Source organism: Lepidochelys kempii, chromosome 2 (genome assembly GCF_965140285.1).
Source record: "Lepidochelys kempii isolate rLepKem1 chromosome 2, rLepKem1.hap1, whole genome shotgun sequence".
Taxonomy (NCBI): Eukaryota; Metazoa; Chordata; order Testudines; family Cheloniidae; genus Lepidochelys; species Lepidochelys kempii.
Genome location: NC_136381.1, coordinates 126,937,911 through 127,226,268, shown reverse-complemented (window position 1 = coordinate 127,226,268; position 288,358 = coordinate 126,937,911). Strand labels below are relative to the sequence as shown.

The window sequence follows — 288,358 nt, the reverse complement described above, 5'->3', positions numbered from 1 at the left end:
CACAGGATGACTATGAGCCGCCAATGTGATATGGCTGTGAAAAAAGTTAATGCAGTCTTGGGATGCATCACGAGAGGTATTTCCAGTAGGGATAAGGAGGTTTTAGTACCATTATACAAGGCACTGGTGAGACTTCACCTGGAATATTGTGTGCAGTTCTGGTCTCCCATGTTTAAGAAGGATGAATTCAAACTGGAACAGGTACAGAGAGGGGCTACTAGGATGATCCGAGGAATGGAAAACTTGTCTTATGAAAGGAGACTCAAGGAGCATGGCTTGTTTAGCCTAACTAAAAGAAGGTTGAGGGGAGATATGATTGCTCTCTATAAATATATCAGAGGGATAAATACTGGAGGGGAGAGAAATTATTTAAGCTCAGTACCAATGTGGACACAAGAACAAATGGATATAAACTGGCCAAAAGGAAGTTTAGACTTGAAATTAGACAAAGGTTTCTAATGATCAGAGGAGTGAAGTTTTGGAATAGCCTTCCAAGGGAAGCAGTGGAGGCAAAAGATCTATCTGGCTTCAAGATTAAACTTGATAAGTTTATGGAGGAGATGGTATGATGGGATAACATGATTTTGGTAATTAATTGATCTTTAAATATTTATGGTAAATAGGCCTAATGGCCTGTGATGGGATGTTAGATGGGGTGGGATCTGAGTTACCCAGGCAAGAATTTTCTGTAGTATCTGGCTGGTGAATCTTGCCCATATGCTCAGGGTTTAGCTGATTGCCATATTTGGGGTTGGGAAGGAATTTTCCTTAAGGGCAGATTGGAAGAGGCCCTGGAGGTTTTTCGCCTTCCTCTGTAGCACTGGGCACGGGTCACTTGCTGGATGATTCTCTGCTCCTTGAAGTCTTTAAACCACGATTTGAGGACTTCAATAGCTCAGACATAGGTGAGGTTTTTCGCAGGAGTGGGTGGGTGAGATTCTGTGGCCTGCGTTGTGCAGGAGGTCAGACTAGATGATCATAATGGTCCCTTCTGACCTTAGTATCTATGAATCCTCTCAAAACATGAGCCACACTAGTGTTAACTTACTTCCATGAAAAAAAAATATAAAGGTAGGGATGCAAATAAAAATGGTGTAGAATAGGCAAAGAAAAGGGATTTTTTTACCCATTTCATGAAGAAGAATGGTATAAAATATTCAAATAGCACAGAAAAGAAAACAATTTTGATGGGAATGGAAGAATCTTGTGAAGGTGGTGGTTTTTACAAAAATCTTAGAGTTTATTAAATGTTTTTACAAAAATCTTGGGATTTATTAAATGTGTTGTTTCAGAGTAACAGCCGTGTTAGTCTGTATTTGCAAAAAGAAAAGGAGGACTTGTGGCACCTTAGAGACTAACCAATTTATTTGAGCATAAGCTTTCGAGATTGGTTAGTCTCTAAGGTGCCACAAGTCCTCCTTTTCTTTTTATGAAATGTGTTCACATTTGCCAACCTTTTTTACTTGTACTTTGAACTGTGTGGGTTTAAGTGGTGATTCAATTTAAAAGAAACAAACTTTTATTAATAGCTTAAAAGTACTCTCCCATCTACTGTATGTATTAGTAATATGTTCATATGATGTTCCAGTGTCCTAGGAATTTCATTCATGATACCTGAATAGTGCTGTTTGAAAACTTTCCATTAAAATTGTCTTCCAACAAAATTACATTTAATTAACCCCCCAGTTTTCCACTGAAAGTGTCTGCTTTTGATGGAAAATTTTAAACTTTTCATAAAGAACTAAAACATCTGAAAATTAAAAAAAAATCTTTTGGCTGAAAACCAAAAACTTTTGGCTGAACTCTTAAAAAAACCCAAACAGAACAGTTTGGAAATGTCATGGGGTGACTCATGGATAAAGTGTTAATGGTACATCGTGCCCCATTCTCCCCTATTTGCTGGGCTTCCTGGCTGGACTATATATGTCATGATGCACCATGGCTATAGGACTCCCATGATGCTCTATGGTAGCTCTGCAAGTGGGAAGGCCACACTGTACCATGTAGTTTGGTAAAGGAGCATTGAAGATAATAGGGAAATAAGATACTCAAACTACAACTACCAAAAGGCACTGCGATGGCATTTCTAAATTGATAGTTTGCAGTTTTCAGCCACAAAAAATCAGTTTTAATTTTTTTGCAAATAGTATTTTTTTCTGTGGGAATTCCTTCCCCAATTTTATGTCGAGCTCTACATCCAAAATGTTGTGGTTTCTTTTTTTCATTTTCAGGAGTCAAAATGTGTAGGGTATAATAAAATGCTTGTGCAAGATGCATTGCCATTCTGAGTAGAATTCAGTCTGTTTATCAGGACCAAAGAAGTCAGTGGAATGAGTGTTAAATGTGATGAATAGTGTTTGGAGTGAAGAGAAAAGTCAAAAAGCTGTTCTTTTGCTTATTCAGATGCCTGTTACTGAGGGGGGAAAAAATCCTCCACTCCCAGAAATGTACGTGTGTTGCTGCTGTGTCCGAAGCTGGCAGGAGTAACACCAGCAACCATTTTTTCAATGTACCATTTTCTTTTGTATGGGTATTTTGTGATGCCCTAAAAGTATAGTAGTTTTTTTAAATTTTAAAATATGGTCACTGTATATATTAGAGATAGAGGAACCTCTGTCTGTAAGCACCCTACAAGTGGGTGTGTATGTATTGTTCATTAGAACTATTCTCTCTCTTCCTCTCCTTGTGTTCTCAAACTCTATGCATGTGCTTTTCACCTTATTTTACTTTTTTCTTTTCATCCTCTCCAAAGCAGAATGCAAATACAGCAAGATTCAAGTCAAACTTCCAGACCCAGGATCTTTGAATGGGTTTGAAATGAGGCAAAATGAGGGTTCCCATCTCTAACTTCCAGTTTATAAGAAAAAGCATGCCGAACAGCTGGAAAAAATCCAACAGCCAAATGATTTTCAGAGTGATATTTTTTGTCTAAAAGGATGGTACAGAATTGACAATTAGCAACTCTTGTTTATTTGGCAAGTTTAATTCTATTTGGGTGCATATAGAAGAAAAAGCCTATAACAGGAACTATGTACTTAACAACAGTTTGGAAGACAAGTAAGTTATTTTTATAGATCTCAAAAAGCAGGTTTTATGGTTCAAATGTCTGGATTAAATAGCTTAACATTTTAATAGTAATTTGAGAAAAAAACCCAGGAATTTGCAAAACTGTAAAAGAAGCTAATGAGAAGACAGATTTACAAAATATAATTCACACCATCTGGGACGCCTATGCAGCATTGTCTGCTAGATTCAGAGTGATTATGTTTGTGAAAGGTGCTGAATTGGCAGCACTGGGTATTATATAGTCACCATCCATCCTGAGGTCCTCTGTGTGTCCAAAGGAGAGTGATAGTGTGGTCTGGAGTGATACAGCCTCTGTGTTGAGCCAACGGTATGACTCAATCCTATCCTACAGTGACCAGCTGTAAGGTGAGAGGGATAGTCCAGTCTTCCGTCTCTCTGCCTCCATCATTGTGGTGGTGCTTTTCATGGTGTAGACCCTCGTTATTTTCTTAGACATACTGTCTTCACCAGAGCAGTACTCATTTCATTTTACCTGTGTTTGATTACCATTGAATATTCTAAAAAAAAAAAAAGTAACTTTTTGTGGCATTAGAAAATTAGATTGTGTTTTATATGGCATATATGAATGCAAAATAAAATGTTTTAAACAGTTGTAACTCACCCTTTGTCAGTGCTCTTGAGTTACAAGTCTTTCTTTTAGATCATATCCCATCACACACAAAGTCAATGAAATACTTCTGGAAAATCATTTCACTATGAGTGGCTGTTGTTCCAGAACTGGTCTAAATCCACAGAGTACTGAAACACATACGTTGTTGCACCCACCCACTCCCCCACAACCAAAGAAATTCAAACTTAGATCAGCTGCACAAAATCAAAATGTGCAAAGTGATATGGCATCTAGTGCTAAGAGAATGTCAAAAGGTTCAGAGAGCAGGTAAAATTTGGATATTATTTTTGGCTGGAAATAATCCAAGAACAGATTTTTTTTGATCATATTTCAGCACTTCATATGCCATGTGAAAATGAATAAGTGTACCAGAATGAAAAAAAAAAAAGGTACCAATTCAAATATTACAGACTCTCAAAATTTAGTTTAGGTTTTCATGTAAAAATGGGAAAAGGTGCATGGCTGAATGGGTTATAGTTCACATGTAGGTAGATGTTATAACGATAGGTGCTACCAAAAGAGAAAATAAATATATGTCCCTAGTGCATTAAGGCCTTTAACCTGAAAATCCTTGTATGACACATTTAGTGTAGTTACAATTATTTTATTTATTACTGTAGTACCTAGGAGCTCCGGTCATGGACCAGGACCCCATTGTGTTAAGCACTGCACAAACTGAACAAAAAGACAATCCCTGCCCTAGTTTGTGCCATAGTGTAAGGGCAAGAGGCTACATATTAATAAAAGCAACACATATAGTCCTCTACATTGAACAGAAGTAAATGTCAACCACCTTCTCCATCTTCTGCCTTCCTCACAAAGCAAAAGAAGAGGCATGGGTTGAGAAAGTGAGTTGAGAAAGTGAGTTGAGAAAGGCCCATACATTATGCTCAAAGTGTGATTCCCTTCAGAATGTTTTCTCTTTATCATGGCCCCATCACTGGACTATCTCAGCTCCTCCAGGTCTTTTAAAAATAATGACAAGAAATGAGGTGCTGAGATATGTGCGCCTGTCTTTTGGGTTTCATTTTTGCTATGGGGCACAGGACCACTGAAAGCTGTGCAGTAGAGTTTTCTTAATGCAGCATCAGGTTTCCCTTGGACTCCCTTGCTCTGCACCCACAGGATAAGATCAAGCTCTCCATTATCTATCATTTACCTATAATTTCCTTCTTCTTTGTCAAAACCTCAGCAGTTGAAGTTCTTTGTTTAAAAATGAACACATAAATTGTTGATGCTGTCTTAATTGTAATAAGATCCAGTCTTTGCTCGATCCTAAATTAAGTTGATGAGAACTAGAGACAGCTGCTTGTCCACAGATTGAAACTTCTGTATGATTTTAAAATGATAGGTTTTTTTTAAATGACGTGTGTAAATCTAATTGTAGTTATGCATAATTTTCAAATAATATATTTATTTGGAGTGTGGCTATGCAGCCACGCTGCCATCAGAGACCCTTATTCTGCAGAATGTACATCATTCTAATGCAAGAGCTATAATAGGAGGGTGCATGCTAACATCAAAACTTCACATCAGAGTGTGCATAGACAAAAGTTATGAGTTGATTTCCAGTTTGAAGATTTAGAGATTTGGCCAGTACCAGTGACAATGGTTTGCTCACCACTTGTTTCCAATTTTCCAGTCCCCGTAATGAAAAGGAGATAGGAGATAGGAGGAGACACTAACAGTGGTATTGAAAGATAAATGATTGAGGGAAGTGATGAAGGTCCTCAAAAGTCATACTGAGTTAACAGCTCACTCTTAACTCAACCTGCAGCTTCTTTGCCTCCTTTTATTCCCCCTTCAATCCAGACATGAATTTAGCTGTCATAATCCCCTGAAGGTTCCATAAACTGTGGATAAGCACTCATGTCAAAGTCATTTCTTTTAAACTTTCCAGTTCCTGGGATAAACCCAGACAGCTTTGATGCCTGTCTTCAAAACCTATTCTATGTAAGGATCCCTACTATAAAAACAATGCGGAGGAAAATTGGAAATTTGTTGGTGACTCTTTCATACTGGGGTCAGTCAGCAGCAGCAATTCCATGAAATCTGCTAATGGCTCACTATGGGGGAAAGAGAAAATGTTATTGCCTGCAAACTGTGTTACCATAAACCAATACAGAAACCCTTTTTAAACAGAAAGATTTTGATGGAAACCTACTGAATTTCACTGTTCCTTGGTAGTAAGTTTTAAGCTTTCAAAAACAGCTTCTCTGATATCTACTGTCTGTGTTTTCATGTGTATAAGCTTGAGCTACTAATTAATATGTGACTGATGCCACATTCTGAAAAAGGAAAAAACACCCCACATACTATACCCACCATTCCTTGGTTCTCTAACAATCACTTTCGTTCCCCTTTCTCTTCTCCCCCTGAAATCACATTTTTCACCTGCAACTCATTTTTCCCCCTCAGCCATTGTCCACTGCTCAGTTACTTTGGATCCCCTTTCTGTGGTTTTCTTCTCTTTATTCCTCCACCCTTCCTACCCATTTGTCTTTCCAATTCATTGTACTCCTTTTCTGCCACTCGTAAACCACTTCCCTGCACCATGTTCCACTGGCTTCAACTTCCTACCATGTTAGCTCTTTAGGCTGCTTAGAATAGGTTCCTTTTCAACAGTTACCCCAGTTCAGTATGGGTTCCCAGCCATAGACTTTCCAGCTGGCAGACTCTCTACCTGTCTAACACTCCAAGTCAGCTCTCATCCTAACTGTCACCCAGCTCAAGAGAAGTGGACACCTCCTGCATAACTCTTATGTTAAAGAGGGCTCCTCAGAACTGTTATAGTCAGTATGTCACATTGGCAGAAACTGGCAGAAGCACATAGGCCCAAATCCTCAAATGTGTTTAAGCACATAACTCCCATTGATTTCAATGGGAGGTAAGCACTTAAATACATTAGAGGATCTGGGTTACACTGACTACAGTGTCCCAAAATAAGGACTGGGATGGATCTTTGGTCTTTATACCATTTTGTCCGATAGCATTTGTATGTTTTTCCTAGTGTTCTTCTGACAGCCTTTGTGTATCTAGCATTTTTTCAGTGAAATTCAGAGCCTGAATGTAAAGGACCAGCAGTGGGTGTCCAACACACTAGCTATACAGTGAAGCTCTTTGAAAAGATGTCCATTGAAAAGATCAGAAATAGATGTTAAATTTTGCTTTTTCATGGTCTTAATTTAGAACTTCAGTGCTGATGAGACTGAGAGAGCTTATTTTCTTAATCTCCTGAGCTTATTTTACAAAGGGCTGGAGAATTTGCAAGACATATGTCTGTTCAATTTCTGTCTGTGCCTGAGTCAGCACCTTGGTTTTAGGTTCCTTGGAATGAGAACCAATCGGAGCCTACTTGTTCCCTATAAGCTATCATTATTTATTTTAATTATGTCAGTAGCTCCATAACTTTGCATTTTGCTTTACAGAGATTTTTAAAAGACATGCTTCCTTGCACCAAGCAGAATACACCAGAGACAGATAGATGAGGAAGATAAAAAAGGAAAGTGAAGGAATGGGGGTTAAAACAAATAAAAGTATGAGTCACATTATATTCAGAGTGAATTTTATGTCTGATTTTAAAACAGCAGATAACACAGAAATGGAAGTTGGCAATGATAAGATGTGAATTTTGAGAAGGGGTCTGAAGGATGAGAGATGTCATTCCAGGTGTGGAAAAGGGCATGAAGACGACAATTGATGGAGAAGACAAAGGGAGGGACTAAGTGAGAAGAGTGGAGACAGTTCAAGGGATGAAAAAGGAGTGATGGAATGCAATAGAGGAAGGGTCACAGCCTTAAAAGAGAGGACAAGGAATTTAAACTTTATGCAGAAAGTGCCAGGGAGTTAGACAAATGACAAGGATGGTATGGTCAAAATGGCAGTGCAGGGAGATTATGTCATTTATGACTAGATAGAAGGAAGAGGTGAGTGTCCAGGAGGCTGGAAAGGAGTGGGTCACAGCATCCCAGTAGAGGGAGCCATTATATGAACCATGCTTTGGGGACAGAGATGGAAAGGAAGGGGAGGAAATATATCAAATTATGAAGCAGGTCCTCAAGGGATCCATTCTGAAGCACTTGGAGTAGAGGAAGGTGATCCTGAATAATCAACATGGATTCTCCCAGGGCAAGTCATGTCTGATCAACCTGATTGCCTTCTATGATGAAATAACTGGGTCTGTTATGTGGATATGGGGAAAGTGGTGGACGTGATACACCTTGACATTAGTGAAGCTTTTGCTATGGTCTCTCACAGTATTCTTGCCAGCAATTAAAAAAAAAGTATGGATTGGATGAATGGATAGAAAACAGGCTAGATCGTTGGGCTCAATGGGTAGTGATCAACAGCTCGATGTCTAGTTGGCAGCTAGTATCAAGCAGAGTGGCCTAGGGGTCAGTCCTGGTGCCAGTTTTGTTCAACATCTTCATTAATGATCTGATGGATGGGATGGATTGCACACTCAAAAAGTTTTCGGATGATACTAAGCTGGGGGGAGAGGTAGATATGCTTGAGGGTAGGGATAGGGTCCAGAGTGACTTAGGCAAATTGGAGGATTGGGCCAAAAGAAATCTGATGAGGTGCAACAGGGACAAATGCAGAATCCTGCATGTAAGACGGAAGAATCCCATGCACTGGTACAGGCTGGGAACTGACTGGCTAAGTGGCAGTTCTGCAGAAAAGGACCTAGAAATTACAGTGGATGAGAAGTTGGATATGAGTCAACAGTGTGCCCTTGTTGCCAAGAAGCCTAACTGCATATTGGGCTGCATTAGTAGAAGCATTGCCAGCAGATCAAGGGAAGAGATAATTCCCCTTTATTTGGCACTGGTGAGGCCACATCTGGAGTATTGCATACAGTTTTGGGCCCCCACTACAGAAAGGATGTGGACAAATTGGAGAAAGTCCAGCAGAAGGCAACAAAAATTATTAAAGGGCTGGGGTACATGACCTATGAGGAGAGGCTGAGGGAACTAGGCTTATTTAGTCTGCAGAAGAGAAGAGTCTGCAGGCTTACTTAGTCTGCAGAAGAGATGATGGAGCTAGGCTGTTCTCAGTAGTGGCAGATGACAGAATAAGGAGCAATGGTCTCAAGTTACGGGGGGGGGGAGGTCTAGGTTGGATATTAGGAAAAAACTATTTCACTATGGGGGTGGTGAAACACTGGAATGGATTACCTAGGGACGTGGTGGAATCTTGATAAAGTCCTGGCCTGGATGATTTAACTGGGGTTGGTCCTGCTTTGAGCAGGGGATTGGACTAGATGATCTCGTGAGGTCTCTTCCAACTCTAACCTTTATGATTCTATGAAAGGCAGCAGAGAGACTGAGGAGAATGAATATGTAGAAGAGTCCCATAGACTTGACAAAGAAGCGGGCACTAGTTACACAGTCAAGTTCCATCTTGCCACTATATCTTCAGGTGCTTGACTTATGATGAGACCCATTTGTAATATTCAAACTTATATCCAATTTTGTTGCTGTTTTTCTAAGGTCCTTTAAATTTTGTTTTTTTACCTGCATGTAAATCACTTCTTTAATCTCATGAACAGTTTCTCTTGGACAGTTTCCCACACTGGAGCCATTCATATACAAAATTTTCTCTTTGGCAGCAGAAATACTAAGAAAAGTACACAGATTTGATTGATCTGGACATAAAGAAGTACCAAAAGAAGTGGAAATGGATGATAATACAATAGCCCCAAGAAGTAGATTTAGAGTAGAGTATAGTTATGAGATAAGATCCCATATATACCATATCTGAGGAATATTTCAATCTTGACATTGTAATGAGGATGATTTCCATTTGTGCCATTTCCATTTCAGTTACAATAATTGTCTCACTGGGAAGTTAAAGATGTCAACTTCTGTAATTGATACTTGTCTTTGACACCTGAGCATGACACTAGAATTGGCATTTTCCAAATATTCCATAAAAGACTATTATTATTCACAGGCTAAATACTGCTCTAACTGAATTTCTGGGACCACATTACCTGCTGGAGTAAATAGGTGAAACTCAGTGGAGTTGTGCTTATTTACACTACCATATGATTTGGTCCAGGTGGCATTTTGCCATCCAGTTCTTCAGGAAATTGCAGCACCCAGTGTTTAAAATATTCAGGCCTGATTAGCCTATCATTCACACCAGTGGAGCTCCATTGAGTTTGAAGAGGTTAGAACCCATTTGTAAGTGAGGGGATAATCCGGCCCACTTTTTAAAAAAATTACATTAATTCTCATTAGAGAGGATCCAGCCAGATTTGGAGAACTGAATGTTTGGAGTCTCATAGGTAGCAAGGAATAAACAGTTAAATTTGCATTTTGGGGGTGGATACATATATTCTACTTGGACCTGTGACATTAGGAGGAGCCTTTCATTGCTGAACTCATAATAGATTTTACAACTTGATCTCCACTGCTTTGGATCATATATGGACATCTGCAAAGGTGTATAAAACACTACCATTCTGATCTGGTAGCATTTTATACTCCTTTAGCATTAGTATAAAGAACTGCACACTGTGTAAAGTAGTGAAAAAATGCTTTCAGTCTTACCACTAGTGAATTGTACACACTCTACACCTTGAGATGATTCTCCTTTTCTGCAGAGTCTGTATCGCTAAAGTTAAACTGGCTTGCTCTGGGAGGTGTAAACACAAAACTGGGAGGAGGATGGTTAAGAAAAAATACACACAGAACATATTTTCAGTCTTGGTGCCTTGGTAAAGTTATTGTAAGTGGCTGATGTAAAGTACAACTGCATTGAAGCGGCTGTAGCTACAAAGGCAAAGTTGTTGTATGAGAACCTCTCTTGGTAACAACATATATCAAGGCCACATTCTGCCTCTGCTCCTCCGATGGTAATTCACAGCAAGTCATTGCTTTTCATGCTCTCTTCCTTGCATTGCCTATGTTTGTGTTAGTTCATTGTCTGGGTTATAGACGATGGAAAATGTATTCTCTTTGCCTTTATGGAATGTGGAAGGTCACCTTCCCAGAACACATTTGTACAGAGACAGTGTGTATTATTGTAGCTGCATTGGTCTGAGGATATTAGAGAGACAGGGTTAATGAGGTAATATGTTTTATTGGACCAACTTCTGCGGGTGAGAAAGATATGATATCAATTTTCTTCAGATCTTTGTGTAAGCTCAAAAGCTTGTCTCTTTCACCAACAGAAGTTGTTCCAAAATAAAACATATTACCTCACCCACCTTGTGCTCAGGCTTTGGGCAGACAGGAACTGGGAGACAGAAGAGAAGGTGGCAAAGCAGCTGAGGTGATTGCTAGCAAAATAAGTGGGCAAGTGTCACTTTGCAGGCTAATAGGACAGTATTGTACTAGCACAGACTTTAGGTAACTTTTATTACAGTGGCTGTAGCATGGGAATGAGGACTTTTCCATTCAGTATTTGCTGTATTTGGCATTTGCCTGTACCTGTTTTCACATAGTCAACTGAGATTCTTTTTTACTCATGTACTCTACAGGTTCTCCCAGTAGCAGTGATGGGTCCATTTGTTCAGGGATTAGAAATACACCTGTGAGATACAGAGACAAGGGAACAAATAGAAGGAAATGGGGTTATCTAATCGTAGTATAAAACAGACACCGAAGCAGATGTTTTTCTCCAAGAATAACTTATTTAGTTGATTACCACGTCCCTGCTAACTCTCCCAAATGCAGGGTTGCCCTATTATAGGAACTTTTTCCTCAGCATGCCTTTTTGGAGACTGCCCTTTAAATTTGCCAGAGCCAAGCAGCTGCAGCCCTAAGTAGCCATTTTGCAACTGTTCTGGCTTGCTGTAAGTCTCTCTCCTTCAGCTGGGCAAGTATCTTTAAGATTGTTATCTTTTTCCTTTATTATTCCTTTGGAGATAATACATTCTTGCAGGGTATAGTTGCTGATTGCTCAAAGGAGCTCATGTCAGCATTTGTACATTTTTTGTTGTAAAAACTATTGGAGAATCAGGTTGGTATAATTTTAGTCAGTTGCACCAGAATTACCGGTGGCAGTTTTCACATATGTCCCCCAGACTCAATCTCCAAGGGCTTATTTTTAACCTGGAGGTATATTTGATTGATAAAAAGTTATGTTATTCTGAAAGTTTCATCTAGACATGGGGCTGGGTTTTTATTGCAAGGTTATATCAACTGTCTTAGCCTCATGGGAAATTGATTTAATTAGAATAAAGTCTTCCAAGTTGAAGAAATAATAAAGATTCCTGTCCTTAACACTTTGCTGCTCTGTGGATATAGAATCTATAGGCACCCTTCAAAGTATTTTGAAGGATTCTACCATTCCTAGTAGAATACCCTGTTATTCTTTCAAAATTGTAGAAATATTTGTGTGCCTGCTCTACATTTATGAGGCCCGTTAGTGTGTATGGTTTATCCTTTTGGTAAGTTTTATGTTTCTGATCATGAACAGAGTGATGACACTGAAGAGGTTACCTTAAAGGAAATAAATAAAGGAACATAGGAATTGCCATACCAGTTTAGCCAAGTGGTCTATCTAGTTCATTATCCTGTCTCTGGCAGTTGCTGATGCTTCAAAAACCCTACACTGGACACTTATGGAATAACCAGCCCCTGGGGGAAGCTTCTTCCTAACCTCAAGCATTCAGTGACCAGTTAAAATGCATTTGTTGGTTTTGTTTGGAAATATAAGCTTGTACAGCAGGTGGGGGGAGACAGCAGTGGAATCCCTATGTGTAATTTTCACTATTTCAGAAATTGTAGTAGAGGCAGCATCTCAACTTTCTCTCTCTTCTGGCTACTAACCTGAGTCAGCAAGAAGGCAGCAGCTAATTCTCCCGGCTTCTTCTTATGCACCAAGTTGTTTTCCCGCTTTCATGTGCAGCTGATAAGCTGCTCCTTTCAAAAACTAGTCTCTAGAGTATGCGGCCACGTTGTAAACAGCACACACATCATTCACAAAGTTCAGTGATCCTTATAGATTCTGCTTACTTAAGAGATGCATCAGCAGTTTGCTCTAGTAGCGGTCTTAGGTCATCAAATGAATAAAGGATGTACCCCAGCGGTCCTATGCACAGATTGTGTAGACCTGGATTTTAGAAACAAAGGCCATGTCTAGACTAGGAATAAAAAGGGATGTTTTGAAATGTGTTGGGGGAAAACGTTTTAACTAAAATTTTTAAAGGATTCTGGCCAGAGCAAGTTTTTTTTTAATTACATCTGTTAGCTGGTCATGATTAGCCCGAACAGGCAGAGCTAAAATGTAGTCACAGGAAATAGAAGCGATAGCTTCACTTAAGTTACAATGGACTTAGTGTGCTTTCTTCTGGACGTGGAACTTCATAAAAAAGCCATCTGCAATAATGGAAGAATATCTATTAGATGCTGACTGTTTGTGATGTGATAAGTGTGTAATGAGGGGAGGGAAATTCATCTGAAGTGGTTGAGAAGCTAACATGTTCTACATCTTTAAAACTCTACCTAAAAATGTTCTCAGAAATTAGAAATGTCAGAAGCATCACAGCTGCTCATCTCAAGCTGCCTAAAACAGTAGCCACTTTGCCATTGGTGGTGGCTGTTGTTGCTAGAGGCACCTGCTATTTTGATTCTTTTTTAGGTATAGATCATTTTAACATGCAAGCGGTGTAAATGCCAAGAGGCTGTAGTGCTGATAGTCCTCATTCCGTGACCTGAAGTGCTGTGTTTTTGCTTTCTACTCAGAGATCTCTCTCATCTGTGTAAAAAAATCGGGGACCTGAACTGCGAATGTTTGCTCATCTGATTAGGCCTTGCAAGTAATGTCACTGTCTTCACATGAAAAAGAGTTTATAGGCATGAGCCTGAGATCTAGGAGGTGGCTCTCTGATTCACCTCTTCAGATGCTTCTGTTCAGTCTCATAAGTCACTTGCTCTCTGAGTTTTATTTTGGTTTTATTGGGGTGGGGTGGGGGAAATGAAGGTGGAGGGTCACTGCTGCTCTTATCACCCATCTATTTTCCTTGTGAAATTATCAGCGCACACAAGTAAACCCCTAACTTCCAGTAAGCTCCTCTCACTCTGCCATAGCAACACCTTGCTTTCTTTCTGACTTCATTTTTTTTATTCACCATTTAAATGTACAGTGCTACATTGGATGCAATTTGAGGAGAATGCATGATTTTTAAGGGAAATGCACATAATATAATACAGAATGTAAGTGAAATAACTGAAAAAAATAATGGGAAATTGGCTGAATGGAAGGAGAATCTCACCCTAAAACTTTCTGATACATTTGCAAAATGGGTTTTAGTTTTACTATTGATTTTCTGATATTTGGCCAGCTCTAGTATCTGCCAAAAATAGCTCTTCACTTTATTGCTAGCCCAAGTTCAGTCCAGATTTCATTTATTTATAACACAAAAATAAAACACTACATAGTGTCTGTGGAATTGGTTATGTTTATTCTACATCTCAGTAAAATCTCTGCTCCACAAACCCAAGGCAATACGATTCTAGTTTGGAACCAAGTTCAGCCTATGGGCCCATTTCTTTCTCTCAGATGCATGTGCATGACTCCTATTGATTTCATTGGGATCAGCCTGTGCTCATTCAAGCACAAAGTTTGGCCCTGAATGCAAAATCTAATGGCACAGTCTTAAAGGGGATATTTGATGGCTGCAACAATGATAACTGTGATCCCACTGCCAAAGGCTGTGTAAGTTAGTCTGGTTCATCAACCAGCCCTGAGTTACAGTGACATGTTCAGACTTGTGGTTTTTTAATATTGTTCCTTTGTCCTTTGGTATCATTGGGAAAGTAGCTGGGGAAAGAACACTAAAATTACGCGGCTGGTGTGTATAGCTACATGGGATCAAAATGGCTCAACTTCTCTCTCAAAAAGTGGATCCAGGGCAAAATGAGACATCCTACTGAAATAGTGGAGCTTCACTCAGAGCACAACACATTGTTGCCAAAGAACTGCACTGGCTGCCTAGTTCTTGGTAGAAGTGTAAGGATTGTATTTGTAAGCGGTGTCAGGATGAGCTCCACCCTGACAACTGGTGGTGAGGTGTGGCAGGTTGTGGAAAAGAACTTCAGGGGCTGATCTCATTTGCATAGGCACACTCACCCCGCCTAGAATGAGGCCATAGCTGCCCAAATGGTCACTTTGGCTGCTGTGGGATCCCCAGTGTCTCTGTTATTGGGGCAGGAAGAATAAATTATTACCCTGATTATGGACACTGTGCTTGGAACTGTACTTGGCCTTTTGTTGTGATGGAGGGACTCACCATCAACTAAGTAGCATTCACTAGGCAAGGGACATGGGTTCCAAAACTCTGTGAATGGAGAGAGGCTGGGGACAAGTATTAATACTTGGTGGCATGGGCCCCTTGGTGAGGGCCTTACATGCTAATTGCACTTTCTCCTCTCTCCACTGTGGAATATCAGAGCTAATTTTGATTCTATTAGGAGTCTAGTTACAGGCTGCTGAGCTCACTTTGGGCTAATGGTGCACCAGCACTGAGGCTCCCCTACTACAAACTGAATTCACCAATGAGCTGAACTGCCTAAGAGCTGAAATCACTGAGCGTTGTGTTAAGTAGTGGGGGAGCCTGAAGATATATTGTGAAGCAGTTTGCAGGATGGCTGGAGTGCCTTGTGGACAGGCTGGTGGAGCAGTTCATAGGACAGCGGGGGCTGCTTGTGGGCCGCTGAGCGAAGCAGTTCGTGGGGCGGCTGGTGGAGTGGAGCGGAGGCCTATGGAGCTGTGGGGCAGTCAGCTTCAGATCATATAAGGTGCCCCTTACCTCTCTCTCTCCACCCCCATCTCCACCCAGGTTGGGAGGTAAAGCTCTGCAGATAAATTTTCAAACTCTGGGGCTGCCCTGACAGGGACAGAGACTTTTGGGTCATTGAACTTTTGGGACTTTGGGTGATTTGGGGTTGCTGGACTCAAGAACCAAAGGGAAAGGGCATGCCCCAATTTGCTTGGGGTGGGTTTTTGCTCATGGGTTGTGTTATGAATCCTGTTGGTGGTGTTTCCCCAACAAAATGCCACATTGTTTCTCTCTGTTATTAAAAGGCTTTTTGCTACACTCAGACTATGTGCTCGCCAGAGGGGAAGTATTGCCTCTTGGAGGCACCCAGTGGGGGTGGTATATATTTGTCCCAGGTCACTGGGTGGGGGCTCGAGCCGGTTTGCATTGTGTTATTGGAATGGATCCCCTAGATATTGAACCTGGCCCTTGTTGCTGCCAACTCTGATGGGCAGAAGGGTTACATATTTAAACCTTTAAAGCTTAAATGCTTTCACACCAAACACCTGAGACAGTTTCTTTCTCTATTATATCATTCTTCTGCAATTGTAAGCTGGTGCTTGAGCTGGAATCTCATCCTATATGGGAGGAAATTGCTGTCCAGGTGTTATCTGCCATGACTTCTCAACTCGGTAGTTCTCTTCCCCCTTTATCATCATGATTTGTTCTTCTTGACATTCTGCAAAGCTTTTTGTTTTTCTTCAGGGATTTAGGGAAGAGAGACTGACATTGGGTGGTTGGAAGGTGGGTACTGTGTTTGTCTGATGGTAGATGGTTATTAGACTGTGTACTGGCAGCACTATTGATTTTGAATTCTACTTTAATATAATTAATTTTAAAAGGGTATTAAAGGCACGGGTGTAGATGGGTATTGATGCTTTCCTAAATTAACTTATTAGAGCCAAACTTTGTCTCATAGGTCCTATACTTCTAATAACTTATGTGGATTTCCCATCATTTGTGATTTTGGTCAGAAAGACCTGATGTTTACACCTTTTGTTGCTAGAAGGCTCTGAGTGGCCATAATTTTCAATATAGTGACAGCTGCGATATCCTGGATGGTTGCAGATTTTTTATAATATCTACAAAAGAGCTAATGTCACGCCAACTTTTAAAAAGGGCTAGAGAGAAGACCCTGGCAATTACGGGCCGGTAAGCCTGACTTCAGTACTGGGCAAACAGGTTGAAACTGTACTAAATAAAAAAATAGTCAGACACATAGATGAACATAATTTGTTGGGGAATAGTCAACCTGGTTTTTGTAAAGGGAAATCATGCCTCACCAATCTACTAGAATTCTTTGAGGGGGTCAACAAGCATGTGGACAAGAGGGATCTAGTGGATATAGTGTATTTAGATTTTCAGAAAGCCTTTGACAAGGTCCCTCACCAAAGGCTCTTAAGCAAATTAAGCAGTCATGGGACAAGAGGGAAGGTTCTCTCATGGATTGGTAACTGGTTAAAAGATAGGAAATAAGGGTAGGAATAAATGGTCAGTTTTCAGAATGGAGAGAAGTAAATAGTGGTGTCCCCTAGGGGTCTGTACTTGGCCCAGTCCTATTTAATATATTCATAAATGATCTGGAAAAAGGGGTAAACAGTGAAGTGGCAAAATTTGCAGATGATACAGAACTAATCAAGATAATTAAGTCCCAGGCAGACTGTAAAGAGCTAAAAAAGGATCTCTCAAAACTGGATGACTGGGCAACAAAATGGCAGATGAAATTCAATGTTGATAAAAGCAAAGTAATGCACATTAGAAAACATAATCCCAACTATACATATAAAATGATGAGGTCTAAATTAGCTGTTACCACTCAAGAAAGATCTTGGAGCCATAGTGGATGTTTTCAGAGAACTATCCACACAATGTGCAGTGGCAGTCAAAAAAGCGAACAGAATGTTGGGAATCATTATGAAAGGGATAGACAATAAGACAGAAAATATCATATTGCCTCTATATAAATCCATGGTATGCCCACAATACTGCGTGAAGATGTTGTCGCCCCATCTCAAAAAAAAAGATATATTGGAATTGGAAAAAGTTCAGAAAAGGGCAACAAAAATGATTGGGGTATGGAATGGCTGTCATATGCGGAGAGATTAAAAAGACTGGGACTTTTCAGCTTGGAAAAAAAACAACTAAGGGGGGAGATGATAGCGGTCTATAAAATCATGACTGGTGTGGAGAAAGTAAATAAGGAAGTGTTATTTACTCCTTCTCATAACAGAAGAACTAGCGGCCATCAAATGAAATTAATAGGCATTAGGTTTAAAACAAACAAAAGGAAGTATTTTTTCACACAACGTACAGTCAACCCGTGGAAATCCTTGCAAGAGAATGTTGTGAAGGCCAAGACTGTAACAGGGTTAAAAAAAAAAAAAACTAAATAAATTTATGGAGGATAGGTCCATCAATGGTCCATCAGGATGAGCAGCAATGGTGTCGCTAGACTCTGTTTGCCAGAAGCTGGGAATGGGCTACAGGGGATGGAACATTTGATGATTACCTGGCATTGGCCACTGTCGGAAGGCAGGATACTGGGCTAGATGGACCTTTGGTCTAACCCAGTATGGCCATTCTTATGTAGTGTCCTACCCTGAGTAATACTTGAGCTACTGAAATGCTGTTGGCAATGTTCCCTATTCCTCCTCCTGCAAATAAGTGCTTAGAAATAATTGCTTAAAAATTGTTGTTGAGTTTATAAAGAACAAACCACTCAAAACCCATCAGTACAACAAACTGCTTATGTTTTATCAGGAGGCTGTACTTCTTAAATGTTGTCTCACCTTGCTGGTTGAGATTCTCCTCAGAAGTAGGGAGAGATATTTTGTTTTGGACTTTACTTGTACGCTCTTCACCATGAGCTCTCCTGTTCTGCTCCTTTTTTATAAGTAACAGGCTCTGCATGTATCTTTTATTCTTCTCTAAAGTTATAGGTCACTTGTTGGTCGAATATATAATGGGTTGAAAGGTACAGGAATATGTAGTTTGTTAATTATTTTGTTGTTTTGCTCAATTTGGAGCCTGGCATGGAAAATAATACCTATAAGGATAACTTTAGACCAGAGTTCTCAAACTTTTACCTGGTCTGGTCCACAGCTCAGAGCACTCACAGCACTTCTCTCAGAACGTATATTAGCCTACTACACCAGTTTATCCCATGGACAAGTAATGTTAGGAAAATATACATTTTTAGCTGTCAATGCTAGAGTTGCCAACCCTCCAGGATTGTCCAGGAGTTTCTGGGAATGAAAGATTAATCTTTAAGTGATGAAACCACCAAGAATACATCCAATCAAAATTGGCAACACTAATTAATGTGACTTATGTGCTGCAAACAAGGAGCAGAGGTTGGCACCATGTGACAAGTCACTCTCTATGGAACACCAGTAATCCTCAGTCCAAGTCAGAGAGCCATTGGCCCCGTCAATATGGTGTGCTGATTACTGGGAAGTGTTTGAAATTCTGGAAGTACAAATTGGTTTCTGTATTGTGAGCATATCCTCAGTGCAGAGGAAAGGCCTAACAATTAACTTTACTTGTAACCATGCATATCTTCCCACTTGCAGACTTTTTCACGTTTTGGTGTGCTCCATGCAAGGATTTGGTGTGCTCCATGCAAGGAAGCTATTATAAATAAAGAGGAAGAGAAACTCGATCTAATGTGCACATGCTATGAAGACATGTCTAAGATCTATCAGAAACTAGCAGCTAGATCAGGAAAGGCAACTGGGCTCATCAATGTTATTATACAACTTTTCAGTCTCGCCAGTAGCTTGGCAGGTAGCATATGACTTAAATGAAATGAAATTTGGAGCTAACCAAAACAACAGTGGTGCAAATGAGCATGCTTATGTGGAATCTGAAAGGAGAGCTAAATGTAATGGAATTGCTTGATATTAATGTTGTTTACGTAGAGGCTTCCATCAGATGTGGGCCCCATTTTACTGGGCACTGTATGAATGGAGAGTCAAATTTTCAAAGGGGCTTGACACGGACAATTGGGGACAGGTTTTCAAGACAGTTTACTCCTATTTAGGCATCAAAACAAGTGGCCAAACTTTCCAAAGAACTCAACACATTGGGTGCTGAATGATTTGGAAAATTTGGCTCAATTTATGGGTACATGCCCCCTCCCACCCTTGATAATGTGGTCCTGAGCTTTTTTAAATATCTGGGCCATAATAAATGACGCTCCCTGCCCCAATGAGCTTACAAACCATATAAGATATCACTGAGTGGAGGTATTACAAGAGCAATGCTGCTACAGCAGTATGTAATTGCAGGCTGCATTAAGCCTAAGAGAATGTGAGCAATCTATGCAATAGTAAATGAGAAATGACAACATTGAGGTTCTGCTTTAAAACCTAAGCTAATGTTCTTTAAGTTAAGAACACTAATGAAAAAAGGAGGAAATAAAGCTACAATGCAGAACTACATATATTGCATGTTCTTTGTACATGCCAAAAAAAATCTGTCTTTGCTGTATACAGATACAGATGGCAAAGCTTAAATACTCAGTCTTTTCCTTAACTCACCTAAATATGTAACCCAACAGGTTCTATTTAACTAAAGAATTAATTGAGAATTGTATTTCTCTTACAGAGAGGAAATGACTCTGGATTGCTAGAGAGACATCAAAACCTTTGGTGAATTAACAAACAGTGTTTATAATGAGCACTGTTGCTAGCTGGTGGAAATATGATGTGTAGTTTACAAATGATCAGATAAAATGGGTGCTTCCATGTTCTGTAAATGATAACATTAATTGAAGAATTTTCATTTATCTCCAAACTAGTAACAGCCAGCAGCTATTCAGCTGTCCTTGAATAGAGGAAATGCAACGCATTCAACCGGTTTGTATGATATATTGGAGCACCTTTCAGTCTCCTCACCTGGAAGTGAGATCATGTTAAATCTCATAAGTTAAAAGGAGGGTTAGACTGAAGGTAAACCCAGGGTGTTTGCAGGAAGATTATGTAGGTGGCATTCTTGCACTCAGCAGGTCATTTTTCTCAGCTATAGTATTTTGACACTGCATATGCCAGGCTCCCTCAACCCATCTGTGGTCACTCTGGAGTGCCTCAAAGATCCATTTCTTCTACTTCTTCCAGGTATGGTACAGTGACTTTTAAGTTCCACATATGAGGAGCTTCTGGAAAGCAAAGGGTTGAGGTTATTTGTCCATTCCTTCTCTTGCATACAGAACTATAGAGTAGAGGATGCCAGAAGAAAAAAAAAAAACTCTTGGTTTCATTCCCTTTGTCCTAGCCCATTTAAAGCATACTCCATTGCCTTCTAGAGTACACTAGTCTCAGGTCAAAATATTTTTGTAAAGCCTAAATTTAGGCTATTACATCTGGATTTAGGAATTTGCTTCACTGATTTTTCAAAGCAACTCCAACTGAATTCATATCAGAATTCCAATGGGAGGATTCAGAAACATCATGCCTTATATTCTGTTTTCCCGAAGCCTATATAGTCATATATGTCAATGTAAAAGTGGATGTAAAATGCTACCAAATGAGATTTTTATACCCGCTTTGCTGTGGTGCCTTTGTCTAAACAAGGTGCACATAGAGTTAATTAGGCCCATTTTTTCTATTTGACGTCCACATGATATTTGTGATGCCAAATAGCCATACTTTTCACTCTCAGCCACCAAAGCACATGTATTTGACTAATATAAATCTGAAAAATGAGACGCAATGTAACAACTTACAGACTTGTTTGAAAATTCTATGGCTCTTATGTCTGTGAAAGGCTCATATAGGTGGAGTCACTTGTGGTGTGGAATAAGCAGTGTGTGTCCTCAGCCATGCATAGATTGGGGATACACAGGAAATGACACTGGACATCCTGAAGGTTTGTATCCAAATATAAATGTTTGTATGCTGCCTCATAGCACCCCCACAACCTCTTGCAGCCACTGACTTCCCTCAGTGAAACCTGCATCTGAGACTTTAATGAGGAGGTCAGAAAGCAAGCCGTGTAATTAAGGCAACTTAGGTCATCAATGACTCACAAGGTTGTTTTGGTGTCCATTGTGTATCACAAGAGTAGTTGTTCCCAAGCTCTGTCAGTTTCTTCCGGTCATACTTTTTTCATCCTGACATAAGTGCTCTGCTGAATGGAGAGGTTAATAGCAGCTATGCAATGGTAGGGGATCTTTACTGAATACTAAAATTGTGCTTGGCTTCTACAAACACATTGGCTCAGGGAACCTGCTTTCCTTTGTTATTTTTTCCCTTGATTACACAGCGCAGTTCTGCATGAATTTTACCTATGTGCTCTCCTCTGCACAGAGCAACAGAGTGGAGCAAATAGACTGTAGACATTTAGTTTAAAAAAATGCTTGCTGAGATGAAGATTTCAGTTCTCAGTTTTTCATGTCCTCTAACAAGCCTGTGCTAAGAGATGACTGTTGAAGCATGACCTGCATATTCCTTTTAAAGTCATCATAGCCGAATGATCTCCACACAGACTATTCAACTTTCAGATTATGCATTGGTCAAATGAATACTGCCTTTGAAACCATGTCAGTTAAAAAGGTTAAAATTTTCTCTCTTCGATTAAGACTCATATGTCCCTAGATTTAGATTTCCACCAGTACCATCAAGTATTCTGTACTCATCATATGTAACTGAAGATTTTTTTAATAAAGTTTGGAAGCAGTCTTTCTTAGTATAAGCTTATCCCTCAGCCTAATATAACTTTTTTCCCTTTTTGGTGGTGGTTTTTTGTTGTTGTTGTTTTGACTACTGCTTCTAAGCTTGTTTGTATGAAAGTTTTGTATAAGCACAACATTGCTAATACAGTAATTCAGTTTCAACTATTTTGAAAAATTTATTTTCGCTTTCAACCATCTAAAAGATGCATGTGCATCCTTGTTACTTTTCATATGCCCACAAAATCCCTATCCTTATGAAAATGTGCACTTAGATGTGATAACATCAGCTATTTTCCTATGCAATAGTTAATAGAACCACATCATAAAACTGAAAGTTTTTATTTATTCATTTTAACATTTATGTGTTCACATAAAGCTCCCTTAGACTACTCTGGACCATTGTAGTGGTAAATGACAAATGAAATTATGACACCCTTTTTTTATTGGTGCATGTTAACCAAACTAGTACTAAAGCTGTAAATGTATCTGTTACGTTCACTGACAACCATCTCAGTAAACAGTTCTTTAAAAAAAAAAAAAAAAAGCAAGAGAGACAAGATAAATTATTAATATTTTATTTTATGGCAGTAATAAAAATCATTAAAATAACAAACTGTGATACTTATTTATATTTATTGCTCCGTTGCCAACCTATAAAAAAAGTTCCTTGGTTTATTTGTCAAATTAAAAAAGTGTTTTTAAGGCTGCTCTATAGAGTAGGTTTGCAGTCTCAGCATAATGTAATGTTTAGATATGTCAGTACATTTACAACTGCCTTTAAGTTGGGCATTAGCAGAGCTCCATTTCATGTACATCAGGATAAATAAGCATGAGAATAGGTTACAAAAATAGTAGAAGTACGGTCGGATGTCTATTTGGCAAGAAATGGAAAATACTTAAATATAATAGAATCCACTTAATGGTTTTTATATGTCCATCAAATGGTTCTGCGTCACTTGCCAGTTGAGACAATGCCAGGTTTAGAAAATCTTGCTGGCATTTGTCCTTTGAGCTCAGGAAGAATGACTACACTGAAAACTGCCTATAGCTGTCTTTTCAATATTGTGCATGCATGCACGTGCACATGTGTATATATAATACTACATTTAGTACATAAACATTTTGGCGTGGTTGATTTCTCCAGAACTGAAATCATTCTTTGTGAGTCCTGAGCAGAAAAAAGACATTTAGTGTAAATACTTTTGTCTTTTTGTTATTGCTATAGATTTTTCCATAGTCTTGCAGATTTGGATAGCTAAAAGACAGACAGGAGGAAGCAAGCTTGCCAGACAGATTGCTCCCCTGCACTGGAGATTATAAACTAAATAGGATGTGGTGTTTTAATGGGATATAGCACATTTTATCTACAGGTCATTAGTTTGAATTTAGGCCAGGATGCTAGTGACCCAAGGTAATTTTCATCAGACAATTGCTCGGTGACCTTTAAATTGGTGTTTTCAGCCCATTTTCTTACAAACGGGGTTGTAATTCAAGATGGTAGGTAAGTGCCATACTTAATGGCAGTCTGAAAAAGTCTAAGGTTTAAGTGGGCATGGAGTGAAAGCTACCCTTTCAACCCTAAAGTTTGTTCCTCAAGGTTACATTTGAAGTGCATTGGCTGAGAAGTGATTGTGTACCTTGCACTGCCAATGCTGTAATCTTTTTGTGTGTGGCTGAAAGATTTCAGTCTCTAGTCTTGTCATTTTAACACTATTCCTCCCCCTTCCCTAAAAAAATAAATGCAGATAAAACTTTAAAAAGTCAACTCAGCCCAGTCTATATTAAATAAATGTATTAGTCTCAGTCCAGTTCATAATGGATAGTTGTCCATGTCAGAAAGTCACCATCCCAATTGGCATTAATTATGACCCTTTTCAAATGACTTGGCAGTTCATCAAATGGCTTTGAAAATTGACTTGCACTCTCTGCCCTATATCCGAGCTGAGACACATTAATGGGGTACTGGGGGGAAGCTTGCCTAGTTGTTACCAGTGCTGAGTAAGGGCTAGATTCCATTACTCTTAGAAGGAAATTGATGGGAATGCATGTGGCTTAAAGTGCCACTCATTGTGAGGAAGAATGGCCAAATCTGACTTTGAGTAAATTGCACCTGATGTCCATCTTCTCTTACAAGTATTTAATTCATGTACAAACAGTGTTTCAATAACAAATTTTAATATAATCTAAAGAAAAAATCCATACAAGATTGACAAGTATCAGTCTACTAAATTGAACAAATGAGATGTTTATAAGCACAAGGGGCCAGTTTCTGTTGCCCTCATTTTGAGAAATGCCATATTTCCCTGGTGGTCCTTTTGAATTCAGTTGTACTACCCATACACTAAGTGAGTAAGGGTGTCAGAATGTCTGTCTATATACACAACAATTTCATTTGTAATGTATTTAGAAATGACAGTGACTTTGGATTCCATTATTTGGAGAGAAAGAGAGAATCTCCCAGGAAAGTTTAGGAAATTTCAGTTTAGCCTTTTGCTTAGGTACCCTTGGTCCATTTTAAGGAAGTGTAACCCATGGTGCTGTCTAGGAAACACCTCCCTGCCATAATAGTGGAACATGATTTGATTAGACACCCCTCTCATTAGAACAGTGTGTATAGAATGTTTAGACATTCAAGTAGGATGCTATTAAATTTTAAAACTGTGTCTGATTCACAAAGATGTGGATTCAAGCAACCCCATACTGTTCTAAAACAAAAGAGTATAATTTTGAGATGGAACTCATAAAAATGCATGTCTTAATTATTCAGAAAAACAGAAAAATAAATACCAATAAGAAGCTTGCAAGAGAACCCCCATTGGCTGTGTACCAATTTATTTGTGCTCCTTGGTAAAGTATAACTTGAACACTGATGAATCTGTTGAGCCCACACTGGTGATTAATACACTTTTGTGAAGACCAGTGGCCCAAAATGACTTTCCACAGTAGAACAAGATTAATTCTCTATTCAGGGTGGAAGATCGCATACAGTAAACATGTGGTGGTGATGAGGCATGAGTAAGGGAAGAACTGAGGGATTATCTTTATCATCACTGTTGACAGCTCATCCATGTACTGCTTAAAAATAGATTTAAAGCCATAGCCAGCATTTAGGTGAACAAAGCTGCTGCACAATAACTTTTTCTTATATTTAAATAGTTCCCATGCTCATCTTAATGGTGACTATTTTGTGTTTGGTCTGCATCTGTTTTACTCTCTAATTTTCTGCAACCCGAATCTTTTGAAAATATGCGTTAGAGCTGGGTTTGGCCTTTTATATTGTTCAAGCTTAGTCAGCACTTTAGGAAATTATGTCCACAGAATCACTGCAATCAGAGATGAAAACTGTACTTGATCATTTGTGTTAACTCATTTTATGGAGAGGGCTGAATTCCATTTTGAATTATTCTCCGCAGGCTGCATTGCAAATAGAGGATCAATCAACATGTGTTAAATAACTATTAAATGCAAAATTCATTCCAAAGACCACTATCCATTTTAGTTCAATGTTACTTTTATAAATGAAGGGCTCAATCTAGAGGCCACTGAAATCAAAGAATGTCTTTCCATTGATTTCAGTGGGCTTTGGATCAGGCCCTTAATGAACAAACGGGGAGTTAAGGCTCTCATAGTAACCTTAGTTCACCACATTGCATCATAAATGTATATCCAAAGCTATCTAGTAGATAAGTTCATTGTGTTTATGGCTCAAGTGCAACTCCACATTTTATTAACAATGTATTTATGGGTACACTCATTAATAACATATCGTTATCACTCTCTTGTTTGGGACAGGAAACCATTTGGAACTTGATAACATTTGATGTGCAAGACTTTTTTTTATAGCTTTACATCTGCATCATTTGATTTCTTTATATTGGATATAAGGTATGTAAACTAATATTAATGAATGGTAAATGTACTATATGTTGGGTTATTGATTTCATTTTCCACTTTAGTACCTTTTCTAGTAGAGAATGTTTATACAGATACTTGTCGCATAAAATTATAATGAAAGTTATTGCTTTTCTTCCTAGATATGAAGCCAAATTCTGGCATTAAGATAAAACAAATAAATGCTAATGTGTGCAACGGAATATGTATCTTATATAGAGCTTGATCTTGTGAGGTAGTGCCCAGTTCCCTCAATTCTGTGACACAGCAGAAGATGCTCAGTACTTTGCATGTCCATGCCCATGCCCACAGTGCATATCATAGCACATTTTCAAAGTATGGGTGAACTTGTTCAGGTTAAAATAAAATCCAAGTCAAATCATGTCAGGAATCAGGGCCTTCCAAAGAGCCAATCTCCAGACAACCTAACATGTGCATCTGGCATGTAGTATCTACCTGATTGCCTATTCTGCCTGACTGGTTGGAAGTGTCAGAAGACCAGCTCTTAAACTCAACAACAGCAGCTCAGTGGCTGATCAAAGCATTCAGCCACAGCTGTGATAACTCTGACTCCTGCCTTGTTCCTGTCTTGGACCCAACCCTGCCTTGCATCATTCCAGGTAACAGACCCTCAGCTCTGATGTATGACTTCTGATTTTGGCTCTGACCCTTGGCTCTGGCATTTGGCCTCTGAATCTGGCTATGACCCATGGCTCTGATTCCCGACTATTGACTCCTGCTCTAACCACTTGGCCTGACTCCTTCTCTAACCACTGGAGAAAACTGCCCATGTACTGGTCACTGACAAATGGAACCTTTCATGAAGGTTCAAAATATTCAAAGTATTATTTCCTCATTATTGTTCATTTTCATGAATATCCAGATTTCTTCTAGCCAGGTTTGGAAGTGAAAGTCTAAAATACAAGAAGAGGGATTTCCAATCAGACTGAGAACAGGGAACATCTTGGCAATCTCAGAGAAGAACCTGTTTGGTCCCATGAAATTTATAGCCCAGTCTTGTAGGGAGACATTGATAGGTTGGATAAGGTTCACATCAGCATCCTAACATGAAAGCGCTTTTCAACCCCCTCACTCTCTATGGTTGGCTTTTTGTTTTTGTATTTTCATGTTGAAAAAGGATTCACAAATGTATGTTTTTGGAAATGTTTGGTGAAGATATTAATTATTTCTTTAGCTATTTCACAGAAATGCAGCATAATCTGCTTACAGTTTTAAACCACAGTGATTTAATGCCTGGAATTAACAGTAAGAAGACAGTATAGCTATCAATAACATTAAGATGAACATGGATGGGTCATTGATGAGGGCTATAATTCACAGACTAACATCCTGTCAATGGTGAAGAAAGAAAAGTGGGAAACTATTTTACTTCAGATAGTTAATCTATCAACACCCTAAATTATATAGAGAAAAATAATACAACTGAACAAAAGGGAGAGAGATATTCAAAGTATGAGGGGAAATTATTGTTAGAAGAATTTTAGTGGTATATTCAATGAGTTATGCAGATGCAATATTAGACTAGGACAGATATATGGGATGGGGAAATACTTCACAATCTTCCTAATCATTTTTATTAGTTTGTATATGTTTTGGAATGAGCTTTTAAAAATGAAAGCCTGTTTGCCCTATATGAATGCTAAAGACCTCATGTTTGATATGAATAGGGTTTTTATTTTATTTTATTTTAATTTAATTTTATGTGTCTCCTTAGCTAAATGTTCCCTTCCTCTACTGCTGAGCAGTGTGTTGTCTCCTGGTTGGTTTCCATCATCCACCTTCGTGGTGTTGATACAGTAGTTGGGATATAAAAGAGATCAGAATACTTTGGGATTAAATGAATTCTACAAATTGAATATATTTTATTTTAGTGTTGTTTTAAAACTCTGTCGTCTTAACTTGAAATTACTTCAGACCCAGAAAAAAATGTAACATTTGTATTACTTTGATTTATGTTTGTAGCATAATATAAAATTCAAAATTTTGCTGGTCACAAATTTGGCTGGCAAATGAATGGTTTTTTGTCTGTACCTGTGCTCTGTCATAGGTCTCTCTCTCCCTGTGTGTGTGTGCGTGTGTGTCTTCCACTCCACCTTGGGACCTCCTCTGTGTTGCCAGCAGTCTTCTCCCTCTCTATTTCTGTTTCATCTGGACACATTGTTTCCCCTTGACAGTGAATTGTAATGACTGAGAGAACTGTCAGAGTTGTATTAGACACTGAAGTTCTCTCTGGTGCTTCTGAGAACAATCTAAAACAATATAAGAATTCCTACTGAGCTCAATGGTGTGAAGAGTACAATAATACTCCATCTTAACTATGATTCATATCCCGTCCTTCGCTCATTTGTTGCACTTTATGGCAATACTGATATGCATATGTAAGCAGATAAACATAGACAAATGGTACTCTGATATGAAATTGTAAAATTGGACTGGAAATAGATTGTTCAGGAGAGCACATCTGTCATCATAAAAAAGATCTCTTGAAATGTAGTATAACAAAGCCATAAAACACTGAAGTTCCACAGGGAGCCGAGAGGCACTCACATGCCATGATGATTGGCTCCAGCATAAGAACCTTGGTAGGTATGTAAAAAGGAAAAGATTTATTGTTCACCCTGTATACAAGAGCTTTTTAGCATTGTATGTTCTAGGGTTACCTCTAAGAATAATTACATCCAAATGGTATCTGCCTACACACGTTTGAATGGAATACATAAAAGCCCTTTGCCATTTACTAGTATGTAAAGCATACAGTACAACAAACACAAGGCAAACCGGATCTGGCTTTTAAAAACCTGGAGGGTGACTGCTGCATCTTGTACAAGGATCTGTATGCTTGCAAATACTTTACATCAGATCCTGGTTGGAAGCTGGCATTTTCAAAGGTCATGAAGCTCCTCAGCACTAGTCAATTACTGAACAAAGGGTACCACTGACAGTTTTAACACTGTGGCTGAATTAGCTGAGCACTTGCTGAGACAATCAAACCTTTTCACCAAAAGCAGCCTGACAAACTCTACAAGATTTCTGCCAAAAGTTTCAAAAATCAGACCACCATCACCCATAAACTTTCTTTTGCTGCATTTTCAAGGTTTTTTTTTTTTAAAAGGAAAAAATCACAATAAACAATGAGAAAACAGCAGTGTTCTCTATTGGCTTGCACCTTGTAAAGTTACGTACAGCTGTGTTATCATTCTGACCTGGTGGTATTTTATCAGTTCCTTGCACAAGTGAACTATGGAGCCTAAGCACTGATGAAAACATCCAACATTTCTAGTACTGTACATTGCTGTAAGTCGCTGGCTCAGAGGGCTATGGTATGCTACTTACAATCTTTCAATGGAGAGTGCATCATAATTACAAGGGGCAAAAACAAGACAAAATGTTCTTTTAGGGGGACAGGGGGCAGGAAAGGGGGAAAAAGTGAAGGAGATAAAAGGCCCAGTATTGGGGTTTAGTTTGTAGCACTGGATGTGTTTGCAAGGAAACATTATCAACTAATAGAATACGTGTATACAGATCATTGTGTGGTATTTATTTATTTGCACTAGAGATAGTGAAAAGGGGAAGCAGGAAAAGTCTATTAAACTTACAGTAGCACTTTTTATTTTTACTTATCTATGTTTCACCACCAAGCAGTCAGCTGTATGAGGAAATTGTTTTTATTGTCTTTTCCATCTGAGTTATATAGCTGACGCAGACTGACACAGAGGCTGATTCTGTGTTCTAAAAGCTAACTCTTGGCTATCAGTTTGTCATGGGTATGGGACACCAGATCCTTTGTATCCATGAGTAACCCATAATATTCAACACAATTTACATTTTGCTTGAAACATTAATGATGATTTGCACATGCATGTTTTCACTAGTTTATTAAACATACCTATTGCATGCATGTAAATTATTATTATTTGCATTCTAGTAGCACCTAGAGTCTCAACTGGCTCTAGGAATCCATTGTGCTAGGTACTGTGCATATACAAAGTAAGACTTTCCTTGCCTGTAAGAGTTGACATAATCTAACTCTTTCTGTTATATACAGACACATCCATGTACACACTCAGACAAATGTTGTTTTAGGTATAATAATTATCTAGAAGATGGTACCATTTGTTGGCTTCCTCAGACAGTGGGTGATGTAAAAAGTTCATTCAATCGCTAGACAGATTTACCAGTTATAGACATATTCCCCATTTTAAGCACAGAGAATATCTCTAAAAACAGAATGGATTTTTTAAGTCTACCCGCAATGTCTATTCATTTGTCTATAACTATTCATATAAGTAAAAATCAAAATTATATAAGAAAGACATTTTTGAAAGCACTCAAGCTAGTGAATCTGTCTACGAAGTAAGCTTCTTGTGTGCATGAAGTATTTTAAATGTGTGAACACAAAGAGGCAGGGAGGGGATAGGGTAGACCAAAAGGTAAAACCAGAACTGTTGCAAATTTTTTCATACATGCCAGAATTCACCTGAAATCAAAGTGAGTCTGAATTCTATTTTTTTCCCACAAACCTCTGCCCATTTTCACCTTGAACCTGGGGTGATGGTGTTCAGACATCCCTTTACCTCCTATATGACTCACCCCTCCCAAGTATCCCCATCCCTGAAAGGTCCTTTCTATTATTTGTCTTTGGAAGAGGGATCTAGATGTCAAGCTGTCTGGAGTGGCTCATGACCATGTGTGCCAACCTCAGGGCAGACTGTTACACATGAACCCCAAACTGGCTGAGTGTTCTATAATTATATATCACCAACCAAGTATCAAGTGTGAACTCCTTAAGCACTATAACAGCCTTGACGTGGAATCACAGACAGTTCCCTTGGGCACTCCAGTCTATCCTGCCACATAGGCTAGCTATGCTTTGTGATAGATGATCCCTTATCATCCCTTATCCCAAAAATCACATTGATATTCAGGTTACTCCCAGTCCCAAAGGACTAGTCACTTACCCCAGGTCAATAACACCCTAGATGCCTCAGCAATGACAACACTTGTAGCCAATCCTATAGTAAACTCACTAAAGATTTATTAACTAGAAAAATGAGTTATTTACAAGTTTAATGCAAGTAAACTTACACACACAGACACACAAATGAGTTGGACTTGGTTCCAAAAAGTAATGGAAACTGCTGTAATGTGCAAGTTTTGTATGTTCTTGTGACAGGACACTATCAGTAACATCCAGATCACTGATATTGCTACAGCCTAAAGACAGCTGCAGGCCCAGCTGGAGGCAGTTAACCTTTCTTTTGGGGGATTATGACCACCAGCATGGTAATCAGTGGACAAACAATGTTAATGGGAGGATATAAGTAGACGGAAGAGGAAGCAAGGGGAGAGTTCAGAAAGAAAACTCAGAGGATGAGCTTGGGCTGAAAAGCGAAGTCTTCAGGGGAAGCCCCCCTTGCTCTAAGCCTGTATTATACTGTGATAATTTGTAAGGAAAAAATAAATACATAAGTTGGTGAAAGGATAACAACCTGGTGTGTGTTTGTGATTGTGAGACCGTGCAAACAGGCCAGGCAGTGGAGTACACCGAGTAGTGAAGAGGCACCTTGTGACAGTCCTTTAGGGCTACCCCAAACTAAGTAGCTTGGGGTTCCTTTGCTTAAGCTTAGAAATACTGCCCTTTGCAAATTTCAGGCAGCATAATAATACAGTTCCTTCTTTTCATGGATATTTATTCCCTTCTCCCAGAGTTCAAACTGTGATGAGATGAGAGTTTGTGCATGTCCCCTCTTTGTGGGTGTGGGAGGACCAATCAACCAAGTCTTTTGTCCACTGATGTTTCACAATGGTTTCTCCAGTGTCTATAGGCCTTCTTTGGTAGGTCAGGAAATGACACCTTTTGTAGTAAACTAGCATTTCACATTTGGTAATGCTTCTCTCCTGACTGTCAGGGTTTCCAGTTACATAGCAAACACTTTTAATGTTACCTTATAATACGGGCTCAGATACTATAAGCGAGATCAATTCTTGCAGATACCCATGAACATTTCATAAAGTCCAAACACTAAACGTATTCATACAAACTGAACATTCATTTTAACAATGGTAGCACACAGGTGTGCCAGACTTGCTTCCAACTATACACTTGTCAGTGTTCAGTGAGGCCTAGGGACCTGGGCATGAGCTGTTGTCTAGTCTGCTAACATCACACCAAGCTCTACCCCTCTCCCATGAAGTCTTCCTGAGCCGCTGGCTCACTACTTGCTCTTTGGGGACAATGGGACACTTCCCTCTCAGGGTCTTTGGGTAATAACTGGTTTTCAGGTACTGCTCACAGTTCTTGCAATATCTTTGGAAGAGGGTCATAATGTGAACCCCTCTACCTCTGACCCTCTTACAGGGCAGGAGAAGAACAGGGACATATTTCGAATCACACTGTTAGCTGTTGAGGAATGATCCCTGACTATGGCAGAGATGACCCATAATCCTCAGTGCACAGTTGCTAGGGAACACATCCCCTCTAACATATCAAATGTTAAGGATGGTGGAATTCAAGATGAGGCAGAAGGCAGGGGCTACAGAGGACGAAGGCATTTTGCTAGAGGTTTGAGTTCATGCAGTGGCTGAGTTAACACATTTCTTTGTTCCATTGTCATTGTCTTTTAAATTGAGTTTTAGTTCAGTTATTAAAATCAATAGGGATTGGAATAAACCAATAGAAATTATATCTGAGGATTTAAGAACTTGGAGCAAAAACAAAATCTCTATTTTGGGGGAGTTAGGTGCGAATTGTTTCTGAACATAGTAGTGCTCAGTTGTCCCTCCCCTTTATCTTACCTTGGCCTCTCAGTTTCTTAGGTGTCTTCTGAAAGTAATCAGCCCTGTCTGTGCCTCTGGTGCAGCTACCATGCCAACTGCAAAGCAGGGGATGGATCCTGTTCCCACTGAGAAAATGGCAAAACTCACATTGGCATATACTCTATACATCACACTCGGAATAAAAGGCTTATGCACTCAAGTCATTTTGATTTGTTGGCTGTTCTCTCTTGGGTCTGAGTCTGCTGATTCATAAGACATGAACTGAATCTCTTCACTGACATTGTATGGAAACACAGACATCATGATGACCTCTATAGATATCTATCTCATATATATCCCACCCATGCAACAAAGATATTGGACCTGGCCTACAGTTCAGTTCACTATTAGTACAGGGCACTGTCCTTAGGGTTACTGAGTACCCTTGAATGTTTAAATCTGTGACAACTCTCACTTCACTGCAGGGTAGACATATGTAGCCATTTTCAGCTGACATAATTATTCAGGATCACATCAGATCAACCAACCACGCTTCAAAAAATCTGTCTCTCCTTACACAGCAAGCCTATATATTCATCTTCAAATTTGAGAAGAGCAATCTATCTCACACTCAGCTGATTGCTCATTTGGCAGTTGTCACAGACACAGTAAAAAGTACAGCATCTGTGATGGAGAAATGATTCTGGAAGCTCCATTCAGTGATCATCCAGGTGGTGTCCAGCAGGAAACATACATTTCTACTTTGCCTTCTTAAGTGTGATGGCATCCGGTAATGAGGCATTCTCATGAGTAAAGTGAAAAATGGAGTACTTGAAAAGAGTCATACTGAATAAATGGCTGAGACAACAGCTCTTTATGCACCATTAAGTCAGGGCTCTAGACCATGTGAAAGATACTTTGAAGTGGTGGATGATAAATCAAAGAACAGCAGCCATGCCTGGTACTAGACTCACAGACTGGAAAAGGATGTGAGGGACATCTCAGTTTAAGGCATTTGTTCCAAAGAAGGGGTAGTGGAGGGGGGAAAACCAGCATAGTTTTCCTGGTACTCAGCAGTCTGACATGTCCTTCTGAAAATGCAGTCTGTTTTGAAAGAGCAACACATCCTAATGACAGATAGCATTAAACCAATGGCATCCCAACAGGAAATATGGGAACTGGAAGGATATGCAAACTCCCGAAAGCAATGATGCTGTTGCAGTGGGCAAAAGCCTGCTCTATACATTTGACAGAGTACAGTTTGTCCAGTGCCTCTTTTCTGTTGACAATGATAAAATGAGAAGTTGTCCCATTCTGTCTATAACCACCATAGGTTTTCTGAGCCAGTGAAAACATATTTCCATCCATCCCTTCAGGTCAGAGATAGAGCTGATATTTCCTTGAAGGTATTTGAGTACTTCTATTGGGACCACACTGCTTGATTTTTAAAATGTAATTAATTAATTAATTAATTATTTTAAATAAAAAGTCTGCCTATTGAGTAGGAAACTACGAGGAAAGAAGGACTTGGGACAGTTTTACACACTTTGTGGGTTTCAAAAGCCTCTATCCAAAATCTGCAGTTTTGGAACAAAGTCACCTCCTATGTAAAGAGAAATCATGCCTCAGCAATCTATTAGAATGCTTTTAGGGAATCAACAAACATGTGTACAAGGGTAATCCAGTGGATAGCGTGTACCTGGATTTTCAGAAAGCCTTCAGTAAGGTCCCTGTTCCAAGGCTCTTTAAGAAAAGGAAGCTCTAACCACACACCTACACAAGGGCTGTGAGCAAGGTCAGTGTAGAGGACTTACTCCAGCTTCACTTTAATTGGAGAGGCGTCCACTGGGGGTATCTGGATGGTGTTGTTCCTATCCCCTAAAGACTCCAGAGCAACTGACAAACAATCCCTAAGAGTTTACTTTAGACCTAATAGCAGCACATTTCTCCTACCCTTCAAATAGGAAGAACAGAATTATAAAATTGCGACATTCAGAAAACATTTTTCAGCACCTTGATAATACATACAGTCAATCAGAAAAAACTGTCCAACACTGAGTGACATCAAACATAACTCACTATTCAGTTAAGCATTTGGTTTATCAATCACTCATGAACCATGTGCATTGTGTTAACTCAGATCATACTTGCCTTCTTGCCAAATGCTATGCCAGATTTTTGACTACATAAATGGATATGTGTGATGTGCTTTCATTCCCGCTCTGCCAATTTAACTACCTTCTCTTTTGAAGAAAAGAATGATGGGGAGGGTTTGAACACATTTTTGTGAATTTATATGAAAGTCATTAAAAGTAGCTATGTTTGCTAGGAGAGTGCATAGGTTTAACAGGGTAGAAGTCAAAGCTTATCATATTAATCGGAAAACTAACTATTGGAATGGTGTGGTCAACAAAGGTCAGGCGCATTGGACAAGAAGACAAACAAGCAACTCCAATGGTGACACTACTAGCAGCCCATAATATTAGAGGCACGAGCCATTGCTTTCCACCCTCAGAGAAATAGGAAATCAGACTCCACAGAGGGAAAACTATGCAAACAAAACAAACTTTTCTGCACTCAAACTCATCACTTATTTCCAAAAGTTAAATAATTAGCATTACATCTCAACTGGATATTCAGATTGTCACATTATTTGACTGTTTAATACATAGTTTGCTAAATAATCCTGGTAAAACTGATTATTTAATGAGCAGGACATATGGCAACGATAGTCTGACGATTGGAAACAGCATATTATTATAACACTTTATTCTGTACATTAAAAACTGACAAAATATTGATTGCATATTGAAATGTATGGGAGACATGCCACTACCCACCAATCCTCTTGGGAAAAATCTGAACCAAAAGAAAAAAGACTGAATACAACATATTAGGCAAAATCCTGACCATGCATTGAACTGGCAAGGAACAAAGCCAAACCAGATAGGAGTCATATTTTCAGGGAGTGGAGACATTAGCAGCAGCTGTAAAACTGTTTTACTTTCACCAATCCCAACCCCTATTCCTAGTTTTGGAATCCCTAGCTCCATGCTGCTTTATGGTTCCAGGCAACTTGGACCAGTCTGATAACTCTGAAATAGAGTTACCAGCTTGTGAGAGGGACCCACTGGGGATGGAAGTAGAGAAGGACAGCATAGTCTCCTGCAATCTTAGTGGTATGCCCACCCACAAGTACTATTTTATTTTTTCAGGATTCTGAGTGAACACTGCTCCCTGAAACCCTCTAATTTTCCTTTTTTCCCTCTAAAGTTTCCTCTTTGAGTGTATACTGAAGCCTCGGGAATGCAGTAAACTTCTGTGGCATCTGGGCAGTTGAGAGGAGGGTCAGAGTTAGTGCCAGTTGAAAATTTTCCATCTAAACAATTTTTTTAATTGAAAGTTGGGGGTGGGGTGGGGGACAGTGACTAAATTGCTTTGTCAAGTGTCAGCTTTTTGAGGAAAACCTCCATTTTCCATTTGAAAAAGGACACCCCAAACCCCAAATATTTAGTTTAAAAACCAAAATATTTTAATTCAGACATGCTACCACGCTGCCTCATGGTAGTTGTATCTTGGTTTCCTCATATTCCTATTCTTCTCTATGGTCCTAGCTTCCCAGTTGGACTACATCTCCCATGATGACACCTGGCAAAAGAGTACTATGATGCACAACCTCCCTTCACCAAGAGGAAAGATCATAGTGCATTATAAGATGTATCTATATCTATCTACCTACCTATCTATCTATCTAGTCCAAGTAGACTAGAGGAGGAGAGGGGGAGGAAACATGATGTAACCATGATGTAGTCCAACGAGGCACCATAGCATATTTTTGAATTGTACAATTCCTGAATTGTTGTATTTTGGGTGGGGATTTTTTGTGTCTCCCTCGTGCATCCCTCCCCTCCCCCCAGTCACAATTTTCCTCAAGGAAAAGAAACATTTTCCCATCTAACTAGTCAATTTACAAACAGGACTGGTTGAGAAGGCAGGGAACTCTCTCTTTTTGGGCGCCATAGTTCCAGGTACAGAGTAGCTGAGGAACTTCTATGCACTCCCTGTTCTGTTGGTCTGATTCTCATCAAAACAAGGCAGTCTGGCACAAAGTTCCTCTTCATGATAGAGAAGGGCCTGAGCACTTTGTAAGATATGACCTATTAATATTTATTCAGTAGAAGAACTGGTAAATGTGTTTTTAAAAAGGACTTGGTGCTGGAGGAAGGGACCGAGGAAATGAAGTGAAAAAAATTAATCAACAAATAATGAGCCAGCATAAGAATGAAGGATAACCAGACATGAGCCACGGTATAAAAACACATCCCTGCCATGAATGAAAGCACAAACGTAACGGGAAAAATACATATGCAATTATGAACAAATAGTTTGAAGAACCACATTTCAAAATGTAGAAATGTACAGTGTGCTTGAAATGGAAAAAAAAATATCCAGCATCATGAAGCAGACATACATTTACAAGAAAAATCCAGAAATCAAAACAGAAACTAAGAGGCAGATTAAAAACAGCCAAAGGCTTTTATATCTTCTTACCATTGGCATTGAATGGAGGATAAGACTTCATGTTTTAAAACTCTGTTTGTTAAGTCTATATCACCATGACTCGGGATAGGCTTGTACAATGTCTTCTGTTCCAGGGATTGTTTTCAGCATAAAGTAATTTTTAGGCTAATTTCCTTTTACTTAAGTTACTTTGTACTTTTTTTCTATGTTCTCTTTATTTTAAAATAAATTGCACTATCCCCTGTTATGTTGCTTGAAAGAAAAATGCCAAAGGTCGAGGTGTTTTAAGCAAGTGGATATCAGTGATCCCATTCAGATCTCAATCTGAGCAAAGTGGCAAAGTTTGGGACTGTTCTGGCCAGAACTATATCTACTTTTAGCATGTTATTTATGTAACAGACAATTAAAGAATCAAGTTGATAACTGGATGCATATCCAGTTAACTATATGAGAATGAGATTGAGTAATACAATTATAAATCAACACTTCACCTAAATGAAAGAGCTATAAAATAGCCCTGAGATTCAACTGCAAAGCAATTAACCTATTAGATTTATCCTAGAATCAAAGGACTGGAAGGGACCTTGAGAGGTCATCTAGTACAGTCCCCTGTACTCATGGCAGGACTGAGTATTATCTAGACCGGGGTGGGAAAACTTTTTGGCCCAAGGGTCACATCTGGGTATGGAAATTGTATGGCGGGACATGAATGCTCATGAAATTGGGGGTTGGGGTGGGGCCAGACATGATGAATTCAGAGTGTGAGAGGGAGTGTTGGGGCACGGGGGATGAGGGCTCCGTCTGGAGGTTTGGACTCTGGGATGGGGCTGGGGATTAGGAGCTTGGAGTGCAGGAGGGTGCTCTGAGCTGGGGTGGAGGGGTTCAGAGGGCGGGAGGGGGATTGGGGTGTGTGTTGGGGGGGAAGCTCAGGTGTGAAGGCTCTGGGCAGAGCTTAACTCAGGCACTTTCCGGAAGTGTTGGAATCCCTACTCCAGCTCCTACATGGAGGTACAGCCAGGTGGCTCTGTGTGCTGCCCTGTCCGCAGGTGCCACCCCTGCAGTTCCCATTGACTGCGGTTCCTGGGCAATGGGAGCTGTGGGGGCAACACTTGGGGCAAGGGCAGCATGTGGAGCCCCCTGTCTGCCCCTATGCACAGGAGCTGGACTGGGACTTGACACTGCTTCTAGGAGCCATGCGAAGCCACAGCATGCGTGACAAGCCCCTGACCCTGCTCCCCGGCTGGAGTGCCAGAGCCGGACAAGCCCCAGACCGTGCTCCCCGGCGTTAGCTCAAGGGCCAGATTAAAATGTCTGAAGGGCCTGATGTGGCCCCCGGGCCAGTTTGCCCATCCCTGATCTAGACCATCCCTGACAGGTGTTTGTCTAACCTCCTTTTAAAGATCTCCCATGATGGAGATTCCACAACTTCCCTAGTTAATTTATTCTAGAGCTCAACCACCCTGATAGTTAGGAAGTTTTTCCTAACCTAAACCTCCCTTGCTGCAATTTAAGCCCATTGCTTCTTGTCTTATCCTCATCTGTTAAAAAGAACATTTTTTCTCCATCCTCCTTGTAACAACCTTTTACATACTTGAAAACTGTTATCATGTTGTTGTACCAATAAAATAAAAACCAGCAGGATCTTATTAAAGGGAAAAAGGCAAAATACCACATTTATTGTGAATACAGAAAGAATCATAGTAAGCAGTTAGTTATAGCTATAACATTCCATTCAATCTCATATTTATTCACACATTCATTCATACAAACACACACACACACACACACACACACAGGTTCTGCAAGGTTGTTATCATAGTTACCAGCCTTAGAGTTGCTCATGCCAAGCCACTGGCCAGATGGCCTGGACATGAGGAGGGATCAGGGCCTTGTCAGATGCTCATCTGATGCTCCTGGAAGTTGGTTTGCAGAATCAGACCCCAAAGTTCTCACTTTTTAGAGTCTATTTTTATAGGAATTTCTTCCTATGCCAGTCTATGGGAATTGCTTCATCATGCTGTTGCTGAATCAATCAGCAGATAGCACATTCCTGACGGCTCCAAGATGTTATCTTGTTCTTTGGTTCTCCCATTCTTGAGGCTGTTGGGTGGATTCCAGTCTGCCCTCCGGGTGGGGTCCTCTGGTTATTTCCACTTGACGCCTTCTTCAGCCGATGGACACTGGATTCTTAGGCTGGCACCTCCCTGATCATTCAGTTATTATCCACACCAAGCATCCATCCACATACATCCTCTATCTCTATTTTAATCACAATTGTTAATACAACAAAAGGGTGGGGAGTCTCTGGGTGCTGTTTCTGTTGTTAGACTATTGTTTTGAGTCTCTCTCTCTGTGAATTGCTTTGAGAACTGACTCTGTCTTAGAATGTACTAACACAATTAGCAGCTTGCAAGTTTCATACATAGAGGGAGAGAAACAGTACCAAAAACCAAGAGACCTCTTAATTAGTAATACCCTGGAATTTAAACTCTGGGGAATCAAACTCATTTGTGATTTTAATACAGAACTTCTTTAATATGATCCAATAATGTCCCCCTCAGTCTTCTCTTTTCAGGACTAAACAAACCCATTTTTTTCAATCTTTCCTCCTAGTTCATGTTTCCTAGACCTTTAATAATTTTTGTTGCTCTTCTCTGGACTTTATCCAGTTTGTCCACATCTTTCCTGAAATGTGGTGCCCAGAACTGGACACAATACTCCAGTTGAAGCCAAATCAGTGCGGAGTAGAGCGGAAGAATTACTTCTCATGTCTTGCTTACAACACTCCTGCTAATACATCCGAGAATGATGTTTGCTTTTTTTGCAACAGTGTTACGCTGTTGGCTCATATTTAGCTTATGGTCCTCTTTGACCTCCTGTCATAAATATAAAGGGAAGGGTAAACACCTTTAAAATCCCTCCTGGCCAGAGGAAAAACCCTTTCACCTATAAAGGGTTAAGAATCTAGGATAACCTCGCTGGCAGCTGGCCAAAATGACCAATGAGGAGACAAGATACTTTGAAAGCTGGGGCTGGGGCTGGGGCTGGGGCTGGGGGGCGGGGGGGGAGAAACAAAGATTCTCTCTGTCTGTGTGATGCTTTTGCCGGGAACAGAACAGGAATGGAGTCTTAGAACTTAGTAAGTAAACTAGCTAGATATGCGTTAGATTCTGTTTTGTTTAAATGGCTGAGAAAATAAGCTGTGCTGAATGGAATGGATATTCTTGTTTTTGTGTCTTTCTGTAACTGAAGGTTTTGCCCAGAGGGATTCTCTATGTTTTTAATCTAATTACCCTGTAAGGTATTTACCATCCTGATTTTACAGAGGTGATTCTTTTTTACTTTTTCTTCTATTAAAATTCTTCTTTTAAGAAACTGAATGTTTTTTTCATTGTTCTTAAGATCCAAGGGTTTGGGTCTGTGGTCACCTATGCAGATTGGTGAGGATTTTTATCAAGCCTTCCCCAGGAAATGGGGTGTAGGGTTTGGGGAGGATTTTGGGGGGAAAGACGTTTCCAAGCGGGCTCTCTCCCATTTATATATCTATTAGACGCTTGGTGGTGGCAGCAATAAAGTCCAAGGGAAAAAGGAAAACAGTTTGTTCCTTGGGGAAGTTTTAACCTAAGCTGGTAAAAATGAGATTTTTTTGAACCAGAAGCACAGATTTTTTAAAAAGGACATTTTTTTTCCTTTGGGCTGCTGGAAAGCAAATTTTTAGCTGAAAGCAGTTAAAGGTTTTTTTTTTTTTTTTTTTTTTTTTTGCTCTCTGCTTGGGGACCAGAGAATTGTCCAAAGGGAATTGTCTTTTGTGAGCTCGAGTTTTCTCTACCTAAAGGCAGGGTAGTTAACCTCCTGCAGGGAAATTCATAAGTCTTCACAGACCTCCTGAAGAAGTTTTTTGTTTTTTTGTTTTTTTTTTTAACCTAAAAGCAACTAGTGGGGTTTTCTGCCTATTTGCCTGGAGACAAAGGTGTTAGGGTTTTTTTTTTAAGGATTTTTCTGTAGGCTGACAATCGCTATCAGAGAACATAGGTATCCAGACAGCACAGCAAAATTTTACAAGCCAAGTTTTTTTTGTTTTGTTTTATTTCTAACTCTCGGGTGTAAAGTTAGTTAAAAACAGAGAGCCCAAAACAGAAACAGCCCAAAGAGGCTGCCCACAGGAGAACTATGGAAACAAAGGAAACAGAATGGAAGCATGCTGAGGAGGAAAAGGAGGCTGCCCACAGGAGAGAAATGGAGGCAAGGGACAAAGAACTGGAGGAGAAGGAAAAAGAGAGGAAGCATGCACTGGAGATGGAGAAGGCAAAGGCTCAGCAGAATATTCCAACAAACCCTAGCAATCCTTCTCCAGGTACCACTTCCCATCCCAGAAAGTTCCCCACCTACAAGGCAGGCGATGATACCGAGGCCTTCTTAGAAAACTTCGAAAGGGTCTGCCTTGGGTACAGCATCTCTACAGACCAATACATGGTAGAGCTGAGGCCGCAGCTCAGTGGACCCTTAGCTGAGGTGGTGGCTGACATGCCTAAGGAACACATGAACCAGTATGAACTGTTTAAAACCAAGGCGAGAGTCGGAATGGGGCTAACCCGCGAGCATTCCCGTCAGCGGTTGAGAGCCCTAAGGTGGAAATCAGACGTGTCATTTACCCGACATGTCTACCATATTGTGAAACATTGGGAAGCCTGGATATCAGGAGCAAGTGTTAAATCTCCACAAGATTTGCCCTTCCTCATGCAAATGGAGCAGTTCTTAGAGGGTGTTCATGAGGAAATAGAAAGATACATCCTAGATGGGAAGCCCAAAACTGTAATCGAGGTGGGGGAGATTGGAGCCAATGGGTGGAGGTGGCAGAAAAGAAAAAAACTGGTCGCAGTTGGAGCGGATACCAGAAGAGACAACCTCAGACCACACCCTACTACCGGAGGCAGCCCAAGGTCCCAACTACCCCCCAAGGAACCCTCCAGACACCTTATCGTCCCGCCACACTGATCTCCAGCAACCCCCCTCGTCCCAGTGACCCGTCAGCTGGATGATGTTTTAAATGTAACAAGTTGGGCATGTAAAGTCCAACTGCCCCAAGAACCCCAACAGTTTACAGTTCATTGCACTGGAATCCCACAAGAGGTCCTCAGGCCCAGATACTTCCCAGATACCCTCGGAGCGGAGGGAAACTGTGAGTGTGGGCGGGAAGAAGGTCACCGTGTGTAGGTGAGCACAAGTGTCGGCTATCCATGCTTCCTTAGTGGACCCCAATTTAATCAACCCAGAGATCCAAGTGATGATTCAACCCTTCAAGTCAAACTCTTTTGGCTTGCCTACAGCCAAGTTGCCTGTCCAGTACCAGGGCTGGTCAGGAACGTGGACTTTTGCAGTCTATGATGATTATCCCATCCCATGCTGTTGGGGGAAGACTTGGCCAATCATGTGAAATATAAGGCTTGAGCATCAGTGGTGGGTACTTAGTCTCGCAGGTTGTCAAGGCTCCTTCCCCACTCTGAACTCTAGGGTACAGATGTGGGGAGCTGCATGAAAGACCCCTAAACTTATTCTTACCAGCTTAGATTAAAAAACTTCCCCAAGGTACATACTTTGCCTTGTCCTTGAACAGTATGCTGCCACCACCAAGCATTTTAAACAAAGAACAGGGAAAGAGACCACTTGGAAACGTCTTCCCCCAAAATACCCCCCAAGCACTACACCCCCCTTTCCTGGGGAAAGCTTGATAATAATCTTCACCAATTTGTACAGGTGAACACAGACCCAAACCCTTGGATCTTAAGAACAATGACACATAAAACAGGTTCTTAAAGGAAGAATTTTAATGAAAGAAAAGGTAAAAGAATCACCTCTGTAAAATCAGGATGGTAAATACCTTAAAGGGTAATCAGATTCAAAACATAGAGAATCCCTCTAGGCAAAACCTTAAGTTACAAAAAGACACAAAAACAGAAGTATACATTCCATCCAGCACAGCTTATTTTACCAGCCATTAAACAAAAGAAAAATGCATTTCTAGCTACATTACTTACTAATTTAACAGGAGTTGTAAGGCTGCATTCTTGATCTGTTCCCAGCAAAAGAATCACACAGACAAATCAAACCCTTTGTGTGTCCTCCCTTCCAGATTTGAAAGTATCTTGTCCCCTCATTGGTCATTTTGGGTCAGGTGCCAGTGAGGTTACCTTAGCTTCTTAACCCTTAATAGGTGAAAGCGTTTTGCCTCTGGCCAGGAGGGACTTTATAGCACTGTATACAGAAAGGTGGTTACCCTTCCCTTTATATTTATGACAGCAGTACTCCTTCCTAGGGAGTCATTTCCCCTTTTGTATGAGAACAACTGATTGTTCCTTCCTTAGTGGAATACTTTGCATTTGTCCTTATTAATTTCACCCTATTTTCTTCAGACCATTTCTCCAGTTTGTCCAGATCATTTTTGAATTTTAATCTTATCCTTCAAAGCACTTGCAACCTCTCTAACGTTGGTATCACCCGCAAACTTTATAACTTTATAACTTTCTGTCATTATCTAAATCATTGATGAAGATATTGAACAGAACTGGACCCAGAACTGATCCCTCATTATGCCCTTCCACCATGACTGTGTACCAATGATAACTGGGAATGGTTTTCCAACCACTTATTCGTCCACCTTATAGTAGCTTCCTCTAGGTTGCATTTCCCTAATTTGTTTATGCAAACTTAACTGCACAACAAAATAGTGTAAAATCTACTTTAGTATCTGCGTAATAAGTGTCCGACTTAAATCAAGAAAAAATATTTAGTGTTGAAATTGAAACTCTAAATTTCTTTATTTTCTGAAAAAAGGAAAGGAGTACTTGTGGCACCTTAGAGACTCACAAATTTATTTGAGCATAAGCTTTTGTGAGCTACAGCTCACTTCATCAGATGCATGCAGTGGAAAATACAGTGGGGCGATTTTATACACACAGAGAACATGAAACAATGGGTGTTACCATTCACACTGTAACAAGAGTGATCAGGTAAGGTGAGCTATTACCAGCAGGAGAGAAAAAAAACCTTTTGTAGTGATAATCAAGGTGGGCCATTTCCAGCAGTTGACAAGAACATGTGAGGAAACAGATTAACAGTGCTGTTACTCTGAAACCTGTCTTTATTTTCTGAAGCTCGCTAGCCTGACTTGATGGTGAACTGTCAGATCAGATTTTCAATCTTTTGTGCATTTTTCTCTATAAAGAAGCCTTTAAAATTTTGAAATTCCTAGTAATTGATAAAATAACAGCCATTTAAATGCAAATGAATACTACATGTAAAAACTCAGGTAGAATTATGAAGGCTGAATATTTTTTCTCTTTGTATTTCATATCAGTAAACACCAATGGAAAATTCTTAACTGCAGAACCAAATAGTGTAACATTTAGGATTAAGGTTCAGCTATATCTAGAGAAAAAATGTGACTTTGAACATCTTCCTTCTTTTGATACAGTGTGGTTTGTGACGGCTGACAATTCACGCAACCATACCCCACTGTAGAAACCAAACTGAGGAAGTCTTTTACTCTAATGATCAAGGGGAGTGGGAAGGTGAACTGCAACCATACATTCTGGGGGCATGAAAATGTATTTGTTTTTGATATTACTGTTTCATTCAATCATAGTACCCGTCTGTTTTTGCAATTTTGTTTTTTCGCCATTCCTGTCATGTAGTTGTTGACCCACATGTTATCCTGTAAAATGTGCGCTCAATAAGGTCCCTTAACTTCTTCCTTTAATCTCATGGGCTTACTCCTTTAAGAATTTGATGTGTAGTAGTATTCCTGGACCTTTCTCTAAATAGTCTTTACATATTTCCTGTCATTCATCCTCCCTCAAGTTTCTTATCTAGACTATTTTAAAACATTTAGTTTTCTCCGTCTGAGTCCACTTAGAACACTTACAACAGACTAGTAAAAATAATTAGTAAAGTAGTAAATAGCCTAGAAGTAGCATTTGTGGAATTTTTTAGGAGTTCATATATGTACATGGTTTTCTTTTTGTAAGAGACAGTCTTAACTCTTCAAAAAACAAGAGTAGAGATACATTTGAACTCCTAAGATTTCCTCTGAGATAGTGCCAGCACCGATGATTAATGGGTTCAGGGCGGAAAAATGCTGCTTGCTGTATTTATTATTAATTTTTAAAATGAATTTAAACTTGGTGAAAAGCTCTTGATTGAGCTCTCCAGAAACTGAAGATCTCTATTTTAATAGTTCTCTTTGTATTACAGTAGCACCTAAAGGTGTACCAACCTATACAAGGGCCAAAGGCCTGGCTTCCTCCAGGCCTTGGGGATGCTCAACCCCATGCTCTGCCTCTACCTACCATCTTCACCCAAGCCTGCACCTCTACCTGGACTCTTCCCGCCCCTCTCCACTCCAGGCTCTGCCACCACACCTTCCCTCAAGCTCCTGCCCCACCTCTTCCTGCTTAATTCCATCCCCTCCCCGAGCATGCCCCTGCCACCCTGACTCCCCACCCCAGCGCCTTCTGCAAGCTGCAAAACAGTTGATTGCAGCAGGCGGGAGGTGCTGGGAGGGAGGGGGAGGAGTTGATTGGCGGGGCTGTCGGCAGACAGGAGGTGCTCGCAGGGTGGGGGGAGGTGAGGCAGGAGCTGGCTGCTGGTGGGTGCTCAACATCCACTAATTTTTTTTTCATATGTACTCCAGCCCTGAAGCACCCATGGAGTTTGTGCCTATGACAAGGGACCAATTGTGCAAGACATTTTATATATTTATATAAGAAACAGAACTTGCCTGGACAAGATTAATATCTGAACAGAAAAGTCAGGCAAGTGGTGGGAAAAGTGAAATGTTATCATCCTCATTGTATTAATGGAAATCTGAAGCATGGTGAGACTGAAGTGGCTTGCCCAGTTTCACACAGGAAGTGTGTGGCAGAACCAGAAACTGAACCCAAAACTTTTGAAGCTTTAAGCACAAATCATCCTTCCTCACTTATCAAAATAGACATAGCAGAAGTGCAGATCTTCTCACAGTGCCCTGCCAGCCTGCTTCAGAACTGTGGCCTGGGATAATATAAGAGGGCAATTGCAGTACTGGTGATAAGTAACTTGATATAAGCATCTTGCCTAATTTCTTCATGCACATGATTGGGAAGGTAAATGGATTAGTAGGCTAGAGACAGGGTGTCTGTACAACTTGAGATAAAGGGGAACATCCTGGTGCTATTTACAATGGACAAGATAAGTCTAGAAAGTAAGATGAGGCAAAGAGTAGGTTGTGCCTGCAGAATGTGTGGACAAGGCATGCTGTATAGGAATTGATTCCTGCAGAGTGACCAAGCCAATGCAAAAGTGTGTAATGCAATGTATAATTAAGAATGTGTGTGTTATTGGTGTTGGTAAAAATGCACATAAGGAAAAATTTTGCTGTGTAATTTTGGATGTGTGGTATGCCCTATACCCATCCCCTATGCTTGAGTCTAATCAACTCTGTATAGCTTTACTGTATGCCAAACAAATGAAACTGAGTGACGAGACTGGAGTCAAATTGAGTTCTTGGGGAACCAAGTGGAAAAGGTCTCAGTAAAAACCCCAACAGTAATATGTACTAATGACAACTTTAATTAAGCATACTTACTTAAGGTGTGCATACTTACTGTAAGAATGTAATGGCATTATTGTGTTCTTGCAAATGTTATCCTTTCTTATCTGATCTCCCCTTCCACTCCCCCATTTCTTTGCCATTATTTGTTGCTCTCATTCACAGGATCATGTCCAAAATTAGATTACAAGTTTTTGGGGGCATGGGATATGTGTTTGTATTAGTTCTGTAAAGAACCTAGCACTTTTTGGGGCATGATATAAGCAATTATAAAAATAATCATGATTATTATCAAAGTCAATGTGGGTTACTCAAGCAAGTGCTTACCAACATGAAAGCAAAGATTGCACAATCAGGGCTTTCAAGATTCTATGGAAGAACTTTCATATAGAAGACAAGATACAGATCACCAAATTGTACACCGTTCAATTCCACAGTAGCATGGTAATGAAGCATAGCCAAATCATAATAAGGAAAGTGGATGGGATTTTTGAGGACGGCAAAGGGCGTAGGATGCAATTGACTTGAAATGGGAGTAAATCTTGCAGACCCTTTGAAAATTTCATCTAGTGACTTTTATAGAGCTGGTTGGGAATTTTCTTTGTCAGAAAATGTTGATTTCTTGCAACTGAAACGTTTCACAGGAATGTACCAGTTCTGATTAAACTTTCATTGAGGAAGGTTCTCAGGTCCAAGATGGAATTACAGGTCAAAACCAAAGAGAGCTCCACCCTAGAATAGACATTAGACTGCTGGTTAAGACAGTGGTCATGGATTTGGGAGATCCAGGTTCAAGATTTTGCCTGATTAAGACAAAAGAATTGAAACTGGTCTCCCACACTCCAAGTGAGTGCACTAACCATTGGTTATTTTGTAGTGGGTGTGTTTGTTTTGTTTTGTGCAAAATACTTTGAAAGATCTGTTTAATCCTGATGAAAAATGGAATCATTTTTTGAAATCTCAAAGTTTCCCTGGATGGGAAAACTGTTTATCACCCAGCTCTACTTTTATATTGTATTTTCTATTTTCCTATAGTAATGTGGAACCATTCTCCTTTTTATAGTCATTTCTAGTTCTAATTGTAGGGGCTTTCGTAAATGGCAAGATGAGGAATATGATATAGAAAATATCCATGTTTACAATGCTAAAAAGTGAGCCAAGAAACAAAACCAAAATCCCAAATCCACTAGCTGGTTATTCTCTCCTTTGATCTCTTTAGTCCATTTGATCTTCATTTTGTCTTTTGCATTCTAAGCTTTCGGGACACAGACTGTCTTAATTTTGTGTCTTGTACTGTGCTAAATATGTTATCACAGTTTAACAAATAAAAAAATAATATGCGTGCAAAATATTATGACATAATTAATCAAATTATTTGATGAATGTTATTTAACCCAGCCTTATGACAGGCAACACTCATTAGTTAAGTCCTAATTATATCAAAGGTAGAAGAAGCTACCAGTTATAAAACTGACAACAGTTATAAAAGTTTCTCATGAACAGGCATCTGTTATTGGTTTTGAGATTCAAGGACAAAGACAGAAACTTTTAATGATAGTAAGAAAGGTTGCTGCTTTCTACTAATTTGGCACAGATAGAGAGATTAGACAGTTGATTCAAATAACAGATTGTACAAATACAGTAAGGATACAAGAACAGGTCCTCATGGTGATGATGTATGTGTTGCAAAGAGCGATACAGTCTCTATCTTTGTATTAAGCAAAAGTAATTGCTTTAATCAAAATAAGCTTAAACAGAGAAAACACATAGCCGGCACACACAGATCTCCAAGCCCAGTATTCCACCGATCTTGGTTTAAAGTGATAGATATTTTACAGCAGAAAAGCAACAAGTGCTTAATGTGTTGTTCAGATCTATTGCTTTCTGAAGCAATGAAACTATGAAGGAGGTGTTTATACTCCCTCCAAAAGTAGTACCATGTCACAACTGGGGCCTTGTGTGGGTATCCAAGCAGGGAGAGTGTCCTGCACAAGGGCCAGTCACAGTGGTAGTCCCTGTGCTTGTGTGTGTGTGTGTAAGGTGCTCCTCCCTCTGTGTACCCACTGGGGTGCATACTGCCCCAAAAGGGGCAGGCAGGGCAGGCCATAGCTGCCTATATACTGCTCAAAGAAGAGGCTGAGCTCATTGGAATGAACTAATTGCACAGCCTCTGTATTCACCAGAGAGCTCAAGGAGGGATTGTGCTTCAGAGACACAAGCCCTCTCAGCGCACCCTTTGGAGTCATGAAGCTGTATATTTGCCCATAGCCCAGGCTATGCCTTTCTGGCACAATCTAGTCCTATGACTGCTCTTACTATAGGCTATATACCTTGTAAACTATCTCCTTAAAGCTTTCCAAAGCACCTAACCTAAGAGCTAGTGCCGCGGGCAGAAAGATATATCAGGGTCTGATCAGTTTGCCACACAGCCATGACTAATTTTGGTTTCCAAAGCTAAAGAAGTTCTTGTCCTTAGGGCCCATCAGTTAGGATTGGTAGACATTTTTCTGTTTTATTTCAAAAGAAAATTGGCTAAATGAAAACTTTTGCGTGAAGTGTCTGGCTCGGTTGAAACATTTCAGTGTTTGGCAGTTTTTGGCCAAAAGTCCATTTTTTTCTTGGTGGGTTTAAAAAAAAAAAATTTCCTGCCAGCTCCAACATTCATTCTCACAAGCAGATGTTTTGAAGCCAGCCTCAGAACCTAAACTAAGAAAACTCAGTCTTCCTACATCCATGAAATCCACTCTATTAGTAGATAGCACTGTGGTTTCTGTGAAAGATGAAGTGGTTATAGTAGTCCCTGATGGCAGAGAAAAAGGCTGTGTCTAAAGTGCCAGAAAATTAATTTTATCCAGTAGTCAGTGAATAACCAATGCAGTGTGCAGAGTACCAGGATGATGTTCATCACATCATCTAGTGTTGCTTAGCGGAACAGATGGGCTGCTACTTTTGAACCAGTTGGAACTTTTTCACAGCTGGTGTTGTCACTCATAGAAACAGTGCACTGGAGTACCCAAGCCCAGCTGTCACAAACCTGATCACAGTGGCCACATCATCATCCAATAAGATGGAGTGTTGTCTCCTGGCCAGTTACAGACAGAAGAAAGCCAACCCAGCAGCTGTTGCTGTTTGTGAATCTGATTTCAGTGCAGAGTCTAGAAGGAGTTTCTGGGCTGTGCCCTATGTTGATGGGCAGAGGATAAGTTCCCTCAGCTGAAGGTGATGATATGGTTTTTGCTTGATCTTCAAATAGTTTGCTGCTTCCTACCAATGCAGTTTACATTGTTTCTAGTTTCAGTTTCAGATAGCAGGCTTCCATCTGAAGACATATCCCAATTAGCAAGGTAGCTTTTTGGTATGGGGATAGTAGTAGTATTTTATGCGAAGGATAAATACAAAGTTGGGTCTTATCAGTATGTTATGCATGTTTAAAAAGTGCAGCATCTCTCAATCTCCCCTAAGTGTTTTACATATCCATTGAATAGGGGAGAGAAAAGATTACATAAGATCATAGAATATCAGGATTGGAAGGGACCTCAGGAAGTCATCTAGTTCAAGCCCCTGCTCAAAGCATGACCAATCCCCAATTTTTGCCCCAGATCCCTAAATGGGCTCCTCAGGATTGAACTCACAACCCTGTGTTTTAGCAGGCCAATGCTCAAACCACTGAGCTATCCCTCCCCCCCATTAGTCTGTAAGGCCCCCACAAGAAGGCCCATACCACCAAGTATTAATACCTGTCCCCAGCTGCTCTCCAAGATAAGTGGCCCTCCACAAGTGTGGGCTGTGGGTGTCCATTTTGACCCTCTGGGCATGTCCTGAGGCCAAGGGTTCCTATCTGCTTTTCCCTGCCAGATATTTGAGGAGCGGGGCAGGGTCTCTCCCTCTCTGATCAGTTTGGAAAAGCAATTACCATTGACAGTATTACCTTTACATAGTCCTTGGGCTCAGAAGAAAGCCATATTATGTCCAGATCCTACATATACACACACAGAGCTGGGGGGACATCCCTCATAACTTTTAGTCCAGTGGTCAGAGTATTTACCTGGGAGAGGTGGACACCCAGTTCAAGTCTCCCCTCCACCTGAGTGAGAAAAGGGATTTGAACAAGTGTCTGCCACCCCTCAAGAGAGTGATCTAGCCACTGGGCTGTGATATTCTGATGAGGTTTTCTCTCAATCTCTCCTTTTGAAGCTGTTCCACTGTGGATTATTTTAAAAAGTCATTGGCACAGAAGGATTGGGTCCTTGAGCTCCCACCTCTCAGGAGAGTACACTTACCACCAACTACAGAGTCATTCTCATGCTTGTTCTGTCTCTGGCCCAATGCTTCTTTCATTATTTATCCTCTTCTGCCCCCAAACTTGGCTTCTTGCTAAAATAGTATAGGCACCTAACTCCATCAGAAGGTTTGCAGCTGAGAATCCCAACCAAAGGCAGGTGCCTCCTTTTAGCCCAGATTTAGGCACCTATCTCTCCTCATTCATTGTGCAGGAAGCCTAGGTGTCGAACTCAGGAGTTGTAAATCCAAGTGATTTTCTTAGATGTGGCAATGCTCAGTGTAACCATGCATAAGTTCTGTCGTGAATCTAGCCATTAGTCTTTCTGTGCCTCAGTTGGGGATAATGTCACTTTCTTACCTCTTGAAGGTGTTGTGAGAGTAAATACACTGAAGAATGTGAGGCACTTCAACACTCTGGTAATGGATGCCAAATAAGAATCTAAGATAGACAGGAATCATAGTGTCCTTTCAGTGAGACTTGACTTATTTTTTCTTGCTGCTTTTCTTAATCTAAAATAAATTATTTTTACCCTTTTGCATATGGAAAAAATTAGCAGTATTCATAGATTGGTGTTTGGTTTGAGAGAAAGAGAGGCCGAATAAACTGGAGGATCATGAAAGATTATCCCCCTGCTGTATGTGCCCAAAATAAAGCAATAGCACATGAACATTGGGACTTAAGACTGAGATATTGGAATGACATCACATTAGTTCCCAGTAAAAGCATTAACCAATGTCACTTCTGCAAATCCTTTTAAATTAAGAAAAGCAACTTTAAACTCTGAGTGACTCCTCAAGGAACTGACGACACAAAGCACAGACCAAACCCACTTTATTAAAGACTGTCCTATCCAGCACAGTTGGTTTTACATCAAAAGTGTTCTCAGTTGAAAAGATCACGAACACGCCACAGTGTATAATAGCACCAAAATACAGCAAGATGTGTCCTGCACAGCTTGCTTTACAATATATTCATCTTTAAAAAGTGCTTAGTCTGTCTTACTTCTTCCTTACAGCTTACTTTATCATTACTTCTTCATTACAATAAGATGTTTTTAGTGATACTGCCCTAGATGAAGCTGATGCCCAATGCATAACTGGCACAGTAACAGGCTATTTTGATTTTAAAATCATTAGATTAAAAAAAAATCTGCAGCGACCTGTGCTACGTAATACCTTTCACTAACGTAGCCAGCATTATGGTGAGATAGAAAAGGGATTTTAACACTACAAGGTTCCTTCCCCACTCTGAACTCTAGGGTACAGATGTGGGGACCTGCATGAAAAAACCCCTAAGCTTATTTTTACCAGCTTAGGTTAAAACTTCCCCAAGGTACAAACTATTTTACCTTTTGTATTTTGTCCTTGGACTTTTTTGCTGCCACCACCAAGCGTTTAACAAATATAACAGGGAAAGAGCCCACTTGGAAACGTCTTTCCCCACAAAATCCCCCCCGAGGACTACACCCCCTTTCCTGGGGAAAGCATGATAAAAATCCTCACCAATTTGCATCGGTGAACACAGACCCAAACCCTTGGATCTTAAGAACAATGAAAAACAATAAGGTTCTTAAAAGAAGAATTTTAATGAAAGAAAAAGTAAAAGAACCACCTCTGTAAAATCAGGATGGTAAATACCTTACAGGGTAATCAGATTCAAAACATAGAGAATCCCTCTAGGCAAAACCTTAAGTTACAAAAAGACACAAAAACAGGAATATACATTCCATCCAGCACAACTCATTTTATCAGCCATTTAAACAAAACAGAATTGAATGCTTATCTAACTAGATTGCTTACTGACTTTTTACAGGAGTTCTGACCTGCATTCCTGCTCTGATCCTGGCAAAAACAACACAGATGGAGAGAACCCTTTGTTTCCCCCTCCTCCAGCTTTGAAAGTGTCTTGTCTCCTCATTGGTTATTTTGGTCAGGTGCCAGGAAGGTTGTCTTAGCTTCTTAACCCTTTACAGGTGAAAGGGTTTTTCCTCTGGCCAGGAGGGATTTAAAGGTGTTTACCCTTCCCTTTATATGTATGACAAAGGCAGACTTAAAATATCAGGAGTCTGGTTCTCCTTCATAGCCCCACAAGTCAATTATCACATCTGAGGCACAGTTTACATTTGACAAAAATTTTGCAAGTTGTATCTCATCACCTCATATTACACCCCCAAAAGGTGTCCCTTTATAGTCTGGGGGGGATGCCGTGCACAAGGCCTACTTACCTTTTGGGGTGCAGTTTGGCCAAGATCCCTCCAAAAAGATGTGGACAGAGCCAAATCCCATACATTATCCACCTCAAAGACCAGCATAGTGAAAAGGTTATGTTACAGCTGGTCAAGCAGACTTATCTTGAACCTTAGTTATCCTGTACATGGGACCACAAAAGATAAATATCGATCTTCTTGACCATTGACAAATTCTGGGCATCTGTGGCAGATGTACAGGTGATTAATATGTCATATGTTTTAACACTGACATATATATATAGTGGAACCCACATGTGGGTCAAGTTGTGTTCAGGAGTATGCAGCTGAGACTGAGTGTACAAGATTTATCTCTAACTAAGTCAGACATTTTAGGGATATTATTCCTGTTAATTATTCCGTGATTCTGAAGACTTCTTGAGTGAATTTAACCATAAACTGGGTTTTAAAGGCATCAGTGAGGAGCAAAATACTATTCTTGAGCTGATAGATGTGCACAACTACAGCTGAAATAATACTCCATTGTTAGACATTGTGCACAGTAGCATAGTTGTATGTTCACATCAGTGTCAGCTGAGCTTTTTCTCTTGCTCTTTTCTAATTTACTGCATTTATCAGGGGATTTTATTTCTCCTGGGATCTATAGATTTCACATTATCCAGACGTCTTCTATGATTGTGCTGTCTGTCTACCTGTTTCGCCCATTGCCATCAGCTGCTACTATTTCTGTCACATTCAGTTGCTTACGATGTGATGGACATACTAGTGTACATGCTGGGTCTCCCAGAGCTGTAAATGAAGGATCCTTTGCAACATTTTATAAATATTGCTTTTTCCTGTTGGGGAACATCCACCCTCACTGAAATCAACTGTTGGGTATTGGTCACTTAGCATATTTCTATGGACTTGATGAGGTGACAGATTACAGTTTACAGTTTCCTATTTTGGAGTAATTTTTTAAATGTTCTTTCACCCCCCCTCCCTTTTCCCCTTCTTGCTTGGTTTTTCAATCCCAAAAGGGATGACTAGGCCCCAGAAAATTTAAACCAGATTCATGATAGGGCCTTACTGTTTGAGTTTCAGTCAGTGTCACTTTCAGAGATTTTGACTATGTTGTTTGCTTCATATCACAAACAGTGCTGTCGATTTTTGTTCATGCTGACTGGTGCAAACCAATGTAGAATTTTTGGAACTATTATAGCAGGAAGTTGCACTGTTAGACATTGTCTTACCAATTTTTTAGCATGTGAACAAGTTTTAGTGTTTGAAGAAATGTTGTACTGTAGTTAGTTTTGTTATGCGGTAATCCTTTGAGGAAAACAGTGGAACATAACAGAGTTTGTGCTCTACTTTAGATTTTATATTTGCGGGCAATTCTTGGGACAGAGTAGCTTTTGGGGCACTGGACATTGGTGTGTGGGGCTGAGACTTCTAGAAGAGGGGGTTGCTTGTGTGCTATTTATGACAGCCTTTGTCCCAAGAGTGGGATAAATAAAACAAGCTGCACTCAGAGTATACCCTGGCTCCATGTGACAGATTTCTCCTCCACCAGGAATCCAACCTGCAAGGCCCCAGAATTCTGCATCCATTCAGTAATTTTTGTTATAGCTTACATTTTTATTGGCTTTCGAGGAGTCAGGGACATGTGCCATTTATGGTGTTTATATCAAAAGTAATGATTAAATAAATCAGTTCACTTCATCAGAAATTTTCTCTACTTATCTTGGTTGAAGATGTAGTGTAAATATTTTAAATAAGATCTTTCTTACTCACACTTAGCTTCTGCATGATCCTTCAGTATTGTCACAAATCTACTTCTGTTCATTACTTCACAGTATGTATGAATAGAGATGATTGTAATGTCTCAAGGTCTCTGTTACAATCTCATTTCAGACTGAAGCAGGATGGGAAATTGGTTGTGAAAAAGAATTTCACCTAGTTTAGGTACGAAGCTCCTCCTCACTGATGTACAATCAATACAACCTCAATTAAGTGAATTGGGATTTCATTAGTTGTAACTCCTATTAAAATCAGTGGGACATGCACTCCTGCCAGCAAGAGTATTACTGATTACTAAGGTTCTAACTGAAGGCAGATTTTGGCCAAGTAGAGAGTTTTTAAATGGTGCAGTTCAAACACAATTCCAAGCCTTTGTATGCTTAATATTTTGTTTGTGTGTCTCTTCGAAAGTATGCTCTGTATTGTTTACTTCACATTAATTCAAGTATAGATTTTGTGTATGTGGGTGTATGTATGTATTAAAATGTGGATGAAATTTCAGAGAAATCTAAATACTGAAATAATGCTACTAACTGCTATTTTGTTCATATGGTATTACTGTTATCTTCATACGTTCATTATTTGTACTCTGACCCCCACTTCTTGCTTCCAAGAGTTTGGTGGATAGTCTGGAACAAAAATTTGATCAAATAATATTTTTAGCTCCTGATTCAGAGCAAACATATATGCATAAAATCAGTGGGACTTAAGAATATGCATAAGCACTTTGCTGAATTGGAACCTCTATGTTCTTTTGTTTCTGTCTCTGTTCTTGTACCTTGCTTCTCTCTTGATAGTGGTCTATGCTATTGGCGCACACATCTATCACTCGCCATTCTGACATACTAAGTTGCATTTAATCAGCATTTAAAAGAATAAAAGATCATCTCAATCTTGGGTATATTATGTGCATTACTGTAACCTAGCATATTTGAATGATACAATTTATTTGTGTAGTCATGTAAGAAATATTTTTTTCCATATTAGGTGCTAGTAAATTCAGATGTCGGGCACTGTCTATTCAGCACTAACTGATCCAGGCTCCAATTATGTCAGAAAATGCCTTACCTCTCTACCATCTCAAAATACCTCGATTCTGCAGAAACCCTTGAGCTTGTCTGCTCCAAATGTGAAGCTAATTGATGCAAGGGGAAGTTTGTATTGTGTCACAGGCCTTCACCTCTGGAACTGGCTTTCAAACCTGGCCATTTTTAGTTTATAAGATCCATCTCTTCAGGCTTCCTACTAATTACAGAACTTTGGTAAGACGAGCCACTAAGGAACTCCTGTCTGTGCTCCTTTTTAGGGTAGTTGATTTTGCTGCTGTTACAGCAGTGGTGTAAACTTATCCAGTCATGCCTCCTTTACCATTCATGGAATTTGTTACACACACACACACACATTGCAGGTTATCTGAAGTAATTCCTTATTTCTAGTGCTTCCTTTAGAGCTGGGAGGCTGCAGCTGCTGGCTGGGGCATTGCCACCCTCACTTCTGCGCTGCTGCTAGTGACGGTACTGGCTTCAAAACTGGGTGGCTGAAGAGTGGCGGCTGCAGGCTGGGGAGTTCACAGGAGCTTGTGGCACAGGAGTACTGTTTTTTTTTATCTCGCTCCCACCCTGCCCTGCAATATCAACTCTATTTTTATCCCGCTCCCGCTATTGTGATGGTGTGTTCTGTGGAACCCAGGAGATCCCAGTTTCTTTGAGCCCCCAAGCACAATAGTACTAGAGATGGGTGAGGCAAATAATGCATTTGCTGAAGAGCATGCATGTGATAAGCTGTATCTAATGAGCCAAATGTTTCCAAATAGCAAATGAAAGACATTTGGGGGTGCACTGAGAGGTCAAGAGTTAATGGCAGAGGCTAGATGGAAATTTACAGGTGTCCTGAGAGAATTGTAGACAATCAACTCTGTCAGTTCTGATCTACCTGCCTCTCTGATTTTCCAGTCGTTCCTCACTTGGTTCAGGATTTTTTTATAAGCAGGTTGCTGCTCTCAGAGGGGAAAAAAATCTCCTTATTCTCACTGTTGTCAAACATTTTACACCTACAAAAATACATTTTAAAAGTCCCTTTGCAAAGAATGTGTTTATTTTTTTGACACAGGAGGATGTGGGAGGGCAATCAAAGGAGAACGCCTCTGTCAGATAAATGCTTATTTCATCTCCTCTTGTTTTGACATCTATCTCTGTGTAGGCCATTGCATTGTGTCTGCCTTTTTTTAGTGGGTATAATGCTTGAAATCTCCAGTCTGATATCCATACTTTAAAAAATGAAAACAAATCTCAGTTCTCTTATCCTCTTAGCTTGCTCTTGTGAAGCTGATACTGACCCACTGCTCTGCCCTTTGTAGAGAATGTTTAAGCCCTATTACTTTCTCACTAATTTCTTATGACCAGCTTAGTTCTATTTTCTTTATTTTTTTTTTCAAATCTGAAACCTTTCTCATTGTTTTACAAGTAGGATGCCTGATTATGAATATTATTGGAATCTTAATATTTTGGTATTCAACCATCTTTAGTAGAGTCTTCACACTACATTCATATATTCAATATGTGATGGCAATTTTCCATTTGCATTCCTGAAGTGAAAGAATAATGTATAGATATTTCGGACGGTCTATACGTAAATTTTTTTGCCAGCATAGCTATTTTTGTTAAAAGTGTGGGGGGGGGGAGGGGGAGAAATCACATCACTAGCTGATATAACTATGCTAGCAAAAACTCATGTCCTTTTTCCAGGATAGCTTATTTCATTTGGGAAATTGGTATAAGCTATAGTGGAAAAATAACTGCTTTGCCAGTATAAGCTGTGTGTTCACAAGGGACATTGGTACAGCTGTACTGGCAAACCCTTTATAGTGTAGATAAGGCCTGGATCTGCATAAAACCAGCAGCTAACAAATTTACGTCATCTGTAAAATATCTATATTGATAGAACCTCTGACAAATACTTTTTCACAGCATTTTTCACAGTATAAGTGAGTGGACTTAAGCCAAGAATTACAATTTCCTGTAAAGTATAAATAGTTACATTTTAAATGCTTTAATTTTAATTGATTCATGATAGCTGAATGCTAGTTAGATGACTATGTAAGTTTTTTAGGGTCAAATTCTCGGAAAAAAATAATTACTGGCCTTTGTGCTTACAGTTGATGCCAGTATTGTTCAATTCATTATGCAGCTTCCATAACAAAACCCACTGGCAGTGATACTGCCCAGAGAGCTGTCATTCAATATGGCATCAGGCACTTGATCTCCATTAGGATGAGGAGTCAAGAAAGTTGACCTAGCAATGAATCTTTGAAAACCTTTGTGTTCAGAGGTCCCAGAACTTCTCAGAACTGATTAAGTCCCTCTTAGAAACTGCTGCAGAGTTGCAATCTATTCTGCAACATGTTGAATAGGTTAATTCCCATTGATTTTTATGAGATCCATACCCATGATAGTAAATGCTACAGCCAGTAGTGAGGAGTCGCTAATCCAAGCTCTTATAGTGCAGATTATATCCTGTAAGGTGAAATCACCCTAACTTCTATTAAAATTAATGCCTTTGAGCTGGCTGAATGCCTAGCACTTTCTTCTCCATTTCTGATAGTGTGGCTGCTTGGGGTCATGGCCAGTGGCTGCCCAAAGGCACCACCCCTCATTAAAAGTGATCTTCATCATAAGGAAGATGGGGGGTCTGTGAAGAGAAAATGCAGTCTGGGGCTTTATCAGCTCCCCACCCAGAATGGGAGATGATGCCTGCGTCTTTCTAGTCCCACTTCTTGCTAGCTCCCTCCCTCCCTTGTGGTAACAAGATGTTGTTACACTCCCCCCCCCCCATGAAAATCCTGAGAATCCCTTACACATGGGTACCTTGGAGAAAAGTTGGACAATTCCCCATAAAAATGTCCTATTCCTCTTGTAAATCACAACATCCAGACACATCAGTAACTGTTTACATGTTATTTATCACTAATCCATCAAATCAGGGAGAATAATATTGAAGCAATGTCAGTAATTTAAACTTTAATTGTTCAAAAATCCTGAATTGCTTAAAATCATGAGAATTTTAAAAAAATTATGTATCTATTCTTCTGCTTTTTATTTCTGAGCTTTTAGGGTACACTCTGGCCATGTTTTTAGGCTTTTTTTCTGCAACCATCAGGGATAAAAACTTTATTTTCCTTTAAATGAAAGCTGAAATACTCACATAATCACTTGACTGCAGGAGCTGGGCTTTAAGAAGGACACAAAATATTATTTAGTCTCTAAGGTGCCACAAGTACTCCTTTTCTTTTTGTGGATATGGACTAACATGGCTGCTACTCTGAAACAAAATATTATGAGATTCACAATAATATTGTGAGAATTGGTAATACGTCAATAAGGTCTAAAGTGTGTCTCTCATCCACAGTTAATTTGATCTTACAATAGTATTGACATACGCACGAGGGGTTCTATTAGTCTAAATCAGTCACAGAAATTCCACAGTGTAGCAGCCTCAACATTAAAGAATCAAAGAGAGCTGCTGTGTTCTAAAAATGTATCCTATCTCAAAAGCCATTCTCAACTTCACTGCAGTACTTCCTCCCTCCTTTTCTCTGGACTGGCTTCCCGTTACAGATTTAAAGAACCAGTAACAAGGGAACTTATCCTCACAGCATACTGCTGGTCCCTCTTGTTGTTACCATAGGTTAACATGCAGCATATGACCTCAGCATAAAAATAATGGAGATGTTTTGAGCCAAAATATAAAATATTGTAAGAAATGCAAGCAAGAAAGACGTCATTGGCCTGAGATAGCGCACTATGTCAGTAAAAAGGAATAATAGCCATGAGGCTGTTCTGTCCCACAAAGCTTCAGTTTATAATGTGTCATCTTGGAGACACATCAAAGAATCACAGAATATCAGGGTTGGAAGGGACCTCAGGAGGTCATCTAGTCCAACCCCCTGCTCAAAGCAGGACCAATCCCCAACTAAATCATCCCAGCCAGGGCTTTGTCAAGCCTGACCTTAAAAACCTCAAAGGAAGCAGATTCCACTACCTCTCTAGGTAACCCATTCCAGTGCTTCACCACCCTCCTAGTGAAAAAGTTTTTCCTAATATCCAACCTAAACCTTCCCACTGAAACTTGAGACCATTACTCCTCGTTCTGCCATCTGCTACCACTGAGAACAGTCTAGAACCATCCTCTTTGGAACCCCCTTTCAGGTAGTTGAAAGCAGCTATCAGATCCCCCCTCATTCTTCTCTTTTGCAGACTAAATAATCTCAGTTCCCTTGGCCTCTCCTTATAAGTCATGTGCTCCAGCCCCCTAATCATTTTTGTTGTCCTCCACTGGACAATTTTTCCACATCCTTCTTGCAGTGTGGGGCCCAAAACTGGACACAGTACTCCAGATGAGGCCTCACCAATGCTGAATAGAGGGGAATGATCACGTCCCTCGATCTGCTGGCAATGCTCCTACTTATGCAGCCCAAAATGCTGTTAGCCTTCTTGGCAACAAGGACATACTGTTGACTCATATCCAGCTTCTTGTCCACTGTAACCCCTAGGTCCTTTTCTACGGAACTGCTGCCTAGCCACTCGGTCCCTAGTCTGTAGCAGTGCATGGGATTCTTCTGTCCTCAGTGCAGGGCTCTGTTGAACCTCATCAGATTTCTTTTGGCCCAATTCTCTAATTTGTCTAGGTCCCTCTGTATCCTATCCCTACCCTCCAGCGTATCTACCACTCCTCCCAGTTTAGTGCCATCTGAAAACTTGCTGAGGGTGCAATCCACACCATCCTCCAGATCATTAATATGTGAAACTATTTCCCCCTCATCTTTGTATGATTAGTTTCTCTGTGAAATATTATCATAAATAGAAATGTGACAACCTACCTGCAGTAAAATCAGCTTGACATTTGTTGTAAATGTAGTACTAGCTAACACTTGTAATATGGCCAGTAGCATTGTCTGCTGGCATTATTAACTTTATTCCTGCAATATATCTCTGTAGTTTAGATATTGTCACAGGACTGCCCAACAGTTCTCTTGAGTAGAGCTGGTGGGAAATTTTTTTCAACACTTTTTTTTCCCCCACAGCAAAATGATGATACAGCAAAACTGAAACTTTTCTCAAAAATATATCTATTTAAACTAAACTTTTGTCAGGAAGAGTTCTCATGTCTTGAATGTGTGGGGGTAGGGGAAGAGGTGTAGGACTCACCCCCTACAATAACCCAGTGGTTAGAGCAACTACCAGGGATGTGGGAGACCCCTCGTTCAAGTCTCTGCTCCAAATATGGCACTTTGATATATCTGTTTTGTTCCAATTTGAAACAAAAATAATTTTAAAATCCTCAAATTTTTCACAAAATGGAATTCTTATTTTCTAGCCCATCTTAGTCTTGAATTCATTGTGCATTTGACTGAAATAACTAGTATCAGGAAAAAAAATGTCCTATTGTTAAAGCTATTAAAAACAACACACATAAAGCCATGACTTCATGCAAACACAAATGGCCAAATATACAAACAGTGGGTAGCGGACAACCCTCAAAGTTGTTTAACCATGTTGTTAACATGTCATATGTCAATCTGCATTCCTTGCCAAAAATAAATAAATAAATATTTAGGCTACATATTCAAGGACACAAAAAATCTGGAAATGCTGAGTTTAGGTTGACTGGTTAAACCTATCTCTGTTCCTTCAGTGAGAGTTAGGATATGGTCTTCAAAGCTTTTCATCTGGTCCATCCAGTTGCAGCTTCTTTCTTCAACCAACTGACACATCTGTTGCTGTATTCTGTCAGGTCACATCTTCATTTCTATTCCCTCTGTATGGATCCTTCTGCTTCCCTGTATGGGGCCTGATCCAACATGCACACAAGTGAGGGGACAGACTACCATTTACTTTAATAGTCATTGTAATGAGGCCATTGTGCCTCCCCACTTCTTCCTTTTGCCCTAACCTCAGTCCCCGCCTGTACTTGATCTAGTTCTTCCTACTGGATCACAATGCCACATGTATACGTCACTAACTTCTCCTTCCACTTTTGTCCTCCTCTGTTCCTGAATTTTTAAAAAAAATCAGGAATGAAGGAGCAATCCATGATACCTGTTTGGATGATGAGATAAAATTTTTAGGGTGTGTTACAATTTTCATGTTAGTTTTCTTGCCACTACATAAACAGGTTCATACTTTATCCAACAAAATTACTTTCTTCTAACACTGAACGTGGAACATATTTAAAATAAGGAAAACAGTATAATCCCTAACACAATTCTTTGCCTCTGTCCCTCTGCTTCATTAACAGTTTATTTTTGTTTGATTTTTTTAATATTGGAGAGAGCATATGCTCCCCCCCCATTTAGCTAATTTCAGTTTCCTCTTGGTAAATTTTGCATTAACCATGCGCAGCCTAAATAAGTAGCCTCTGTTTAGGTGACATACACAGAGGTTGGCGGGGAGGATGTGTGTAGATGGAATTGTCCCCATAACCTGGAGTGAAAGCATGGAACATCTCTGCAGCCGTTCTGTGGTTGTTACTGGAGTCTGTGCATTGCTGCCACTTGCCCTGTAAACTGGATTTGTGGCTACTGGATCGACATCATTCATGGACTCACTGGCTAGACCCTGCCAGTCTCCATCTCTCCCATGAACCCCCTTGCATGCTCCTATGGTGTTAGCAACTACAGAATAGCACTTCATGGCTCTCAGGAGATATGGAGCCACACCTTGCATCCCATGTGTCTTGCCTTTCCCCCTGTGCAGTGGAACCACAGCACCTCAGCCCTTGTGTGACCATTTGAAGGGAAGCAGTTTAGCCCATGACAGCAATTACAAGATTTGTATTCAGTTCAAACACTACTGTTACGCAGGACTAGATTTTATTCTTGATGGTATTGAACCTGTTTTCTTTGCATTTGAGTTCCAGCTATGTCATGTGAAGAATTACTATTTGTGTGCTATCGATTTAAAACTTAATAATATGTTTGAAGCTTCACTTCTAAAACTGCAGTGAAAACTGATGTTTCCTCCAAAACTGATGGTAACAGATATTGTGTGAGTCCAAGGGCTGAAGGTGAAGGGCTCAATCCTGCTTCCACTAAAATCTATATCACAACTTTGATCTGTGTCTGTGGGAGCAGCCTCACAACACAAAATTCTACCCTGCCCTCAGAAACATTTGTGCAATTTCCACTGCTGTGTATGAGAGTCACATGAATGTATCCGGAACAAAACATGGCCTAAGAAAACTGAATATAATAGTGCATCACCAGCACAGCAAAGGGCTCTAAGTACATTTTACTTCATAGTGCTTATGTAGATGAACTACAAAATTTTATTGCAGTCTAGTAAATTTACCCAATATGCCCCATGACCCAAATCTTGGGATTTAGCACACATTCTACTGCTGAAGCCTCTGGAAACTGCTTTGTTGCCTGATTGCTCAACCCACCTGCAACCCCACCCAGTGATGAGCTGCCAAAATCTTAACAAACGGGTTCTATTCTCACCCCACGAGGGGATTGTTCCCCCCCACACACCTCCCGGGACTCCTGTCCATTCCAACACCCCGGGTTCCTTGATGCCCCACCCCCAGGACCCCTGCCCAATCCACCCCCCTACCCTGTCCCCTGACTGCCCCCAGAACCGGGAAGGAGGGTCTCGTGGGCCACAGTAGTGGGTGCCCATCCCACCCCTAAGAGCCAGAGGCACCTGCTGGGGGGCGAGGTGGAGAGTTCCGGAGGTGGTTACCTGGGGCAGTTCCCAAGAAGCATCCGGCAGGTCCCTCTGGCTCCTAGGGTCAGGGGAGTGTAGCTAGGGTGGGAGCAGGGGGAGCGGCCTCTCCCCCACTGATCACATCAAAAGTGGCACCTTAGGCGCCGACTCCCTGGGTGCTCTGGGGCTGGAGCACCCACGGGGAAAATTTGGTGGGTACAGAGCACCCATCGGCAGCTCCCGGCCCCAGCTCACCTCATCTCCGCTCCGCCTCCTCCCCTGAACCCACCGCCCTGCTCTGCTTCTCCGCCCCCTCACCCTGCTTCCCGCGAATCAGCTGTTCAGCGGGAAGCCTGGGAGGGCTGAGAAGCAGGCAGTGGCTTCCTGCTCAGGCCGAGGGTGGCGGAGGTGAGCTGGGGCAGGGAGTGGTTCCCCAGCACCGCCCCCCCCCCAGGTTACCTGCTGCGGAGGGGGCGGCCCTCCTCACATCCCCCCGCCCCAGTTCACCTCCACCTCCCTGGGCCTGAGCGGGAAGCCGCCACCTGCTTCTCAGCCTGCCCCAGCTTCCCGTGCAAACAGCTGATTTGCGGGAAGCCTGGGGGGGCAGATAAGCAGATCGGGCCAGCGCGTTCATGGTAGAAGGTGGAGTTGAGGTGAGCTGGGGCCGGGTGAGGGGCGGGGAGCTGCCAGTCAGTGCTCTGCACCCACCAAATTTTCCCCATGGGTGCTCCAGGGCTGGAGCACCCATAGAGTCTGTGCCTAAGGTGCCACTTTTGGCCGGTTACATTTAGAAGCCCTTTTAGAATTGGTTGTCCCTCGCAGAACAACTGGTTCTAAAAGGGCTTCTAAATTTAAGAACCGGTTCTAGCAAACCGGTGCGAACCAGCTCCAGCTCAACAGTGACCCCACCATTTAGTTTTTATGAGGTTGTTTCACAGATAACTAGTCATAGAAGCTGACTGAAAATATTTCAGTGGAACAGTGTTCTGTTGGAAAATGCATTTTCACTGAAATCGAAACTTTTGCATTAACACGATGATTTCAATGAAATTTTTGATGGGGAGAAAGTCAAACTGATTTCTTCTACCTTTCACTTAAATTTGATAATATTGAAATGATTTCTCTCTTGTTGTATTACACACAACATTTTAAATTATATATTTAATATGACAACATTTTGATATCAGAATGAAGCTTTTTTACCATATTGAAATGAATTGTTTCTGGGCTGATTTTTTCCCCATTCCACGAGAAATTTCAGGCAGAAGAGAAATTCTCTTTGCTGACAAGTCCTAATACGCATCAGTCCCGTGTAGTCCAGATTGTGTCAGATAGGTACACCCTCAGCAAGAGGCAGCTGCACTTCCTCGAGGGGAATGCAAGCAAAGCTAGTGCCTCATGCTGCACAGTCTGTCTGAGTGCTCTGCTGTGAAGGGGGTGGTGCATGAGCAGCTCAGTCGTTCTGGTGTGACAAGCCCCCTCTATGCAGGGCCCTAGAAATGCACCAAAGGTGAATTTGCTCAACTTCAAATTTTGATCTTGCTTCTGATTTTGTGTAGCGCTTAAGCATGTGACATTTCAGCTCCTTGAAAAAATGTTAGCTAAAGATATGGGAAGTGAAAATGGGATTTCTAAAGGAATTTGTGACAAAACCTTAAACCAAGTTTTCTCAGAAGTATACTTGGTTTATATTCCATTACCTTGAAACAACTGTTTTTCCCGGTGCCTTCAAATGTAGAGTGAATATAGCTTAAAGGTCTCCAAAACACAGATGGAACTAATTATTTCTACACTTGTTATAATATCTTATTTGTTTGTACTATAAAAACATCCAAAATATTTAAATATATCACATTCTATTATTGTTTAACAGTGCGATTAATCGTGATTAATTTTTTAATCGCTTTACAGCCCTAGTATATATTTATTTATATATATAAAGCCAGTGCATTTCATATGTGTGTGTGTGTGTGTATAATTAAAAAAATCACCTCCAGCCTCCCCAGTGGCTTAACCACTCACGCTTTCCCACAGCTCCAGCCTTTTGTACAATCTAGGTTTATAGTTGTCTGTTTAGGGACACATGATACTGAAAGCAAACAGAGACATAGGTTTTCCAAGGTTTCTAAACACAATTACTCTCTATTATATAGCAGAAAAGATACACAGATACAGACAAAAATTTATAAAACCTTATGTGCAGTTTTCACACCAGCCTGGAGCATTCTCTGGGCATAGGCCAGAGTCGCCTGGGGTATTCAGGATCCTTTTCTGTGCCTAATGGCTTCTTTTCCAAATTACTGAGTCGTGGGGTGGGAGGAGGTATTGTTTTATGATCTCTGTGTGTATATAAAGTCTCCTGCAGTTTCCACGGTATGCATCCGATGAAGTGAGCTGTAGCTCACGAAAGCTCATGCTCAAATAAATTGGTTAGTCTCTAAGGTGCCACAAGTACTCCTTTTCTCTCCTCCAAGTCAGCTTCCTTTAACCCTGATTGGTTCCACAATCAAAAACCATCCACTATTTCACAAAAGTATGCCCTTTTTGTTCCTCTCCCTTCCCTAAGTTTCCTCATCCTTTGCATCCTTCCTCTGTTCCACCTGCATTTATAAGTCCTAGCATTAACTCCTGGTTTCTTTGTTCTGACTCTTGGGGATTTTATACTCTTCAAATCCCAGTCCCCTGCAGAGAAGTTGGAGAAAAGTGGCTTGTTTGTCTCATTGTTCTGTCCAAGCCAGGTGCATTTCCTAGTCGATGTCAAAAAGAGGGGCTGCTCCCTTGCTCCTAAACACAGGGCTTGTCTTCACTACAGCTATAAGTCCACCTAAGTTACACTACTCCGGCTACATGAATAAAGTTGGAGTCAACGTAGCTTAGGTCGACTGTGCTGCATCGACGGAAGATGCTCTCTGGTCGACTTACCTTACTCTTTTTGGGGAACTGGAGTACTGGAGCTGACCGGAGAGAGCTCTGCCATTGATTTAGCAGGTATTCACTAGACCCGCTAAATCGATACCAGCTGTATCAATTGCAGCAGCGTCGATCTCCCCAGTAGTGAAGATGAGCCCACAGTAAAACAGACATAAGAATACAGACAGTTCATAAAAATCAAATTCTAATTTATAAGGGCTTGTCTACCTTGAAATGCTACAGTGGCACAGTGCAGTGCTAGAGACTACCTATGCTGACGGGAAGGGTTTTCTCATCAGCATGGGTAATCCACCTCCTTGAGAAGTAAGTAGCTAGGCCCATAGACTAATTCTTCTATCGACCTAGCACTGGCTACACTGGGGGTTAGGCCGCCATAGCTACATCTCTCAGGGATATGGATTTTTATACCCCTGAGAGATATAGCTATACTGATGCAAGTTTTTAGTGTAAACCAGCCCTAAGCTGTACATAGTTTGGTTCCCCAAATCCTGCCAGTTTCTATCAACTGTTTGGTAATCACCCACTGCAATTCTGAAATAAACTTTTTCTTGTATCCCTACTCATCCATTCTGATAAATAGACTGAAGATAGTATAACTGTATGGTATCCCCAACCCATTCCCAAAGTCTGTTTGTGCTTTTTTAAGGAACAAACACTAAACAGCACATGAACTTTATCATGATACCTTCTTCTTCTTTTTTTTACGGAAAATTTTGAACTGAAGAAGTTTGAGCAACTGCCAGACATTTTAAAGTAAAAGTGGAGTCATCTGAAACCTTGCTAACAATTTCTGCCGGGATTGCATTTTGTTTTGAAAATACACCATATGAAATTTCTGCAAGATTCTCCAGCTGTGCAATTCCTCCCTTTCAGGAATTTGCACACAAATAAAACATTTAGTTGCCATAATTAAAGGTTTATTGCACTGCATCCTCTACTGCGAATCCCAGACTGGAATCACTTTTATTTCCTACCACAATAGACTCTAGTAATAATCATTATTTTCTCTCTTCCCACTTTGCTATTCTTTCCCCTTTGCGTATTACTATTCTCTTGTTCCCTTTGAGCACTGCTGTTATCATATTCTATCTCTGTTTAGGTATAGAGAAGGTATAATGCCGTAAAAAAATGCCTGGTACGTTCAACTCTAATGGCAGATTGCCCAGAAAGATATTTAAAGAAAAAAAATAAATTAAGTAAAGGAAACACTTTAGAGAGTATTGTTGACAGAAAGTAGGGGGTGGGAAGCCACCCACTTAAAGACTTTCTAAATTAATAAATGTTATTTGAACTTCAATCTTTTTTCATTGTATTTCATCCTTTATTTTGAAAGGGGGAGTTGGATTCTTAAAAGGGGAAATAGATGGATTATACAATTGTAAACATTAGAGAAGGGAAGGTCCTACTAGGCCATCTACTCTGTCTCACTTCCAAAGCTAAATTAGTCCCTATGGTCTATGTATTTTCATATACTTTGTCCAGCTCACTTTTAAATGAATTCTGAATAGGGCTTCTTTTGGGAGAGAGTTCTTCATCAAACACAGATCACTAAAGACAAAATGCTCTTGACATTCAAACTAAATTTACCATTGCTAAATTTCATACTGCATAATTCTCATTTTTTGTTTTACTAAATTAAAGGCATTTCTAATGATCCCATCCCTTTTAATACATTTATAAAATAAATTGTACTGAATGTCTATAGTGATCATTTCTAGTTTTCATTCACAGAGAAAACAGGTACTCAAAACACAGTAATGCAGCTGGATGCTCTGAAGTACTATTTTCTGTATTTTTTTAAAGCATGTTAGCTGCATTTTGTTAAACACAAAGAGAATATCTGTAATTCCAGCATCTGATCAGGGTTGGACCAGACACTGTATTAAGAGCAGATTTTTTTTTTAAATTAACACAAAGGATTTCTTCTTCTACGAGCAAAGTAAGAAATGGTGCTAGTCTTACAATGAATCCTTTAGACCCTGCATAAGTCTAATTGATTTTCAGTGGGAGTTACTTCACCTATTGAGGAGAGAATACTCACCTTTGTATGTTCAGCAACAAAGAAGCAGCCTCCATTTCTGTGTTACTAGCGGCAAACAATAGTTGGTTTCTTAGTACAAAAGAAGAGAACTCTTTTAATAGAGGCTGTTTATACTCAGAATCTTGATGCTGTCAAATTTGATGAGCTAAAATCTACCACCTTCACTTTCTCTATTGCTGGTGTCATTGCAGGCTTGTAGAAAATGAAGCAATGGATAAAGTGTGAATCTCAGTATACAAAGAAGAGAATCAAGGCTTAGTCCTCGAAGATGGACAGCAGTTCAGGAGAACACTGCAAATGTTACCATTACAGTCCCTAAACTATTTAAGACAAATCCTACAGAAATGAGAAATGACCAAGAGGAGATCCTGTATAGTATCAGCATCAATATGCCATAATATTACAAGCCAGTATGTACAGAAATTTCTCAAACAAATGTAAAGGATGCAAGTTTCTTCACATTGTCCGTAATACGTTTTCTTAAGAAATAAAAGGTAAAGAAAAGCAATGCAGATAGTTTCTTATTGTATTAAGAGAACAGTGATTTATTTGGTCTGGCATGTTGACTCCCACAGTAGCTCAATGCATCAACCCGCATGTGTGACAACTGGAACAGGTAAACACTTCCATTACAATTGTTGGCTATCTATTGAGAACAATGTGCACACACTCACATGGCAGCAGAAGTATGGAAATACTCAATCTCCTATAACACAGCTCTGCTGTGAGGATGTGACCCTAACAAACCCTGAGTGCCAACTGGCAAAGGATTCACTATTCTGTAACAGCAACTTTTATCAGGCCTGACAAACTCACTACAGCTACCAAACTGCTATAATATTTTTTCCCCCTGAAGGGTCATGTGAGGTATCTAATGGAAATTTATGTCATACTGACCCTCAGTTGATGTATGTATGGATGACATTTAAGAAGTTGTATGTGCATATTGAAAATATATTTTAGGATCTGTCCCTCAGGCAGGGTTGACAGTTTTTCCTAGACAAAGAAATGTTGATTTATCTGTCTGCCTAGATGAATTAAGCATTGTAAGCCAACACAACGGAAACACCATTTACAGATGTTGACCGACAATGGGACGTGAACTCAACAGGGGAGAGCACACCAAAGTCTGAACTCTAAGTAGTCATGCTGTCAGTGGTAACAAAGACAATTAACTGTGGGAAACATAAGGAGAAGCAAAAGTCCATCTTGGTATCTATTTCACTGAGGAACATGCTTGAAAGATGAGGGGTGACTGGTGAATGTTTTGGATCCTGGTTTGACTGAAAACTAGCAAGATCTGCAGAAAAAGCTTAGATGTGAGGCTTTTGATGAAAGGATTATAGCCTGTCAAAGTTGCATTTTAGTCTAGTAAAAGCATGGTATGCTTTTGCTTTATTTGTAACCTGTTGTTCTCATTACCCTTGTTCACTTTCTCTTAAAATCTTTACCTTCATTAACACAATTTACATTTGTTTTCAGCATACTTAGATTACAGTGCTGTGTTGTTATATTAGAGCTGATACTCCGTTGAATCAATCAAGCTGATGTGTGTTACTATTCCTTTGTGAGTAGCAAACCTGGTAATTATTGTACTGACAGGGGCTGGACACAACAGGAGGATGCTTCTGAGATGTTCAGGGACTGAGGACATACCAAGTGTTTACCTGCAAGGCAAAGTGGGGACTGGCAGATCCCAAAGGAGAGTGCTTGGGTGGCTGAAGGGCTGGCAGTGTCAGGGAGCTGACATCAAACTACCATAAGAAACACTCACTTTCACTAGAGGCAGGAGGGTAGAACAGCAACCCACAGTCCTGGACGCCCCAAGAAAGTGTCACAGAGCATGAGGGCAAACGTGACCTATAATCCTCTATAGGTTCGTTACCAATCAGATGCTAGGAATTACAGGTTATCCAATCTTAGTGACTCTGGTCCATTTCTGAGCTCTTCTGCTTAAAGGATAGTTGGCAGATGGTGTGGGATTGGAAATGTTCCCCCTACTCCTGCTGTTCCATGTTGGGGCAGTGCATCCTATTTCTGTTCTTGGGAGATTTAGGGTACACCGCAGAAGCTGATGGTGAATGGCCAATTGGCACTTCTAGAAAACTAGGGGGGAAACAGCTGAGTCAAGGTTAGCGGCAGTCCCAGGGTTCAGATGTAGGAAGGTGATTTGAAGGTGGACGGGAACACCTATTGAGAGGGCAGAGATGTGATGGATGTTTGGAAAATGAACCTTAGTCCATTTTTGCAAATCATTCATCATTGAAAGGCCAGAAAGGACCATTACAATCATGGAATCTAACTGCCTGTATAACACAGGCAATGGACTTATTCTTACCTACCATATATGAGAATACTCTTAAACTCAATAGCTTGTAGTTGACCTAGAACATATATTTGATAAAGACATTCAGTAATCACAGTAAGGCTCCAAGGGATGGAGAATTTACTCCAGTCCTTGGTGATGTGTTCTAACGATTAATTACTCTTCTAATGATTAATTTCTGTTTAATGATTAATTACATCGCTGTTGATAATTTATCTTTTTTCCACTAGGACTGAATTTTCCAGGCATTTGATCTAGTTATGCCTTCGTGTGCCTTATTAAAAAGCCCTCTAATACCTGATGTTTTCTTCCTGTGTAAATACTGATAAACCATGATCAAGTCACCTCTTACTCTTTTCTTTGATAAGCTAAATTGCCTTAGGTGAGAGTGTATTCATGAATCTGGGCTGGTGTTTGTTTATACACAAATTCTTTAATCCACCAGGATTTCAGATAGATTTTTGGTTCTTTGTGAAAATTTAATGTAACCCTGATGCATAACTTTAGTGCCCCTAACAGGGTATTCTTGAGAAACCTCCATACTGCTATAATGGCTTTTGATTTTCTCCTTCAGGCAGTTTCCATCTAATTTGTTCATGTTCCTTTTTCATGTTTTATACCACGGTATCATCTCTTGACCACCGAGAGGGTGATGGTGAAACATGAAGACATATCATGCTCTAAACCTTTCTCATTAGTTCAAATTCATCTCAGTGTAAACTCCATTGAAGCTGATAAAGTTACATCATGGTTGCATTGGATTAGACACAAGGTCAAATACAATGGAGAGACAGTTTTCAAACAGTTTATTCTCAGGAAAGTGTTACCTGTAATATTTCCATGGCCAGCACTCATTTATACTCTCCCACTTCTCCAGAAAGGAGGAAGAGGTCTGTTATGAAACTGTCCATGATAGAATGCTCCCTTTAGGCTATGGGGATGAATGTGAGTCCAATAGCCCCCACACTCAAGTGGGTACTGAGCGGCGTCTTTCTATTGGGCTGGTGCTCGACCCTATGCCCAAGGCCTCTCGACCATCTTATCTCCTCTCAGGGTCCCAGGTGAGACCACAAAACAGGCTGCAGTCAGCAAATGAGATTAAAAAAAAGAAAGGTAAAGAAAAACCTGTAAGCAGCCCTCTTCAGGAAATGGGTCTCTCTTACTTCAGAGGAGCCCAGGGAGTATTACTGCTGCTTCAGAATCACTGGGGTTCCAGTGGAAGTTTTTTTTTCCTCTTCAATTCAGGGATTCTGCACCCTCCTTCTCTCCTGAGTGGAGTTCCTTCCTTTTAAATCCCCCTGCAGTCCTAGCATATGTGGGTGTGGTGGGGCACAGTCACACCAGCCCAAAGTAGCTCATTAACCCCTTCAGTACTAACATGAGATTCAGTGGCAAATATATTGTCTTCAGGATTGAGTGCTACTGTTTCTCATGAAAAGAAAGTCATTCTTCCCAGCCCAGTGAAGCATCTGGAAACTATAATGACAGGTCCCAGTATTTTATCTGCTGGTTAGTGTCTTTCATAGTGTGAAAAGAAAAGTACTTGTGGCACCTTAGAGACTAACCAATTTATTTGAGCATAAGCTTTCGTGAGCTACAGCTCATTTAATCGGATGCATACTGTGGAAAGTATAGAAGATCTTTTTATACACACAAAGCATGAAAAAATGGGTGTTTACCACTACAAAAGGTTTTCTCTCCCCCACCCCACTCTCCTGCTGGTAATAGCTTATCTAAAGTGATCAGTCTCCTTACAATGTGTATGAAAATCAAGGTGGGCCATTTCCAGCACAAATCCAGGGTTTAACAAGAACATCTTGGGGGGGGGGGGGAGGAAAAAACAAGGGGAAATAGGTTACCTTGCATAATGACTTAGGCTTGAATAGAGACTGGGGGTGGCTAAGTTAATTGTATCCAATTGCAAATGAATTCCAATTCAACAGTCTCTCGCTGGAGTCTGGTTTTGAAGTTTTTTTTTTTTTGTAATATTGCAACTTTCATGTCTGTAATCACATGACCAGAGAGATTGAAGTGTTCTCCGACTGGTTTATGAATGTTATAATTCTTGACATCTGATTTGTGTCCATTTATTCTTTTATGTAGAGACTGTCCAGTTTGACCAATGTACATGGCAGAGGGGCATTGCTGGCACATGATGGCATATATCACATTGGTGGATGTGCAGGTGAACGAGCCTCTGATAGTGTGGCTGATGTTATTAGGCCCTGTGATGGTGTCCCCTGAATAGATATGTGGGCACAGTTGGCAACGGGCTTTGTTGCAAGGATAGGTTCCTGGGTTAGTGCTTCTGTTGTGTGGTATGTGGTTGCTGGTGAGTATTTGCTACAGGTTGGGGGGCTGTCTGTAGGCAAGGACTGGCCTGTTTCCCAAGATTTGTGAGAGTGTTGGGTCATCCTTCAGGATAGGTTGTAGATCCTTAATAATGCGTTGGAGGGGTTTTAGTTGGGGGCTGAAGGTGACGGCTAGTGGCGTTCTGTTATTTTCTTTGTTAGGCCTGTCCTGTAGTAGGTGACTTCTGGGAACTCTTCTGACTCTATCAATCTGTTTCTTCACTTCCGCAGGTGGGTATTGTAGTTGTAAGAATGCTTGATAGAGATCTTGTAGGTGTTTGTATCTGTCTAAGGGGTTGGAGCAAATGCGGTTGTATCGCAGAGCTTGGCTGTAGACAATGGATCGTGTGGTGTGGTCAGGGTGAAAGCTGGAGGCATGTAGGTAGGAATAGCGGTCAGTAGGTTTTTGGTATAGGGTGGTGTTTATGTGACCATCGTTTATGAGCACTTTAGTGTCCAGGAAGTGGATCTCTTGTGTGGACTGGACCAGGCTGAGGTTGATGGTGGGATGGAAATTGTTGAAATCATGGTGGAATTCCTCAAGGGCTTCTTTTCCATGATGAAGATGATGAAGATGTCATCAATATCGCGCAAGTAGAGTAGGGGCATTAGGGGACAAGAGCTGAGGAAGCGTTGTTCTAAGTCAGCCAGAAAAATGTTGGCATATTGTGGGGCCATGCGGGTACCCATAGCAGTGCCGCGGATTTGAAGGTATACATTGTCCCCAAATGTAAAATAGTTATGGGTAAGGACAAAGTCACAAAGTTCAGCCACCAGGTTAGCCGTAACATTATCGGGGATAGTGTTCTTGACGGCTTATAGTCCACCTTTGTGTAGAATGTTGGTGTAGAGGGCATCTACATCCATAGTGGCCAGGATGGTGTTTTCAGGAAGATCACTGATGGATTGTAGTTTCCTCAGGAAGTCAGTGGTGTCTCCAAGGTAGCTGGGAGTGCTGGTAGTATAGGGCCTGATGAGGGAGTCTACATAGCCAGACAATCCTGCTGTCAGGGTGCCAATGCCTGAGATGATGGGGAGCCCAGGATTTCCAGGTTTATGGATCTTGGGTAGTAGATAGAATATCCCCGGTCGGGGTTCCAGGGGTGTGTCTGTGCGGATTTGATCTTGTGCTTTTTCAGGGAGTTTCTTGAGCAAATGCTGTAGTTTCTTTTGGTAACTCTCAGTGGGATCAGAGGGTAATGGCTTGTAGAAAGTGGTGTTGGAGAGCTGCCTAGCAGCCTCTTGTTCATATTCCGACCTATTCATGATGACAACAGCACCTCCTTTGTCAGCCTTTTTGATTATGATGTCAGAGTTGTTTCTGAGGTTTCATAGTGTGCAGGCACCTGAGCGGAGTGTGATCTGTGACTAAAGGAAAGTGGTTGCCTCATAAATAATACTGTAGGGAGTGCATTGCCCATTTTACCACCAGCACTTTGTTCTCTATGAAAGAGCATATCTTTTATCAAGAAAACAGCTTCCAGACTATATAAAGTACCATGTGTTCTTCTCCCTCCATCTCCTGTGAATTGACTGCCTTTGGTCCTCTATCTGATACATCAGTTTTCAGGATAAATTATTTTGAAAGGTCCAGATTAAAAAAGGCAGGCTCGAGACATAAACACTCCATACAAAGTCTTGAAGGCCTTATCACAGGCCTCTGACCAGTGGACCTTCCTAGGACATCTATTCTTCAAAAGAGGCCAATGAATGGGTCTGAAGTGGAGGCAAATCTTGGTATGAATCGCGAACAGAATCCCAACAGACCGAAGGAGCACATGTTTCTTCATCATGGACACTGGCTAGTCTCTCAACACTTGGACCTTGTTGACTAGTGTTTGTAAATGCCCCCCTCCTATGATTGCTGATGTTGCACCATTTGCTGCTGCTGTTGGGCAGCCTGTTGCTGCTAGTTCTCCGTAACCCCCTTTAATAATCAATCCAGATCCATTCTTAAGCAATGTCCCTTCCCTTATACCAGGGATGATCAATATGCCTGCATTCTCCACCAATTGTCAACCAATCTATCTGCGGTAGGGCACATGGGGAGTGCATACACGTGAGTCCAATTACTCCATCCTGCCCCCACTCCAGAGAGTGCAGCGGGGTATCTTTCTATTGGGCCAGCACTTAACCCTCTGGCAGGGGCCTCTCAACTGTCTCATCCCCTCTCGCGGTCCCAAGTGAAGCCACAAAACCACTCACAGCCAGCAAACAGGGTTGAGCAAAAGACAGGAAAAGAAAAGCCTGTAAGGAGCTTCTTCCAGGATATCAGCCTCTCTTACTTCAGAGGGGCCCTGGGATATCACTGCCACTTCAGAGTTCAATGGGTTTCCAGTGTGAGCCTCAGTCCTTTTTGCTTTTCATCTCAAGGGACCTGCACCCTTATTCTGGATGGCAGGGGCTCTGTCCAGGGCTGGAGAAGCTCAACATGGTTTCCCCATCTGAGTGGCATTCCCTCTTTTTAACTCTGTATGGAGTCCTGGCATGATTCACAGGTGCGTGAGGGTGGGCTGTCGAGAATGCCAGCTCAAAGAAACTTTTTAATCTTTCCATACTAGTGTGGAGTTTATATACCCCATTACATGGTCATTGTGACTCCTTTGTGTCCATTCATGATCCTTTGTGGAGGATGCATCCTACAGGATGAGAACAGTCCACGTTATATAAGACACATACCTATTAGCCTGGCATTTGTCCTTTTTTAAAAGCATTGTGGTAAGTTTTGAATTTAGGAATATGCATAACTGTTAAAACAATCTTTTATTTTTTCCACATTTTGCATTTTATGAGTGATATAATCTGAATGCCTCTGTCTTACATATTGCACAGGAAAGTTACTTTAAGCATTTGACACTTAAAAATTGACCCTACCAATGGGACGGGAATCTTTTTGAATATAGTCCCTAATGTTTTTTTGTAACTAAAGGCACTTAAATGTATAATTCAAATGCAAGTAGGTGGCTATATTAAGAGAGCAATTCCATCATAATCATTCTATGTTAGCATGTTAATGCTACTATCTTTTAGCATTTCCCAGAATTTTCTCAATTGCTTCATCCATTAACATCTTTCTAAAAGCCATAAATATTCTTTAAGAAAGCAAAATGCCATCTAGAAGCCTGTAATTGCTATCATAAAAATAAAAACAATCCATACAGCATTATAAACTAATGTTCTTAAAATCAAAATGTTTGACAACCAAAGTGTACTTCCGAGTGGCAAAACATTCAAGGCGTTCTTTATTAAACAAAGTCTTATTTCTGCTGATGCAGGAAGTGTGCAATTTCAGGAGGGTGATGCTAAGCAAAGGGACATTTGGCATAGTTTTCATAACATTCTTGAACAGAGATGTGAGAGGGTGAGCCCTGTGAATATAAAATTTTAAAAGCCTTTTATATTTTAGAAAGCCTTTAAAACATTTAAAGTTTTAAAGGTTTTATAAAATTATATAGAGAGATTTTAAAGAGGCTTGAAGACCCTGTTTGGAAACATCAAAGCAGATGTCCTGACATTTTCATATGGTTGGAAAGGAACAAAGGCAGGGAAGCACGTGTGGTTTGGCCTAACAAGTAAATAGCAGCAAGGAAAGAAGGAGCAAAGGTGTGTTTTCAGTTGTCCATCTGGTTCACATTGTTACCCATCTTCACATTTATTTTATTGCTAGTTAGAAAGTAATCAGTGGGGGGGTGGGATATTAATTAAACTATGATATCCTCTGAAAGACAAATGTACCAGCTTTAGTGCTCAGATGCCTCTAATTATCATATTGTAAGTGAAAGTGCTGAAAGCTTAACATTTTAGTGAAGTATGGCAGGGTTATACAATATAAGCTGTTGATAGGTACCTGTAACTTGGACTTGATAGACTGTGACTTTAAAAGCAACAGCAGCACACCTCTTGCCTTCAGGCAAGAATTGTATGTGAATTTCAGACATGTTCCAAAGGGTTTCATAAATGTTGCATACAATATGTCACAAGAGGCTCATTCAGTGGCACTTGACAATTCAAAGTGTTCCTCCCGTTTTATAAATACGAGTGTACTTCTGAATTTAAGATCCAAATACTTTCCCACTTCTAAACCATTCAGAATTACTAACAAAATTAGAGAGCTATTATCTGAGCTTGTTCCTTTCTCTCTCCTTTTGCTTTTAGGAGTGCTGTCATTAAATTTGCTCTACATTTTAATTTTGACCTTTGTTTTCCATAAAGGACAAATAGCCACGTTCCTGTACTTTAAAATAAATCCAAACTCCTCCTGCATGAAGCTGAAGGAAAACTGGCTATAGAGAAGATCAGTTTTCATCGTCTGTGCAGAGAGAATCTATATAATCTCTCTCTCTACCCAAATCACAATCAATTCCCTCTCACTGTAACTTATTTCTGCTTGTTGCCTCACTATCAGTTTGCCCCCAATCAGTTTTTGAGAACTAATGTGTCTCACCTGGTCTCAGGGTGGCACTGGCCATTTATGAAGGAAAAGACCAGTGCACCTGTGAGTCAGCAACAGACAGGGGCTGAAAAAAGGCACCTGGGCCATACGAATGGGGAGAAACTGAGACAGTGGAGGGTTCGGTCAGGGAAAGTTCAGATGAGAGCTGACTGGGAGTGAGAGGTGGCAGGTGAGAGCTGTCAGAGCCAGGACAGAGGAGATAGTTCCTGTGGGAAGACTGAAGGCAGGAAAGCAGCGAGAGGCATTTCCTGGCTGGCATCACCAAGCCAGGGCTGAAATCCAAAGAGCACCAGAGGGAGCTGACTTTTAGGTGGTAAAGCTGGAGTCAAGGGCCAGAGAGGGCTGATGGCAGGAGACTAGTGGAGGAGTTTACCCTCTTATGTCTCCTGGGTGGAGAAGACTAAGGGCCAGGGTGCGTGGGGGATGTTCCCTGGGTGAGGATGAACTCCCAGAACAGTAAGCAGGAGGTGTAGGTGGTTCCTGCTAGGAAGAATGAGATTGCACTCCAGCTGGAACGGCTGGGGTAGCTGTTCTGGTAAAAAGACAGGAGAGGATTGATACAGAGTGTGTAGTGTGGGCTATTCTGATGGACTAGATGATGTGGGGTTTTAAGGAGCATATGCAGTGTGATAACTGGGCTATGTTTTGGGAACTTTATTATGGACTATTTGGGCTATATTTTAGAAATAAACTGGCCCCAAGGAGGCTACTGTTGAGTCAAAAGAGAACATCATAGAGTCTTTGGGATCCCTACCAGGGGCAAATGAGGTAGGTATGCTGCTTCTGCCCTAGCCTGCTACTGGAGGGTACTCCAGGAGGGGCCACCCTATAACACACACAGACAAATCATAATAAATTATCCCCCAGCTCACATTCCTCTCACTGTCAAAATGAATTCTTCCTCACCAAAACAGTCACGTCCACCCTCCACTGAAACTCCATTGTGTTATAGCCTTTGATATAACCATGGCTGTCTCCAGCTTCCAGGTATTTTCAGGTTGTCATGCCAGTATTCTCTTCCCTTTCACTCCGACACTTCTATATACAAGGGTCTTTCCTGAGTACTCCTCCTTCTACCCGCACCCTATCTGGAGTCCTCCTGGTCTTCTCCAACCGCCCATTCAAATGTCCTCTCCAGCATTCCCCTTCTTCTGTCTCCCTCATGGCCCAATGGCACCGAGTTCTACAACTACTGTGGTGGCTGCAGGGTGCCAGCTGATGGTGATGATTCATCCATGTCCTAGCCTGGTCTACTCCTAAAACTTACGTTAACCTACATTGCTCAGGACAGTGCAACATAATTAGGTTGACCTAACCCTCACTGTAGACACTACTAGTCAATGGAGGAATTATTCTGTTGACCTAGATACTGTCTTTTGAGGGGGTGGATTTACTACAGTGATAGAGAAACCCTTTCCATGGCTGTAGCAAGTAGCAATACTATAGTGCTGCAGCACTTGCATTGTAGATATATCCCTAGTCAGATGATGGTGGCTAGTCTGAATCTGTCTCCTTCTGGTGCCCTGGTGCAAGGGGGTGGACACTAGGACAATCCTCAGCAGTCCACCCTGTTGACAGCTGCAGATGTATGCATTTACAAAGAGATAAAAGCAACATGATTCCAGATCTATGTTTAACTAATTATGAAGTGAGATACACTTGAGGCATAAGAATAAATTGTCTCCATAGTCAGAGTTCTGAAGTACTGTTAATTAAAAGCAACTTGATACTTTTTAGTGTGAAATTTGTTTTGGGGTTTAGGCTCACTAGGGTATGAAGATGAGAGACCCTTAGAATTTTTAGTTAATTAAGGGCTGAATTCTGCATTATGGGGAATGCTGTCTGGGTGGTGTAGAGTGCCCTCAGAAGAGGGGCTCAGCCACTTTCAAGATTGCACCATTTATGAGTGGTCATTAGCTTTCCTTTCCCTTCTCTTTAATATTTTTACATTTAAATATAGTGATTTTTATCCTGAAGGATCCCAAAGCACTTATGAACTATATAGCAATTACCAGGTACTTTAAAAAAGTTAATTCAATCTCAATATAATCCTCTTTAAAAGTCTTTTTACATTCTAGCTGCCTTTTGGGGCTTGTACAATTGCTACATATTGTATTTAAAAGCCTTATCCTACATTCCTTTCACAGCTATAACTCCCACTGAAGTAATCAGGAGATGTGGCATTCACAAGGAACACAGAATCATAGTTGAGTGTATATTTCCTGCAAGCAGACCTAGCCTGGTAATACCTAGTTTTGCCTTGAAAAGTTATTGTAAAGTTCTAAATCTCTCAACAGTAAGATTACACTAAAGAAGTAAATGTGTAAGACAAACAGTAAAGTACCAGTTCTCTAAATAAACAATCTCACCTATTGCCCAGGTTATTCCCCAGAAAGACACCTCACAAGGTAGAGATAATTTATGGTATGACTTTATTAAATAAACTAACAAGGTATAAAGGAGATGAATTAATATAGGCTTTTCAGCAAATTATGGCTGTAGCCAGAGAGCCTGACCACATCCCTTCTCCCAAGGGTTGATAGACCAGAGATACCCTCTGGCTCATGCAGGCTTCTGCGTGCAGCTTATACCAATCCATGCCGTTTCACATAGTGAATGTTCAAGTTGCCAGTGAGAGAAACTAGGGGTGATTTCTGTCGATGAGTCTCTCTGTAAGCTGCACACTGAATCTCACATTTCTGGGGAGATGTTTTTTTCCACCTATCTTCCCATCCAAAGAGCCAAATAAATATATCCCCTGTGAAGACAAAGTCCACCTTTAAAGTTGTGGCATAATATAGTTGAACATGTGTCTGAAATGAATTCTGGCATGACATGAACAGAGAAGAAAGCATGGTGATAAGTTACTGTAGCAACAACAACAGCATCATACACTAAATGCCAATATGATCTCCCAAGGATAAGGACTAAGTGATTGTCCTATGCCCTGCTCCTACGGATGTGGGTGGGTAGAATGCAAAATCTCTTTGCAGAAAGAGGTCAGCCTACATGGCTCTTTGCTCCTCTTTCAACTTAGCCTAAGGCAGGGGACAGCTACTTCCCAGCCAGTAAGAGTCAGAGTCTTAGTCTGACTTAGTCATGCCTGAGATGAACGTGGTCTACTATTGGTTAGGAGGGCAAGGAGGTTACCATCCAGGTTACCCACCCCACCCTCCCAAACAATCCTAACTCATCCAGCCACCACCCTGTGAATGTGTGTAGAGAACAAAGGATGGGAGGGGAGGGACAGGACAGCAAAGCTCAATTTGCAGAATAAATTGAGGGTGGAGATATATAATGATGGCCAGTCTTAGGGTACGGTTATAGTGCAATTGGAGGTGTGACTGCGGCATATGCAGACATACTCCAAGTAGCTGGAATTTAGCTAGCTCAAATAGCAATATCAATGAAGCTGCAGCAGCTCAGGCTGTACAAGCTTGCCTGGAACTTGCCTGGGTATGACTTGAGTGGCTAGCCCAGACCCCAAATAGAAAATCGCAAGGGAATGTTTGACACCACAGAACTCTTTTTTTCATTAATTGCTGCAAAAAGCAAGATAAAGCCCTCACTCCCCACCATGTTCAATATGTGGATTTGGTTGAATAATGTGGCAAGACACATTACAAAATAAATATTTATTCTGAAATGCCTAAGTGAGAAAGAAAATGCATGACAAATCCACTGTTTCTTTATATAATTTCTCTACAATTTGCTGGCTATTATAATGTTTTGAAATATTTAGCATTTTCTCAGCATGAGGACAGTGTCAAGGAAAAAAAATACTTCGTCATTGTGAAATCCCAGACAATTTTCTTATGAGCTGTGACTTCATGTTAATGTAAGAAAATCTCTGCAGTTGCTCGAGACAGAGCTTGTAATAACCATTTCAATCACACTAGAAAATAGATCCTGTTAATCACACTAGAAAATAGATCCTGTTAAACCAACTTGATTTTTTTTTTAAGTTTGGTGATAAAGGTAGTAGTGATAATGTAATATACTTAGACTACTTTACAGTGTTTGTTTTAACATTGTCTGTATTTATATAGCTAAATTTAAATGTATATATCTAGGAACAAAGAATGTAGATCGTACTTACACAATGGGGAATTCTATTCTGGGACACCGTGACTCTGAAAAAGAATTGCAGGTCATGGAATATAATCAATGACCTCGCAGTGTGACACTGTGGCCAAAAGGACTAATGATGTCCTAGGATGAATCTTGGTAGAAGTTAGAGAGATTATTTTGCCCCTTTATTTGGTACTTATGCAACTGATGGTGGAATTCTGTGTCCAGTCCTCATGTCCACAATTCAATAAGGATGTTGAGAAATTGGAAACGGTTCAGAGAAAAGACACGAGAATGATTAAAGAATTAGAAAACACGCTTTAATAGTGATAGACTCGATGAGGTCAATTTATTTAGCTTAACACAGAGAAAGTTAATTTGTGACTCAGTTACAGTCTATAAGTACCTCAATGGGGAATAAATATTTAATGATGAGCCCTTCAATCTAGCAGATAAACGTATAACATGATCCAGTGGCTGGAAGTTAAAAATAGATAAATTCATACTGGAAATAACGTGTACATTTTTAAGAAGTGAGGGTAATGACAGAGTAAGATAGTATATTTTGAATAATGATATTCTCTAATAAATGGCTCATATAAAGAACAAGGAACTTGTTACTGCAAGCAGCTGGGGAGTTATCCTGCAGCTCAAGTGTTTGAAACATGTATTGGAGCTGAAGGACAAGCCTTCTGGTCTTCGTTTCCTCTGAATGACTGAAAAAATATACAATAATGATCCACCTGCAGCACACAGACTCCCTCAATAGTCTGTTTTAGCTCCAATGTACATGTGAAGCCTCATGGCAAGGTCATTTCTCAACATAAGGTAGAGAGCAACTAGTATTCTGTTGATGCAAAATGTTATTTTTTTCCTTGGACCCTGAAGGTTTGGTCTCTCTGCTCTGGAGAAATGTTTGAATAACAGTATCAGCTGGATGTGCCAGATCTATCTCATATAGTGATGAGAGCTATGGAGAGGAACTTAATAACTCTATATTCAGAGGAGTGTCTGAAGGATATTCAGTAAATAATACAATGGGTCACACATTGTATGATGAGGCTAAAACAAAATATTGAACAGCTATCCATTCAGTGAGCACCATCCATCCTACGGCACTGAGTGAAGCTAGGGTCCTATGGCAAAAATAGCATGCGGTCATGTAGTTAAAGATTGTATCTTAATGCATACACACAACAGCGCCAAATTAGGATTGCACAAGCAACCTTAATTATGGCACTTCCTAATTTTAAAATGCTCGACTTTGCAATGTTATCATTCCATTAATGTTGGGTTTTCCACTGTAATTTAGATCTGCAGTTACACAGCACTGTTATAAATAGGGTGACCAGATGTCCCTATTTTATAGGGACGGTCCCGATATTTGGGGCTTTTTCTTATATAGGCTCCTATTACCTCCCACCCCGTCCCAATTTTTCACACTTTCTGTCTGGTCACCCTAGTTTTAAAGAAAGCGAACTAATCCTACATAAAGTGCTGCCAACATAGCACTGACCAACCTTGAAACAGGAAGAAATATACATTCCTCTAATATCAATATAACCTGTCTGTTTGAGCTTGTCAGATACTAGAAAAATGGTGTCTGAACATTCAGCTGAATTCTGAATGGCTGCTCAGTTCAGCCATGTTCATGCCTCCTTTCCCCCTCCCCAATGAACATTTGAACAAAGAGGATTTTATTCAAACATTTGGGGAATGGTTATTGCTCATTCAAAGATGTATTCAGATAAAAACCAAAGGCATATGTAAATGAATCAGAGCATTTCTGTTATTCATTTGTGGCTAATCTTCATTTCTCTGGGTTAAAAAAAGTTTGTCATCCAATCAGGAACCAGAAACAAAGCCAGGAGTCTTAGGTGATTGTTTATATATTATGAAAAATGAAAAGCAAATTTTAAAACAAATCATGTGACATAAATAAACAATAGTCAAAGTAACTGGATTGTGATTATCTACAGGCTGAAAGTTGTTCATCCAAACTATTGGTTGTGAACTTCACCATCATATACACAAGCCTAGTAGGTAGAGTAGTGGAATGGCACTCAAGAGTTCTGGGTTCCACTCCTGGCTCTGCTTCTAGCCAGCATGGTGACCACTTCACCTCCCTGTACCTCAGTTTCCCTGTTTATATAGTAGGATAGTGATACTTTGTAACCCATTTTGAGATTTATTGTTGAAAAGCACTATATAAGAGTGCTGGGGTCATGGTATTATTGCTTAGGCCTTGTGTCAGCCTTTTGCATGATGCTAAATTTAATCCTCAATAAATACTTAGAAATGACAAATACATTTGCAGTAGTCAGGATTCAGTCAAGAATGACAAACAAGGCTACATTGATTGATTGACTAAATTATTTGCAACAAATCATTTGACCATCTCTCCTGTCTCAGTTGTATAATACTATAAGGATTGGTGACATTTTATTTTTTAATAAAATGTCTATTCTATTTTTTAATTTTACCTTTAAATATCACAAGCATTGGAACTAGCAGGCTGAAAACCTCCATATTTTTGAATAAAATATGTCAGTGGTTACAAGAAAATAAATCTTTATTGGTTATAGGGTAAGCACACAAATTTAAATAATTAAATAAATTGGTGTGAAAACAGTTGCCTTCAGATCCTAGAAGAAGGATGGCCCAGTGGATAGGACCCTGGCCTAGGAGCTGGGGATCCTGTGTTCAAGTCTCTTACTCACCACAGATTTCCTGTATTGTCTAGGGCAAGTCATTTCACCTCTCTGTTCCTGAGTTTCCCATCTGAGTAATAGGGATAATAATTCTTTCCTACCATGCACTGAAGATCAAGAGGTGCTCAAATGCTACATTAATGGGTTCCACATAAGCAACTCATAGAGAGTTTGCTGAATGTGAGAGGATGTGCTGTAAGTGCCCATAGTGAAAGCAAGGTCGACCTAAAGGACCGACTGCCATGACCTAGTTATTGCTATAATTTATTATTACTGTATAAATCAGATCTGGAATACTATTGGCCACATGGTCAGCATTCATTTGATCATTGGGTATGCTTATAGATTTGCCAATCGTCATTTCTATATTGAAAAATCTGAAATAACAAAGTATATCCATATGGGTTTTATTTCTCATGTTAGTGGATTCTTCCTCATTGAAACAAATCCTTAAGAAAAGAAGTGGAGAGGACAAAAAATATCTATGTACCAATGGTAATCTCTAGCATCATTCTAGTACTGCCCGTCTCCAGTGTGCAAAATAGATTTGTTATAACATTGTTTTTTATTAGGCAATGTATAAAGCAAACACAGAAGCTCACATTTTCATCATTTTATGGATTGGAGAGTGATTTTCCTTATATCTTGTACAATTTTTGTGTTTTTTAAAAAAACCCACCAACACACATATACTACATACATTTTCTAGATTATGTATATGAAATGTTGCACTCAGCATTGTTTTCTCAATAACATATTTTTGATGACTGCTTTTTAGCAAAATAAATGATTAGTTCAGTTGAATGACAGTGTGACAACAATAAACTTCTGCCAATTTACTGGCTTGAGATATAACTGATGAATACTTAAGAATCACAGTAACCACCAAAATTGTTTACAGAATATAATAGAAATGTGTGTTAAGAATTCACTCCTGTGTGTTGTCAGCCGTCTAAAAATCTTTTTATTTAAATTTTATGTTATATATATGCTGGTTTAGTTACCTGTTGTGGTGTTATAGTGTAAAATGGGTATAAAAGTGGCATGTTAGGACCATACCAATGTGTAGTTCTCTTTATCTATAAAGTAAAACAGCATAATTCATTAAAACAATAACAGCTAACAGCATAACACCATACATGTGCTTACCAAGTTAAACTGCTCTCTCTAATGTTAATCATGATTTAACATAAACACATCTGTAAAATTGCTGCTATTGGGCTGGTTTACAGCTGGTCCAGAAACTGTGGCCCTGTTTTGTAGTATTTATACAGGTTAGTTCTTTTTTGTTATATTGCTTATTAAATTGTTGCTGCCTGCTGTCTTTTATCCATGGCTTCAGTAGTTCAGCAGGTTTTTTCATCCATTTTATTGTAATTTCTTCGTCTAACCAGTACTAATGCTAATTACACAGAAGGCTTTATATCATGAATGACATTAGTAAATAAATACAGAATGTATACTTCAAAGAGGATGGAGCTAGGCTGTTCTTAGTGGTGGTAGATGACCGAACAAGGAGCAATGGTCTCAATTTGCAGTGGGGGAGGCCTAGATTGGATATTAGGAAAAACTATTTCACTGGAAGGGTGGTGAAGCACTGGAATGGGTTACTTAGGGAGGTGGTGGAATCTCCTTCCTTAGCGGTTTTTCAGGCCTGGCTTGACAAAGCCCTGGCTGGAATGATTTAATTGGGGTTGGTCCTGCTTTGAGCAGGAGATTGGACTCAATGGCCTTCTGAAGTCTCTTCCAACGCTCATCTTCTATGATTATATGAAGTGAGGAGAAGTAATTATGTTCTTACAATATTTGAAAGCATTCCCATGATATTTTACCAATAATCCTGCATTTCCTATATGCTACTGCTTTTTATTAAGGGCATAATGAACCTACTTGAATGTGACACCTACGGCATGTTTTTGACATCTTGGCTTTGAATTTTTGAAGCCCTTTTGAAAGTAAATATTAAATTTGCTGTACATTAATATTTTAGAACAGTGTGGTAATTATAGGCTGAAATTCAAATTAGCTATTTTTAGCTATCCATATTGACTCATCAATTGACAATATCCATTAATGCCCACATTTCCAGTGACCTGGAGTAATTTGACGTCATAAAAGTACTGCCGTCACATGTCCGCTATGGCAAATGTTATCAGAATAATCACTGGGATTCCTTCTGGGCTGCAAAACCTAGTTTATACTTTTTCTTCTTTTCCAAATACTGGTCATCCTCACTTCCTCTTCCATGCAATTCCATGTACAATTCCCATCACCATTGACTTAGCATATCGTGTCCTTACAGTCCAGGACAAGGTGTTTGCTTCAATTTAGGATTACTTTAATTTAGAATGACTTTTTTTTCACAATGTGCATCCACTGATCCTTTCTTCTTCACTTTCCTTGCCCTGCTGTGAAATTCCTAAAATCCCCCAAAATAAGATAATTACCTCTTCTCTTGATATCCTTCACTCTCATTGTTTGGTCCTGGCTGCCCACTTTTACTTCCTAAACACAGAGTCACCATTCTCTACAAAGCTGATTCTCTGGCACTCCCCCAGTTCTGTAAAATCAGCCATTGTTTATCATGTACTTAAAAGCTCTTTCTTGACATTAAAACATTGTTCAGCTACATTGAAAGGACAGGAGACACGCGATATGGATTTAATCAGGCTGCAACTTTATCATTAGATGTCTTGGACTACCTGTCTGATAAAAACGTACAGCGCAGGCACTTCATTCAAATATGTTCATTCAAATAACTACCCGGGGCTTCCACTAGCCCTACTTCATTTTCCACCTAGGGTCCCCCAGCCAATCCATGATTTGGACCTTACCATCTCCCCCCCCCCTTCCTCCCTGTCCCGCATACAAGGGTTAAGGTAGGCTATAAGAAAGGGGAGAAATCGCTGCCATACCAATCATAGGAGCCCTGACCCTCCACCCCCATTCCATTCCTTTAACCAGCATTTCCTTTTATGTCCTTCACCAGGCAATTTATTTGATCACTGGATGCCTTCCCTATGGAGTTCTTTCACTGGACACCCACCCCACACTTACAAAATAGTTGTGACATACAGCATAATCCCCTTTCCTCCTTTCTATAATAGGTCCCCTGTGGCACCTGCTGTGAGGAAGGTGAAAAAGCCCATTCCACCTAAGCCAAAACAGAAAATTCCTTCCCAACCCTCTTAAAAAGAAGAGGCTAGTGCAATGCCCACAACAAGTCCTAACACAACCTGATATTTGCACCTCTAGGGGAGCAAGGATGGATGCTGCCTTGCTTGCTTCCTGGAGAAATGGCTTCTAATTCCAGGGTGTGCACCTTTTAAAACCTTCTGCCCTTACATTCCCAGGAGATGAGTCAGTCACCAGCTGACCCCTATGCACTTTTTTGCAGCAGTTTCTGACCTCTCCCCCTCCCCCGATAAAGCACTGTTACCTTCCTCTGGTAAGCCTCCCTCCCTCCCACTTCAGGTGTGGTGCAGTCATTATATCTTTTCCTTTCTCATTGAAGAGGAACTACCTCTAATGTGTCCAATTTCTTCTCAAAAGGGTGTTCATGACCCAGTTCTGTTTAGAATTTGCTGTGGCTACCATGGAAACTTCCCCAATGTGGTTAATGACGCCTCACTTTCTGCTAATGACGACTCTTTGACCTCTTTCCACTGTTTGACAATGTTGATGACTCCATCCTCCTGCATAGCCTGCATAGCAATCCATCGCATGATTATGTTTCCTAGTAATCTAACCTTTTATTCGCCATTTCCAGTTTTGGATCCTCCTTTTGTGCTAACATTGCTCCTCTCTGGCATCAAGCAAAGCTTAATTCACGATCTTCCATGTTTCCATGTCTGTCTTCCTTCTTATCATCTTTATTCTGGTTTAAAAATAACTGTCACATTTATATTGACTGTCACATTATATATATGCATCTGATGAAGTGAGCTGTAGCTCATGAAAGTGTATGCTGAAATAAATGTGTTAGTCTCTAAGGTGCCACAAGTACTCCTTTTCTTTTTGTGAATACACACTAACACGGCTGCTACTCTGAAACCATTTATATTGACGTTACTCAATTTTATAAAACTTTCAACACCTTGAATGACACCTTTTCCCACTCTGGGTGGGGCCCAAATATTATGTTATAATAATAAATCGGATAGTTTCATTCATACATTTTAATGAAGAAAAAGGATGTGACCTCTGGTATTAAAAATGCTGTTAAAGTAAGCATACTGAAGGGGGTTAAGATCCTCTCAAGTGAGCATACAGTAGTTGTTTATATTAATAAACAGTAGTTGCTTATATTAATAACCAATTTCTTAAAGGACTGTAACTGCAAAAGGTAGCTTTACTCTTAGCTATATTTAACTAACAGTTGTAAATATCCTCCTATATGTATTTCCCTCTACATACGTTATCCATGGGTACTCTGATGTGCTGTGACACACAATATATTTACTGGAAATACTGCCTCTAGAATGAGCTATAGCTGAGAGTGACATTCACTGGTCCAGAATCATTATTTTCAATGGTTTAATGAACAGCTTTTGGCACTGATGCAAAACCACCAGAAAGGATGAAAGAATTATGATTGTGCCTAAAAAGCTAACAACCTTACTGTTCCATCCTGCAGCCTACAAGACTTTTCTAACATCCAAAGGTACCAGAATCCTTTTCATAGTGTGCTTGAATACAGATTTGTCTACCATTAACTGATATTAATATAAACACTGACCTTTATTACATAGTATTTTGACATTATAGAACATGTGTATGAAAGAAAATAGTTTTTAGTAACACCTTTATATACATCTCAAATGACAGTATGAAGATGTCACAGAACATATCTTTAATAAATCTTCCTTCACTAATGCAAAAGTGAAAACTTTACACTAATTCATTATATTTCTCACATATGAATTAACAACAGGCTATGTAGCACAATTATTTCTAGGTGAATGATGGCAGAATTGTATAGTAAGTTTAGTAGGGATTCAGATAACCCCTACAGATGATATATATTTACATTTAAATATCTTTTAACATTATTTCTAAATAATTAGTTATTCAGTGAGCACAACTGATAATTATTACACTGAAGCTTTAATGACAAAGGTTGTGCATATTTTAATGTAATTTGAAATAGAGAAATGAGAGTAGATTAATAAAGAAAAATTGTAGAATACCATCTTACTTGTGAAGAAATTTTAGAGACTGAGAAATAAAAACAGCTCTTCAGAAGTCCAATAGTGAGATCAACCCAAGTTTTTCAAACTACAGTCATTGTCATCTAACCACTGTGAAAATACAATACCCACATCGATATTAAATGATGTTAGCATGAATAATCTTATTCTAAGAAGTAAACAGTGAATTAATGTTACCACATTATATTATCTTATTACTAGAGATGTATAGACAGTTAAGATTTAGAAATATATACGCTTTGTCTCCTGGTCTAAAGTAACTGACTTAAAAATGGAAGGTTCAATGTGTTCTATTTTAGAAAAGATGCTAGTACCTGCAACACTATCCGCAGGGGCACACAACCATGGTTCATATTTACTGGAAAGCAAAGTAAGCTGACCAAAATCTTAGGAAGATCCAACTTATTGAATTCCTATGTACCTGTTCAAAATCTTACCCCAATTAATCTATTAGAGTCAAAATTTTCATCAACTGTTCATTGGCAAATATAAATCATGTTCAGAGTCAGACCACAGACAATCTGCCCATCTCATTTTCACTAAACCTTCCTTAATTATACAGCTATGGAAATGGCTCAAGTGGCATGACACCCCCTCAGAGGACTATTTCCCTACTTTGCCTATCTACCATATGCTAACCAAAGCAAGTTAACTGCATTATATTGGCACTCAAATGTTGGATCTAATGCTCCTAAGATTTCCACCAATGTAGTTCCATTGGATCTAATATAGCTACTTCTAATTTACACCAGTATGAGAGGATAATGGGGTCTATTCTGTGCTATTCAATTCTAAAGAGAGTTGAGAACTGATCATTCAGTTTGTTGCCTTAAGATGTGGCAGTGTGGAAGTTGTCACTCCTTATTCCCTATAGGGCCATGTGGAGGGACGACTGTTATATCTTCCAAAATCCTCTAAGCCGAATATGCCTTTTTAACGAAGTACAGTGATTTTATTTGGATTAGAACAACAAGAAAAATAAAGTAACTGCAAAAATGCATCATGGTAACACCATGAGAAAGTCTTTTTTATTACAAGCTGCATCCAGTCTTCCTGTCCCATTCCTATGTTCACTCTCCAACTTCCAAATCTAGCTGCATCAGCTGCTAAGTCCTTTTAATTCGGTCACACAGAAGGTTCTAAACCTTAAGGGTGCAGTCACCACACACAATCAACATTTTTTTAAAGCTCCATACATCACAATCTCCCCTGTTACTTTTAAGTGATACATCTCAATTTTTGAATGCTTGCGATTTTAGTTTGTTCAAAAGCAGCTGTCAGGAACAGCAGCTGTCTCTTCCTCCACTACTTCATTTACCTTTATAGATTTTTTTATTGTCCCCCATCATTATTAAATTAAGTTTCTGCATTAACACAGCCATTGGTACTACCCTCTCTAGTTCAGTAAAGAAGGATAACAATTTTCTTTCTTAGAATGATGTCAACTAATTTTCAATTCCTCTTCTATTTCTGAATCTTTTCCTAGTAACAACTGGTCAATATGTTCACTATGTCTCCATTTCCCTCTGCTAGTGATGTCAGAGTTGATTGTTAAGAAACAATGCCCCTTGTTTCAGAGTAGCAGCCATGTTAGTCTGTATCTGCAAAAAGAACAGGAGTACTTATGGCACCTTAGAGACTAGCAAATTTATTTGAGCATAAGCTTTTGTGGGCTAAAGACCGATGAAGTGGACTGTAGCCCACAAAAGCTTATGCTCAAATATATTTGTTAGTCTCAAAGGTGCCACAAATGCACCTTGTGTTATCTTTGTGGAAGCCTATTTTGTTGATTTAATTGATAAAAGCAAGTTTGCAAGAATATATTCTTCCTAATTTTTCTCTGTCTTTCTTACGTGTGTGCAAAACAGCACTCTCGTTTTTCATTGATGTTAGGTGACAAGTAGTAGTTCTAGTGTTCTCTTAGCAATGATCCAAAGTAGCTTTGAAGTTCCTTTTTTGGAGTGATATGGGTTAGGAGGGGCAAATTCCTATTTACTACTTTGACTGTTTGGCTACAGAGTTTACTGGCACACCAAGTTAACAGGGCAGTAGCACTTTTCAAAATGTTGATATGTTTCTTCCTTAGGGTGGATTATTTTTAATAACAGGTTACAATTTGCAGAATATAGTAAAACTTGTGGAAAAAATGATGAAATCATAAAATGAACAATATTTTCCCACCCACATTTTTGTCTTGTTCCTGATATTAGGACAATATTTCTTTCTTAAATATGCCTTGTATTTCAATGAGACCATTATAATCTCCATTCAAATTTTCCAGCAGTATCCCATGCCACTCAGATAAGCAGATGGATTGTACACTGGGATGTCAAAAAGGGGGCCCGGAATGTGTGACTTCCAGTGACCTCCATGCCTTCAACCTGCAGTGGTCAGGAGCTGCAGGATCCCCAGCTGTCTGTGGGAGCAGGGAGATGTGGGGTACCTCCTCCTCCTCCTCTAGCAGCCCTTAGCCACCACAGACACCCCACAGCTCCCAGCCTCCATGTGTAGCAGGGGGACCCCTGGAGCTGCAGGTAGCAAAGATACCTCGCCAGCTCCCAGTTGCTGCAGGCGGCTCCTAGCCCCTGTGCAGCTGTCCTGCTTCAGGTGGTGTGGGGACCTGAAGATCCCCATTTTGCCATGAATATTTTTAGTGAAAGTCACGGACGGGTCACAGATTCCAAGATTTTTTTCTTTTTTGCCCATGACCTGTCCATGACTTTTACTAAAAATAGCCAGGAGAAAATTTTAGCCTTACTGATAACTAGAGCTGGTTGGGAACCGGAATTTCAATTCCATGGAAAATTCTGACATTTTAAAAATAAATTAGTTCCAAATCAGAACAAAATTCCAATATGGAAATTTCCAATGAAACAAAATGTTTTTTTTTTAAATAAAAATCATTTGGGGTCCATTAAAATGTTTTGTTTAAAATAAAAATGTTTAATTTTAATTTTGACTTAAAAATGTAAATATGTTTATCATATAAAATAAATTTTGCAGTGAGAAGTCATTTCTGAATGAAAAATCCAAACACTCCACTCCAAAGATGCTGTTTTGACATTACAAATATTATCAAAAATGCTTTAGTTTGATTTGTTTCTAAATGAAATTTTAGACATTGTTGACATTGAAAATTGACATGTTCCTTCAAAAATTGAGATTTTGACAAAATTCAATTTTCTGAAGGAAAAATGTTCTATTAGAAAATGTTCAATTAGCTCAACTTATAACTTTATTATTATTTATGCTTACTGAATACTGCCCATCTCAGCTTTCAAAATCTTGATTCTGGCCCCCCAAAACAATGTGTTTAGGATAGAAATTATGAGAATTTAAAAACAATAAAAGTTGAGTTCTTTTTATTTGTCTTCTGCTTTTTGAGCCTTTATGGATTCATATTTTCAAGCTATTTTGTGCACCATGAAACCTAGAAATTTACTCTTCCCTTAAATTCTATTGACAATCCTGTGAAGCATAAGATATTTGGAAATATATACAAACTGTAAGTCATTTATCTTTCTGTACTTTTCATTGTCAATTCTTTATGAATGTCAATACAAATATAATCTCTCTCACACTCACAAAGCTAAGACATAATCACATCTCTACAAGAGATGAGGATCTAAAAAAAAATCAAGTATCATGAGAATTCTGATAAAATCATGAGAAAGGACAACACTGACTAACACTGAATGGTATTTATCTCTCAAAAGTCAGATCAGACCCTCCTCTTTACTGAGCAAGAGGGTTAGTATCCAGGTGATCTATGCCTTAGGTTGGTTAGAAGAGGAAACTGCTGGAAATTGCTGCTTCCTCTGGGCCTGTTATTGAGGTGGGGCACATACTCGTCCTGCTCAGTTGGTCGACCATAGGTTTTTTTTCTCTGCTGACTAGCTGGTCATATTTTTCTCCTCCTGATCCACTCATGGGGTGCTGAAAATATTTTATGCTCTGACCAGCAAACAACATAGGGCCATACCTGTTTCTCCTCATTTCCTACACTGTGGAAGGTGGTGACATTATGAATTTGGGGATTCATAGATAAGGAAGGAGCAGCTAAAGGATTTAACCATGGTGAAGGACACAGCGGGAGGATTTTATCCCACGTCCTCACAGAGTTTTTAAAAATGATCCTGTTGATGTTATCCTATTCCTTCCCCTGCCAATTTTCAGTATGGGACCATTACTGGATGGCAGAGGAGACAAGACCTATGCCTATATAACCTACTGGTGAGCGTGTGTTACAGTTCCCGCACTATGCCCAGTTGACAGAGGATATGAATCTGCTGCAGCCCTAGTTAGGGAGCCATGACTCTTTACCTCAAGCTGTAGCAGTTCACACACTTTTAGCTCTAGAGGTCCCCTGTTCAGTGTGTTGGGCAAGATGGCAGAGGTCATACTCAGAGAACCAGAGCAGGCCAATGTGCTGGAAGCCAGTCATAGGGGCCAATACCTTAATAGGTCTTTGCCTACATAGAAAAAAGTACTGTTTTTTTCATATTATTTTTGTTATTATCTAAGTTTCCTGGTACAATAATAGCAATATATTAAAATACATCAAAATTTCATATTACAAAGAAATTCAGAATGAATAAAGTGAAGGTCCATCATGGAATACTAATATTCATATAAGTGTGCATAAGACAGATTGTACACGGTGTTGATATTTAAATTTCCATATCTGACATATCAGTGAATTGTTTTTCTTTTATTACATCCAGAGAAACACCACATTAAATGTACACTGTTAACAGCTGATTCATTGAATGCCATGTCTAATAATGGTCAAAGATAACCAAATTGTTTAATATTTTCTTGTAATTTCTGCTGCATAATGCTGAAATTAGGGCCTATGAAATACCGTATTTCTATGTTTCTTGGAAGTGGAGGAAAATATACAAATACCACATGCTGGGCTGATTCAAGCATTTCACTATATTAGCATAAACATTTCTTTTTGAAAACAAATGCATAAAAAGCACAGCAGGATTGTAAATCTGGCATTTACACACACAGCTTTTGCTTATGTAGTATTAATAGTAAACTTGGGCTCTTCAAAGAGAAACTCACTGTGGCTTCATACAGGTGTAGGTGTCTGTCTGCACAGAATCTATGCAGGATCAGGGTCATGTCCCTCAGTAGCATTTCTTAAAAATAATCTGCTTTTAGAACCATTTGGTATCATTAATATTAGTTGTTGAAAAGTCCTTCTGGGAGCTCTGTATTCCCCTCCTGCCTTATCAGGACTGTTCTGTACTACGTGGTTGCTAGAGCTCTGTCCAATTAGTTTTAATTTTATTAGGGATTTCCTCGTTTAATCGTAATGGGATTTTCACCCTTGTTCCTTAGAGACTATTCTACTATCTAACAGATCTCAATGAAAGGATGTTGCTTTTTCCCTCATACTCCATTGAAGTTTTCCCTGTCTTCATTTCATTGCATTCAAGGATAATCCTACATTTTTGACAAATTTTGATGACCTACTCTTTTATTTTGAGTCTCTTTTTCTGGTCTTTTGTAATTTTCTTAGAATTATATTTTAAAGTTCACTAATGTAAAAAGTGACTATTTAAAAATGACACTTGTTTTTACTGCTCTTAGCATTTTAGAGCCCATACAGGGAGCAAAAACTAGATTATTTTTCAGCTCACAATGAACTGAAGTTCTATGAGTTTTATTTTAAAACTTTTTAATACATTGAAATAAAGAATAAATAAATGAAACTAAATTCTAATTTCAGAAATACTGCTGGCAATGCATGAGCAAAAAAACAAACAATTACCACCCCCTCCCCCCCAAAAAACCCCCCAACAACAACAAACCAACAACACAGTTTGACTTTCTGATTCCATGCTGAGTTTGAGCATTGATAAGAATCAAAATAATCCTTTTACTAATATAATGAATTGATATGAACTTGAAGTTATTGACAGATTAGAAATATAGAACCACCATTTGTTACAGTTACGTATCAGTCTTAGAATGAATTTCCAACAGTGACAACAATATAATAAGATCAACATTTGGGGAGAAGGAATTATACCAAAAAGTAGCTTCGTATGATTCTAAAGAGGGATTTTTTTATTTGTATAAGCTAGTAAAAAAGAGTGTTCAGGTTCTTCCATCTTGGGAGACAGTATAATCTTATTTTGACTACAGGTGATACAGATTGTACAAGATTAGCTGGTTTTATAAGACTTCTACAATCTTGTGAGCCATGAAACCAGATCCTGAAATGAATCCCTTCCAGTTTTGGATCCTACCTGGAACCAGATCATTGGGAGGGATTCAGTTACAAGGATCTGCTTTTGATTACTGGGTAGACAATTGTCTATCTTTATCCTTTTCCTCAGTTTGATCATCCTCTCTCCTGAAGGCCAGAAGATTCATTTACAGTTTGAGAAATGTTTCATTTCTTCTCTTTTTTTGTTGCCAACTTCTGCCATTATCTTTTCTTCCTTATCAATATCATTATCCTCTTAATCCTTATCAATATAATTTGATCCTTCCATTTTTGTCTCGATGTAGCCTCCTTTTGTGATTTATTCCAATGGTTTCTAATGTGTGGTCCTGTAACAGGGCACAGGTGGGCCCCTCGAACTTCTGCAGCTTCTGCACCCACAAACCAGCCAGAAACCTCTGCTTTGGTGCAATCACCAGTGCTTTTTATTTACACTAGAAGTTCCCACCACCTTGTAGCTCCAGACAGCATCAGGCTTACAGCCTCAGAGACTGCTAGCTTCTGCAGCCAGCAGGGGAGAGTGGCCTCTAACTCCCTGTTAGTGGATTCTGATTTATATAACTTCTGCATAGATCAGCTGTATCTACTGGGTTACTTTACATAATAAGTTTAGCAAGGTCAATGAGAGTTCTGAGGTTAAATTGCATCCCCTAATTAATTTAATAAAAGCGTCCCTCTGGTTGAAACATTCACCTCTCTGACTATAGAGACATGGGACAATTAAAAATACAAAAGAATAAAGCATCCATACTTGGGGGGTGGGGGAAATCTGGCTTTTTCTAGATTTTTGGTGCCAGAAGGGATAATTTGCTCATCTAGTCTGACCTGTGTTTCGATAAAGCATATCTTCCAGAAAGACATAGATTTTTTTAAATGAAGACTTCAAGAGATGGAGAATCCACCACTTCGCTTGATAACCTTCCAAAGTAATGAGGGAAGTAAGTATAAGATACCATGTATGAAACACATTGGGAACGCCTTTGACTGAGCAAACCTTTCTGCTGTTACTGTAATGGTATATATTGTGCATGTTACCCAGATACCAATAATGTGCAATAGCTACACCTAGTTAATCCTTTATTTTTTACTAGTTTTTTTTTTTATTTAAAACATATGTCCACTTGTTTTACTCCATCATCATCATCATCATTATCATCATCTTTTTAATCTGTCATAAAATTGTATGTACAGACAAAACTTCAAATAAGGATGGGTGGGGGAAGGCTACCTAATCTGTTTTCATAGATCCAATCGATAACTAGATTTCCCCAGCCAGCCCCTCAACCCAGCTCCCGCTATGCCTTTCCTGCCTACTGCCTTCTTTCCCACAGACTCCAATCCCCAGGCTCCTTAGACATGTGAAATTCACTAGACAGAGTCCTGATCTGTTTACTTGGTAAGTTATGTGCAGCTAGGTAACTGTCTGGCAGGCCATGTTAATTCCACAGCTGGAGAAAGAGCCTCTCTAGAGTAGCTACATGTTCTGTTTCTTGGAGAATATTTGCTGTAAGACGCATTGCTTTTTCCACTTCCAGCTGTTCCTGATCTCAGAGAGGGAAAGCAATCCAGCATATTCTAAAATCAAACCAGTAATGTGTTTGAGTTAGAAAAGAGTAGTAGTACACATCTATGTATTAAACAGTATTGGGCTTCGCTCTCCTCTCACATATATTAACGTGACACCCTAGACCTCAGTGGAGTTACTTCTTATAGGTTTTAAGTTTACGTACAGTTTACTTCTTCTGGTTGCTATGATCAAACCTACTGACTTCACAAGAGCTACATGTGGTGCTTTAAAGTATTGAGTGTGACTTTAGAGTCACAGGCTAAGTATCACTCAATTAGATAGTAAAATGTATTTGGAATAGATATAAATTATAGGTGTAATAAATATATATTAGACTCTTTTTGGTGTAAAATACCTTATCTCTTCATTTAGCAGCCACTGCTTTGATTAGATTTAATTATTTCAATTTTTCCATCTACATTTATGGTTTTTACCAGCATAGTTTGTGAGCACCTTTTTGCCCCGATGGTTTAAAGTGAGATCAGTTTCAAATCAAGAGTGCTTTCTCCTAAATGTAACTGTTGTCCTCTGCGGCTTTCATTGTAAAGGTGAATGAGAAAGATGCAGGTTCTAAATGAAGATACAGACCATTGCAAATGTGTTTTTATTTATTTAATATTTTAGATTATATTATTTTATATTAAATATCAAAATATTTTTAATTATACTGACACTTGGACCTAAAAGTACATTATGTCCTGTATGGAAAAGACCAAGAATACTTTGTAGAAATGTATAAACTTTCCATAGGTGCTTTGAATTAGCTTATATAATTTAATATAGAAGCACAGTATTCTGGTACAATCGTTTAAAAACTATAAAAAGGATCTCTTGCTTAAATTCTGTAACAAAATGTATATAGAATACAGAATATTATTAAGTATCTGTAGAACCCACTCAATTTTATAGAAATCTTCCATATGTGATTGGTGAAATCATCTTCTAATTTGTATATGTCCATCCAGTTTAAATACCACAAAACTTTTTTTTAAAAAAAATATGATAAAATACATACCTAAGGTGAATTAAGAAACCTTGTGCCAAATTTCCAGACATGAGTTAATATTTACAACCAAACTTAAGACCTTTCTGAAAGAGGGTTTATACAAACTGGGGCTTTGGGAGGGAGAGAATAACTGTGTTAGGAGGAGGTTATTGTTTCCTGTAACAAATCGCATTGCAAGACTTTATGACAAAATCACATATAACGTTCTGTGTTGGTATGATGGGCTACATCAGCAAGTCAGTGAACTTGGAAGTGAATTACTGTTGGTAAAATCTCCCCCTTACTGGCAGCGCTCCATAAAGGTTGTCTGTGAAACAGTGCAGTGCTGGCCACACATCAGTGTCAAGTACTCCGGCACCACAGGACAGAATGGCTGAGGGCAGTCAGTGCACCATGCAGAGAAAAGCACTCTGTTATTCCTTCGGAAGAGATCAAAGTTCCTTCTGAGTATGTTGTAGAGGACAGTATATGCACTACTAGGTGAAGGAGCTTGTTCTTGCCCTTTAGCTGGCAGGCCAGCCCCTTAGGACGATGGTACACTGACATACACATTCTATACTCCTTGAGTACTGAGTTGAAACAGGGCCTTTCAGTTGTATGGGAGAAATGGGGGAAAGCCTTTTCATGTGCTTTTTTCTCTCTGTACATCCACACAACAAAGGGCAGGGTTTAGTCCTGTAGGTTTGTTATAAAATTACTAGCTGGGCACCCTTGGGAACTTGGTATTTGTTCTACAATGAGAAGATAATTTCTCATCTGGAAGTTAAATTAAAAGAGAGGGAAGAAATCATAACAAAAATGACTGTTTTTACAAGGATTGAGGACCAGCTGATGCGGAGTTCCGCAACCTGATATTGTTCCACTATGATCCCCTTCTGCCCCAATGTCATCTTCTCTGTCTGAAAGATTAACTCGGGACTAAAAACCATGTGATTGCTGCTGAGTTGCTATATTCTGTGAGCTATCTGAAATACTGTCCATCTCCCTCTCTCTCTGGAATTAAACACACCTGGATGGGCCTTAGAACACACATCAGTTCAGTTGCAAGGCACCAAAAGAAGGCTAAACACAGAAGCATCATGGTGCTGATGATAGGTGTGGATATAGATGTGGGCTGTCTGGAAGCTGTGGGGCAGCTATAGATTGGCTGCAAGTAAAGTTAGTAGTTAGGGGAGGAAAGGATGGGCATCCCCAAACTACCCCAGATACCAAACTATCATGCTTGGTCCTAGCAACAAGCACTCTGTGCCCCCCTCCCAGCAGCTGAAATAATGTTCCATGTCCCCTTCAGTGACAAAAATGCCTAACATGCCCCCTCTTTCACTTGCCATATTCTCCACTGCATTCTTTTCCAGGGATAAGAGCCTCTAAATCATACTTCTAGCTACCAAAACCATTGACTGCATTCTCCATGAAAATCTTCCTACTTCCTATTCCTCCTCTAGGCTTATTTTTGGTTGTGGTCCTTGACAATATATATATATTTGGATCCTGTACTGGTCAATAGCAATTCTTGTTCTGTTGTAAGGGGTAATAAACTGATTCTAATGCAATCTAAGTGGCGGCGAATAAATCTAACAGAAAATTGAAGGATAAAACCCTAATGAACAGCACTGTTAACCTTTTACACCCACCAAAAAATCTGCAAATCGGGGTTTGTGCAGGCTCAGCTTGTCATTCTGCCATAAGAGGAAAAGGAAGAAATGCTTGGCACATCAGCTGTAAAAGCAATTGCATTTGAAACTATGTATATTCAAAGCATAAATAGGGTACATTAATATGTTATGACTAGAGCTGTGCAGAATTTCAAGGCAAAATGAACAATAACAGGGACTGTACCTATTTTTGAGTTCATGGGGTTATCATGAAAATGTATTTGCTGCTGAAGAGTGTCACATCTGCAGAAACATAATTGAAGCTGAACAATAAGCTTTTTGTACTCTTTGGATTTCTGTGAAATTATAGTGAAGATGCAAATCCCAACTTGCCCATAGCTGGAGGTATTTAGGGGTCTGGTTTCAGACTCATCTCTAGTTTAAGAGACCATTATTCCGAGGAAACTTGTACAGTTTAATATATTCCATATCCTGACAGGCCATTATTCAATAACCAAACATGAAACCACGTCCCTTCCTTTCATCTCTAGTATGTACTTAGCTGAACATACGTTGTGTTTTGCTGTTCCTTTGGGCCTAGAAATTGTCTTTACATGGGTAGAAGTGGCCCCAATATTTCCTTTTGGTTAACTGTTGTATATAAAATAAACACACACACACACTACTAACTTGCTTTATTCTCTGAAAAATTGCTGGTGCCACCTTCCTATCCAGAATACACCACTGTCTTATTATTATTATTATTATTTTATTTTATTATTTATTATTCCAAGAGTTGGCTGAATTATTTTGTACTTTGAAATTTCAAGAAAAGGGGGAAAAATGAATTGTTTTTGATTTCCACACACATGCACACACACCCTTTGGTGCATTCTCTCACTTCCTTCCCTCCCCACAAAGGAGAAGAAAACTGCTAAGAGACGCTTCTGTATGTAGTTCTTGTAGGTCTTACTTTTGCCCTGTTCAGGTCAATGTTAAAAATCCCCATTGATTTCAGTGGCACAGGATTGGGCCCATACAGCCAAGTCCTGAGTTAGTTAGGCTGCATCCTGAATTTAGGGGTTAAATAAGGGGAAAGCATGGGTCAGCACAGCTTCACTCCTCTGCTGAAAATAGGCTGCAGAGCTCCCTCTCCTTGGCTGATATGGTGAAGACAAAAGAGGCAAGGGAATCTGAAGACACAGCTACGGGAAAAGCTGGTGCCTGATTTAGAAGTTTCTGGGGTACCGAGTCTTCCCAAGGGATTGTAGGTGGGGCAGCAGCACCTATCATGGAAGAAGAGGTCTCTTACCATAGTTCTCTAATAAACTTTTCTCCTCTAACAGACAATTAATCTGTCTTTTCCACCAATTCCCTTTCTCTCCATTTAAATAAGTGACATTAAGATCAACAGCAACATCTACGTACGAACATGGGGACTAAAACCTGTGTCTTCGGAGCCTGGACCACCTGATATTTCCCACAGGAGGAAGCACTTCCTCAGGAACTCAGAGTGACAGTATTCTGAGGCCAACCGTCCCATTTAACCCCAGAGGATGCCGCAGGAAGTTGTCTGGGCAACAACACAGACTTTGAGTCTGCTGTGACTCCAGACCTCACCTTGTGTCCTGATCTCTGATCCCAGCCTGACTCTTGTCTGATCCAGTCTCTACCTCTGACCAAAACACAGCCTGGCCTTTGCAGCAACAATAGCTTGACTTCTAGTGGGTCATGAGATCTGTCTTCATGGCCTTCCAGACCATATCACCCCTCAGACCAAGGCCTGCAGTTCTGGCATGAACTACTCTGCTAATTGTGCTTTTATATCCTCCACATACCATCACCAGGTAGATGGGCAGATGGAGGGGGTGAACCAAGTATTAGAGTAATACCTATGATGCTTTTGTCAACTATCACCAAGATAACTGGTTCCCCCTCCTTTCTTATGCCAATTCTCATACAATAATGCCGACCACACCTCCATGGGGCAGAGTCCTTTCCTCGCAAATTATGGAGTCTACTCTCACTTTCACCCAGCCTTGCTCGCAGACTCCCTGAACCCAGCAGCTGCTGACTGGGTCCAATGAATTCTCCATATACAGGAGGAGCTTAAGACATGAAATGGGACTATAAGCGATATGCAGACTGTCAATGCCAGGAAGTCCCAGCTCTCATGGTAGGTCAAAAGGTCTAGATTACAGCAAAACACCTCCATACAAACAGGCTGTCACTTGAGCTAAACTACCAGTTCTTTGCACCATTCCAGATTTATCAGCAAATCAACCCTTTCATCTTTCAGTTGCAGCTCCCTCGATCCCTGAAGGTACATCCTCTTTTCCATGTATCCCTCCTGAAGCCTTACATAGAGGACCCCTTTCCTGATTGGTTCCAACAGCCTCCCATGCCAGTCTAGCTCCAAGGGCTTGAGGTATATATAGTCCTTGATATCCTCGACTCTGAACTGCAGAGTGGGAGACTCTACTACCTAATAGAATGGGAGGGCTATAGGCCTAAAGAATGCTCCTGGGAATCCACTGCTAATGTCCATGTCCATTACCCTGACCTGGTAAAAAAAGATTTCATCAACAACACCTGGATAAACCAGGCCCAGTGCCTGCCAGGAGGAAGGGTGTGCCTGGAGAGGGGGGTAATGTAAGGATTCAGGAATTAGAAGCTGGGTCTGCAGAGCTTGGGATGGCTGACTTTCCCACAGTGCCACCAGGAGGCCATGTGGAGCCATAGCTAGAGAAAATAAGCAACACAGGAAGTATTGCCCAAGGGACCAAGACTGACAGTACCCTGCAGCCCTCTGGTTGGACAACCATCCTATTTAACTCTGGAGGGTGCCCCCAGAAGTTGTCTGGGCAGCAAGACAGACTTTGCACCTGCTGCAGCTCCAGACCTCATCTCCTGATCTCTCGTCTCTGATCCCAGTATGACCCTGACTCTTACCTCCTGACTCTAGCCTGCTACTACCTCTGATCTGTGATCTCTGACTGGAGCCTGACCCTGACACTGCTTCTAGCCTGGTACTACCACTGGTCTCTGTTCTCAGCCTGATTTTGACCCCAACTCTTGCTTTTTGAACCCATCTGTAGCAATTCCTCCGAACTCTGCACAGACTACTGTCGCTCACACGTGGAACCCAACTCAGCTGTAACTGCTAGGCAATACTGACAATGCTCCCTTACAGTAAGACAAAACTGATGACCTCTCCCTTTTATTTTTGATCTACTTTAACCACTGACTGGCATCATAACACAAGTAAGATTTCCTTCAAAGTCAATGGGAGCTTTTCCTGAGCAAAGCTTTCAGACTTGATACAAACAAAATCTTTGTCTCGTGACTTCAATTTGCTTCGCGATTGTCATAAATATAAAGGGAAGGGTAAACACCTTTAAATCCCTCCTGGCCAGACGAAAAACCCTTTCACCTGTAAAGGGTTAAGAAACTAGGATAACCTCGCTGGCACCTGACCAAAATAACCAATGAGGAGACAAGATACTTTCAAAGCAGGAGGGGGGGAGAAACAAAGGTACTCTCTGTCTGTGTGTTGCTTTTGCCGGGACCAGAGCAGGAATGCAGGTCAGAACTCCTGTAAAGGGCTAATAAGCAATCTAGTTAGATATGTGTTAGATCCTGTTTTGTTTAAATGGCTGATAAAATGAGTTGTGCTGAATGGAATGTATATTCCTGTTTTTGTGTCTTTTTGTAACTTAAGGTTTTGCCTTGAGGGATTCTCTATGTTTTGAATCTGATTACCCTGTAAGGTATTTACCATCCTGATTTTACAGAGGTGGTTCTTTTACTTTTTCTTCAGTTAAAATTCTTCTTTTAAGAACCTGATTGCTTTTTCATTGTTCTTAAGATCCAAGGGCTTGGGTCTGTGTTCACCTATGCAAATTGGTGAGGATTTTTATCAAGCCTTCCCCAGGAAAGGGGGTGTAGGGTTTGGGATGATTTTGGGGGGAAAGACATTTCCAAGTGGGCTCTTTCCCTGTTCTATATTTGTTAGACGCTTGGTGGTGGCAGCAATAAAGTCCAGGGACAAAAGGTAAAATAGTTTGTACCTTGGGGAAGTTTTAACCTAAACTGGTAAAAATAAGCTTAGGGGGTTTTTCATGCAGGCCCCCACATCTGTACCCTAGAGTTCAGAGTGGGGAAGGAACCTTGACAGCGATACACAGCATCAACACAAAATCTTTAAAATCCTGGAAACCAGAAGTTAAGGGGAAAACATCCTGCATACCTTGCAAATTCCATATTGCTTACACTCCAACTTTAAAGCTTTCATTTCCCTTTCCAGTAGATACTGAAAATAATGTGTACCCCAACTTCATCAAGTTGACAACAAACCTCAACACTGACCTCTTATGCCAACAGATGTGGTTCTCTCATTCCATGCCCCTGGGAAGTTATTCTGCCTTAAAGTTGCTGAGGTTGCCATTACAATTTTACATCTGAATGTAAATTTGATTAATTTGGAATATATAGTACTACTACACGCAACTATAACCTTCCCTTCATATGAATCATCAGCAGGATTTGAACCCCGTAATTTCTGATCTACCAGTCCCATCCTTAGCATCTGAGCCACAGGAGTGACCTCAATGTAAAGCAGCCACTAATGTGCACCTGACACATACTTCCCTGTGGATTATACACTTATTTGTTGAATAGAAGCAGAAAAGTGGAGATTAGGGATCCTGGATCCTATCCTTTGGTATGGGAGGAGAGTACAGTGTAGTGGTTACAGATATAACCAAATCACACACATTTGAACAAAGAATTTGAAAAGCAGCATGGCTGAGTAAATAAACTTTGGGTCTGGATTCTGTTTGCAGCTGTTCCCGAAGTGACTCTGTGTAATCGTATTGTTAACATACCTGTGTAAGGGGTGCGTAGATGCAGTAGTAGCACATACTTGACTGTCTGCTAGGTTGGGGTTCATAGTCTTGGTCACTATGAGGGTGGTGAAGTGCACAGAAATACAAATGGGAGAAAAGAGATTTGAACTTGTGGCCTGACAGTCCAGAGAATTTCTCTGAAGTGACAGCAGTTTTTGGTGAGGTTCTCTCTCATGTCAAAGTTCCAGATGTTAATCTGTATTACAACAGCAGTTCTGTCTTCAATGCAAAATACAGTAGGCTTGTCTTGGCGCATATATTTGCAGCTATTTTCAAATGTTCAAAATAAACTCTGTGCAAAAACGCTACCTATCTACATATAATACTTTGGAAATTGTCACAAGTGGAGCAAAGCCCAGAGGGCTTCAAATTTCTTGGAAACAAAATCCAAAAATAAACTGAGGCATCCCATTGAAAATTTAAAACTACAGTGATTTTGGAACACTTAGTACTTTCTCTGTATATACTCACTTATCAAATCATGTTGATAAATTGAAATGCTACACAAACTTTACATTCTTTGTTTTGCTTTTTGCCATTTTATGAGGGCTTTTTATTTAACAAAATGAAGGTTTAAAACTTTCTAAAATGAAACCTTTGCTGCAACCTTAATTAGCGTGTTGCAACTGGTTCCACCTTAATATGATGCCATGTCATCCTGTGATGTCAATGAAAAATCTCCATTGCTTAAAAACTGATTGCACAGTATTATCCATAGATTTATGAAATGCGTAAATGTGTTCTAGGTGATAAAAATGTATTCCATGCAATTTGCTAGGGTTTTTTATCTGAAGGAAAACTACACTGAAATCTTTTAAAACTATTAAGGTTTTTTTTTTTTTATTCCTGTTAACTGCCCTTCAGTTTAAAAAAAGAAGAAGCATTATTAGCCTTAAAAATTGCCTTAAAGAGAGAGAGAGAGAGAGAGAGAGAGAGAGAGAGAGAGAGAGGAAAAAAAGAAAAGATTAGCTTGGAGCAGACTTTCTTGGATTGCTGACGTTTGCTTTCTCATCAAAATATAAAAAGCACAGTGAATTTGTTTTTGCCTGAATAACATATCTACTGAAACAAACCTTCATGGTTTCTTCAGTCCTCTGTAATTCATGTATTTAATTCTTTTATTGGCCAACTGCCAGTAAATGGGGATGCTGGAGGGGTGGAATCAACAGTGAAACTATATGTTGATGCCTTTGAACAGTACAATGTTGAAGTAAGACTACATTTATTTATAATCACCTGTGTTTGGACTTACCCAGAAAAATTGCTTTTTATTTTTTTCTACACTGTAGCTCTGTCAAAGAGAAACGCATTCATGTTTTTTTTTCTTCTCTTCATTTTACAGTACAGCCATTATTCTGAAGTAAAGACGTTAGTTTGAAGAAAAAATCCATACAGCATATGATTCCTCCTGTTCAGTAATTTATGACTGGCAAAGTAAATGAAATAATGTTTTTATAAATACTAATTTATTTAATAAAAATACAAAAATATAAATATGCATATATAAAAATATCATGATGAATCAACACAGACATTCTTTAACTCAATAAATATGGCAGTAATATTAATTCCTTTTTTTAAGGTATATTTTTTTCAGATTATGTTACAACACGGGTGCACAATCTCCCAGCTAGTAATAAATGTGATGCAAAGCAATTAAAAAAAAAAGTATAAGTTTTCCATCTATTTATTATTAAAGGCACAAAAAGCCTTTTTTTAGTGTCTTCTCATTGTCTGTGAGAATCTTCCTTCAGGGGTTTTTAGGCAGAGAGGGTGAAGTATAGATTTTATTTTTATATCTAAATCAATCATATTCATTTACGTTGACTTATTGATTAAGCAAACCCTTACTAAAACAACACTTATTTTTTGTATTTTTTTCCAAGTAAGAGAGTGTAGGCCACTTTATCTAGTAACATAGACATTACCTCCACTAACACTGACCAAGTAACAGATTACTTTCTCAGTCTCGGTCACTGTCATCTCCACCATACATGTCTGCCAGCTTTTTAAATCGAGGTCCCCAGTCACTGAGGTAATCATAATCTTGGTTGCCATCCATAGTAAGTGATTCCAAAGAGCTAAGTGAATTTGCTATTGAATCGTTCCCTTCATAGGCATATGTCGCTAGTGAATCATAAGGGGGTGCGGTTGGGTCTAAATCATTTTCCTTTAGCCTTCGTTGAATAAAATCTTGGACATCAATGTTTTCCCACAGAGGTGCAGTCCTCCTTATCTGAAATATAGTTTCTGGGATAACATCTCTTCTCATCTTACTTTCTTCTCTTGCTTCTGGATTCCTTAGTGTTCCAATGTCAAAAGCCTGGGTATCTTCTTCTCCACCTCCTTCATCATTGTAAGTCACAATATTGTCTCGGACATCATCCTTTGAGATTATCAAGGGCTCTTTCTTTCTCTGCCTCTTCAGTGCTGCAAACAGCACAACTAAAACTGAAAACAAATAGATAATGAGATGCAGTGTAGCCTAAATAATGAGATGAACAAAATAGTTAGCACTGAAATGGAGTTAATGCACATTTGCAATGGACAAATAATTTTATAACTGAGAGAGAATGTTTGGAAAATAGGGGAAAACTACTGTCTAACAATAATAAAGTGAATGTTGATTCAGATATAAGAATTACAAATATATAATTTTAAAGTTAGGTTAAAGTTAAGGAATTGTATTATTGATTAGAATTTGCATTTTCAGCAGGAAGCAAAATCTTGTTCCTAATGTTTGTCATTGTGTGGTTCCACACTGGAGAGGAGGTTTCTTTGATCATAGTCCCTAATAATGTTTAGTTTGTTTCATTTCTGTTCTGTGGTGCTTGTCATGCAGACCTTAGGGGCAACATTTTCACAAGTGAGTGTATGGCTACACCTGTGCTGCTATAGCACTATAGTATAGACCAGGGATGGCCAACCTGAGCCTGAGAAGGAGCTAGAATTTACCACTGTACATTGCCAAACATCCACAGTAATACATCATCAGCTTCCCCCCCCCTCACTCCTAGCACCTCCCACCCACGTGCAGCCCCGCCAATCAGCGCCTGCCCCTCCCTACCCGGACCTCCCGATCAGCTGTTTCATGGCATGCAGGAGGCTCTGGGGAGAAAGGGGAGGAGCGAGGGCACAGCAGGCTCAGGAGGGGGCATGGGAAGGGGTGGGGTGGGGGCAGGGCCTGTGGCAGAGCCAGGGGTTGAGCAGTGAGCACCTCCCGGAACATTGGAAAGTTGGTGCCTGTAGCTCCAGGCCCGGAGTCGGTGCCTATACAAGGAGCCACATATTAACTTCTGAAGAGCCGCGTGTGGCTCCGCAGCCACAGGTTGGCCACCCCTGGTATAGACACTTGCTACAGCAATGGAATCACTGCAGTAAATGCACCCCTTTGAGAGGAAGTAGATAGGTTGACAGAAGAACAAATGGATATAAACTGGCCATGAACAAATTCAGGATGGAAATTAGAAGAAAGTTTCTAACAATATGAGGAGTGAGGTTCCGGAACAACCTCCCAGGAGGAGTTGTGGGGGGCAAACAACTTAATTTAGTTTTAGGATAGAGCTGGACAATTATGTGTGTGATTGTATAACGGATTGCTTGTGATGGTAGGAGTCCGGGCTCAATAGCCCTGGGGCTCACATCCAGTTTGCCTTACATTCCCAAAATCTCATGCTTCAGGGTTTCAGCCAGCCATCTGCAGGGCCCAGGAAGGGATTTTTCCCTCCAATATATTCTGAGAGGGTTTTTTTTTTATCTCCTTCCTCTGAAGCATCAGAGACGCCCATGGCTGGAGATGGAACATTGGATGTGGAGGAACAGTGCTCTGAGGTGGCACCAAGCATTTTCTCTCTCACATGCTTGATTGGTTGGTTCTTGCTCATATGCTCTGAGTCTAACTATGTCTAATCACTATATGTAGGGTTAAGAAGGAATTGTCCCCAAGGTCAGAATGGCAGGGGTCTTAGAGGTTTTTCACTTTCCTCTGCAGCGTGTAGGTGCAGGTGACTTTCCTTCATTATCGAGGTATAACTCACTTAATCATTTCCTTGTTATTGTGGGGGCCTCAGGCACTGGTGCACCTTGGTCCCTCCTGTGCTCTGCCTTTGGCACATCATAGTCTAGTCTCCTGTGGGTTGTAATGCTTTGGTCTCATTTGAGTTGTTGGATTTGATGTGCAGGTGCTGGGTGGTGGTGGAGGCCTGTTATATACAGGAGGAGAGACTAGATGATCTGGTGGTCCCTTCTGTCATTAAACTAGATGATCTGGTGGTCCCTTCTGGCATTATGACCTAGTGCTGTCTATACCTGTGCTTGAGTCATCTTAACTGAGTCTCTCAGGGGCACCTGCGTTTTTAGTGTAGGTCAAGCTTTACGTTCCTAAGGCCCCATTTTCAAAAGTGACAGGCACAGTATAATACAGCTTCTGCTGACGTAGCTATGTTGTCCAGGGGTATGAAGAGGTGTGATCTCTGACAGGGTATAGCTGTGCTGACAAAGGACACAAAAATGCTGTTATACTGACAAAGATCACAGTTTTTGCTGGTATAGCTTATTTCACTTGGGAGATGGGGACTGAAACAAGCTACAGCAGCAAAAGTGGGGTTACTCTAGTGTAGCTGTGTCCACACTAGGAGCGTTTTGTTTGGATAGTATGCTGGTATACCTATACTGGCAAAGCTCTCCTAGTTTATACATGGCCTAGATCCCATTGATTTTCAGTGAGACTTAGGGCTTGTCTTCACAATGGAGCTAAATTGGTGTTGCTGCAATCGATGAAGCAGCATCCGTTTTGCGGGTCTAGTGAAGACATGCTCAATCGATGAGAGAGCGCTCTCCCATCAATTTCTGTACTCCTGCTTAATGAGAGGTGGAAACAATCTGACAGGAGAGCATTTCCCATCACATAGCATAGTGTGGACCCCACAGTAAGTAGATCTAAGCTACATTGGCTTGAGATAGGCTAACGTAACTTAAATTGCGTAGTTTACATCAACTGGCAGCTGGAGTGTAAACCAGCCGTTTGGGTCCTAGGTGCCTAATTCACTTTTGAAAATAGGAATTAGGAGCCTAAGTCATTTAGGCTTTTTTTTAAAAAAATCTTGCCCTAAGAAGCTACAGTCATTGATGCCAAAACATTTATTGACTTCTGTGCTTGCAGGACTTGGTATCTAGGTCTGTACTAACAGCCACTTATATAAACAACTGATCCTGTTGCTTTAAGAAATACTAGTATAGCAATTTTCACCTTTGGATGGCGTAATTGAAGCTGAAGTGTGAACCTCTGCAGCAGGAGCTAAAGGACTAAGATCAGTAGCTAGGAGTTACAGCACAGTTAGGTCATCTGTGGATCAGATGTAGAAATGGATGCCTAACTCATGCTAAGAAGTAGGTTACATTTGTGCTCAGCAAGATGAGCCAACTTATACATGAGCACTGGTGAGTAAAAGGAGGAGAGGGCATGCTGGGGACAAGAGAGAACATGGTGAGAAGCTATATGCTTAAATGTGATCCACTGAATGGAGATGGTGCTACAGTTCTGTTCTATATAGTTTCTTTGTGTGTGCAGCAGCCATTTTTAGATTTTTGTTCAATTTCCCCTGTTAGCCAGGAATAGTGGTTAGTCAAGTATGTTTAAGAACTTCACTTATAAGAACCAGAGGCATTTATGAGGGCAGACCCCTTATTTATATGCTTATAAAGGTTCTGTGAATTAGTATCTTTCACAGTCAGATGCTTAGTGCCTCTTACATAAGCTGTGCATGGCATTCATGCTGATTTACCAGCTTCCAGTGTCTGCTTCCTCAGCACTTTCTCCAGTTGTCAAAGCCCTCCTCATCTCCCCAACCCCACCTCACCAGACTTCATCCTAGATCCCTGCATATCTTCTGATGTCCCTCCACTCTCTCCCTGTTCTTCTCCCTTCCATGCCCACCAGTTACCTCCTCCACCCCCTTCCACTTGCAAATGTCTGAAAGTTACTCTCTATATATAGCTCTTCCATTATATTTTAAAATATAGAAAATATAAATGACTTAATAACTGGTTTAATTGTTAATTTTTAAGTATTAGGAGGCTGATTCTGTCATCTGTACACCTATTGAGTAGTACATTACTCAACTTCATTAAATGGAGGACTACTTGTCAAGTAAGATAATACTCTGCATGAGTAAGGATAGCAGAATCTAGTCCTACGTTACTATTTGCCTCATATCACATCTTAGTAAAACAGTGACATTCTCATCCCAGTTTTCAGCTTTCTTTTGAGTAGTTGTAATGACTTACAGTCCACCCACCTATTAAAAAGCAGTTAGTGTGGAAAATGGCCACATATAGGTCACAAGGATCACTTACCTAACAGTATAATGATGCAGAGGAGAATGGCAATCAAAGCACCCGTGCTTAGGCCAGCTGAAAGAAGCAAGGCCTCGGCATTACAGGACTGCATGTTCCCCCGGCTATCACAGGCACACACTCGAATTGTCAGCGTGCCGGTGCTACTCTGGATTGGATAGTCATTATCAAATATTAAGACTGGCAGGAGATAGGTACTCATTTTACTGCGACTGTATCCATTTCTTCTAGTGAGAATCCCTGCCGTGTTATCTGAAATGGAGAAGCAGAATAACTGTGTGTGACAAAGTGATGTGGTCTCTGGCATGGGGGAAAACAGTGAGTTGACATGCTAGAGTTGCCAACCCTCCAGTATTGCCCTGGAGTCTCCAGGAATTAAAGATTAATCTTCAATTAAAGATAATATCATGTGATGAAACATCCAGAAATTCATCCAACCAAAGTTGGCAAGCCTATGACATGCAGGACCAGAGTTGTTTACCTTTGTTGTCGACAACAGAGAAGTTGGGATGAACTGCAAATTCGGGCACCAACTCAAAGAAGAATTTGTGGCCTCGAGGAGGCTCATCTTTGTCCACAGCACTAACAGTCTGGACCAGCTATAAGGAAAACAAGGTGTTATGTTCTTAATGGGTTTTTTTTTGTTTTTAAATAAGATAGCATTTTCGTATAGCATATTGTAAAATACTCTATGCAATTATATTTGAAGAAGCCACCCAGTGCCCAAGAATAAGTGTGCTGTGTGGTGGTCTCACGTTAAAACAAGAAGAGCTTCTGTTAAACACATCAGCTCTTTCATTTTTAACTTCACATCCACTTAACAGCACACAAACAAGGGTCTGCTCCTGGTGGCAGCAGGCAGCTTTCTATTCTAGTTAGTTCTCAGTGCCCTGCATTGCTGTGTGAAGGGTGCCCCTCTGGCCAATCCAGCCTCCTCCCATGCCCTTACATAAGTCAGCAGCTACTTCACACACTGTGCTCTGTAAGTGGGAAACATGGGTTCAGGTCCTAGTCCACATATTTTTGCTCCTGGAGATAAAGTTAGAATATTGCAGAAGCAGAATTCTTAGATGTTGGGGGCTGGGGGAAGGAGAGGGTGGAGAAATCTCTTGCATCACCTTAAATGGACACCTCTGGTTGTGGAATGGCACTGGTGGAAAGAGAGGGCAGTCAAGATCAGTTGTGAGGGGAAGATAGTAGCCCTGTCATAGGGCCATGGGAGCCAGCATGCATAAAGAGGAGGAAAATGTTAAGGGTTCCTTCTGGAATGCAGAAGACTCCCCTGCGGAGCTGGTGCTAACTCACTGGAGGCCTTAAACAGGAATATTTTGCCCCTCCTCCCCACAATACTAAAACAGGAAAATTCTTATAATAAAAACTGAATAGGCGGCCCCTTGAGCTGATCGGGGCTCTAAGCAATGCTTAGTCTGTTTATGCTTAGCACCTGCTCTCTCCCCTGCCACATTAAAAATAATTTTAGAAAAAGAAAACAAGTACTCTGGTATTTTTCAGACTAATTTACGATGTTGAAAGTTGCTAAAACTGGGAAAGCGAACACAGTAAGGAAGAGTGAGTTCAGTACCGATATTATATTAAGCATTGTGCAGTTATAACATGATGTCATTACATTTACTATGCTATAAACTGTGATAATTCATATGTACGGTAAAAATGAATACTGGATTGTTTACATTCACTAACTATTGTAGTACCACAGAAATCCAGCATGTTTTGCAATGTCCTGCTGCCGGAGTTGTGGCTCTATCCAAAAGGAGAAGCTTTGGGCTTAATCAGGTGTCAGGATAGCTCAGTGGCATGAGTGAGTGGGTGGATTTCTCAGAGAAAGGATTTGTGGCTGGACTCCAGAATAAGTCTCAGCAGAAAACTCTCCTTACCACTTCTTTACTCCTGGGCAGAGAGCTCCTTTAGCACATGCTGTGAAGATGGACCTGCTTTTTATGATATTGCGGTGTGCTGAGTGCCTCATTTGAGATGCTAAGTGTCTCCATTGTACTGGGCATCTTCCGCTTCCACTGACTTCAGAGGGGTTTGTTATCAAAAGGTTTATGCATGCAGCTTGTTTCGCTGAGATTTCCAGAGCACATGCATAGCATTAACTGTCCAAGCAAAAGCAGTAACTGCTAAATAATACTATCTTAAGCTTTTGTAGCAATTGAGTTAGACAGTTCCCTTAAAACACCTTTCTGAATATTAATTTCAATGCGAATTAAACACACTCATTCAATATTTTATATAGTTATTCTGTTTGGGACCTAACTTAGACTCTACTGACAATACAGCAAGAAAATATAGTAAAACACTAGATGAATAGTTGGCTCTGGAGTAATTTAATTATAGTCAGTAGAGTTACACTGTTGTAAATCAGGTGTGAATGGAGAATTTGGCTCATCAACTTCCTTGGCATTATTCCTCATTTACACCAGCGTTGGGGAGATCAGAATCAGGGTCTTTATGGTTTCCTGTTATCAGAACAGAACCTGTGAGGGAATTCATGAATGTCATGTTCCTTCATGATGAACAGAATATAGTTAAAGCAGGATTATGCAATATTTCTTAAAATTAATGAGGCTCTCAAGTACACATTAAGATCTCTATATTTTGAAAGCAATTAGGACCCTGACACTTGGGGAACTTTTTAAATACATTTGGCCAAGTTCACACTCTTTACAAAGAAAAGGAGGACTTGTGGCACCTTAGAGACTAACCAATTTATTAGAGCATAAGCTTTCATGAGCTACAGCTCACTTCCTCAGATGCATATCGTGGAAACTGCAGCAGGCTTTATATATACACAGAGAATATGAAACAATACCTATTCCCACCCCACTGTCCTGCGGGTAATAGCTTATCTAAAGTGATTTCCAGCACAAATCCAGGTTTTCTCACCCTCCACCCCCCCACACAAATTCACTCTCCTGCTGGTGATAGCCCATCCAAAGTGACAACTCTTTACACAATGTGCATGACAATCAAGCTGGGCTATTTCCTGCATAAATCCAGGTTCTCACATCCCCCCCACCCCCATACACACACAAACTCACTCTCCTGCTGGTAATAGCTCATCCAAACTGACCACTCTTCAAGTTAAAATCCAAGTTAAACCAGAACATCTGGGGGTGGGGGCGGGGTAGGAAAAAACAAGAGGAAACAGGCTACCTTGCATAATGACTTAGCCACTCCAAGTCTCTATTTAAGCCTAAATTAATAGTATCCAATTTGCAAATGAATTCCAATTCAGCAGTTTCTCGCTGGAGTCTGGATTTGAAGTTTTTTTGTTTTAAGATAGCGACCTTCATGCCTGTGATCGCGTGGCCAGAGAGATTGAAGTGTTCTCCAACTGGTTTATGAATGTTACTCTCACAAATCTTGGGAGACAGGCCAGTCCTTGCCTACAGACAGCCCCGCAACCTGAAGCAAATACTCACCAACAACCACATACCACACAACAGAACCACTAACCCAGGAACTTATCCTTGCAACAAAGCCCGTTGCCAACTGTGCCCACATATCTATTCAGGGGACACCATCACAGGGCCTAATAACATCAGCCACACTATCAGAGGCTCGTTCACCTGCACATCCACCAATGTGATATATGCCATCATGTGCCAGCAATGCCCCTCTGCCATGTACATTGGTCAAACTGGACAGTCTCTACGTAAAAGAATAAATGGACACAAATCAGATGTCAAGAATTATAACATTCATAAACCAGTTGGAGAACACTTCAATCTCTCTGGTCACGCGATCACAGACATGAAGGTCGCTATCTTAAAACAAAAAAACTTCAAATCCAGACTCCAGCGAGAAACTGCTGAATTGGAATTCATTTGCAAATTGGATACTATTAATTTAGGCTTAAATAGAGACTTGGAGTGGCTAAGTCATTATGCAAGGTAGCCTGTTTCCTCTTGTTTTTTCCTACCCCCACCCCACCCCCAGATGTTCTGGTTTAACTTGGATTTTAACTTGAAGAGTGGTCAGTTTGGATGAGCTATTACCAGCAGGAGAGTGAGTTTGTGTGTGTATGGGGGTGGGGGGGATGTGAGAACCTGGATTTATGCAGGAAATAGCCCAGCTTGATTGTCATGCACATTGTGTAAAGAGTTGTCACTTTGGATGGGCTATCACCAGCAGGAGAGTGAATTTGTGTGGGGGGGTGGAGGGTGAGAAAACCTGGATTTGTGCTGGAAATCACTTTAGATAAGCTATTACCCGCAGGACAGTGGGGTGGGAATAGGTATTGTTTCATATTCTCTGTGTATATATAAAGCCTGCTGCAGTTTCCACGATATGCATCTGAGGAAGTGAGCTGTAGCTCACGAAAGCTTATGCTCTAATAAATTGGTTAGTCTCTAAGGTGCCACAAGTCCTCCTTTTCTTTTTGCGAATACAGACTAACACGGCTGTTACTCTGAAACTCTTTACAAAGGACTCTGTTGGCACGTCATTGAACCTGTAATTCCACTATCACTTTTTTCTCTAAATATTCCCAGTGTTGCTACCACTGCTACTGGCAGTAGCAATGGTGGATGTGATAGTGTAGGCATGGGTTTAGGTAGCTACAACATTTTAAGCCCCATGTCGCCTAAGCCTACAATTCCAGTGCCATTATAGCAGAAATTCCTTATGGTGGAAGGCTAGCAGAGTATCAAATTGACTGAAAAAAATTTCCTCCTGAATTTTTGTAGAGGTCTGAAGGACAATGTGAGAACAAAAACATCAGGTAGAAGAGAGAGAATTAGAATAGTGTGGATATTCGTCCAGATATTGCTAGGAAACATCCCGTAAGAAAATACCCAACTAGAATAGCTACCAAAGCATTGTAGCTGAGTATCATGTGGCTTTTCAAGATGTAATCAGTGAGATGTTTGTAAGATCCACATATGATTCCCTTCAAGTGAAAATAATATCAAGAGTGGACAATTGTGGCAGAAATAGAGGAACCTAATTACACTAAAAAAATATTGTGAGAATAATTCTGCAGAAAAGGGGAAAAAAAACAACCCTTATTATTTGTTAAAGGTATTGGTTGTCTTGAAAAGATGGAAGAATAAAGGGGGGGAAATGAAAAAAAAAATATTGCAGGCAAAGTTTTCCAAAACGAACAAACAAAAAATAGAAACATTATGAGGTTAGCTTTTGTAGATCTAAAAATCATGAATAAAACAGACTAAAGGCAATCCTAGATGCAAAAATTAAAGAGATTTAGCCATTCTGATTTTTGGTATGGTAGTGATACTGTAAAATCTAGGGCACAATGTTTTGCTATTTAAAGTTTGTGGTATAAAATGAAATACATGCTTTTTCCATTTTGAAACAGTTCTGAATTTGGAGTTGTACTCACGCTTCACAGAGATTTCAGAGAGATGCCTGACATTGTACGATTTATGAGAGTTTTTTTTCAAGAAAAAAGAAAAGGAGGACTTGTGGCACCTACAGCTCACGCAAGCTTATGCTCAAATAAATGTGTTAGTCTGTAAGGTGCCACAAGTCCTCCTTTTCTTTTTGCAGATACAGATTAACACGGCTGCTACTCTGAAATTTTTCAAGAAAGTGACTTTTACTCAACTCAAATGTGATTTCAAGCATATCAGACCTATTGAAAAAATGCATTCCTTTACGTTTAGCTGGCCTGGTGAATGAACTCAGATTGAAAAATTCAGCATTGTCAGTATTTCTACCTTTCTTAGGAGAATCAGTGTGAGGCAGCTCTTTGGGATTTATAGGATAAATTCCCATTCCTGAAGGGATCACTCAGTTTTTCAAGTGCTGATAATGTAAACCTGGGATGTCCATACAAACACTTCATTTTTATATCCAGCCCAGAGTAGTTGTACAGCCATTTAAACAATGTAGGCCGAGCTGTGCAACCTTTCTTCATGAGCACTTAGGCCCAGATCCCTGAAGGTATTTAGGTCTCTATGTGATTTCATAACTTTGAGGATCTGGGTCTTATTCCAACCGAAGTCAGAGGGACACCCCATGAGTGAATGCTCGCAGACATGAGGTGGGGTTCCACAGATGTGTAGGTGCTGGAACTAGAGGTGCTGTGGGTGCTGCAGCACACACCGGCCTGAAGTGGTTTCCATTATATCCAGGGTTTACAGTTTGGTTCAATGGCTCTCAGGACCCCAACTATACAGATTGTTCCAACACCCCTGTACATTCGGCCCCTGTTTATATATCTGTCACAGAGTGCCATCTCTTTTTCACATACTGCAGATGATTTCGATGCTATGGTGTTTTCTCCTCATTGCTCCAGACTACTGTAATTGTAAGTCACTCAGCATGCTTTAGACGATTCTCTTAAAGGCAGAACTGAAAGTTTCTTTATAAAAATCCAAGTAAGTCTTTTGTATGAATATGCATGAAGGCAATGGGCTGGGACAGAAAATATAGCAAAATGTTTGGGGAAAATATATTTACCATAATATTTTAACAAAAACTTGAGACAGCCAACACGTCCATGAGATGTTTGGCACTTTGCCACACACACGCCTTTTCAAAACGTCACTGTCAGTGTATATTGGTTATCATTATGAAACATGACACCTTTCTTTGAAAACAGCAGTTTTCATTCCCTTTGCATAAGGTAGCTGTGATGTCACTTGCTATGAAACCAGGAAGATTCCTGAGGCGTTCAGGGAGGCTAATTTATTTAAACAGTCCCTTCTTTGGAGTTTTCAAACAACTCAATTAACTTACAGCATAAGTTTTGTACTTTGCAATAATGATAATGTATTCTTAACCTGGGGATGCTTAACTGTCATGGCTTCCGAATTTTGCTTTTGTTCTGCTACATATTACGGAGCTGATTGGAGTGTAGCCTTGAATTCAGTTGAATGATTTGAGCTTTAAGTTCTAGTAATTTGTGACTTTGCCTGAAATGAACATAGATATTGCATAACACTAGATGGCTTTTCAAATGTCTACACTATTGTTTGTTTCTCTCATTGACTGTTTGTGAGATATCAAACATCAAAAATGTTACTAGTCCCCTGATTGACCAATTTTTTATTAACTTCAGTGTAGGGGTATGTCTACACTTACAGTGGCATGTAAAGCACACACACTGCCTGCCCTCCTAGCACAGGTATAAATAGCAGGGTATATACCCAACGTGGCTCTCTACACGCCCAAGCAGTGCCTCCCACATCTATTTTTAGCAATATAGGGTCCCACTACCATCCTCTTGATAAAGACTTTCCCTGCTGTCTCCCCCCACTACTAGAGCCTTTCACTGGCACGCTGTCATTACAGAGCGCAGTGTGCACACAGCCTGCTTTTCATTTTGTCATGTGGCTACATGAGCCCTGCATGCCACCACTAGTCTAAACAAGGCCTAGGAGTGAATATCACAAATCTCAAACCTTCAATCACGGTATTATCATTTCCTGACATTTGTTCATCTAGTTATGTGCTGCACATATTTTGTCAAGGATCTGCCACAAAAATCCCCCCCCTAAATCCATGATAAACTATGAAAAATATGCTGAGGGGGAGATTGTCATTGGACTTTGCTGAATGCGTAGGAAGGAGGGCACAAGGAGACTTTCCTACCATGCTCCCCTTGGGATGATGTGACTCCACTATCCCCTGAGTATATCAATGATCAATCATAATGGTAAGTGGAAAAGATGAAGATGTAGAAGAATCTGGGAGGGACTGTCCTTTTTAGGAATTCTTTCTAAAATATCTGTCCTTTGATGTAGTTTGATGCATTTTGAAGGCAAATGATTTACTCATCAGAAGTTGGCTCTAACCCCAGAGATAATTACCAACATGTCAGAGGTCAGAAAATCTTTCCCCTCTTCCTCCGTTTAAAAGGATTGCTGAGTTTTAACATATAACCCTACTAAGTCAATGGATGCCTACCCATAATTCAGCTACAGGTCTGTACAACAATGCATGATCAATATTTATCAATGGTGTCATGACAATTATGCCTTTCCCTGCTCCTTCCCAGCCTGTGGAGAAAATACAGAATAATGAAAGGAAAAAATCATTTTCCCAAATAAGATGAGCTCTATCCATGCTCTGATGTTTGGGAGCTCAAAAATGGCAAGAGAGAATATAGCACCAATGAGCAAAACAGTCTAGTTGTTGATCATTATTGTTAATGTGGTCTCAGCAAATATAGGGAGTTGGATGAGTTGATATCCTGGAGTTGAATTTTGCAATCATTGATTCATTCCATTGCAGTTCCATTAAGGTAAAACTCCCTGGCTTCCATGTAGAGAATTGCCTGACTCTGCCCCTAGTTCAGCTCAGGATCATGTACTGCTCTTAATGAGCTCATAGAATAAGGTTGTGAGAGGCTCTTGTGCAAGAGCCTTCCACAATAGCAGTCCTTGTGCTTCTGGAGCTCCATCACAGAAAAAGTGACACTTAAAAAAGGACAAAGATGAGTTGGGGCCAGGATCCTGCTGCTCCCACTTTAGCCCACATTACCAGTCTGTGGAACAGATCTGGAACTCATCCTAATGGATGAAGCAGAGATTATATTTCCATGTGAAAAAAGCAATTCTAGAGATGATGCCCTTCCTCAATAGACTCTCTCATCACTGCCGCCCCTGGATATTGCAACTCTGTACTGCTCCCCCGCCACACAGCTGCATCATATATGCCACAATCTACCCTCTAATATTGGCTGACATTGAACACAGGTATTGTAAGTTGGCAATGGAGAGGAATAATTGATATTTCTGGCTGCTTCCTGATGTGAATGAGATTTAGAAAGTGGTGTGATTAACAGCTAAGCTCAATTAAAAGAAAATCTTAAAATTAACTAAATATATTTATCTTCTCTGTCTAGCCCTCCTGCTGTGACCATCAGCGTTAAATGCACTGATGTGGTGCAACAGGAACCAATTACAATTCTAACAGGTTGGCTGCTTTAGGTGAGCTCTAAAATAAAGTAGAATAGTATGAAATGAATAATAGTATATTCTAATATATTGTACAGTATGCGCTATCATACAATAACAGTATTGTACAGTACATTAAAATAGGCAACAAAACTGAAGACTATTTGGAATATAAATACTATGTCCAAAATGTTCACTATGTGCATTTAAATCCATAATTATATTCAGACATCTAATTAAAAGTGACTTGATTTTAAAGGTGTTGAGCCCTTGCAGCTCCCAATGAAGCCAACTTTACATAAGTGCCTAAATATGAATTTGGGTGCCTAACTTTAGATATCCATGCTTGAAATTTTTTACTTGAATCTCCTACTTTCCTGCAGCCACAGAAACCTGCAAATATCACATCCCTGCATATGTAACAAGTCGGAGGCAGTACTTTGGGGAATAATATTTGATGCAGATAATGTCTGTAGCATTACTACTGAATTTGCCATTTGGGGAAAATAATTTCTGGAATTACATGCTGAGCTCATGCTATTTGGAAGGAGCATCTGAATAGCTAAATACAAGGCCTCTGACAGCTACTTTTTTTTAAATGCACACATTTGCTCTAAATCTGCTCTCTTCCTTTTTAGCAACGTAAAACTTGGTGGGGATGTAATGGGAAGAATGTTGACTTACTAGAATCCACACAAATGTTACCCAAAGTCAAGTAAAATCTTTAAGCTCTTAAATATTGTTACAGGGTCAGGACAGTTGGCTACAGGAGAGTAATAGAAAGCAGATATATTAGCCCCAGGTTAAATAGGTCACTTTCCCCTGGGTAAGGTAACAGGGAAAGTTCCAGAACAATCAGGAACTTTCTGGAGACAATTAAGACAGACAGGCTGATTAGAACACCTGCAGCCAATCAAGAAGCTGCTAGAATCAATTAAGGCAAGCTAATCAGGGCACCTGGGTTTAAAAAGGAGCTCACTTCAGTTTGCGGTGGGCGTGTAAGGAGCTGGGAGCAAGAGGTGCTAGGAGCTGAGAGTGAGAATGCGGACTATTGGAGGACTGAGGAGTACAAGCATTATCAGAGACCAGGAGGAAGGTCCTATGGTGAGGATAAAGAAGTGTTGGGAGGAGGTCATGGGGAAGTAGCCCAGGGAGTTGTAGCTGTCGCACAGCTGTTCCAGGAGGCACTCTAGACAGCTGCATTCCACAGGGCCCTGGGCCGGAACCCGGAGTAGAGTGCTGGCCCGGGTTCCCCCCAAACCTCCCAACTCCTGGTCAGACACAGGAGGAGTTGACCTGTGTCATAAATCTAAAGGGAAGGGTAAACCCCTTTGAAATCCCTCCTGGCCAGGGGAAGCTCCTCTCACCTGTAAAGGGTTAAGAAGCTAAAGGTAACCTCGCTGGCACCTGACCAAAATGACCAATGAGGAGACAAGATACTTTCAAAAGCTGGGAGGAGGGAGAGAAACAAGGGGTTTGTGTGTCTGTCTGTAGTCGTCTTGGCCGGGGACAGAACAGGAATGGAGTCTTAGAACTTTTAGTAAGTAATCTAGCTAGGTATGTGTTAGATTATGATTTCTTTAAATGGCTGAGAAAAGAATTGTGCTGAATAGAATAACTATTTCTGTCTGTGTATCTTTTTTGTAACTTAAGGTTTTGCCTAGAGGGGTTCTCTATGTTTTTGAATCTAATTACCCTGTAAGATATATACCATCCTGATTTTACAGGGGGAATTTCTTTATTTCTATTTACTTCTATTTTTTATTAAAAGTCTTCTTGTAAAACACTGAATGCTTTTTCATTGTTCTCAGATCCAAGGGTTTGGGTTTGTGGTCACCTATGCAAATTGGTGAGGCTTTTTATCCAACATTTCCCAGGAAAGGGGGGGTGCAAGTGTTGGGAGGATTGTTCATTGTTCTTAAGATCCAAGGGTCTGGGTCTGTAGTCACCTAGACAAATTGGTGAGGCTTTTTACCAAACCTTGTCCAGGAAGTGGGGTGCAAGGTTTTGGGAAGTATTTTGGGGGGAAGGACGCGTCCAAACAGCTCTTCCCCAGTAACCAGTATTAGTTTGGTGGTGGTAGCGGCCATTCCAAGGATAACGGGGGTAATATTTTGTACCTTGGGGAAGTTTTGACCTAAGCTGGTAAAGATAAGCTTAGGAGGTTTTTCATGCAGGTCCCCACATCTGTACCCTAGAGTTCAGAGTGGGGGAGGAACCTTGACATGGTGGCACAGTGGTGGGATTAACCTGAAATCATTTTGAGATCCAGTTGAGATTTTTTGAACTAGAAATACAGATTTTAAAAAGGAATTTTTAGGAAGTCCAGAAGGCAGCTTTGAAACTGAAAGCAGCTTGGTTTCTCTCTGCTTTGTGGCCAAGCAGAGACAAAAGGGGATTATCTTGTGAATTGCAGGTTTTCTTGCCTGGAGGCAGGGTACTTAACTCCTGCAGGGAAATTCACAGTCTTCCAACCCAGAGGTTTTTTTTTTTCTTTTCTTCCTAAAAGTAAATAGGGGGTGTGTGCTCTACCCATTTGCCTGGAGACAAAAGTGGCAGGGTTTTTTTTTTAGGATTTTGATTTTTTTTTTGTTTTGTTTTACAAGGAGCACAGGTTTGAAAAGAAATTTTTTTCTTCTTTGGGCTGGGTAAGCAGGTTTCCAAGTAGTTGGAGGTTTTTTGCTTTAATTTGGGCCCAGAGCAGAGACAAGGGAATTGTCTTTTTCTGTAGGCTGACAATCACTATCAGAGAATAGGTATTCTATTCCAGCACAGCAAAATTTTACAGCCAAGTTTTGTTTGTTTATTTCTAAACCTCGGGTGTAAAGTTAGTTAAAAACAGAGAGGTTAGAATGGCCAAATCCTCAGCTCGACTACAGCTGGAATTAGCCAAATTTCAGGCTGAGGAAAAACAAAGGGAACATGAAAGACAGATAGAACTCATGCAGCTGAAGAAGGAACAAGAAAGGGAGGCAGAACAACACCAAGAGGCTGCCCACAAGAGGGAAATGGAGGCAAGGAAGCATGTGGAGGAGGAGAGGGAAAAAGAGAGGAAGCATGTGGAGGAGATGGAGAGGATAAAGGCCCAGCAGAATATACCAACAAACCCTAGCAATCCTTCTCCAGGTACCACTTCCCATCCCAGAAAGTTCCCCACCTACAAGGCAGGTGATGATACTGAGGCCTTCTTAGAAAACTTCGAAAGGGCCTGCCTTGGGTACAACATCTCTACTGACCAATACATGGTAGAGCTGAGGCCGCAGCTCAGTGGACCCTTAGCTGAGGTGGCAGCTGAAATGCCTAAAGAACACATGAACAAGTATGAACTGTTTAAATCCAAGGCGAGAGTCAGAATGGGGATAACACCCGAGCAGTCTCGTCGGAGGTTCAGAGCCCTAAGGTGGAAACCAGACATGTCATTTACCCGACATGCCTACCACATTGTAAAACATTGGGATGCCTGGATATCAGGAGCAAGTGTTGAATCTCCAGTAAATTTGCCCTTCCTAATGCAAATGGAACAATTCTTAGAGGGTGTTCCTGAGGAAATAGAAAGATACATCCTAGATGGGAAACCCAAAACTGTAATGGAGGCAGGAGAGATTGGAGCCAGATGGGTGGAGGTGGCAGAGAAGAAGAAAACTGGTCGCAGTTGGAGCGGAGACCAGAAGGGACCACCCCAGACCACACCCTATTACCGGGGGCCGCCCAAAGCCCCACCTACCTCCCAAAGAACCCTCCAGACCCCTTATCGTCCCACCACCCCGTTCTCCAGCAACCCTCCTCGCCCCAGTGACCCGTCAGCTGGACGATGTTTTAAGTGTAACGAGCTGGGGCATGTAAAGGCCAACTGCCCCAAGAACCCCAACAGATTACAGTTCATTGCACCGGAATCACACCAGAGGTCCACAGGCCCAGATACCTCCCAGATACCCTTGGAGCGGAGGGAAACTGTGAGTGTGGGCGGGAAGAAGGTCACCGCGTGGAGGGACACCGGAGCACAAGTGTCAGCTATCCATGCTTCCTTAGTGGACCCCAATTTAATCAACCCAGAGATCCAAGTGACGATTCAACCCTTCAAGTCCAACTCTTTCAATTTGCCTACAGCCAAGTTGCCTGTCCAGTACAAGGGCTGGTCAGGAATGTGGACTTTTGCAGTCTATGATGATTATCCCATCCCCATGCTGTTGGGGGAAGACTTGGCCAATCATGTGAAGCAGGCCAAGAGGGTGGGAATGGTCACCCGCAACCAGGCTAAACAAGCCGTGAGGCCTAGCTCTGTTCCGGAAACTTCTATCAGGACCCAGTCAGAGGTGATGGACCTGGACCCCAGGCCAATGTCTGCAACAGCAGTAGTGGATCCAGTCCCAGAAACCCAGACGGAACCAGTCCCAGAACCGGAACCAGCCGAACAACCAACACCAGACCCCGTGTCAGCACTGAATCCAGTACTTGCAACCTCAACACCAGAGGGCCCCACCGAACCTGAACTGGCAGCAGCCGATAACCCTACACAAGAGGCTCAGCCGGAGCCTGAATCCCAACATAGTGCACCAGCGGAGAGCGGTTCACAGTCAACAGAAACAGCTCCATCCCCTATATCGCTTCCAGAGGGACCAAGCCTAGGTCCACAATCCCATGAGGAACTGATGTCTCCAGCATCAAGGGAACAGTTCCAGACCGAACAGGAAGCAGATGAAAGCCTCCAGAGAGCTTGGACGGCGGCACGGAGCAACCCACCGCCTCTCAGCTCTTCTAATCGATCCAGGTTTGTTGTAGAAAGAGGACTTTTATACAAGGAAACTCTTTCTGGGGGACACCAGGAAGACTGGCATCCTCAGAGACAGTTGGTAGTTCCAACTAAATACCGGGCCAAGCTCTTGAGCTTAGCCCATGATCACCCTAGTGGCCATGCTGGGGTGAACAGGACCAAAGACCGTTTGGGGGGGTCATTCCACTGGGAGGGAATGGGCAAGGATGTTTCTACCTATGTCCAGTCTTGTGAGGTGTGCCAAAGAGTGGGAAAACCCCAAGACCAGGTCAAAGCTCCTCTCCAGCCACTCCCCATCATTGAAGTTCCATTTCAGCGAGTAGCTGTGGATATTCTGGGTCCTTTTCCGAAAAAGACACCCAGAGGAAAGCAGTACATACTGACTTTCATGGATTTTGCCACCCGATGGCCGGAAGCAGTAGCTCTAAGCAACACCAGGGCTAAAAGTGTGTGCCAGGCACTCGCAGACATTTTTGCCAGGGTAGGTTGGCCCTCCGACATCCTCACAGATGCAGGGACTAATTTCCTGGCAGGAACTATGAAAAACCTTTGGGAAGCTCATGGGGTAAATCACTTGGTTGCCACTCCTTACCCTCATCAAACAAATGGCATGGTGGAGAAGTTTAATGGAACTTTGGGGGCCATGATACGTAAATTCGTAAATGAGCACTCCAATGATTGGGACCTAGTATTGCAGCAGTTGCTCTTTGCCTACAGAGCTGTACCACATCCCAGTTTAGGGTTTTCCCCATTTGAACTTGTATATGGCCGTGAGGTTAAGGGGCCATTGCAGTTGGTGAAGCAGCAATGGGAGGGATTTACACCTTCTCCAGGAACTAACATTCTGGACTTTGTAACCAACCTACAAAACACCCTCCGAACCTCTTTAGCCCTTGCTAGAGAAAACTTACAGGATGCTCAAAAAGAGCAAAAAGCCTGGTATGATAAACATGCCAGAGAGCGTTCCTTCAAAGTAGGAGACCAGGTCATGGTCTTAAAGGCGCTCCAGGCCCATAAAATGGGAGCATCGTGGGAAGGGCCATTCGTGGTCCAGGAGCGCCTGGGAGCTGTTAATTATCTCATAGCATTCCCCACCTCCAACCGAAAGCCTAAGGTGTATCATATTAATTCTCTAAAGCCCTTTTATTCCAGAGAATTAAAGGTTTGTCAGTTTACAGCCCAGGGAGGAGACGACGCTGAGTGGCCTGAAGGTGTCTACTACGAAGGGAAATGTGCTGGTGGTGTGGAAGAGGTGAACCTCTCCATGACCCTTGGGCGTATGCAGCGACAGCAGATCCAGGAGCTGTGCACTAGCTACGCGCCAACGTTCTCAGCCACCCCAGGACTGACTGAACGGGCATACCACTCCATTGACACAGGTAATGCTCACCCAATTAGGGTCCAACCTTACCGGGTGTCTCCTCAAGCTAAAACTGCTATAGAACGGGAGATCCAGGATATGTTACAGATGGGTGTAATCCGCCCCTCTGAAAGTGCATGGGCATCTCCAGTGGTTCTAGTTCCCAAACCAGATGGGGAAATACGTTTTTGCGTGGACTACCGTAAGCTAAATGCTGTAACTCGCCCAGACAACTATCCCATGCCACGCACAGATGAACTATTAGAGAAACTGGAAAGGGCCCAGTTCATCTCTACCTTGGACTTAACCAAGGGGTACTGGCAGGTACCGCTAGATGAATCTGCCAAGGAAAGGTCAGCCTTCATCACACATCTCGGGCTGTATGAATTTAATGTACTCCCTTTCGGGCTGCGAAATGCACCCGCCACTTTCCAAAGACTTGTAGATGGTCTCCTAGCGGGATTAGGAGAATATGCAGTCGCCTACCTTGACGATGTGGCCATATTTTCGGATTCCTGGGCAGACCACCTGGAACATCTACAAAAAGTCCTTGAGCGCATAAGGGAGGCAGGACTAACTGTTAAGGCTAAGAAGTGTCAAATAGGCCTAAACAGAGTGACTTACCTTGGACACCAGGTGGGTCAAGGAACTATCAGCCCCCTACAGGCCAAAGTGGATGCTATCCAAAAGTGGCCTGTCCCAAAGTCAAAGAAACAGGTTCAATCCTTCTTAGGCTTGGCCGGTTATTACAGACGATTTGTACCGCACTACAGCCAAATCGCTGCCCCACTGACAGACCTAACCAAAAAGAAACAGCCAAATGCTGTTCAGTGGACCGGAAAGTGTCAGAAGGCCTTTAACAAGCTTAAAGCGACACTCATGTCTGACCCTGTACTAAGGGCCCCAGACTTTGACAAACCGTTCCTAGTAACCACAGATGCATCCGAGCGTGGTGTGGGAGCAGTTTTAATGCAGAAAGGACCTGATCAAGAATTCCACCCTGTAGTGTTTCTCAGCAAAAAACTGTCTGAGAGGGAAAGCAACTGGTCAGTCACTGAAAAAGAATGTTATGCCATTGTCTACGCTCTGGAAAAGCTACGCCCATATGTTTGGGGACGGCGTTTCCACCTGCAAACCGACCATGCTGCACTAAAGTGGCTTCACACCGTCAAAGAAACTAACAGAAAACTTCTTCGGTGGAGTTTAGCTCTCCAAGATTTTGATTTCGACATCCAACACATCTCAGGAGCTTCTAACAAAGTGGCTGATGCACTCTCCCGTGAAAGTTTCCCAGAATCAACTGGTTAAAATTGTCCTTGAGATGTGGAAAATATTGTTAGTCTTTATGTACTTGGTAGTATATTTAGAGATGCATGTGTCTTATTAACTCTGTTTTCCTAGAGCTCCAGGAAGAAATCCCAGCCAGTGTTTCACCCTAGCTGAGATTTGGGGGGCGTGTCATAAATCTAAAGGGAAGGGTAAACCCCTTTGAAATCCCTCCTGGCCAGGGGAAGCTCCTCTCACCTGTAAAGGGTTAAGAAGCTAAAGGTAACCTCGCTGGCACCTGACCAAAATGACCAATGAGGAGACAAGATACTTTCAAAAGCTGGGAGGAGGGAGAGAAACAAGGGGTTTGTGTGTCTGTCTGTAGTCGTCTTGGCCGGGGACAGAACAGGAATGGAGTCTTAGAACTTTTAGTAAGTAATCTAGCTAGGTATGTGTTAGATTATGATTTCTTTAAATGGCTGAGAAAAGAATTGTGCTGAATAGAATAACTATTTCTGTCTGTGTATCTTTTTTGTAACTTAAGGTTTTGCCTAGAGGGGTTCTCTATGTTTTTGAATCTAATTACCCTGTAAGATATATACCATCCTGATTTTACAGGGGGAATTTCTTTATTTCTATTTACTTCTATTTTTTATTAAAAGTCTTCTTGTAAAACACTGAATGCTTTTTCATTGTTCTCAGATCCAAGGGTTTGGGTTTGTGGTCACCTATGCAAATTGGTGAGGCTTTTTATCCAACATTTCCCAGGAAAGGGGGGGTGCAAGTGTTGGGAGGATTGTTCATTGTTCTTAAGATCCAAGGGTCTGGGTCTGTAGTCACCTAGACAAATTGGTGAGGCTTTTTACCAAACCTTGTCCAGGAAGTGGGGTGCAAGGTTTTGGGAAGTATTTTGGGGGGAAGGACGCGTCCAAACAGCTCTTCCCCAGTAACCAGTATTAGTTTGGTGGTGGTAGCGGCCATTCCAAGGATAACGGGGGTAATATTTTGTACCTTGGGGAAGTTTTGACCTAAGCTGGTAAAGATAAGCTTAGGAGGTTTTTCATGCAGGTCCCCACATCTGTACCCTAGAGTTCAGAGTGGGGGAGGAACCTTGACAACCTGTACTCTGGGTTCACGAAAACGGCCAAACTGAGTGCTGCCATGAATCTCGGAGGCAAGCAAATCCACCAATAAGCGCAAGATGCACCAAGGTAGAGGAGGAACTTTGTCACAATATAAATAATATAGAAAGATCTGAGGGCCAAAAACAAAATGGAGGAAATAATAAAATAATAAAACAAAAGTATATAAAAGGGATAAAAGTATCTATGTAGATACATCTTGGGTGATGCTGCTTTAGTCCTTTGTGCTCCTTGAGAATCACATTGTCTCAAAATTTCTGATTGTTGTCAACCAGGTGATGCAGGGGCAGAGTTAAGATTGTTTGAGTGATATTAAATGAGCTTAACTGTACTTTCTAATACACTGAATATATTATATTTTTTGGGGGGGAGGAGGCAAGGTAAGTAGTTCCTCACATTAGAATATCTAGATTTTCTAACACTTGTATTTGTGACCAAACAGCAACTTCAAAACAGCCTTCTCTTTGAAGGCTTAAACTTTTTGTTAAGTGATAAATTATGTTCAACCTTTACTCCAGTTTATCTAAGGTTTCTGAAGAGGAGTGATCAAGTAGATAAATCAACTGCAAAATGCAAAATATTTGTCTCTAAAGTATTATTGCAGAATATGAACTTGAAGAATCAAAAGGAAAAGGAAAATGTAGGCAGTTAGTCAATTAACTCCCATGGAAAGTCAGTGTCCAACTCCTACTAAGTCTTATAGGTCACTTTGAAGATCCGAGCCCTAATTTACACCCAAAGAATGGGAAAGTGTTGTGAATTACACCCACACATTTAGTTGGGAAGCTAAATTGTAATTTGTGCATTATTGAGTATTCCATACATTTGGCATTTGGAAAGCTATCATTTAAGAGGAGGTGACAAGTAGCCAGTCTGGGAGGAACTTGTTCTGTGACCATACCCCCAAATTTGAGTTCCCTCACTCAAAATATTACATATGCTTAATCTTGCTTTGCTTTGCCCAGTTCTATTAAAGCTTTTACCATGACTCACATTGATATCAATCACTGAACTGAGATTCTAAAAATTATTTGTCCACAATCTTGTACTATACAAAGAGGTTTTGTTGCACAGACAGAAATCTGGTCATATACCAGCAATACAGACTTGCTGGCCAGAATTATCTGAATGTATTTCTGTTGAAAAAGTAATTAATACATTATAAAACAAAACTACCAGAGTACAATAAACAGTAATTGGATGAAATTTCTAAGCTCATTACATAGATCTCAAACCTTGGTCACACATGAAAATGTATGTCACAGTGGTATCCTAATTATAAACATCACATTATTTTGTGACAAGGTGTACCATTAAGCTTAGAGTTTCATGTGTTTATTTCATTATCTGTTATAATTCCTACCATTATTTGCATTTAATTTAGTATTGCTGTTACTGTATATATTATTTTACTGTATTATGTGCATCAAAAGTAATGAAAATATTTGTATGAAAAAGAATCATATTGGCAGTGAAAGCCCTTGATACAAACCAAGGCAATTCCGGTCAAAGTATGTTATATTATCCTTCCAACTCACGGCCTGGCTCATACAATTGGTGACACTGGGTGAATAAAGTGAACAGAATGTGGCTCAGTTGAGCCATTGGCTGCACATCTGCCACCTCTTTTTTTTCTTTCCTTTTCCAAAGTAACATTCAAATGTGCTTCGTGTTTCAATTGCTACCTTACACTCAATCTGTACTTCCTGACGTTCCCTAGTTTATAAGGTGAAATCTACACATACAGAGCTTACCCAAGAGGGCTCTACACTTTTTCTATCATGGGCTTCTGCCTCTGAATACAGTCTGGCCCTTAACTTTTAATTCCTTAGAAATCCATTCCATACTGAGATATTTTTAATGCAATGTTTCCACACAGAGTGAATGTTTATAGTGAAGGCATAACTCTGTGAACAAAGGTGTTAAAAACTGAAATGTCAACTGACCCCATGATAAACAGAGAGACAAGATGGGTGAGGTCATATCTTTTATTGGACCAACTTCTGTTTTGATAATTGTTTTGGGTTCCTTGAATGATCATGGAGTATGTTTCCTGATTTTTTTTTCTTCCTGGTACATGGCAGTATGTGATGAAAATGGTCCAATAAAAAATAGTACCTTACTCACCTTGTCTTGCTAATGTCTTGAGAGCAACACAACTACAACAACACTGCAAACAGCAATGGAAGATAACAAATTTTGCTGTTTGAAATGAAATCTCCACAACATGAGGAGAAAGGAAGCAAAACTTACCAGTGACATCTACTTCATGAGTGAATCATAGACTATCAGGGTTGGAAGGGACCTCAGGAGGTCATGTACTCCAACCCCCTGCTCAAAGCAGGACCAAACAAAACATCATCCCCAAAGGACTCAAATCTATAGCTCTCTGACCACTACATAAACATCGAAGTTGTGCAATAAAATCTACCTCACACACATTCTCTCTCTGATATCCTGAGACTACCATAGCTACAACAATGCTGCAACCATCCATAGTAAATAGAAGATTGTAATAATTACAATAGTAATAGTGCAGCAAAACACACATATCATGGATATAGAGAAATATTCTATCTACCTGGAACTTTTATTCTCTTTTCTCCAAGCTAGTAAATTGCTTCCTCTTTAAATCTGTTTTAGTTTATTAAAAGGATGTGTTGATCCAGTTTGTATAAAGCAAGAGCCATCCTGGACCTTTGCACAAATTCAAATCTAACGCAAACTGAATCTTAACCAAGGTCTGATAAAGTTGACACATCTTTTTAGCTTTAAAATTATAGTTCCATACCACAATTTCTTGTTTCTGTCAGGTACCATAAATATGTGAGATTTCCAAAATTGGATTTTTGCATATTTCAAGTTATCAATAGATCATATAATGCTTTGGTAAGCATGCAGACAAGAAGAATTATCTAAACATATGAAATTTTAGTGACTTATCCATGACTCCTTCTATAAAAGAGATTTGTGATGAAGGCTATTAAATCATTACCTAAAAATAAAATATTGTGTATGTGTTATATTAGAGCCAAATCCTGCATTCCTTGTCCACCTGAAATGTCTATTGAATTTGGAAATACAGTCAGAAGATTTATTATTTATTATTTTTCATCCATGCAAATCAAGATTGTCATGAAGATGTTAGTCTCCCTTGTGAGTAACTCTAGAAATGAATAAAACACAGCAACAGAAGATACAGGCATAAATTTGCTGGTAGATTAAATATGCATTTACCTGTCCTGCTTTTGCATTTTCACAAACAAAAGTTTCATAATATTTAGCAAATTCTGGTGCATGGTCATTTATGTCTAAAATCCTGATGAAGACAGGTATCTGGCTACTTTGCTTAGGATTATCTGGAACAAGAAAATAATTTATAATTTAGCTAAGGAATAAAAGGATTGGAAAGATTTACAGTTCATGTAAGAGAAGTGAAATTATCAAGTATATTTCATCTAATTTCTCCCCTACCCCACAACATAAAAGAAATGTTCATATCTTTACAGTTATGTTCAGTTTTCTACTGGTATATAATTTAATATAGTTAAGACTCATATTTACATTTTAAACCCATTACATTATTTTTAAAAGAAAAATGTTATATTAAGGCAAAACTATCTTAGTCTAAATTGATTTGCAGTTGAAAACAGAATTTTAAATTATCCAAGGTGTCTGGCTTGCCAATGTATTCCAATCAGCAGTGAGTGTATACATGCTTATTTTCTGGGATCTGTGTCCTAAAATGGAGTTGCTGAGGTTAATCCAGGGGGGATAGATATATTGTATGGATCAATTCAAAGCCCTGTCTAGCTACAAAGGCAGGAAGAATGTATCTGACACCTTTGTCATTAATGTGCCACTCCAAGTAACCTCCTAGGCCAAACCATAGTCAATGGGATGAATAAAGTGAAGCAAATATTGGCAGTTGGGCCTGTGTTTGGAGAAAATAGTTTTCTTAAAGAAAAAATGGTATGGCTCTTTCTAAAAGATGGTCTGTGTATCCTATATGCTCATCACAGCTCATACAATGTTAATCTCACTACTTCCCAAAGTGAAGGAAGAAGTTGTAAGGAAGAGAAAAATAATGTCATAGAACATATCACTTAATCAATTGTGGTGTGCCACTTTGGAAGATACAAGGTCAGATTTTCTTTTCTGCCCGGGGGGAAGGGTAATATATTAACTTTACAGGCCTCTAGTTGTGACTGGGGCTGGGTTGATCTCTGGCGTAAATTAGAGCAGCCTGAAGGCCAATCTAATGTCTGCCCATGTTCCCAAAGGACCATTCTGATGGTCTGGAATTGCTGGAATGCTCTAACCATGCCCTCATTTTCTTATAAATTTCCCCTTTCCCCTAGAGGCTGAGGGAGCAATGTAGAATCACTATGCTGGCTCTGTACCAATTTATGCAAGGGAAATCCTCAGGAAGCCAGTTATGTTGGCTTTGTGCTGCTCTGCACAACTGAAATGGACCTGAATTTTTTTTTTAACTATGGGGAAAAGTAAGAAAATCATGAAATAATAAGTTTTTAATTAAAATTTACCCCTATTGAGTTTTCTGGCTTGTAGTTAGCAAATTATATGCTTGGCTGAAATTTTTAAAGACAGACAAGGGTGAATCTGGTAAAAAAATTTAAAACAGAAATTTGTTATAGAATTGCCAAATTTTCATGTTCTAACATTCTCTTCAGATAAGCCATCTCCAACTCACTGATTTCAGTTGCTATAACAGTGATATTGTGCCAGGGGTTTTCTTCCCGATCAAGTAGCTTTGAGATGAATATAGACCCATTTCCTGAATAGATGTTGAATATTCTGTCGAGGTCCGTGTGTCGATCCACAGAATATCTGTCAAGATATAATACAAGTGTGTATCACCCTCTTCTATTATATTTTCCAGTTTTGCTTACTAACCACCATTAAATGCTTCCAGTTTTACGTTAGGAAAGGCTACCTTAAAATTTGCAATATGGTATTACCTAAGGTTCCCTGTACTTACTATAGGGAATAACTAGTGCAGAGTACTGTAAATATTGAGTTAAGTTATTTAAGACGTTGGCTCTTTCTGAAAGATAGGGTGTAAACTCCATATGCTTAGCATAGCCCATACAATGTCAGTTTCATGGCATTGGTCTTAAATAGGATTAAAGGGTAACACATCTGTATAGGAAGCTATTCAGTATGAGTCATTTTACAAAATATATTTTAGCCCAGAAATATTACAAATTCTGGAATGATAGTGAGTTAACTCAGACTGAATTGTCTTTAAGATTTTCACAAATGATTAGAGATTTTGGATGTTCAGTTTTTTCGGTGCTTAATCTCAGACATCATCACAGGAATTTAATTTCGGTAACCATTGAGCATCCGCTCTCTGAAGACAAGGCACCTTTGATTTTTCTCAGGATGGGCAGAAAATCACTCAAAAATATTTTTTAAATTTTGGCTTTTGCATTTGTTGAGCTCTCTTTTCCTTCCAAAAAGATTAACTTACATTTATAGTCATCCTCTGATCTAGTGAGCTAGTGACCATTAGCCACAAACCTGTTGCGTGAAGAGCGTATGCGTAATTTGCTTGATGACGTCATTTTGCCCAAAAATGTGCACGTAGATCATTCAGCGTTGTCTCACTTTCAATCAGAAATGTAGCTGAAGCAGGTTTCACAATAATTTGCATGGTCTATGCACTAATGTACAAATGGTCAGTGTTATGCATGTCAGTTTAGACCAGGGGTGGGCAAAATTTTTGGCCTGAGGGCCACATTGGGGTTCTGAAACTGTATGGAGGGCCAGGTAGAGAAGGCTGTGCCTCCCAAAATAGCCTGGCCCTGCCCCCTATCCACCCCCTCCCACTTCCTCCACCCTGACTGCCCCCCTCAGAACTCCCAACCCATCCAACCCCCCCTGCTCCTTGTCCCCGGCCACCCCCTCCCAGGACCCCCCGCCACTAACCGTCCCCCTGGACCTCACCCCCTACCCAACTCCCCCTGCTCCCTGTCCCCTGACTTCCCTGACTCCTATCCACACCCCCGTCCCCTGACAGGCACCCTGGGACTCCCAAACCTATCCAACCCCCCTGTTCCCCATCCCTTGACCGCCCCCCTCCAGAACCTCTACCTCTTATCCCCCCCGTCCCCTGACTTCCCCCTGGGGCCCCCTGCCCCTTATCCAACCCCCTCGGTCCCCGCTTATCATGACACTCAAAGCACCAGGACCGGCGGTCATGCTGCCGCGCAGTCTAGAGCACCAGGGCAGGCTGGCGGCCCTCACAGTTGCGCTGCCCAGAGCGCTGCCCAGAGCGCTGGCTACACGGCTAGCTGAGGCTGCAGGGGAGGGTGGACACCAGGGGAAGGGCCAGGGGCTAGTCTCCCTGGCCGGGAACTCAAGGGCCTGGCACGACGGTCTCGTGGGCCAGATGTGGCCCACGGGCCATAGTTTGCCCACCTCTGGTTTAGACAATAATAGCAGATACGCTAACAGTTACGGCAGTAGCACAAGGCCAAACATTTACCTCCTAATTGTTATGACTTTCTCACAGTAGTTTCCTATTTAATATGCTGTACAAATGTTGATCATTAAATATTTAAGAAGTAGAACATGGTAGATGGTGTATCTCTACAGGGGATTGTTTCATTCACTGGGCCTGTTGCAAGGTGTGATGCAGAATGCTGAGTTCCATCGACCCGCAGAGATGCATGTTCATCCAACAGAAATCACCGTCTTGAACATCTTAGATAAGCAGGCCAATAGGGACAAATAAGGTAAAATAGCATTGCCCTGAAAATGATATAAGCAAGAGTTCTGCAAAGCAGTGTGTGTTTGTTATAATCAGGCTTATACACTTTTGCCTGACCCCCATATTTTTCCATTTGAAAAGACATATTGTGATGTATTAATTCTGTTTGCCATCACTAGATCTCCATAGATATTTGATTGCTCAGTTTCTTTCCACTTGATCACTGTAGGCCTGATCCTGTAATGTGCTAAGTGCCCTTAACTGTCACTTCACTCATTTGTGTCCTCTACTGTCACTGAGCTCATTTGGAATTAAAGCTGCTATTTACTGCTGAGGATCAGACCATATGCCATTTACTTTACTACATTTTGAGAGAAAGATGAAATGAGCATCTACATCTAAAGCATTTTACACCATGCATGAACTGATATTTACTTTATTGCATTCTTGGTAGTATCTGGATCTTGAGCTATCACTTGCCCAATGATAGTTCCCTCCTTGGAATCTTCATCTACTTCTATTATATAAGAGCTCCTGCTGAACACTGGAGGTTCGTCTATGTCTTCCACAGAAACTTTGATGAGAGCTGTGTCCTTAAATGGCCCCAAGTGGAAAAAGCGTGGGTCAGGATGAGTGTTGGCTGCCTCCACTCTTAAGGAGTACAGCATCTTGTTTTCAAAATCCAACTGCTAGAGAGCAAATGATAAAAAACTGGGGTCAGTTTACAAGAAATGTTAAAAAAAAATACAGCACTAAAATAATAGGGGCAGGAGTTATCAGGGACCACATTAGCAGGGTTCTTACATGCACATACTCAACTCATCAGTCACAGCAATATAGAGCCAATTATAGATGACTAAGGTACAGGACAGGGGATTCTTCATCCTATTATGCAAAATGTAGCTTGGTAATAGTGATTAGGAAGTTGGTAAAGTCACTTTCTCCTTTCATTGAATTATAGAATTGGAAGGGACCTCGAGATGTCATCTAGTCCAGTCCCCTGCACTCGTTGCAGGACCAATTATCTAGACACTTCCTGACAGCTGTTTGTCTAACCTGCTCTTAAAAATCTCCAATGCTGGAGATTCCACAACCTCCCTAGGCAATTTATTCCAGTTCTTAACCACCCTGACAGTTAGGAAGTTTTTCCTAATGTCCAACCTAAACCTCCCTTGCTGCAATTTAAGCCCATTGCTTCTTGTCCTATCCTCAGAGGTTGTAACAACCTTTTATGTACTTGAAAACTCTTACCGTGTTTCAAAGCAATTAAAATCTGCTATACTCTAGACATACAATAATGAACATATTCCATATTAAAATCTTGTAAAGGGGATTAATACTAGTGATGGGAAAATCTCAAAGGCATCATCATTTGGGATAAGCTTCTAAAGGCTTGCATGTTGAGCCTAAATTTATATAAAATTGCTTTTTAGAACAATCAATCCAGAATATTAGAGCTAGAGCTTTCTCATGAGTGTATTTTTGAATTTCCTTATTATGGCCAGTGTTAGGAATACCATGGGAAAAAAGCTTTTCTAATGGCAATCTGATACATCAGATTTGAGATGAAACTTGGAAGAAGGGCAGAAAATGGAAGGAAAAAGGTTTTAGTATGAGTGATGTGGGTTTTCTTAAAAGGTTTTTTTGTTTGCCAGACTTTAGGTTGGTTTAGCTATGAGGCTGTGTCCATCAATAATTACATAATTATGACAGTGGTTAGCTTGGTTTTACCATTTATATTCTATGCTGTATTTCATCTCTTACAAATATGTATATTATTTTTATAGGATTCTGATGCAAATATTCCCCATAAACATGATTTATAAAACTGTATTTATAATCGAGTACTGGGTCAATCAAAAGTGGAATAGAATGAACTATGTGGGTCTGAGTTTTTTGTAGATCTTGACTATGATATCCAGCATATTGTTCTATCAAAATAAAATAAAAATGAGTTGTTCTAGCTCCAGTTTCAACTTTGATTCACATATTTGTTATATTAAAAAAAATTACATTAAAATAAGTTAAGGTTGCAAAGTCAAGCACTCAAAAATTTAGGAAGTATCAGAATTACAGTAGCCCAGACACATTCACTCAACCTTATTTTGCATAAAAATGTGAAAATTATTCATAATTTTTCCAATTTTTTTCATTTTCAAAATGGGATTGCCAATTCTTTATCAGAAGCACTTTGCAAAGGTTCTCAGCTGATGAAGCTTAAATGACTTTGGATTTATGTTCATATCTAATTATGTACCTGCATGCAAGGTTTGGGTTTTACGGTTTTATTCATATTTTCAGGGGTTCACATGTTCAGTAGAAAAAAAATGAGGCTAATGGCTGAAATGGAAAGTATCATGAGTTACCCCATATGATCTGTCTCAACAGCCCAAGGACAAACCCAAAATAGTGTGAACTGTAGCCTAAAATGTGTATTCAAATAACCTCAAAATAGTTTTCAATATGCTTATCTGGCCAATTTCAAGCCCTAAAGAATCACAGATTGTCTGTGAATTCAAGTTCTGTATATTCCTTTTATCTGAGAGCACCTGTTGACATGTCATGTAACTGTCAAGGTATGATGGAAATAGGGCAGATTTTAAATAGGCTGGAGGTTTGAGTTGAACCTTTCTTGCAGCTCTAGAAGAAATCCCTCAGTGGAGAGACAGGAAGGCTACAGGAGGATAGGTTATCTATGGTGGGTTAGTTCTCTTTAGAGGTGCGAGTTCATCAAACTCAGACCTTCAGGCAAACCTACAACATTTTGTTCACCTCAATCCCTTGTGAACCACGCTGCAGAGTTCAGATGTTGAACGCCTCCAGGTTTTCATGCCTCTACTTCAAAACTATTGTTTGTGAGAGTGTCTCTTTGATAGACAGCAGCTGTTGAGAATATTGCTTTATGTGAAATGACATGCCAAGAAAATTCCCCCAAGCCTTGGGAATAACAATAGCTGATGAAAAAAGAGGACAACAAAACTAATACAGTTTCTCATCAGGTGACCCCAGGTAAGACTTTCCTTTGCCCTCCCCCTTGAGGAAAGAAAAAACCCACCTGGAGTGCTAAGTGTAATAAAAAGAGAGGGAGGAAAAATAAACCTTTTTGATGGTTATAATCCCTTCCTGTGTGTCCTTGTCAGTGATGATATCAAACATGTCTGATCCTTCCCCTTTGGAAATGCTATATTCAATCTCAGCATTTTCACCCACATCGAGGTCATTGGCTTTTATTCTGCCGAGAGGAGTCCCAAGTGATGCAGACTCAGGAGAGCTGAATTGGTAAGTACCTGGAAAAGTTAAATCAAACTTTTTTTTAGTCTTTCATCTCTCTAAATAATGCCTTTTGTTTCCCCTAGATTTTTTTCTTTCAGTTGCCTTGAAAGTTGAAACATTCTAAGAAAAGTGCTCTTAGTCATCAGGAGTAAACTTTAAAACAAAGATGACTTGACTGTCAATGAAAAGTTTTGTTGTTTTTTTTAATGAAAGTGTGACACTTCAAAGGCACTTAGTACTGTATTCTTTATGTACTTTTCTTTTTGTACTTCAGATGAAAGGAACATTGATAGAAACACAATAATACAGCAGTGATTATGACCCTGAGTAGTTAATGGATTTATTTATTTTGTCTATCTTCTAAAGACGTTTTCAATGATTGCAGAAGTTATTTTTTCTCTAGGAACCACAGTTTTCAAAACAAATAGCGGATCTGAGGAAGAAACTAAAATACAATAGACAAGGATTTCTATTTTGAAATTGCCTCGAACAGTTTTAAGTGTGTTTTATGTGAGATGTAAGTTTTTCATGGAAACACATAATACAGATATATCGCAAAAAGCAATTGAGATGTGTAATATGTAATATTCCTGCTAACTGCTTGAACTGTATGAAATTGTACAAATGTGTTCAGATTCTTGAATTAATTCACTTTGGACACGTTTGTTTTCATGCCTGATTTCTGTTAATGCTTGTGGAATCAGGTTTTACTAGCCTGGATGCTATTGACAAAGGAATTTTAACCTTGCACATCTTAGTACAGAAGGTAAATTTTAAATTTATCTTTTCCCAGCATATGTACCAAAAACCTAACTGTAAAGTTAGGCTCCTGCAGAACAGGAATAAAATCACATGAGTCTTTTGACTAGTCACAATCAGGAAATATAACTTGAACTTCCATTAGCAAGATATGGCGTTAAAATAATTCTTAAAACGGTGTTGGCAAATACTTAGTAGTAACAAGAAGGTGTGAGAAGTTTGCAGACATTTTGCATGCCAATTTGTTGAATATTTGTTATCTGTCGTTTGCACAGCTCACTTAGTTACTAGCAACATGCCACTCGTAACAATTAGAAACTGGAACCCCATAGGATATGTTGTGAAGCCTTGCCTGACCAAGACAACCTTGGTGAAGGCAGTGTGCCTGAAGAAGATACAATCCCTATTTAAGTGGTTTAATGAACAGACAGACTGTACAAGCTACACCAGCCTATAGCAGGTATGGCCTATATCACTTGATATGACTAGTTCTCCTCTAACGATGCATCCATGGCCTTTCTCTTCTCTCTCATCCATTTTGTGTCACACTGAGAGAGCAGTTTCTGAGTTTTCCCAAGTACACTGATCATAACAGATCCTTGTGTGGGCTAAAGAAGGTTAAGTGAGTGTCTATCCCCAGTATCATGCACCTAAATCACAGTCTCTGACTCACTGGAAATGTCTTATCTTTAGAGATTTGTGAAAAAAATGGGTGATATAGTATGATGCTGAATTGTATTTGCTGTTAGAAAGTCAACCCTATGACTGAAAAATTAGCGGTGGGCTGCAAACCAGTAAGGCTGCAAAATTCATGTTACTCTCTTACAACAGGCTGAAAACTGTTTAGAAGTTAGATCTTATGACAACCAGCCTTCAAAAGTCTGACCTTTTCCATTTGTAGGCTTATCTAAACTTTTCATTCTGGCAATTGAGCCAGAAATCCTAGAGGCACAAACTTAGTCATGACACTTCAATTTTTCTCTGACATGAGAAGTCCAGAAATATCAGGGGAACACCTCCTTTGGGTGAGTTTGATTCTGAAAGCTGTCACTGTAATTGAGATGATGTCAGTGACCTGCATATTGTCAGCATACAAGATAATCAACTTGGTTTAGGGTATAATTCAGTTCCTGAAGTGTCCATTTTTTCATGATCATATGGTACAATTTTGTAAAGCTCTTGCCCTTCCTATCATTTATATTGTGCATAGCTCAGGTCTACTAGTTGTGTGCAGACAACTGTACCTTCTTAAAAACCTTTCTTTAAATACTTAGTCCAAGCCATGGTGGCTTCTCGTGAGAGTCTGTCAATTTCCCTTCTTTCTGGCCTCTCAAATAAATCAAATTATTTTTCAGTATTTTGGAGTTCATTCCTGTCTCTTTCACATGCAACTTCTTCCTCCCCTTTGGGCCTAGTTTCCCCGTATCCTATAGCCTCACATAAAGGGAAGAAAGGGAGGTAATTGGATACAGGAGGAGCAGATTTTTAAAATCAGCATCCTTTGGAAACATGCTCCAGTTCATTACTGTGTGAGGAGGAATGAAAACCTGTAGATTTTCCATTCATTTCTTGATTTGCAGGAGGAGCAGGAAACCAGCATTCTGGGAAGCAAGGCAAGAAAGGGGACTGGTCATTACCAATGTTACAATCATCTCAGTGTGTCCAGCCCAGATAAGGCCTTCCATATCACCTTCTGTGTTTCAGTGAGGTTTAAGCAGTGCACTGCATAGGGCCTTGTATGTGGCCTTTGCACTGGTGTAACTTTCACTCTAATTAAGGGCCTGATCCAAAGCCCATTCAAGTCAGCATAAAGGCTTGCACTGATTTCAATAGACTTTGGACAGGTCCTTTACTAACCTTGAAGACTACCAGCAGGAACAAAGGCTCCAGGGTTTCAGATGCCAAAGTTACATTACAACTATTTACTATTACATAGCCTTTAGTTTTAGATTGCAACTCCATGGCCAATCGTGTAATTCAGTGCAAAGAACTATACCCCATCTTTGGGTTCAACATCTCCAATCTGATAAAACCTCATGGACCATATTATGCTATTGATTTATTTTTTAGCAGAACTCCCTGTTAAAGTCAAATGGGAGCATTCTGTTGAGAAATCAGTGGCCTGAGCTTGCCCTGTGAAGGTGGTCATTAGGTTAGCAAACTCACAACATAATAATGCATTCTGGACTGGGCGACAAGGTATTTTTCCTGTATTCATCACCATGGTATCTGAGTGCCTTACAGGTTTCCATAAATCCAGAAAGGTGGTCTCTAAATCAGCCTTGATGTTTGTTCAGTCTTTGGGGGGTCTGATGAGAGTGCAAGCAAGGACCCCAATCAGAGCCAAAGGCAATAGTAATTGAATAATGTGGATATTTTCCTAGCAGATACTGAACTGAAACTCTGAATTATTTTCATATAGTTTACCTAACAGTCATCAAGTGCTGCTTTTAACAACTTTTGATTGCTAATCCGTTTGGGATCAGATTTAAACCAGCAGTCTAGGATTAAAGGGTCCACATCACATTGCACATCCCCTCTACCATCCCACTTTTCCTTGGTTGTCAGTTTTGCAGCCTAAAGGGTTTTCTTTCAAAAATATAATCATGTAAAATATGGGCCAGATTATCAAAATTACTCAGCACGTGCAGCTAGGGCTAGATTTTTGGCACCTAATGAAGTGGCCAGATTTTCAACAAAATTTAACCATCCAATAATGCCCATTATGAGGACTGGAAAACCAGACCACTCATTTAGGTGCCCAAGTGGGTTGGATACTGAGCTATTTTGAAAAGCTGACTTGTATTTTACAATGTATTTGCTGTAACGATAAATTGTTTCAGACATAACATTGCAATTACCATGGGTTATTGGCTCCTGTTGAAATTATTTTAAGGGTTTGGGAAGTAAGTTTATTCTGCTAAAGAAGTTTGTTTGTCTTTTATTTTTAAAGTGGACTCCCATGTGCTTTGACAAAGCTGCAGCATAAGCAGACATAGCAGTGCAGCTGTAGATGTGAAAAAGTATCCCAGATGGTGATGGTTAAACAATTTTAAAGAAGCTTTTTGAAACACAGCAGAACTATTAAAGGCTCCATACTCTGGGGGAATCGAGGCGGATTGTCATTGACATCAGTCAGTGTGATGTTCACCGTAGTGGTCCCTGATAATCCTCCCATCTGTCCTCCCATGTCCTTGGCCTGGATGACCACTTGGTACTGCTCCCTGTTTTCTCTGCTCATGTCTGGTAAAGCAGTTTTGATTATTCCTTGGATAAAAGAAAAGAGGGGAGAAACAAAAAACACTTTAATCCCTGAGTTTTAAAATGTAAAATATATTGTACGGATGTTAATCCCAGGCAAACAAATAAAATTGAAGGTGTATTCAAATAAGGCTTTTAATCCATGACCGATTTAATGTGATTGCAAGAAAAGAGAGAAATATAGCAGTGCAATGATTCAGTGTTTGGACTGTGCTAAATCCATGTAATTATCCTTTTGATGAGGAAAAAAAAATGTTAGGTTTGTCACATTAACGAGAGCTTTTCAGGTATTTTCCCTGGCTATTATTTTGATAAGGTTATTAGCTCCGACCCTGGAGTGGTCTCTGTATTATACCACTTTTTCATTAACAGGGCAGAATTCTGTGTTATCCTGGATTCACTATTTCAAACTTCAGTAGATTCATAGGTTTTAACTTCAGAAGGGACCACTGGGGTCATCTGGTTTGACCTCCTGGATAACACAGGTCACTGGATTTCTATAAATTAATTCCTGTTTCAGGTCCACTAGCTGTGGCAGAACTAGAACATAACTTTTAGAAAAAAACATCTAATCTTGAGTTAAAGATTTTTTTTAGGGAGAACTCATTACAACTCTTGATAAATTGTTCTGTTAGTTAATTACCCTCAATATTATTTTTGTGCCATATTTCCAGTCTGAATTTGTTTAGCTTCAACTTCCAGCCACTGGATCCTATTATACCTTTGTTTTCTAGATTGAAGAGCCCTCTATTATCAGATTTCTGACCCCAAGTAGATAAGTATAGACTGTAAGCAAGTCAACCCTTAACCTTCTCTCCGTTAAGCTAAATACACTGACCTCCTGGAGTCTTTCACTATAAGTTATGTTTCCAATCTTGTAGTCATTTGCAGGGCTCTTCTCTAAACCCTCTCCAATGTATCAACATCTTATGGAAGCATGAACCCCAGAACTGGACACGGTATTCCAGTAGTGGTCTCACCAGTGCCAAACACAGGTATAAAATACCCTCCCTATTCCTACTACTTTAAGAAAATAAAACTTACATTTTATGGTGCTGTAGGTTCACTGCCTTAATAATATGGGGCCATATCACGCCATCAGTTTTCAAGCAGAAATCAAGGGGGTCTTCTGCTTAAAACCAGATAGATAGTCCATGTTCATTCTGAGTTTGGGACAAATATTAGACAGTACTTGAACAATTTAATTAGAATTTTTATAAAATTGGGTATAAATACTTGAGTGAGAAGGATCTTTATCCCTGTGTGTATTTCTGTAATTATGACAAGTAAAACAGAAAGGGTTGCTGACCTGTCTCTGGGTCCACTGAGAAATATGGCTGTCCCTGGAGGATGCTATACACTACTTTGGCACTGTTTCCATAGTTGGCATCATCCGCATCTGTAGCTGTCACTTGAATAACAGAAGTTCCTAAATAGGAACAAAAACAAAGAATCTATCATATGAAAAGAGATAATTTAGATCATAAGGCTGATGTACATATTTTTCTTCTATTTATAAAATCTATATAATGACCAGATGCATAGAACAATCAAAACCGGCACAGAATACATCAGACTAATCCAGTGTTAACAAAATAATTCCTTCTCCATGCAAAATTAAAATAAAATGTAAAACAACACATTTTTCTCAGAATTAAAAAACAAAACAAAATAAGCCTCCCTTAAACGCATCTTTCAGAAAAAAGTCTGGGTAAACAGATAGGCCTTGATGCATGATCTGAAAGTCCAACACATCATGAGTTTATTGATCAAGGGGCAGCAAATCCAAGATCTGAGGATTGTCCTCTGAAAACACTCTGCTCTCAACTGGAACATGTCAGCTAATCTCAAGTGGTGGCCACAATGATGAGGTGGTCTCTGAAATGCAGAGGACCCATGCCATAAATAGCTTTATACAACCAATACACTGAATTGGACACAGATTAAGATTTAAAATCCTGTGAAACACAGGTATAAATGACTTCTGTGCAAAGCACTAATAAGTGCTATAAAAGGGAAAAAATGTTTGGCACTAGCTGTTGTTTCTGAGCAGATCAGTAACCCTTTTGGAAGTTTGGGGGCGAGGGGGAGGGACAAATGAATGGATAAATGCAGTCAGTACAGAATCATAAAGTAAATCATTAACTCCTTGCCAAATGCAGATGGAGAAAAACACCCTTTTGGCCACATCTTCTTTCTGGATATCCTGTAGGGTCTCCAGATCCTGAATAAGAAAAGGTGTGGGTATACTCCATCCATCCATGGAAGGGGAGATATCACCTCTGTCATTTCCTATAGTTGCCCCCCCTCTCCCCCCCATCTCATCTAGGTTGAGCTTCAGTCAGCTACCCTTGCAGCAAAGCACCAGTCTTGACTAGACACTAGGAAAAAGTTTGTCCACATTATCTGGAATTGATGGAACACAGGTGTTCTATAATTCCTTTCAGTGCTTCACGTATGCATTAAGCAAAGGGAATGACAGAGCAGAACTCTATGGTACTCCCATATGGCAAGGCCAGCAGGACAGATACTGCTACTGGGTCTTGTTAGATGCAACTCTGTTTACCATTGTGATATGGCAACAGTACCTACTGGTTAGGGCATTGTGAGTGGCATAGTAGAAGACAGGAAATATTTCTTCCTCTGCAACAAAAACAAGTAGTAAAATTATAAAAATGCTTTATGTCACAATCAGTCAAACTCTGAGGAGAATTTCTGCCCCACGCTCTTTAGATTTCTCTTTACCTGCTTAATCTGTCAAAGGTCATCTATAAACCAATGAGAGCTGTAAGGATAATGCAGAAGTAGGGGGTGTTTAAGGATAACTGTGTCAGTAAAGGGCAGAAGATAATGAGAGCATCCAGCCAGTCTGTGGATTAAGTAATTCACAAGGTGAACAAGATTCTTTCACAGACATATGTAGAACATAACTGGTCTCATCAGATGCTGAGTTGAAAAAGTAAAATTAGGCCTCTGCCACCACAGGGGCTAATATGGCCCTTTGTTGAAGGAAGTTTGGTGCTTTACCCCCACCCACCTCCTCCTGTCCCAGTTACGAGGTAAGATCCAGATCTCAGTTCAGGCTGTGTGTACAGAACACATTCCCAACCAGCAACTGATCTGCATCCCTATATGCTTGCTACAGTGGTGTCTAGGAGTTAAATAAGAACTGCAGAAAACAAAAACCTATTGAGGAGGATGAATAACTCTCTGGTGTACTTTGTGTTAAATTGTAGTCCGAAACTTTAAACATATATTTACCTTGTTCATCAAATGTGGGTATTTGGGGAATGCTTTGGTGAAAAGGTGAACCTTGGAGTATAGCTTGAAGATGATTTTCTTAGGGAAAGTGATCCACAGGTGAGGTCTGGCTTGTGTTGAGAAACCTCTACCTTATATTTCTTTTGAGTTTATTTTTGCTCTCTCAATCATTGGGACAGTCAGACCCAAACAGGGGGAAGTTGCAGAAGGAACTGTAACCTATTCTAGTCAGAGCTGGGTAGACCAGTATCAGAACTTTAATTGGATGTGACACAGAACGGGGTTCTAGTGCAGTTTGTGAAATACTGGTGAAATATGCTTTCTTTGATTTGTACCATTGTGCAAACTGGCCACTACGCAATGTATCAGCTGCTGCTTTCTAGTGAACTAATTGTCTAATCAGGAAAAGTGAGTTACAGTATTCCAGAATAGAAGGCTGAATGGCCTCTACAGCAGTCAGAAAGCTTCCCCACCCGCACCCCGAATTCCTAAAACAGAATAGATTCATAGATTCATAGATACTAAGGTCAGAAGGGACCGTTATGATCATCTAGTCTGACCTCCTGAACAACGCAGGCCACAGAATTTCACCCACGCACTCCTGCAAAAACCTTTCTTGTGAAAAAATATTGTATTTTTGACATTTTGTCCCAGTTTGGGACATTTCTTTTATTCAAAACTGCACATTATGTGGCAAAAAGGGATTCCCCTTTTTTGGGTCAGCTTTAATCAGGAGCCACATGCAAAACATAAGTAACTGTTGCACAGTACAACCCTACCTCCTCTCACAAAAGCAACCCTCTTTCCCCCACAAAACCTATAATTCATTCTATTAGCATAAATCTCCCACCACTATGGAGGCAGTATTTCATAAATACATGTATTTTGTAAATGTAGGGATGATATCATTCTTGTCCTTTCTAGCATATATGAGATGTTTTCATTTTTCTTTTTTTCTCCCCAAAGCTTTCTTTTGTATGTTGAAATGAAATGCTCTCCTCAATTGCATTACTAGGACTTGTACTGAAGGACCATAAGGCAATCTTACCGCATAGACAGATGTAATATGACTAAGCTGCTGTATATTTAATCTGTCTGAAATACTGTGTGGAGTAAATGCTCTTGCCACTAAATATAATGCATTTACAATAATAAAATAATTCCATAAAGTCTAACTGAGAAAGAATGGCTAAAACTGAATAACACTGCTAACCCTTGCCATCCTGCTGTTCAGTACTTTGGAGTACAACAACTTTCAGTACAATAACTTTAGTTTTTGTTTGGTGGTAATTATGCCTCTGATGCCCTGCTGGCAAATTTGAAAAAACATTATAGAGGGAACAAAGAGCTGGAAAAGACAGAGTGATGTAGTTTGAAATGTTGGTATGCGTACATGTCCACACGTGTTTATCCTTTCTGGAGACTGGCTCCTCATCCCTGTCCTCCCAATAGGTACAGCCTAAGGAAGCACTTCTAGCATAACCATACCATACCAATGATGAGACAATCAGAGAAGGAAAGTAGTCAGATTAAAGCATGGCATTTGGGACTTTTTCAGTAATTAAAGAGAGACAATATAAAATGATGGGTCTTTCATAAAAAATGAACTATAACTATCTGAGTGTTTCTTTTTCATTTTTTTTTCAATGTGCTGTAAATATTTACAAGCAGAGGAGATGCTGCTCTAAGTTACACTCGCTGCCAATGGTCTCCATGGACTGAAATAGCAACTGGCAATCAGCACAAGGCTGGGTTTCTTGCATATGTCATCTTTACTCTGGCTGCACCTCTGTGCTGGCAGCAGTGAGGTGTGTGGTGGCGGAGCCGATAGGGATACTCCAGGTCTGTTGCCAAAATCTGCAACAGTGGGGCATGAAGTATAGCAACTATATCCTTTGTATATCCTTGAGGCTGCAGATAGTCTCAAAAGGAGCCAAGAGGATGAGACTGACTGGATAAAATGTTGGACAAAACATTTTTTGTCCAAATTGTTTCAATAGAATAGTAAAACAAAACAAAAACTAAATTAAAGGTCTTGTTTTGTAAGAAAAAATCAAAATGTTTCATTTTGACATGTTCTAAAGAACATGTTTCCTTTTTTTCAATTTGAAATGAATTTTCACGTTGAAAATTTCCTTTTTATTTTTTTAAATTAAATCCTTAAAAGATCAAAATACAAATGAAGCATTTTGGATCAAACACAGTGTTTCATTTGTCACAACATTATTTTTTGTACTTTTCGGTTTGCCGAAAAGTTTCCCTTTGGGTCTGCCCAAAACAATTTCTTTCAATGTTTTTGGAAATGCCAGCAAACAAACAAACAAACAAAAAAACAGTTCTAATTATAACCCCCTTCTTCCCAAAATGCCAGCCCAAAGAATGGACCTGATGCAGTGGGGGAGCAGGCTACACCTTGTGCACTGGGGAACTTGGAAAGGAATTGTTCCTTCTTGATTGTTCTTGCTGAGATGCAGTTGTGTGTAAGCCCTTAATGTGGGAAAGTGCCTAAATGCCACCATATGGCTCCTTATCAGTAACAATTCAGATTAATAAAAGGGAGAATATCCAAATCTAATTTCAACTAAGTTTTTAGGTGAAATTATAGTTTTCAAGAAAATGCTGAAGCCAACAGCAGCAATCATAGCTGTGTAATATCTAGACAATCCCACAACACGTCAGTTTTTTTTTTTGTGTGTGTCTCTGGCAGAGCCCTGAGGATGTTTCTTTTTTGCACAGTTGCTTCTCCTCATCTTCAAAGCTCCCCATTTTGTCCAGTTCATTTGGCCAACAAAGACTTTATGGAAGCTTTTTGGTGACCCATAGTTCCTTTACTTACATCAACTAAAAGGGTCACTATTGAGAGAAATGGGATGCAGAAAACCCCTGCCATCCCAGAGCTTGGATGCTTAGTCTCTGAGAAGGAAAGCAGCATAGTCCAGTGGATAGTGCCCTAGGCTGGGACTGTGTTCTACTCCTGATTCTATCACAGACCTGCTGAGTGACCTTGGGAAAGACAGTTTTCCTCTCTATGCCTGTTGCTCCTCTAATCCTTTGTCTTATTCCTCTATTTAGACTATGAAGACCGATAGATTGTTGACTCCTTCTATGTGTTTGAAAAGCAGCTAGTACAATAGGGCCTCAATCTTAATTGTAGCCTCTAGATTCTACTATAATAAGAATAAATAATGATCTCTGCAGTGCCCCCAGCCTTTAGCAACCCAGGACATGACACACTGTAATCAGAAATCAGCCCTGAATCTCTAACATGACAGTGAAAATATGGTGCACTATTATTAGGACACCAGACTGACCTTACATTTGTTTGATGTGAGGACATTTTTGTCAGCTGAGAAAACTCGTGTTTGTGTGTTGATAAAGCCTGGTTCTGTAAACATTAATATAACTGTGGCAAATAATCATTTTCTATGTGACTGCTGTAAATAAAGATATTATTGTTAACTAAAATTTACATTAATGCGTGATTCATGAAAGCATTTTGCTGCTGTAGTAGTTAGATACTGTGGATTTTGTGGAAAAGATAATAAAGAGCTGTAATTTGAAAGAGAAATCCAAAGTCTGAAGCAGAAGGCAATGCAGCAAATTCCAGGGTTATCCTGGTCATATGCATTGTGAAATTAGACCAGTCACATTAAGGTTTGTTTTTTTTTAAAACAACAAAATAGTTAGCTACTATTGAGCCTAGATGATTGCAATCAATTTTTAAGTAAGCAATCACTGAAAGAACTTACTCTATTATTAGATTTAGGCATTTTATCATCAAAAGTCTTCACAAACTTTGGGTTCAGTCCTGCTGATGGTCCACATATATAATCTTCCACGAGGAGATGGGGGTGCTCAACACATAAGCGAATCAAGCCACCTATTGATTATGGGACATGCCATAAAACTGCTGAATGGGCTTGAACACATTATTTCATCTCTGTTTCCCACCCCACCATTCATCAGTCTTGTTTATTTAGGCTATAAGCTTTTTGAGGCAAAGACATCTCTCCCTTTGTGTTTCTACAGTATCTAGCACAATAGGGACCCAGTCTTGGTTGTGGCCTGTAGGCACTACCATATCATAAATAATGAAAATCTTGTTTAGGTATTAACAATTGAAAATGTTGGTCTAACTGACTTACCAAAGGGCACATAGTGAATCAGTGTCAGAATCAAGAGCTCAGTAAAATTTTTCAAAAGTGCCTAAATGTAATTTTTAACAGTCACTTTTGCACTTAGGAGTCTAATGCTATGTGTGCACTATAAGGCAGGAATGTGATGGCCAGCTCATGTACTCATACTCGTTCTAACTGCAATTGGGTTAATGAAAGGGTATGTACAAGAGCTGGGAATCACAACACAACTCATACTGTAGACATAGTCTAAAAGTATGTCTAGACTAGAGCTGGAAGTGTAATTTCTAGCTTGGGTAGACATACCAGAGCTAGCTCCAATCAAGATAGCATGCTAAAAATTGCAGTGTAGCCATGTCTACATGGGCAGCAGGGACAGGATAGCTGCCCTGAATACATACCTAGCATTTCAAATGGGCAACACTGCTATTTTTAGTACACTTGCTTGGTTAAAGCTAGCACTGGTCTGTCTATCCAAGTTGGAAATTACACCTACAGCTCCTATGTAGACATACAGTAAGTCTCATTGAAAGTCTGTGAGACTTGTGCTCTTAGTGCCTTAGTCACTTTGAAAATAGGACTTAGTCTTTTACATCATTTAGGCTCTGTTGAAAATGTCATCCATGAGCTCAGGAGTTCCTGGTTTCCCAGTCCTGTGCTTGAACTATAAAGACTCACTTCCTGTGCTCCTCTGCCCTCACCCAATTGGCTATATTAAAGAGGTTTGGATTATTACATTGGTGTTATGAGACAATAAACCTTCTGATTTGCTCCTCCAGTGCATTGCACTATTTGTCATGCACTATTTAAAATTTGCCATGGGGCTGAGTGAAGTAGTTCTCATTGGGGCAGCCTTGTGATGGGAAGGTCTTGAAAATCTGTGAATTACTGGCAACAGTGATATTTTATGGACTGCATTTGCATGCATGCATCCATAAACGCTTCAATGAACAACAAGTTGGCAGGTATTCTGACAAAACTGATTAGATGTGGGTGACAGGTATTTTAAATGTTTTAATACACACACAACTATTGTACAAAGAGCAATATTCTTATTCCCAAAGGGCTTGATCACACTTGTTCTTAATCTCAAAGCATCTTTTATAATATAGATAGGAGGTTAATAGAGACAGCTGGCTGAAAAGTGATTTGAGAAATATTTTGATATGAGGTCACATAGAAAACTCAATATGAGCTTGGAGATTGCCATTGTGGTGGAAAAAGACACTACTAGTCTTGGATTCATAGACAGAGAGAGCATATGAAAGCCAGCAATGTCACAATCAGAGCTGTATGGGAACAGGAATTTCCATTTTGATGGAAATTCCACAATTTTGAAATTTGTGTTAATTCTGAATTGGAACAAATCAAAGAATTTTTAATTTTTTGCAAAATGAAATTTTTGATTTTGTGTGCGTTTGTTTTGGGTTAATTTAAATACTAAGTTTTGAGGAAATCAAAATGTTTTGTTAGGTTTTTGACTTTTTAATTTTCAGTTATATAATATAATATCATCTAAAATAAATTTTGAAACAAAAAGTTTTTTCAATATGAAAATTCAAATATTTTGTTCCAATAAGTTTTTATAAGCTCTAAGCAGAAACAGAATAGAACATTTAGACCTTATCAGAACAATTTGTTTTAAATGAAGTTTCATCAAAATCAACATGTTCCCACAGAATGTTTTGATTTCAATGAATCAGCATTTTCTGACAGAAAAAAATTTCTATTGAAAAATTTTTCATCAGCTCTAGTAATAATGCTGTTCTAGATAGTCTTGATGCAGCCTCAGTTGGAATTTTGGTCTTGTAGTGCTATTATATAATGTGAGCAATTTCAGTCCCATATTATAACAGTATAGAAAAACTAAAGAAAATAAAATTTATGCCAACAAAGCAGATACAAGGAGGAGATTGCAGACACTAATTATATAGGATCAGATTCATTCCTGATGTGACTACATAAATATCAGCGGATTTGGGATGAATTTGACGCATAGTCTCAAAAAGAGAGCTCAAGGGGAACATGATTATAGAGTGTAAACAATATAAATGAAGGAATATAATTTATTCAGAGCTGTAAGAGATGAGGATATTAAGATGTGCAAACAAGTGGTTCTTGGGCGAAATCCTGAGACGTTTTGAGTAGAGATTGCATTTTTCGGCTTGTGGGCCTTTCAAAAAAAAAAAGTCCTTTTGTGTTGACCCCAAAATTGGGGGGGGGAAATGTTGTGTTTGACCCAAACCAAAATGTTCAATTTTTATTTTTAAGATAGATTTGCAGTATATTTTGGAATGAAAAGTCACTTTGAGTCAGAAAATTAAATGTTTCATTTTGAAAGTGTCAAAACAAAACATTTAGATTTTTATTTTTTTTTTACTAGGACATTTTTTGATTGTAAAATTCAGCAAAAGTGACTCGATTTTGCTAAATGTTTCAGATGACTCAAATCTGCTTTTTTGGGGCGGGAATGTTTTGGGCAGAAAGTTTTGCTTGGATTTAGTACTGAGTGCTTGAATTTCCTACAGATTTTATGGGCAGTTTCAGAAGCCCAGCACCCCTGTGTCTGCCCTGTGAAGTGTGAAAGCTACAGACCCCTTGAATGAACTGCCAAAAGAAATGGTGGAAGCACTCTTACGGCAGATACTCAGGAACGGGATAGATAAAACATTATTGGGAATAATATAGAAAGTACTCCTTTGAATAAGCTGGGGGGTCAGACCAGATGACCCACATCAGCCCTTTTTTACCTTTCTGTCTCTGATTCTGTGAAGACAGTGCATCAAACTATAGACAAGGGGGAAATTTCACTGTCATATGGAATGCATGCTGAATCACCATCACTAACAGACCACAGACGCATGCTCGTGCAATAATAATGTTGCTGTGTTCCTACAATTTATTTAGTACATTTACTCCTATTATTAGTTTTGTCTCTGCGCGCTTCATTGTGGAAAACGATTATATTAAAAAAAATTAAACTGTGTGCTAAACTAAAATTGTTTTTAAAATGAAAACATGCTAATCTAGCAACAGCAAACCTAGTAATGTACAGACTTTTATATTTTTCCCCTTACTTTCAAAGCCATTTTAATGTCTGCATTAGGAAAAAGACCAAGATGAACTAAGGGGAGAGAGGTTCCTTTCTGATGCTTAGGTCAGCATGGTTGTGCTGCAGCAAAGCTGATGCCAGATTCTGACACCATCACTGAAACCACAGAGCACCTTAATCTCCGAGTCGCAATCAATGGGACTGAAAAAAATATATTGAAAAAAAGGTTCTACGCAACTTAAGTGAAGATGTCAGAATCTTGGCTCTTTGTTCCTATGCTGTGATTAGTCTATTTGATGTGTCCTTTATCGTCACTGAACACTGAAAATTGTGTTCAAAGCATCTTTGTCTATGCTGTGTTCTGTGTGATGCTTCATTATGTTAATTTACATTGTATTAAAATAAGTTGCAGCATATTGTTTTGCGCCGCACTAAAAAACAGATCTTATTTGCACACTTTGGAAATAATCTAATTGTAGGGGACGTCTGGTGGAAGGAGATTGCCTTTGTATTCTGCTTACAAAATGGACACATTTGATATGCTTCATTTTAACATGCTGTTAGATAATAGGCCTGACATTTTCAAACTTGGATACCTAACGTTAGCCACTGAAATTCATACTCATGCACCCAAAATTAGTGGCATTATTTTTCAAAAGGGTTAGTTTCCATTTGACTCCAGTGAAAGTTTTGCTTAAGTAAGGACTGCAGGATTTGCCCCAGGCTTTGAAGGATGGAGAATAAAATGTGAAATATAATATAATTAATATATACACGTGTGTGTGTGTGTGTATACATAATATAGATGTGTTTTTATCTTTTTTTGGAAATAGTTTTTGTATTCAGATATATTTAAAATTGGACTAGTCAATTCCAGTTTGTGCCAGAAACCTACTAACAACTGCTGCTGAGCCAAAATGCAGAAAGGAATGTTTCCAAAGTAAACTCTGAGGCAGGTTAGAATTTAGTTTCATAAAGTGTTTTTCTGTCCGCAAAGACTAAATTATGAATTTTTGTGGTGTGGAGCGCTGGGAAAGGGGAGGACTCTGTAGTCCAATACAGCACAGAGGGAGACATTTTGTTATCGGTGTAAAAAGAAAAGGAGTACTTGTGGCACCTTAGAGACTAACAAATTTATTATTATTAGTCTCTAAAGTGCCACTAGTCGTCCTTTTCTTTTTGCGGATACAGACTAACACGGCTGCTGCTCTGACACTTGTTATCGGTATAATATTTCCAAGTGCCCCTAGACAGCATGGTGTTTTTCTATCCTGTTGCAAAGGTATTTCTTGAATGGTCCTGTTTTGTTGTTGGATGGGATATGACTCACATATGTCTCTCTCAGACATAAGTGATTAGCACTGCAGGCAGCGGTAACTAATCCCAACCATTGCAATCTCCAGCATCTGCAGCCCAGTAAAGGCTGTTCCCTGCATGGTTACATTGCATTGGGGGTAGGTAAGTTGCTCCTTACACTCACCCCTCTGGCATATATCTTCCCATGAACAAGCTTAATTGGAGCCATTATTTGAAATACCTTGTGAAGCAATGGGTTAGCTAGTTGTAGTTCAGATATTATGTAAGGAAAATGTGTTTGTGATGCTAACAACAGGTCACAGTCTTGGCCTTAAAACATGTCTATAGTGCGAGAGAAAATACTGGCCAGAACAATGAATCTGTTTTCAGAGTACCTATGGGATTTTTACCTGTGCATCAATCAGAAAGGGAGAGAAGGAACCTTGATTTAACATCTTATCCAAAGGACGGCATTGCTAACAGTGCAGAATGTATTCTCTAGTATCCCCGTGCAGTGTCAGCATTAGATGTGAGCAAAAAATGCTGATGTGTTGACTTCAAGCCAATCATATTTTTGTCCAGAGGTTAGAGTTTTATATTTGAACAAGTACTCAAGTAAAACTGAGGAAAATTGATACATCAAACAATTTCTGAGCATAAGTATGATAAAAGCACTTTCAACATGAATATAAAGATCTGAGCCAGTCAGCTGCAGAAACACTTTCTCTTTTCTAGGCAGAAATAATGGGAAATAAAATGACCCAATAAGATATTCACACAAATGGTATTACAATATATTATATGAGGGAGATAAAGAGGGAAACCACACATTTGCTATCAGTCATGGTTGGAAATTTGTACACTTGCTAGGATTGAATCTATCTTTGTACGTGAGGACCTCACAGTGTGTAATGCATTAATCCTCACTACCCTGCTGTGAGTTAGGTAAGTTCTATCATTCCTGTTTTACTAATAGGAAGTTGAGGCACAGAGAGGGTAAGTAACTTGCCCAAGTTTACACAGGGCCCTCCGTAGTGAAGCTGGAACTTGAACTCCAGTCTCCCAAATTCTAAACTAGTGCCCTGACCTTTGGAACAGATCGCAAATGCCATTTAAACACACTGGAAAGGAAGGGTTACAAAGTTATGTTTTTCTCTCATCCTTCTGGTTCCATGGAATAAGTTATTAGGGGAAAGTTTTCATCATGGGGCAAAGTGATATAACTAAGTGCCTCTCACGAATATCAGCTGGGAAGTGCCAATGAGCACCTAACTCCCTGGGCACTTCTTTGAAATCTACCCTACTTTATGGGAATGACACCTGGTTATTAGTTACCATACTTCAACTCCTGTGCCCCCTCACCTGATAAGCTGTTAGCGTCCCCTCCTACAGAAGGATGGCTTAGAGATTCTGAGTTTCAGGTCTGAATTACTTGGATTAGTTAGCACTAGTGATTTGAATCTCAGGAGTGTCGATTTAGCACTTTATCTTTCTGAGGGATATAGAATGGACTGTGCACTGTCTTCTTTCAAATAAGACATTATAAAAACTAAGGTCCTCTACTTGTGTGCACATTAAAGTTCCCATATTATTTTTTGGGAGATGAGGGTTTACTCCAATATTACTAGCTAAGTTCCATCCCCTCTCCTCTGCTGTACTAGTTTTCCATATGGTTGCTGTCGTTCTATATTGGAGATTATTACAATCCAATGCTGGGTGAAAAGATTCATGTTTATATAAAATTAGTAAAGCTTTACAAGAGGAAACATGCTGCAGAAATGAAATATATTATTTTAGAGAGAGAGAGAGAGAGAGAGACTTTTTAGAAGTAGAGCTAGGCAAAAATAATCATACCCCCAAAGAAACTGGTAAAATTATTACCAATACTTTTTGGTACCAGATAGGAAAAAGAAATACTTGGGTCATTTTTGGTCAATTTCACCCTCAAGGAAAATCAGTTTTCAGACAGAAAATAAAGCAATTGCCATTTTTTCACTTTCTAAAGCTCCTATCTGTCTGTCTGTCTAGTTGGAAGTAAAGGTCAGATTTGAACATACTGTAACTTCTTCTGCCACTTGGTCTCAATCCAAATCTTACACCGAGATCTTTACTAAAATGGAGGGTCACTGGCAGGAGAGGGAGTGTCTCTTGCACAATGGTGGAAAAGATTAATCAAAGAAAATAGCAAATATATTAAATAAATATCTAAGATGTACATAAAAATCAAACAAAATCAATATAAATTAATCACTTTAAGCTAAATGCTCCAGTTTCCTTTTGGTCATGTAAATACAAGGCAAAGGGATAAGTGCAAGAAAGGGGTGAAGAAGCATGTATTGTATAAGGACTTGTCTTCACCATGGGGAGATCAACGCTTCTGCAATAGATGCAGCAGGCATCGATTTAGCAGGTCGAGTGAAGACCCACTAAATCAACAGTAGAGCGCTCGCTGGTCAACCCCAGTACTCCAACTCTCTTAGAAGAGTAAAGAAGTTAACCAGAGAGCGTATCCTGTCAATGGAGCGCAGTGAAGACTCCGGGGTAAGTCAACCTAAGCTACATCAACTCCAGCTACATTATTCACGTAGCTGGAGTAGCGTAACTTAGGTCAATTTACCACATTAGTGAAGAAAAGTGCTAAGTCTTTACCCCCCAAACCTGCAAACGTTCCTGTATGTGAAAAATGCATAGTCAGCGCTCGACCAGTGCTTCTCTGCCTTCCCAAGCTATCCATATATGTCCAGACAGTTATGTGATATGTATGTGAATGTATGTGTTATATAATTTGAGAGCTATGACCTCAGGTCCTTCCCTGTGTCAGTAGTTCCTTGGAGTGTGATAATTTGGAATTTTTTGTAAATCTACCTTCTCGTGGGTTTTCCCATGTTTGCCATGATCTATCTCCTAATGTCCCCAAATCCTCCATTTTTATATCATTTAATGCATCTAATTATTGTAGCTCAAAAGCCCTTTTGGCGTTTCAGTAGGAAAAAAAGGTAGGCATAAGTGGACATACAATCTGTACAAAGAATAAATCCTTGGCCTTACAATCAAATCCATGCAGGAGGATCTTTATGCCTGCACAAAATCCCACTGAATTCAATGCAAAAGAGTCTGTCTGCACAGAACCTACAGGATCAAAGCCCGAGGCTATAAACTCCTTATGGCAGAGATGTCATTTTGTCAGTAAAGTGCTATTCACATTGTATATGTCACTGTATACATTATTTAAAATAATTATAATTCAGGAAGAAATAAGTATAATTTGAGAATACAAATGGGACTAGAGAAGTGAATAACAAGGCCTCAGTGGATTTTTCCCAGTAAAATGAAAAAACATAACCTGAAAAATGGAGATTTCCCCAACTAAGAATATTCTTCATCAAATTTAGTACACAATATTAGCAATGAGTCCCATATAAATTACTGATGAACATGAAGTATTAAGTTACTGTGTAGAAAGAGCTGTATCAATACTAAAAAAGTACTCCGATCCCTGGGAAAAAAACACATTTAACTTGTTTTGCACATTTGAAAATGGAAATATTTTGCTTTCTTACCTTGATATTTTTTTAAAAAAAATTGAGCACAGAACTGCCATTTTGCTTCAAATATTTTTCTGTGAAAATGTCAAAATTTCTCTCTAAGAAAGATTTGTATAATGAATACTAAAGAATCCTCAATTTTTAAAAAAACAGGAAAAATGTAAATATAAAAATGTAAATATACATATACAATATTACATACATACAATTGAGGAAACTACAGGTTTTGACACTATATAGTGGATTTGAAACTCATTTGAAGTTGCAAATACCAACTGAAACCTAATTCTCACAAAACGTGTCATAGTATTGTACAAAATATTCTGTCTACAATATCTATACTATGCAGTGTGAGAGTTTGGAGTGCAAAGGCTATATCTGACCACAGAATGTGGTATATCACTGTATGAAAAAGTCATTTTTTCTCTGCATTCTGGTTGCTTTTCTTTTCATGCTAACTCAAAGCTAGGCACACTCCCCCCCACACACACACACACACTTAACCAGAGCATATTTTGTCAGCTAACACTCCCAGATTCTTAATCTAATAGAAATGGGTTTTGTAGAGCATAACAAGGCCATGAGGCTCAACCTTATTCCTTGCCCTCTTGCACCTGAGACTGGGGAAAAAGTGTTCTATGTAGCATAAAAATGTAAATATTCCTTGATGGAATTTTACACAAATCTTTAAATTAATTCTTATTGACTTTTAAGCAAACTCAGAAATAGAAAACATGAGGTTTATCATATGTCACCACAGCTTTTCCTGTAAGAGTTTCAGAGGTGGAATAACCAATGTCCCCTGAGTTATCAGTAGCTATGATGACACAACGCAGAAGAAAGGTGATGGGAATACTCTAAAGCAAACATTTCAGTGTAGTCTCATTGAAAGCCATTAGGGAGCATGGTACTTAGGCTTTGTCTACACTGGCATGTGAAAGACAAAACTTTTGTCATTCAGGAGAGCTCTCTCCTGCCAACAAACAGCGGCTATACCATGCGCCTTTTAGTGGCACAGCTGTAGCAGCACAGCCATGTTGCTAAAAGCTCTGTCGTGTAGACACAAAGTCTGTCTTTTGAGGGAGATTATGCACATGGTGAAAAGTGATAATACTATTTTTAAAACAATCATTCCTCCTGTTTATCTGAGTGTGGGTGTGGCTGTAGCAAGTGCATGTAACGAGAGAGAGCACACAGCCCTCAGTTGCCTCTGTTAAATCTGACTGACACTAATGGAGTTGACAGATAAATGAACGTGGTTTGACTTTATATTACACCTATTCTTATTGTGAACATGAAGTCAATCTGAGGATTAAAAAATATATTCTGAAGGATGTTTACCAACTGTATATTAGAGATTGGTGAATGACGAAGACTAGAAGCCTTTCTTGCTGACATTAAGAGGACAGGTAGAGAAGTGTGTAATATTGACCTAGTTCAAGACCAATTTGTTTCCAACCACTTTACTGCTTCTACTACTAACTTGTCTTTTCACAACTTCCTTCAGATGTAACACTTTCTTTTAAAACTTCAGAAAAGTCACTTTCATGCTTGCCTTTCCTTTGATAAACATAACTTTTATCTGTGATTGTGAAAGGTAAGAAGATAATAGACTAGATATAAATATATACACCAGTATAACATACATTTTACCTTTTCCTTTATAGATTGTCTTGAAAAGCCTCAGTTGAAATGATGTTGCTGAGTTTATTTTCAGTTTCCAATGTGTACTTAATAAACCTTTGATTATGCAGGTTGGAAGGTACTACAGGTTTTTTAAAATCTTTGGATGCTTCACAGAATACTTTTCTTGTAATATTTCCACGTTCCAATGTGGTGCAAAGAATAATCACCTCCTTCTATGTAGAAGCTGAATACTTCATCCTAAGAAGGACATCATCAGTCCTTTGTGTCCTTTGGAATATTGGAATTGCCATATGAGACCAGGCAATTGTTCCTTACAGTCTAGTGTACTATCTCTGACAGCAGCCAATAGTCAGTGGTTCAGAGTAAGGTGCAAAAATCTCCATAATGGACAAATACGGAATACATGTCCTTAGGGGAAGTTTCTTTCAACCACCTATAAGCCACTGGTTCCCAGTGGATTCCACAGTTTAATTATAATATGTTCAAATAAATATATATTCCTCTTGTCCTTCAAGCTTCTTTCTTTCAGTTTGTTTCCCTTTGCTTTTGTATTATATGAGCGGTTAAATAGCATCACTCAATTTGTCTCCTCTAAGTCATTCATTATTTCATATAATTCAGTATCTACTATATAAACTGAACAGTCCTAGTGTGAAGTCCTGTTCCCATTGGAGATACAATCTTTTCCGTTTCTCTACATGTAGAAGTATCTCCAAGTCTCTGACCATTTTCATCACCCATCTCTGAATTCTTCTTTGTCTGCAGTAGTCTCTACTGAGACTTGTTGATCAGAACAGAATATTCCAGGAATGAAATCATGGCCCTATTGAAATCAAGGGAAAAACTCCCTTTGACTTCCTTGGGGCCAAAAATTAATGTTCATTGTTTTGACAACCATTGATTTATAGTGTGATTATAATAAATTTTTCAGAGCTTCAGTTTTCATTTGCTGTCCCATTACTTATGTATCCAAGCATTTTGTTTTGATTTGCCTTTACCGAAACTGGCTAGCTTGTCCCTATTGCATCATGTTAGACTAGGTGTTTTATAACTCGTTTAAATTCTTATTTGAATGCATTTACATTGTACTTGAGGAAGACTCACTGGTCTGTAATTCCTATACTCCATCCAAATATAGTTACAACACGTATTGCCCTCCAGTCCTTCAGTATAGAGGTTGATTTCAATGAGAAATTGCTTTTTGAGTTTGTGTTATTGACTAACTTACTCATTTATAAAATGTACCTCTGCGATGATCTCATGTTGTTCCTCCTCCATATCAGCTATATTTTCTATTCTCCTCTTTACTATCTGATGCAGAGTTACCTTAGTAATATTGGCACCCCTAACTGATCTCTGTCTTACTTGAGTGTTCCTTGATAGTTGGTGAAAAGAAAAGGAGTACTTGTGGCACCTTAGAGACTAACAAATTGATTTGAGCATAAGCTTTCATGCGCTACAGCTCCCTTCATCGGATGCATGCAGTGGAAAATACAGTGGGGAGATTTATATACATAGAGAACATGAAACAATGGGTGTTATCATACACACTGTAACAAGAGTGATCAGGTAAGGTGAGCTATTACCAGCAGGAGAGCGGGGGGAGCGATGGGGGGGACCTTTTGTAGTGATAATCAAAGTGGGCCATTTCCAGCAGTTGACAAGAACGTGTGAGGAATGGTGTGTGTGTGTGTGGGGCGGGGGGAATAGTTTTACTTTGTGTAATGTCCCATCCACTCCCAGTCTTTATTCAAGCCTAAGTTAATTGTATCCATTTACAAATTAATTCCAATTCAGCAGTCTCTCGTTGGAGTCTGTTTTTGAAGGTTTTTTGTTGAAGAATTTCCACTTTTAGGTCTGTAATAGAGTGACCAAAGAGATTGAAGTGTTCTCCGGCTGGTTTTTGAATGTTATAATTCTTGACGTCTGATTTGTGTCCATGTATTCTTTTACATAGAGACTGTCCAGTTTGGCCAAAGTACATGGCAGAGGGGCATTGCTGACACATGATGGCATATATCACATTGGTAGATGTGTAGGTGAATGAGCCTCTGATAGTGTGGCTGATGTGATTAGGCCCTATGATTGGGTCCCCTGAATAGATATGTGGACACAGTTGGCAATGGGCTTTGTTACAAGGATAGGTTCCTGGGTTAGTGGTTCTGTTGTGTGGTGTGTGGTTGCTGGTGAGTATTTGCTTCAGGTTGGGGGTTGTCTGTAAGCAAGGACTGGCCTGTCTCTCAAGATCCGTGAGAGTGATGGGTTGTCCTTCAGGATAGGTTGTAGATCCTTGATGATGCGTTGGAGAGGTTTTAGTTGGGGGCTGAAGGTGATGGCTAGTGGCGTTCTGTTATTTTCTTTGTTGGGCCTGTCCTGTAGTAGGTAACTTCTGGGTACTCTTCTGGTTCTGTCAATCTGTTTCTTCACTTCAGCAGGTGGGTATTGTAGTTGTAAGAACGCTTGATAGAGATCTTGTAGGTGTTTGTATCTGTCTAAGGGGTTGGAGCAAATGCAGTTGTATCGTAGAGCTTGGCTGTAGACAACGGATCGTGTGGTGTGGTCTGGATGAAAGCTGGAGGCATGTAAGTAGGAATAGCGGTCAGTAGGTTTCTGGTATAGGGTGGTGTTTATGTGACCATCACTTATTAGCACCGTAGTGTCCAGGAAGTGGATCTCTTGTGTGGACTGGTCCAGGCTGAGGTTGATGGTGGGATGGAAATTGTTGAAATCATGAAATCATGGTGGAATTCCAGTCCTTGCAACAAAGCCCGTTGCCATCTGTGTCCACATATCTATGCAGGGGACACCATCATAGGGCCTAATCACATCAGCCACAATACTATCAGAGGCTCGTTCACCTGCACATCTACTAATGTGATATCTGCCATCATGTGTCAGCAATGCCCCTCTGCCATGTACATTGGTCAAACTAGACAGTCTCTATGTAAAAGAATACATTGGACACAAATCAGACGTCAAGAATGATAATATTCAAAAACCAGTTGGAGAACACTTCAATCTCTTTAGTCACACGATTACAGACCTAAAAGTGGCAATTCTTCAACAAAAAACCTTCAAAAACAGACTCTAATGAGAGACTGCTGAATTGGAATTAATTTGCAAATGGATACAATTAACTTAGGCTTGAATAAAGACTGGGAGTGGATGTGTCATTACACAAAGTAAAACTATTTCCCCATGTTTATCCCCCACACACACACACACACACCGTTCCTCACATGTTCTCCCACCCTGATTATCACTACTAAAGGTTTCTCCCCCGACCCACTCTCCTGCTGTTATAGCTCACCTTACCTGATCACTCTTGTTACAGTGTGTATGGTAACACCCATTGTTTCATGTTCTCTATGTATATAAATCTCCCCACTGTATTTTCCACTGCATGCATCTGATGAAGTGAGCTGTAGTTCATGAAAGCTTATGCTCAAATAAATTTGTTAGTCTCCAAGGTGCCACAAGTCCTCCTGTTCTTTTTGCGGATACAGACTAACATGGCTGCTACTCTGAAACTTGATAGTTGGTGGTTTCCCCCCACTTCCTAGTTTACACAACCCTTTCCCCTCAAAACTTTAGCATTGTCTCTGTCACAAAGTTCCCAGTTCAGTGCCTGATAAATTCAAACATCTTCTTCTCATCAACACACTGTGACTTTGAATTTGGCTGTGTACTTGGAACCAGGCACATTTCAAAGAAAGCTATAGCAGAGGCCCTGAACTTCAGCCTACTTTCTAATCTAAATTTAGCTTTCAAGACTTCTCTTCTACACTGCTCTAATTCACTGATACCCAGTATGTACCACAGCTAGTAGAGATATTGCATATGAGGCATACATTAACTCAAATGCATGTGGATAATACAAATAATATTTTGCTGTGATTATGACAAATGTTATTTCAAGAAAAAAATTGATTTTTCTGCATAGAGAGATAAAAAGGAATTAATATAGGTGATCAGTAAATCCTAGACATTGAATTGCAAAGAGGTCATTCCTACTTAAATGTCATTTCCATAATGCACTGGTTACTCAGTTCAGCTCACATGCAATATAGATCCTAGCCATATAGGTGGGATCTGTGCCATTTCTAGTTGCACAGTCAGTTTTCATGTATTCATGTATTAATGTACCTTCTATATTTTGGCTATGCTTTCTATCATTATCCCTTGTTGCTGTTTTTTGTTGGGTTTTTTTTATGCCTTTTCTGTCTGTGCAATATTAATTGGCTTAAATTTATGTAACTTGATTTAATTAGATAGGAACATAGGACTGGGAGGGACTTCTAGGGTCCTGAAGATCAGTCTCTGCCATCTCAGGCAACCATATCATATAATCCCATTCATAAATTGATTATGCTCTATCTTAAAACAAGTTAGGCGGTTCCAGAATCTCACTCTTCTGATGGTTAGAACCTTCTAATTTCCAGGCTAAATGTATTCATGGACAGTTTATACTCATTTGTTCTTATGCCAGCTTAGTCCTTTAGTTTAAATAGCTCCTTTCCCTCCATGGTGCTAACCCCCATGACATATTTATGGAAAGCAATCATCATCCCTTTCAGCCTTGCTTTTGCTAAGCTAAACAACCCAAGTTCTTTCAAGAAATCCACAACTTTCACACCTAATATGCTAGTCACGGAATGGTTTGCATGATCACCACATACCCTGCTGACAGTATTTTGAATTATCAAATTCCATACTGTCACAGCCTGTCTAAATCTCACAAGTGTACTCCAGTCTCCTGGAAAGCATATCCCATCTAAGGAAGTTTACCCATTCAACCCACATTGGTTCTTTCTCAATCTGCCATCTGCTTTCTGAGCAAGAGGAAGGGAGAAAACTGTTCTAAGTTGTGCCCTGCCTACAGTGTTTCTGTTCAGTGTCTTCAGAATCTGGCCTCTGTCTGCACATCCCATCAATCTGCTCTGGCCTCAAGATGCCGTACAGTAGTGAGGTTCTGAGGGCCAGGGTCTGCTTACACCCGTCATACACGTATGTCATTTGGACACAAGCCAAGTGGTCAGGCATTCTGCACAATAAACTGTCTGCTTTCAACTGATTTTACTTCAGTCCACAAACAACTAATTAAGCAACCTACTACCCTTACTGCCAAACTCCGCTGTGCTCATTCTGTCAGAGCCACTCTCTGAGCTCCAGCTACTGTAGCTATATAAATTTATATTTATATTACCACCATCACCATAGTCTCTGGATATTTCATAGACAGCAGCCTCCACTGCCAAGAAACTGGATCCAATTCTGTTCTCTAACATTCCCTACTGACTCTAATGCGGCTGTACTGATGTACATGAAATCAGAACTGGGCACTTTGTTTTTGATGCCAAACTATTCCAGTGTAGTTCTTTCTTTAGAAATAAACTTAAAGTGAAAAACTATAGATACATTCTCAAAACCTGTTTTCTTTACAGACTTTTATCAAAATAAACCTCACCTCACAATTAGAAATAATTCTGTTTATTCCCTATTTTCCATATCTCTTTAAGAGAACCATTATTTGTGTTCTTTATAGCTCAGAAACTAATGCAAGAATTCCCCTTTCATGTCAACAAAATGAAGTTTTCTCTAACGCTTTCATATTTGTGCTACTGTTGCCAAGGACAGTGGTGAATTTCTTGAAGTTATTTTGAGAACACATGTATCTGTCAGAAATTGTTATTGGTACTTTGCCACTCTCAACAATGCCATTTTGCAGAGCTGATACAGCAGATCATGATATTAAATCACAGTGATTAAGCACAGATAAATCCACAACAACCAGTTGCCCCACTTTGCACGTGTGCTTTATATCCACCCAGCTCTGTTGGAGAGACCATCTCTATTCAAGAAACAATTAGACTCTTAGGTAATTATGAGAGCTTTTGATGAATGCCTATAGTGGCATGCTGGTGGATAATAGCTAAAGCATTATATTACACAAACAAAAAACGGAGAATTATTTTCTTTTGAGAACATATTCCTCACCCTACTATTCCTACAAGCACTTCATGTTTTGCTTTTCAATGCTGCCATTGTGAATAGCTGTAAAACATTTATTTCATTTAGAAAAATCTCCTTAGACTGAAATAGTAATGCTTTCCTTTCTCCCTCCCCCCTCCCATATGTTTTATATCTTGACAGAGAGAGACAGGTGGAATGTTTTTGTGGGGGTGGGAATGAGCAAAATGAGTTGAGGTATTAATAAGAACACATTTTGGTACAAAATGATTTCTTTACTTGTATATTTACAGATTGTTGTGTGTCAAGATGCAGAAATGTCCAATTGATTGGAATGTTAATATTCCTATACAAACACTAGTTGGACATGTTATAGAAGTGTTATTTTGAAGTGATGCAAAAGTAGCTGGTAGTAACTGATAAGACCATTATGTATACATTCCCATTTTGCTGTGACGAGTTTAAAACAGCCATAAAGAAGCCCGTGGTATGGAAAAAGGCATGAAAAGTGGATGAAAGTGAAACAAATAAGCAAAACCAGGTTTCTGATCAGGAGTGATACGTTCCTGGCCACAGGAGTTATTGAATAGATAGTCACAGAAGCTTGTACTACTATTTAAATACACCAAATAACAACCTCTCCATTCTACTCAGGAGTTACTTTTATCCTAGAATCCCCAAAAGCCATTTTATATAAGGATAAGTTATACCTACCAACTCCAGACATTTCAGGAACACTGGCGGTGTACATGTCCTTTGTAAATTTTGGTTCATTGTCATTGATATCATGGATTTTAATGATAAATTCAGATTCCGGCTCCACTTGTCTTCCAGTCTTTCTGTCTATAGCCTTGGCACGTAGCACATACAGGGACTTTTCTTCTCGGTCCAATTTCTTTGCAGCATGAATATCTCCTGTATTTTCATCTATAATGAACAGACTGCCAGCCCCATCTCCTGTTAATATGTATTTTAAATTTCCATCTCCTTTATCTTGGTCAGTGTGTAGCTTCAGGGAGGTAGAAAAGAAGAATTCTATAAATATATGTATTGTTATTACAGACCAAATCATTTAGCATATATGAATAAGTCTGTACAAATCTTGACTGTAATTGGGGTCAGCAGTGGTTATCTTCTGTCTCACTGTTGGAAAAATTATAAATTTGAGACTCAGTCACACACATAAAATATCTCTAAACAAATTCATAAGGACACAAGGGAATGTAGAAGATAATACAGTAACATTTATAATAATCCAATGATAACAAAAATGATGTTTCTTTCAACAGTCTGTCCAGAAACCCAGAGAAGTCTCATTATTGAAGATAAGAGACATCTAAAACTCTCAAGTCCTTTTTGTAAGATAAAATTAGGATTTATGTGTAGAATAGAACCAGTTGCTTTATATCAGTGATGAACAGATTGGTGTTAAGGATTAGAGCTTTCTGAAATTCCCAAAAGCACATGTAAAAGTTCTAAATGAAGAACCTTACAGTTTTATTCCATTTTTTTCTTGAGGGTCATCTATCTCAGTTAATGATTTACTCCCTCCCCCCATCCCCCACCCTGTGGTCCCCCTATATACAAGAAACAATTTTCAAGAACATTAGGGGGTAAACTTTCAGAGCATTGCATGGAGTTTAGCAGCTCTCTTCCTGTTAAAATTAAAGGGATGCCACATGGCTAAATCTTTTATTCTTATTCTTCTCATCCTCATAATTCAGCATATATGGAAATACATTTCCTTTTTTAAGGACATCTGTAATGTGTAGTCAGCACAGTTTTCATCATCAAGAAATCCCAACTATGTTGCATCCTACTGGCATCTGACAAGGATTTGATAACTTGATGCGCCATGATATTATTTTGGTTAGACAAAACCACATTAAAAGAAAGATTCCTTCTGTCCATTTTTAAATGGGCACTCATCAACCTAAAAAAAAAAACAAACACTGCATGTTATAAGTAGGTGTTCTTCAAGATCTAGTTCCAGAAAATTTCCTCAATACTATTTATTTTTCTGCTGGTATGTTCATGCTACCACGCTTACTCTTACAGTTTCTGTCTCCACATCTTCTGCTGTTACATTTTCCTAATACTCTGACTGGCTGGGTTCTTGCCAAAATGAGGAATAAAATATTAAATGGAAGTTACTGATTTTTAGTAATTCTAAAAAATGGAGTTACTGATACAAAGGGTCACTGTACTGAATTCTGCATTAAGTACCTATTTATTTTCCTCTTCCAAGGGCCAAAACCTGTTCATTTTACTCGTTATCAGTGTGGCTTTGTTTACAGTAAGACAACTAGATGAAATAGTTACGGTGTGATGACAATGCTAATGCTACCTGTTTCTGATCTATACTATACTTCAAACCATTGGTTGCATGACTGTAGTTAATGGCTACTAACATTTCTAAGGTTTACATAGTACAGAGTGAAATCTTCACCCTACTAAAATCAATGGAAGTTTTACCATTGACATCCATGGGGTCAGGATTGCACCCATAAGTGCCTGATCCTGCAATTACATCAAGGGAAGTATGATTCGATCTGTACAATGGGACATCTTACATGAGCAAATCAAGCAGGATATAAGCTATAGTATAAACGTAGCATTGGCTCAATGGTGAAACCCATATATATATATATATATATCCCAATCTCAAAATCAATATCTCAAAATACCAATATGGTATTTGGACTTTGTGCCTGTGTACACACACAAAGTCCAAATGCTGTTTTGATATTTTGGTATCCACTGTATGTGGAGTATAAGGAAATGCCATGCAGAAAGATAATTTAAAAAAAATATTGGTCATGATACATTTTATTTCAAGAATAAAATGGATTTATCTGAATGCCTAGGTTAAAGTAAATCAGGTTGATGTTAAATAAATCAGAGACATTGATCACAAACAGGTCATCAAGTGCTATTTCCATGCGCACTGTTATCTTATTTTATCTGTAACGTTGACCACAGCTACATATGTGGAACTTGCGCACTCAGTTTTCACGCATTAATAAATTAACATACTTTGTATATTTTGGATATACTGGTAATTTCTGTCATTGTCCCTTGTTTCTTCTTCTCTTTCTTGTATCTGTGCACTGTACAAGGTATATAACTGCTGGCTTAAATTCATGTAACCTTTTTAGTGATTATTTTTCCTGGTAGATGCTTATTTGGAATTCCCAGGCAATAGAATATGTGTATATAGGTTCAGACCTAATAGGACTATTTATATATCTATCTGGGGCCTGATCTCACATCTGCCTGCATACAATACACCTGTTGGGCCTGATTCTAGAAGTGTTCTGTATATGCAGCTCCCACTAACTTCAAAAGAAGTTCTACCTGTGGAAGGCTTTCACATCAGGCAAGAAATCCTGGCCCTATTAAAGTCAATGCAAGTTTTGCTGTTGAATTCAGTGGAGCTAGCATTTCACCCTAGGCTTTCATTAAGTAGTATCATAGGCAGCTTACATGCTCTGTGCTTTTCAAATTATTATTTTCACTGTTATTTTTTAAGTTAAGGACAATTATTTTAATTACATCACTGATGAATCCTTAAGATCCTTAGGGCCAAATTCAACCCTGGTAGAAGTAAATGCAATCCCACTGAAGTCAATAAAGTCACTGAAGTCATTTCAATCTTCTGTGCTGCCCGGCTGCATCTGGTAATTATATTACCACGTCAATGCAAGCTTGAATTCTTATTCAAAGATCTAAATACTAAGATTTTCTACACAGTATATGATCTTCATTTGAAGAATCCTTTCATGGGTGGCTTAAGCATTTTTTAATCTTTGTATGTTTTGCCAAATAACTCTGCTTTCAGTATCTTCTTAATTTTTTCAGATTAAAAAGAAGTTTGTACTTTATCTTACCTTGTAAGTGTTTTAAGTCAAGCTAATAACAATAAAAACTCAAATTTACATAGTGCTTTTCATTACAGTCCTTTTCAAACAGGAAGTGATATACAATCTTGACACTGAAAGATTGCTTCACCCACCTCATGTATTCAATATCTGCAGCTGTTAAATTAGTGGACAATGACACTATATAACAGCATATGAACTAGAGAATGCCCTCTTTTATCTTCATATCTTCTATGTTGTTTTCTACCCTGGGAACCCACTCCTTTTTCTTGGGCACTATCCAACTCCCTCTAAAGTTAATGGAAAGTCAAAGTTGCATTTGGCCCATTGTTCTCCATGTGACTTTCCTCTCCTCATTCACATCCCTTCTTGGCATACATTTCTTTCATGACTCCTTTCTTTGATGATCCACCAGTCGTACATTCATTTTTAATTAAAAACAAAATAGAAGGGACAGTGCGTAGAGCCCACTTGATGTTTTGACCATCAGTCTTTGTAGTAGGTATATTGAACTTTTTTTCCTTTATCCAATTGAGACTGTAAGACCCTTGGAGAAGGGATTGTCTTCCTCTATGTTTGCATAAAGATCAACACATTGTTCGATCTCAATCATTGCCAATTTGCCAAATTGAAATTGATGGACACCTGCATGGATTCTGATCCACTAGTCCACCTATCTAGCTTCTTGGCAGACCTTGTGGTGGAGAGGTTGGAGCTGGTGGTTCCTGTGCTTCCAGGGTCCTTATCTTTTCGGCTACCTGCCTGGCAGGATACTGAGAAGTTGAAAAGCTTGGGAGCTCCAGTTACTATGATCCTGAGGAGCCTGGAAGCCCAGAGAGCATATGTCATTTTGGAAACATCAAAATATTTCCGCTGTGGCAAGGTTTTAGTGTTCCTAAAATAAAATATTATGGACTTACATGTCCACACACAAAAAAAGTTTAGAGAGTTGTACCAATGTGGAAAAACAAATTTTCCAAAAACATGACTTTTTTTTGTGGACCTGGAAGTCCCTTTCCCAGGCAGCTCTACAAATAAAACATCCCTGTGAGACTGCATAGAGGTATTTAAATAGAGAGAATGCAATTACACAATTGCATATTTTATTGATTTAATATTCCTTTTCTTGTAAAAAGTGTCATGGAGTTTTTAATAGCCCGACGTGATCCCGAATCTCAGCCTTACCGCTTGCATAAAATACAGCACATCCAGTAACACTGCAACAATATCACCACATCAGGGAGAAACAAAGTACTTTTTTAGGGGTCTTCCATTCCACTTTTGAATCCTCCTTAGTAGATAAAATCTAAAGGGGGTCACAGCAGAAGGTAATATGTAGGCAAATATTAGTTTCTCAATCTTCAGATGCTCTTATAGATCATTATTGTGAGAATGCTAGCCTACTTATAGAGAAGGAAGAGATTTAGATAGCATGTATATACTTTGTATAAAAATCCATGGACTCTTGGATGATTACATTACACCTCGACTGAGAACCTTTTTGAGGAATGCTCATCACTTCCTTAAACTTTCCTTTTGGACATAGGAACTTGATGCTAAAATTCAGAAACTCAGTGAAATATTTCTAGGAAACAGTAAGTCAGTTTTATTTTTATTACAAAGCCCAAAAAGCAAGAAGGTTTAACATGGTTGTACATTTTATTTTTTATGTTTCTAATTTTGAGCTGTTATGTTATTTTTATAGTAGTTCCATAATTTTCCAAAAGCATATTATTCCATTGGAAAATGCTATTTCCTTGAAATATAATTTTTTTGTGGGAATGTGTTAACTTCAACAATTTTGTTTAGAAAAAATAATTTGAATAAGATGAAAATATTCTATTTCAACCTTATCAGAATGCAATGTTTTGATTTTTCATTTCAAATGAGATTTTTTGAATTTTTTATTTAAATGTTGCACTTCAATACAATCAAAATGTTTCATTCTAATTTTGAATATTATAGAATATTGTTGAGTAATTTATACTTTTTTATTCTATATTATACTGTCTGAAATCTGAATGAAATATTTTGATTTTCCTGAAGAGGAATATTTTGACCTGAAACAAACAGACACACAATTTGAACAATATATTTTGCAGGAAATTTCATTTTTCGTTTGTTTGTTTGTTTGTTTCCATTCAAATCGCAAATGAAAACAAATTTGGAAATGTCAGAATTTCCAAAAGAATATAAATTCCAGATTTCAACCAGCTCTGTTTATTTTATGATTCAGCTCTTGGAAATATCACATGAACTATTTACAACAAACTAAACTTTTCAATAGTCAAAAACATAATTTAAGGAAAGATGAAATGAAATTAACTATTCCTTTGCACAAAGCCCATCTTAAAACAACAACAGCTGGACCATTCCAACTTTTTTTTTTCCTTTTTAAACGTAATACAGTGTTCATGAAAGATTTTGCCACCCTGGAGGGTAAAATCCTCTATCTATCTATTCTTTTATCACTTATAGCCTTGACAGTGACTTTTAAAGTTTGCTCATGCTGCCTCTTCAATGTACTTTGACCCCTCCATAACAGTTAAGTTTCCTTGACCTCTCGTCTGAAACTAGTCACAAAGCTGTCAATCAGTTTCAATAGTGATTTTGGTTTTAGAGACCACCTGCCCACTAGGAATTGTGTGGAGACAATCTGCTCATTTCATGTAGACTACCAGGCAGTATTTGATGTCCAGACATTACTGATTTGGGGCTATGTTTGAACTGGCAGCCTGTGATAAAAGGTTCCATATCCGTTGGCATTGCTCTGTCAGTAACACTACTGGAAGTATAATCTGCAACACTATCACAACATAGTGCATCTTTGTTTTCTAGCAAATGTAAAAATCTTTCTACTTGTATTAAAAACTACAGGAAAATTCATTTGCCTATGATAGAAAACATAGGAAACTTGCAGTATGATAGTTTTAGACATCATCATTGTGTTGTTTTTATTTAGCAGTTACCTGGTTTCCTCACTGAAATAAAATACTACTTTGTAAAATGGAGCAGTGGCACCATTATCATCTAAATGCAAAATGTACTGCATTATTTTTGTTAGAGTGGTTGCAGATAGTATTGTACATCTTTATAGCCAAATGAATCTAGTTATAAATACAATTATACCAATGTCCTATAATTTAATTTTCACTAATCCACTATCCCGCTATTGTTTCTCTTCTACAAAAGTATTTAAAATTTGACATCGAAAATACTTCTACAACATTTCAAGATTCAGTTACTCCAAAAGAAGCCCACAGTGGGTCACATACAAATATGATTTGAAATATGTATGTGTTACAGACACAATATATTGTCAAGCTATTATTAAGATATGCATTTATTACTAAAACCAAGTAATAATAAGAAGAAAATAATTAGCCCAATCCTGTTCCCATTTATGTCAACAAGAATAGTGTTGAGCCCAACACAAATGCCAGATATACATGCGTATAATTCATAAACTTTTGCAAATTCGGTATCTTGTGTGTGCGTGCGTATATGGAGTATATATATTTGGGGGTGTTCACAAAAAAAAACAAACACAAAAGGGCCCCTAATACATTCAAACTGGTATATATATATATATATATATATATATATATATATATATATATATATATATATATATATATATTTTGGAAGTAAGTAACATTTGATAAAATATTCAGCTCTGCCATTTATCAGTAGTAGAAATTCCTCCCTGTAGGAAGATATAGCTTTATTTGCTTCTACATGCTCCCTTTTCACTAGTCAGTGTTTTCAGTAATTAATACACTGTCGGAAATATGTCTGAATAAAGACATAGCTCAGACAATACACTTTAAGGATCCTGTTCTATTTCTATTAATATTATTCTCATTCAAATCTTTTGCTTTAGGTCTCCTACATGGCTATGTGGGTGCATCCTCAATGTGGTTTCTCTTGATATTTGTTAGACACAAAGACATTTGTGGTGGTGGGAATTAGCTGAGAGAATAATTGAGCATGCTTTGAAAATATGGAAATGGAAATTCCCCCTGACACTACACCCCATCCCCACTTAAATGGGATAAGCGTACCTTTCAAATGATATTTTCTATTCTATCTGTTTCTGCAACATGGGAAATTCATGCACCATGCTGATCTATGAAAAAGTTGTTGCTTCCAGAAAACATCCAGTCAGTATAATCTTACTATGAATATTACTATTTCTAATATAAATTTGAGCGGAAAGATCTCAGCAGTTGGCCTCCTATTAATGCCACATTCCCTCTATATCAACTACTAATTGCGTTCGCTCAAGCTTCACCCTTATCTCCTACTGATAAGCCGATAGTAGTTATGTGGCCTTTAAGTGTCTGGACACCAGCAATATTTGTGGTTATTTTCCCTGTGTGTATTGTTAGTGTGCAGGAATTAAAAAAAAAATACTTTCTTTACAATGTCTAAAAGGGTGTTGACGTTGTTGAAGGAGGAGGAGTAAGTCTAGTGTGCTGTAGGTATTATATGGCAGAAGGAGAAGTCAGGGTGTCAAAAGTAAAAGAGAGCAATATGGCTACAGAAGGTTGCTGTTGAAGAAGGAGACAGCCCAATTAGAGGGGAGCAAGGAGATATTCTGCCTGTTTTCCCCTTACTGAAATTTCACCCTCCATATTTCAGATGTATCTAAACTGTACAGTAAGGACCTGATTATCAGCTCATTTATGTCTGTGTAACTGAGGAGTAACTCATGGAGTTATAAGGAGTCCGGTAGCACCTTAAAGACTAACCGATTTATTTGGGCATAAGCTTTTGTGGGTAAAAAACCGCTTATCTGAAGAAGTGTTTTTTTACCCATGAAAGCTTACGCCCAAATAAATCGGTTAGTCTTTAAGGTGCCACCGGACTCCTTGTTGTTTTTGTGGATACAGACTAACACTGCTACCCCCTGATACTTGACATCATGGAGTTATATTGACATAAAATCAATGCAAGTGACAGGAGAAACAGGATCTAGGCTTCTACTAGACACAGGCAAATTATATAGCTAGATTTACAAATACTTACTGAATCCAAAATTGTCACACTTCACCTGAATCTGAACATGCCATCTGCAATTCATTTCTGTTCAACTCCTGTGATAGCTGAAAAGGGAAAGAAGGACCCAACCCATCCAAAAGAGCAACTTGTGGCTAAAGACATTGTCATGAACAAATAGAGAGAGAGAAAACAAACCTTGATTTAGTCATGGGAGTTTAGAATAGAGACCTGCTCTTTTGTGAAATGAGGTGAGAAGCAGAAATCTTGATGCTGCTAAAGGAAAGAGAGAAGGGGGAGGAAGGTGCACAAAGAGAGCAGTAGACATATCCTCCATGTTGGCAGATATTGCATTAAAGTATACAACTGGTTTTGAAAGCTTTGCATTCTGCCTGCATACGGTAATGGTTTTAAAATATGCTATTCTTGCATTGTCTTCATCCTAGGCCCTAATTTTGGATCATCCATGCCCCACCTCATCTCCTTCCACCCATACAGCTCTCCCCAACCCTCGAACCCCAGGCTGTCCTACTCCATTCACACTCTGCCCCTATTTGCTATTAAATGCTTTTTAGAAGGTGTTGTGGTGGTGTCACGGTTCCTCCCCCACTCTGAAGTCTAGGGTAGAGATGTGGGGACCTGCATGAAAAACCTCCTAAGCTTATCTTTACCAGCTTAGGTCAAAACTTCCCCAAGGTACAAAATATTACATCCGTTATCCTTGGACTGGCCGCTACCACCACCAAACTAATACTGGTTACTGGGGAAGAGCTGTTTGGACGCGTCCTTCCCCCAAAAATACTTCCCAAAACCTTGCACCCCACTTCCTGGACAAGGTTTGGTAAAAAGCCTCACCAATTTGCCTAGGTGACTACAGACCCAGACCCTTGGATCTTAAGAACAATGAACAATCCTCCCAACACTTGCACCCCCCCTTTCCTGGGAAATGTTGGATAAAAAGCCTCACCAATTTGCATAGGTGACCACAGACCCAAACCCTTGGATCTGAGAACAATGAAAAAGCATTCAGTGTTTTACAAGAAGACTTTTAATAAAAAATAGAAGTAAATAGAAATAAAGAAATCCCCCCTGTAAAATCAGGATGGTAGATATCTTACAGGGTAATTAGATTCAAAACATAGAGAACCCCTCTAGGCAAAACCTTAAGTTACAAAAAAGATACACAGACAGAAATAGTTATTCTATTCAGCACAATTCTTTTCTCAGCCATTTAAAGAAATCATAATCTAACACATACCTAGCTAGATTACTTACTAAAAATTCTAAGACTCCATTCCTGTTCTGTCCCTGGCCAAGACGACTACAGACAGACACAGACCCTTTGTTTCTCTCCCTCCTCCCAGCTTTTGAAAGTATCTTGTCTCCTCATTGGTCATTTTGGTCAGGTGCCAGCGAGGTTACCTTTAGCTTCTTAACCCTTTACAGGTGAGAGGAGCTTTCCCCTGGCCAGGAGGGATTTCAAAGGGGTTTACCCTTCCCTTTATATTTATGACAGGTGGCCTTCACCCTCTCTCTGCTCCCAGGCTCTGTGGGATTTGCTGAACCCATACGATTCTCTCATGAACCTGTTGATTTCTTTAGCAATGTTCACTGTACAGCAGTGAGGGGGTGCAATGGAAAGAAGAATGTGCTGCCTTAGGGGGAAAGGAGGAGCCTACGATCCCCTCTGGTCAACTTTATGTTGGGGAGGAGGATGATTCCTTTCCTCTCCCTATGATACAGTAGGAGGAAGCTGCAAAAGAGGGATCAAGAGGTTGAAAACCGCCATGATTCCCTTTTCAAAGCTGAAGAGTGGCGAGTCAATCTGGGGAACTTTGTTGGCAGGGAGGGAAGATACTTAGGGGATTCCGGGATTAGGTTCAACTGGAGAGAGTACTGGGTTAGATACAGATCTGAGTGGATGCAAAGGTGCTTTTAGGGATCCAGGGTGATATAAGAATAAGCTAGAAATAAAGCCAGTTTACTACATGTCCCAAAATGCATTTTTGTTAATATGGGCAGATGGTTTATCACCTTTGCCTCTCTTTATATTGTGAGTACTGTGGACTGATTTACTGTGTGATCCTACACTCCCCGGATGCTCCTTTTTCTGTTTCAGCAATGGTTAGGGCTTGTCTACCTTTTCCACCTGCTCTTCAATGTATATCAGTAATGCTTGCGGCTTCCCTATGAAAAAAAAAATCCAATAACTTGTAATAGAAAGCTACAACTTTTCCACAAATTTTATTTATTGTACAAAATTACTGAGGGAACTATAACTGTTCTGTAGTGCTTTACAGGAGAGTTACGAGATTCTTTCAAGAGGGCATCACTCCCTATTGAATTCTTTAGTTTTGTAAAGTAATTTCAATGGAGCCTTATTACTTTCATCTCTGTTACGTCCACTGTATTTTACCATAAGATCTGGTTTGCTGTATGATTTTACTCTTATTTGCCCAATGTGGAGGGTAAGGTTTTGTGTGTTCGGACAAATAGTTTAACAATATTGAGGGCTGGCTTGCTTCATGGTCTTTTTATGCATTCTGGCACTTCTGGGTGTGTTTCATTGTGTGCTCTGATAAGATCATTTGTGAGAAGGAGCTTGGGGTTTGCATGCAGTTTATTTTATTCTCTTCCTGGTCATGGAAGCAAAGCAATAAATAATTGAAATGTAAAAGGAGATTATTATTTTGGGTTAAATCTATCACACATCAGTAGGGGAAACTTAGAAACTGAAAAATATACTGAGAAAAATGAATCTAAAGCCCAAACCAAGGATGGATTTGGTTTTGTGTTTTCATACAAAGTATATCAGTAATGTAGGTGTTGCTGAGCCCTCAACTCAGTCATCTCAGCACATCTCTGCTCATTTATACTTCATGTATTCATTTATACTTCTGCTCATTTATACTTTATATATTTGAAACAGGCCACGCAATTCAGATGGAAAACTGTTTCTTTCCCCCCAAAACACATTACATTCAGCCTCCTCGTTCCCGGTACATTTAAGGTTCAATCTGTAAATCTAATTTTTAGCATACAAACAATTCTGCATTGCTGTGGAGGAAGTTTTAGGCTTGGTCTACACTGAACAATTATATTGGAATATCTGTGTCAGTCAGGAGTGTGAAAAACACACCCCTGACCAGTGTAATGTCATGAAGTCAGCTGGCTCTTGGTGTGGTTGCCTTGCAACACAATGAGCTCAGGTGGCCCCAATAAATCCTTACTATGAGGCTGTGCTCCCTCATTTAACAGAAGGGCCAAAAAGAAAAAAAAAAATCACCATTTAAGCATTGTAGCATCAGCATCACAGTGGCAACTTAATTTGTCCTTCAACCACAGCTGTGCCAGACCTGCTTCCTGACCAGCTCTTGCTCCAACCCTTGTCTGCTGTGCTCCAGCCATAGTCCCTACCTTCCTGAGAACTTCTGTCTCCTAACATTGTCTTCTTCCTCATCGTGCCTCTGGTTCTCCCTCTGGTTATTTTGCTCTAGCTGCTGGGCCAGACTCCTGTTCTAATCACGAGGTCACACCAGCTGCATCTCTGCATGTGTCATGTAACTATGTCAATATAACTCACAGCGTAGATGCAGCTATGCCAGTGTAAGAGGGTTTCCTTTGATATAGCTAATTTAATTCAGGGAGGTGGTATTCCTATACAGAGAAAAAATAAAACCTTTCTACATTGCCTGGCTAAGCTGGTATAGCTATGCCAGTACAGTCTCCATTGTGTAGACATACCCTTAGTCTACCTTTATAATGTTGCTTTTCTTATGGTTTAGGGCAAAAGAGTCATAAGTATATAGTTCCAGATTTAAAACTTTGTTTAGTACAGTATAGCAATTCACTTAATATGAAATTATGTTAGATCATCTCAAAGCCAAGACATTTAGTGTTGTGGATGGGGGGGGGGGGGAAGCATCTAAGTAGAGTGCAAATTTGGTGTTCAGCAGACCAGGATATTCCTAAAGCCATGAACTCTATAGCGTCTTCATATTCAAACCACAAAGTGGTTATCTGGAGATGGGACCTGCAATCAAATGGTATGGTCAATGAGTTTAGTGTGGATGCTCCCTAGCACAGATTTTCAAACAAGTTCATATATTTTTGCATCGGTAGAGAGACTACGTGGTCCCCAAGGATCACAGCTCTCAGTCCTGTGGCATAACCACTACCCGATACTCCTCCCTGGTTGTTCTCATTCTTATTTTCAGGGTAAATCTGCACATGAATGCGAGAGAGAAGGTGGTGATAGAAAAGGAGAGAGACTTGGTCCACAAATCATGAGAAATTAATTAAATTGCCATCACAAATACAGATAACTTACAGTTGTAATAATAATTTGTGATCCCACAGCCAATCCAGAGACCTCACAGAAAATATCTTGAGATCTAGTTACAGGTAGGAAATAAGCCAGTGTTCCCACTGTAAGATTTTATAACTGCCCTTGAAATTTAAAGCAGTCAATTATACAGCAGCAGCAGCCAATATTCTACTACATTAACATTTTAACTAATTTAAAAGTCTAAAGACAGCTTAATAACTGCAGTAGGTCTTCAGTATGGATTACAGTGGCAATATCTGGTTTGGTTTAATTTCCTATTCCTATGTGTTTAAGCAAAAGTTTTATGTATGTACTAAATGGTAATATATTTACCTGATCTGAATTTGTGACATCAGCACCAACTTCTTAATTAAACATTGCTAGTCTGTGTGTGAGGGTAACCTAAGTGACTGTATATTAAAAAAAAGAAATGACATTTACTTTCCTTATCTTCTGTTTTCCAGCATATGCTTCTTGTGTACATCATTCCACTGTTACAAATTCTCAGAGTACTGTACTCTGAAATGTGTTGGCAATTCCTGCTTGAGTAGTAGTGATGCTGCTGGGGCTGGAGGGGCGGAAAATTGCCATTCTATTAGGACTGGCTGAAGAGCCTACTCAGTAACTTCTGAGTTCTTCTGATGTCCAAAATATTTGGTGAACTCACTTGCTGAGGCCAGTTTCTCCTTTCTACACTCTGGGGACAGGATTCTGGAGATCAGGGTTTTCCTTGGCCTCCAGCTTCCCCATTCAGCTGGCTCCTGCACTTCAGGTTACAGGGTCTCTGGGCCAACTCTGACGATGTGGCTGGCTCATTGCTTTTCCCTATACTCTGAGAATTGGATCCTAAAGCACAGGGTTTTCTCCTCTTTAACGTATTCCATGGATATATCCCTGGATTGTAGTCCCCGAACCTACAGTACTAACCCATCACAGTGTTTTGTGAAACAGTCTAGATTTTGATTTGCTTGTCCCAAGTCTTTGAATCCAGGCTTACTAGATATCAGTATAGTCCCCAGGTATCTTCAAAATTCTGAAATAATCACATCATGATACAGCATGAAACAGTCACTTTAATCAATGATTGAAACAGGTAACTAAGGGAAGTGAAGTATCTGTGGCACCTTAGAGACTAACACATTTATCTGAGCATAAGCTTTCGTGAGCTACAGCTCACTTCAAGGGAAGTGGTAAATTCATCATCACATGGAAATTTTAAATTGAGAGCATTTAAAATGTCTTCCGAAAATATCCCTTCAATGAAAAAAATACTGTGTGAAATTCTACAGCCTGTATTATGCAGGGGGCCAGACTAAAAGTTCACAGTGGTCCCTGGTGGTCTTCAAATATATGAATCATAAGGGGGTCTATGAAGGACTTCATTCCTGCGGACAAACTGTACAAGTGTGTGTGTGTTTGGGGGGAGGGGTAACTTTATGTCTTCAAATCAAGACTAGGTCTCTTTTCGGAAGATATGGTTAGTCAAACACAAGTTATTGAGCTCGATACATGTGTAACTGGGTGAAATTCTATGGCCTGAGATATACAGCAGGTTAGATTAGATAATCCCTTCTGGTTTTACAATCTGAGACTCTGAATATTAATCTATGTCTTCTGAAACAAATTAATAATAATTACATTTAGCCCAGAAGATTCTAATTCAGATTATTTCCAAACCATCCACCCACTTCTACTTTTCTATGAATGACCAAAATGTCCACAGATGCTCTAAATTAAATATTCATTGAAGCACTGATTTGAATTTACATCTCCCACATGCCAGGTGAGTGCTCTAAGCACAGGGCTAGAGAATCGTTCTCACTTTCTGATGCAATGATTATTCAACTATTTTGTACAGCATGGAAGATTGAGAGACGCTCTCACCAGACTACGCATATCAGAATGTCCCATAGTCCAGTGTTAGGACACTTTTAGGTGGGAAATTCAAGTCACTTCTTCACAGCTGGCAGAGGTCTCTCAAATCCTAGGTGAGTGCCCTAACCACTTGTCTAAAAGTTATAAGGAGGCCACCCCTTTGTCCCCCCATTATGTGAACAGTGCCAAAATACCCTTGGAATCTAGCTGGGAAAAATGGTTAAACTATTTGGTGAATTTGCATCAATTTCACAAATAGTTTCAGGTCAACCAAAATTGCATTTTTTGACAAATAAACTAGTCATCCAAAAAAGTCACAGAGCTCTAGCAGTTAGCCAACCATGAAACACTTTTCATGTATTTTTCTTCCAGAGTGGCTCTGTCCTGAAAACTGGCCCCAAAGGTGATGCTATTGTGTTCTATATTTATTGATTCTTGATTTCCAGATCAAACATGCTTAACTGATAACTAAGGAGATTTTTTTCCCCCTGAACTACTAGCTCTGCAAACTGAAAATAAGTTTTTAATCTAGTTTAATTCTATTAGCCCTGCAGAGCCAAAACACTCAAGAGAGTGAACTAGATTCTGTTTTTCTTGTGCATCATCAGCACACTTGTTTACTGTGTTTCAATGAGTTTCACTTGTCAAATCTATTATTGGAACTGAAGGCCTAAACAAACTGAGTTCTTTCCTCCCCGTTCTTCAAAACCAGTACTAAAGGTTCTGCAGGTCATATTTGGCCTTCAGTGTTACTCATGTAACCTGACTGCCAATAATAGGTTTGCACAGGTATAACTTGAAATACAATAAACAGCTCCATCAAAGATACATAAGGAGGAATAGAATCTAGATTAAACTGCATTGAAAAGTATTCTAACAGCAGCAGACCCGCTGGTTAAGAATATGCCATTTTTATATAGTCCTAGTTAACAGAACATCATATATTGTACAAGAGTTTCTGAGTGAAAAATACAGCAATTGCTTTAAAAAACAAATCAAAACAATGTCCTGCTATAACCCCTGGGACAGCTCACCAGTGCTAGTGGAAGAGAGAGCACTTGATGTGTGGTGTTGGTATTTTTTTTTTATTGAACCTTCTACTTATTGACTACAATGATATAACAAAAACAATGGAAAATAATATTTTCCCAAAACATATGCACAAATCAAGGAACAGACTGTCAACTTAATAAAGAAAACAGAGAAAGCATTAAAAAACCACAGTTTCCTAGTCACGCTCCTAGCCCAGAGTAAGAATGCCATTCAGTGCTCCCATGCAATAGACAAACCCTCAAAACATTTTGAAGTGTTGTTCACTAAAGATTATTTAAAGAGTGCTTTGCAAATAAAACAACATAAAAGATTTGCTATTCTGACTGCCTACTTTTTCCCTCAGTGCTCTCAGCACACCGAAGAGGGAATCAGACACTGCAGCCACTATCTCAGATGCACTCTCTTGAGTGCTGACTTGCCCTGTTCTCCTCCTAGAACCCCTCCTTAGCTGTATTACCCTTAGAAGCTTGAACAAGACAGCCCACTAAATCTAAAGCCATGAATATGTCATGGAGATTGGTGTGTTGATTGCAGGGTTTCAAACATTTACAATGTTCTTAGGGATTTTCCAGCTGAAGTGAGTCTCAGATTCTTTCAGCCATAACTGTGTGCTAATTATGATTTTTGCCTGGGATGCAGTTTCTTTAACAGGTTCTGTTAGATGACTTTGCCTTTCACAGAACAGTGTTAATAAATGGAACAACTTAAGAATTCTTTGACAGCCTGGTATTTAGGGATATATGGTCTCGGAATATCTCATAAAGACATGCTACAAAGGAGAACATCTGTGCCTTACAGGGATATCTTGCTGCCTCTATTAGCAGGGGTACAATGTGCAGGAAGTAGGGGGCCCCACGTGGCCCCTGAGTGGAGCTAGAAATTTGGCCTAGTGTGGTGTTTAGAACTGGGAGCACTGGCTATTGGGAGCTGAAAGGAGAGGAAACAGGAAGAAGGGGGGGAAGTTGAGGAGGCAGAGTGAGAGTTACCGAGATTGCAGCAGCAGCTTGGTAAAGAGATTTCCACTTTAAAACTAAAGTCCTGTTTTAAGTTTGTAAGTACCTTGCCTTGGTTGCTACAACATTTTGGTGACGAGGATGGGATCTTCTGCCTCTGAACCCACCTGCACCCTTTCTGCAAAGCCCAGGTGAGCCTCCAATTGCTTTTACTGTTTGGATCCATATGTTTGAGACTTATCTGCTTGCAATCAGTGCTACGGAGATTTCTAAAGTAAGAAAGCGTGCTCTGCTAATCCACTGCCTTGGAGCAGAAGGGCAGTGTATATTTTACACTTTTCCCCTTGCAGATGATAAATACAAGACTGCACTCACTGCATTAAAGAACTTTTTTGTGCCAAAAGTGAATATAGTAGCTAATCGCTACAGATTTTGCCAGCATGAGCAGAAAACAGGGGAGATTATAATGCAGTATATTGCTTCCCTGAGGAGTCTGATTGTAATTTTGGGAATATGGCAGATGAGATGATTAGAGACCAGCTCATTGAGAAAACAACCATGCTTCGTGTAAGAGAAAGCTTACTTCTAGAACCACAACTTATACTAAAAAAAGCAATAACCATTGCTACTCAGATTGAGTCAGCTACAGCTGAAGCCAAAATAATGAGCATGGATACAAGAGGCACAGTCCAGGCTGTGACTTCTTTGCAGAAAAGTTCACTACTGCTGCAGACAAATGATTACAAGAGGAAACCTAATGAAAAACCACCAAATCAGCAAATTCAAAATACAGTAAAAGCATGCTTTCGCTGTGGATCCCCACAACACCTTGCAAGCTACATAGGCTGTCTGGCAAAAGTAGCTCAGTGCAATCATTGCAAAAAGATTGGGCATTTTGCTAAAATATGTCGCAGCAGCTAGTTCAATTATCAGGTGCATGTAGTTACAATTCCAGATGTTACTGTGCTGAGCAAAATTACTACTGCACATATTCCAGAACAAATAAAGTGCACTGTAAATGTTTCTATCATACCCTCAGGCAAATCACGCTCTATTCAGCTAATGTTGGACACTGTCTCAGCAGTCTCTATACTATCTGATTCCATCTATTTGCATTACTTTAAAGATGTGCCTCTTACTGAACACAACTTCACTTGCTGTGCTATTTGAAAAACCACATTCCAGTACATGGCTGCCTGCCAGCAATAGTTACTTTTGGTGATTGCTGTGTAACTGCAGAGTTCTATGTTGTCCACAAAGGCACTCCTATACTTGGTGGAGATTTATTGGCTGCTTTAAATTTCAGGGTAGTTAATGAACGAATTGATCTTCCTCAGCAAAGCACTCTTGCGGTACACACACCAGTTTCAGCTGGGACCCAACACCAGCTTGAGGAGAAACTTGGCTGTGCTTATGGGTTTCTGCATGAAGTTAAAATGCGGAATAATGTGATGCCTGTATGACAGAAATTACGGTGCTTACCATTTTCAGTCAGGGGAGCTGTTTCAGAGGAACTTAGAAAACTTGTTCAAGAGGACATTATTGAAGAGATTGACTCCTCAGAATGGGTTTCACCTACAGTAGTGATGCAGAAGAAAGGTGAAGGCATTCACCTTTGTGTGGACTTAAGGGAGCCAAATAAAGCTATTGTGATTGACAGGCATCCTCTTCCTCACATAGAATAAGTATTTTCAGAACTCCATGGAATAAAGATGTTTTCTACTCTTGATTTGCAGAGCGCATACCACCAGGTTATGTTACATGAAGATAGCAGAGACCTCACAGCATTTATTACACATGAGGGACTATTTCATTTTAAACGTGTTCCATACCATCTCGCATCTGCCCCGAGTGCCTTCCAAAAAATGATGTGATTGATTCTGAAGAATCAACATGGAGTTCAGTGCTATCTGGATGATATTATTGTGTTTGGAAATACTTCTGAGGAGCATGACAATAACCTGCAGTCTGTACTAAACTGCATCATCAAAGCAGGCCTCAAGCTCAATAGGTCCAAGTGAAAGTTTAGACAAATTGAACTCTCCTTTCTGGGCATACAATTTCAGAGGCTGGACTAAAACCTGATCCAGATCATATCCTGGCAATTTCAAATGCTCCTCCTCCAACAGATTTGCAAACCTTATGTTCCTTCTTGGGCCTTACCTTCTGGTATGCAAAATTTATTCACAATTATGCTTCTGTCATTGAACTGTTACAAGAATTACTATGGACAAGTTCAACCTTAGTGTGGACAATAGCACAAGCTAGTTTCAAAACGGTGAAAGACTTGATTATACATAGTCCAGTACTTGCACTATTCAGTCCTGCATTGCCCACAATTGTAACTACTGATGCTTCCGATTATGGACTTGGGGCTGTCCTCACACAACTTCAAGAGGACAACACAGAGAGAACTGTTGCATTTCCTTCAAGAACACTAAATAATGCTGAGAGAAAATATTCTACAGTCAAAAAACAAGCACTTGCTTGTGTCTGGGCTCCTGAAAAATGGAAAAGTTACCTGTGGAGCTGCATGTTCAAGTTGCGCACAGACCACAGCCCTTTGACGACGTTGTTCACCATAAGAGGACTGGGAAGAGCAGGATATCATATTGCTAGATGGTCTGCAAGACTACTCTGTTTCAATTATGAACTGGAATATAAGCCTGGAAACCAAAATGCGGTAGCTGATTGCCTTTCTCACCTGCCTTTGCCTTCACCAGATGGTCCACCGGAGGATGAGGATGTAGTAGTTGCACTTATTACAAGCACTCTCACTGCAGTTACAAGAGAACAATTTCAAGCTGCTTGTTCAGCGTGTCCAATTCAACAAAAACTACAGGAATTTCTGACAAAGAGATGGCCCAATAACTCTAAAAACCTTGACCCAGTTTTGCTGCCTCATTTTAGAGTTCAGGATGAACTCTATTTCTTTGCTTGATGGCTGTGTGCTACGAAGTACATACCAGCTACTTGTGCCAGAAGAATTACAGTCAAAACTCATACACCTAGCACATGATACTCATCAAGGAATTGTTAGAACCAAACAAAGACTACAGGATCTGTATTGGTGGCCAGGGATGGACTCTCAACCTGAAGCGCTCATAAAATCCTGTGTCACTTGCCAAATGCATGATAAGATAGCAGTGACGTGTACCACTCCATTACAGCCTGTTCCTCTTCCTGAATCTGCATGGAAAAAAGTGGCAATTGACATTGTTGGACCCTTTGATACTGCTCCAAGTGACTGCCATTATACCATCACTTTAATTGACTATTTCAGTAAATGGCCTGAGGTAGTGTTTACATCACAAATCTCTTCTGCTACAGTAATTAAGTTCCTCTCTTCAGTTTTTAGCAGGGAAGGTAATGCCAAAGAACTGGTTTCTGATAATGGTAGTCAATTTACTTCCCTGGAGTCTGAAACTTCTCTAGCAGAGAGGAACATTTTACACAGAAGTTCATCCCTATACTACCCTCAAGCCAATGGGGAAATCAAATGGTTTAACAGAAGTTTGAAAGACAGTTTGCAAACGGCTAAACTGGAAGGGTGATTGTGGATAACCTTCACTACTGATTTCTTGCAAGCATACCAGGCTATACGACATGCCACAACGCAAAGATCATCCACAGAGTTACTGCAAGGGAAACAGACGAATACTAAACTGAACATTGCTGGACTGCTAAAGGCATGACCTGATGCCCCAACCAAGGATGATGTGAGAAAAACAGTTGAACAGAACCAAGTAAAGTATAAGGCTTTCACAGACAAGTGGCAGGGTGCTAAGGAACCAAAGTTTGAGTGTGGTTCCTTCATTAGAATACGAAAACCTGGAATTTTATGCAAAGGGGACCATAAATTCACAGCTTCTCTTAAAATCATAGAGAAGAAGGGACCTTACACCTATCAACTTTCTGATGGGTGGGTATGGAATGCTTCTTATTTTCACCTGCCTATGCACCAAGAGGAGATTATGCCAACACCCATTCTGCATTGGATGACTTCACCGTAGTATCAACACAACAAGACATTGCACTGGAACCGGGGCTTGAGAGACGGCTTGTCAGACCCAAACGACCAGCTGTCTGGACTAGAGACTATGTTATGTAGTATCTACACTGTTTTCAGTGTAATATTTCTGCCTACGGTATAGTGTCTTGTTTCATATTTGTTCCTGTGGTTAGGAAAACAATGTTTATTTTAATTGGGAGAGTTTTTTAAGAGAGGAGGGAATGTGGTGTTTAGATGCTGCTTGTTATTATTAGAACTGGGAGCATTGGCTGTTGGGAGTCTGAAAGGACAGGAAACAGGAAGGAGGGGCGGGAAGTTGAGGAGGCAGAGTGAGAGCTACTGAGGGTGCAGCAGCAGCTTGGTAAAGAGGTTTCCACTTTAAAAATAAAGTCCTGTTGAAGTTTGTTAGTACCTTGCCTTGGTTGCTACACACCTAGCTGCCTCACTGTCATGGGTGTTACGAGCTCAAGCACCTGCTTGCCCCCTGCTACTCCCCACACCTTTGCATTCCTTCTGGTGCCCATGGGTACCAGGCAGCGCCAGCCTCCAGGGAGAAGCAAAGCATGGGGCACCAGAAAACCCCAGTCCCCAGGAGGGTTGGAGGATTGGATCCAAGCTTTTGGTGCTTCCTGGGGAAGTGGAGATGCAGGAGGAGGAGGAGGTCTGGCAGAACTAGAACTAGAGACCCAGAACTGCCTGGTCTCTGGCAGGGATGGTGCTCTTCAGCCTGACCACCTCTCTGGGTAAGAGCTTGGGATTGAGGGTGGATGTAGAAGGGGTAGAGGGAGGGCAATACCAGGGGAAGAACACATTAATTTTCAGTGACTTAGTGATTTTGCCCCATGTTGAGAAACCTAGAGCCTGATTTCTTGAGTACTTAGCATCTTGTAGGTACACTCATCATTACTGTTCCATTGAGGATGATGAGTAAGTAGTAGTATTCTCAGTTTACTGGTGAGGAAACTGAGACAGAGAGATAGTGATTTGTCCAATGTCAGACAATGTATCAGTGGTAGATCTAGAATTAGATTTCCGGACATCTTGACTTCCAAGACAGCACACCTTTCTCCAGACTACACTGACTTACTGCTAGAAGTGCTGAGCATCCATCCACAACTCTCATTCACTTCAGCTGCCATTGCAAAGGCTCACAGTTTCTAAAATTTAGGGCCCAGGGCCCTAAAATGAGGAACATGCAATTTGTGTTGAAAACTTTGGTGACTTGTTCAGCATCACAGAGGAACTGTGTGATACAGGTAGGAATAGAAATGCATTATCTTAGGTGGCATTCACCTGCTTTAACCACAAGACCATCCCTGCTGTTGCCTCAGTCTCTTTCTTCACAGCTACCTCAATTTCTAGCATGAAAAAGGAATTGATCCTAAAGATAACAGCTTCATTCACTGCACAAACTTGATTCATTTCCTAAGCACTGAATGAGGCAAGGAACCTGTGGAAAAAGTAATTTGTGATCATGTATCATGAGGCATATTCAGAAAGAGACCAACATAAGGTTTCACAGACAACCTTAAATCCTTCATTTCCTAACTTTTGAGTGCTTAGTTTTACAATTTGAATAATTTTATTTTAACATAGTTTTTGTTTGTAATTTCTTAGGGTTCTTTTTCTGAAAACGAAAAAAAATCAAAACCAAATTGGATTATGTGCACCAGTAATACACCCCTCCTTCCAATCAATATGCATCAGGAACAGGATCTGAACTCTAAATCTGAACACTGCAGCACAAGCCTCTGCTTGATCTAAAGGACTAACTTTATGTAACTCACCTCAAACAGAGGATTTATGGGAGTCCAGCAAAAGGCACCTTTTTGATCCCAGGACTATCCCGATGCCAAATTTCAAAGTTGCCCTTAAAATCATAGAATATCAGGGTTGGAAGGGACCTCAGGAGGTCAGCTAGTCCAACTCCCTGCTCAAACAGGACCAAGGCCCCCAATTTTTGCCCCAGATCCCTAAATGGCCCCCTCAATGATTCAACTCACAATGCTCAGTTTAGCAGGCTAATGCTCAAACCGCTGAGCTATCCCTCCCCCCTGGATCATGGATCTGTAACAGCTTTTCCAAATAAGTTTGCAAGTTTTTGTGTTTTTTTTTATGGGAAGTTTTAGACAATGTAAATCTAGAAGTTGATGGCATTCCCTCTACAAGTGAAGTTCATGCATATAAATGGAGAATACGTAAAGAAAGTTGGTGCAGAGTTAAGGCTGAAACTCAGTTTCCATTATAATCTGACATTAGCCCCCTCTCTCAAATCACACTCTCTCTCTCACACACACATACACACACACACACACACACAGAATCTTTGCTTCTGTATTAGTATATGAGGTCTAATTTTCAAGTTGAGTTTTTCCATGAGATCTGAAGTAAATTAATCAAGGGAGGGGCTCATAATTCATGGCATGTTAAAAATATAGCTGTTTATCAGAGGTTAAAGAGTTTTCTAACTCGTTTTGCCTCTATGTAATATAAAAACAGAAAGGAGAGACTTCAGCAGTTTCTTCAATTTGGACTGGTGTAACTGACAGCATAATTTTGCTCACACTAAATCTGTTTGCCATTGCAATACATATAAATAGACTTGGAAGGATTAGATTTTTTGTGGTAAATGTTAGTCAATATCAATTTCACTGTAAATCCTTCCCCCTAAAAAAGACAACTTTTTTCCATCAATGATAATCAAAAATTACAGATAGGCAAAGTAAGAAAAACGCTGCTTGAGAATTTACTAGATTTGGATATTTACTTTGTATATATTTATAGGTGTGTGGTTGACAGTTTGTTTTGTAATGGTTATAAAGCTTTGTCTATTGCACTAAATAATTATTGTCTCACTTCTCCTGTTTCTGATTCACTCCATAATTTCCCCCACTGTGGAAATTTAATCAATAAAAAAGCTTAAAAGCCATAATGCTGCATAATTGAAAATTTAAAACAAAAAAAAGCTTAAAAATAAACATCAATGTTATCTGTTGAAATTATTTTAAAAAATGATTTCTGCCTAGTCCACATATAAAGCAACCCTTTGACTGTAGCAATGCATCCCTATAAGAACTGATTAGAGATTACAGATTGCTCTGCTGATTGGTGTACGGTATAGTGTTAAATTGACAGATTATCTTGGCTAGACATATCATATCACTCTTTGAGGCTCACTATGTTTCAGTTTTTTGTGGGCTGATTCATTCAATGGACAGGATTGATGCATCAGACGTGTACAGGGAGGCAAAGAAAAGATTTGATATTCTTGACAGTTGCTTGTTGACAGCTTCCCTTTTTTCCCTACATAAAGCCTTCCTGGGAGAAACAAGAAGTTGCACAATACCACCATCTGAGGCAGACAGGTAAATTGCCCTTTCTAGGTAGTTACATGTTGATTTGTTCTGATGGGTTTCACACTCATTTTATCACTAGATTGGCAGATACTAGAAAACCACAATACAGTCCAAATGCTTCCCCCTTTCAGCATCTCTACGATGTTGTAATCAATGTGATTAAATATAATGCAATGTGGAAAGCATCTCAGGAAATGCCTTTCCCCCCCCCCCCTTTTTTTATATAGCATATGAGTGCCTGACAAGAGGCAAATGATACATCTGGAAATTTCCATGGTCTAACGCTCATTTCCAGTGGCTTAAACTTGCAGGAATAGGTGATAAAGCATTTTTATGGAGAGAAAATCTGGTCTAAGACAGAATGTGACCCATCTGAGGCCTTTGGTGAGTGTAATTATTTAGGGAAAATTCCACATTTTTTGAGTGGAAAGGGGGAAACTTTTCTGGGATTTATTGATTTTTTTTCTTTAAAGGTGGCTGCCTATAGCTGCCCAGGGACTTGGACTATTAGAATAAGACCCAGGGGAGATGGAATGCTGGTCAGAGGACAGGAGGAACATCAAAAATTGCATGATACATTTGTTTATCACATGTGCAGTTTATATCATGTATATGGATAAAGGTGGTGATATTAGCCTTGCAAAATTCTTAAGAAAACTTACCAGGCCAGACACACATCTTCCTTCCCCACACCACCCAAATATCTATACAATTGTGCATACATACACATATCCTTTGATTTCTCTCATACACATACCCCTTATATTATTATCATTTTTTATTTCTGTTGCAGTAGTACCCAGGAGCCCCAGCCATGGATCAGGAACTCATTGTGTTAGGTGCAGTACAAACATATAAGAAAAAGTTGGTGTCTTCCCTAAAGATCTTACAATTTAAGTAAAATATCCCTGTCTTGCTTGGGAATATGAAAGTGTTTGAGAAGGAGGCTGGGTTGAGCAACAATTGAATTGTCTTCTGCTTTTCTTTTCTTCTTTTCCTTTTGCTGTACGTTTGTTTAATTACATTTTTTTTTCTTCTGTAATATTTTTTGGGTTTTTTTTTTTTGTTTCCCATGTGCGGTTTAGTGGACTTTGCTCCCAATTTTGCAAACTCATAAGTATCTAACTAACTTACATACTTATCACCCCAACACTCCAGTAATCGAACATCTCATGCTATTTAATATATTTATCCTCACAATACCCTGGTGATGTAGTGAAGCACTATTATCACTATTGTACAGATGGGGAACTGAGGCACAGAGAGACTAAACTACTTACCCCTTTCACTTACCACTTACCTCTGCAGTGGGGGAGGTTTAGGTTGGATATTAGGAAAAACTTTTTCACTAGGAGGGTGGTGAAGCACTGGAATGCATTACCTAGGGAGGTGGTGGAATCTCCTTCCTTTGAGGTTTTTAAGGTCAGGCTTGACAAAGCCCTGGCTGAGATGATTTTGTTGGGGATTGGTCCTGCTTTGAGCAGGGGGTTGGACTAGATGTCCTCCTGAGGTCCCTTACAACCCTGATATTCTATGATACCCAAGGTCACCTAGGAAGTCTGTGGCAAAGCAGGAAATTTAACTCAAGTCTCCCTAATTCTAGCCTTGTTCCCTAGCCAATGGACATGCTTATCTTTATGCATGTGAATAGTCCCATTGAGGTCAATGAGATTACCCGTGAGTATGAAGTTAAAACATGCATAAAGATATGAATGATAGGGACTTAACCATTTCAAACATTTTCAGGTTTTTTTTTTAATTTAGCTGAAATTACTTTTGCAAAACAATAATAAATATTTATTTGTTTGTGAAAAAAAATCATTTTTTTTAAACAAGCTTATCAAGGGATTTGAATTTTTATAAAATGTTTCTATTAAAAAAATTCAACCAGCTCTTATCAGGATTTTAGTCTTCAACTCCTGGCCATTCTGGCATTCAGGGAAAGCCACCACTTTTGAATGAAAGCCCTAAGATTTGGAGCACAGCTGTGGTTTTAAAGACCTTGCTTCCAGGAAATGTTTCAATGAAGTGTTGTCTGTAGAAAACCCAGTTCACTGTCAATAAATAATACATATGCTCTAAGATTCTTGAGCAATCATGATTCTCAAATGAGCAAACCTGTTCATGGTTTGTTGAGTTTAGCTAATAAAGTAATTGAGGAGGAGACTGTTGTAAACTAACATTCCTTTGTTCATGGTTTACCTTTTTTCATATCAGTTGTTAAGATAACTATTTCCAAGTTCCTGTCTAGCACCATTTGGTAATTACCAGCAGGCTATTGATCTGGCTAGTTATGGTGAGGCTAACTGCACACTTAAAAACAGAACAAGTTGAAAAAGAAAATAAAAAATTCAGATACTTTTGAAGACATATTTGTACTGCAGCTTTTTAAATAGAACTATGTTTTCATTTTTATTTTTTATGAAAAACAGTGAATTTTCATTTTCATCCTTTTCCCCTGTGCTTATTCCTCTGCCTTTTCCCCACTTTTTTTCTTCCACCCCATGCCTTCTATTTCTTTTCCTGTTTTGCCACTGCATGCAATATAGCATAAATGATACTTTGCTTGTTTGGCCAGTCTGGAACTTATGAAAGGTTGCACAGCTGTAAAAGGACAGTTGCAGGTGGGGGAAAAAGGAGGATGGTGGTGGAAAAGGACTGGGAGGACTAACTTTTTTCATTTCTGGTTTAATTTAAAAAAACCTGAATTATTTCCTTAGAATTGTGAAATTTAGTTTTAGGAAAAAAAGGTTATTTTTCAATGAAAAACCATTGTTTAAAAACTTTTTGACAACTTCTGTGTAAAAAGATGCCATTTGATTGTAGTGCACATTAGGTGAAATGTTATGAATTTTCACCAAGAAGTCTTTATGAGATTGAACTGTGTTTTTAAATCCTTAAACATTTTCTAAACTATAAGCTTGAAAAGTGTGATTACACTGGTGTTGGCTCAACTGAATATGTGGCCTGGAAGTCTGGCACATTGGTACCAATATCAGGGGAAGAAATAGGCAGCTTTGAGGGAATTTATATCTGTTGGCAGAACTGAAGATGCACATGAGTTTAACAGGAGGTTTGTTTTGGAGTGAGGCTCAGTCATAGAGTTTAAACCAGAACGCAGCATCAGATCAAGTAGTGTAACCTCCTATATATCAGAGACCATCAACGCCACCAAGCACCCACACACTAAGCCCGACAACCGATAGGTCTTAGGATGAATCTGCAACTGAAGCTGTGCCGGGACTGGATGGGAGCAAAGTACAGATGCTCCTGAGAATGTTTCACATGTATCCATCCCAAGAAAGGGTGACACCAATTTTGCACTGAGAGATATGGTAGATACTAGGGAGAATGCCCCAAAAATTGAGTTCCTAAGTGTAATGGTTGCTCAGGATAAGCAATATAGATGTTACAGGTCAGTCTCTAGAGCGTGAACTGAAATCCAACAGTGAAAAGAGATCTTTAAAAATAAATTGAGTGATGACATATTTGCAAAAAAAAAGATTCATCTTGGTTTTGAGGTTGGGGGGGAAATATTTTAAAATTCTACTTGGCAAAATGAAGTTTCTGCTCAGTGCAGCACTTTAAGTGGTGTTAGGCACCCAGCACTGTGTCATCCCCTCAGTGCCAGCAGCCTCTCTCTTCTGATCTGTCTGGGGCTCCCTGCTTCAGCTCTATGGCTGAAGCCTAATGGGAGTGATGGGTGTGATGATGCCATCAGTGACTCTGTGTTCTATCACTCTGCTACTCAGCATATTAAAACAGAATATATCCTGGAAAATGCTAATTGTTTTTTTAATGTAACCAAAGGGAATTGTGGAGTTGATGTAAAAGAAAATTTCCAGATCCCAATCTGTTTTGCTTTATAGTAAGATGAAATACTCTACCGCTCAATTAAGTAAGAAAAAAAGATTTAAAAAATGTAGAAACTGATGGCTGAAGTGTGTGTGTGTGTGTCGGTGTGGTGTGTATGAGAGACAGAGAATCGTGAGACTTTATATAGCAGCAATGCTGGGGGGTTAGTAACCTAATGAAATATTCTGTTTTCTCTTCTGTAGTTCTTTCTGCCTTGTCTCTCCCCTTCGTCTTGTCATGAGTACTGCTATCGTAAGCCACCTTACTTGTGGAACTCTGAACAGTACCGGGTTTACCATGGTGACAGTGGTCGGGCCCGCCCTGCACTCACCAGGCGGCAGGAAGTGGAGCGTCCCCAAAAGTCCAGGAGCCAGGGGACCAGAGCGGAGCAGGCTGCGGTTGGGTCACTCCACTTCCTGCCATCCCATGAGTGTGGGGTCAGGCCCGTCCTGCAATCACCGGCAGCAGAAAATGGAGCGACACGGACCCAGCCCACTCCGGTCTGCTGGCTTGTGCTGGGGGTGATTTCTTTCCTGCCCCCACCAAGCCTGGGGCAGAGATGGAGTGATGAGGAAGGGGCATGGGCTGGGGAAGCGGGGGCGGAGGAAAAGAGGCAGTGGGGAAGGAAGGGTTTGGGATGGGGAGGAGATGGGGTAGTGGGGAAGGGGCATAGGATGGGGAAGAGAAAGGGATGGGGAATGTGGGGGAAGGGGGGAAGCTGGAGCCGAGCATACGGCATCCCCTTGGCAGAAGCTGGGGCTCCCCTGTTAAGCAGGCCCATCGATCCCTCACCCTGACCAGCCCTGCCCCCCTACATCTGTACCACCTCGATGAGCCCCCCAGGCATCCTCCACACTGTGCCCCAACCACCTGCACCTGGACCTCCACCCAAATGAACCCCAGCTCCCCTGCACCTAGACCCCCCGTGCTGAGCACCAAACACCTTCACCTGGATCCCCTGCAGAGTCCCATTGCTGCTTCACCCCGCAATGAGCTTCTGTGCATCCAGATTTCCCACTCAGCCACCTGCACCCAGATTGCCCCACAGAGAACTCTCTTACCCCCACCTGGATCCCCCCACACTAAGTCTCTCTGCACTTAGATCCTGCTGCTGGGGTGAGCCTGGCACAGGGGGGCAGGGCCCCAGGTTGTTTCTGCGGCAGGCCTGGCCCTTGCACAGTGTCAGGGTTGGGTGCAGCCTCACTGCCGAGTCCCTGTCCCGGGGTGTGGGGCAGGGAGAGGCTGCAGGGTAATCTCCCACCTCCATGCAACCAGTGGCCTGTGCTCCCCACTGCCATGTTGGAGCCTCCACATTTATTTATTGACAAATAAAATTTTCAGAATTTTAAAATATTGTGCACAGAATTTTTAATTTTTTGGTTCAGAATCCCCTCAGGAATATGGGGTGCTCTGCAGTGTGATGGTGGGACTGTGAGGAAGCTGGTGGGCAGTGGGGAGGTCTATGGGCGGGGGGCGCTGGGCGAGTTGGGTGGTGTGGAGGGTGCTGTGCAGTTGTGGTGGGAGGCCAGCGGGGGAGGTCTCTAGGAGGGATGGGGGTTGGGCATAGAGATCTGTGGTGGAGGTCTCTGGGTGAGGGGGCGCTGGGCATAAGGGTGTGGCACTGGGCAGGGGGGTGGTGTGATGCGGGCCCGCCCTCAAGAGGAAGGGGCATGCTGGCAGCATAGGGCTGGGCTGGGCAGGCCAGTGTGCGTCTGGCAGCTGCAGGTTTGTAAACAGTGCCCTCCTGCTGGGCTGCTCCGAGCCGGGCTGCTCCCGTTCCGCTGTGTTTCATTGCCCCCAGCCCGCCCTTCACTCTAAAGACTGACCATCTTGCCCCCCCTGCACTTTGCCCCATGGGGGCCCACAAATATGTTTGGCACTGGGCCCACAAAAAGTTAATCCGGCCCTGTCTCTGTATGCTAACAAGTGCAGAGACATAGAGAAAAGAATGGTTGTGTTTGAATATGTGTTGCAAAAGAAAATTAATTTCTAAGTGGGGTTATCATGTTTTGTTTTTAAACAAGGGACACATGCAAATGTCTTGAATGTAAATGGCTGGTTAACTGAATGAAGAGAAGAGTTTTTTTCTTAGCCAGGGATTCAGTATAAGTGTTGGTTGGGTTGATATTTTATTTCTGGTAAAGTGAAGCCTGATTCATCTGTTGTCATGAAAGTTGTTAAGGATAGGTCATTCATGGTTTGGGATAGTTTTGATCAACATTTTGAGTGACATTTATCCCTATGATGAAGAAGAAGAAAGTATTCTTCTTTAAAAACCTGAGTGGATTTTTATCAGACTGCCCATCTTATAATAGATTTTAGCTGGTGACTTTAATTGTATAATTTATGAGGGTTCTAATAGAAATCATCAAGACCTTCACCCATTATCTGCTAAGTAGCTGTCTTTTATTTTGCAAGCCAGTGTCCTTCATCTATGGAGGTATTTTAACTCTCATGTTGAGACAATATAGCTGGTTGAGCATTGCTACAAGCTGTGTCCTTAACAAGACTGGACATGTTTTATTCCTTTGAAAAAATCACAGAAATGTATTGTTAGCGAGTTTAACAGGATGGCTTGCCCCTGGGCTGGAGAGCCTGGGACTAACCTACTGGAGTCAGGACATTCCCTGCGAAGGGCAGCATTTGGCTGCAGTAATGGGGGAGAGAGGGGAAAAAAAGAGGAAAATGGAAATGAACATGAAAATTTAGGAAATTGCAGGTAGTAAGAAAGGCTCCTGCAGGGATGACTGCAATACCAGAGGATCTAGAAGTCAGGGTCAGAAATTTGAGACTCCAGCAGGGAGTGGCCTGCCAAAACAGGAAAGGCCAGATGCAAGAAGGCCTGGAAATAGGGTGACTTGGAGACTGCTGGAAGGGAACAGTCTCCAGCAGGAAGACCTGGGTCATGGGGTTTCCCTAAAGACACCAGAGGGAGGAAAAGCCCATGAGTGCCCCGACAAGAGGGTAAAACTGATGGATTTTGATTTGAGACTTTGAATTTTATTTCGGAGCTTTACTTGTGTGAATAAACTCTGAGAAAGGGTGGTGAACGTATAAGACAAATCTGCGCTGAGTTTGTGTATGGAGCCCATTGAGGGTATGTCTATGCTGCAATTAAAACCCTGTGGCTGGCCCATGCTGGCTGACTTAGGCTAAGGGGCTTGGGCTAAGGGGCTGTTTAATTGCTGTGTAGATCTTTGGGCTTGGGCTGGAGCCTGGGCCTAGGAACCTGTGAGGTGGGAGGGTCTCAGAGCTCAAGCTGCAGCCTGAGCCCAAATGTCTATGCCACAGTTAAACTGCCTCTTAGCCTGAGCCGCAGGAGCCTGAGTCAGCTGGCACAGGTCAACTGCAGCAGTCTAATGGCAGGGTGTGTCTACACTACCAAATTAGGTCGATTTTATAGAAGTCAATTTTTAGAAATTGATTTTATACAGTCGATCGTGCATGTCCCTACTAAGTGCATTAAGTTGGCGGAGTGTGTCCTCACTATCATGGCTAGCATTGACTTACAGAGCGGCACACTGTGGGAAGCTATCCCACAGTTCTGGCAGTCTCTGCTGCCCATTGGAACTCTGGGTTAAGCTCCCAATGCCTAATGGGGCAAAAACATTGTCGTGGGTGGTTTTGGGTACATGTTATCAGTTGCCCCTCCCTCTGCGAAAGCAATGGCAGACAATCATTTTGTGCCTTTTTTCCTGGGTTACCTATGCAGACGCCATAGCACGGCAAGCAGGGAGCCCACTCAGCTCACCACTGCTATTGCGACCCTTGTAAACACCTCACACATTATACTGCAGTAGGTGCATACCTGGGTAAGACACGGCAGCACGAGGACGATTGTGAGGAGGACATGACACAGACGTTCCTGAAAGCATGGTATGTGGAAATCGGGACATCATGGCGGCAGTGGGGCTGGTTGATACAGTGGAACGCAGATTCTGGGCCGGGCAAACAAGCACAGATTGGTGGGACTGCATAGTCTTGCAGGTATGGGATGATTCTCAGTGGCTGCAAAACTTTCCTGGAACTCTCTGAGTTGCTTTCCCGCACCGTGAAGTGCAGGAATACCAAGATGCGAGCTGCCCTGACAGTTGAGAAGAGAGAGGTGAAAGCCCTGTGGAAGCTTGCAATGCCTGACTGCTACCAGTCAGTTGGGAATCAATTTGGAATGGGCAAATCTACTGTGGGGTCTGCTGTGATTCAAATAGCCAAAGCAGTCACTGACATTCTGCTATCAAGGGTAGTGACTCTGGAAAATGTGCAGGTCATAGTGGATGGCTTTGCTGCCATGGGTTTCCCTAACTGTGGTGGGGCAATAAACGGAACGCATGTACCTATCTTGGCACTGGACCACCTAGTCAACCAGTACATAACCACAAGAGATACTTCTCAATGGTGCTGCAAGCTCTGGTGGATCATAAGGGACATTTCACCGACATCAGCATGGGATGGCTGGGAAAGGTGCATGATGCTCGCATCTTTAGGAACTCCGGGCTGTTTGAGTAGCTGCAAAAAGGGACTTACTTCCCAGACCAGAAAATTACTGTTGGGGATGTTGAAACGCCAATAGTTATCCTTGGAGACCAAGCCTACCCCTTGCTCCCATGGCTCATGAAGACATACACAGGCAGCCTGGACAGGAGTGTTGAAAACCCCAGGGCATGGCCACTAGTTAAATCGAGAGAATGGAAGGCCATAAGGGTCGAGAAAATCTCCCTGCTGAAGGCCGAAGGCCTTCTTGTCAACCCCCCTTAATAGAACTCAGGCCTGGCTGGTTTAAGTAAGCTCTTTTGCTCTTAAACAATGTTGCAGTTGTAAATAATGCCTCATAGTGTAAAGTTGGCTAATGCCAAATTAAAAATAACAAAAAAGAACCAGCTACAAGGCCAGACAGAATGTGCTAGTTGTTTAAGTTGCTAAAAATGCTTGTTAAAAATTGCAAAAAATAAACATTATTATAACCCATATAAAAAGGTAAAGTATTTGTGCAAAGCTTTAATTAGCTAATATGTAATGCAGTAGAATTAAAAAATATAAAAATGTATATAATAACCTGCTCTGGTGTGCAGGATTTAAGATTTATCTCCCTGTACCTTTCTTTAAAATTCCAAATAAACTTTTCTGCTTCTCCACCCCGTTGTGTTTATTGGGTGACGCAGACTGGGCAACAAACCCCTGCTGTTGTTTTGCTTCTGGGCACTGGGTGCCGGCAACAGGAGTAAGGAGCAGTTCAACTATCGGCTGAGCAAGTGCAGAATGGTGGTTGAATGTGCCTTTGGACGTTTAAAAGCTCGCTGGCACTGTTTGCTGACTAGTTTAGACCTCAGCGCAACCAGTATTCCCATTGTTATTACTGCTTGCTGTGTGCTCCATAATATCTGTGAGAGTAAGGGGAAGACGTTTATGGCGGGGTGGGAGGTTGAGGCAAATCACTTGGCTGCCAGTTTTGAACAGCCAGACACCAGGGCAATTAGAAGAGCACAGGTAGGAGCACTGGGCATCAGAGAAGCTTTGAAAACCAGTTTCATGACTGGCCAGGCTACGGTGTGACAGTTTTGTGTGTTTCTCCTGGATGCAAACCCTCCCCCTTTGTTGATTTTAGTTCCCTGTAAGCCGACCACCCTCCCCCCTTTGATCACAGCTGGCAAAGGAAATAAAGACACTATTGTTTTGAAACCATGCATTCTTTCTTTATTAATTAAAAAAAACGGGAGATAACTTAAAGGTAGCCTGGGTGGGGTAGAGTGGGGTGGGGGAGGAGGGAAGGCACATTGTTTATTGTAGCCACACTACAAATCAAAACTGTTTGAATGACAGCCTTCTGTTGCTTGGGCCATCCTCTGGAGTGGGGTGGCTGGGCACCTGGAGCCTCCCACCGTGTTCCTAGGCATCTGGGTGAGGAGGATATAGAACTTGGTGAGGAGGGCAGGCAGTTGTACAATGGATGTAGCGGCGGTCTGTGCTCTTGTTGGCTTTCCTGCAGCTCCACCAGGCACCTGAGCATGTTGGTTTGCCCCCCCCATTAGCCTCAATATTGCATCCTGCCTCTTCTCATCATGCTCACTTAATGCTTTCCTGGACTCTGCCACTGAATGTCTCCATGCATTCAGCTGTGCCCTATCAGTGTGGGAGCTCGGAAAACATGTCATTGCGAGTGCAGATTTTTTGCCTTCTAATCTGCGATAATCTCAGGGATGGAGGTGATGGGGGAGCATAGACACATTTGCATCTGCAGGGGGAAAAAAAGGGAGAGTAAAATTTTAAGATGATACATTTCTGAGAACAAAAGGGAGACTCTTCCACAGTGAATCAAGCAATTCACAACAGACAGCACATGTGCTTTAGGTACAAGGTCACATTTTGCCTTTTATATTGCACACCTGCCGGTACGGTGACACATCACACACGGCTGGGCAACAGAATTCAGTTTCCAGGCAGCCATGGTAAGCCAAAGGGTATGTGGGTTTGGCTTCTAATGCCTTCATAACATGTGGGAATGTTTTCAAACTGCAGCATCCTCCTTTCCCGTAACAAGCAATGTCACTTGGGTTTACCATTTAAAAGGAGGGGCTGCGTTTTTTGGGTGGACGTGAGGCACACACCTGCCCCAACCCCTCCGCGTGGCTACTGGGGATGATGCCTTCACCCCTCCCCCCTCCGCGTAGCTATTAGCCAAGTGCAAACAGCCCAGCATGAACAGGGTCCTTTTACTGTTCTCTTACAACAATTCCCCTATTTCAACCAGGTGACCATGAATGATATCACTCTCCTGAGGCTAACACAGAAAGATAAAGACCGAATGTTGCTTGAATGCGACCAAAACCCAGGACCATTCATTGCCATGCTTTGTGCTGCAATGGTCCAGACTACTTGCTACTGGCTTGGCGTGGTAAAGTGTCCTGCTGTGGAGGACGAAATAAGGCAGCCCTTCCCAGAAACCTTCTGCAAAGGCTTCCAGAGTACCTCCAGGAGAGCTTCATGGAGATGTCCCTGGAGGATTCCCGCTCCATCCCCAGACACGTTAACAGACTTTTCCAGTAGCTGTACTAGCCGCGAATGCATCCCAATTCTTCAGGGCAAATCAAACATTAAACACTATTGCTTTTAAACCCTGTACTGTAGTTACAAATGTGCACTCACCGGAGATGCCTTCTCTGCCTTCAGTGGAGGGGATCCCACCTTGGGTGGGTATTGGCTCCAGGATGATGAAAAGGTCCTGGCTGCCAGGAAGAACTGATTCAGTGCTTGCCTGCTGTGCATTCTCCTCCTCCTCTTCCTCATCCACAAAATCCTCCTCCTTGTGGTGTGACTCCCCCTTTGCAGGTGTCCACAGACAGGTGGTGGAGTACCCCCCCCCCCAGAATACTGTGTAGCTGATCATAGAAGCGGCCTGTATGGGGCTCTGACCCAGAGCAACCATTTGCCTCCTTTGTCTTTTGGTAGGCTTGCCTGAGCTCCTTAACTTTTACGTGGAACTGCTATGTGTCCTTGTTGTAGTCTCTGTCTATCATGCCCTGTGCGATTTTGGCATATATATTAGCATTTCTTCTTTTTGATTTGAGTTCTGCTTGCACGGATTCTTCTCCCCATACAGATTTAGTGTCTCCCATTCACTCCATGATGGAGCTCCTTCGTGATTCTGGGGGGACTGCATGATCACCTGTGCTGCTGAGCTCGCCACGCTGACAAACAGGAAATGAAATTTAAAAGTTCCTGGGGCTTTTCCGGTGTACCTGGCTAGTGCATCGGAGTTGAAAGTGCTGTCCAGAGCGGTCACATCAGAGCATTCTGGGATAGCTCCCGAAGGCCAAGAACATTGATTTGCATCTGCACTACCCCAAATTCGACCCAGCAAGGTCAATTTTAGCGCTACTCCCCTTGCCGGGGAAAAGTACAGAAGTCTATTTTAAGAGCCCTTTAGGTCGACGGAACGGGGTTGCTTGTGTAGATGCATTCATTATGGGGGAGGGATAGCTCAGTGATTTGAGCATTGACCTGCTAAATCCAGGGTTGTGAGTTCAATCCTTGAGGGGGGCACTTAGGGATCTGGGGCAAAAATTGGGGATTGGTCCTGCTTTGAGCAGGAGGTTGGACAAGATGACTCCCTGAGGTCCTTTCCAACCCTGATATTCTATGATTATAAAATCAACCTAACATGGCTAAATTCAACCTAACCCTGTAGTGTAGACCAGGGCTGAGGGAGAAGTTATTAGCAAGGCACTGCAGAGTGACCTCTAGCCACAAGGATACAGCTCAGGACTCAATTGCCTTGGCTACAGTGTGTCATAACAGACAAAATTTTGAGAACTACGAGTGGTTTTCATTGCTGGAATGTTTGGCCACCTAGAAGCTCCTTTGTTAGGGTCTTGATATTTAAGATGTTGGGTCACCATAACTTTATGAAAATCAGGCCCATTTAAGGGGTGTGAAGTTGGCTGCCCAAAAACTGAGGAACCTGAATTCCATATTGTCTTTAAAAAATGTAGGTAATTATCACTAACAGACTATCTGATCATAGCCTGGTTTCATTTACTTTAGCTTTGCCTTTTCTGAAAGAATATGATCCTTATGGGTACTTTCTTTTTGTATTGGATGCATGCTTTGGGGTTTGTTTTAATGCTTTCTGGGGAGATTTGGCTAAATCTAGACATCTTCTTCTTCTCTTAGGCAACAGTGGGTGGTGAGTAAAGGTCACATGAAATGCTTTTGGCAGCAATATGTGCAGCAGGTAAATTGAACCTACCCCAGATCATGAAAGAGTCAGTGAAAGAAAGAATAGAAACCAATATCTCATTTTGTAAGCAATATGTTCTTAGGCTACGTGTGAGCCTGAATTATAGAAAACTGTTCTCGATTGACCTTTTGCATAGCAGCTTCCAAGCTGCACAAGTTAGAGCTAGATTTCAGAGGCTTAATGAAGTGCCTGCACCGACTCAGTATTCCTTTGGACTGGAAAAGAAAAATACTGAATAAAAGATAATTAGCCACTTTAAAATATTATTGAGGGGAGAGTTATACGATCTTGTGGAAATCCAAAGATTTTCAGTGGGGATTTACTCTCCGAAGAGGCTGAACATGGGACTGAAACAAAGCAGTTTATGAAGGAAACTGCATGGGCCTCAGGTCTTTCCCGGATCATAATGCCTTTCTCTCCTCCTGGCTATTTCACTTTCTTTATGAACAAGTTGTTTCAAATTTAATAGAGAATGAGATCCTTTCTCTAGGTCCTTTTTGACTACCCCATGAGACTTACGTGTCATGGAATTCTATAGAATGGTTAAAAATCCACTATGGAACAGATCTGATTCTCTATTAAATTCTATAGATTTTGGAGTAAATTCTATAGAATTCTACCAGTTTGATCCTTGCTAAATTATATAGGACTTCATAATAGTTGCAGTGCCATTTCCCTAGTCCCTGCAGAGAAGTCAGGGGTTCTGCTCTGTCCCTACTCTTGCATATAGATGGTGGGGTGGGGGAGTGGAACTGAGTTTTTGGGATATGTGTTCCTTCCCTGTAGAGGGCAAAGGAGATCTTGGGACCTATGGACCCAATGGGTGTGATTTGTATTAAATATTTTTATTGTCCCCAGAATAACTCAAAAAAATGATTTACCCCCTCTCTTCTAAAGGTGTTTGTGTTAGGATTCTAACAAGGAAATCTATCCCAAGTATACACATAGCTGGGTGAACAACTCATAGTGAACAATTCATTACTACTGTGTTTGAGAATTGTCAAATGAATTTGACAGCTTTGCTCATCATTTGCAAGTATTTGACAAATTTAAGATTGTGGATTACTCAGATGAATAATGTGATTATTCATTTTGGTATTAGATACTAGATAGACCTTCTGGGTGACTGATCCCTTTAAGTGACATAGTAATGTTTCTATTCCCAGTTTGGATGCCTTTAAGTAGCTCTTTGACTCTGCATGCCTTACTTTTGCCTATTTAGATTGTAAATTCTTTTGGAGAAAAGCTGTCTCTCCCTATGTGTTTGTATGCCGCCTAGTACAATGAGGCCCAGTTATCAGCAGAAACCTCTAGGCACTACCATAATATAATTGAGATGAAGAAGAATACAGAGAAGGGCAAGGTTAGTTTAGTCTGCCTTTGATCCTTTCAAGGGCAAAAGAACGGGAAGCTCAGGAGAGAAAGTGAGAGAGTAGTGAGCCTAGAGAATTTTAGGACATTTTAAACTTTTCCATTTTTGTATATGGACAAGTGTTATTTTTGGCTGTATATGTAGATCCCAGATTGAAAAAAAAAAATACATGGATCCCTTTCTGACCAAGTGTGTGGGAAAGGGGAGAGAGACACATCACAGATATATTGACTGTTCTGCAGATTTACATTCAATTTTCTCTTGCCAATTGATACAAAATAATGGCATGTGGCATATGTGTCCTACTAGTGAAAGATACACTGTGGTCTGTGTCTCCTAGCTTGTTAATTTACACAGTGCCCTGGTTTTGGCCAACTGTATTAAATACCCCATATGTGTATCCTAATCAACAATATTTCCTATATCTGCCAAGTGCATTAACTGAATTTACTGAGCTCCTTTTTCTACCACATATCACCATTCACCACTGTTATTAACAAAAGCAATACAATAATAATTGGTAGGGCATGCGTGATCTGTTAGCGTACTATTATCTTATTTAATAGCCTCAGCACTAGGACAGGAAAATTTGGGTAACTATTGTGTTTGTGGTGCATCCTATAAACAACATTACATAGAGCAAGTACGTTGATTGAATTGACTCATAGATTTAACATAGTTATTGTTACAGACAGCTTGTAGTAATTGTGTTCTTGCTTGGTTCTAAACACAAAGTGTATTGTCAGATCTCTTTAATAACTTGGGATTCCCCTGCTGTGTTAATATTAAACAGTGTCCCATTAATAACTACATTTGCTGGTTACCAGTGTACACAGTAAACAAGAGAGGTTCTCATAGTTCTGAAGTAGAAAGTGGTCTGCATGAGCCAAGAATGTATGATTAAGCCCCATGCATTTTCTAGGAAGTAGACCTAAGAAGGACACCACCAACAGATTTCCTGTGCCTGTCTGGTACTGGCAAACCACAGTGCTGTAGAGAAATATCAGTATAATTAATACATTTTGATTGGCAAAAGCAGGATTGAGATGGGGAAATTTTGAATACAGAGGATGCAGTGAATGCTCTTGACCGGTCACAGGATGGTGGAGGGGGGGGGTTCATATGTTTGTGTGATGCTTATATGAGTGACATATTGCTGCTAATGCTCCTGTTGTTTTTGGTAGAGTTCTTGTCCTGAATCCTCTCACATGATATCACATCATATGGGATCCATCTTTTACATACCGGAGTCAATAGCAACATTCCCATTAACTTCAGTGAGTGAAGGATTAGGCCTGATTCTTGTGTGATACGATGTGATGCCCTCTATGTAATGTGGCAATTAATAACACAGCTTCTGATTCTGTTACATAACTTGCATATATTCACTGCAGTGCCTGTTTGAAGAGATGGGTTTGACTATATTTTGCTTTAGTGTAGCAGTTGCAGCCAATGACTTTAGTTTATTGTTCATTTATTGTGTGATGTTATGATTAACTCACATTATGTCAATGTAATCATTGTACGCTAAATTGAGTTAAGTTGTAGGATTATAGAAGTATAAGATTGATCAGTATTTAGAAGGGATAATTGTGTAGAAAGTATCTAAGGAAGGAAGGCTGAAATGCAAGACCTGTAGGCTGAGGCCTGTAAGATTTTAGCTTAGCTATTTTAGGCCTTACAGATAAGAAATGCTGACATAAGTAAGTGACCGAAGAATAACCCGATGCCATAAAATTATGGGAAAAGATGTACCAAGGGGCAATATTGCAAAAAAAACAAAACAAAACACAGTAAGAGTATTTTTTTTTCTTACAAGATACCCAGCAGTCATGTTTTTCTAACACATGCCCTAACTGCAGGGTGCAATATATGTGTAAATGATAATGAGGTATAGTCAGAACCACATTATAAAAAGAATGTGCCCAGATTAGGAAAATTGAGTTTCCTATGGAAAATTCCAGCAGGAACCATCCCTCTACAAATGGTCACTTGACAACGCATCCATCAGATCTTAAGAATATCCTTATGGATGTGAGTATAACTATATTTGTAACTTGTTCTTAGGGCTTTATAGGATTTTTATATGCATGAGTAATCACAACTTTAACTGTAACTTTAATAAAACTTGTAAAAACAGACTAGACCTTATACTTGTGAAATGTATGTGTGGTCACCATCCTTGGTCTTTGTGATCCTAGAGACTCTAAATCTGAAGCAAGTATCAGATGTGACTTTCACTCTGTTGAGCTTGAAACTGTAGCTGAACCCTCGGTGGTGTAACACCACATTACAAAATTCACTTTACATTAAAAAAAAAGGCTACACAATGTACAATGCACATGGGTGCATATGCACATACACACACACACACACACACACACTGAAGATAGAGCCTGGGAAGTACTGCTACCCTGTGAATGCTGCAGCTGCTGCTGGGGATAGGGAATGATAAGGATGGTTATTCCTCCCTCCCCCGCAATTACCACCAACTCTTCCACCTTCTCATGGATACTGTTGATTTTATTTTATTGTTCTTCCTGCTTCTCTCCCTCCTTCCTTTTCCAACTCCTAAGCCACAGATGGCTTTTAGGAGATGGCTGTGGAAGCATGTCTGATGTGACTCCTTATGCAAACAGAGCTTCACACCAGTACTTATGGCACATTTTCTCTTTGGAAGCCTTCTTGTGAACAAACACAGTCTCATCACTTTTAAAGAAGTGCCACGAGAATCCGGGCCTGACCCATGTGTTCCAGAGGAATCCCAGTAATTGAGACTCCATGAAACAAGTGTGTTGAAAGTTACTGTGGAATATGTTACAAGTGTGTTCAGAAGTAATGACACAAAATTGATGTTAGTTGGTGCTGCACTTAAAGTAAATGGGGATCCACAGGTATAAGTCAGGTCAAAATTTTAAGTGACATAAAAGCATAATGCTCACCTATATGAGATGTCTATAAATATAATGTTTAATATATCTTTCATATGCAAGCAGATAGCACAGCCAAGTAATCCAGTCCCAGCCGATTCCTAATAACACATTGTTATGTCATAGGCAAAATACACTAATGTAGTTGTACATTATTCAGTGGGACTGATCAGAAATTGAATCCACTATAGAGAAAAATAAATATTAATTTTGTCAACTATCTGATCCTCTAACAAGTGTGCTTACAATGAGAGTTTCTGAATTCATTTCATTCTCTTTGTAGTACAACATTATTATATTACTCTAAGAGTCCTTCAGTCTATGTCTCTCCATATTAAAGAAGGGCTGGCTAGGAATTCTTGCTACCGACTCGTCCCCATGAGTCTGAATAAAAGTGTTCTCTCCTCACATGTAACACAATTTGCTAATTGCCATCAGATTCAGAGACAGAATACTAAACTGAGACTTAAGCTTTTCTCAGAACAGACATTGCTCTAAGAGTTGTTTTAAAAAACAAAACAAAACCCTTAGATGACTTTCCTGTTTGTCACACTTTGGGCCTGCTACATCTCTCACACCATTTTTATGATAACATAACTGGCTGAAATGGAATTATTCCTGTTTTACACTGAGAGCAGAATCATGGCAATTATGTACATTGTCAGATCATTAAATGATCTCAGGTCTTAAGGGTAAAGCATAGTATGGGGTGTGTCTTTATTGGTCCAGTAGTGCATTCCTGAAAGTCAGTGGGAATTTTGGGCATTGAAGGAATGCACGACTGGGTGAGGTGGGCATACCATCTGCTGTAGATTCAACAAAGTTGTCCCTTCCTTCATAGATACATTTTCTTTTTTAAAGAGAGAGAGAGAAAGAGAGAGAGATTCAGACTCTGATCTCAGTTATTCCAGATTTATACTGGCATAAATCTATTGAAGTCAATCAAATTACTTTGTATCCACACCTGTGTGACTGAGGTCCGAATTTGCTGCAGTTTCCTATTTCTTGTTTTTTTAAAAAAGATTTTCCAAGACAGAGATTTCTGTTTTTGTGAAGGCCTTGTCAGAAAACAGGGAATGTCAGGGCAGATGGTGAGACACAGCAAAGGCTGCAAATCTGAAACTCCTTGATGTAATTATCACCAGGAAAGGCAAGAGGTCAACTTGGAGTCACAAAGATTCAGTTAGAATTCAGGGATGCTGTTGGAGCTAACAGCTGGAAGAGGACTCACTTTTTTTCAAGTAATCTAAGTAAAGATTAGAGTTTATTTGCTGGAAAAAAGGCTGAAGATCTTTTCTTTTCTCAACCACCATTCTTAATATCATAACGTCACCACTGTACATGGATAACATTTTCATTATTAACAAATGGAATTTTGTGTGCATCTAGTGGAAAATATATCTCTGCATAATTGCAAATATCACAAAAGATTGGGTGTCATTGAGGGAACCTATCTTTTAGCTCTCCCTTGTAATATTTATCTTTGACAACTGAACACGGACTTGAAATGATACAGTGATTGAAACACCCCCACAAATGTGTGTTTGTCTAACCAGGAATTAGTAATGTTTAGGTTGAACTGTTGCCGTTTCATCACGACATCCCGCCTCCCAGTTCCTAACCCTTCTCCCTCAAACTATAATACATTATGCGTGCTTTGCTTTAGCGCTGATGAGAAAATAAGACCACCTGTTTTATATAAGAAATCAAGTAAGAAGAACTGTGCAAAGCACCACTTGTCTGATTTGTCAATCCTATGTGGTCTTTTAAATGCAAAGCTTACCTTGCCCACATACTGAGTATCTGGACCTGTGTACTCCTCCAGCAAGAAAAACTGATTCCACATCCAGCCACGTTTGCTGCGGTGCAGGGTTTTCCCATCATCCTGTGAAAACCCCAGTATCCTTCCTTTTTGTGAATACTTGATAGTCCTTTTGGGGGATGGTGTCATGTGAACCACATGAAGCATACAGGTCCAGAACAGAAATGACAAGCAGTAGCAAGTCCTCATTGTTTGCAGCTTTAGAAAGGACGCTGCTGGGGTCGATGTCTCTCCTGTTTCACCAGAACAAAACTCTTGAAAGGTTGTATTCCACTTTTAAAGGACCTGTGAAATGGACAAAAGTTTCTGGGTGAATTGTAATCATCTCTTGATCAATATTTGTTAAAGTATATTTGCAGCCTGGTTGTTAAAACTGCATTCCTAACTTGCACATGCGGTTGGTTGCCACAGCTGCGCTTGTAAATCAGAAAACTGCACACACAAAAGGCCAGCACAGGAAATGGGCCAATCATTTGTACAACCACTGTATTTTAGTTTGTTACTAAAATTAGATTAATTTGTATGTATCAGGCTCTTTAAGTCTTCTCTGTCCTCCTCTCTCTCCCTCTTTTTCCCAGGTATATGATTTCATGCACAAATAATTGTTGAATCAGTTAATATGTTTCTTGATCTTAAAAATTAAGCAGGCTCCCGTTATTTAGGTACAATGTTTAGCTGGGTTCTAAATCACAGAGCCAGTTCCTAGCTGCTACTATGATGCTAATGGAGAATCCACACAGAAACAAAGATTTCAATTTACTCAATCACATGGCTCACCTTGGCTTTGCCCCTGCCTGCTACTATCCCACCTTCCCCCTCTGCACAATGGTTCCAGAGAAGCTAAGATTTGCAGTGCAGAGAGACACACACCTCTTGTGTCCCACCGCCTAAATCCTGCCTTTGCTTATACAGTGGAACTGCATCAGTTCCTCTGCCAAGGGACTTACTGTGCTATAGATGCAGGATTTGTTCAGAAGAGCGTAAATGAAGAAAAGGGCCTCCTGCAGGTCCCCTGAACTGGGATTAATTATATTTATTAGATGAATTCTGTAAGATATCTATGTCCGAAAATTCCACTGGAGTCATTTTGCATTTGGAGTAAATCTGATCTGAAAATGTCTCTCCCAACACCTCCCCACCCCTCAACCCCCCATAGAGAAACAAAATCAAAAAAGAGAAAAAAAGTCATTTTTGTTTAATTTTTCCACAGAAAATTTCAACTTTTCAATGAAAAATAAAAACCCTAAAAATCTAACCAAAAGTTGAAAATTTTCATTTGAAAACCAAAATGTTTGATTTGCAAATGCCACTGAGGTGCCTCATGGGAGTTCTCCTTCAGATGACCCACGGCGTCGTTCTCTTCCATGGGCTGGGCTCCCTGGCTGGACTACAACTCCCATGCAGCTACATGGTTTTTTATTTTTTTCTTAACAGCTGCACTCCATTATGAGAGTTCCATGGCAATGATGCATCATGGGAGATGTGGTCTGGCTGGGGACCCTGCCCCAAAGAGGAGAATGAGGCACCTGAACTGCCATGAGGCACAGTGGCAACAATTCTGAATCAAAGTTGTGGTTTTCAGCCATAATTTTGTTTGTTTGTTTTGTTTTTCAGGTGTCTGTATTTTTAAGAAGTTAAAATGTTCTGCAGAAAGTAGACACTTTTCACAAAACAGTGAATTTAGCTGAAAACAAACTTTCTGTCAACAAACAGTTTCAGTGGAAAAGTTGATGAGCTTAATGATTATAAAGTTGGACTTGATTCTTCACCATGCCTGGCTAGTACAGATCCTTGCATCTGTGGGGAATCCAGTTTGTCAGTGAGCCTCTGCATGGACACAGGGATTCTGAAGCAGGATCAAAGCCTTGGTGTATTTTAGTTACTTCAATCAGAGATTTATCTGAGAAAGAAGTGAAGGCTTGAAATATTTATCACTTTCTAGCATCATGTTTTAAAAACAAAAAGAAAACATTTTAATAGGTGTCTAATTTATGCAGAAAATTATAGTTATAATGCAGGAAAATTCTAATTTTCTTCATTTCTTTTTTTTAATTGAAGAATCAAAGCACACAGTGAATGAACTCTGATTTGCATAAAATCGTGCATGTACATAGATCTTGGCATAAATTAGAGAACATGTTTTGTTTGAATTCTGTAGGTATATTCAATATCTCATTTTGTCTCCTGTTATTCTCAGTATGTTTCTGTTGAGTTCAGAGAACCATGGAAGAGCTCTCCTGTGGCTAATTTAACACCTGTAAATTCCCAACTTGTTAAGTGAAGAATGTGTCCCGTAATAGATAGTGTGTTACTATAAAACTCAGACTCACCTGACTCAAATCCAATGGAGTTTATTTTTTTAAAAATCATTTATTTTGTTTTAAGTGACAAACTCATCTAAGTTTCGTTTTAATTATCAGCAACTAGAGCTGGTTTGAACTTTTTAATGAAACAGTTTCTCATCAGAAAATCCCAATTTGTTGAAACCACATAACTTTGCAAGAAATGTTTCATTTTGTTGAAACTTTAATTGGGAGGGTTTCTCAGGTCCAGGATGCATTTTTGGAGGGCATCAAAACAACAGAGAGTGAGCCCAGATTAGCCAATAGGCCAGTGCATAGGGTACTCATCTGGGAAGCAGGTGATCCGTATTCATCTATCTGTTTTGAATCAGGGACTTAAGCCTGAGTCTCTCACATCACAGTTGAGTCCCCTAATCACTGGGCTATTTGCTAGTCTGGAGTGTGTCCCTCTTGTTTTTCACTTTTTTTTTTTTTAAATTATCTGTTTCATCCTGATGTGGAGCAGGACATTTATTGAAATCTCAAAAATGTTTTCAGGAAGGGCAAATTCTTTCCTGCCTAGCTCCATGAGCAACTCCAAATACTCTGCAGTGAAAATATATATTTAAATGTATATTCATTAAGCAACAAGAGCAATATACAACATTAAATTAGTTTCTGATCAACTTTTGGACAAAAGTGTTCTTGACAAAATCTAGGGAGTACATTTTACTTTCTGCTATTTTGTACTTACAATGCTTAATTATTTTTTCATTTGTTTGCAGTGTTTTTGTAGCAGTGTTGTTCCCAGAATATTAGGGAGATAAGATGGGTGACGAAATATCTTTTACTGGAAAATAATAGTGAAAGAGGCAAGCTTTGAGCTACACAGAGCTCTTCTTCAGCTTCCATCCCCCCACCCCCACCCCCCGAATCGAGGAAAGCTCTGTTTAGCTTGAAAGCTGGACCAGAAGTTGATCCAATAAAATATATTTCTTCATCCACTTTGTCTCTTTATTTTTTCATGTCTTTCTCAATATACTTTATTATATTCATGGAATATATGGGCTTTTTCCTGTTGTTTATTGAACCCCCATACATCCACATATCTCACAACAGAATCTGCCTTCTGTTTAAGGCTTCTAGGATTACATAATTATTCCTCCCAAATCCACCTACTCAAGAAAACACTAGAAACTCAACATCGGCCAATATACTCTATTTCCAACGCAGAACCATGGACCAATGGACATGTCTAACCCACTTAGCTAGGTAGTACGTAGGTTGAAGTCAACAGCAAGCTCTACCCATGAGTGAGGTTAAAGGCAGCAGCTCTAGGAATTTCTGCAATGAGAAATTCTGCCCTGCTAAGCAGTAATTCTTTAACAGAGGATATACTGGAAAGACTGTCTGCTTCCACATTGTATTCCAGTCAGGGCAGGAGTTAAACTACTATAGTGAACTGGCTTTCTGCATGGTGCTGCCCTCTAGTGAATGGTTCACTGGGCTTGCTTACTGGGCAATAGGTCTTGTACTGTCAGCCAAACTCTTTCATCTCAATCGGTAGAGGCCTGTGTTTTGGGAGCTAATGAACCATGGATCTAACTTTTCCCATTGTGTGTGATAATATTGTAGATGTATGCATTCTCTGTAGAGTTAAATGTGTTATAATGGTGGGATGTTATAATGTCTACACTGAAACCAATAGCAAAACTCTCTCTGATTTTCAATAGGAGCAGCGTGGCATGGAAGTCTGAGAATGGAAGGAAAGGTTTTGTTTGTTTTCTTTCTAACTTGTGAAATGTACTGTGTCAGATACTATATTACAGCATTTATCCAGCATCTGTTGCTTGAGTCTTTCCCACCATCTAGTCAATCGATCTATCCTTCGTTTTACACAATGGAAAACACTTTATTTCCTTAGTTACATATGAGTTAAAGACATTATTTATGACACGCTATTCATATAGACACTTGAATGCACATATTGTGACCTGCATCCTTTCTTCAGGTTGCAAACCAGTTACATCTGATGCTCTTGAATGGTAGAAAATGAATGCTTTTTGCTGTCTGTGGAAGTAACCTGAAATCATTAAAATCTTCCAATGCAGTGAGTGAGTTTGATATCAAAGTCCTTAGGGAGTTCCAGGTAAATGAATTATCTTCATATGAAAGACATAAATCTCCTTAATACATTAGCAATTGAAAAAAAAAATTCTTAAAGCCTTTTGAATGTAAAACATTCTATTTAGATTCTTGAGGTGTACTGTGAAATAAGGCCTGCTGGGATCAATAGCAGGGATTTGTTAGCAATGATGCCAATTTAAATGTTACTATAGCAATCACCATGGTAATGTATTTAATTAGTGCTGCACAGTCACTCACAAGCATGATATGCGTCTATTCTAACCTTCAGCAACTTTACAATAGAGCATGCAGAATAGTTTGTTTCAGTTGTTGACACTGAAATAAAGTTCCATTCCAAATGAAAAAATAAAAATAATGGAATATAGATGCATAAGCATGGTCCATCATATTTCAACTGACTAAAGTGTATGTTTATCTGCAGTAGAAGCACTAGATATGTCTCTCCTAAGTCTTTACATAAAAATGATGTACTTCTTGTTCTTAAAGGTCCAAAGAATCTACAAAGCTGGGACACATATTTTATATAGGATACACAGCAGTGTGGGCCTAATTTTGTAGTCGTTTCTCATGTGAGTAGTCCCTGGCTCTGACTTCTGTGAAACTACTAACATGAGTAAAGGCTGTAGAATTAGGTGTGAGATCAGTATGACTTTTAAAGAGCAAGATATTTGTAGATGTAATGTGGAGTGCGTGTCCTTTTTTCCCCCCTCCAAAATATAAACAATGGGGAAAATACTAAAAAGAACAAAAGGGTGAAAAAAATAATCAATTAAAGTGTGTGCACTAAGAAGCCTAGCGGACGTGAGCCAAATCTAATGTCATTAGCAGAATACTTTGGGGGGTTTAGGGAGACACAAAAGTAGAATTTAAATAGATTTAATGGTGGTTATCACAGACTGTGAGTATTAAGGATCTAATGTTATACCCAGTGGGGTTAGTGGAAATATTGCCATTTACTTCAGGCGGAACACGATTAATGAACAAATGATTCCAAATAATTAAGAACCAGATTTTCAAGTGCTCAGCACCTACAATTGAGGCCAGATTTTAGAAGAGCTCTGATCCATTTAAGTACCTCAACAAGAGCCAGATGTTTAAGAACAATCAGCATCAACAGCGCCCTTTGTGACAAGAGCTGGTCAGTAATTTTCTGACAAAACTGTTTTTCTTCAGAAAATGCCAATTCAAGAAAAACAAAAATGTTTTAAGAGCGCGAGACCTACCCTGATAGCTAAGTACTTCCTTGGGAGATGCAGGGAGTTGAACTTGAACTATAGAGTCAATCCTTCTCTCTGGCCAAGAGCTATTTAATTAGTTATACGAAGTGGTAGAGCTTCAACAGGCGAGACTGAGAGTCCTTTAGTTTTTAAGGTCAGGCTTGACAAAGCCCTGGCTGAGATGATTTAATTGGGGATTGGTCCTGCTTTGAGCAGGGGGTTGGACTAGATGACCTCCTGAGGTCCCTTCCAACCCTGATATTCTATGATTCTATGATTCTATGATCCTGCCCCTGAATACCTGATAGCTGGTTAGGACACTCAGCTGGGATATGGGAGACCCTTGTTTAAGTTCCTGACCCAAATCAGGAAGAGCAGGATGTGGATCTTACAAATCCCATGTTGTTCTGCGGTGAGAGGATTATCTCACTCTTTAATTGAGACACTTTGGGCCAGGTTTTCAAAGAAGTTCAGCACTCAATGTGCTGCTGAACTGTTTTAAATAGATGTCCCCTTACTTTGGTACTTATGGAAGATGAACTCTTTTTTGAAAAATCTGCCCAGTATTGTGAATGCTGCACTGTGTTGAAATATTAGAAAGTCTATTGAATTCATGTCTATATCCACATCTATCGGCAAATAAATCTCTGATGAATGGGGTTATTAAAAAAATATTTATCTTATTATTGAAATTAGAGTTAGCATTGTATTTAAAAATACCGCAAGTCCTAGAGACATTCTAGGTGGAGATACTGGGCTAGGTTCAGCCATAAAATAGACTTCTTTTTGCTTATCCAAGGTTTCAGACCCTTGGTGCTTGACATTCTTAGAGCTTGAAATTCCCCTGGAGGGAACTTGCAGTAGTTCAATCCCTGCTTCACTGAGCCACTACAGTCGCATATGTGAGTGAAGATGGCAGGAGGATATGTTGATTCATATTTGAATAGTTCCCATGGGTAATGGCTTGATGTCCACTGGCATATCCCTAGAAGAGTGTGGCGGTGAAAACACCATCTTCCCTCCCCAACAGTGAATCCCTTTTGGGGAGTGGGAGAGTACACTTTTACCCCACTCTGAGCCCTGGTCTACACTACGAGTTTAGGTCGAATTTAGTAGTGTTAGATCGATTTAATCCTGCACCTGTCCACACAACAAAGCCATTTTTGTTGACTTAATGGGCTCTTAAAATCTATTTCTGTACTCCTCCTCAATGAGGGGATTAGTGCTTAAATCGAAATCACCGGGATGAATTTGGGGTAGTGTGGATGCAATTCAACGGTATTGGCCTCTGGGAGCTATCCCAGAGTGTTCCATTGTGACTGCTCTGGACAGGATATACTGGCCAAGTAGACAGGAAAAGCCCCACAAACTTTTGAATTTCATTTCCTGTTTGGCCACTGTGGCAAGCTGAGCAGCACAGGTGATCTTGGAGTCCCAGAATTGCAAAAGAGCTCCAGCATGGACTGAATGGGAGGTACTGCATCTGATCGCTGTAAGGGGGAGACAAATCCATGCTATCAGAACTCTGTTCCAAAAGACGAATGCCAAAATATTTGAAAAAAATTTCCAAGGGTATGATGGACAGAGGCTATAACAGGACCCACAGCAGTGCCACGTGAAACTTAAGATGCTCGGGCAAGCCTATCAAAAAACCAAAGAGGTAAATGGCCACTCCGGGTCAGAGCTACAGAGCACTATTTTACAGGTCTGTCTGTCCAAGTCATCCTGTGTGCAAGAAGCAATAAGAGGCTATGGAAATGTACTTTAGAAGCTCAAGTGGTGTTAAAATGTTACTACATTTCTTTCTCTGTGTGTGTGTGTATGTGTGTATGTGTGTTGTTTGAATAGATAGTGGTCCCGATCTTGACGCCCGTTCTTCCCCACCTTAGTCTAGTCCCTTTTCACTACCCTGGTGATACAAATGTGCAGGAAAGCAGCTCTACCAGGGTAGCTTCCAATTTCCCCTATCTCCTGCCTTCCAGTCTGGGATATAGATTTGGTGAAGCTGGCTCTGTGCCATCCTCTCCTCTGGCATATAATGTGACCAGAGAATGCTGGGTAATTATAGGCTGTCAGCCTGCCATTGATCCCAAGCAAAATAATGGAACAGCTGGTAAAAGACTCAATCAATAAAGAATTAAAGGAGGGTAATATAATTAATGCCAATCAGCATGGGTTTGGGGAAAATAGATCTTGTCAAACTCACTTCATATCTTTTTTGGTTGAGATTACATGTTTAGTTGATAATAGTGCTGATGTAACATACTTACACTTCTTTAAGGCATTTGGACTTGGGACCACATAACATTTTGATTGAGAAACACGATCAATACAAAATCAACATGGTACACATTACATGGATTAAAAGCTGACTAAATGACAGGTCTCAATTTTTTTTTTTTTTGTGAACGGGGAATCATTGAGTAGTGTGTTCCTTGTGGGATGGGATGGGTTCCTGGTGCTATGCTATTTAACATTTTTGTCAATGACTTGGAAAAAAATAAATCTTTACTGATAAATTTTGCAGATGACACAAATATTGGGGCAGTGGTAAATAATGAGGAGGACAGGGCATTGATATAGAGTGAGAAATCTGGGTTGCTTGGTAAACTGGGCCCAAGCAAGCAATGTGTTTTTCAGTATGACCAAATATAAAGTCATATATCTAGGAACAAAGAACTGTATCCTGGGGAGAAGAAACTGAAAAAGACCCAGGGATCAATGTTGGATGATCAGCTGAACATGAGCTCCTGATACAACATTATGGTCAAAAGGGCTAATGTGATTTTTGGACGTATAAACAGGGTAATCTTGAGCAGGAATAAGGAGGTTATATTACCTCTGTATTTCACACTGTTGTCACCATTACCAAAATTGTGTGTCCAGTTCTGGTGTCCACAATTCAAGAATATTTTTAATAAACTAGGGAATATTCAGTTAAGAGCCCTGAGAATGACAAGGATGGGAATCTTGCCTTATCCTGAAAGACAAAAGGAGCTCAATATATTTAGCTTAACAAAGAGAAGTTAAAGAGGTGACTTGTTCATAGTCCGTACATTCCTACATGAGGCTGCTCTAAGCTGTGTCTGGATCTGACTTGGCCTCGGGCAGTCCCACATGTTTAAAGCTACCTTTGTACCCCGTTGCCTCATGTATTCTGATAGACATCTGGCACAGTGGAATATTTGGCCCTATAGTTCCAAGAACCCAATACACTTATTGAAACTTACAGTAATAGTGCAGGGAATGTCAATATAAATATGAGGTTGAGATTTTGTGTCTGTTCTTATGTCTGTCCGGAAAGAATCTTTATCATAACTCCCTTCCATCTTCATAATAATTGTTCTGATGACTTGTGCATTTTCTTTGCTTTGTTAAAAGTGAGTTACAAAGAGGAAAACTTGTTATAGCCTACAACTATCACCGACAGTAGTTCATAAAAGAAAATTACAGTACCTCAGCAAATCCTTATCACAGACAGTGTTAATAACAGTAGTGCTTTGTACTCCTGTGGTACAGGTTGTTTCAGATTTCTTACACTGCCTGCTGCCAGCTTTTATAATTCAACTGTACAAGCTCAGATGTTTGTTTAAACTAGTTCCTACTAAAAGTGCCAAATTGGTAACTCTGAACAATGAAGGTCTCTATTTAACCACAGGAATAGCACTGGTCCTACTAGTGCAAGCTTCTTATACTACCCCATCAATTCCTCATATGCCACAGTGATGGATGACCTTATAAAAGCCGGTGTAGAGAGTTAGGCTCTAACTCTGGCCAGGTGGGTTTAATTCTAGGGGTGAGGCAATATATCAGTCTTCTTATCCATTTAATCCTTGGCCTCTCTACTGAGACTGCATTTAATTGTACTGATACCTTTTTATGATTTGGACACTTGTTCACTAGCAGTGGGACTGAGACCGCTACCTCTTTCATCTAGACCACCAAATAGGCTTTATGTGACACTGAAAACAAATTTTGGCCATTGCCATCCTGGGCCACATTTGAACTGGTGACCTAGAGGAGGAAGGTTTTGAACTTCAGTCTGAACTTCTAGCTCAGGTTCTGATCTGCATTACACTATTATAGAACTTCTGATCTGTTTTACCAGTATGAATCCAGAGTACCTTCACTAATTTAGTGGTGTCACTCAAGATTTATCTAGCTCCCTGTCTCTCACTGCCCTTCAGAGTCAAATACAATAAAAAACAAAGGAAATGATTGCATTAAACCCTGTCTGGTTTCTCTGACACACTTTGGAAAACAGAGGGCCACATTCCCCAATGCAGTGCAGCTGCCTTGCTCCATCTCACCAGCATGATTGAGCCCCCAAACCATCTTAATTCACCCAGAGAGGATCAAAGTCAGGGTGATCTACCAGTGACGAAGAGCATTTACACAACACAACATTCCTCCCAGGCTACATGCATAGCAGGTTAAAGGCATCATGTCTGAATCCTGCTCCATCACACTAATCCTCAGCTGTGGTTTTGGCCCTTGACTACTCTCAGGGCATGTCTACGCTATAGCCGCTACAGTGGCATAGCTATGATGCTACCACTGCACCACAGCGTAGACTCTTCCTACATCATGAAGGGTTTTTCCACCAATATAGTTAAGTCACTTCTCCGAGATGTGATAGCTTGGTAGGCCAAGGGTTAGGTCGCCCTCAGTGTGAAATTTTTCCCATCCCTGACCAATGTGTCTAGGTTGACAGAGTTTTTAAGTGTAGACCAGACCTAAAATATAATAGAGGAATTAGCCCTATACGAAGAAATAGCAGTATCAACGGAATGCATAGGTAAGTACTACAGACAATTATGTTCAGTCAGATTTTCTCTTTCCTTGCTTTCCGTGGGAATGGATATTTTTAGGTGCAGTACCTGGGTGATGTCCCCATCCTCTGTGACATCCTAACCATTTCTACAGCATCAAATTGTAGAAATGGTGTCACTATAGAATATTATGATGTCAGGCAGAGGTTAAGCAGTAGAATCTATTGAAATGCTTTTACTGCAGCTGTCCCAAAAGAACGGTAAATTGTTCCTAAATAGGAGTCTCCAAGATGAGGGCTAAAGGACTTGGGTGAACAAGCAGCTGTTCATGGCAGCGAAAATACCTTAAACTGCCTGATAGTGAATGATATGATATTTTATAATAAATATTACTATTAGATATTAGTAATAAATAATAAAGTATATTGAGATGTTATTTCCCTGCTGGCTAACGTGTTATGAATTATTAATAACAGAGTGAAGGTAATGATATAGTGACATAATCATAATGATGCAATGTTGTAAAAGTAAAATATATAAATCTATAACATTCTTTAATAATATGACCTTTAAATGTTCAGTGGAGCAGTTGTGTGATCTGCTGTCTGGATAATAAACAAACCTTTTAACATGTTGTAGAGAGAGTATATCTTTTTATGTGCACGCACACATTTTCTATAAGAATAATCTGAAAGCAGAAAGTGGAAAAGTTCAAAGAGAATGTTTTAGCTGACACTCAAGCTGGTTGAAACTTTGATGAGAAACGGTCAAATTTTTCATATAATTTTTGCCAAAAAAATTCACATTCCTAGTTGACCTACAGCAATAGAAATTAGGAAATTAAGAAAATTGAATGTAGTGAACCATCTTAAATGTGTAACTGTATCTCTATATTTATTGCAGGAGTCTGGTGGTGTGCTGCAAAGCCTAGGAACCCAAAATGCAAGTTAAGGATCAAATATAGGCCCTTTTATTTCTATGCTTTGGTAGTTCATGTCACAGTATTAGGCTAAAGATTTGAAGTAAATGAGAGCTTGGATTCTTACTTCACTGAGACCAGAAATTGGCCCTTAATTTAAATGATTAAGTTCTAACTTCATTTTGACTTTTTTTCCCTCTAAATGGCCGTTTATTTTACAATAATATGTATTTGTGCTAAGTTGCAAGCAGTCTTTTAATGTTATTCTTCAGGGGTCTGATTCAAAACTCTTTGAAGCTTTCAAGAGGCCTTTGGATCTGGCTACATTTTATCAAACCTGGATTAGCCCCCTTTCCCTCACCCCCAAAAAATCTACAGTTGATTTATGTTTTAGTGATGTAGCTGAAGACAAAATATTAAGAGAGGGAGACAATTTGCCTTTTTTTAATAGATTTATATATATTGGTCTGAAAGGTAAGTCAGTTAAAAATGTTTCTCCATATACACTCCCTTGATACTCTTATTTTGAAACACAGCACATCCCTCATTGCAAAAATAGAGCTGTTCATGAAGATCTGTTACTTTTCAGTTTTTACAGTTACTACCATGCACTAATATTTTAAAACATTTCATTGAAAATGTAGTCAAAACACTAAGTGGCAAAAGCATGTCTATTTTTATACAGTGCCCAAATTCTGTGTGCATTATGATTACATTTTACAAGAAACTGTTATGAAAACACATGTTTTATTCACTCTGTTTTCCACTGTCGTTAAATAGTACCTCAGGAAAACTTAGATGCCTGTATAATGTTTTGGTGCTGAGAATATACAGAGTTTTTTCTTACAAATAAATACTTGATATCCGATATCCAAAAGAGGGAGCCATAACATTGTGCTTTATTTTTCAATTTTATGTGCCTGTAGACTTGCATACCTTTTTCATTGTATTTTCAGTGTAAACATGCATTTTGCTTTGACGTTTTTGTTCTTATGTATTTATATACACAAACAACACAGTACTAATAATTTAACCAGTTAATTGATCTAGCAGTTTTAACTAGAATTGTGTAAAAAAGTCACATTGAATGTCAATACTTGAATGAGAGCGGAAAATAACCATTATCTTGTTATAAGACAGAGGACTGGGAGTCAGGAGCTCTTTCTTGATTTCTTGACTCTGCCAGATTCTTCTGATGTGACTTTGAAAAAGTCACTTGGTCTCTTTCTGCCTCAGTTCCCCTTCTATGAAATGGAGAAAAATAATACTTAGCTACCAAACAAGGAGGGGCGGGGTGTTTGTGGGCCAAAAAATAAATTTGCAGAACACTGTTAGATTTTATTTTGGATGGAAGGTTCTACACAAGCGTCAAGTATTATTATTTGCAAAGTGAGACTTTACTTTGAAGCAAATTGTGTTCACAAATCTCTACCCACACTCTGAAAAATTTACCAAACATGGGCGGGGATTGTTCTCTCAGCTGGGAAGCCAGTAAACAAAGGTGTCTGCCTTTTAGGAATACAATAGAGAAGTAGATAAATGTATAGTATTTTCCTAACTACTTCAGGAGCTTCTATTTGTTCCCTCCCAAATGCTGCTACTACTTTCAGTGAGCTCCAGAGTACCCCTATAGATAAGAAGAGGTATCCTGCAGCTTTTGACAGAAGAGGCGGTGGTGACAGGACGGACACTGAGTTGTCAAATTGGACCCCTAAGTTGTCCAACAGATGAATTACAAAATAGTTTTGGTTTGAAAATTTCTTTGAGAAGCAAACTCTGGCTGATTTTATATATCACCCATTCTTGATGCTCTTACATTATTTTTACACATAGTTTTAAAGGTCTTCCATGATGATGCACTGTGTGTTTGGAAGAAACAGCAGTACACAGACAGGAGAGTTATATAACTATGGTATTACAGAGTGGCCATGTGAAAAGAAAAATGGGTCCAAACGAAAACCTTAGTTTATAAAACCCTTACATCTTAAGGGATAATTTCATACAGACATAGACCCAGATCTGGGTAGAAACCCAAATTTTGTGCCTAAAGCCAAACTCTCTAGTTAAATATTTATACATCATAGCCATATGAAATGGGCTTTAAAGGATAGTTTTTACTGTCCCTCCTTGTTGTTAATTAGCAATAGGTATTGAAATAAGAAGTATAGTTTTTTTTTCACTAATATTAATTCAAAGTTTCTAATTGTCAGCTGGGGAGGTAAGATCAGTGTGTTGGGTTGTGCACCAATACCAGCCCTGGTAGGGTTAATGAGGACTTTAGAGGCTAATTAGATTACCTGGTGTTACCTGACAGAAGTAGAGCAAGGATTAATTGAGAGGGGAGCCCAGTTGGGGAAGGTCTGGGACAGTACTACAAAGCTGGGGCTGTAGAAGGAGGAGTCTGCTATCACTCCCTAAGATGAGGGACATTGTCAGGGACAAGAAGGAAATCCAGGGGAAGAAGCCATGAGATCCTGCCCTGGAGTAAGGAGTTTAGCAAGAGTGTAGGAGAGGTTGAAGTAGTGTTGGGCAATAGAGTAAGTTCCTATGATAAACCCAGAAACTGGCAAGGGAAGGGAGAGATTCTGGATAGTCAGGAGCCATGGGACACAGCAAGAGAGACGGGCACTGAGCAGAAGAGGACTGCTGGTTTACAGGGTTCCTGAGCCAGAATCCAGTATAGCAGGTGGACCTGGGTTCCCCTGCCAGATACTGATATAGTGGCACAGAGTTTGGCTGACCATTATCTGGAGATGGCATTTGGACTGTGGTCTTGTTGGACTCTGTAATGCCAGAAGTGGTGGGCTAAATGGGGACCTGGCCAGAAGAAAGAGTATTGCAGAATGAACAACTTAACAGGTAACATTCTACAAGTCAGAAACCTGAATATTAACATGATGAAATACTGCGTCCCCTCTTAAAAATCAGAACAGCAAGCTGACCACATCCATCAGTGCCATTCATCACTCTGAGCTGGATCATACCCCACTAGATCCATATGAAGAGGTGGGTCTTCACATGCATATCCTCTTTTTATGTGGAAACTAGTGAAACCCTTAATGAATGTCTGGAATCTGCATTGTTGGAGGGGAGGAGTAGATGGGATGAGGTTAGAGGTGGTGACAAATGTTGTCAGCCCTCTAGTCATGTGTGTACCTCACCTAGAAAAGACATTAGCCCCCTCTGGTTTTACTACCTTTCAATTGTACGGGGGAGACTGCTACAGCCTAGGAAGAGTCCCTGAAGGTGGAGCTTCACTGCCAGAGAGGTGGGAGATCCCTGCCAGCAGCCCAAACCAGTGTAGAAACACATGGCCTTTACAGTGATGGTCGTGGCTTACCACAGATGCACAAGGGTTGGGCTGGGGTCTCCTACCCTTTTCTTGGGTGAAGACAGAAGCCATGCCCCCCCTTCCCCAAAGAAGAATGTGAGGGATCCCCATGAGGAAATACCCCTTGCAGAAATTTCCCTTACTGGGCTCATTCCTCTGCCCTTTATCCTGGGAGGGGAAGACCTGGCCCGGCCCTACCTGTGGAAGGTCTCCTAATTATTTTACCACTATAGAGTGGATTACATAATTGAAATAACTGTTTCAGCATGGTAGAATGCGCCTGATTCGTAGGGCTGGATTAACTTTTTTCTGGACCCGGCACCAAACATATTTGTGGGCCCCCATGTGGTTGTGATGTGCCCTTTGCAAGTGTGGTCCTAGTGTGATAGCACCATTGATGCCATAGTAAATGTGGTACTGCCGGGATGGGAATAAAAACATTTATTCAAAAACAAAATAAGATATTTAAAGCCACACTGAGACCTCCACTCAGCCCATAGAGAACAAACTGGGCTAACATCAATGTACCCTGAACACCACTGAATTTGGTTTGTGTGGGAGAGGGGTTGTTTGTTAGTTTTGTCTTTTTTCTTTAAATACTCAGGGCCTGCTTGGGGACCTGAACACAAATGCTTAATTAGCACACTTATGAGCCATATTATGCCTGAATGTATCAGTCAGTGGTGTCTCACCTGCATTTCCCCCTCCCCCCCGCCACCTTCTCCACCCAAAGTTATGTTTTGTAAATACATTTTTTGAAAGCTGCATTTTCTACTTTGGTACAATAATGTTTACAAAACTTTGGGGCGGAGCGTGGAGAGGAAAATTGCTGGTGCCCATCTTTTGCAGGGAGAAATGGCCCCTGAGAGAAAACACACTCTTTACCACAAAGGCTACCACAATCAAGCCTCAAGCTCCTATCCCAATCTTCACATCTGGGCTCTCTCTCCCCCTCCCCGCCCCATCCCTCCTACTGTCCCCATCCCACACAACTAACTCCATAACAAAGGCTCTCCTCAATCTTCCTGCTACTGCCCACCCCCTGACACACACTTTCACCCCAGGGCTGTCACCTCCCTCTCTTCTACTACACCCCCCACAATGAGCCAACCCCCACCTTCAACCCAGATTCTACCCTGCCTCCCTTTGCTCCCATCACACCAACCCCCACCTTAACACCCCTTTCTCCTACACCCCCCACACAGAGAAACCGCCAGTTCCCCCATTGTACCACAACTTGCCTCACAACTGCTCCTTTCCTCAAAAACTGGGCTGCGCCCTCTCCCCTCCCCAGAGTGCAAGGGGGCAGTTTTGGGCATTCCCACTGGCAGGGGGTGTGGCAGCTAGCACTGACAAGCCCCACTGTCCCCACCCTGCCCTGCTCCCAGGGACCACAGATAACCACTCCCACCCTGAAGTGCAGGATCAAGACGGTACCCAGGAGCCCCCGGGCATCACGTTCACTGGGGGGCTGCCCCAGTTCCCCAACACCCCAGAAGAGTGGGGGAGACTCAAGGGTGGGGGGAGCCAGGAGCTCCAAGCGGGAGGAGAGCGCAGTGGGTTTAACGCCATGAACCCCCTCCCTGCACCAGAGCATTTCCTTGCTTGGGGTTTCTCTTTGGTCCACTCCGACAACTTCAGCTGGGGTGGCTGGTAGCATGGCATGGGGCATTCTGGGACTAGTGGTGCAGTTGGCAGCACTGGTCCCAGGGCCTCAGCAGAACACAGCAGCAAACTACAACTCCCTGCAACACCCAGTCCCTTTTGAACCTGTGCACTGCGCTCCCCAGGCTGCTGAGTGTCTCAGCTGGTGCCAGGAAGTTGCTGACTCTTCACATTGCTGGGCTGTGGCCCAGGCTGGATTAACCCTTTGTGAGCCCCTTCCAAGTGTGGGCCTGGTGCCACGGGAGCCCTTGTAAACCTGGTACTGCTGATTTGTTTTATCACTACACACACCACTGTCTCATCTCTCTCATTGTGTGGCTTCTACATCAATGCATTCTATTATATATTTCAGGTGTATGTCTCACATATGTTACTGAAACAAGTTTTTTTCTCATTTCCCCCTTAACTTATTATTTATTTGTATTACCATAGCCCCTAAAATCCCTAATCCTGTACCAGAACCCCATTGTGCTAGTTGATGTATGAACACAGAACAAAACCAACAGTACCTGATCCAAAGAACTTATGATTTAAGTAAAAGACAAGAGACAATAGATGGGTACAGACAGGGCAGTGTAAGGGGATGGGATGGGATGTACAGCCAGGATGGGCAGGGCTGGTGTCTCTAGCCTCTGTTTGCCAGAAGCTGGCAATGAGCGCAGGGAATGGATCACTTCATTCATCACTCTTCATTCCCTCTGGAATTGGCCACTGTCAGAAGACAGGATACTGGGCTAGATGGACATTTGGTCTGACCCAGTATGGTTGTTCTTATGTAGGCTTCATAGAATCATAGAATATCATGGTTGGAAGGGACCTCAGGAGGTCATCTAGTCCAACCCCCTGCTCAAAGCAGGATCAATCCCCAACTAAATCATCCCAGCCAGAGCTTTGTCAAGCCTGATCTTAAAAATATCTAAGGAAGGAGATTCCACCACCTCCCTAGGTAACGCATTCCAGTGTTTCACCACCCTCCTAGTGAAAAAGTTTTTCCTAATATCCAACCTAAACCTCCCCCACTGCAATGGGGAGACCATTACTCCTTGTTCTGTCATCAGCTACCACTGAGAACAGTCTAGATCCATCCTCTTTGGAACCCCCTTTCAGGTAGTTGAAAGCAGCTATCAAATCCCCCCTCATTCTTCTCTTCCGCAGACTAAACAATCCCAGTTCCCTCAGCGTCTCCTCATAACTCATGTGTTCCAGTCCCCTAATCATTTTTGTTGCCCTCCGCTGGACTCTTTCCAATTTTTCCATATCCTTCTTGTAGTGTGGGTCCCAAAACTGGACACAGTACTCCAGATGAGGCCTCACCAATGTCGAATTGAGGGGAATGCTCACGTCTCTCGATCTGCTGGCAATGCCCCTACGTAAACATCCCAAAATGCCATTGGCCTTCTTGGCAACAAGGGCACACTGTTGATTCATATCCAGCTTCTCGTCCGCTGTAACCCTTAGGTCCTTTTCTGCAGAACTGCTGCCGAGCCATTTAGTCCCTAGTCTGTAGCGGTGCATGGGATTCTTCTGTCCTAAGTGCAGGACTCTGCACTTGTCCTTGTTGAACCTCATCAGATTTCTTTTGGCCAAATCCTCCAATTTGTCTAGGTCTCTCTGTATCCTATCCCTACCCTCCAGAGTATCTACCTCTCCTCCCAGTTTAGTGTCATCTGCAAACTTGCTGAGCATGCAATCCACACCATCCTCCAGATCATTTATGAAGATATTGAACAAAACCGGCCCCAGGACCGACCCTTGGGGCACTCCACTTGATACCGGCTGCCAATTAGACATGGAGCCATTGATCACTACCCGTTGAGCCTGACAATCTAGCCAGCTTTCTACCCACCTTATAGTCCATTCATCCAGCCCATACTTCTTTAACTTGTTGGCAAGAATACTGTGGGATACTGTGTCAAAAGCTAAAGGAGAGTTTTGGAGGAGGGATTTCATTATTGTTAATGAGGTAATTTTGTGGATATTTATGGGAATCATCTCCCAAACTTGTGAGATATCATGGGAGAAAGCACCAAGCTACTTATTTGAAAATTTAACAAGTGGGCAATGGAGGCTGACACCATGAGTATAATCAGAGGTGGTCATTGATAACTGAATAGCAATTGAGAGGTGATAGGTTGTATGGGGATTGACTGTGAAGGGCTTTGAAAGTGAAAACAAGTAGATTAAGTTTGATTCAGTAGAGAAGGAGGAGCCGGTGGAGAAATTTAAAGAGAAGGGTAACATAGTCAAAGTGACTTGTATGTCCTTTGGGTGGTTGCTTCTCATCTGCAGACCAGGAGAATATTCTTTGAGTGGTACTTGTGAAGATCTCTGTTTGCCTCTTTGTCACACTGTTACTGAGTTATTCACATCCTAAGAGGAAAATGGCTTTGCTGTCCAGTTGTAACAGCTTTTCTGCATCTACTTGAGAATCATGATCTGAAAACACTTGATCAGAAATCCTGCATCATAGAGATAAATTTCATATGATGAATCGTTGTTTCATTAAGAAAATCTCAACACAAATGCACTATAGTACTCGGTGAAGATGTAACAGTCCTTTAAACTGTTGTGATCAATATGTGTGACATACTGAATATTTCATAGACATATCTGCAATCTGTGTGTTCATATGAGCTCATTAATGTGTTCCTCTGGTTCTCTCTTGCATAAGCCCACACCCAAATGGCCTTCATGGATGAGGCATGCATTTCTTTCCTTATGCTGCATGGAAGTTAATTTAATTAATTTTAAAATTACATTATCAACCATCAATATGAAATGATGATGATCATCACTAGAAATTTTTCTTTCTTTCTTTGCCTCCAGCTATCCCTCAGGTATCATCCCTTTGAGAAATTCTAGGTCTGCAAGTTCTGGGGGGAGAAATAAGCAAATACATTTTGAACAATAGCTTATCAGTGTTTATGTTCACATTGTAACTCTTATTGTATAGCAACTGTGCTTTACCTGAAACTTTTGGATGCTTTCCTCTGTTGAAAGCTGCAAATGCTTTTTAGTGCTATTTTACTGATTTGTATGTAGACCATTTTTTTCCCTATTATCCGCTATTGCATGACCCTAGTTATTTCTTTCACTGATTGATTTAATAACTTTAAATTAATCATGTATATTTACACCTGAAGTACTTGGTCTTTCGGTGTAACTAGATTTTTTTCCCCTCCTTCGGAGAGTAATACCTGGGATTTCCTCATGATTTGAACAGATCTGGTTTTTGTCTTTGGTGCAACTGATTTAGTAAAACAAATCTTTGATTTATTCTAGTTTATTATTTTGATTACATGAGATAATACCTGCAGTATACATTTAATCACTCATAATTTTTCACAAATTTTCATCCCTAATGCAGGCTGGTACCATACTCACAGTAGTAAAACTAAGTGGTCTCACTGTGAATTTTTATATTCACTTAACACTCAATAATGATAATCCCAGTTACTAGCAATTTCTCCTGATATAAATTCCTAAAATTTTACTTTTGTTTTCTCTACCTCAGATTTAGTCCTGATTTTCTGGTGCAGTTTTTCTGGCAACACATTATCTTGAGCCCTCTATCAAGTTTAACAGTGACAGGAGCTTCATAGAGTTCAAAACATTCTTTTCTTTCCCATATTATTAACAAAGGACACTCTTTCAAAAATCAATTAATCTAATGCTGCTCTTGCATCATCATATTTTTTTAAAATACATGTTACTTGTTTTGAACATTTTTTTCAAAAAAAAATGTTCTTTTGTGTGTGCAGATTTTCCTGATATGTAGAACTTTAGAGTCTTTTTTTAAGCCCATTAAAGTCTGTGGAAAGCCACCTATTGATGTCAGTGTTTTTGAGGTGGGACATTATTATATTTGTGTAATTTTCATTACAGTGTCTTCCTTAACGTTGCATTAACTGCTCACTGTCTATGTATGTCTTCTCATGAAACGCACTGTTTCTGGGTGTTGTACTTTTTTGAATGACACTCATATCAGTGGCTTCATTGTCTGACTATACTGAAAGAACAGGAGACACTTGATATGGTTTTAATCAGGCTGCAACTTTATTGTTAGATGTCTGGGACTACCTGTCAGATAAAAGTGTGCAATGCAGGTAACTCCATGATCATTCAGTATTTACCTGGGAGGCTTTCACCAGCCCCACACTTTTCCATCCAGGTCCCCCAACCAAACCATTGATGGGACCTTACTATCCCCTCCACTCTGTGAATTAGGGTTAAGGTGTTCTATAAGGAAGGGGGGTTGGCTCCCTGCTGTGCCAGTCATAGGAACACCTCCCCTGCACCCCCACCCTGTTCCATTCCTTTAAGAAACAGCTTTTAAAATCCTTTTCCAAGCTATTTGTCTGGTCACTGTATCCTTTCCCTATGGAGTACCTGCCCTGGACATCCACCCCATGCTTACAAAATGAGTTGTGAGATATAGCCTAATTCCCTTCCCTACTCACCATAACAAAGCACTCCCTAAACCCACTGTGGGGAAGGCAAAAGAAACCCGCACTCCACCTTGACCAATCTGGTGGTGAGGGAAAAATACCTTCCCAGCTCTCATAAAAAGGAGAGGCTAGTGCAATGCCCACCACAGGTCCTGAGAAAACCTGGTATTTTGCAAGCACCAAGGGAGGGGCGGTGGGGGGGATGCTGTCCCGCCTGGTCAGAGAAAAAGAGACTTGCCCCTTTTCAACTCTGCAGTCCTTCCAATCCCAGGGGATGAATCCGTATAGCCAGGCTAACCAACTCCCCTTTTGCAGCAGCCTTGGAGCCCCTCTCCCACCCCTCACCCATAAAATGCTATTCTCCTTCCCCTGGCAAGCCAGACCATACTCCACTTCCCTGCTTAAGGTGCAGTGCAACCATTTTCTTATTTGTTCATCAAGGTTTTTATCCGTGATTTAGTAACTTATGAGGCTTAAATCATTGCAAAATCTAGATATCTTAACAGACTCTCCTTCCAGCTGGGGTTATTAATACCACAGATGATCTTGGTTTTTCATCAGAGATCTGTTAGGGCTCCAAATTCACATAGTTTATGTTTAGTTTCTGGTGATACGTATCTATTGTCCTACATAGTTGCTATACACAAGTACACCTGACTTGATTTCAGTGATGCAGAGTGATGTCATGCAGAGTTAATAAAAATGGTTCTTGGTCTTAACTCTTTGCATGTATTGTTGTTAACTTTGGACCTCATCCTACCATATAAATCTAAGGATTAGCTGCATGTGCTGTATTTGTGCTTTCCCCCCTTACTGCTTAGCTAGATGTATCAAACCCATTTTTGACAATTTCTACTTTGAATGAATACCTCCACTCCTAGGGCCTTTCCACAACCCCACCCTCATTTGATGTTTCTAATTTTCCTAGTAGTCAAATACAAGTACACTTAGGCAGCTCCATATGTTAGACAGTAGAAGGTGTTACCTCAAATGTGTAAAAATACTAAGGGCCTAACTCTGATCTCATTGGTATCAGGTTTGCTTTCACTGATCATTTCCTATTACTTTGGTGGAGTTGCACCAGATTTACACCATTCTAGCAGAAAAGGGCTCTCTGGCTTTATTTCCCAATGTATAAAAGTCACTTACTTTTGATTTCGAGAAAGGGTAATGCTTTTGATATTAGAAGATTAGAGTCATATTATTTTTCACCAGCCAGTTATTCTCAGTGGGGATAAATGCCACATGGCAGAAGCTTGCTAATCTACACTTTGACAAACCATGCTTTTTATAACCAGCACAAAACACCTGGTGGTCCTCACAACCTACCCCATCCACCTCCATCTCTCAGCAAAGATTTAACAGCAGATGCTGCAATTATGTTTTATATTGCTAACACTTCACTATTTTTTACAAAATAGGCTTTATAACCCACATGTGCCTGTTCCTAAATGGCACAATATTTAGGAAATGTATTGACCCGGGGGAACTCAGAAAGATCAGTCCCTCCCTGAGTTGCTGGATGTGTGTGGAGGGTGGTGCAGACTGCTCCCCATTGTGTATGTGGCCTGCTGTGGGGTCAGCCGATGGACAGGGGTATGGCCTTGTTCCTAGACCTCCACACCTCTTTGGGGTGATGTGTGCCCTTCCCAACTTATACAAAGATCCCATCCTGGGAGCAACTGAATACAGTGTATGGTCTATAGAGAGCATGACTCTTCAGTCTTATGTTAACTTATTCTCCTCTTTGACGTTTTCATTTAATGGGTTTTTTAATGTATGGATTCACTTCTGTTTAACCTGTGCATATTTTTTTGCATTCGTTTTGTTTGGATTCGCTTTACAAGTAGTTTTAGAGAATGTTAAGCAGATGAACAATGAACATCTGCTCACAAAAAGGTGATGAGCAATAGAGCAATTAAAACCAACAATTGTTGTTTACTGAATTTTAAAAGACATAAGCAGAGGTTTTCAGGAGCTTTTGCTAGATTTCATGAATGTGGTAATAGGTGAAATCATTTCCACTATCAGGCACAGTGATTTACAATAAGAAATAATGAGATTCTACCTTTGAAATAATTATGAAGTTTTATATATGTTACAATTCCCCCAAAGAGAAATTTTGCCATGTTTACAGAATTGTCACTGTTTTTTAAAGCAAAAAATGTTCCTCTTTATTTGCTTATAGAAATGACAATCTTCTTCTGTGCAGAAGACTGAAAAATTGGGATGGAACCATAAACAAATTTACTTTCTGTGAAACTACTGAAGACATCCCTTTTTCACTGGTTTTGTCATGTGTGCAAGAAGGATGGGGCTTTGCGGGCATGTGAGGTGGGGGTATGTATGTGCACAACTCTAATTGCCACTTATGAAGGATACTCACCTTTCTGGGGATTTTCTACCTCCTGTTATCATTCAAATATTTTTTATATCTTTGACTGAGGAATGTGTGATTGTCTTTTAGCTGCACATAAGAGAACAACTGTTGGTAAATGCAGATGTTAGTGGAGAGCTTTTTATTATTAATGCCTATAATCCTCTATTTACCCAGACAACAAGAAGTAGTATAGCATAGATAGCAGCCTTAACAGCTTCCTACACCATTCATCATGTCTCAGTCTTGATCTGTGTAGACCAGTTTTAGCATGCCTATTTGTCTCTTTATCTTTGCTGATATTCCCACAGTTTAGGGGTGTGTTTTGTGATGGAAACATTTGCCAAATAAAAAAAACAAACAACTAATGTCACCTGCCTTGATTTTTTTTACACAGAAAAGTCTAATTGCAATTAATTGGGAGGGTTCAGAGAAAAATAAAACACATTATAAAAAACACCCCAAACCTTGCATGGGTTACTATACTCCCTCCTTTCTTCCCTAGACCATGAAAAGATTAGAGATTATCTTGGTGATTTGCTAACACTTGCATTCAGATTTTAAAAGGGCATTTCAGTAGAAAATACCACAGACATTTCTGGCTCTGGGTGCACCAAGATGAAGGCAGTAGACTTGTCATTCACCAAAAGAAGAGACCAGGTTGCCTGACTGGCCACTCAAGGAAAAGAAGTGGAAGGAATTCTCTTTTCTTCAGATAGGGGTTTAGAAAACACCTGTTGTTTGGAGGAGATTATATAAGATTGGAAAATTAATGGATGCTTATCTCTGAAACTTTTCAGGTATATTCATATAGCATCATTGTTCTTCAGAGTGAGTCTGAGTCACTGGCACCTCTCCCAGGAAATAGAAGATTCAGAACTAGCCTATTGGTTAGAACAGATGATGTGCTGGGAGTGATGAGTCAGGGTACGTTCAATCCAATTACTGATCAAGCAGAATGGCATAATGGATACAGCACTGGACTGGCAGAAGACTGGTTCTATTCCCAGCTCTAGCACTTGGTCTACTATATTTTTGGGGGCAAGTCACCTTTCTGTGCCTCAGTTTCTGTGATAGTGGTTCCCAGAACTGTGAGCCACTGTGTTACCAGTTCCCTGACACATCATCTTGTCTGCCATGTCAGCGAACTCTTCAGGACTCTGTCCATCCATCTTGCCTAGCAGGTAACAGTCAGTGAACTCCAATTCTCAAATTTCCCAGACATCTGTTTGTAGTACTCAGCTTCTGTCACAAAATTTTGTCAAGTTTGCAGGACCCTTAAAGAGACAGTACACAGCAGTTTATTAGCTGGGATTGACAAACCCTCCACTTCAAACAAAACACCGAGCTAGTTTATCATAAAAGTAAAACAAGTTTATTAACAACAGGGCATAGGATTAAGTAATACCAAAGAATAAAGAAAGAATAAAAATAAAAAAAGGTTACAAACAAACAAAACTAAAATGTGCTTCTAAGACTAAAACTTAACTTAATCAGCTCTTGTTCAAAAGGAGGACTTAAAGACGATAAAGTCATCATGGAGAAACTAAATGAATTCTTTGCTTCACTCTTCACGGCTGAGGATGTTAGGGAGATTCCCAAACCTGACAGATCTGAGGAATTGTCACAGATTGAAGTGACACTAGAGGAGGTTTTGGAATTAATTGAGAAACTTAACAGTATCAAGTCACCGGGACCAGATGGCATTCAACCAACAGTTCTGAAAGAACTCAAATGTGAAATTGCAGAACTATTAACTATGGTTTATAACCTGTCCTTTAAATCAGCTACTGTACACAATGACTGGAAGATAGCTAATGAAACACCAGTATTTAAGAAGGGCTCTAGAGGTGATCCTGGCAATTACAGACCGGTAAGTCTAACATCAGTACCAGGCAAATTAGTTGAAATGATTGATAATAAAGAATAAAATTGTCAGACACAAAGAACAACATAAATTGTTGCACAAAAGTCAACATGGTTTCCGTAAAGGGAGATCATGTCTTACTAATCTATTAGAGTTCTTTGAGGGGGTCAACAGACATGTGGACAAGGGGGATCCAGTGGACATAGTGTACTTAGATTTCCAGAAAGCCTTTGACAAGGTCCCTCACCAAAGGCTCTTAATTAAGTTGTCATGAGATAAGAGGGAAGATCCTTTCATGGATTGAGAACTGGTTTTCATGGATTGAGAACTGGTTAAAAGACAAGGAACAAAGGGTAGGAATAAATGGTAAATTTTCAGAATGGAGAGGGGTCAGTCCTAGGACCAATCTTATTCAACCTATTCATCAATGATCTGGAGAAAGGGGTAAACAGCTAGGTGGCAAAGTTTGCAGATGACACTAAACTGCTCAAGATAGTTAAGACCAAAGCAGACTGTGAAGAACTTCAAAAAGATCTCACCAAACTAAGTGATTGGGCAACAAAATGGCAAATGAAATTTAATGTGGATAAATGTAAAGTAATGCACATTGAAAAAAATAACCCCAATTAGACATATAATATGATGGGGGCTAATTTAGCTACAACTAATCAGGAGAAAGATCTTGGAGTCATTGTGGATAGTTCTCTGAAAACGTCCACGCAGTATGCAACAGCAATCAAAAAAGCAAGCAAGATGTTAGGAATCATTAAAAAAAGGATAGAGAATAAGATGGAGACTATCTTATTGCCCTTATATAAATCCATGGTATGCCCACATCTTGAATACTGTGTACAGATGTGGTCCCCTCATCTCAAAAAAGATATACCAGCATTAGAAAAGGTTCAGAAAAGGACAACTAAAATTATTAGGGGTTTGGAATGGGTCCCATATGAAGAGAGATTAAAGAGGTTAGGACTTTGCAGCTTGGAAAAGAGGAGACTAAGGGGGGATATGATAGAGGTATATAAAATCATGAGTAGTGTGGAGAAAGTGAACAAAGAAAAGTTATTTACTTGTCCCCATAATATAAGAACTAGGGGTCACCAAATGAAATTAATGGGTAGCAGGTTTAAAGCAAATAAAAGGAAATTCTTCTTCACTCAGCACACAGTCAATCTGTGGAACTCCTTGCCTGAGGAGGTTGTGAAGGCTAGGACTATAACATGGTTTAAAAGAGAACTGGATAAATTCATGGAGGTTAAGCCCATTAATCACTATCAGCCAAGATGGGTAAGGAATGGTGTCCCTAGCCTCTGTTTGTCAGAGAGTGAAGATGGATGGCAGGAGAGAGATCACTAGATCATTGCCTGTTAGGTTCACTCCCTCTGGGGCACTTGGCATTGGCCACTGTCGGTAGTCAGGATACTGGGCTGGATGGACTTTTGGTCTGACCCAGTATGGCCATTCTTATGTTCTTGTTCAAGATGGTTTCCCTACTTACAGCAACTTCTCCAACATGGCTGGCTGTTCCAGCCAGAATTCACCCTTACAAAATGATATTGCTGGTTTCTTTGTTCCCTCAAGAGATAGCTAACTCTTGGGCAGGGGTTCCCAAACTTGGTTTGTGGTTTGTACAGGGTAAGCCCCTGGTGGGCCACGAGATGCTTTGTTTACCTGAGCATCTACAGGTATGACCGCTTGCAGCTCCCAGTGGCTGCGGTTCACTCTTCCCGGCCAATGGGAACTGCGGGAAGTGGCGTGGGCCACCACTTCTCACACCTCCCATTGGCCGAGAATGGTGATCCGCAGCTACTGGGAACTGCGAGTGGCCATATCTACAGCGCTCAGGTAAACAAAGCATCTTGCAGCTTGCCAGGGGCTTACCCTGAACAAGCCTCAAACCAACTTTGGGAACCCCTGCTGTAGGGGTTTGTGCTCTCTCTGTCTCTCTTTATAGTCCAGTAAACCTTTGAAATGTATTCTTCTGAGGTATTGGCCTCTTTTATTTGTCTGGAGAAAATCTGATTATCAGCTCCCTCCTCCCTGAAATGCCAGGTTTAAAAACATTTTAGGCTCATATTTCCAGCACATCTGTAAAGATTTTTGTGGGTTAACCGTACATACATCACACAAGAATATTAATAATCAATGAGTTATTAGTTTATACATGATATATTACATACCACCTTTTGGGTAAATGTCATGACAACAGTACCATCTGGCATTGGGGGTGCTCTTAGGGACACAGTTTCCCCATCTATGAAATGGGGATCATAATCCTGACCTCCTTTGTAAAGGGCTTTGAGATCTACTAATGAAAAGTGGTATATAAGAGCTAGGCATTATTACTAACAAATTGTTTGATTAATCTTTTAAACTTTCTCCTTTTGTACTGATAGTGTGTGGAGAGCAGCTATTCCCCTGGGATTTCTTCTTTGATATTTATTAGTGTGGGCTTGCTGCTCAAGGCTGCACACCTGAGGTAGCCAGCAGATTTTTCCCTTTGCCCAAAACATCTAGCCATCTCACCATAGTCTGATCCTAGCTAGGATATATTCCATAGGGATCTTGTCATGCCAATGTATTATGATCCGAGTACATGCATGGTTTACATGCTCTGCATACATTACAAACATATATTTTTACCACGGTCACCAGAAGTTCAGGATTGATTTCTTTCCTACTAACTGCTCAGGCTGACTAGCATGAAATTTAATTTGTGGCAATCAACTCAAGGTGAGGGGAGCATAAAATTAATGTGACTCATTTATGTTCCATTTCTGCAGCAATCTCCCCCTACTTATATCCCTTAATAGAATGTTTTATATAGCAGCTTTCATACTTTATAAAGCAGAGGCTAAAGCATTACTGTTGCAAACACTGTGTAGGCAAACTGTGTAGCTGTTATGCTTTCAACAGTGGTTCACTTAGCCCCTGCAATGGTGCAGCATTCCATAGTACTGCACCAAAATCAGGGCTGGATAAAGGTGATCCAGGACCATAGGCACATGAAAATTTGAGGCTACCTGTGGCTTCCCCCCTGCAGAGATGCCCTCATACCCTTGGAGTGGCAGTGTGAAGGTGCCCCAGTTCCTTCACAGGAGACAGTGGCATGGTAATCTCCTGTCCCTTTAAGAGAGGTACCAGGGCCCCTTCCTCCCCTTGTGAATGGAAGAGGTGGGCCTCTTATTATTTACATAAGTAGCCTGGATGTATATGTTTGGATGGATGAGGAAGTGCCCTTCTCCTCCTGCCCCATGTAGAGTCCCCTGCAGGGACAGTGCTGGTAGGGCCCTCCAGGGCAGTAGATCTTGGAGATAACATCCTATTGCGATGTGTGGGTCAGTTCACACTTCTCAGAGCTGTTGTTTCAGGCTGTCTGCAGACTAGGCAGATGTTACTGTGTTGGTTACACTTGGATCATATTTTTCAAGTTTTTCTTCAAAACCATGAAGCAAGTAATTTACTTAAAAAAGAAAGAAAGAAAGAAAGGCAAGACTCTCATTTTTATCAGAAGAACTAAGACCTTAGTCTTGGCACTATAGTGCCTATGCCTTGATTCAGTCCCAGACAAAATGTAAACTTTGAGCATAAATACTGCTCTTGGTTAAGAATGTAAAAGCCATGCAGATGCCTCTATAACTCTTTCCATCTGCTAGGAAGAGTTTAGGATCATTACAGTACAAATTTTGTCTTTATAACGTGAGAACATCACTAACATGGTGCTATCAGCCATTGCTGTGCAGCTTTGCAAGGAGTTAAAGATAGCCAACGACCTGTGTGACAGTACAATGGAATATCTGGAGAGCCATTGGGTAAATTTCACCCTACAAGTAATTTTCAAACAAATCGTTTAAAAATCAATGGGTTTCAGGGAAAACTATTGTTATCTAGAATTGGTGTGTCCATTTAGCCACAAAAAATGTGAGAAGCATATGCAATATGGGGCTGCTAACTAGTGTGTAGGCTCTTATGTGGAACATATTTGCACTAAAATGTAGCCATGAATTTGTTTTTTGTAAAGGGGAAAGTAGCAGTGACTAGAGATAATGTTGGCAGTGGTTTGCATTTGAATCAAACGGTATCAAGTGGAGTGCCCCAAGGGTCGGTCCTGGGGCCGGTTTTATTCAATATCTTCATAAATGATCTGGAAGATGGTGTGGATTGCACTCTCAGCAAATTTGCGGATGATATTAAACTGGGAGGAGTGGTAGATACGCTGGAGGGGAGGGATAGGATACAGAAGGACCTAGACCAATTGGAAGATTGGGCCAAAAGGAATCTGATGAGGTTCAATAAGGATAAGTGCAGGGTCCTGCACTTAGGACGGAAGAACCCAATGCACAGCTACAGACTAGGGACCGAATGGCTAGGCAGCAGTTCTGCAGAAAAGGACCTAGGGGTGACAGTGGACGAGAAGCTGGATATGAGTCAGCAGTGTGCCCTTGTTGCCAAGAAGGCCAATGGCATTTTGGGATGTATTAGTAGGGGCATAGCGAGCAGATCGAGGGACGTGATCGTTCCCCTCTATTCGACATTGGTGAGGCCTCATCTGGAGTACTGTGTCCAGTTTTGGGCCCCACACTTCAAGAAGGATGTGGATAAATTGGAGAGAGTCCAGCGAAGGGCAACAAAAATGATTAGGGGACTGGAACACATGAGTTATGAGGAGAGGCTGAGGGAGCTGGGATTGTTTAGCCTGCAGAAGAGAAGAATGAGGGGGGATTTGATAGCTGCTTTCAACTACCTGAAAGGGGGTTCCAAAGAGGATGGCTCTAGACTGTTCTCAATGGTAGCAGATGACAGAACGAGGAGTAATGGTCTCAAGTTGCAGTGGGGGAGGTTTAGATTGGATATTAGGAAAAACTTTTTCACTAAGAGGGTGGTGAAACACTGGAATGCGTTACCTAGGGAGGTGGTAGAATCTCCTTCCTTAGAGGTTTTTAAGGTCAGGCTTGACAAAGCCCTGGCTGGGATGATTTAACTGGGAATTGGTCCTGCTTTGAGCAGGGGGTTGGACTAGATGACCTTCTGGGGTCCCTTCCAACCCTGATATTCTATGATTCTATGATTCTATGAATGCCAGGGTATCTCAGTCCTGATTTATAGCAACTTTGATAGTCCACTCCTTAGCCATTCTTTACCTAGATTCATCTTTTTTAAGAATTAAGTCAAATTGTGCGGTATTTTAATGATGTGCTAATGCTCACTAGTTATTAGGATGTGCCTTAATTTGGGCTCAATCATTGATCTCTAGGTGGGAAAGGATAATTCACTAATGTGTGTGTAGACCAGTGATTATGATGTGGTGTAGGGTATATGGTGAGGCAAGACAAAATGTAGTGCTTGTTAGGTTTTGAAATGACTCTTGAATGGCATGTTTGCATTAATGTTCATTAATATTTTAATTAATGGCAAAGGGTGCCTAGAACCCAGGACAAGCATCCTTCTGTTGTATAGAATTCCAAATAAATAATAAATCTGTGGTGCTGACAAACCCCTTCTCCTCAATCTTTCAAGCCCCAGGGAAACTTTTGCCATTACTGAATAATCACATTAAAGCAGAAGTTCTCAAACTGTGGTCTCTTGGTCTTTGGTGGGTCATGGAGCACTGGCAGGTGCTTTGCAGAAAGTTGACTGTTCACATGTGGCTGGTGCTCCCCATCCTTATTTCCAGACTCTAAATTACATTAAAAGGCAACTAAAAGTATATTCAATACTTTCGCTAAAATTCCTTTGCTATGTCGCCGGTTTCGTGTTTGCTGCAGGTATGTTATGATACCATGAGTGGAAGGGTAGGTGGTGTCTGAGGCAATCTCTGTATTAAAATGTGATCCATGCTATGAAAATGTGTGAGAATTGCTCTTTTAAAGTGATGTGTGTTCCTTGTCTTGTTAATAATATTATTAATAATAATAATAATAATAATTACTTAATAGATATCTAGCTCTTTGTAGCTCACTATGCCCATAGCGCTCAAACTGTTTTTCAAAAGAAGTAAATATCATTATCTCCATTACACAGATGAGGATATTTAACTGCAGGGATGGGGACTAATTTGCCCATAGTCACACAGTAAGGCAGTGACAAGGTTGGGAATCCACTGGGCTATGCTGCCTTCTATAGAAAAGATATAAATGTCATCCAAAAATGTGTCTTAATCATGAAACATGAGGTGTGTCACATAGATTGTAAACACTTTGGGGCAGAGGACCATCTTTTGGCTTTGTGCCTAGCACAATAGTCTCTTGCTCCATGACTTGGGCTCCTACACACTACCGCAATATAGATTCTAAATAATAAGAATAATTAATAAAGGATCAGAAATAAACATTAATTTCTAACATTTATGATTTTCTTCAGGCCCATATAATTTTTGGATTATTTTATTTTATTTTGCATAGGGAAATAAAGGTTAGACCTATTTCAGACATTGAAAGAAAGGGGGAAAATATCTTCCACAATGTGATATTTATTATAACTCCATGTGACAGGATTGTGCAATATTATTGTCAGACAGAGGTCATTTTAAACAGCAAGATTCTGCAACTCTTTCTTACTGGTGTGTACTCACAAAGGTGGTTCTATTGGCTTCAATGGGAGTACTCTGATTACTAAATGGTATTCAATGCCAGTAACTGCTGCAGAATCTGGTAGAATCTCTATGTTGCCTTTTGATAAATAAGATTATAGAAAACTGCTTTTGAAACAACGGGTTTTACAAGAGGCTATTGGGTAATCCAAGGCCAGATTGATTTCCACAGGTTTCATAGAAATCATGTTCACATAAACAGACAAAACAGATGAGAAGGAAAGAGAGCAAGAAAGCAAGCATGTGTTGGTTCCTAATTATATTAAATGGGATATTTGCATTATCACAATATGATGAAGAGCAGCATGAATAAGTAAATAGATTCACTATTTGACAGAAGCAGCATTGTAAAATACTTAGGAAACCCATTTTAGTCTGATGCTTGCTTTCAATTAAATTTGATTGTTTAAAAATCATTCCTTCCATGCTTGGCTCAATAAGAATGACATGAGCTGGGATTACATTGATTCATTAAATTTATATGTCACCAGTTTTCTAGCACCTTCTGATCATATCATAACATGAAAATTCTGGATTTTAAAATCATCCAATTTGCTTTCATAATATCTAGGCATTATGTCTTTTATCTCAAATCAGATGTAATAGATGAATATTTTTCACCTCCTCATCAAGAGGTGAATAACATATATTAAATGATGGAAGAATGGGGGAAATGGAAGATATTAACCATGATGATAATTTGATATGAAGATTTTAGAGCCTGATACAAGGCATGCCTTTTAATTTGCATTTATGAACACTTATACTCTCACACTCACTGATTTTTTATTGTTAAGGAATGCCAAAAAGTGTGTTATTCATCAGCAGAAAATGTGGGGGTTTGGATCAACTCATTACCCGTGAAATTGATTTTCAATTTCCAAAACTAATGGGATAAATGAAATATGCCCGTATAAACTGTCAGATGGCATAAATACTGAGAGGCAGATTCTCAGCTGGTGTAAATTGATTTCAATTGGCTTCAGTGGAGCTATGATGATTTGTGCCAGCTGAGTATTTGCCCCTAAGAATAATATTGAGAAGTTCTACTAGTATAGTTAATAATGACTTCATATTCCCTTAACAAACATAGATACATTACCCATACTTTTTCCTCTTTCACTGATGCTTTCAGTGGTGTTAGATTACTGTGCAGAGTTCAACAGCTCTTCTTCCATGTGCTTAAATGAGCTGTTGAAAAATATTTTCTGTGTCTGAGTGAAAATTTGGGTCTCTGTGCAATGACACATGGCTTTTTCTTCCCTTGAGTAAGGTCTGTGGGGGTCAGAACAACGTGGATAATATTTAATAGCCAACAAATGTACACTCACACATTTGAGTCTTTATGGTTTGGCATTTTTGAAGTCAGTAGTTTATAACAACAAAGCCACGATGATGCCACCTTGGGACAGGGTAAATTGGGTCTAAAATCTAAGTTGGCCCTTATATTCTAGATACCCTGTTAGCAAAATGTATGAAATGTAAATAGAAAGCTGCATTTCACTGATTTCAGAATACATAAAGTATCATATATGGAAAGATGCTGTGCATTCCCATATTTCTGCTCTAGAAACATTGTTTTTAAATAATAGATTTTATAAGAGACTACTTAATAATTCAAGAGCAGATTTTTATCATGGAAAGGCAGTGTTGAAATGGATAAGATATTGGACTGGAGATGCTGCTTGTATTTCTAACTCTGCCACTGACTTGCTGTGTGATCTTGAGCAAGTCACTTCAGCTTCTGGTGTGTCAGTCTCCTCATCTGTGACATGGGGATAGTGCTACTTACCTTGTTTTGTCAAACCCCTTGAGATACATGAATGAAAAGTGATATATAAGAGCTAAGTCGTTATAATAATATTACAGTGCTTTTCACCAATAGATCTCAATGCACTTCACAATCTGTAAGGTATTTATTCTCACAGCACCTCTGTGAGTAGAAAAATGCTACTATCCCCATTGTACAGATGCGGAGTTGAGGCACAGAAACTTGCTCAAACTGTCACAGGAAGTCTGTAGCAGAGTAGGGAACTGAACCTGGATTTCCCAAATCCTAGGCTAGTGTCATAAACACTGGATAATCCTTTCTCCCCATTATAATTAGCAAATGAAACATGCCACTCCTTTCCATACAGGATTGAACAGTTATTTGGCTCTAGCACTTTCTGAGTCTAGAACTTTCTTCTAAGCTGCACCTATATATACATAGTATTTTCTATGGTCCTTATCCTCCCTTTATTGAAGTCAGTGATAAAATTCTCATTAATTTCCATGGAATTCCAAGGAGCAGAGCTTAGGTCCACTAGGAAGGACATGAACAGTCATCTGATCAAAATGATACTGTCTTGTTTAGTCACTCAAGAAAAAAATCTAGTGGGCTTCTAATGTGAGAAGACTTTAAGTTATCAGATCTTTTTACCATGGTCAATCCCTGAAAGACAACACAATTATCTGTTTTTTTATCCTACAGCAAAATTTGCTATCAATCTGATATTTGTTTAAATGTGAAAGGAATGAATGCTTCTCCTGGTATTCTGTTTGTTCAGGTTTGTGAGTCATTTCCCTTCACTTTATTTCTTCCCAAAATTACTTTTCATAAGCTCACACACACAAAATGCAGTCTGCTTCCACTCAGACATCCCTATTCATGTTCAAATATTTGTGCTTCTCCAGATACAATTTGCATGTATCACCTGCTGCAAGCCCTAGAAATTCAGAAGGCACTCTGATGAGAGCAGAAGCATCTTTGTGTAGGTTTTTGTTTCAGCAGCATCCTACAGTTAAATAGTACACACTGAGGAAATGGGGCATTAATACAATACTAGCCCAATTCCAGACTTGTTCAGATGATTTTCCACAAGCATAAAATTTCTTCATGAACTGTGAAAATTTGTATGCAATGACTCTTTGAACATAACCGAGTGTTCATTTCCAATAAGGACTTACCACATCACTGAGCACTTGGAAGAATCTTGATTAGGAAGAAATAAAGACAGGATAGCAGTTCTGTATTTGAAAACAGCTGCTACATCTTTTGTGTCCTCCTAAAATCAAACCAAAATACCGGAAATAATGTGCCTTTAAGGGTCATATCTTGCCAGGTTGTTGGCAGTATTCCTCAGATGGAATTGAAATTAATCTACCACATTTCAACTTCTGAAGAAATTGATGTTCAGAGGAAATTTTGAACCATATTATTTACCACACCCACATCATACAGTTTTTGCCAGCTGAATACCTGTGACCTAGTGGCTGGCTAGACTTTCAGAAACCATTTCAATTTTCAAAGATTTCCAGACACAATCAGATGTTACTAGTAAGTTGTTTGGTTCTATTCATAGCCTTATGAATAAGGTCGTAGTTAAGTAATTACTTTCTATTTGGCACCTAAACTGGGGAACTAAATTATTCTCATTGGTTGATCTAATGATCACAGAGTATTTCTGCCAGCCCAACATAACTAACATGCTGTACAGTATCCTTGTTGACAAGCATTCAGACGAAAAGAATATGCACACCTCTATAAATGAGCTGTTATCCTGAAGTCTGGATAACTGGAATTTTGGTCCTTATTCATAATGGCCAATTCACCAGGCAAGTTAAAAAGCTTCTATACAGAAAATATGAAGGAATCTTAACATAAGATGCACAGAGACTAGGATACAATATTGCCATACTTATTTTGTCTTTCAGCTTCTTTTTGTACGTATGTAATACACATTGAATTTTATTAATATCCCTATTATAACTTTTATCAAAATAATAATAATAGGTGTTATCCCTTCATGCAACCAAATGTATAACAGTTTAGTCCAAACATATTAAGAGAAATATATGTGTAGTCCAAACATATTAAGAGAAAAACAGAGACATGACAACTATATTGGGTACAACTTTGGTGGTTTACAATACTAAATAAAACAGACACACTTTCCTCAGTTAACATTCACATTATTCATCTTTTAAGGGCTGTGCTTTTGTTATAATTGTTTGGCTGCATAACGTGCCTGTTTATGTAAAAGTCTCATGTTATTGCTAATAAAACATTACAACAGGTGACAACAAAATATAAGGCACAAGGTCTAAATGTTTAATTGTATATCTATTCATGTTTAAAATTTAATTAATATCCTTTAGAGGGGGTGAAAAAACCACTACCTGTCCTCAATAAACTCCACTACTCTGACCAGTCTCATTAATAAGGAAGATGCTTGACCCTACTACTTAAGCTATTTTAACTGTTATACGTGAAGAATACTCATTGATTTTTAACTCCAGTGCATGGCTTACTCATATCATAAGAAACTTGAACTCAAGTACATTGCTCTGGGGCATGATCTTGCTCATATTAAAGTCAACTGCAGTTTTGCTACTGACTTTACTAGGAGCAGGATTGGACTCCTGGTTGTAAACTTGTCTGCTGCAAAAGGAAATTACCCTAAACGAGCTCCTATTCTATTATACTGACTCATTATTTTAAACTGTCTGCAAGAGGATAAATTGGTACGGTATGCATACAGCTACAGTATTCAGACCACTACATTATTACAAGGAATATTGATTTCCTTAACATTGGTATTCATCATTCTTTGTTTGAGACTTGTGTGCTCACTGAAATTGAATTGATGTGATTGCATGTTTTTTGTATGTGTAAAAAATGTCATTTATCAAATAATTGCATTCTGCAGATTACTTTGAAGTCAAAATATCAATTGTGCCTTTCATTCTTTCTGCCTTGATTTCTATCCAGTTTGCTGTTTCTAAATATCATGTTGGCTAGGTAGTTAGTTAGCACTTCTGGAAAGTAGCCATATACTTCAATCTGGCTGCCTTTGACTTACTGCTCAGAATATCCCAAGGAGCATTACCGTTACCTCTCCAGGTCCCTGAACCTTATGCTAACAGTCATTTTAACTGACCGTCAATTCTTCTCCTATATCAACTATATATAAAATATGGATATTTTTCTTTTAGCCCTACAGAGATAGGGATTTTTTTCACACAGTTTAATGGCTAAAACTTGCTTCTTGTTTATCCTTTTATCTAGAGTGAATTCTGACTAGATCCTTTCAATAAAAATAGAAATCAAAGATGGGGGGATTGCAGCTAACACACAGAAGAGGAGAGAGACTAGCCTGCATAAAAATGTTAGGATATACTGGTAAAGTACAAATAAAATAGAACTTACTGTATATTGACACTGTCTAATAGCATAAAGCTTCCTAATACACATAAAGCAGTCTCTATGTATATATTGTAATATTCAAGGAAATTAACCAGGCATTGCAAGTTTTGTGTTTCAACTTTCAATAGTGTATTACAATATTTTTTATAACATAGTCTCAAAATCCTTCCCCTCCTCCCCCCCCACCATTCCTTCTTATTCCAGAAAAGAAAAGAAACCAAACCAAACCAGAAAAGGTAACAATCAAGGATCACTGCTGGTTTGAACAACTTCTTTTAAAGAAAAGTTTCCACTTTTTGCTGCCAGTAATTCCAAGGCTAAAGTAGGTTAATCCTCTTACCTTATTCACCAATGTAAAGTGAATCTAGCTTGGCTCAGTGCTGCACTGCTCAGTGCTGCTTCTCTGCCTGCTTTCCCTCTTGCTGCCTGTTACAGTATCTCCACTGCTGGATCTAACTGGGGCTCCCTCTCTCCCAGCGTCACTTTTAACTCAGGCAGGCAGGGAGCTGAAGCCAAAGGGACTCTCTATCTGATTGGTTTCCATTCAGTGCCCATGATTAATAAGAAACGTCCCTCACACAGAGAGATATTGCTGCTGATGGAGCTGCAGTGCTCAACATGAGAAGGTTTGGGGCTGGGGTGAGTGCAGGCTTTTCCAGGCATACAGTGATTTGCAAGTGAATGCAGTGGGAGGGTACTGAGAGGAGGGCTTTGTCAAGGACCCCTTTTTGATAGAATGAGCCTCATGGTTTGAAGTCTCAGTTAATCAGCCCAGTTTAATCTGTTTTCAATTTTAATAATAAAGGTGAAGGCATGTCTGTAACCTGTAAATCATCTGGAGAAAAGATTTACCTGCATTATCTATCGTGATTCAATGCCATTTGTGCACACGCAATCACTGAAGAATTTGATATTACCTGGTGCCAGTGCAGGGACAAAAGATTTGAAGTTGAAAGAAAGAGAAGGTGAAGAAGATCCCCCACCCACTCCCAAATTTACAGCATTAGATTCATTTACAGAGATTGGTAAATTATGGGGGTGTTATTGCATCTCAAAACGCACATAATGCCACATTATTGAGAATGTTTCACTTGTCATGGTTAACAGTTCTAGCACAATTACTGACATATAGTTCTGCCAGCTAAGGGTAATCAAATTTCCTGCTTCACAGTGCAGTCTGATTACCTACAGGGGACAGGAAGGAATCTCTGTTCCCCACTTCCTACCTCCCCCAGTGTATGACAGTACATGTTTAGCTAGATATGTTCTGATTGGTTTTCACCTACATCTGAAGCATCAGATAGTGGCCTCAATAGACCACAGCACTGATGAAAATATAAATATAAACCCCATACCTGCGTCCAATCTTTTTTCGACCTTATCGCTTGGGAAGCCTGTGGCTTCAGCCAGGGACAGCTGAGGTTATTTCACTCACTGTCATAAGTTATGGTGACCATAAACTTGTAATGACCTTGTAGAGCCTGTTACTCGTCAGGATCATTGATGCAGAATATGGTCCATCCATGCTGCAAATACACCCTTCAGTGGGCTTGCGGGGGTGGTGTAGGGCAACAGAGGAATATCCAAATGTCTATGTGGAGCACCACTGAAACAGCACAAAGGGCATATGTTCTTACTCTGGCTAATTTAGAAGTGTATTTCTGTTTCAGATGAAGAGATGCAAAAGTACCTCATATGTAGGGCTCAACCAAATTCACAGTCCATTTTGGTCAATTGCACGATAATAGGAATTTAAAAATTATAAATTTAATGTTTCACCTATTTAAATCTGAAATTGCAAAGTACCGTGATCGTAGTGGCTTGACCCAAAAGGGGCGTTGCAAGGTTATTTTAGAGGGGTCATGGTATTGCCACCCTTACTTCTGTGTTGCTGCTGGGCAGCTAGAGAGCAGCGGCGGCTGCTGGCTGGGAGCCCAGCTCTTGAAGGCAGAGCTGCCACCAGCAGCAGCACAGAAGGAAGGATGGCATGGCATGGTATTGCCACCCTTACTTCTGAACTGCTACTGGCGGGGTGCTGCCTTCAGAGCTGGGTGCCTGGCTAACAGCCCGCCACTCTCCAGTCACCTCTAAAATAACCTTTCAATGCTCATGCAACTCCCTTTTGGGTCAAGACCCCCAATTTGAGGAATGCTGGTCTCCCCCATGAAATCTGAATAGTATAGGGCAAAAACACAAAAAAGGTCTGTGTGTGTGTTCACGGTCTGTGACACATTTTTCGTGGCTGTAAATTTGGTAGTGCCCTACTTATATATAAGTAGTGACACCAGTTCATACGTCTGAAATACTATTAGGATTATTGGTTTGGATTTTCCAGGAAGAAAAAATCTGCTCATCACTGTAGAGAAAATTTACTAAAACAAAGAGCAGTGTTAAGATGACAATAAGAGGAGAAGCAGAATATTATACAGGGTGAATCTGATGACCTACAGGACTGGAGTAATAGAAATTAGATTAAATTTAATAGTCCAAACTGCAAGGTCATGCACTAAAGGACTAACAATAAGAATTTCTGCTGTAAGCTGGGGGCTCATTGGAATACAACAGAGTGGTACTCAGTTGTACAACTGAGAACCAGAAAGACCTGGGTGTATTAGCAGAACTCAGAATGACTGTGAGGCAACAGTGTGGTGCAGCTGTTTGAAATAAATAAATAAATAAATAAATAAATAAGGCAATGCAATCCTAGAACATATCAGGAGAGGTATTTCCTGTAGATATAAGGAAGTACTACTGTACAAGGCACTGGTAAGACCTCATTTGGAATACTGTATACAGTTCTGGTCACGTGTGTTCAGGAAAGATTCATTCAAACTGGATCAGGTGCAGAGAATGACTGCTAGGATGATCAGGACAATGGAGTGCCTACTTTATGAGAGGACAGTGGAAGAGCTTGGCTTATTTAGCCTAGCAAAATGAAGTCTATGAGAGAATATGGTTGCTCTCAATAAATATATCAGGGGGTAAACACCAGGGAAGGGGCTGCACTATTTAAGCTAAACAACAATATTGGCACAAGAACAAATGGATATAGACTGGCCATGAATACATTTAGGCTGGGAATGAGAAGGTTTCTAACCATAAGCGTAGTGGGGGCAAACAACCTAACTAGTCTTAAAATGGAACTTGTTAAGTCTATGAATGGGATTATATAATGGGGTTCGTATGATAGCAGGGGGCTGAAGTTGATGACCCAGGAGATCCCTTTAAGTCCTGTGTCTTATGTTCCTGTGTAGCTCAACCAGCCAAATTGAGTTCTTTAAAGAACAAAGAATAATTTACTTATGAATAAGTTCTTCCTTAATACCACCCACCCCTCATTGATTAAGAATCATAAAGCTTATCTTCACAGCAGGCTGTTTCTAATGACCCATTTCACTGTCAGAATCCCATTTGACATTCTTAAGGATCAGATCCAATACAAATCAAAATCAGTGACAGTCTTTCCACTAACTTCAATGGTAATTGGACTGGACCCTAAATTAACTAATTTCTACTCTTTGATACTATGCACACATACAACTCCATTGAAGTAAGTACCTGCATGTGTGTAACAGAAGTCAGATTTTGGCCCATTATTTTGAAAGCAAAGGTAAAAACAAAACAAAACAACAACAACAAAAAAACCCAGAAACAATTAATGTATCTTGACTAAACATGTAGAAAACAAGAAAAGTTTTAATAAGCACTTTTATCTCATGCTGTGTCTGCTTTAATTAACAGTAGAAATACTGAAGAGTTAGGTGATGGGATTCTTGTCTTCACCAGTTACACAGAATTATGTGTTCAATCAATAGCAAAGCAGAACAGAACATCTTGGCCCCAGTTCGGGGCCATATGCCATCTGCTTTTGATGCTCCATGGCACAAGCAGCCTTAAGCCTGGTGGCTCTAGCATGTTTGAGATTTTCCCTGAATAGAAGGATGCTTGGAGGTGTAGAACCATCATATTGACTCCTGTGTGACCCCTGTACAGGTTGCCAACAGGGGCATGCCTGTCAAGGGTAGCCAGGGCTTCTTTTTGCCTCAGCATTCTTTATACCGTTTTGGGTATACTAACCTGTGCTAGGAGACTAGCCTCATGCAGAGAAACCCCAAGGGCATGTCCATACACTCCTCCCATTCAACTCCACAAAGTGCTCCTCAGCCCTACCTGAGGATCTAGCCCCTTGCCTAAAGATAGCCATAGCCCAACTCAATACCAGGCATGCAGTGCTCAGGTGGGGAAGGCTGGTTCTCCAATGATGCCATATTTAAGCTCTGAATAAAACAAACAACGCTGTTTATATTAGCCTGTTCCTTCTCATATATTTTTATTTTTCAAAACATAGTACAGTAAGTACTATAGGGAAAAATGCTATGCCTTCAAAATAGACATTTTCTAATACAAACATCATACTATGATGATACACATGCTAAAAAATCTTTATAAAATATACCATAAAGGGGATAAGCATCAATCAGGAAGACAAGAAGGAAAAGGTCTTGGAGAGCTTCCATATTGGTATAAAAGAAGAGCAAGCAAGAGCAGAATCTATGTGAGCGCTATAACTTGTTGAAAGATACCCCAGGAGGCAGAAAAAATAGATTCCTCCTTGTCAGAGTAGTCAGCAGCAATAGATATGGGAAAGCTGTATGTGTACCAAAGGGTGCAGCAGGATTTGCTTTGATTTCAAGCCAGGCCGTATTTTACAGAAGTTGCTTTGTGAAGCCTTTCTGGAATCAAGCCTTTTTTCTTCTTTTTAAACAGAAAGCATACTGAGCTTTGTTTGTTGGAGTCCATAGCAAAAACTCATAATAAGCACAGTCCTGTGAGGCTCTGAGTGCCTCCTGACTTCAGTGGGAGCGGGGAGCACAAAGCACCGTGCAGAATCAGGCTGTCTGCTATGTTAAATAGGTTTGTGCTCAATAATTTTTTACTCCTAATTTATTAGTCTCTTGGTGTGTTATTTATATTTACTTGCTTAGGCAAATCTAAATTCAAATCAATGCACCAATTTTACATTTTCTACCAACATGCAGGATACCAGAATAGCCCTATCACATTGTTTCATTTTAATCTCATCAGCAGAGAAGCTCTTGGGCATTTCAGCTACAAAGAGACCACATCCCTTTGGGATTTGCCATGATCCCATGGGCAGCGAGGTAAGATAAGGTATGGCAAGGTATGGTATGATCCCAATGGAAACAAGTCTAAGGGGAAAACAGTTCAAGAGAGTTGGCAATTTTTCAGAGAGACATTATTAAGGCCACAAAAGCAAAATATCCCACTGCATAGGAAAGGTAGGAAGTAAGGCAGGAGACCACACTGGCTTAAACAGGAGATCTTCAATGATCCGAAACTCAAAAAAATGCCCTACAATAAAATGGAAAGTAGGTCAAATTACAAAGGATGAATATAAATGAATAACACAAGTATGTTGGGACAAAATTACAAAGACAAGGCACGAAACCAAATTAAACTAGCTAGAAACATAAAGGATGACAAAAAAAAAAACCATGCTACAAGTATATTAGAAGCAAGAGGAAGACCAAACCAGGGTTAGCCTGTTACTCAATGAGCGGGGAGGGGGAACAATACCTGGAAATGGCAGAAGTGCTAAATGCTTTTTTATTTCAGTTTTCACCAAAAAAAGTTAGTTCTGATTGAACATCTAACATAGTGAATGCCAGTGAAAATGAGGTAGGATCAGAGGCTAAAATAGGGAAAGAACAAGTTAAAAATTAGATAGACAAGATAGATGTCTTCAAGTCATCAGGACCTTATGAAATACATCCAAGAATACTCAAGAAGCTGACTGAGGAGACAGCTGAGCCATTAGCAATTATCTTCAAAAAGTCATGGAAGGTGACAGAGATTCCAGAGGACTGGAAAAGGGCAAATATAGTGCTAATATATAAAAAGGGAATTAAGGACAACCTGGGAATTACAGACCAGCCAGCTTAACTTCAATACCCGGCAAGATAATGGGGCAAATAATTAAGCAATCAATTTGCAAACACCTAGGAGATAATTAGGAGACAAGTAACAGTCAGCATGGATTTGTCAAAAACAAATCATGTCAAACCAATCTAGTAGCTTTCTTTGACCCAGTCTTGCAGATAGGTAGAAGCTGTAGATGTGGTATATCTTGACTTTAGTAAAGTTTTTGATACTGTCTCGCTTGACCTTCTCATAAACAAACTAGGGAAATACAACCTAGATTGAGCTACTATAAGGTGCGTGCATAACCTGTTGGAAAACTGTTCCCAGAGAATAGTTATCAGTGGTTCAGTCAAGCGGGAAGGGCATAACAAGTGGGGTTCCACAGGGATCAGTTCTCGGTCCAGTTCTCATCAATATCTTCATAAATGATTTCAGTAATGGCATAGAGAGTACACTTATAATGTTTGAGGATGATACCAAGCTCGGAAGGGTAGCAAGTATTTTGGAGGACAGGATTGAAATTCAAAATGATCTGGACAAACTGGAGAAATGGTTTGAAGTAAATGGGATGAAATTCAATAAGGACAACTGTAAAGTATTCCATTTAGGAGGGAACAATCAGTTGCTCACATACAAAATGGGAAATGACTGCCTCAGAAGGAGTACTGCAGAAAGGGATCTTGGGGTCATAGTGGATCATAAGCTAAATATGAGTCAATAGTGTAACAGTGTGTTGCAAAAAAAGCCAGCATCATTCTAGGATGTATTAGCAGGAGTGTTGTAAGCAAGACATGAGAAGTAATTTTTCCACTCTGCTATGTGCTGGTTAGGCCTCAACTAGAGTATTGTCTCCAGTCCTGGGTGCCACATTTCAGGAAAGATGTGGACACATTTGAAGAAAGTCCAGAGAAGAACAACAAATATGATTAAAGGTCTAGAAAATATGATCTATGGGAGAAGATTGAAAAAGTTGGGTTTGTTTAGTCTGGAAAAGAGAAGACTGAGCAGGGACATAACAGTTTTCAATTAAATAAAGGATTATTAAAAGGAGGAGGGAAAAATACTTCTCCTTAACCTCTGGAGATAGGACAAAAATCAATGGGTTTAAATGGCAGCAAGGGCAGTTTAGGATGGACATTAGGAAAAAAAAACTTCCTAACTGTTAGGATAGTTAAACACTGGAATAAATTGCCTAAGGAAGTTGTGGAATCTCCATCACTGGAGATTTTTAAGAGCAGGTTAGACAAACATCTATCAGGGATAGTCTAGATAATACTTCATTCTGCCATGATTGCAGGGGACTGGACAAGATGACCTCTCTATGTCCCTTCCAGTCCTATGGTTCTATGACTATGAAATGAAAAATAATTAAGGGAAGCACCTATTTTAATCCATAGTTCATCTCAGTTGCCAGATCACTCCTTCCTGTGTATAAAGCAACAGAGGAGCACAGTGGGACACATCATGGCCTTGAGACTCCACAGTATTTACTCTAGCTTCCTCTCTGGAATGTTGGATGGGATAACCCATGGGGAGGCAGTGTCCATGGTTCTGAATTCCCACAGTTATTCTGAGATCAGGTGGGAAAATCAGGCTGGTCATTGCTAGTAACATTTCCCCATATATAGGGTGAAGTTCATAAGCTTTTTAACAGGCTCAGTGTTAGTGATATTTTATAAGGTGTCTCTTAATGTTCCTCTAATAAAGGAAAAAATGCAGAAAAGTCTGAGAACGGAACAGTTAAGAAGCACATGAATAACAACCTTCTTCAGACTTGCAAGAGGAAAACTGATAATTTTTTTTCCATTCAAGCACTGTACATTTTGACCAAAGTCCATAAAGCTCTGTGAAGCATAAAGAAACCAGATTGAGTTATCGCCATTAATTTAAAAATTGCATGTAAGCTCTTCCATATAGTCTTCTAGTTAATCATATCAAGAGAAAACAATTAGCTCTTCTCCTAGCTTTTCTCCAAGGCTTCTGGTCTCTTCCTGTAAAAGGCATTAAATGATTTATAAATTAAGGAGAACATGACTTCTCCCTCTCTAAGATTGACAGAACACTGCTAAATCAGACCCGACAAGCTCTTGATTTTGGCTAGCCCTCTGTGTGGTACTCAGGGGAGAGGGGGGGGGGCGAGGGGAGGGGCAAAAAAAAGAGAAAATAAGAAACCAGCTGACCCCTTTGCACACCTATGCAAAAAGGAACCCCCATTCCAGTCTCAGAGTAGGAGTTACAGTACTAAAAGTGTCTACAAACTCCCCAAAGTAGCATGGTAGGATAGGGAGGAAGCAGCAGCAAGGTCAGATCATGGTAAGGATGATTATCTAATGTTAGAAAAGTACCATGCGACATTTACCAGCTTAAAACAAAACAAACATAAAATATAAACCAGACATGACATAATTTGCCACAGGACCAGTTGGTGTCAGGCTGGTAAGTTTACAACTTTAATGTATTTGGATTATCAGAGGCACAGCAGTGACTGTAATTGCTAAGATTAAGTTCCAATTTCAATTACAACAGTTACCCCCCCATGTACACATACCTCTTTTGTTGCTCATAATTTTCTTGAGATAAACTAAATCTTCTGGGGCTAACATTTCCATCCTTGTTGTCAGCCCAGAGATAAATTATTTTGAGATAGTTGGCACACAACCAGTTGCCATTTTATTAGGTACATATGTGTGGAACAAAAAATCTTCCCATATGTTCCCATCAGAAACTGTATCTCTCAAAAGAAAAGGTTACAAATAGATTTTAAAAAGTATGATATGTAAGTAGGAGCCAATTTTCAACAAGCTCAGAAAAGCAGCTTTAAAGTTCCAACTATTTATAACAGACAATGGTGCAGAGTTTGAAGCAAACTAAACTCTAATAATGTCTATGATTTCACTATTATTTATAGTTCCAAAACATGGATGGGAATACAACATGTTGCATATAGCTGGTGTACTTTATTTATGCTATATCAGAAACAACATTGAATGATATGGCAAATATAAAGCTAAAAAGAGGAAGTTAATATAAAGGCATATGCATAAGTATGTAGAGTTCAGACTGAGGTTTTCTGTACCTTAACTCAGTATTTACGGACTTTCTGAGAGCTCAGTTTCATTAAAGCTGGATATAATTAGTGCAATTTCATTCCCCGACCTCAGACACCATCAGAAGAGAAAATTGTAAAGACACTTGCTCCTGCTATAGGGCTGAAACAACTTCATTAAAATGTTATTTGGCACGTACAACGTAGTTCATAAAATAACTTGATTTGGGGTTTCTGAATCCATTCTCTATTCCAACAAGTCCCATTTTCCTCATGTTCAGGGCATAGTAGGGAAGGACTGCGTAGATACTCAGAAAAAGTCCTGGGCAGCCCAACACAGTATGTGAGATGGTCACTGCTTTCTCATGTAGACTGCTTTGCTCATTGGAAATAGTGGTTTGTATCCAAGGTAGGTGAACCGCAGTTTTGTGTATCTCAATACAGGATCAGGTCTCCCTGGGTATTATGCAACTATATTGACTATAGGACAGATTTACAAAAAAATATTTAGGAGCCTAAAGATGCAGATACATTCCTAGTGGGATTTAGAAAAATGCCTGAACAGGTTAGGCACTTAATACCCATTGAAAGTCAATAGGAGTTAGTCACCTAACTAGTTTAGGCATCTTTTGTAAATTCCACTAGATGCCTATCTGTATCTTTAGGCTACTAAATACCTTTGAAAATCTAGTACAGGGTCCTAATGTTCAGGAATGGTTAAATCTGTTCAAATTTAACTGAATCTGAGAACTAGGTTTTAGAGAGACAAGGTGGGTGACGTAATACCTTTTATTGGACCATCATCTGTTAGTGAGAGAGATGAGCTTTCGAGCTTACCTCACCCACTCTGTATCTCTGGGACCGACATGGCAACAACAACATTGCAAACATAAGGTTTTTGGAAGTTCAGAAAAAAAGGTTTAGAGATTCCGTTTGGATAAATATTTGAGTACACATACAAACCTTCATCTGCAATGACTTTATAGTCTTGATCTTGAAAGTCTTCCCTTGGTGTATGTCATGTGACAATGGTAAAGAATGGCAAAAAAAAAGTTTTTGTCTGATATCAAACAAACAAGGAACTTTATCAGACTAAAGTGACTTTATTATCCCTAACGCGACTTTGTCTCTGTTCTTATCTCTGTCTCTTATCTCGGGGCACACCCGCTGGGCCTGACTATGCTGTGCTTTATACAAAGTACATATAAAATGCTATCAAATCAGATTAATAGCATCTTTGCTTGGGGGAAATAACTACACAAGATTCAACCTGGTGGGGAACCAGGCCCTCTGTCTAGTACCTGCGCAGTCCTCTTCGGTCTGGCTTCTGGCTGCTAAAGATGTAAAGAATCAATACAGATGTATAATCTTCCAAGTGCAGAAGGCTGTTTTGCTTCACTACTATTGCACGTGTCAGTAAGAAGATTAGTTAGATGAAGTCCTCCACCCTGCAGTGGTAGTATATGTTAAAACCACTGTTAACTCATTCCCATATCGAGCGTTGCCAACTCTGGTGATTTTATTATGAGTCTTGTGGCATTTGGTGTTTTTTTTTAAGCCCCCACTCCTATGGTCAAATATTATGCAAAAATCTCATTTTTCACATTTTAAGTAAGTTCGTCGCCTTCATGGTTGTGAAGAAAAAGCTGGAAAATGTGACCCAAATGCACCCTAAAGTCTCAAAAATCAGAAGGGAAATTTAAAAAACCCTGAAAGTTTTACTATTTGTTTAAAATTTATCACGGTTTTTAAGCCAACCTCAGGATATTTTGGGCCCTGAATCCTGATGTTTGGGATTACTAGCATGTTTACTTGAAGGGTACAGAAGAAGTGTTGCTATTGATTTCACTGTCTGAAGTCAAAGATCCTTATGACTGAATTCTGCTACTAAGCATGAGTAACTTGGTGTTCATGTAGGATCACTGTCATTAATGTAGCTGGGGTAATCCTGTGCTCCAATTCTTTCCCATCACATCATTTTTTTTTACACTTTTGCAGTTCAGTGTCCCTGTTCTGCACAGGATCAGGCCCAGTGTAGGGCCCAATCCTCTCATCTTTACCCCAGACATCACTAATTGACTCTAATGGATGTTTTCCTTCACTAGGGATCAAGACATATGTAATTAATGTTTGGAACAATAGACATTTTGTAAGCAATTAATCTAACCCCAGCAGGATAATTTGAGAGGAGATTACCGTACTAGCACCTATTTAATGATGTCAGTCATCCTTTATGAATATCAGAATAGTGATTTTATAAATATAATATTGAACTCCAACATATTTGAGACCTGAATATTTTCCAGAAGGTTAATGGAAAATCCAGAACCATTGTAAGTCTGTGTGTAACCATGCACATATCAAGCTTCCTTAAAGCAAAGTTAATAAAACCACAAAATATTTACTAAAATGCAGTTAACAACTGTGGTAATATTCTGTCATCATGTAAGTGCTTTGGGAATTGGAAAGAAGAAGGAAAGAGATTTCAGAAGGGAGGACAATTTAGCAGAGGGGTAAAAATAAAGAGCTGAAGAAGAAAAGTGAGAGGAACATGTATTAGGCAATCTAAATCTGAGACCAGATCATCCTGGTCCCAGGCTGAGATACAGCAGTTTTGTGGTACATAACTTGCGTACAATATAGTGGAAGCAATATAAAATATATCAACAGATGCCAGATCCCAAGAGCTATTGAGCACACACAACTTTCAATGACTGTAATAGGAGCAGAGAGTTGTCTTGCATCTCATAGGAGAAGGGCCAGCTACAGTAGTGCAGTACACTGTTAGTGTGCTCCCAAAGATGGCTGACAGGGACAGCAAAACAACATGGTTGCTTAGCAGATAGAAAATCTACCCACAGGTTTGGATGATGCCAACCGTGAACTTTAACATGTTCCTGAATCGTCAGTGCTGACCTTTATTATGATTATTTATTTATACTGGGGTAGGACAGAGAGGCCTCCTCTGAACTGGGGCCATCTTGTGCTGGACACTCTAAAAACACAAAATAGAAGACAGTTCCCATCCCAATGAGCCTAAAGTTTAAATCCACAAGACAGACAAAAGGTGGGAGAGGAAACAGAGATGCAGAGAGATGAAATTATCTCCAAGGTTATCCAGGAGGTCAATGATGGAGCTAGGCAAAGAGACCAGGTCAAGGCTCCCAGCCTAGTTGCTCTATCCAATTGACTATGCTGCTGATCTGAGATCAACCATTGCAAGCTGTCAGCAGTTTAATTGTGGCCACATTGCCCCTGGCACTGGAAGAATGGAAGAATGAGAATTGATATGTGCCTTCTGTTCTCTCACACATCAGTCAGTACTCCAGCACTGTGCAGACTGCCAGTTTAATAGCAATCCTTTCACCAACAGTAGGATCCAATGGACACCTATACTTACATGCATGAATTTTCCCAAAATGACCACAGAGTTTAGAAAACCCTGTTTTGTTGCCTATGTCAACCATCCATGGAAGACCTCGGGAAATGCTACAATGTTGTCCTCCAGCATTGCTCTTCTCAGCCTTATATGCAGAGGCCAAATTACTTTGTTTCTTTATTGAGGCTGCTACAGCAATGATAATGCACCCCAGCTGTTTGAATTTTGAAGCACAATTAGGGAAATTGCAAATCACAGTGCCCACAGAGGGATGCTCAGACCCTAGTAGTTTCCCCATTTCTTGCCATTTCTATTTTTTTCTTCATTTTGTGCTGATTATTTATTATTATTTACATTACAATAGCACCCAGACACTCCCACTGAGATGAAGGTCCCATAGTCTTTAACAGTATAAAAATACATCGTAAGAAACAGTCCAAGCCCAAAGACACTGCAATCTAAATAAACAAGTCTGTAGTATTATTACTGAGCTAATCTGTTCTTCACATCCTTTGTAAAAGACATACAAATGCTTGGGAACAAAATAAAGAACAAAACCAAAAAAATTAGCTACATGTGCTGTAGCAGTAGGGTGAATTGAAACAAAAAAGCACCTTGCTCTACAGCTATGGGTAGCATATAAGAATAGGTGATAGCTAACCCAAAATAATGTGTTACAACAGTAAAGCCGTCAGCAGCAATTTTCCCCTCAATTTTTCCACATTTTGTCAGCAATTATTCTTATTATTCCACAGGTAATGGAACAACAATTTCTATCATTTGCTACCAGCCCATGCCATTTCTGGATATTAAGCCTATAATTTCTAATGCAAAAATATATTGTGGTCAATTCAGTTAAAGATATTAAGCCTTTAAATAAGGATTATTGTTCCTAAATGTTGAATGAGGTATTTTGTTACTATGCTTCAATAACAGTTTTATCCAGTCACTGCCAAGAAACCATCTTCACTATATGTATAAAAATTGTTGCATTGCCTCAGGCATAAACCTAGCAATTTAGTGCATGGGTTGTTAATACAGTGAATTCTTTTCAGTTCTCTCAAGCTAAGTCAAGCATAGAGCAGAGGTTGCTGTAGAAAAAAGAAGTCTTCAGGTTAGATTCCGTTGCAGCTTAGCATCTAGGAAACAAAGAATAACTTGTAGTAAGTATAGTGATTCCATTTGCACTACTATAGTCTACTAAAGGCTTGTCAGAATTTCCATTACAAGCCCTACTCTTGAGAGGTTTCACTTATAATTCAAAAGTAAAAAAGAAAATGTGTCCAGTAAAACTTGACTTGCAAGCAAGTTCTGAATCCAAAAGCAAAACAAATGTATATATGTGCTTTTTTGTATGTTTAACTTCTGAAATGTAACATTGCATTAATGTCTGTCTTTGAACCGAATACAATGCAATACAATACACAGATCCAATCATTAGCCCACTTTCACCCTGATTGTTTCTCATGAGTCTTCCTCTCTTATTGCTTTGTTCTCAGCCTCCTTCTTCTGCAAAATACAGGTGGGCCTTTAAGCGCTGCCCAAGCAGCTAGGCCAGAAGCACCAATTGCTAGCTTTTAGTGCGTCATTGGAGATTTTATTTACAAAAAACAGTTTGTGGGCAGCTAAAGAGGAGATCGTATGAATTAAAAGAATTTCCTGCATGGGCTGCAATGCATTGGACTCTGAAGGGTTTGTACTGTAATTGTGAAACCCGGTAAACTATAATTGTTGTGCAGAAGGATCACTCATATCTGGAATGATTTGATAATCATTTGTCTGGTAGATATATTCTCAGAATCCAGTCTGCGTAATAACTTTCCAAACAGAAACACTTTTTAAAGCCCTCCCACAATGTATCACAGCACTTGAATGCATTGGAGTCCTTTGGAGAAAAACAGTACTGCATAATTTAACTGTATCTTTTAATATTTTTGGTACACTGAGTACAGTCTATTATTCTCTTCATAAAAAATCTGTTGTGATTGTAGAATATACAAAATAATCTGAACAGTTTCTCACACTACCTCCTCCTCCTCTGTGGTACCCTGAACTCTCCCTTTGTCCACTCTCAGGCCAATGTAACATCGGCCAAATCCTTTAGTTGCTCTGTTAGCTCACCAAAGTCACCTCAGTTTTATCTAGATTGAATTTTAACCAAATGACTTGCATCCATGTCCCCCCAGTCACATCTAGGTATTGGAGAGATGCTCATCTGCACTCTCAAGGCTGGAGAAGATGTCAACAGTGTCTTATCTGATCAATGAAGATCAAGTGAAGGGCTAAGTACATGCCAGGAGACAATCTATTGGTGGTTGTTATATTATCCAGGCAGCAAGTGTGCAGATACAGTTTTGGATGGGAAAACCAAGATGCTACCATAGGTAAATAAGGTGGAATCCTTATGAGCTCAGTTCAATATACACCACTAGCTGAGTTGGCCAGAGCAACACAGTTGTATCTTGTCTTGGATTACATCTGCTGAGTGTACCTAGGGTGATATCAGAGATCACAAAACCAGCAATGGAATACTATGGAGAGAGAACATCTTGGCTGAGTCCAGGATCTACAATCTGTGCTGACTGGGTAATAGTCTCTAAATCATAGGAAAACATGAGTTGGAATCTTTGATACCTGGGTATTACGGTTTCAGCTAATAAATAGTTCTCTCATCGCTGACTAGTATATGGGTAGCATTTTTTTCCCTGGACCCAAAAATTGGCCTCTGAAAAAATGAAACTGGTGTTAGCTCTCCCATCTTGTAAGAAAGGTCTGTGGCTGAACAGTCAGTAAAGAATTTGATTATATTTTCTGTGTCACTGATTTGCTTTGACCAATGGATTACCGTATTCTTAAACCAGATTGTCATTCATTAGCCTAATGAAAAATAATACATGTTTTTAATATTTTTCTTAAAATATATAATAGTAGCATGTGTAAAGGGAACATAAACCCTTGCAGTTCACTTTGTGTGAAGTTGCCTAAAGTTGTTTGTGGTGATAAATTCCAAATCAAGATCTCCTGAGAAATTCCTTTATGTGTCATGAGAAGCATGCAGTTTTTGGCACATTACCATTCCACAGACATTAAATAACTACTTGATAAGTTAATTCAGCCCAGACAGTAAGCCAGCTTATCAAAGATAACTCTGACACACTTCCCCTTGTCACAAAAAAGAATCATAATCACCTATTTAAATGCATTGTTTTTTTAACTGACTTTTGTTGTATTTGGAGATTAAAATACACCAAGTGTATAGTGTGTCAACTGGTTACATCTTTGCACCTGTGTGTGTGATTTGGGGGGCAGGTTCATCTTGAGACCCTTTAAAAAGAGAACTGATTTTCAGAAACTACTGAGCATTCACTCTCAGGCACCAAAATCACCTGTCACTTTTGAAAATGTAGACCATATACTTGTATAATATACACACACACACGCTCAATATTGCCAACCCCACATGCTCAAAAATTATGAGTTAGACTGAAAAAAATCATGATTGTCTTAAAAATCATGAGGTTTAAATAAAGATAATACATCACATCATTTCTTACCTGCCTTATGATTTTTTTTCACCTTTAATGGGAAGCCACCTGCCCCCAATATCTGTGTGATCTTCTCAGATTCAAAAGTCAAACTTAAATACACACAGAAATGCAGGCCTTCCTCTTAACTACACAGAGGGCATTCCATTTACCCTGACCTATCCCCTAGAGTGTTGAGAACTGCTTTACTATCCCGTGTATCTCCCTCCCTTGCTAGACAGAACAGTTAACTGCCCCACTCACATTCCCTTGGAAATCTGATGAGCTCAAGTTTATGTAGCTTCATTCTCCCCCATTCTCCTGTCCTCTACTAGCCCACTATATTTTCTTCCGTGATATTTCCCTCCCTTTTGCCTCAGTCTCCTACCCAGCACATTCTCCCTCTCTTTTATTCCACAGCTCCATGTTATCTCCTAAGAGGTCACAATCCAAGAACAGACTTCACAATTTGGAAATAAAATATATTAGTAGATCATTGGCAATATTCAGCCATCTAGATGTAGACAGATGATATCAGCTGATATGCTTCTCTTGCTTTTCATGCTTTTATTTTTCTGCCTAGTTAGACTCATAGGAAGAAGACAAGTGGAGTGTTGATCATGCATTCATAACTGTACCTCAGTGGCTATGAGCTTTTCATCAGCCACCACACAAGCTCTCCACTCCTGTCAGCCCATCTCAGCTTCTTTTCCATGGGCTACATAACAGGACAGTGAGAGGTCTCATAGCTCCCCTCCAAAGGAATGGAAAATCTTATTGGATCTCCCAACTTCTACAAGTATCTAGGAGAGGAGCGCTGGCAAATGCTAACACCTTTCTGCTAGAATGGCCATAGGAAGACTTTCAACAGCATCCTGGCAAAGCAACAGGAATGACCAGTGAAAAATCAGAAATCAGAGGTCTCCTGCAACTCTCTGAAGGATTTAACTGAGACGCCTTGGATATAAATGTCCTCTAAACATCAGCTTATTCACCCAACCCCCAAAATGAGCCGGCTTATCCATGCTTAACTTGGAAATCTGATGAGCTCAAGTTTATGTAGCTTTAGACTGTAAATAAATTTTAAAAAAATCTTGCCTACTGTTTGAAGCATCAGCATGGAAGAAACAGGGTGGAATAAAATATTTTATAAAGTAGGATGGAAAAGAATCAGTGTTGGAACACAGCCCATTACTATATGTTTTTAATAAAAGTTATGTTTAAAATTAAAAATAGCTTGTGAATTTCACTTTGTAATAGTTGCACTTCTTATTCAAACCTACTGGTTATGGCAAAGTAATTACAAGCTTTTTCTGTACCATTGAAAGACTAGCCCATTTTCCTTTTTTTAATACTACTGTTGTCAATGTGTCATTATCATCACTTTCAAACTAACTACTTGTTCAAGGTAATATGAAAGTGCACTCTTCTCACACAGGAATATATTATAAATTATTAGCTCTTAATATGCAAAGCAGCATTTTAACACAGTATGAGCTTCAAAAGGAGAAATAATATATGCTAGTAAGAGAGACTGAAGAATGTTGTATGCAGTGAGACATCACATTGTTAGATCTCTCAGTGAAAAGTATTCAAGGCTTTTCTTTTCTTTTTATTTTTGTGTAAGTCTTTTTACTTGTGCCTTAACAAATCAGGTGGCATCCTTCACACAGAAGCTGGGGGAGCATCTGAAGATGCCGTGGTGTGATGTAGACTACATGCTTTAGCTTTCAGATAGAGCATATCTCTCAATGATGACAAGTCAGTGTAAAGGCAATGAAATGAGTCAGAAGAAATACCATACTACAGGTACAACAAACAAAGTGAGGAGAAGGATGAAAGGAGAGGCAACTCTTTCACATAGCTATAGGTCAAAGAAAGTGGGTCATGAGTTTTGGGAAAATTTAATTTATTCATGAACCAGTGAAAACTTTATATTTGTTCACTAAGTTTTGACAAGGAAAATCAGCACTTCATTCCAGGCATGCGTATGCTGCAATCATGGAAAGGGTGTGATTGCAGATTGTATAGATGTACATGAGCTAGCTTTCATCTAGCTCCTTGGATATGATAGCAATGAAGCTGCACTTCAACACAGGCTGTAGGAGCCCACCTGGAGCTCGGTGGAATTACTCATGCAGTTAGCCCCCGCTGAATATTCGCTGCCACAGCTTAACTGTTGCCAGTTACCCAAGCTAGCTCGGATGTATCTACACGAGCTCCAATCACCCCCCATAGTTTCCATGTAACCATACGCTCTGCCCTCTATACAAAATAGTATGTTACCATCTAAGTAATAGCATTGATTTCAGTGTGACTACTCACAGAGAACTAATTTGCACCTTGTAGGCCCAGCCCTGGATTGTGGGTGATGTGGAAATGCAATGACCCAAGAGGAGCACAGGGAACATTCTCCCACAGAAAACTGAATGAGCTTCAAACTCTTTGGTGTATAGAGAAACATGTCCACTACAGTACACCACAGACCATGCACCACAACCTTAGCCTCCTACTGCATTTCATGCTGAACCTAACTACCCTTTCCTGATGCAACCAGCTATTACAGCAGTCATCCATGACTACTAGCCCTGGGGGAAAATAATCTGGTAAAGGGCAAAGGGGGATAGAGTTAAGATTGCATTGTGTCTTTGGTGAATGGCAGTTGTGGTAATGGGAAGGTATATCCCTTTGGCTAGAGAAGAGGAAGGTATGAAATGTTATGTGATTTATTTCCTTGCTTTTGTGGGTTTGTCAGGTATGTTGTAGGGGTAGTAACTCTAAATGCTTCAGAACAAAATTTTATGTGTATTAATTATATATGTCTTTGTGTGCAAATGCATAATAGGCACACTAGTTCCTATTGTTTTAATGCTACAAACATTTCCATTTGAAAAGGTCATTTTTTAGCTGTTTATAACTTTTAATGTCTTGCTTTTAGGCTGAACATTGGTAGGTTTGTTCTCAGCCAATAAGTATACTTAGAGAGTTATGTATATTTGAAGCTTTGCTGATTCTAGTCAAAAGCACTAGAATAAAATAAACAAACAACAAACAACAAAACTTCTCTTTGCTCAAAAAATACATTTTTGTAAATTGTGTTTTTTGCTCTTATTTAAAAGTAGAGATGGTCAGAAACTGTGTTCTGTGGAACATTTCAAAGAAAAACCAAAAAAAAAAGTTTTCATTGAAAAAAACAAAAATGGTCTCTTTTTTTTGGCTCTGAATTTTTTTGGTTTTCAGTCTTTTGTTTAAAAAAAAAAGCAAAATAAAAAAAATGCTCTAGGAAAGCAGAAATTTTCCATTAAAATTTCAGTTGTCTCATTACCCCAATTTTCCATTGAAAAATAAAAAGGCAGAGTGGGGAAACTTTTGAATTTTTTTTATTTTATTTTAAACCCTAATTTACTCTTGCTTTTGCTTTTACCGTATCCTTACCCACATAGTGATGTGTACTAGGTCAACTATAACAGGGTTCAAAAAAGAACTAGATAAATTTATGGAGGATAGGTCCATCAATGGCTATGAGCCAGGATGGACAGGGATGTTGTCCCTAGCCTCTGTTTGCCAGAAGCTGGGAATGAGTGACAGGGGATGTATCACTTGATGATTATCTGTTCTGTTCATTCCCTTTGGGGCACCTGGCATTGGCCACTGTCGAAAGACAGGACACTGGGATAAATGGACCTTTGGCCTGTAATGGCCGTTCTTATGTACTCTCAATCTTAACTCCATTTTAACATAGTTTTTGACTGTGAATTATATATTACTGCAGGAGATATCCATGATGCTAGTAGTATTAGTATTACAAGTTTTTATCTGGAGAGAACTCTTTTTTGTGAATAATTGACTCTTTCCTACGGGGATTTCCTCAAGGGTCAGTTTTCCTGTGAGACCAATAGATTTTACTGTTAAGAAGTTAAAGGCACCAGAGAAGCCCTGCCAATGAAATATGACTGGATTGATTTATAAGATTAGAAACCAGGGAAAGAGGAGAGAAGACTACTGATTTTGATATGGACCTAACTGTGTAAAATTAACTTGTAGGCCTCAATCTTGCAACTACTTATTCACATTCTCAATGTTACAAACAGAGGTAGTTCCTGTGACTTCAATGAGACTACTCCCTTGTGTGTAGTGGTATAAGTGCTTGTCAGATTGGGGCCCTCCGTCTTTAATTTCTGGAGGGGAAAAAGAATACCACGTGAAAGAACGACACTCATATTTCTATAATTAAAGGGGTGTCTTGTCAGTATTGAAGTTCATTAACAAGAGCTATTTGGAGACATTTGAACAACATTTACATAGACTATATCCTATGTTAAACAGTTCTAGCATCTGTAACAAGACTGTGCCCACTCTCAGTTTTTGCTGACATTAACAGTTACATCTCCACTCCAATAATCTCAGGAATTGTATCAGAGCATGTTCATTCAACAGAGCTAATCCCTGAAGCCAATGTGTGATTTTTCACTGAAAATGCGAATCTAAAGAAATAAAATGTCTGGGGGCAGCAAAATGAATTTGACACAAGTCCAAATGGCATCTGTATGATTACATTTCTTAAGAAAAGTAAGGTTGCACAAGCTACCAGACTTTTTGCCTTCAGTGCCTCATTGAAAGTAAAATCCTCACTTTTTCTGCAGCTAGGGATATCTGCCTAAACACCTGCCTTAGTGTTTTTGAATAAAATACACAATATGGTTTTGCCAAGCACTGGGACGTTAGGAATGTGGCACTGAATATAACACATTCCATTTATTGAAAGAAGGAATTTAAAATGTCAGTTTACTCAGTCAGGTGAGAGTAATCCTATCCTAGAAAGTAATTAAGAGGGTTTACAGCTATTAGTTGTCTCAGGTCAGGGTGATTAAAGGAAGAATCCCATTTATTTAAATCAGTATGGGATGTTATTAATATCAGTACACCTGGGGTTTAGGACTTCACTGTCATACAATAAAGTGATTTTAGAATAATACTTTTCTATCTCAAATTATTTTGAATTATACTATAATATCTTTTACATGCATAAATATTGATGGTGCATTTTTCTGGCTTTCATTCCCTTTTGCTCACATCCCCATCCCAGGACTCAACAATTTTTCTTTCAGGAAGATAGCTACAAGAATTAAATACTTGAAGCTCTATTATCACTCCTTCAGCCTCTGATCCTCCTGCTGAAATGATGCCAGGTTCCTGAGGAGAGCAGGGGAGAACTCTGCTTGCTTGCTTCAGCACCACTGATTGGGTGGTAAATAGGTAAAGCAACCAATCAGTGTGGGGGTGTTTCCCCCAGGCAGGGCTGAAATGTGCACCCCTCAACATGTTTGTCATGGCTGTGAATTTGGTAGGGCCCTAGTTATTTCACTGTAAGCACTAGTTAGTAGGCTCTGTTTCCTCCCCACTTCCTAGGCTACAGATCTGCCTCTTTGGCGGTGAAGATGCAGAGGAAACTAAGCAAGAAGAATCTCACAGTTTTTCCAACTGACTCATTCCCCTCCCCCTTGTTTTTTTTTTTTTTTTCAATGAGAGGGAAACATTGGGCCCTGAGGCATTTAATGAATAAGATAAGAAACCCAAAGAAGTAAATATCCTATCCTGAAATATTTCCACAATTTGTGGGTTAATTGTTGTATATGACCACAGGCACCTTCACTTTAAATTCACTCTGAGTATTTTTGGTAGGCTTTTCTGAATCTGCTCTTCATTAGCTTGTCAGAAATCCTTAATATCTTGCTGTGCAATGCAAGCTAAGCAACTAAGGAGGGTTCAACCCAAGTTAATATTGTACATATTTGGTTACAAAAGGCTGGGCTCTTTGATCTCTATAGTTCTGGGCAAAAGGAGACAAGGCAGGAAAATAGCTCATGTCAGGCAGAAACCTGAAGTGAGATATCTAGTTGTGGTGCCATTGGCTGTGTCTGTTATCTGCTGGCAGGGACAGTGTCAGAAAAGGTTTTGGCCTTCAGTTTGGGTTGGTCAATGATTCCGATATCATCAGTTTTCCATGTTTTGATAAATGATGACAATTTCAATTTTGAATGTATAATTGAGACGTGGCTTGATGTTGCTAGAGGATTTGATTTAGGGGCAGTTGGTTTCAGGTGGAGTTTGGTTCAACGTCTGCCAAAGGGGGATTGGTTGAGATAAAAATCTGTATAGGTGATTTTTTTCTAATTCAGTTCAGGATTCCATAGCCATGTTATATCATAGGGTTTATCTGCTAGAACTGGTCAGGAAAAAAATTCCCCTAAAAATGATGAACATTTTTCATTTTCATATAAATTCTTCAGGTTTTTGTTGAGAAGCTGAACTCCCTCAATCTCCTCCCCTCCCCCTCTGTTTTGGTTTTTAGTTGCTGAACCAAACCATTTTCAGTTTTCTACTTCTTGCAAAAATTTCCATTTCATTGAAAAATAATAATAAAAAAAAAGTTTAGACAATAACTTTTCATCCAGATCTACTGGGAACACTTTGAATCTGATGTTTGGAATGCACTTTCCCCAAGTCCTGGACCCATCATTGGTTTGAGGTTAAGTGTCAGTAAGGCACATGTCTTGATAGTCTGCCCTCAGAGGCTAAAGGAATATGAAGGTGTCCCAAGAGCTCTGAAGGAGAATCATTCACTGTCAACAGTTTAGTAGGATTTTATAATGATCTTTCCATATTGATCAACAATTGATTGATTAACTACATTCCTCTTCCTTACTTCTGACCACCCAGGTTTACTAATTGCCTGCAACAGATGTATGAGAGATGGTGGTCCCAGCAGCAGGTCTTAGGTTTAGGCTGATCGGTTGCATCCAAGATATATATATTTCGTTCTTATGGAATGGCTGTGTGAGATGCATATAAGTCTATCTGAGCATATGTTTTGGGAAGGAAGAAGTGACTGTGGTGTGTTTTTGTTGAATTTGAATGATGGGGAGATATTTGTTCATTACATGTTTTGCTGTCTTGGGGTTGATAAAGTGGATGCACTGAAAAAGTTCCACTAGTCTGAAAGTTTTCAACACTTCTAATGGAATTCTCCACTATTACAAGTGGGAAATATCTCTGGAACCAGTAGAATCTCTCATACGAGTGGACCTTTTTATATGCATGAACGTGTGTGGAGTAGGAAATGTGCTGCTATGAGTTTTGTGGTAATTTTGTAAATTGTTTTTCTGAAATGACAGCAATGGCATCGGGGACTCTGGATAGTTGTTATTTTATTTATTTGGTTTAAATAAAATAAAAAAAAATAATTATATCCATAAAACTCACTAATGGTTCTCTGCCACCAGTCAGCTCTCTGGGTCTAGCCTGCAAAGATACCTCAGGCCTCCAAAGCTAAAGAGTATAAATTGCACCTTGTTCCAAGACATTAATTCCCTTTTGAAGTAACTGCATAATTCTGACTTCAGCATTCTATTAACACCCAAGTAAGGATAGACTCATAGATTCTGTCCCATATGTTGATTGCCACATCGAACTTACGGCAATGAAGGTAAAAGGACAGGCTAAGTAGAAAGAAGAACATTAGAACTGGGTGAAAATTGGAATCTCCAATGTGTCAATATTTGTTTTCATGTGAATTAAGGATGAAAAGCTGAGCTAGCACATATTTTTATAGAGCAAATGTTCTGAAAAAAATGACGAAACATTTTGTCTTGGCATTTTCAATTGAAATGAAACATTTCAATATTCCCAAATCAAAACGTTAAGTTTCAGTGTGTTTTCATAGAGTCTAACACTAAATTGAGATCATCTCGCCTGACATCCAGTACATCACAAGGCATAGAACCAAACCTGAAACAGTCAGTTCAATATTAAACTGCTTTCTCTTTGGTAACACATTGCTTCTTGGGAATTGTAGTTCGAGTGCCTGATGCTCCTATTCACCTCTATAAGCAGGAATCCGAGGCCAGACCACATTTCCCATTGTGCAGCATGCAGCTCAGTCCGAGAAGATCCTCAGTTGCATCATGAATGATGTAGTCTGGCCAGGGAGCCTTGCCCATAGGTCAGAATGGGACATAATGGGACAGAATGGGTGGCTGAACTACAGACCCCATCAGGCAACACAGCACCATTGGAATATGCGGTATAATGTTGAATTGACTTGAGGCAAAATATTTCAGGTCAATTCAACAAAGGGGAATATTTCAATTAAGGTCAAATGAACCTGAAACAAAATATTTTTTCAACTTCCTTTCCAAAAAAATCTAATTTCAGCACAATTGAAACTTTCCAAAATAAAATTATGATTTTACTGAAACTGCATTTTCCTTCAAAAAATCATTTTGATTTTTAACCAGCTCTAATGAACATACCTTTGACTGAATGTGGCCCTAAAGTCTGGGAAATACAAGAGAGTCTTACCTGCCCTTTGCCAAGATGTTTTTTTTTCTTTTAATTAAAAAGTATTCAATGCAACCTCAGGAGAGTGGGACCGATTCTCTGTTGTCCTGCATCTTCTGTAGTCCTTTACACCTGTGCAACATAAGTGCAGAATAGGTTTAAAACAGTCCCATTCTAATTTGATAGATTTTTCTATCCATTTTACACAGGTGGTAAATGACTATACGAATGGCAGGGCAACAGGGAATCAGGATTAATGAGTTTACTTAAATCTTGGAAAATATGCAATATATCATTTTGGAACAAAAGTTTCTTTTTTATATTTCACGTTGTTATAAACTCTTTCAGTGACAGAGTTTTAAAAAAAGTATATAGTGGTTATATCTCAGAATAATTATTTCCTTTGAGATTCCTGCAGGCCTTCTAGCTTCTGGGAGTTCTTGTCATAATGCTATAGATGTTATATTTTTGTCTCGCTACAGCTGCATTAAATCCACAGATTTTTTGTATATATTACTAACAAAATACATAGAAATAGATTCTGAGCTGCATCCAAACTGGGTGGGAGGCAAACTTAGCCATAGGCCAAATGTGTCGTCCTCAAATTCTGGGATCTACCAGTGTTTTCCTTATGTAAGTTAGAGTAGTCAAAGGGCTGCCCTGACTTGCGCCTTTTTACCCACAATCCCAAAAAATCATTCTGATAGACAGGAATAACTACAGAACTAAGTACTTGCTCCTTGCATACACCGCACACAGACTCCTTTTCCACAGGGAAAATTCTGGCTTTCGAAATTGACAGTAAAACCGATTGAAAATTTTCCACTGAAATGTTTTTTGGGTATTTTTGATGGAACAGGAGGGTTTTATTTTTATTTTTGCATGGTGTTTAAATGAAAATGTTTGTGGAGAATAGTTTTTCATTTTTGGTCACCCATTTCTCTCCCTTTTCCCCTGTTTCTGTCCTCTCTCCCTGTTTCCCCACTGGAAAAGGGGCGGGGGAGGAAATAAGGGAGTGGAAAGGGGAAAAATAGATGTCTGAACACTAATTTTTTGTTTTGTTTTTTATTTTAAGAACAATCATGGGAAATGTGAAAATATACAAAAACTTTTCAAAATTTTCCTTGAAGAACAAGTGGTGATTTTTAACAAGCTCTACTAGACAGAGCAAGGGGCAAGAATCTGGCACATTGTCTTTACTTTCTCTTAGGGCTTGATTCAAATCCCTTGAACTCAAAGGCAATGTTTCCATTGACTTATGACAGCTGAATTAAGCTTTAGCTGAGAGGCCTAATACTTGCAGAATTTCACTATACTTGGACTCTGTTCTCCAGTCTTTTAATCTTATTTTCATTCATTTTCATTCTGCATCAGTGCCACCGTGGGAAGTGATCCTGTAAGCACTCACAAGCCAAAGGGGTCAATATTTGCATGGTAGTCTTGGGTCTTCAGAGGAACACTTTGGAAGTCACATTAGTGATTTAGTAAGCAATTCTGCCAACCTCAAACTTTCAAAAATCATGAGTCACATACCAAAATATCATGAGATTTTTAAAAAAATTATAATGTGGATTTCTTTGTTGGCCTTTTGGTTTTTGACCATTTAGAATGCACTTGGGTAACATATTTAAGCTTTTCTCTGCAACCATGAGGCTATAAACTTACTTTCTTTTTTAAGATGTGAGCTTAAAGCCTTACATAATCAGTTATCTCCAGGAGCTTGTGCTTTAAGTAAAACACCAAATATTATGAGATGAAATCATAAAAGTTGGTAATGCTGTACTGTAAGTGGTAGCACTTTTTCTTGTGTATCTGTACCTCATAAGGGTAAGGGTGTGGCCATGGTGAGCACCTCAAGGTAATGTGCTTGGTTTCCAAAACTGAGGTAATAACAAGTTATGGTTATTAGAGAACTCATATTAACCTGGTATAATGACCAAATTCTAGCTCAGGTAAATATATTTTGCCCCCTAAATTTAATTGGCTGTGCAATTGCTTTCTGGCCTAGCCCCTTGTGAAATGTTGCTGTGCTCTGCTGTGTGTGGCATCACCCCAGAGGTGACTACAAATTCAGTAATAGAATATTTTGGAATATTTCAGGATGAAAAGTAATACATACATGTAGGACATGATTTTGAAACACCTCGGGACATATTCACTTTTCGAACATACATATAGCCAAATCTTCCTCTTGATTCCTGGCTATTGCACAGGGCTGGAGAAAGCAGGGCTGCATGATCACTCCTAGTTATGGCTCTATGTACCCCAGACTGGGGGTGGCCTGCCAGGTACTAGTGGAGAGAGAAGCTGGTATCAGGAGCTGCAAGGCTCTGACTTTAGTGCAGTAGCAACAGTATACTGGTTCTACCTTGTTTCCTTCTACTCTTTTACTGCTGAAATAACGACTGGAGGGGTGCAAGGGGAAACTATTTGTTGGTTTTGCATTCATAAAGGCACTGGTAGAGGACGTGTGAGAGGCATTTCCTGGTAACAGTTGCAAGAGATATTACATTAGCTCACACGAGTAGGTAGAACTAGTCACATTTTTCTGATGGAACAGATTCTCAACAAAAAAAGTAATATTTTCAAAAATCAAAACATTCTGTGGGAATGTGTTGATTTCAATGCCTTTTTATTTATGGAAAAGTTGAAAAAATTGTTTTGACTTCTTCTACACTTTGTTTCAATAATGTTGAAATGTTCTCGTTTGATTTTATTATTTGGTGTCATTTAGTTTTGACTTTTATATTATATTAAAATATTAATTTGAGTAGGATATCTATATATATCTATATATCCATTCTATACTATAGAATGGAATGTTATTGAAACAAAAGATTTTGATATCACAAGAAAATGACAAATTTAAAACAAAATGGTTCTCAATAGAAATTTTTCATAATTTTCATTCAACAGGAAAGTTTGAAATTTCAGATTTTGTTCTGATCTGGACCAATTTATTTTGTTCTTGACATTTCAGAATTTCCTGTTGACTGGAAATTCCAGATTCTGACCAGATCTACAGGTAGGTCAATACCACAGCATAGTATCTGCTTGAATGAGAAACAGTTGACTCAGTTCCAGCCTCAGGGTTGGCTGAAAATTTTAAAAATCAGAGCCAGGCTTAACACTGTGGGAATGCCTGCCACAACATCCCACAGTTCAAAAGATAAGGATTGCCTGTCCATCATTATCACACCACTCTGCATCCTCAGAATTTTGGGGAGCATTCATAAGACTTTTTGTGGAGGAGTGAGAGGGGGAATGTGATACAGCCCAAACTTAAGATTTATGTTATGATGCTATGTAAGCTTTTGTTCTAGAATATTTAAGTCTCTCTCCTCAAAGACCAGCGCTAGAAACTTACATTTTTAAATAAAAATACATGAAAGCTGAGATTCTCCTTCAAGGGGCACAAACTTTTTTTAATAGCCAACAGACCGCCTCTAGCTTGTCAGTGGCTGGATCACCTTGCACATATTGCTCCATCTGCAGCTTCCACCACCCTGCTGCAACAGAAGCACACTGCTTCTGCTGCTAATGGGGATCTTCCACATATAATTCCCCACAGTGCATACTTTAATTTCTTCCCAGTCTTACCTTCAGAAGTCTAGATGTCAGTGAGAACTCTTTCAATGTACCCTCCTAGCTATGTTCAAAAAGCACAGCTCCCTCTCTAAAAAAACAAATGGAAGCATGCTAATAGGTGAGGTAGAACCTTTTGACTTAGGCCTTTTCGTCTCAGGAGGTCCCTTTCCTTCCTGCTGGCATCAGTGATCAAAAGACCAGTGTCAGAGCATGAGAACCCCCTACTGTCATTCTTGGCACTGCAGTACTGAGATTTTATTGCTTTTCCTCTTCAGCTGCAATATTTTCTCATGTAGCACAAACTTGCCGCTGATTCAGTCGCTAATATCAGAATGACCTCAGATGAAACAAACATAAACCAAATGCTGAGGGCAATTTCAGCCACAATCACAGTAGCCATCCCACAACAAAGAGAGTTCAGCTTCTGTTTTCTTAAGGGCAGCAATAATGAAGTTCACTCAGGGGTTGCAAGATGTAGGAGCATTAAGAGAGAATGTGATCCTAGATCATTTACTGTATCTTCTTTCTCCCAATTTTTTCAAATGCAGGTGCCTAAATTGTACCCATAAAAATATGCATGCAACTGTAGATCTTTCATTTGCATATGCAAATCAGGAACTTATGCATGCAAACAGGAACAAAGACATGCAATCACATAGATTTTTATGCAAATATTTAGTTGTGTCACCTCCTGTCCAATCAGAATAGAGTGTGACTAGCGACTTCAAGAGGACCAGGATTTGGCCTTCTGCATGCAAATGGGAATGCTGCATGTACTTTTAAATTTAGCTGGTGTTATTTAGGTTCATACATAAGGAAACTGTGACATTGTTGTTGTTTAATTAATTAATCTGCATACTTTTATGATAGCAGATATGCTGCTTATCTGTTTCTGATACCGTTTCCTATCAGAAGTTTTGGTAAATTAAGTTTCAGTTTTAAGCGATTTTCTCTTCTTAGGGAACATTGTCTGTACTCCAGTGTTAAGTAGACTGAACATGATTCACTGAATTAGTAGAATATGCGCAAATGACGTCAATGAATGTTCATGAAGATCAAAATTTAAACAGGGAAAATTGTAGTCTGAGGACACATATTTAATTTATCTGGGTATAAAGTTTACCCAGGAATAAGTTAACATGAATTTAGGTCCAAAGGACATCATTGTTCAGGGGAAAGAATCACAATCAAAGTGACCATTAGCTCCTTCTTTAATATGCAGTATTTAAAGCAAAGATCAAGATGTCTTAGAATTCACATTTTATCTATGCATGTATTAAGGGGGGATTTGTCCTTTTTTATTTAATCAGTGTGTCTCAGAACACTTTAAACTAAATAGCAATTAGGACACAAATATTTTAAAATCTGCTTTTGAAAGCTTTCTAATGTAAGCAGGATGTAAATGAGCTCTCCCCTGACATCTACTGACACACTGGGGGAAAGGAAGTAAGGAGCAGACCGTATTTGCATAGATGACCCTACTCTGCTTAGGTGTTCGGCAGATAGATATGCTTTGCCAAAGTTATCAGTTTTATAATTCACTTTAATATTGAATGCAGGGGTAAGGAAATGTTGTTGTTATATGAGTAAAGGGCAGCAGAACTGTGCTTAGCATGCCCTGATTGAGGGGGTCATCATAAACTGAACTCACTTGCCAAGCACCTCCGGGGAGGCTAGCCCCAGCACTGCCCCTTCCGCCCAGACCCCCCCCCCCCGTCCAGAGCCCCAAGACCCCCTGCCCCTCCCTCCGTCAGAGGAGCCCTGAGTGTAGAGTTGCCAGGCGTCTGGTTGTCAACTGGAATGCCCAATCAAAAAGGAACCCTGGTGGCTCTGGTCAGCACCGCCGACTGGGCCATTAAAATTCCGGCTGATAGTGCTGTGAGGCTAAAGCAGGGTCGTCCCTACCTGTGCTGTCTCCACACTGTGCCCCGGAAGTGGCCAACAGGTTCAGCTAGTAAGCGGAGGAGGCAGAGGGCTCTGGGTGCTGCCTCCACCTCAAGCACTGGCTCTGTACTCCCATTGGCCAGAAACGGCAGAGGGAATTGTGGGAGGCCAGCTGGGCACAACGCAGAGACAGGACAGGCAGGGACCCTGCTGTAGCCCTGCTGCACCTCTGACCGGGACCCACCTGAGGTAAGCCCGCACTCTTACTCCCTGCCCCAGCCCTGAGCTGCCCCTCAAACCCGGAGACCCCTCCTGCACCCCAAGCTGCTCATCTCCAGCCTCACCACAGAGCCTGCATCCCCAACCAGAGCCCTCCCTCTCTCCTGCAGCCCCATCCCGCACTCCAAATCCCTCGGCCCCACCCCCCAGTCTGGAGACCCCTCCTGCACCCCAAATCCCTCGTCCCTGGCCCCACCCCAACCCCCTGTCTCAACCCACAGTTCCCTCCTGCACTCCAAATCCCTCCACCCGATCCCTGCAGTCTGAAGCCCCCTCTGGAACCCCAAACCCCTTATCCCCGGCCCCACCCCAGAACCCCCACCTCCAGTCGAGGCTCTCACCCCAGCCCAGTGAAAGTGAGTGAGAGTGCAGGAGAGGGAGCCACTAAGAGAGCGGAAATGTAGGCACTTAGGAGGTCAATGGGATTTAGAAGAATAAGTGCCTAAGTCATTTTGAAAGTGCGATTTAGCCTCCTAAAGACACTTGTGTCTATACTGCACAGTTAACCTGAGTGATCAGCACCCAAGTTAGCCTACCCCAGGTGCATGCATCCCTTCAGCAAGGTCCTAGCCGGGTTACTGTTGTCATACTAGACACACTGCTGTCCCTTCTCGGGATGTCTCTGAGTGTATCCTCCACAGGTATTAGGCCTTGGTCTTTACCTGTCCTGCAGCAGAATTCCACAATTCCCTCACTCTCAAACAAGAGTCTGGGTTACAGTCTCTAGGTACCAACTGTGACTAATTCAACTGAGTTTGGATCTGCAGGGAGATGGGACAGTGGGGGCTAGTGTCCCTGAAGTGGAAATATTGTGAGGCCTGATCTATGTTTCCACTCCTATAGTATTTCCTCTGTACCTGGAGAGGGTGTAAGATGGTATCCCAGGCCTCATTCCTCCTCTGGCCCAGCCCCTCAGAGCTCAGAGGCAGAAGTGGAGCCAGGTTTGGCAGGGAGTGGATGACTGACAAGAGCTGTGTCATTTCAGAGATGATGGGAGGGCTGTTTCTCCTTCAGAGAAGAAGACATTTGCAGTTCTGTAAAAGAATCAGCCAGAGCAGGGAGCTGGGCAAGTGGTGCTCTGGGCTTCAGGGGCAGGGGAGCAGGGACACTTGGTCAGCTCCCTGATCTGGCTGCTGCTGTGCATAATTCAGTATGTCTGCACTTCAGCTGGGAGAGACTCCCCCAGCCCAGGTAGAATAATGGAATCATAGGGCTGGAAGGTACCTCAAGGATCATCTACTCTAAGCCCCAAGATGCAGGATTTGTTGTGTTTTAACCATCCAAGACAGATGGCTATCCAGCCTCCTTTTGAAAACCTCCAGTGAAGGAGCTTCCACAACATCTCGAAGCAGTCTGTTCCATTGTCCTATTGGTTTACAGTTAGAAAGATTTTCCTGAGATTTAATCTAAATCCGCTATGCTGTAGTTTGAACTTGTTACCTCTTGTTCTGCCCTCTGTGACAAGAGAAAACAACTTTTCTCCATCTTTTTTTTTTAATGGCTGCCTTTCAATATGTGAAGGCCTCTATCATGTAGCCCCTCAGTCTCCTCTTTCCCAAACTAAACATACCCAGTTCCTCTAGCCTTTGTTCAGATGGCTTGCATTCCATCCCTTTGGTCACTCTGGTCATTCACCTCTGGATCCTTTATAGTTTCTCTACTTCCTTTCTACACATTGGTGACCAAAATTGGATACAGTACTCCAGCTGAGGCCTAACCAGCACAGAGTAGAGTAGTACTATCCTCTCCCATGACTTGCATGATGTCAAAAATATAAAGGGGAGGGTAATCACCTTTCTGTATACAGTGCTATAAAATCCCTCCTGGCCAGAGGCAAAACCCTTTCACCTGTAAAGGGTTAAGAAGCTAAGGTAACCTCGCTGGCACCTGACCCAAAATGACCAATGAGGGGACAAGATACTTTCAGATCTGGAGGCTGGGGGACACAAAGGGTTTGCTTTGTCTGTGTGATGCTTTTGCCAGGAACAGATCAGGAATGCAGCTTTGCAACTCCTGTAAAGTTAGTAAGTAATCTAGCTAGAAAATGTGTTCCATTTTCTTTTGTTTAATGGCTTGTAAAATAAGCTGTGCTGGAGGGAATGTGTATTCCTGTTTTTGTGTCTTTTTGTAATTTAAAGTTTTGCCTAGAGGGATTCTCTATGTTTTGAATCTGATTACCCTGTAAGGTATTTACCATCCTGATTTTACAGAGGTGATTCTTTTACCTTTTCTTTCATTAAAATTCTTCTTTTAAGAACCTGATTGATTTTTCATTGTTCTTAAGATCCAAGGGTTTTGGGTCTGTGTTCACCTGTACCAGTTGGTGAAGATTCTTATCAAGCCTTCCCCAGGAAAGCGGGTGTAGGACTTGGGAGGAGATATTTTGGGGGAAGACGTCTCCAAGTGGTCTCTTTCCCTGTTCTTTGTTTAAAACTCTTGGTGATGGCAGCATACTGTTCAAAGACAAGGCAAAGTTTGTACCTTGGGGAAGTTTTTAACCTAAGCTGGTAAGAATAAGCTTAGGGTGTCTTTCATGCAGGTCCCCGCATCTGTACCCTAGAGTTCAGAGTGGGGAAGGAACCTTGACACATGATATGCCTCTGTTAATGCAACCTAAAATTGCATTTGCTTTTTTTGCAACAGCATCACATTGCTGACTCATGTTGAGGTTGTGATACACCACAAATCCCAGATCCTTCTCAGCCGTGTTGCTGCCAAGCCAGTTATCCTCCAGTCTGTATTTGTGCATTTGGTTTTTCTTCCCAAAATGTAACATGTTACATTTGTCTTTCTTGAATTTCATTTTTTTTGTCCATAGCCCAGTTCCCCAATTAATCAAGATCCTTCTGAATTTTACCACTAACCTCTAAAGTGTTGGCATCCTCTCCCTACCTTTGTGTCATCTGCAGATTTGATCAGTATTCTCTCTATTCTTACATCCAGGTCATTAATAAGGATGTTAAACAACACTGGACCCAGAACTGATCTCTGTGGAACCCCATGTGAGACCCTCCTCCAATCTGTTATCATTCCTTTAACTGCAGTTGTTTAACCAATTATATATTCACTTAATGGTAGTTCCATCAAGCCCTCATTTCTCCAGCTTACATATCCAAATGTCATGTGGGATTTTGCCAAAAGTCTTGCTGAAGTCCAGATATATTATGTGCACTGCATTCTCCCTATCCACCAAACCATTCACCCTGACAAAGAAGGAAATCAAGCTGGTTTGGCATGATTTGTTCATGATTTGTTCTTGCTAGTGATTATCCCTTCATCCTCTGGGTATTTGAAAATTGAATATTGTATACATAGCTCTAGTAGCTTCCCAGGTATCGAAGTCAAGCAGACTGGTCTATAGTTCACCGGTTCCTCCTTTTTCAAGATGGGCACTAAGTTAGCCGTTCTCCAGTCTTTATGACATCTCCTGTCATCCATGAGTTTACCAGTATTATTGAGAGGGATGCTGAGATCCTTCAGCTAATTCCTTCAGTACACTCAGGTGAATAGCATCTTTTCCCACTCATTTGAATTAATTCAAATTGTCCAGAAGATCTCTAATGTGTTCTTTATTTATCCTGATCTGCATTCCTTCCCATGTATTATCTATAGTAACTTTGCTAATCATCTGGTCACATTATTTTTTGTGAAAAGACTGAAGCAGAGTAGACATTGAGCAGCTCTACCTTCCTATCATCTTCCGTTACCAGCTCGCCTTCTCTATTGAGCAGCAGACCTAAACTGTTCTTGATCTTTCTTTTTTGTCTGACATGTTGAAGAACCTCTTCTTGTTGTCTTTAATATTCCTTGTCAGATTCTACTTATTCTTTGCCTTGGTCTTTCTGATTTTAACCCTACACACTTGCACTATTCCAATGTGTACTTCCTTGGGGTCATGCCCCTCCTTCCATTTCCTGTAGTTTCCCTTTTGGCTTTTAGATAGCTAAATTCTTCTTCTGCAGCCACACTGGCCTTCTATGGCTCTTCTTGTCTTTCCTCTGTGTCGGAATAGCTAGTATTACATCTTTTTAGGAACTGCTAGCCCCCTTCAACTCCTTTTCTTCCTAATTGGTCTTTCCATGGGAACTTGGCTACTATTTCTCTGAGTTGGTGGAATCCACCTTTCTGAAGTCTAGTGTCCTTGTTTTGCTGTTCTCATGTCCTCCTTTCCATAAGATCTTGAATTGTATCAGTTCATGATCACTTCCTCCTAAGTTCCCAACCACCTTCACATTTGCAGCTAATTCATCCCCATTGGTCAATCAGATTCAAAATGGATGACCCCTTAATTCTTTCCTCAACTTTCTGAATCTGCAGAAAGAATTTGCAGGACATATTATGTTTTGTTGTAATAGTCTTCCAAAAGATATCAGAGAAGTTAAAATCTCCCATTAATACTAGCTCATGTGCATGAGCTAACCTCATTGTCTCATCCACTTCCTTTTCCTGGTTTGGTTGTGTATAGTAGACCCAACCATAACATATCTACCTGTCTTTTCCCTTTTTATTCTCACCCAGAGACATAGGGACAGGTGGAGAAAGCTGCAATCAGAGTAGGCTGATACGCCCCACTCGGAGACGGGAAATAAATCAGACCTTCCCAAACCTTCTGATTGCAGCTTTCTCCACCTGTCCCTATGTCTCACTTAGACTGTTAGTCTTTGTTAATGGACCACTTCACCTTGACTGGTCCCTTGAAATATGTATTAACTACTTATGCTAAAAGTGTCTGTTCTACCTTGCATTTAGTTGTGACACTGATTACATTTCACAGACCTGAAGGATTGCTCTCTGTAAGCTTGAAAGCTTGTCCCTCTCACCAACAGAAGTTGGTCCAATAAAAGATAATACCTCCCCACCTTTTGTCTCTAATATCCTGGGAGCAAGAAGCTACAACACTGAATACAGCCTTTTCACTGACACCTGGCCAGCATCTCAGACAACTGCCCCCTACCCTTCTTGCCAGTGGCACCTTTTTAAACTGTAATCTTGTGTCATTGGTTTATCTTTCCTGGATTCAACAACTATTTTACAGCCACTTTAAGTTTAACTATGCATTCCTTCAACTAGCAATACACAGCTGAACAGGGAAACTGAGTCACGAATAATATTAATTATGAATAATATGTATTTTCTCAGTTCATCACAACTATGTTGTCACTCTTTCTGCACTTGCCCATGTGGGTCTGTGGGCATATTCCATGAATCTTTGTGCTGAGACAGTCTATGATTCTTTCCTAGTCAACTGTGCCATTGCAGGAGAGCTTGTCTGTCCTCCTGGGGCAGGCAGGGGTATTCCACAAAGGGTACTGGAGGACTATCAGCACTCCAGTGCATCGTCTCTGTAAATGGAAGGGTTGTATACCCAGTTAAAGCAGATCCTGGGACTCTTACCTATACCCAATTTTTAATTTGTGCAGGGGCTTGCCAGGGTACCTGCACACATTATTACTAGAGATTAATTTCATTCCTTCTCCACCCAGTTCTGTAAAGTCTGGCCCTGCCCTGAGCCTTACTTGTCGAAGGGTCAAAAAAGAGGAGAAGCTGGCCTTTCTGCCTGCTACCCCTCCAAGCCCTGTTTGGCTAGCCAGCTGGCAGAATACCCTTCCTGTGCTCCTAACAATCCTCTGATTGGGGGATATGATGCCATTGGAGGAGGGAAGGTGCAGCCTGCAGGAGGGGCATTTGCTGCTGCAGGGAAACTGCAGACTGAGAGCCCAGGGAGCAGCATGTGTATATGGTCCCTATGAGCCTCCAGTGCATGTAAGATTAGGCCAAGACCCAAAGGGAATGTCTTAATCTGGACCTAGGGAGGTGAGGCTGTAGCTGATGGAAATAGAATTCCTTGCAGGCATCTTGAATGTATGCCATACTCCCACTGTGTGTGCTTTGCAATGACAGTAGGGTTCTTTACATGCAAATTAAGGGATTGAAAGAGAGGTGTGTGTTCAAGAGATTCCTGGATGAATGCCTGTCTCCACACAGGTTGTAACAATTTGAAACCACCTAGCAGAGAGGGAAGCCGCCTCACCACAGTCTCCATGCATACACACACACACACCTCAACAGTTCAATGTGTGTCTCTGTGTGTATGTGTTTCAGGCTACATTTCTCTGGAAAATTTCAGCCAAAACAGGTCAGCTGGTTCAAAGCACAAAGCTAGGAAAAACAATTAGTTGTTTTGCCCATGTTAAAAATTCTGCTGATTTTTTTTTTTCGTTGGCAGCCCCACACTTTGGAGCAGAGACTTGTGATTTGGCAAGGGAATGCCCTTTGTGCCAGGGATGTGCCTCTTGCTGTTCCTATTAATATCTGCCCCAAATTGGCCAAGTTGTAAGCCTTTAAAAAATCACAGTTTGTACATGCTCCGTAAAGACTTGCTAGAGCTTTATAATTTAATACTTCAAAGATTCTGTCCACATTAAACATAGTCTAGTGCAGTATTCAGCAGGACTGTCCCTGCAATGACAATTCTTGGCTGCTGTTGGCCAACTAATAACATGAGACTCTCTCCGCTGTGCTCTCAATACCCCAATCCTGTTGCCCAGGTAGAGAGGAGGAGGAAGACACTTGAATCGAATGCAGAGGGGACAAGAGTTGGACCTGAGGAGCTGGGGGAAGCCGGGGGAGTAGATTGGGACAAGGAGCTTGGGGGAGTAAGGAGGGAGATGAGGATTGAAGGCTGGCAGGTGTCCAGTGGAAAATCAGTATGTGATAATGTAATTAAAGACTGTTTCATAATGGATACACACACGGGAGGTGAATTCAGTTTGCGTAGGAAACCTTCATTCTGGCATTTTCCCAACCTTTGAGTGCTTGGCTCTGAAATCTTAACAATGTTCTTCTAATACAGGGGTGGGTGTTTGGGAGTGTCTGTAAAATATATCAAGTTCTCAGTAATGAGTGTATGCAGGATCAGGCCCTTGGTCCAGAGTTCTCTGAGATGAGATGTCACTGCATTGTTTATGTTCAGGTCTCATTTTCAAGCTTTTTTTTTTTTTGCATAACATTTGGAAACTTTGTTCATGTTTTTAAAAATGAAAGCTAGCATTCTGACTTGTCACATAATTCCAGGGTTTCGTCCCCTACGTACAGGCCTACAGTGTGGGAACACGAAGGAGGCAGGCAGTCCCTCAAGCAGCTCATGGGCAACTTATTGGCTGACATGGAACTATGGCCTGACCTATCAGAGGAAGTAATATAACCTTTTCAGACTGAAAGATGGCGCCCTGACACTGGGTTTTAGGGCAAAGGGCCAATAAAGAAAAAAATAGGGGATTGCCCTCTTTCCCTTGATGAAAATAAGTGGAAAAAATAAAATAACCTTTCAGTAAAGGAAGAAATTCTATGTAATTGAAACCACATTTTTATTATGGTATTTCTAGATTGGATGCTTTAAATTCATATGCAAATTAAATTAAGATTTAAATTAAGATTTATTTTACCATTGCTCCTGCACAAGGGGCAATGGTAACATAAATATCTAGAAATACAATTAAGGCAAAATCAATAGAATATTAAAGGGGAAACTCTTCTGTATGAATTGGCAAATCTATTTGAGCTCATTGGGGAAAATATCCTTGAAAATGGACATAAATATAATAAATATTTGGTTATTGTTAGACTTTTTTAATGTTCTTTGTAGTGGCCTAGGCCCTGAATTTACAAGGCGCTCTCCACAAGTGGTGCACCATGCCCAAGGGGAACCACACTGAAGTTAAGAGGTCTATAGAGAGCAGTGATCCACCTGCATGAGGCTCATTGAGGGATCAGAGTCCAAGATAATCCAAGCCCTCAACTCTCTATAAACATCCCTCTATAGTTTTGGAGGACCATGCCGGGAGATTGCTTTCTCCACAGCATCATCCTTTGCTCTGCTGCTGGATTTTTGTGTGGGATATCTGCTTGGGAGATGATCAAGTCCTAAACTCCTTCAGTATTACCTCCCTCAGGGTAACATCCATGAAGGGTTCTAAGCAGCACCCATTGCTATGGGATGCTTCCTGACCCTGCAAATTGCAAAAGGCACATGATCAGCAGGACTGAAAGAGGGTGCACCTTCAGAAATCTGCATTCTTCTACGGACTCACCACATGGAGAGTGCCAGGAAAACTCAGCATGGGGGCAGCATGGAGATTTTGTCTCCTATTTGTCTCTTTCTTTACTTTTTTCCATGGGAGGGACAATCTAGGCAAGAGCCAGACAATGGCAATCTGGGACCTTAGGTGCACCATAGCATGAAGCCCTCTGACTTGGAGTGGTGATGTTGGTAGGGTGGCCACTCCCTTCCCAGACAGCACATGGCCCACTTTTCACCCCCCATCCCCAATGGCAGCAGGGACTTTCTCCACTTGTGAGCAGCAAGGACAGGAGTTCCCTTGTCTGCTTTCTCCAAAGAGGTGGGGAAGCCCCCAGTACTTGCCCCGCCAGCCAGATTGTATCTGTTTGGATGGTGAGTGGGCAGTCCCACTGTATTCTCACCTTCTTGCGTCACACTCAGTTCTGTGCTGGGGTGGACTCCGCAGGGCCCCCATGAGCAATGGGTGTTAAAACCCAGTAAGTTGCATGGAACAATTCCGAGCTCTTAGAGCTCTTGTTTCAGGCTTTCTGCAGACTCAGGTAGTCATCGCTGCATCAGTTACACTCAGATCATGGTTTCAAACTTTTCTTCAAGCTGTAATGGCTAGAAGTATACTCAGTATTTTAAGTGGAAACTGAGGCTATGTCTACACTTAGAGACAGAGGTGTGATTCTCTAGCTTGCATCGAGCTAGCATGCTAAAAATGGTACAGTAGAATGGGCCGTGGCATGTGGTAGCCGCCCTGAGTGCAAACCTTCCCAAACCCTGTGGGTGTGTACTCGAGGTGCCTAACCCATGCCGTCACTTGCCACGGCCAGTGCTACCATGACTACTTTATTATAGTGTGCTAGCTTGATCAGAGCTAGCACGAGTATGTTTACTCAAATTGAGAATCACAATCTCAGCTCCAAGAGTAGATGTAGTCTTAGACTCTAACATAAACACCTGATTCCAAGATTCAGGACCTTAGGCATGGACCTAGTTTTCCTGAGCTTTAATCCAGCTCTGAATCTAGACCAGAGTCAGGATAGCAGAAACCATATACAAAAGAACCCTTATTAATGATTGTATTTGTATGCTAGATCTTACCGGGCTGGCATTAGGGTAAATTTTGGAAATTTTATTTTTAAATCAATAGTTTTTAAATGGATTTAGTTTTGTTTCTAAAATTCAGATGTACTTTTAAAGTGATTGCTTAACTTTTAAACTATTACAACAAAATGTCCAGTGTCTACATTGTTTTTGCTCTGAATACTTTTGAAATAAACCATTACATTTTAAGGAGGCTCTGGATTTTAGGGGACATTCCCACCTCACCAAATGATTCTCATCAATTCCAATATGTTCTTTTTTTTACTTTTTTCCTGATGGTAAATCGTTATAATAATAATAATTAAAAAATAAAAGCAAACAAACCACTTCTATGACACCCTTTTACCAACTTAATCACTGACATTAAGTAGGTAAAGAATCATTATTTTTTCATTTGATATTCATTGTGTTAATATTACTCATAATGCATTATTTTGGCATTCATTTGAATGTAGCATGTAATTTCATAGGAATGAGTTTATCATTACTCTATTCCATTAGTTAATGTCTACTTATTATAAAGTGTTTCCAATTTACTTCAAATATCATTTCCACTATGTGTTCCTTACCTTCAATAGCTGTGACAAACCTTTTCTGTTTTACTGCCTGATTCCAAAATAACCCAAGAAAAGCATTATTCACTGGCTAATCTAGTATTATGGTAACCATAGCATAAGTAGCCTATATGTATTCTTATAGCAGTTTAAGGAGGAGTAAACCAAGATCTCATTTAAGATTTCAGGGCACTTTTCACAAGAATAGGGGTGTTAAATTAACTCTTCCATCCTAGCCAAATGCCAAATTCAAATTCCAGATTCCACCTTTTTCCCCCGTGATATTTCAATTGTAGTTATTGTTCCCCTTTCCTTTTAAAACCACTTGCAATATTGATGTAGTGTTGTTGGAGCGAAAAATTGTTGAGTGAGTGAAACTTATAAACACAGAACCAGACTGCATCCAGCCCCTGCCTGGTTGTGCAAGGGAGATTAAGGACTCAGGGAGCCAATTCCCACATTGCACCTCCAGTGAAAAGATCAGTGACAGTAGGATTGCAAAGGTGCAGCACGGCTAGCAGGATCGTCAGCCCTCCCCTGTGTATACAGGGAGGAGGTGGGACTATGACAGGATATAAAGGGAAGTATATGCCTCACTCTCATTCCTAGTGGTGCAGCATTATGCTTTTGAGCTGACCCCATAGCACCCTCAATGGCAGAACAGTGGCTTAATGTGCCGATTAGCCAAAAGAATGAAATACATGTGGGTTATTAGTATTCCATTAAATGATTTGTATTTTCTGGATTTTTAAGTAATTGAACTAAACTTTCCTTTTCTTAATGTCAGCCAATTATGCCTAATTCCCCCGATTTATTTTTGTTCCAATTTGAAATTTAGGGCCAGATCATACTTTCTGAAAAAAAATCACACAGTGGGAGATAGGGAGAGTGGGGGGAAAAAACTGCACAATTTTGGCTTTTGATGAAAGGGTGGAGTGAGCTTCAGCTTAAGTGGTATCCTGCCCTGTCCCTCTGATTCTGCATCAGCCACCACTGTGAATCTGGGGTTCCATTGCTGGGGAGCGAACAGGGTGGGGCTGAAGGATGTCCATTCTCCATGTCAGTGGCTCTAATAGTGCCACATTTAAACAGGGCTATTTAAATCTCCACTTCTATATACATTTGTAAAAACAATTTTAGGGTTTCTATCTTGCTGTCCCTTTTCTACTTCTCTGTGGACATATAATGCCTGTTACTATCACCAGTATAGTCCTATAGTCCCTGTAATTTGTAACTGTGCCAAGCACCCTGCACCCCCAGTGCAGTGAAACAAGTGTAAACTAATGCAGTGATGTATTCCTGAGTCTGCAGACAGCCTGACAGAATAGCTCTGAGAAGTGTGAACTGCCCTATTCATTTTAGTAGAATGTTTACACAAAAGCATACTTCTGATCCTTATAATATCCAACTAATATGTTTATCTGACAAATGCAAACTGTCTCCCACAACTTCCCCAGATTTGGAAAGTTCCAGCTGTTTCTCCCTCCCTAAATACCAAGGCCACCAGCTTCCTCTGACAATTTTTATAATACAGGAATGCAATATCAATACACAATTCTGCAGCAGCACCTTGAAAATTGAAGTTTGGAGGAGTTATGAAGTATATGTTAAATTAAATAAGAAGGAATTGCAGCTGTGATTGTATTGTTCATTTTCATATTGAATTCAGCAAAATCCTCTATTCTGTAATTCATCTGAACCTGCCACAGAAAATCCAGTCTGCTACAAGGGAGAGCTGCAGAAACTAAGGGCCTTGTGGGTCAGGTCTGCTATTTGACCTTGAACATTATGTTATATCTGTAGCACAAAGGTAGCAAAAAATTTGTATTAGTAAATTTTATGAGAACACTAGAAGAGTATATAAAATTTATGGTGGCATGGTTAAAAACTCAGTCTGACATTCATATTCACATGGATTCATATATATTCATCTGTGTAGAAAATTGTTCTTTAAAATTATTTTTAAATGCTTTTGATGCCATCTGGTATTGACTTAATATATAAAATCTAATTGTTTCCAGTGCTGACTTCTTACCAGAGAGATAATTTTCTGGTTAGCTGTTATTAACAGTATCTAAAATTTTACTGAATAATAGCTGTTACAAACCTCTTTTGATTTTACATTTTTCCCTTCACAGTGTGTGGCTCTGTACTTTATTTCACAGGGCAATGCTCTTTTGAAAGCTGTCACTCTAACAAATGGTATGATAGTTGTTAGGGATATCCAAAGAAGACCAAGTAATATATACATATCTTCCTTTTAATGTCTTTGTAACACATGGACTTTCCTGGCTTTAGGAGCTACTAAAAAAGAATCATCATAAGGTGAAGAAAATCTCCTGCTAGGTGGCCAAACAGCATGAAATCTCACGCTTCATTAATGATGCTTCTCAGACCAGCTGGCCAATGGATCATGAAAATGAATCGGGAGCACTACAGGGTTATTTTATTTATTTATTTCCAGTGGCAGTATTTATAAACAGTTATGAACTGCTCGGTTCCACTTCTTCAGTGGGGATTTTATGTCTCTGTTTTCATACAGAGAAGGAACATAGTGTAGTTGTTAAAGTGGGAGATTAGGGACTCCATCAGACTATCTTGTATTACCTTGGGCAAATTACCTAACCTTTTGGCGCTTCATTTTCCATA

General features: G+C 40.1%; 1 protein-coding gene across 1 annotated transcript; it reads right to left on the bottom strand.

Moving 5' to 3' along the window:
• Positions 1–106,908: 106,908 nt before the first annotated feature.
• Positions 106,909–246,427, bottom strand: CDH9 (cadherin 9). The gene is made up of 12 exons (XM_073329465.2): positions 246,341–246,427; positions 209,156–209,479; positions 166,738–167,032; positions 144,426–144,545; positions 142,955–143,122; positions 138,923–139,110; positions 136,259–136,512; positions 133,799–133,935; positions 132,322–132,443; positions 112,136–112,253; positions 111,655–111,906; positions 106,909–107,751 (listed from the first exon to the last, which is right to left on the bottom strand). The coding sequence occupies exons 2-12, from the start codon at positions 209,381–209,383 to the stop codon at positions 107,264–107,266; spliced, it is 2,370 nt and encodes a 789-aa protein (XP_073185566.1). The 5' UTR covers positions 209,384–209,479; positions 246,341–246,427; the 3' UTR covers positions 106,909–107,263.
• Positions 246,428–288,358: the final 41,931 nt, after the last annotated feature.

Bases quoted from the DNA above. Each gene is read 5' to 3' on its own strand.
- CDH9 (XM_073329465.2), bottom strand. From the start codon at position 209,383: ATGAGGACTTGCTACTGCTTGTCATTTCTGTTCTGGACCTGTATGCTT. The intron at 133,936-136,258 runs GTAAATATCAGT...ATATCTTGACAG, and splicing joins ACTACCAAGAATGCAATAAA to ATATTCTGTGGATCGACACA. The intron at 112,254-132,321 runs GTAAATGCATAT...TTTTCCTTATAG, and splicing joins AAAATGCAAAAGCAGGACAG to CTGGTCCAGACTGTTAGTGC.